The sequence below is a fragment of the Chionomys nivalis genome, chromosome 23 (genome assembly GCF_950005125.1).
Source record: "Chionomys nivalis chromosome 23, mChiNiv1.1, whole genome shotgun sequence".
NCBI lineage: Eukaryota > Metazoa > Chordata > Mammalia > Rodentia > Cricetidae > Chionomys > Chionomys nivalis.
Genome location: NC_080108.1, coordinates 37,356,243 through 37,644,600, shown reverse-complemented (window position 1 = coordinate 37,644,600; position 288,358 = coordinate 37,356,243). Strand labels below are relative to the sequence as shown.

The window sequence follows — 288,358 nt, the reverse complement described above, 5'->3', positions numbered from 1 at the left end:
CCAACGATAAGCCTCTATTATTTACTGTTAGGAAATCTTACCTGATCTCATAAGTGTCTGTAGACTTGTGTTCCACTCACTATGTGTAAGAACTCCAGCTGCACCTTCTATCCAGAACTTGGTGTTGTCGATACTTTTACAATTCATTGGACATATTCTGGTATCTCATTGTGTTTCTCTTTAATTTTCAGTTCTTTATAGCATATCAGAAAATTCTTTTCTATGCACACTTGAGCCAAATACATCTTCTTTATAAAAGACATGTTTCATTTAAAATTATTTATATGTGTGGGGGTATGTGCAAATGCCTAATGAGGTAAGAAGTGAACATCAGATCCTCTCCAGTTGGATTACAGGTTATTGTGAGCTGCTGTACATGCATGCTTGGAAATGAACCAAGGCCTCATTTTCAAGAACAATATGCACTTAAATCAGTGAGCCATCTCTCCAACCTGACATCAGAGACTATGGCTTCAATATTCCCAGGGTCATCCTCTAAGCTTTGGCTATTAAAACTCACACAAAATTTCCAAATTTCTACCCTGAGAAACAAGCACCAATCACTTGAAGCATGGGGGAGGAAAGAGTTCAAACAAATTCAAATCAGGTTACTGTCACCACACCCACCAAATTGATGCCCTTGACCATTTCCTATGAGATTAAGTTTCATATTACTAATAAATACCTAAAATGTCTGTAGCATTAAGAACAAAAGTAGAAATCATAGAAAATGATCTGTGAGCATGTATGTTATAAGAGCATAAGTAAAGAACAAATTTCCTGAATGAGAGAGAAGAAGAATGAGTTCCATGTGTGGAATTCTGCATTTCCTCAGGACTGTCTACAGATCCATTTCATATGGATACATCAACAAGCAAAATAAGTTTGTACTCAGAGATACTAATAATAAAGGTAATTAGATCGTGGGATTAGGATGTGGTAAATCTGGACAATTGAATTCAGACTCTGTTCAATTGTGTATGTTTTTATATAATTTAAAGGAAAGCTATACAGATGGATATACTGTATGTGTAACTTCATTGTGGCCACAAGGTATTGAGTGTCATAATAATACACTTATTCTTTAATCACAAAATTTCAGAAGACAACTGAAAATGCTTGATGTTGCTTCTTACGATGGGAATTCACCATCAAAAAAAAAATCAGATACTTAGAGATATGTAACAAATATTAATGGAAGAGGTTGATGTGTGAGTGCAACAGAGCAAACAGCAATAAACATTTTAATGAGGACCGGGATTTATTTTTTATTATTATTTTTTTATTCTACTTGTTAATTTTTTTCATTTCATTTATTTATTTATTAAAGATTTCTGCCTCCTCCCCGCCATCGCCTCCCATTTCCCTCCCCCTCCCCCAATCAAGTCCCCCTCCCTCTTCAGCCTGAAGAGCAATCAGGGTTTCTTGCCCTGTGGGAAGTCCAAGGACCACCCACCTCCATCCAGGTCTAGTAAGGTGAGCATCCAAACTGCCTAGGCTCCCACAAAGCCAGTATGTGCAGTAGGATCAAAAACCCATTGCCATTGTTCTTGAGTTCTCAGTAGTCCTCATTGTCCGTTACGTTCAGCGAGTCCGGTTTTATCCCATGCTTTTTCAGACCCATGCCAGCTGGTCTTGGTGAGTTCCCAATAGAACATCCCCATTGTCTCAGTGTGTGGGACCCCTCGCAGTCCTGAGTTCTTTGCTCATGCTCTCTCTCCTTCTGCTCCTGATTTAGACCTTGAGATTTCTGGAGGACCGTGATTTAAAACTTTCTGACCTGTCATTTAGTCCAGCACATGTATAAGAACTCACGTGTCATATCAGAGTTTTTACAAGCATCATTTGGAAAGTTTCTATGGTTACACTTGGTCACAAACACTTCTTAAAAGACCACCCCCCCCAAACTCCCTCCAAGCTGTCATAATGAGAGAACAATTGCCCACCACTGGCTGGGCAGGGCACAGCTAAGCCACTTCCAAAGCACAGCATTCTTCCCATGGCCTCCAAAGGACATATATCTCATGTATTCTAAGTGAATTGGCATTTTTAAAAATCTGAATCGGAACCTATGGTGCCTGTGATTTGAAGAATATAAAGGTGAATCATTGAAGAAAGGTCTTAGACTCTGAGCATTTACAAAGTAATGGTCAATGAATTTTATGTAGTGCTGTAAACATGTACAAATGCTAAACTCTGCAAATTATGAGATGGATGGGCCAACACACTTTATCACATTGACAATGTAAAACAAAAATAACATTTCTATTTGGAGATGTTAGTCATGAGAACTTAGACACCTGTGGAGCATTCAAGGGAACTGTAAGCTTGACTGTCATTTGGAAGAAAAAACACACTTAGTACAGCACTGCTGGGGAAGAGACAGTATCAATAGTGGCACCACCTTCATCATGCAGAGCCCTTTAGACTGCATGGTGTGTTTGTCCTTCAGTAACACAGTAACACACCCTATGCTGACACTACTCAATGACTGTGTGATGGGGATTGTTCATTAGTGGAGAGAAGAATGTTTACTTACACGAAGATGGATCTTTTAGAAAGGAATGGTGGAGGCTTATATGTGAGGCACAATATGCTTATGATTCAGTTATACAGTAACACACCTCAAGCTTATACTGTTCACTGGTGCTATGATGGGGATTAGTTCTTAATGGAAAGAACAGCAATTACTCATAGGGAGTTGGACCTGTTAGGATGCAAAGGGAGAGGCTGATATGTGAGACATGATCTGCTTATACTTCAGTTACACAGTCATACACTGCAAGCTGACACTGCTTAATGTTGCTACCTATGATGGGAGTTGGTCCTTGAAGGAGGAAAGAGCAATTATTTGGAGAGTGGTAGACCTAAAAGTGGGAGAGGCTGATATGAGTGTAATTGGGGCAGATGCCAAAAAACATCTTAGTGGACATCTGCACTTGAAGATACCTGGTATGCAATTTGCTACCCGTATACATACTGGAAGTCATAAGGTCTGCTCAATGTTTTTATGAGCCTCTTCTGGGTCAGAAGCATCTACTCAGTTCCTGAAGACAAATCCCAACTCCAGAATGTTGTTTCCAATGAGCATAGGCTAGAGTGTGAGAGTTGACTTCTCAAATACAGAAAGGTAGAAGAATATCTTGCCAAGAAAGTTGTTGTCTGCAGATTGGCAGCTTCACCATGTCACACCCACGAGCTGCATCATTGTTGGTCCTCAGAGCCACAGGAGCAGAAGCATATTGCAGTGAAGGACTCTCAGTCACATCTTATTGACATTTGCCTATAGGTCAGTGTCTTTTCATACTGGTCTTAGCAAGATTTGCCATTTCCTTCATTACTCTCTTTCATAATTTCCATATTTTCCCATTTGACTGCCTCTCCTTGCCAGGAATGAGAGCAGCTGATGGTCGTGCTTCTGGGTTCCAAGTTCCTGTACCAGGGAAGGACCAGTTTTAGGACAGAAAGATGTAGTGGGAGCTGTGGGCTGTGTTCCTGCCGCCCCAGCTCATGGTCGCCTGGCTAGCTTATGCCCCAAAATAACAACACACAAACTATATTCTTTTAAACACTGCTTGGCCCATTTCTATTCATGTGTGTAGCACCCCAAGGTGCGCTTACCGGAAAGATTCTAGCCTATGTCCATCCTGGGTTAGAGCTTCATCGCATCTACTCTGGGGAGGAGAGCATGGTGTCTGCTCCAGAGAGCAGAGTTGTCGAGTCTGAGCTCACTTCCTCTTCCTCCCAGCATTCTGTTCTGTTTACTCCACCCACCTATGTTTTAACCTATGAGGGCCAAGCAGTTTCTTTATTACTTAACCAATGAAATCAACAGATTGATATATGACACTCACACATCACTTCCCCTTTTTCTGTTTAAACAAAAAAAGGAAGGCTTTAACTTTAACATAGCAAAATTACATATAACAAAACAGTTATCAAGTAAGAATTACAGTTACAATATTTACATCTATTTTATCTTTTATAACAAAGGAAAACTATAACTAACTATTCTTCAACTCCATCAAAGACTCCAGAAAGATACAATATTACCTAAGCAAACAAGAAATAAGCAACTTACAAAACTCTAGAAATCACAGAGATATCTCGCTGCCTGGACAGTCACCCAAAGTTCCTCTGTACCGTTGGGGCATCCATCTTCGACCTAAAGGTCCATAGTATCCAGAGACATTTCCATGAAGCAGGAAATTTCAAAGGCAGTTCAGTCACTATCTGCTGTGTCCTGCAGAATGTCTAGCAGACTCTTTCATGAATCAGGAACCCCGAAAGATCATCTCACCTTTAGGCAAATTCAGTAGTTCTCTCCCTGCGGGTTCTCTGTGTCCAGTTTATGCAATAGTCCAGGCAAGAGCAGTTTCTTGCCCAAATGGCTATCAAACTCCATAAGGTGCCTCTTCGATGCCCATCTTCTGCTTGAAGTAGATTGGTGCTGCCAGGAGTAGAGTGTCTCATTGTCATGAAAAACCCTAAGTTATTAAAACATTTTAAATGCCATATTATATAATCTTTGAAAGATATGAAGAATGCCTATCTAAAATATATCTATGTACGTCTAGAAAATCTAACATGACTACAAGATTGACTATTATTGATAATTATCTATTAACAACCTATATACATTACATTTTTAAGTGAACTACCTTAATCAATATCAGAAATACATATACATATAATAAAATTGACCTTAAATTAATATCAGTAAACCAAGATTCATATCAATGCAAATTATTCACATCTATATCATCTCCCCCTTTAAATGTAAAAGAACATTTATAAACAATATTTGGGAATATGGACGTAGTTATTTCTCTCCAAACTGCTTCCTGCTGAATGGGGGCGCTGTTATTCAGGTCTTTTATGGGATAACCTGTCTGCTAGGTTCATCTCAGTCGGCAGTTGAGCAAAGTAATTTTCTAAAGGTGTTCACAGCAACCTTTCAGGAGGGCGTGGTCTATCATACCATATTGAAATAGAAGAAATCCACAGGGTCTCATCCTCTTTGAAAACAAAAGAAGAAACTCTTTTCCAAAGTATCATATCCTTAGATCCAAATTCTGAAGTCAAGGTATTTTGAAAATATCTATCTTGGATTAGTTCAGCAGCATTTATAAACAAATATCTTTTAGCATCTGTTGCTCCTTCCTCAGCATTCAAACAATTCAAAGAGAGCATAATAGCATACAGTATCAAGATTCTCATTGTATTTTCCATCTTTGTGCAGCTTTATTCTAACTCTATTTTGTTTATTTTTACTTTTGTTTTATATTCTCTGTATATATTTGTCCTGGAATAACTCTGTAGGCCAGACTGTCCTTGAACTCTCAGAGATCCTTCTGTCTCTGCCTTCCAGGCATTGGTATTAAAGGCGTGTGCTACCACACCTTGAAGTCACAGAGGTCAATCTCCCTCTGTCTCCTAAGTGTTGGGATTAAAGGTGTGTACTACCACACCCAACTACTTTCTTCCTTTCTGTCTTTTAGCCTGCATATATTTTTTACACACTGTAAATCATATAGAAATTTTCTTTCGGTTTGTTTTTGAGTCTCTCTTTACTGCATATCTCTCTTTGTTTATCTGACCACATGAGCCTTCAAATTACTGAGCACTATGGGTAGGATTAAAGCCGTGGCTTTGCCGGCTAAATCCAGCCCATTCCTTAGCTTTACAGCCTCGTGGCAGAGGTACCAGCTGTAGCCATGTTTATCACCACAACTCTGTGGTGTTTCAAGGTCTTTGCCAACAAGCAAACTGCAGCATCAAGTCCACAGACAACAATCAAGTCCTCTCTCTGTAGTCGGCCCTCCTGCCTCAAACAGTCAGAGTTTGCCCTGGCAGGACGGCCCAGAAAGCCAGCATTTTAAATAAAACAGCACAACTTTTTTCCTGCTACAGCTGAAAACCGAAAAGCATGTGTTCAGCTTTTCATCAACACCGTTTAAGTGTTTCGTAGCAGGACCTCTTAAAAGAGCAGCAAGGTTTGCAGCTAAAGCTGAGTCAGGAAGCCTCTCTTAGATGAGAGTGCTTGCTTGCCTCTAGCAAGCAGAGTAGAACAGAGAAATTGCTGCTACCAAGAAAACATGCTTTATTCTATTATTTCCCAAGCTTTCTCAGGCTTTCTGTGGATATAGTCGTCCACACGTTGGGGGCCATTCTGTAGTGGGAGCTGTGGGCTGTGTTCCTGCCGCCCCAGCTCATGGTCGCCTGGCTAGCTTATGCCCCAAAATAATGACACACAAACTGTATTCTTTTAAACACTGCTTGGCCCATTTCTATTCATGTGTGTAGCACCCCAAGGTGCGCTTACCGGGAAGATTCTAGCCTATGTCCATCCTGGGTCAGAGCTTCATCGCATCTACTCTGGAGAGGAGAGCATGGCGTCTGAGCTCACTTCCTCTTCCTCCCAGCATTCTGTTCTGTTTACTCCACCCACCTATGTTTTAACCTATGAGGGCCAAGCAGTTTCTTTATTACTTAACCAATGAAATCAACAGATTGATATATGACATTCACACATCAGAAAGATATTTGGGTTCACGGTTGTGTTTCTTTCTCACATGTTACGAGACACTGAGTGTTTTTATAGTACCACTGACTACTCTTATATCAGCACAGGGCACGGGTTATAGATAGCCCCAAAAATGAAAACCGGATTTAAATTAAGGCTTTAAAAATATTGGATTTGATAAATTAATTAGTCTCTACAATCCTATTTCTACTCCTCATGAATCAACTCATTCATTACCACAGAGTAATATAGTCCTGGGGTATCAGAGAGTACACAGCATGTGCTCATGTTTTTTTAAAATTTTTGTTCCAGGAGCACTACTGGGGATTTCCTAAGCAAGGATTCCAACATCTCAACCAGAGAGACTACCATCACAGCACCAAATGGAAGCATCTACACTGATTCTTCATATTGTGAAATCATGCTCCAAGCCACAATGTATCTTTCCCTCTTTGTCTTGGTTGGAATTGCAGGATATGCCATAGTGTTGTGGCTTCTGGGCTTGCACATGCACAGAAATGCCTTCTCTGTCTACATCCTCAACCTGGCTGTGGCTGAATTTCTCTTCTTAAGCTTTCTTTCAGTTTGTCTATTTCCTTCACCTTTTCCTTTACATGTTCTACTCCATTTTCAATATTTGCTTATCTTTTTGGCCTCAGCATTCTCACTGCCATTAGTGTTGAGCACTGCCTGTCTGTTTTGTGACCCATCTGTTATCACTGCCAATGCCCCAAGGCTCATATCAGCTGCCACATGTGCCTTGCTTTGAGCTATGTCACCGCTCTTGAGTCTCCTGCATGAGGAGGCATATGACTTTCTGTTTAATAATTTTGACTCTTTTCAGTGTCAGACATTAAATTACATCACGGCTTCCTTGTAAATTGTTTTATTTGTTGTTCTCTGTGCATTGAGCCTCACCCTGCTGGTGCAGATCTTTTGTGGCTCACAGTGGATCCCCGTGACCAGGCTGTGTGTGATCATTGTACTCACAGTGCTGCTCTTCCTGATCTTTGATCTCCAATTTGGGATCATATTTTTCCTCTACCAATGGTTTGGGTGAAGCCGCAAAAACAATTTCTCACCAGTTAAGAATTATGAATAATAAGAGGGGTTATTTATTTAAGGGGAAAAACTTACAGATCACTATCCCAAACAATAGTCCTCTTGTTGCAAACAGGAAACAGAGTGTAGTCAACCAGAATGGGAGCCAAAAGCGAGGAGAGTGCCCAGTTCCCACTGCTTTTTAAAAGTATAAGAGACCATGCCCCAGTGGGCTGGTATCTTAAAGGCTATTGGCTGAAGGAGTGGAAGGAGCTCCTGCAGCACCTCCCCCTTTTGTTTAAATAAGAGAGTTCCAAACCCGATACAAAACAATATACACTAGGAACAGATATCAAGTATAAGATTAGAATTACAACCAGCATAAACAATATTAAGTAAGGAACATATGCTAAATGTTTTAATAAATATTCTATCCCACGGAGTCTAAGTCTTGTATAGGAAACGGCTTGGCTAGATCATAAGAGGACAGTAACTATGACTATCTAATCTTCAACTTCATTGAAGGCCTGAGAAGGGAGATAATATTACTTGTGCAGGCAGAAAGTACAATCAAGTAGCTTCCAAATTGAGCAATATATGATGAAGACAATCAGCTACCTGAGCAATCATCCAAAGTCTCATTTTGTAACATTGAGGCAACCAACTTTGGCTAAGTCCTAGTGTAACTGACAGAACATTTTCAGAGGCAGGAAATTTTTCAAAACCCTTTTAGCCTGTCTTGGCAAGATTTGACAGTCCTGCTTATCCATTTCCAGATACTATTTAACTTGCCAGTTGTTGAGGCATTGTCAGTTCCTTGCCCAAAGGCCAGTTTTGCCAAGAAGAAAACAAGCTCCAAGTGGAGTAAATTTGGTGCTCAACATTCTCTCAGGAATAGATTGATGCTATCAGAAGCAATCATGTCTCATGTCAAGAGAAACCTAAATTATTTAAATGCCATGTTCCACAGATCCTTGAAGTTGTTGAAGAATACCTATCTAGACAGACTACAGTCTCTATGTATCTAAAGAACTAATTGATCTAACTGTATATACAACAAACATGAACAACTATTGACCTATAATAATATGAAAATATACTCTAAAGTGGTGGAGGAGGTCCTTCTTTCTATGCATTGCTTTTATTGGTTGAATAAAGAGACTGCCTTGGCCTTTTGATAGGCCAGCCCTTAGGTGGGCAGAGTAGACAGAACTGAATGCTGGGAGAAAGAAGGCAGAGTCACGGAGAGCCACCGTGGAGCTGCCAAAGTCAGACATGCTGAACCTTTCCTGGTAAGCCACAACCTCGTGGTTCTATACAGATTATTAGAAATGGGTTGAATCAAGATGTAAGAATTATCCAAGAAGAGGCCAGATATACTGGGCCAGGCAGTAATCTAATTAATGTAATTTCCATGTGGTTATTTTGGGCATAAGCTAGCTGGGTGGCCAGGAGCAGGGCGGGATGAAACAAGATGCCACGTTCCTACTACAGAGTGGCGCTCCAACATGATGAACTAAATCCACTCAAAAACCTGAGAGAGCTTAAAAAGGAGAGAGAGTTTAACACAGCTTTTTGATGTTTGTTGGCAGCATGCCACAGAGAGAATTTCCTGACTCAGCAGCCATAACATTTAAAAAAAACTGTGCCATTTTAAAACACTACTTTGTGAGCCCTGCCGCCAGTGCAATCTATGGCTATGAAGCATTTTTGGGCCCAGATGTTTGTGTGCCCACTCAGGGTCAAGAACAAAGTAGCTGAGACCATGCCAATGGCTCAGCTTTTCCTGCCTGAGTAGGCAGTGGGATCAGGTCTACTAGAAAGTGGCGGTTTTGAAATACCAGTTTCTGGGCTGTGCCACCAGCGTGACCTCTGGCTCCTGCAGGAGACAGAGTATTTGAATGGGGTTTTGTGAGTAAAATGCTATGACTTGCTTGATGGCAATGTGGACTCATTGTGTGCCTGGAATTGCTTGCGACTCTGGGGCACCAAATGGCTCTGAGGCAGGAGCAGCTCCCCCATGCTGAACTGTGCTGACCTCAGGCAGTAACTATCATAATGGCTCTGAGGCAGGAGCGGTTCCCCCATGCTGTACTGTGCTGACCTCAGGCAGTAACTATCATAATTATCATAATAACAGTGCAATTAAGATTTAGACCAGGCCGTAAACAGGCAGTACCATATTACCCCTACATGGCACAACTTAAGTTTTTAAGAAGTGCTTAGCATTTTAAGAAATGCTCCTGGATAATAAAAATTACAGACTCACTGCATGGCAGATTTGGCTGTAACTTGGATGAAAAGAGTTTTTGTGCTGCACGCTCAGTCTCAGAGTTAAACTGCTGAGTGAAGCTCCTACCTGGCAGCCCCAGAGATAGGAGAAATGGTACATCCACCAGTTTGAAATTGGTGAAAGGTGGAGCCAACATCCAGAGCAGCCCGCCGCTCCATGGCTCAAGGGCACAACTGATTCAGAGGCACAAGTGGCTCTGCCATGGTGGACTGTGATTGTTGCAGCATCTTAGATTCTCAAGAGCTTAGCATTTTAAAAGCTCTTCAAGACAGTAGAGAATTAAAGACAACGCAATAGGACAGATTCAGAAATAAAAGACCTCTAAATGGGTCTTAGTGTTATATAGACATATGTAGGCTTGGAAAAGAAAAAAAAGAGTATTAAAAAGTCATAAAGTAAAGTTAATGCCTTAAAAATGGTAAAGTCTTTAAAGAGACAGAGTAGAGATAGTTATAGATTAAAAGAAATAAAGAAAAATAAGCCATGTAAAACTGGAAAATTCACAGAGAGCCTGGATTCTGTATAGTGTTGTGTTTTCTTTAAATTTTTTGACTGTGAAGGAGCTAAATACAGAGAGATATTTCATTGTGTGGTCTGATAAACTAAACCAGCATATATATTCTAAAGGTATCATGACTTCAGAATTTGGGTCTAAGGATGGGATGTTTTGGAAAAGAGGTTCTTCTTTTGTTTTCACAGAAGATGAGACCCTGTGGATTGCTTCTAGACCAATATGGTATGATAGACCACACCCTCCTGAAAGGTTGCTGTGAACACCCTCAAAAATTTACTTTGCTCAACTGCTGACTGAGAGGAACCTAGCATACAGGATACACCATGAAAGACCTGAATAACAGCACCCCCATACAGCAAAAAGCAGTTTGCTGAATTTGCCTAAATGTGAGATGATCCTTCAGGGTTCCTGAGTTGTGAAAGAGTCTGCAAGACATTCTGCAGGATACAGAAAAAAGGTGACTGAACTGTCTTTAAAATTTCCTGCTTCATGCAAATGTCTGCTGGATACTATGGGCCTGTAGTCTGAAGATGGATGCCCCAATGGTACAAAAGAACTTTGGGTGACTGTCCAGGCAGTGAGATGTCTCTGTCATTTCTAGAGTTTTGGAAGTTGCTTACAATACACTTCCTGTTTATTTAGGTAATATTATATCCTTCTGGGGTCTTTGATGGAGTTGAAGAATAGATAGATAGTTATAATTTTCCTTAGTTTTGATAAAAGATAAAGTGGATATAAATATTGTAACTGTAATTCTTGCTTGATAACTGTTCTGTTATATGTAATTTTACTATGTTAAAGTGAAAGCCTTCCTTTTTTGTTTAAACAAAAGAAGGGGAAATGGCGTAGGAGGTCCTTCTTCCTATGCATTGCTTTCATTGGTTGAATAAAGAGACTGCCTTGGCCTTTTGATAGGGCAGCCCTTAGTTGGGCAGGGTAAACAGAACTGAATGCTGGGAGAAGGCAGAGTCAGGGAGAGCTACCATGGAGTCGTCAGGGTCAGACATGCTGAATCTTTGCCGGTAAGCCAAACCTTGTGGTTCTACATATTATTAGAAATGGGTTGAATCAAGATGTAAGAATTATCCAAGAAGAGGCTAGATGTAATGGGCCAGGCAGTAATCTAATTAATGCAATTTCGTGTGGTTATTTTGGGTATAAGCTAGCCGGGTAGCTGGGAACCGGGTGGGATGAAACAAGGTGCCGCACTCCTACTATACTAAAAGTTGTATCAATATACAAAATGTCCTAAACCAAGGTAGAAACATGCATATATATAATCTGACAAAATAACTTTGTATATATGTACAAATAATGTAAACAAATCTAACAAATATAATTTGAACTTGTATCAATATACAAAAACTATACCAATGTAAATTATCCATAAATAATAGCTCACAAGTATTCACTCTATTAACCACTATTACTACCCCCCATTTTTGTACAAACATAGTTTTCACCCCAACCCTCTATTTAGTACAAGTAATAATCAACAACCCCTAAACAATGTTCTCAACCCTATAGACAAACTTTTTGGGACAGGGGTTGTCGTCTTCTAGAATAGCTTCTAGCTGTCATAGGGGTGATGTTCTCTTAATGTGGATCCTGCAAAAATTAAGTGCTGGTTAAGTTCCAAAATTACTGTCTAATATAGTTGCAAACAATTTCTGATCAGTCAACAGGTTTTTTTTTCAAAGTTCTTATTTGGAGTTCTGACCAGAATATGAGAAGGTGTACCATTTCAGCAGCTGGTACCCAAAATGGTCTTATAGTAGTGCTGTCTACATCATGATGTCATCTCATCTAGGTAGAGGGGTTGCTGTGGGGCCCCATCTTCTTTGTGGAAACTTCAAAGATTACTGAAGGAAAAGGATCTGTAGGTAAATCTAATATTCATTATGAAAAACTTAAACATCATTCACGCAATGAAGAATATGATATAGACAAAATATGCATGACAAAAGCAAATTTTTTCCTAAAGTCTTCCTTTTGTCCCATACCAGATGGTTCCCAATATGAGGCAGAAACGCTGAATGTTCCTTTTAACAACAAGCTTGGATTTTGAAAAGTACAAAGCCATTGTCCAACTCCAAAACCAGCTAAATATATTAATATACATAGATAGACAGACAGTAGATGTGTGTGCATCTGTGTCTGTATAAATGTAAGTGTAACCAGTACCTTTATACATAATCCATATTTTGTTTTCCAGATAATCCTTAGTGGATAGCTATTTTTCATTCTATCAGCATCCAAACATCCAGGGTCTCTTGAATTTTTTATGACATCTAATTTTCTGACGTGTAATTTTCTTGAAAAGATAAGAGCAGAACCTTGCCCCCACCCTATATGGCTGTCCTTACCACCTGTGTGGTTGTTACCATTGTAGATAAGCTGTCATTTCTCTGTTTCAATAGGTTTCTCCTAAATGAATCTTTATTAATTTTGATGGTATCCATAATTTTTCTTCTGTGGAAACAAGAGAAAAACCCCTCTCCCCAACATAGCACATCTCCTGGTTTCCTTTGTAAGGTCATCACATCCTTGAAATGAACTGGTTGATTTAATTCAGAAGACTTTTCTGTTATCCAATGTCTCTCCGCTGCTGTGGTCCCTTTCTCATTAGCGTAAAAAAATTGAAGGTTAATAAAGCATTATGCAATCTATTTCTAGGGGTATTTTCCATCCCTTTCTGTTTTTTCAGCATATCCTTTATAGTATGATTTGATCTTTTTATAGCTGCCTGACCTGTAGGATTATTTGGTATACCTGTAATGTACTTTATATTATAATAAGCAAAAAACCACTTCATTTTCTTATATATGCTGGACCATTGTCTGTCTTTATTTGTGCAGGAATGCCCATGATGGCCATAAGTTATAATAAATGTGTGATTACTGAATCAGCCCTTTCTGAGCTCTAGAAAGTTTCCCATTGAAAACCTGAATATGTGTCTGTGGTATGGTGTACATATTTTAATTTACCAAATTCTGTAAAGTGGAACACATCTATCTGCCAGATTTCATTCGAGTACCCTTAGGGCTACTCCCAGCAGGCAACGGTGTTTGATTATAGAAAGAGCAAGTAGGACACCTCTTTATAATCTCCTTAGCTTGTTGCCATGTAATAGAAAACTCTTTCTTTTAACCTTTGCTATTGACATGATTTTTTAAATGTAATTCAGAGGCCTGGAACACACTTCCAATCAATAATTGATCAGTTTCTGCATTACCTTGTGCTAGATGACCTGGCAGACCCGTATGTGTGTTATGTGGACAAAGCTTATTCCTGATTATGTCTTGCACCTGGATGAATAATGAAGTCAATTTCATATCATCTGGTATAAATACAGCAGTTTCAATATGTAAGACAACTCTTTCTGCATATTGTGAATCAGTAACTATATTGAGAAGTTCTTTAAAATCCTGTAGTACAACAAGAATAGCGTATAATTCTGCCTTCTGGAAAGAATTATAAGGGCATTGTTCCACCTTACTTAATTCTTCTGATTTGTAACCAGCCTTCCCTGTTTTATTCACATCAGTATAAAATATACAGGCTTCTGTTATTGGTGTATCACATACAATTCAGGGAAGAATCCAAGAAGTTCTCTTTATAAGACTAAGTCTATCACTTTTGAGATAGTTGATATTAATTGCTCCCAAAAATTAGCACAAGCTCTTTTTCAGGGTTCATTGTCTTCCCATTATTTTTTTTCATCAGTAGTAAAAGACTATAATCTCTGCTGGGTGTATACCTGCTAATTGATAAAGTCTCAATTTACCTTTTATAATCAATTCAGAGACTTTTTCCACATAAGTTTTTTTAATTTTTTACTTGATTTATGTTGTAAAAAGATCCATTCTAAGATATTATTGTCCCTCTGCATTAAAATTCCTGTAGAAGAAATTCTGGAAGGCAATAGGACTAGAATACAATTAAGATTTGGTTTCACCCTATCCACATGTGTCTCCTGCAATTTCTCTTCAACAATTGCCAATTCCTTTTCCACTTCAGCAGTTGATTCTCTGGGACTATTCAAGTCTTTATCACCATCTAAAGTTTTGCTTAAATGAATTATAAGATCAGGTGTTATCCGAACAGCCAGTCATAGACTGGAATGTCTCCCAATAATCTTTGAAAGTCATTAAGAGTCTGCAACCAGTCTCTCCAAATTTGTGCCTTTTGTGTTCTAATTTTACAAATGGAGTTTCAATCAATTTTTATTGAGTTTTTATGTACTATGATAAGGAAAAATTCATTCTCCTGGTAATTTATATCCAATTTGTCTTCCACTGCTTGTTGAAAAGTCTGTCTTTCCTGTGTATGTTCTTGGTAATATTTTCAAATATCAGGTGTTCATACTGTGTAAATTCTGGTTCTGTATTCTGTTACAGTGTCTATGTCTTTGTTCTTATGGCAGTACTGTGTTGTTACATTTACTATAGCTTTTGCTATGCATACATTTGTACAAAATTACATACATACATATATACACACACATATATACACACACACACACACACAAATATATGTATGTGTCCGAAACTTTTATTTTCACAAATTTTAAAACATTATGTGAGTTCTAGGGTGCAAAATTGAAGGATTCACCATAAACATGTCAGATAAACCCATCTCTTCATTCCCTGGTACTGACACCCTCAACCTTAATTACCAGGTCCTAAAGAATTTTTTTTTATTCCTAAACTTAACCTTGTCCTTTTCCCTGCCCAAACCTCACCAGGTCCAAGAGACACCAGACAGTTCCACACCAAACATCCTAGACAGGAGTAAGCAACCAGCTACCCTAGGATGTGGCCAGCACACCAGCTTTCTCAAGTTCCCCAAGACTTTGATGCTCACAAATCAGCAGATAGCAGTCTCAAGAACTGGGTGCCTTCATCCTTTTAACCTGCCATGCCTAACTTTTTGCCTTTATTATAAGAAAAGGATGGAAATATTAAAATTACAATTATCATGGCCTGGCCTGTCACTTGGGTACCCTGTGCCTTTAAGAGACATGCTCTCGACACTCCCAATTTTCCCCTTCCTGCAGAGGCAAGCTGGTCTCCATTCTCTTGTCTATTCTCTCTCTCTGCCCACTCTTTTTTTTATTTTTGGTTTTTCGAGACAGGGTTTCTCTGTGGCTTTGGTTCCTGTCCTGGAACTAGCTCTGTAGACCAGGCTGGCCTCGAACTCAAAGAGATCCGCCTGCTTCTGCCTCCCAAGTACTGGGATTAAGGCGTGCGCCACCACTGCCCGGCTTGCCCACTCTTCTTATGAAGAGGTGCCAGCCCTCTACCTCCCATCTCCCCCAGTACTCCTTCTCTCTTCCTCCATACCCACTATGCTTAAACCCTCCCAATACCCAGTAAATAAACTCTCCATACCCATGCTCTCTCTGCATGGCTTATGTATCTGTCACTTACCCATCATGTGGTCCCCCACACTAGCAGGAGGAACAGCCAGGGTCCCCCATGCCATAAATCTCATCAGTGAGTTTTTTCATCGTGATCTTGACCTCCTTTGCTCATATAATACCTCCTCCCTTTCTTTGACTAGACTCCTAGTGCTTGACTATGGATCTCTGTATCTACTTCCATCAGGTACTGGAGGAAGGCTCTATGATAAAAATTAGGGTAGTCACCAATCTTATTACAGGTGTAGGCCGGTTCTTGTTAATTTATTAAAAGTAAAGTGTTAAGATCCCGAGATCACCTCACAAAGACCACCAATCATATAAGCAATCAGCAAGAGAGTTTATTTCCAGCATACTGAAGTCAGTCACAAAAGAAAATGGTGGTGACCCCCAGAGAAGCTAGCAGGCTTCTTTTATATACAGCTAGGGGAATTACAGGGAAAATTAGGTCACCCCCAACAAGCCTGATTGACTGAGCAAATACATTTCTGATTTTCTGACTCTAATACATTTCTGACTGTCTGGGCATATCTGGGCAAGTCCAGACAGACCTCAAAGTGAGAGGGGAGTTACAGAGTTTGCATTGTATGAGATGAATCAGCCTGGTACTTGCTATCTCCATGGTCCCCTTGCTGTCCTGGGGCATGATTGGTTTGTTGCCCATGGTTGATTGGGGGCAGGAGAAGCCTACCATGTGGGTACCATGGCTTCTCACCTGTACCCATTAAAGATGGATTATGAGAGCATTTGTGGTGCAGATACATGAAAATGCCAAGATCAGACCCATGGCTTTTGTATTCTAATGACTACAACAAGTGTAATGGACCAATATCATCGCTGCTTCTGTTTCTTTCTTTTAGATTAACTTTTTTCTTTAATTATTTGTGTGTTAAATATGTTAACACTTGCCCATGAGTGCAATGTCTGTGGTCAGAACAGGACACTGGATTCTCAGAACATGAACTTAGAGGTAGTTGAGTGTCTCTTGATGTGGGTGCTGGGATATGAACTCAGGTCTTGTGCAAGAGTCAGGCCTGCTCTTAGCCACTGAATCACCTCTAGTCTGCCTCTTTGTTTCTTATTAATAAATAATCAATTAGATAATGGTTTGCTGTTTGAATATCTCAAACTTGGATTATTTAGTGTCTTATGAGTCTGAGAGAAGAATGTATTTCATTGCTGATGAAAACACTCTGTTTCCACAGGAACTCTTTATGCATTTATTCTTATCTCCAGCAAAATCTCAAAGCCAGTATGCTGTTAGATAATAACTCCAGTTCCATCAGCTCTTCCCACATGTTCAACAATTCTTTCTTTACCCATCTCCCTTTTGAATACAGCCAGTCTGTAAGTTCACTTTTTCTTAAGTCAACACCACTCCACAGTTCCTCAATAGCCGGGCTCTCAATGATTTAGTTAGAATTGCAGAATGGATAAAATGAGAAGCTCTATATTAATGCATTCTGAGGAATGTATGCTCTAAAGTGTTGGTTTGATTCAGTATGAGATGCTTTTGGAGATTCAAGGTCCATGATGGTCAGTGGTTTATTCCAAATGCCAAAGTTTGCCTAAGATTACTTACAACAACAACAAAAGAAAATAAAAATAAAATCCTAAAGCTTCTTTGTTGGAACAAAAAGGAAACATTGTCTTTGTGTTTCTACCTTGTAGTAGTTAATGACTGGTGCATTGAGACAAGAGTGCCCACATTATGCACTGGTACAAGGAACATTGGGACCAGATTGCAGTAGGGGGAATTAAATTTGCATAGTTTTTGAAGCATGTGAAACTGACACACTGAGTCCATTGTATCAGGAACACATCAAAGTGCTGGATATTTACTATGCATGGTAGAGAACTGGGTAGCACCCAGGAGGGACAATGATTTGAAAAGTGACACAAGGCAAACAATACCTTTCTGGCTATGGGCATGATGTTTGTTTTTAAATAACAAGAGAGGGCAAAGATGGAGAGGTTTCGTGACTTAGAACCAGGGAGTAGGTATCATAACCTGCCAGCTCTAGTAGGGCTGAAAGTTGTGGCAAGATCAGGCTTAATTTTCCCAGGGAAAGGGTAAGGGAAGGGATAAGTACACACATTTTAGGACCATCAAAAGGACAAAATGTAAGTACTCCAAGGAATACTAAGATGCTGAAGAAAATCAATGGGCAGATGATGTAGAGAGATTGAACACCACAAAAAAAAAGTGTGATAAATGTTATGCATACAGATTATGTAAGTCAGGCAATGTGGTCATTATATATCATATTCCAAATTATTCTGAGACAGAATGAGGGAGATGAGTACAATCCCAGTCCTACTCATTACAGCTCAGTAGCACAGAGATATCAGCTGATAACTGGCAGAAAGAAAGAAGTGGGAACTTTTTTACTGCCAAGATTTCACAGAATGAAAGCACTGAAACAGATAGGAAAAAGCCTTTTGATTGATAAAAATAGTATAAACTTATTCTTGAAGGAAAAACAGAAGGTAACATTTCAAATATAAAAAAAATGATAAGACGTAAGCCAAATAGTCTTCCATTAAGAAATTCAAGGAAGTTTTCCAGTAAAATGGAGCTATGAGGCCTATGAAAACATTTGCTATAAATTTATTTATTTGACAATAAAGAATGGGCATAAGCATCATTCCACCATCAGCAGAGATGCTTCCCCCTGCAGCAGATGGGAACAAATACCGAGAACATTATGCAGTCAAAGAGAAGACTTGAAACACACAAATCTAAATGGGATATGTTCACCAGTCCCTACCTTCAGAACTCAGGGAACCCTTAAGAATAGAAGGTAGAAGGAGTTTAAGAGCCAGAGGGTATGGAGGATACCAGGAAAACAAAGCCACCTAAATCAACTGAACATAGCTCTTATGAACATATAGCGATGGAAAAGGCAAGCATAGGACCTGCTCTGGCTATACCAGATCCTCCCCAAACATATTCTAACTTTCAGATTACTATTTTTATGGAATTTCTGAGTTTGTGAACAGATGTGTTTCTGGTTCCCATAGGTTCCTTTACTTCTGTTAGTTTTCCTTTTCTAACTTCAATGTGATGGGTTTTGTTTTGTTTTCTTTTTATATTTTATTATTTTTATTTATATGTAGGAAGCCTGTTTTTTCTAGTGAGGGACAGAAAAGAGCTGGTTCAGGAGGGAACAGAAATTCAAGGGATGTGGAGATGTAGAGCGAGGGGAAACTGCAATTAGGATACATTAGATGAGAGAAGAGTCTATTACTAAAATATGAAAAATATAAAAGTAAAACTTAAATACAAGAAAATGAGGTGGATTATAAAAAACTTTGGAGGATGTGCCTCATTGGTGTGAGATTTACCTCACATATAGAATCTCTTTGAGTGATTCTCAGGATTTCAAAAACGACCAAAGAGTTTATATAGTTTTTTCTCTTTAGATAAATTAATTCTAATTTGGTTCTTATCAGAATATGCTGTCCAAAAATCTCTTTTGAAGAGTAAATCATATTTCCATCAATCACAAATGTCTATTTTCCCAAATGTTAACTTGGGTAACAAAATAATTTATTGGCCAATTTGTGTATAGGTGAGTTCTCCAGATTTCAGCCTGCAGTCATAGATATGACAGCAAAAGAAACTTCCTTGGCAGAACAGACAATGACAGCACAGATAGTTTCTGTTGGCAGCAGGGACCAAGGGCACCCACATGACCTCCAGATACAGCACAGACCATGAAGGTCTTTCGAGAAACCCTCCTCCATCTCCATCAGTGTGAACTTCAGCGGCTCTAGTTTCCCTTCTCTCTGGTCCTTGCATAGAGCTCCCCTCCGACATTTATTTTTCAGTTTAATGAGAGCACCTTTAAAAGGTGTCTTCCCATTAGACTTGCTTTTTTAGTTATTTCTGAGGTTTTGTGAACTCTGTAGACACATCCTCTGCTACCTCATCTCCTCTATGAGCCCCCATAGCTCTCTCAAGCTCCTTGGAGCTGCTGTGTGTTTCTGAGGATGCCAGCAGTCACTGTTATCTTGAATCAATCTCCTTTATAAATCAGTTTTGTTGAAGAAATTTAATCCCATCTTTTCAATTAATATTGTTTTTAAGTGTATCACTCTGTAAAGCAGATCATGACAACTACGTCAGCTACTAAATTGCAGGATTAAAAGCCTGTATCTCCATGGACATAGTCGGCATTAACATTGATTATTGGAGAAGCAAAGGATCTGGTTGTATATAGTAGTGAGGCTGCTTGTGTGTTTCCAGCTGCCCAGACTCCAGAAATAACTACTCTGAAACTGTATTAATTAAATCACTGGTTTGCCCGTTAGCTCCAGCTTCTTATTGGCTAAGACTGACCCATTTCCATTAATCTGTGAACACCACGTGGCTGTGGCTTATGGGGTAATTAATCCATCTCCATTTAATCTGTGTATCATCACGTGGCTGTGTCTTACTGGGTAAAGTTCTGGCTTCTGTCTTTGGCAGGGCTACATGGATTCTCCTTGACCCTGCCTTCTTTCTCCCAGAATGTAGTTTAGTTTTCCCCACCTGTCATTGGCTCAAGCAGTTTCTTTATTAACCAATGACATTCAAAATATAGAGAGGGGAATCCCACATCATTGTAGGTGGAGACCACTTGTTTATTCACCAAATGTTCAGACCCAAATAGAAACTATAAATACATATATATGATTTGTCCAATGATTCAGGCATATTTCTACCTACTTTTACATATTGAATTGAATCAACACATTCTATTAATCTAGGTATCAGCATGGGGTTGTGGCTTACTGGTAAGGATCGGGAATCTGTCTCCTTCAGCAGCTACATGGCTTCTCCTTGACTCTGCCTACTCTATATCTCTTGTAGCCTGGCTATATTCTGCTGTGTCATAGGCCAAACCATACGCTTTATCAACCAATTGTACTAAAACACAACATCTGCTTTCCTATTTGTATATCTGGTTAAAGGTGATTGTTTGAAACCCCATCTACCATACCAATAGATCTGTCAGAGCTATATAGGACATATCCCTGCTAGAGCTTGCCAAAGAGCTAAGTCTTATTGCAGTTGAAAACTTAAGTTATTTGCATGCAATCATATCTAGCAAAATTAAAAGTCTGGTGCCTTTTTCTATGTTTAAATGAGTGAAACTCACTATTTTTTATCCCTACTGATCCATGTCTCACATTTACTTAACAATTAGCAGTGGGGTCACAGAAAATAGTTCAATACTGTGAGCAGTTTGTCTTTAGAGTGCGTTGCACTTCAGCTCTCAAACACCCTAATCTCTAGAAAAATATTAGAGACTGGCATGTGCAAGACTGTGGTCCATATAGGATTATTTCCATCTGTTGCTTCTCAGTCTTAATTCCTGAAATTCTCAAAAAGCAGGAACTGAGTTTTTCTTACTGATTATCACTCAAATACTCTTGAAACCTTGAGCATCATAGGTACTACTTAAATACTGAGGGAATCCCATCACAAATCCTTTAGTTCCTAGGTGGGATTGCATTGTGTGAGGCATGAGTAGGTCTTCCTCCAATTTGAGGTGTTCCTTAATTGGCTTGTGATATCAGGAGATACCTATGTGTTGACTGTCAAGCTTATGATTATACACAACTATCTGAAGTGTGCACATTAATTCATAGGTATGTAAAGTCTTCCAGTGCTATTCTCAATAAATAACCTGTTTGTAAGATCTACCCCTTAAGTTCAATGATACCCAAGAGCTCCTTCACTTTTTTGTTGTTGTTGATTATTTTTTGAGACAAGGTTTTGTTTTGTTTTGTTTTTATGTAGCTTTGGAACCTGTCCTGAAACTTGTTCTGCAGACAAGACTGGACTAAAACTCACAAAGATCTACCTACTCTTGCCTCATGACTTCTGGGATTAAATGTGTGTACCAACACCAACCAGCAACATTATTTTAAATGGGCACGGGCATGCCTACTCCTGACTCTATCACATTACTACAATAATAAGGGGATCCTGTTCTGTGATTGTTTAATAAATTTATTGAGCTGAATCACCACAGGAGATGTTTCATTTGCTCTAATTTCTCTAGGGAGAGGTTCCCCTCCCCACAAACACTGTGTGTTCTAGACTGCTACAAAGAAAGGATGTCATAATAGCAATGGATGGAGTTTGATGCTCCCCATCTTTTCCTGTTTTAAAACAGAACTATCTGCAGACATGGTAAAGTAAGTCTCCCTCCCCAAGAGCGGTTCCAAATCTTAATCTCTCTTTGGACTGAATATTGACATCCCTAATAAAGTTCCCTGGAAACCTTATACTAAACTGAAGACCTGCCTTGTAAAAATGGCCACAGACATCCAGAAACAAGGCCTCGCGGAAGAAACATCTGTGATATATCACAAATATTGAATGAGAGAATCTGCAGTTTCAATTTCCTTGTCTGTGACTGACCCCTCAATCATGCTGTCCTCTTCCTCGTGCTTCTCACCCATGCTGACCTTTTGGAACTTGACAGATATCTTTTCATCAGATGTCTGACAACTCACATGCAAGCTTTTCCTTGCTATTCAAAGACATGAGGACCAAATTTGTGTTATCACCAATAAGGGATTTCATGAGTAGTTCCTGAACTTCATCATAAATGGCCCAGCTTTTACACAAAAGAGTTTGCCTGTAACCAGGACGTATCTGCATGTGTAAGTGTGCTGACTGCTCTAGCTCCACTCAGGCATCCAACCTCAGGCCTATTGCTGTGTGTGGCAGAGCCCAGACACCTCTTCTCTTCAGCCTGTACCACATTTATTGGAATAGGAAATAGGTTCGCCTTTCCTGTAGCTAAACTATCACCAGAGGACTGCGAACAAACTTGGCTCTAATTCCTCTAATAAGAGGTTTCTAACAGGGGGAGGGGGTTCCAGAATGCTAGAATGACAGAATGGTTGGATGACAAGATGGCAGGAGATGAGACTTGATATTCCCCATTTTCTCTTTTCTGTCTCAGAGCAGGAGTACCATCAGCAGACCTGACGACGTAACTTTCCCACCACAAGAGAGGTTCCAAATTTTAAGTTCTTTAAGGGCTAAATATTGAGATCAGTGAAAAACTGTCCCTGCTCCCCTTTGTCAAACTGAAGAAGGACATCCTTCAAATGGCAGAGGACTACGAGAAACAGGGCATCATACAAGAAGCATTTATAACACATCATAAATTTTTAACGTGAGAACCTGCAGTTTTCATCTCCTTTTCTGTGACTAATCCCTCAATCCCCCTGTCCACCTTTTCATGCTTCTCAACCTTGCTGGCCTTATGGAATTTGACAAAGACATAATTTATTCAGATGTCTGGCAGCTCACACACATGCTTTTCATTGTTATTCAAAGACCTGAGGACCAAAGGTGCTGGTATCAATAACAGAAGTGAGAAGTAGTTCTTGAGCTTGTCCCTACATGGCACCCATTTCAGACAAATAGTTGACAGGTAAACAGGACATTTCTGCATTGCTGAGTCTGTTGATTTCTCTCTCTTGATCCAGGCTTCCAGTCACAGGATTATTGCTGTGTTTAGCAGAGCCCAGATTTCTCTTCTCATCATTCTGTAGTCTATTGATTGCTATAAGGAAGAGGTTAGCCTATCCTGTAGCTTCAGCATCACTAGAGGGAGGTGGACTACCTAGGTCAATGTGGCACGGCACAGTCAATAGGCTGTTCATCATAATTTGGTAGGAAGAATAAATACATGACTACAGAACTGTCACCAGGGAATGGTTCCTATATTCTCCATGACAAAATCTTTCTGTGTTTGAGGCAGGGAATGATGGTGAATGTCTCACCAGTCATATCTAGCCCTGAGTTTGGTGAAACAGAACCAAAACAGATATATTCATGTGACTCTAAGGATTTCAGGCACTGTGGAGGAGCTCTCTGATCTTCAGAAGACTGCATGTGCTGAGTAGGCACATCACCTTCCTGGTCCACAGAAGAAGATTCAGCACAGGTTTAGGAGTGAGCTCAGTTACCACAGTTTGCAATCTCAGGTTGTGACACTCTTAAAATGGTTCTTTTTACTTTCCATTCTTGGTATTTCTCAAAGTGAAGATGGTTTTTTGAGGTAATACTTGATGTGGCCATCCACTTATAACAGGACTGACCCTCACAGGGACAGTTGATTTTTTTCCAGGTGCCAGTTTATTAAGACCACTGCTCCATATTATCTCAATATCCTATGTTGATTTATGTCTGTGTTCAGTCAGACCCTCAGAAAGTACATCCAATTTCATAGCCAGTCAGGGTCATACTGGACCACAAGAAGGAATTGTTTTTGCTATTTCAGTCAAACAGACCCCTAGAAGAGCAAACAAACCTCTGACATTGCATCCACAGTTGCTGTCCAGATGTCATGAGCCAATCACAAATTGATTTCTGTACCAAGAAGGACCTATTCCAAATATTTTAAAATACACTTAAGCACAGCTGGAATTCCCCTAACTGTGCTTCAAAAAAGTTTGCAAGCTTCTCTTGGGGTCACTATTTGGCAACTCAGTCAAATGGTTTGATATCTGCATGCTGAAATTTTTGTCTCAGAGAATTAAATGGTATTGTGGATTGTTTATGTATCTGGTGGTCTTTTATGGAACTTCTTGCAGCAGAAGATTGAGGCAGGAGACACATACCTTGACTAATTCTAAAAGGAACGAGACAATTTTGTAGCTTGGTCTGAGTACTTACTGTCTGGTAAGCCTTGGAATATAAATTAAACACCTTAAGACCACTGAGCAGACCAACTGTCTTTTGTAATAATACCCTAGACCCAGGATGTGCTAAGAGGGACATACATTTAAGGTTCATCTCATCACCTGTGCTTTTCAACAGTATCCAAACAGTACCTCTCTGAAGTAAGAGAGGAGGCTGAGAGTCATTCACTGGTTTGGGGGCTTCACTTTCTTGTTTTATGAGAGAATGGGATTGAAAATTCCAGGGAATTGCACCAAGTTGTTTTCTCTTGGCAGATAGTAAATGAACAATATATTATAGCACACATACTAATTTCCTTGCAGAACAGAGGACCAGGCTGATGCTATGCTCAGAATGAGAAAGAACTCTTATTCTTACAAGAAGAACTGGGCCTTCTAACATTAGGTTGGATTCATGTAAGAATATTGACCTCCGTATTTCCAGGCTCCTCTTCTAAGTGCATTGCCTACATCTTTCTCTGCACAGAGTCAATCCATTCCAGATAATCCAGCTCTGAGCACATGCAGTCACTAGTGTGCCAGGGTTGAGTCAAAGGACATTTCTTGGTATATTTCCATCTTTTCTAATTCTTTCTCTTACTCAAAGAAATTCTTCAAAGTTTCAATTCCTGGTGAGTGGATGGAGAATGGTAGCTTCCCTAGGATGTATGAGAACATGGTATAGAGACCATATACCTAAAACTTGTATGAATGAAAGTATTTTAACTAAGTCAAGTCAAGAGAATTCTTTCTAATGATAGAATTTTGTCTTTATGAAGAAGCCCTTTCTTTGGGAACACCCAAAGCGCTCCTTCACGCAGGGTTTTCAAGTGCTTGAACATGATGTGCAGAATTGTTGTGATATTCACATAAACACATCTCTTTCACTAGAGAGTGCTTCTGAATGAGTCTCTTATTTTTGAGTCCTCAAACTCACAAAACAATCAGCTTTTCTTAGAATGGGACAGTTGTAAGCCACACTCAGATGATCATTTCTAGGTCTTGAGAGATCACACGTACTTTTATACTCCTAGCTTGGGAAATACTGATGCTTGAGGCAGTCTCCCGTGTCTTCAAGCTTCAGTTGCATAAATTCTTACTCCCTTGACTAACAATAAGATAACATGGCATTTGGAAATATGAGCCTTTGTGCAAGGACATAAATGGAGATCATACCAAAAAGGAGCACCAACTCCAGTGGGGCAGAGTGCAATCTCCTCTATTCTTCAGTGGTAAAAACAGATACTGTGTGGTTCAGAGGAAGAGGGGTCCCACTTGAGGACATATGACGACTTATAAAGAGGAGCAAAAAGAGAGTACCATAAGGGAGGAATCCTGCATTAGTGAGCAGTCCTTTTGGCTGGACTTCTGGTTGGTACCAGAAAAGGATAGCCGATTTGTGTTTACATGACCCTTTCAGGGCCATGCTCTCAATTATTGGGTGTGGGAAAGAAGAACGGTGCTGCATCTGGCTAAAGAAAGAGCTCTTTGGGTTATTTTCGACAGAACAATGCTATAACCAAAGTCAGACTCCAGAAGGTACAATGAAGAAGTTGCAAGGCTGATTGAGGTTGGGAAGTCAGTTAATGTTTGAGAACTGTTAACTCCCAAAGATGATGAGAGGGTGAAGGCAAGGCCCTGTGTTCAGGAATGTGTGATTTCAGAGATCCAGGAGCTGAGAAAGAGAGGGTGTTTATTCTGCAACAGGGAAATCCTAGATTTGGGCTCAGGGAGATGCCAGGGATCCTTTCATAAGCATGAGTACGGCACCTAAAAGAAGACTGACTTCACAAGTGGAGTTCAGTCCTACCTTGTGGAATTTAAGGAACTTTTCAGATATCACAGCAATTGTGAGATTCAGGGGAGCAAGTTAAAGACAGGAGAGGGACTTGGGATGATTCTTCCTGGAACTGGCACAGAAAACCTGGTGATTTGTCAGTGCTCAATGCAAGAGAAGTGATTCATGAGAACTGAGGAGGAGATCTGATGAGGACAGCGGGAACACATGGGGGATGACAGAGACACAAGGCTGCCTGCAAACTGGTTATGGGTTTCACAGAAGCCACTCACTAGGAACAGTGGGAGAATGGGTTTAGCATGTGACCTAGCGACAGGTAGGAAGAGGATTCCAATCTCATGCTGGAATTGCAGTTCACTTAGGATCTAAGCTAATGTGTTTTAGGCCATGGTGGCCAGAGACTGCAAGGTTTAATAGAAAGCTGAGTTCACTGTCCCAGTCCTGGAATCCTAACGTTCGGGAGGGTGGAGCTGCTGGATGGTAACTTTGGCACTAGCCTGTGCTACACAAGAAGGCTATGGCTTGAGAACAAATAATCATCTAATGAATTTATGGCTATTGTGGAGTCTCTTGGGACTGCCATATTGAGGCTTATATCTAGGCCCTAAATCCTAGGTGAAAGAAGGGTAATGAGCCCACTCTTTGAAGATCTGTGTTAACAGAATCCTGAGAAGTACTGGAACTGGGAAATGGTTTGATCATGGTTTTGTCTAGTTGATTTTTCTTTTTATTCTTGCTTCTACTCTTTTTCTTTGACTCCCTTTAGTTTTACAAATGCTTGATATTTCAAAATATCTTACTTGTAAATGTACACTCACGGACAATGTGGTTTAGTGACTCACTGAAGAAACATCTATGTGCATACACTACTTAGAGAAGAAAACAGGAACTTTCCAGAAGCCTGGTCCAGCTTACAGCTTCCTTCCTTTGAGACTGATCCACTCTTGCTATATCCATCTTTCCCTTGATTCCTCTAGAGTTATCCTCTAAGTGTGCCCCCTTCTACGCTATCAATACTCAGCACTGCTTGTGTCTTGAAATGCTATTGTTAGACATTGACTTTTACATCTAGCTTATGTGCCTTAACATCTGCAATGTTCATGCCCACTCTGGCACGCAGTTGTCTGAGGTGTGTTCATGTCTGGTGAGCCCGTTTTGCAGGCACGGGACAGAAGGAACGAGGGGTAAGAAAATGTGACAGCAGTACATACAGAATCATATCAGAAAGGCAGAGGGGAGTCCTCTTCACATAGCGAGAAATCACACAGGTCCAGAAGCAGGATTGAAGGTAGGATTGAACCCAGAGAGACTGTAGAACTGATGTTTGAAGCAGTCCTGGAAACTCTTGGTGAAAGTGGAATCAGAGTATACTGTTGGCAGGAGGAAAGCAGAGATAGGTTAGAAGCTGAAAGACAAAACTTGGGATGTTTACTACTTAGACATCAGGTATAACTAGACATGGATAAATAAAGGATCTTGTCCTGGGTGAGGTACCAGCTAAGAGGTACTTGAGAGAAACTGAGATAATTTGGTCTTTATGAATCAAGAGGACAAAAACAATCATCCCCTCCCTCTTCCCTGTCCACCTAGTAGACCAGGATTTTCCAGGCATGATTTCAGGAATTACAGTACAGGGCACTTGGTGAAGCTTCTTGGGACTGCCTTCCTTGGGGCATGTCTTCTTGACTATGAGTCTCATTTTTCTCATTTCAGAATTGGAATGTTCATACCGACAACTATTAGATTAAAGGAAATATCATTCTTCCCCTGAATATAGTTGCATTCCCATAAATAGGACTTATCTCTGCTTTGTGTATGTATCTATGGTCAAGAAATCTAGGCCATATTCCCAGTGAGAACAAAGAGCTAATAACCTTCTGACCCTCATGCAAACTCAGCTTCATCACTCACCTTCTTGGAAATCCATAATAACCATGTATCTAGGAAGCAGTGGGCAGCACAAATTAAGTTTCTCATATTTGCAACATGATCATTTATTATTTTTGAGGATGCTGATCATCCTGTCCCTTTTTACCTGATATCTAAGGATACAAATACTATGGACTTTGCAGACTGTTGAAAGGATAAAGAAAAAAAGAACTGGGGCAAATTCATGTGTATAGTATGTCCTCAGTATACTGGATGCCCTGAATTCCATCCCCAATAATATTGGGGAAAGAAGTAACCAACAAAGAATGGAATCCATTAGCTTATTTCAAGGCTTATTCCATGTTAATTTGTTCTTCATCATTGTCACTAAGTTTCGCTTGGTGATCTGAATGCCAAAGAAAAATTTAGGCAGAGGTTTTCATCCTGGCAGTTTGCTCCCAAATAACCACACAGAGACTTACTATTAATTTTAATTATTTGGCCAATAGCTTAGGCTTGTTACTCACTTGCTCTTTCAATTTAAATTAACCCATAATTTTTATATATGCTCTACCCCATGATGGTACCTTTTTCCACATGGCATATTCATTTGCTGAATCCTAGGCTTCTGGCTGTCTACTCTGTGTGACTCCATGTTTCTTCTTCCCAACATCCTCTCAGTCTGATTCTCCTTCACACCCTCTTCCAGCCTAGCTATTGGCCAGTCAGCCCCTTAATAACAATGAGAGAAACACATATTCAGAGTGTACAAAGGAATTATTACTCAACAGAGAAAGTCATGCAAGATAGGAAAATTAAGTGTATTTCATTCTGGGGTTTTACCTAGAGAGTAGGGTTCTCACCTACCAAGGGGAGTGGTGGCTTTTACAAGGTTGTGTCCAAGAAAACATGCTGGTGGCCACATCAAAGGAGCAGCAGAAGGCAATTGACATCAGGATGTCTGCCAACCAGGAGGAGAATTCCTGATAGGTGAATCTCAGATAGGCAAGTTCCAAGAACACAGACTCCAGCATGTCATTTTCTTCTGCTGTGTAGTGTGTTTATCTCATGAAAACATCCCATTCTTCCAGGAAAATTTACCTGTGGATTATTACGAAAGGAATTTCTTCTTAGACTGTACTATCATATTGATAATAACAATATTAGTTTAAATAGAGTTTTGATGGTTAAAATACACAAGCAATTGTCACATAGCTAGGACATTTGATTCGACATAGTTTTCACTTCAATTTAATGACTAAGGAAAACAATTGAGTCCCTAGGAGTAAGGTTTGCTCAAATTATTTTGATCTTCATGTTAAAAAATGCATTCACAGATTCTGTGTGCGTCATAGCTGAAACAAAGCCTTAAAATTAAACTTCAGGTTAGATTAGATGTGTTGATAACAGTGTTCATATGAAAAACCCTAGAACACAATCTAAAGTCCACAAGGAAACATGGATGAGCTACAGCTGCTCGGTTGTTTCCCTCATTGTCACCACCTGGGGGAGCTGTCGAGCACTTTCTCCACTAGCTCTAACAATGCTGCAGGAAATAAGGCCCAGGGCCAGTTCTGCTCTTACGCCCTCAGGTCCAGCTCACTGGCATTCAAATGAACAGTGAGAGCTCTACTGTTTTGCCCAAGCAAGGTACAGGGCTCACTCTACCAATTGCTGATTGCTCAGTTGGTGAGAGTCAGGGCAATCTTTACTGTTCTTCTGTACCCATGGCCTGCTCTACTACTTGCCAAAGGTGCCAAGGGATGTAAGGAGAGGCATATATAATTAAAGTTCATTTGGCATCAAAATAAAACATTAAACCATAAATGCAGTCTGTCCATAGTGAGACAGGAATCTTCTCTGATCCTTTTTATAGTACACTATTGCAGAATATTGCAGTTTCTTTATGAATCAGTTTATCGAAATAGCTAAACTGAGCAAAGACAAATAGGCTGGACACCTGTCCTTAAGTCAGTCACTGTTAACTAGGCAAACCTTAGACATTTGTAAATATTTATTAAGTATATATGTCCTTATTTAAATTTAGATGCCAGGTGTTGAACATAGTAGTTAGACGTCAGTTTTTGTTCACCTAAGTATATCCTTAGGAATTTATGATCATACAAATAAAAATCTATCCTAATTCAAATATTTTAGAGACTTGCTGTTGTTTCTTTGCCAGGTGGTCATCATATTATGGTGTTGGAATCACATGACAGGTACCCTTCAACCTTAGTAAAGATAGCCACCAACCATGTAATTGCTATTTAGCATATCTAGCTTTCAGTGCGTGTATTTTAAACAAGAGTTGAATCCTAGTTAAATAAACAGTGTACTTTTAAACAAGAGTTTATATCTTATAACAACTTAAGATTGCCTATGTATAGATTTTAACCATAGATTTTATTTATTTATTTATTTACTTATTTATTTATTTTGGTTTTTCGAGACAGGGTTTCTCTGTGGTTTTGGAGCCTGTCCTGGAACTAGCTCTTGTAGACCAGGCTGGTCTCGAACTCACAGAGATCCGCCTGCCTCTGCCTCCCGAGTGCTGGGATTAAAGGCGTGTGCCACCATCGCCCGGCTTAACTATAGATTTTATTTACAGTTTTTCAATATTTATTTTTCTCAGCAGGTTAGTTTTATTACTTTATAAATAATACCAATCAAAATTTCCACTTTTTCCCCTCCTCCCACTTCCCTCTCACTCCCCCCCACAACCTCCTCCCCACCCCCCTCCAGTCCTAAGAGAGGGCAGGGTACCCTGCCCTGTGGGAAGTTCAAGGCCCCTCCCTCCATCCAGGCTTAGAAGGTGTGCATCCAAATAGAATAGGGTCCCAAAAAGTCAGTACATGCGGTAGAGACAAATCCCAGTGCCATTATCATTGTTCCCTCAGTCTGCCCCAATTGTCAGACACACTGAAAGGGTCCAGTTTGATCCCATGCTCATTCAGTCCCAGTCCAGCTGGAGTTGGTGAGCTCTCATTAGCTCAGGCACACTGTCTCAGTGGGTGGACTAACCCCTTGCTTTCCTGACTTCCTTGCTCATATTCTCCCTCCTTCTGCTCTTCAACTGGATCTTGAGAGCTCAGTCTAGTGCTCTCATGTGGGTCTCTTTCTCTGTCTCCATCCATCGTCAGGGGAAGGTTCTATGGTGATATTCAAGATAGTTATCAGTCATCAGTCTGACTATGGGACAAGGCCAGTTCAGGCATCTTTTCCTCCACCACCCAGGGTCCTAGCTGGGGTCATCCCCATGGGCTCCTGGGAACCCCTCCAGAGCCAAGCCTTTTGCTAACCAAAAAAATGGCTCCCTCAATAAAGATATCTCCTTCCCTGCTCCCAAATCCATCATTCCTCCATCTCAAACATCCCACTCCCCCAAGCTCTCCCCAACCCTCCCCTTCTCCCTTCTCTCTCCACCTCTCCCCTTCCCCTGACCCATCCCCACACCCATGCTCCCAACTTTTGCCTGGCAATCTTGTCTGCTTCCAATTTCCAGGAGGATCTATATATGTTTTTCTTTGGGTTCACCTTTTACTTAGCTTCTCTAGGATCATGAACTATAGGCTCAATGTCCTTTGTTTATGGCAAGAGTCCATTAATGAGTGAGAATATACCATATTCATCTTTTTGGGTCTGTGTTATCTCACTCAGGATAGTGTTTTCTACTTCCATCCATTTGCATGCAAAATTCAAGATGTCATTGTTTTTTACCACTCTATGTGTAGTACTCTAATGTGTAGATGTGCCACACTTTCTTTATCCATTCTTCCACTGAGGGGCATCTAGGTTGTTTCCAGGTTCTGGCTATTACCAATAATGCTGATAATTAAAAAATCGGGTACTGAACTGAACAGAGAATTCTCAACAGAAGAAGTTCAAATGCCCATGATGTAGGTGTGTCTTCTATCTATCTGTTGCTTTCATTGGTTAATTAATAAAGAAAACTGCTTAGCCTGATAGATCAGAACATAGGTAGGCAGGGAAGACAGAACAGAATGCTGAGAGGAAGAATGCAGTGATGCAGACACGATGAAGCTCCCCAAGATGGACGTAGGCTAGAATCTTCCCGGTAAGTCACCACCTTGTGGTGCTACACACATTAAGAGAAATGGGTTAACCAAGATGTGAGAATTAGCCAGTAAAAGGCTAGAGCTAATGGGCCAGGCAGTGTTTAAATGAATACAATTTGTGTGTTGTTATTTCGGGTGTTAAGCTAGCCGTTCCGGAGCAGGGCAGGACAAAAAGCAGGCCTGCTCACTACATCACTACATGCCCAAAAGATATTTAAGGACATGTTTAACTTCCTTAGGTATCAGGGAAATACAAATCAAAACAACTTTGAGATACCATCTTACACCTGTCAGAATGGCTAAAATCAAAAACACCAATGATATCCAATGCTGGAGAGGATGTGGGAATACTCGTCCATTGATGGTGGAAATGCAAACTTGTGCGACCACATTGGAGATCAGTGTGGCAGTTTCTCATAAAATTGGGAGTCAACCTAGCTCAGGATCCAGCAATGCCACTCTTGGGAATATACCCAAGAAATGCCCAATCATACTACAAAAGCATTTGTTTAACTATATATTTTTAACCTATGTTCTGTTTTAACCTAAATTTCATTACAAATTTCTTAACCAAATCCACTGAACCAAATCCAAGACAGAGTTTATGGTGCAGTCTTAAGGGATATTCTGGTACAAGAGCAATTACAGAGATAAAAGATTTTTTTTTTTACTTATTTATTTTTATTCTTTTTTAATTAAAATTTCCACCTGCTCCCCATTTCCCATTTCCCTCCCCTCCTCCCAAATATTGCCCTCCCCCCACTTCCCTCCCCCTATCCCCACTCCTCTTCTCCTCCCCCCACTCCATTCCCCCTCCCTCTCGATACTGAAGAGCAGTCCAAATTCCCTGCCCTGCGGGAAGACCAAGGTCCTTCTATCTACGTCCGAAAAGATTTTTAAGAGTGAGAAGTAGAGAAACCTTACAGATAAGAGGATTTGGAAGTGTAGAGAAGATCAAATTTAGATATAGGAGATTTAGGCATCATTTGTTTGTGCAGTGGCCTAAGTTGTTGCCACTGAGAGTATTTGAAAGATTGATCAAACTGATTTTTCGCCATGGATCTGTATTAATTCCAAGCTGTTCATCCAACCCAAACTTCACTCACCTTTCAAAGTAGCTTTCTTCCTTGCTGTCTCTTCAAGTATTAGTTCTTCCTTCTCTTGATAAATTTGCAAGGTCAACCAGTGAATGTGATTTTCTTCCCTAAAACATTGAAGAGGGCATAGATGTCAGGGACGACCTAAAGCATCCTTATGAAGCCCACTTCATAGTTGTGTATAAAAATATGTCTTTCAATTCTGTAAGAAGAACATTGACTAATGATTGGTGGACATATTCAAAGCCCATGTGGTGAGTATCAGAACCCATGATACATCAGAATTCTGTGGGGCTGAGCTCTGCTCACTACATTTCCCTAGTCACTGGCGTGAGATGCTCACCATAGACAAGCTGCTCACCACAGCAGGTACGTGAATGCTCTGTCTTTAGTGGGCAAGGGAGAATGATCACAGAGGCCTAATAAGTTATGGCAGATGTTTTATGACCAGTTGCCTCCTAGGTTCAAATTAACAAAACACAGCATCTCTATACATCATGGAAATACAAACCTTCGCTTGTATTCTTCCTTGATTTGATGTACATTATGTGCATAATAAGGAATTTGAATCACTACAGTTCAGAAATAACAAATCTCTCCTATAAGTCTTTGCATTCAAATTGTCAATAATTATATTGTAGTGCATGAGATAAGGTGTTTTGTGTTAAGTAGTATCTGTGTCTTATTTTCTGAAGACCATGCTAAGCAGTAAATACCACCACAAACTTCACTGAAGGAACTGTTGCAAAGGTTGGAATTCTCCTCTAAGGATCTGAGGTAGTGATGTACAAATGTATCTTGGTAAAACTCTAATGAAATTCTGCATATAAATATTTCATTATACTCTATATAAAGATTGCCTCCATATACCCCAATTAATATTCACGTGTCTTGTGTGAGTAGAATATAAATGATCTTCTAGAACTAATGTTAGAACTTGAAATCTAGGACCAAGATACATGGAAAAAGAAAGATTAAAAGCTATAACTTAAAGAAAAGTTTAAACCACTTGGAGAATAAGACAAAATTAATATTGCCAATTTTTTGGTAAGAGTGGGTTTTAAATCTCTCAATCATCCATTGAATCTCAGCTGTATAACTCTCTGTATATGTATCACACAAAAATATCCATTCCAATTTTATATATCTTATAGATAAGAACATAACTTTAAAAAATTTTTGTTTTACCAGGGAAACTACAACAATGTTTAGTAAAAGCAATTTCCTTTACAGTGTTATTCTCTCTATTTCTTTCAATGATAATAAATACATATTTCTGATAATGAAACTGTTAACTTTTGATTCATTTTGATTTAGAAGAGTTTCTCTTTCTTTTCAATCTGAAAAAGTGCTTACATACTCACATTATATACACAGCTGATTACCACCTAATAATGAGTACTACCTAGAAAGTTAAATGTGCGGTGATTCTTATGGAAGCATTATAGATAACATCTATATACTCTTGTATGATACAATATGCCCAACAGCAAATACATATTTATATGACATATGTATTCAGGCACAAATTACTTCTAGAGATACAGTAAATGAAATATTATGAAACTAAACCAGATACAAATGAAAATTTCAATCTAAAGACAGGATCAGCATAAGATCCACAAGGCTGGTGCTCCTATGACCCTCCTATGACCCACATGACTATTATAGTAAATGTTGGAACTGAAGAATGACCATAAGTTAATAATGTAATATATCATACAAGACCACATGAGTAGAAAATTGTAGATGTATAAGGTCCTTTTGTTTACAGATAAGCACTAGGAACCCAAGGAATGGTGAATTCACAGAGATGCCTCCTCAGTAGAGAGATATATACCTGTTTTCTATGCAGAAACCTGGGAGTGCATGTTGTTAACAGCCTGGTAATCTGTTTTGCTATCTGAATGGTCAGGCCACACCCAAATCCCCCAGACTTACGTTTATCCAAGACTCTTCCTCCCTAGACCTTTAGCCTTATCTGTTTCTCAATCAGTAGGGCACATCCTTAGGGAAAAAGTCACATGCACTTTGTAGCTTGAAGACCTAAACAAGAACAAGACTACATAAGATCATCCCTAGGCCCTTAGCTATTAAACACATTCTTATGGAAGAAGTCGCATGTACTTTTCAAAGAGTTTGGATGTTGTCATTTCATAAGCATTATAGTGCACATCAGATTGAGATACTTGTTACCAGGAAACATTTCTTCCAAAGTTGTATCATACTTAAATGCCAAAATTTAAACTGCCCAAGGTCAGACTCTAGAATTCTATGCTAATGCCAGCTCCTGAGATGTGTTGAATAGGATTTCCTTCTTGCCTCATATGGATCATTACCATAAAGGCACTGGTGTTTTGCAGTCACTAAAGAAAGTAACATTGTTGCTTCTTGTTATTGCCAAGCACTGTGTATTATACTTAACCATGAGTTATAATATTTGAACCACAGCAGATTTGCACACATACCAAACACAACCACAACCTTAAGCAGTAATTCTTCTTCATCAGTACCACAAAGACATCAGTCAAATGTTTTCAGTTCCATTATCCTCTAATGGGACTACCATGATATATGCTGTGGTTGGCTGAAATCCCTGCTCTCTCTACTTTCCTCTATCTTTTCCCCTTTCCTTTCCTCTCCTATTATGTCTCTATACTTCAAACATATAAAATTAATATGAGTCACAGTGTTTTGATAGCTAATACAATTGAGTGAATGGAAACATTTAGACATATGATTACAGGAGTATGGTAATGTTGGAGGTGGGATGCTGCCGTGAACATCTGTGAGACCCACCTATACTCTTGTAGATGATTGCACTGAGTAGCATGAAGTTGGACTTTTGTTCTGTGCCAGTTTTACCTCACTGATGGTCACTCAGGGTGGCTGTTTAGATTGCTGTCTCTTCTGTTGCTCCATTTCCATATCCCAGGTATGACTTGTATTCATATTTTGTGCATCTTGAGAGTCTCAGAATTATAAGTGCCAAGCTTACTGTAAATTGCCTCTGTATTTAATTTTAACATTTTTTTTTCAAATATTTCTTTTCATGGAGGCGTATTTCCTATTCACTAGACGAGTATTTCCTGGTTACTATTTTGTGAATGACTGAGGTCTCAGTAAGCCTGCAGATACCTATTTATGGGAAACTGGCACCTCAGAAGGAGTGGGAATTGAGTCTACAGGATCACAGTGTCTGAGCAATGCTTTTATTTTAAAATACACCATTTGGATTCATTGTAATTTCACAAACACATGATAGGCTAAAATACAAAATGGAAATGGGCCTTTAACAGTACCAATGAGCCAACACACAGAACCTAAGGAGTCTATAATGAAGCTTACACTGTCCCACATCATTTTCCTTCAAGAGTACCTCCATTTTCTTCTCTGTGCTTTGAGACAGTCTTATTGTATAGTATAAGCTGGTGTCCTACTCATGACAATTCTATTGCTTCAGCTTGTCACACGGTTGCATTGTAGGCATAAAACTCTGTGACCATCTAACAGTCCACATATTTAATATGGATCTTAACAGGAAATGTTCATAAAAACAGTAGGAGACATGGTGGCAAATTAATTTTCTTGCTGTTGAAAAGTGCTGATTTCACCCACAGACACCAACTACAGGCAGAATACCACAAGCTGGGATTTATTCCGTGAAATATTTTATAATACAGTTCCTATTCCTATGAGTATCCAATGATGAATTCTTTTAATTTTAGCAGCAATGTGGAGTAGATGTTCTTATTTTAAACAGCATCACTCTCAATATGTTGCTATTTTTGGAAGGCTGGGTCCATACTGTTTCTTAATGACGAGTGTCACGTCTGGTTCCAGAAATCACAGTCATTGCATGTACCATCTCAACTACAGGGTCATAGCCTGGGGAGGGCACAGTTCAATAATTCCCTCTTTTCTGCTTTCCTACCCCTCCGCTATCACCTACACAGCTTTTATTAGTCCACAGTGTTTCCGACGGTGGGCAGATGTTAGACCGTCAATCGGTATCTTTTCAGAAGTCCCTCATGAAGAGCCAGTAATCAGTCATTTACAAGAAGCCACACCCTGCCTGTTGTTTTTAAACATGGCAAGCAAATAGAAAATGTTGTTCTATTGCTTCTTTTTCTTTGATTCTCTCACAATTTCTCTGGCTCTCTCCTCTCATCTCTATGAAAAATATTTTATAGTATGTTCTTTAAGGAATAGGTTGTAAAATGCACATCTCACTGAGAGACTAATAGTTTCCTGGCATGCTTACAGAGCACAGATTTCAGTTCAGCTATAGGTGTTCAATATTTCCTACACAGAGTCATTTGCTCCAATTAATACAAATTTGCATTTAAACTATTGACACGGTTCAATGCTGGAAAAGCACCAAATAGCACAACTTTGTATAAGTTGAGTGATAATCACATTTAATTTAAACAATATTTTTTTGGGTTTTGAAACACTGCTCTTTCGGGGTGCTGTAAAGGAAAGGTGTAGCTGTGGGCTGAGTAGGACTCCAAGAATCCTGCAGAGGGCTCATCTTCTTCACTTTGCAAAACTAATAAACTGAGTTTGCAGTTTGAATTCTGAAGTCATCCTGATGTGAAATTATATCAGCTATGCTTTTTCCTAGCTGTGTGCATGCTCTTGAACAGGAAACCTCAGCATTTTTAGCTTCACTCATTTTCATGATGAAAACTGGGACAGCAGAACACATGGAATTGGGGGATTGTTGAAAAGTGCAGGCACAAATGTAAAGAACTTGTCTCTTTCTATACTCAGTGTTACTGAAACAGTGTACATACGTGAATGAAACAGCCTTGCTTGTTTACTTGTTTGTTTGTTTATTTGGTTGTTCAAGACAGTCCTTCTCTGTGTAACAGCCCTAACTATCCTAGAACTAGCTCTGTAGATCAAGCTGGCCTCAAGATAACAGAGTGCTGGGGTTAAAGGTGTGCACCACCACTACCTGGAGCAACTGCCTTTTTAGATAAGAAACACCAGAAGCCTGAGACCTGGTGAATCCCCTTCTGCAGTGAAGCAAATGTGCTATCAGATTCAGAAGAGACTGATGGATGGGGAACCAGATCAGTTGTTAGGGATTGCACTTGATATGGAGAAAGGAAATAGATGCATTTTATCATTAGCCAACAAAGAATAATGAGGGATAGAGAAAGATGAGGGGGGAGCAAAGAGAGAGGAAAAGAGAGAGAGAGAAGAGAGGAGGAAGGCAGAGAGATTTTTTTCTTTCATGAACACACAGTTTTACTAACAGAAGCTTTTTTCTAGTCAGCACACAATGTGTTTGGATTGAAAGAATCCCATCAACAACTATTATTATTGCACATTTTCCCTAACACAAAATAAACTTTTATCTCCTGAAGATTTGATAAATTTTCATGTTAAGACAAAGTATGAGATTAAACAATGACATTCATGTTTCAAGAAAGTGACATTTTATGATGAAGAAATGTTCATTTAAAGTACATATAATTCCTTTTGTGTGAGCTAAATCTTCAATCTAAGCCAGTTTCAAGCTAGTTTTTTCTTCAGTCTTTAATCAGTGATGAACAGTATTCATATATACAAATATATATATATATATATATATATATATATATATATATATATATATATATATATTACAGTTTGTGTTAGCCTAGCAGGTACTGTTCATTAGCCAGAAACAGTAGATGTAAAAGTGAAGGAATAAAGACAAATAAAACAAAAACAAAAATGATCATGTGTGAGTTACAAGTGTCTTCATCACAAAGTTGCAGGCTCGTGATTCAATCATCTGTGTGATGGACCAGTTTTACAATCAATAACAGCATCTGCTTATAAGGGCTTCCTTTGTTCCTAATCAAGCAAATGTGCTGTTTAATATATTTTCATGAAAATCGCCAGGCAGAGAGAGGGAGAGAGAGAGAGAGAGAGAGAGAGAGAGAGAGAGAGAGCAAAGGGAGAGGGAGAGGGAGACAGGAACAGAAAGACAGAGAGAGGGAGACAGGCTGACTGACTATATTGACTGGGATGAGTAAAGAAAAGATGAGCATGGTCAGTAAGCTATGGTATAATCCTTTCCAGCCTTGCTCAGGTCCTCTAGTTTGAGGTTTGTTTTGTGTCTCACTGAGAAGAGTGATTGTCTAACATTCTTTAGTCCAAAGACCCTAGTCAACTAGGAGTGGAAAGTAAGTTTAGAAATGACTTGTTCAGGGACATGTGCTGAAGATACTGTATTGGAGGAGAAAAACTTAACAGAATCAAATGAGTTTACAGAAAGAGAAAAGGGGGTTCAGTCAGTGAATTCAGTAGGCAGCTTCACTACAGAGGCGATGCTCACATTGGAAGGATATGTCTAAAGAGAGGGCAAAATGGAATGATAGAAAGTAGCAAGAGGGAGGAAATGTCTTCATGTGGGTTCTATGTTTGTTTACCATATACTTTCTTCTGCAATTGAAGTTTGGGACATTTTGGAGCCTGAAATCTAGTGTTCACCACATTCTTGCTTCATTTTTATGGAAACATGGACTCATGTATCCCAGGACAGTCTCTAGTTATGCATCTGACAATGACTTTCAACACCTGATCTTCCATCTTCCACTGCCTGAATTCAGCTATTATAGGCATGTGGTACACTAGGGTTATGTGGCATAGGTGATGGAACCTGGGGATTCTACATGCTAGGTAAGTATTCACATGACTTAGCTATAGCCTCTACCTCAAACATGGGCCTTTGGAAAGTACAAGAAGTATTTTAATATAGTTCACTGCCCAGGCTCTTACCCTGTGTAATTATGTACTTAGACATAGCTTCTGTCTCCATGTCTCTTAAAAGACTCAAACTAATGGCGTCTCTGTTTTTCTAACCTGTTGCCAGCACTTTGTGTGATTCCTTGACGTCCATGACTATGTGAGCTGTTTCCTACACAGAATGATTTCTTTTATAGCCTCCTCCACATACTCATTGTTGTGCTTCTCTGTATAACTCCAACAAATACATCATACAAGTATCGTATTGGCATTTTTTCTGATTTTTCTTAGCTTTATGACTGCCAAACATGTACTGGGACTGCGATTAGAATTGGTATAATATGATTGAGCAAACAGGTGTTAATAATTACTAAAGTTCTCAGAAACAAATAAACATACAAAAGGTGTTGCTCAATGGTAGATTGTTTTCTACAATGTGTAGAGCTATACATATAACACACAATACTGAAAAATAAAATAAACAGTATTATTGATATCCAAAGCTCATACCAGTATTGTACAATATGTCCCAGTGCCTGAAGGCAGAAATTATCTATGAGTCAAAGATTATGTATGAATACTCAGAAACATTACCATCTGGACACAATAGTAATTGTGAGCAAATACACAAGTTTCATACAAGCTCAAGCAATACCAAACAGGTTGACATGAAGTCACATGCCTAGCTGAGTATTGTCAATAGACAGCTACTGGAGGAAAGATGATGTTCCTTAAGATTGTTGTCCTTGGTACGTTGACTATACTTCAGAGGAAGCCTGCACAATGAGACATATCTGCTCCTGGCAACACCAATCTACTTCAAGAGGAAGATGGACAATGAAAAGGTTCATCGTAGAACTGGCTAGCCATTTGGGCAAGAAACTGATCGTGCCTGGACTGTTTGATGCTATGCTGTGTGAACTGGACATGCAGGAGCCACAGAGAAATGACTGCTGAACTTTCCTAAAGATGAGAAGGTCCTTCAGTGTTCCTGCTTCATTAAAGAGTCTGACAGACATTCTGCAGGATACAGAAGAAAGTGACTGACAAACTATCAATATAGGTGGAGCTGTCTTTAAATTTCTTGCTTCATAGAAAGTCTGCTGGATGGACTTGATGAGAAAAAGGAAAAGTAGTTGCAATTTGGGAGAGCTATGTGGGATTTCCCTCTGTATGTTGTACCATTGGTTAATAAAGAAACTGGCTTGGACTGATAGTGTAGAGTAGAGCTAGGCAGGGAAAACTAAAGTGAATGCTGGGAGAAAGAATGGCAGAGTCAAGAGAAGTCATGTAGCCCCACTGGAGACAGTTGCCTGAACTTTCCCCGATAAGTCACAGCCTCATGGCAATATACAGATTAATGGAAATGGGTTAGTTTAGGATATAAGAGTTAGCCAGAAATACACCTAAACTGTTGGCCAAACAGTATTGCAAATAATATAGTTTCTATGTGATTATTTTGGAATTCTGTGTGGCTGGGAAAAAAACAAACAGCCTTCTACAACAAATTTTGGGGCTGAGCAACCAGGAACAAACAAATGGCCTTCTTCTACAAACTGGCACTCCAACATGTGCTAGCTAAATCCACATCAAACCTGAGAGGGCTTGGAAATAAATTCTAGACACTAAAAAAAATGTTTAGCCACATTTCTTTCTCAGATGGGCTTTGCTTACTGGCAGCATGCTGAGGCTCCTGTAAGGGAGGTCTTCCTAATCCAGCAGTAGAAAACACACACACACACACACACACACACACTTTCAAAACTACGGAATCCTGGTTCACCAGCACCAATGACTCTGACTCTTTTGGGAGGTTCAGCTATGGAGCTCTTGAATAGGATTTGTATGCCTCCTTGGGGTTAGGAGAAAAGTGGTTGAGACCTTTCCTGTGGTTCAGCACCCCCAGCCTGGGCAGGTGGCAAGATCAGGTTTCCTAGGAGTGCACAGGCAGGAGAGCCTGGCAGATTCCTGCTGCCATACACAGAGATATTTCCAGGCAACACAGTGCACTGCAGGCAGATCTAACTATTACTCAGATAAAAGGGGTTTATGAGCTACATGCTCCTTTTAAAGTTAAAGTGGTGAATGTGCCTCCTACCTAGCAGTCCCAGAGCTGGAGAGAATGGTATGTCAGCCATTTTGAAAAGTGGAGAGAAGTGTAGCCAATATCCAGGGCCACTGTGACCAAGTTGCTTACCATTTTAAAAGTTCTCTAGGACAGAAAAGGATGATAAATAAACAATAGGACAGATTCAGACAAAAAGACCCCTAAATGAGGCACAGTGTGTTTAAAAAAATATACATAGGTTTGAGAGAGAGAAGAAAAAAAGTATAGAGATTTATAAAAGGAAGTAAATGGTTTATAAAAAATAAAATATAGTCTTAAAAGAGACAGAGTACAGTCATAGATTAAAGGAGCTAAGATAATAAAACAAATATTAAACTTGTAGAAAAATTAATAGAGTAAGAAAAATCAGCCATGTAAAGATGGAAAATACACAGAGACTCTGGATTATGTATATTATTGTGTTTTCTTGGAATTTTTTGACTGTGATGGAGCTACGTAGAGAGAGACATTTCATTGTATGGGCTGCTAAGATAAACCAACACAAAGGTATCTTGACCTCCAAATTTGGGTCTAAGGATTTGTTGCTTTCAAAAAGAGGTTCTGCTTTGTTTCCACTGAAGATGAGAACCTGTGGATTAATTTCAAACTAATGTGGTTTGATGGACCAAGACCACTCAAAGGGTCTCCATGAACACCCCAAAAATACTTTGCTCAACAAAAAAAAAATAGGAAACATTTTGGAGAGAACTATGCTCAAATTCCATAAATGAATGTTTATAAATGTCTGTTTACATTTAAAGGGGGATAAGCTATAGAGATTTGCATTAGTATGGATCTTGGTTTATTGATATAAATTTAAGATCAATTTTGTTATACTATGTATATGTATTTCTGGTGTTGATGAAGATATTGTGTTTGTCCAGCTCATTAAAAAATGTAATGTATAATTAAGATATATAGATTAATGAATAATCATCGATAATAGTCAAGCTTATAGTCATGTTAGTTACATTTTCTAGATATACAGAGATGTATTTCAGATGGATAGGCATTCTTCAAACCTTTCAAAGACTACAGAATATAGCATTTAAATGTTTAAGAACTCAGGACTATTCATGACAATGAGACATATCTGCTCCTGGCAGCACCAATCTACTTCAAGAGGAAGATGGGCATCGAAAAGGTTCGTTGTAGAATTGGCTAGCCATTTGGGCAAGAAACTGATCTTGCCTGGACTGTTTGATGCTATGCTGTGTGAACTGGACATGCATGAGCCACAGAGAAATGACTGCTGAACTTTCCTAAAGATGAGAAGGTCCTTCAGTGTTCCTGCTTCATTAAAGAGTCTGACAGACATTCTGCAGGATACAGAAGAAAGCGACTGACAAACTGTCAATATAGGTGGAGCTGTCTTTAAATTTCCTGCTTCATAGAAAACTCTGCTCGATGCTATGGGCCTGTAGGCTGAAGATGGATGCCCCAATGGTACCGAAGAACTTTGGTGACTGTCCAAACAGTGAGATATCTCTGTTAATTCTAGAGTTTTGGAAGTTGCTTACAATGCACTTCCTGTTTACTTAGGAATATTATATTCTTCTGAAGTATTTCATGAAATTGAAGAATAGTTATAGTTTTCCTTAGTTATGATGAAAGATAAAGTAGATATAAATATTGTTAACTGTAATTCTTGGTTGATAACTGTTTTGTTATATGTAATTTTACTATATTAAAGTTAAAACATTCCTTTTTATTTAAACAGAAAAGGGGAGGTGATGTGGGATTCTCCTCTGTATGCTGTGAATACCATTGGTTAAAAAAAAAAAAACTTGGCCTGATAGGATAGAGGAGAACTAGGTGGGGAAAACCAAAGTGAATGCTGGGAGAAAGAAGGGCAGAGTCAAGGGAAGCCATGTAGCCCCGCTGGAAACAGATATCAGAATTTTACCCAGTAAGCTACAGCTTCATGGCAATACTCAGATCAATGGAGATGGGTTAATTTAGGATATAAGAGTTAGCCAGAAATATGCTTAAGCTATTGACCAAACATTATTGTAAATAATATATTTTCTATCTCATTATTTTGGGATTCTGGGTGGCTAGGAAACAAAGAAGTGGCCTCTTACAAGAAAGAGCAGTGAATGGCAGGTGGCTCTGGAAGAATTTTGGGGAGGGCTAAATGTAATCAAAAGGTATTGAACAAAATTCTCAAAGAATTTAAAAGAAAAATCTTAACAATAAAACTGCCTAGGAGTAAGTACATGAGAGAGAATACATTTGAGTGCTATATTTGCCCTCTTGTTAAAAAAAAAAAACACAGAAAATATCCCTGGAACTTAGCAATAACTGTATTAACTACTAGAAATCATTTTGTGAGACAAAACTTATAAACATTTATTTTTAAGTATGTTTATTAGCTGTTCATGCCAGGTATTAATTCCTTAGGATACATCCATGATTAGAGAATGGTGGGGAAGGAATTGCCCATCACATGGAAAAGAGATGATTTTTATAATTTTCATAAAATGCCAGTGTTCCCACAAATACACACACACACATGAAGAGAGAGGGGGAGAGAGAGAAAGAGAGAGAGAATGGTGAGGCATTTAAAAAATATAATCTTGTCTTTTTATTTGCCTGTTCTGGGAGGATAACTTTTCTAACAGTCATTATAAGGGAACAGGTGATTTTCCCCCAAAACAAACTAACATTCTTTTCATTCTGAGTTGGAAGCCAGTTATTAAAGCCTCCTGACATCCAGCTGCTCTGAAATCCTTATGGAGTAGAATAGTAACAAGAAAGAGGAAAGAGAATGAACTATAGACCCAGGTATTTCTCCTCAGGAAATGTAGAAATGGTGTAGGACAATGCTATAATCTGTCAATTATGTTTTAAATAAATGCTGATTGGCCATTAGCAAGGCAGGATATATAGGTGGGACAACCAGACAGGGAATAGAGGCAGGGCAAGGAGAATAGGAGAATTCTGGGAAGAAGAAAGCTCCCTCGGCAGTCCTGCCCCCACCACCGAAGAAGGAAGATGTGACCTGCCCTGCAGAAAAAGGTACTTAGCCAAGTGGCTAACATAGATAAGAATGATAGGTTAATAGTTATAAGAGCTAATAAGAACCCTTTGCTAATGGGTCAATCAGTTTATAACTTAATGTAGACTCTCTGTGTGATTTTCTCTGGGACTAAATAGTGTGGGAACTGGGAAGGACAGAAACCCCAACACACAGGCCCTCATGCTACAAAGAAATTTCAAATTTATCCTATGCACACAGAGACCACCTGAGTTAAGTCAGAATATGATGAATAAAACCTAATGCTGAGTATGAACATATCATCTGTGGCTCTCCTTTGATCTAAGGATTAGGATTCGTGTTGAGCCTCTACTGGCGTGTAGACCACTGTATATTAAAGAACGCAGCACACTCTCTGCCTTCAGGACCAATGTCTAACAAGAATGACTGATCAGAAAATTGTGTGCAGAAAATGAATTGACACTGATGATGTACAGAGATGGCAGATCCCAAGAATGATAATCTAAAAGGAGATGAGATATCAGGTTTAACAAAAGAAAATATATAATAACCACTTATACTTGAAAGTTCAGATTAAAAATTTTTGTTTATTACACATTTAGTACCACTGCACGACACACTACATAACTAGAATAGATCTCATTGTTTATTTGAAATGCATATTTCATTTAGTCTCCTGTGTTATGCCTGAAAGGCACAAGATAAAAAAGGATTTTGAGAAATATAACCTCTTGTGTTGTGATCTGGAAACCAGAAATCCCAGAGCATGAGCTACTTTAGACAATGCTGTCTGCAAACACTGACCTTGCTTTGTCACAGTGTAAATTCAAGCCCTGCCTATGGTGGTGTTTTTAGGCACTTTTACCATGATCATATAATAGCTGATCATGTGGCAAAGTATACAAGGGTTAGGTGATAAAAGATATGGTATATCACAGGCCATCTTGAGTACAAAAGTACAATTGATAGCAAGAGCTGATTTTGCTTTCCCTGCTGAATTGTGTAGGTAATCAGAGAAATAAACTGGCAAAAGATTGACAGGAATAAATGCATGCATACAACTTAGATTTAATATCACAAACAGAAGAGGACAATTGGAAAAGAACTGAATGCCCCCCAAATCAAAAGATTTATGATCTTGCATACCATCTTAATATCAGAGCAGGGGAGTTGATGTTGCAGGAGAGAAGACAGAGTATAGATGATGAATGGATTCTCTTCCCTGCACCTTTGACCAGTTCACTTTCCTGTAAGATGAAACTCTGGGGCAAGTTTCTGAGAATTGTACCCTTTCTAGAGGACACGTAATTGGAAATATAAGGGTAGACCAGAGATGATGTCTCTGAGTTTTTCATCTCAGGGCGACTGGCATACTTTAAGTGCCATGCCATATTCCGAACTCTCTTGTAGTCATGGTTCAATATAACATGTTCTGCTTTCTACTAAGCTACTAAAGGAATCTAAATGGTGCTGAGGTCTAATTTCCATAAAGCTAAGACACTGACATCATGACGACACTGGGGACAAGGGACAGGCGACTGCTAAAACTCTTTCTTCTACAGTTTTCCCTTGCTTTGAAAGACAATATATATTATCTTCACAGATTTGGAAGTATTGCATTTATATCACATTAGGATTCTGTGGTGTCTACAGAAGAGAAGCCAGAACTTCACCTCTCCATTTTGACATGAGGACACAAGTAAAACACAAGAAAAAAGCTTTTCACCAAGCCCCTAATCTGCAGCACCTTGCTGGTGGGCATGCAAGCTGGCACAGCCCCTTTGGATGTCTCAGAATATTAGGAAACAACCTTCCTCAAGACCCAGTAATTCCACATTTGGGTACATATCCAAAGAATGCTCAATTGTGGCACAAGCACATGTGCTCAATGATGTTCATTTATTCACCTTGACACAAGATAGAGTCATCTGAAGGAAGTCACCTGAGAAAAGGCCTCAATAGAATACAGCTATAGGGCATTTTCTTCATTAGTGATTGATGGGGAGAGCTCATCCATTGTGGGTGATTCTATCCCTGGGATTGCCAAAGTAGATTGTATAAAACAGGCTGATCAATCCATGATGAGCCAACCATTAAGCAGCACTCTTTTATTTCTTGACATTCCAGGATCCAGACATCCAGAGGGACATTCCTTATCAGACCTAGCAACCTCTGTATCTCTGCTGTGGCTCCATCACAGGCAAGCTGGCATCACAGTAGGCTAGCTGTCTTGGCATGCCCAGCGTGATAATGAACTCCACGTAAAACCCGAGAGGGCTTAAAAAGGAGAAAGAGAGAATTTAAGACAGCTTTTTGCTGTTTGTGGGTTGCGTGCCGCAAAGAAATTGCCCTGACTCAGCAGCAGGAAAAAACTGGCTGTTTTAAAATGCCGGCTTTCTGGGCTGTGCCGCCATCACGATCTCTGTCTGGCTCCTGCGGGAGACAGAGTCTTTGAATGGAGCATTTGGAGTAAAGTGCTACGGCTTGCTTGATGGCAATGTGGACTGTTGTGTGCCTGGAACTGTGTGTGGCTCAGGGGCACCAGATGGCTCTGAGGCAGGAGTGGCTCAGCTCTGCCATGCTGGACTCTGCTGGTCTTGGGCAGGAACTACCGTAATTACCATAATAACAGCGCAGTTAAGGTTTAGACTGGGCAGGACACCGGCAGTACCGTAATACTTCTAAATGGTGCAACTTAGGTTTTTAAGAAGTGCTTAACATTTTAAAAAATGCTCCTGGATAGTAAAAAAATTACAGATTCACAATAGAACAGATTTCAGACATAGAAGATCTATAAATGAGTCACAGTGTTGGATGAGTGTACGTAGGCTTGAGAGAAAAAAAAATAGAGAAAAAATAAAGTTAATGCCCTTAAAAAAGGGGGGATAAAGCCCTTAAAGAGACAGAGTACAGATAGTTATAGATTAAAAGAAATAAAGAAAAATAAGTCACGTAGAAATGGAAAATTCACAGCGAGTCTGGATTCTTTGTATTATTGTGTTTTCTTTAAAATTTTTGGCTGTAAAGGAGCTAAGTACAAAGAGACATTTCATTATATGGGCTGCCAAGCTAAACCAGAATGGATATAAGGGTATTATGATTTCAGAATATGGGTCTAAGGATATGATGCTTTGGAGAGGGTCTTCTTTTGTTTTCACAGAGGATGAGACTCTGTGGATTGCATCTATCCCAATATGGTATGATAGACCACGCCCTCCTGAAAGGTTGCTGTGAACACCCTCAAAAAATTGCTTCACTCAACTGACCACTGAGATGAACCTGGCACACAGGTTATACCGTGAAAGACCTGAATAACAGCGCCCCCATTCAGCAGGAAGCAGTTTGGAGAGAAAAAACTGCGCCCATAATCCCAAATATTGTTTATAAATGTTCTTTTACATTTAAAGGGGGAAATGATATAGGTATGAATAATTTGCATTGGTATGGATTTTAAGGTCAATTTTGTTATGTGTATATGTATTTCTGATCTTGATTAAGGTATTGTGATTGTGTAGTTCATTTAAAAATGTAATGTATAATTAGGAAATATAGGTTGCTAATGAATAATCATCAATAATAGTCAAATTTGTAGTCATGTTAGTTAGATTTTCTAGATATATAGAGATATATTTCAGTTAGATAGGCATTCTTCATATCTTTCAAAGACTGCAGAATATGGCATTTAAATGTTTTAATAACTTAGGACTTTTCATGACAATGAGACACGTCTGCTCCTGGCAGCACCGATCTACTTCAAGAGGAAGATGGGCATCGAAGAGGCTCCTTATGGAGTTGGTTAGCCATTTGGGCATGAAACTGTTTTTGCCTGGACTGATGCATGAACTGGAAACAAAGAACCCGCAGAAAGAGGACTGCTGAACTTGCCTAAAGGTGAGATGATCTTTCGGGGTTCCTGACTCATGAAAGAGTCTGCGAGACATTCTGCAGGACACAGCAGAAAGTGTCTGAACTGTCTTTGGAATTTTCCTGCTTCATGGAAATGTCTGCTGGATTCTATGGGCCTGTAGGCCGAAGATGGATGCCCCAACGGTACAGAGGAACTTTGAGTGACTGTCCAGACAGCGAGATGTCTCTGTCATTTCTAGAGTTTAAAGTTTCTTATTTCTTGTTTACTTAGGTAATATTATATCCTTCTGGAGTCTTTGATGGAGTTGAAGAATGGTTAGTTATAGTTATAGTTTTCCTTAGTTATGATAAGAGATAAAATAGATATAAATATTGTAACTGTAATTCTTGCTTGATAACCATTTTGTTGTATGTAATTTTACTATGTTAAAGTTAAAGCCTTTCTTTTTTGTTTAAACAAAAAAAGGGGAAATGATGGAGGAGTTACTTTCATTTAATAAAGAAACTGCTTTGGCCCATTTATAGGCCAGCCCTTAGGTGGGCAGAGTAGACAGAACAGAATGCTGGGAGAAAGAAGCTGAGTCAGTGAGTCGCCATGATTCTCCCACTCCAGACAGACGCAGGTTAAGATCTTTCCTGGTAAGCCAGCTCATGGTACTACACAGAATATTAGAAATGGGTTAGATCACTATGAAAGAGCTAGCCAATAAGAGTTTATAACTAATGGGCCAGGCAGTGTTTAAAAGAATACAGTTTCCGTGTAATTATTTCGGGGCATAAGCTAGCCATGTGGGTGGCTGGGTGCCGGGGACGCAGCCCCGCCGCTCATATTACAACATGCTGCAGTTTAGATTCCATGGAACTTTGTACTATAGCCAGAAATTTAGTAAAAGGTCCAAGAGGTTCCTATCTAAAATCTCTGAAACTTTCTGTATGCTCAAGAGGGCACAGCCTCCCAAGGCCTTAGAGCATAGAAAAATTTGGTCACATACTGCAGAGGTCCAGTTGTCTGCTCAACAGATGATGCTCCTTCCCCATGTAAATATTCATATTCAGTGGTACAGCTGAGTTTCTATTCCTCTCGGCCTGGAGTCCATATCAATCATAATTATGTGCCTTCCAAGTCAAAAAGCCTGAGGGCTAGTACATTCTCAGCTCAGCTGCTTATAATTGTTTGGCATATTTAAATGGATTCTAATAATTGCATTACATATGGAGACCACATCTTTCATCTTGATAAGCAGCTTGAAACTGCTGGATGGTTGTAAGGTCATATGGATACCATGCTAAAGTCTCTTCTAGGAAGGATTTACAATTGTTGGAAAAGGTGAGGCTTTGGAATTGCCCATTTTGCCAATAATCATGACTTACACAAAATGATAAAAATGTGGTGGAGTCTGAGATTGTCCACTTTCTAGGCTTCACTGTTTAAGCAATGTGTTCAAGGATGGGTATAAAATTGAGATTGAGAGGAGGTCTTTATTCTGATCACACTTTCAGGGCATACTGACTTCCTCCTTCTTGTCAGATGCATCCTTTTTGTGGCACAGCATGAATTTATATCAGTACCAACTTGATTCCCTCCCTGTTATTTTTCATTCTCCCTATCTCTCTCTGCCACTAGGAAAGCTTGTAAAGGCTTAAGTATTTTCTCTCCCCAGGTAGGCACTAAATTATAATCATAATATTAGGACAGAGGGATCCAGGCAAGGAGCATCCAGTCCTGACTCTGTTGCCAGTCTGAGGGGATTATTTTTTGTAACACACATGTTGCAACTCTGAAACAAAATGCTTCCCCAGTGGAAGCATTACAACTTGAGGGGAGAGTTTCCCCCTGTGTAAGTGTTACTGCTCTGAGGGAAAAGGCAGTCTAGCAATCGGAAGCAAAGGAATACCGCAAAATCACACTGCACAACAAATTCACACTGCACAAGAGATTCGGGGGGGGGGGAATAGCAGGAGGGTGGCCGCCTCTGCTCGGGAGAAAAGCAGAAGGAAACTGAGCAGGAGACAGGCTTATACAGAGTTTCTTGGGAGACAAATTTTCCAGGTGGAGATTTCCAGGGTGGGAAATGGTGACATTTCATGTCAAACCTGGGGATTCGTGTGATTTTGAGCTCAGGGATTGATGTGGTTTTGATACTTGCAAATTGTTTTCCTTCCATTTGTATATTAAATTTTCAATTACAATAAATCAATTGGAAAGCTGATATAAAAGAAATATTGTAATAATATTAAACAATTATGGGAGTATTTACATTAGGAAAGAGACAGAGCTTAAGATGCAATAAAAGATTGGAGTGATTACACACCTTGAAATTGCTCTTGGTTTGCTTTCCATTGCTGTGAGAAAACACTGACTAGAACCAACACGGGAAGAACGGGTTGGCTTCATCTAACAGCTGTGGTTCTTCATCATCTAGGGAAGCCAAGCAGAAGTCAATGGAGGAACTTGAAACAGAAACCCAGAAACTACACTGCTTCTTATCTTGCTCGCTGGCTGAAGCCTAGCTACTTTTCTTCACAACCCAGGTTCTCCTGCCTCGGGATGATAGTACCACCTGTCAGCCTGGCCCGCTTAGTCAAGAAAATGTCTCATAGATAGGCCCAGAGGTCAGCCCCCAAAAGGCAATTACTTAATTGGGTGTGAAGTTGACAACCAAGATTAGCCTTCAGAGTAACCTACGGGAAAGGAGCCTACACATACCTGTGGATTGTTTCATCTAAAAGAAAGAATACAGGCATAAACAGCTGCATTTTGAAAATGCTGGTTGTCAGATTAACTGCAAAATCTTAGTGTAAGGCGACATGGGCTGGACACGAATGTCAGGTGGGCCCTAGCGTTTCTAAATCTAGTTTTAAGCAGACGCCAGGGGTGTCTTACTGTTAGAAAATCTGAGCTGCACTTCACTGAAGCCTTTGTGGGTGGACTGTATAGCTTTCCCATGAAGGAAACGCGAATCACCCGCGTCTGTCTCTGAGAAGGGAGGAAGCGGTGGTTTTCTCATCCTACCGGCTCAGCAATACAGCACTGACCCCACTGAGAGGCAGAAGGGCAGCTGACAGCGAACTGAACTGTGGGTTTCAGGGCCAACCGTCTTCCCAACCTCCGCCGCACATGCCTAAGTACGCATGCGCAGAGCTCCGGGTGGTGCGTGCTGAGTTCTGCACAGACCAGGGCACTGAGAAATCAGCCTCGCCACGAAGCCTGAAGCCTCGAGAGCCAAGGGTGGTGAGGGAGTGGGTGAGAGTGGTGAACTTGAGGGACATGAGAGGGAGTTTGGGGGTGGGAGTGGGATGTTTGCATTTGGAGAGACTGGCTGACAGCTCAGTGGATGGGGCACAGCCATAGTTGGATTCCATGTGCTCTATGTACAGCACAGACTGAACTGACAGGGAAGCTAATCCTACTGATAGGCTATTTGGCTTTCTTTTTTTTCTTTAGCTCATAATCTGGATAACATTTTGACAATCATTTTCCTTTTGTCATTTCCAATAAAGGTTAAATCTTACAATGTTTCAGACTATCAGATAGCTGTCTACAAATGCATGCATATACATCTATGGTGGTACCTAGAAATCCTTAGGTATACTTCAGGAAGAACTTGAAATTTCCATTTATTTCTTGAAAATAATGAAAAGAAATAGCAAACAATCACAGAACAGTAAAACCCCAGCATTTCAGGGCCTTTGAAAGGGTTTCACCAGCTGAACCAGTGATGCAAATGAGGTGGGGTTTTCATTTGTGGTTATTGTTGTGCTTTTCTTTCTGTGTTCTGACTGAGGAGTGGACCAGTCTCTAGAGTCATGGAGATCACTGGGAGCAGTTCCCCAAGGCTCAGGGAACTGTCAGTGTTTTGGAATTTAGTTTTTTGTAAGATTTTCAGTGTAAGGAAGAGCACTAATGTAGCAATAATAGTGAAATTGATTCAGATTTCTTCTTCCTTTCATTGCTAGAAGGATCATCAGGGAGGGTGGGTGTTTCAAATAATTATTCTACTCTTTGAATCTTTGAATCAGTCATTTGTTCTGACTATTTACACATAGGGGCTGAAGAGATGGCTCATTGGCTAACAGTGCTGGCTTCTCTTACAGAAGTCCCAACACATCATGACCATCTCTAATTCCAGCTCCAGGGAACCTGACACCTTCTTCCCCTTGAGAGTATGTACTCAGACAATATATTCTCACACTAAAGACTCATGCTCATAAAGAAAATAGTAAATATTTGAAAAGGAAAACATATACATGTAGTACATTCATTAACACATATAGATGTATAAATTTGTGTCCATTCACATACCTATAAATGTGCATAAAGTGTGGTAAATCCAAGCTCTAGAAAGGAAACAAGAGCAGGATAATATTAAGTGGTGAGAAAGGACAGGGTGTTGGCAAAAGGATGTATGTCTCATGAAAATGGAGATGATAGGACTATTTTTTCTAGTTTCAACTGTCGTACCTTTTTATTTGTTTTATGGTGATGGATGTGTGAATTCAACTGTGTAATGAAGTATCAAGAATCATTTTTATATTTCAAAAGACTCCAACAAGTGTCATTCCTTTGAGCCAGTGGCTATATAAGTTGGATATTCCTTTAAATCTCACTGATCCTTAGAGTAGTAGAAATCACACAGACTAGTCAATAAATACATTGTTTATATCAACAAACAAAAAAGTGATATAATTTTTACATATCTATTCTGTGGGAGGACTTTTAAAACATGAATTTTCTTCTTTTTTTCTTTTGTTTAAAATTAAATCAAATGATGATAAAATGCTATTAGAATATTATTTAATATGTAGTATTTCATTGCATAAATTAAACTGTGGGAAAAATAAAAATGTATCTATTAGATATTCATCAAGCACTGGACACCCTTTGTCATGTGAGAAAGGTAAAGATCTTCCAGGTTCCTGTAGGTGCTCCAGAGGGCACAGACTCAGGACTCCTGAGTGTGCCACATGGGTGTGCCACATGGGTGTGCCACATGGCCATCATGGCTTTTTCTGATTCCACATTACCAGTTAATGGTGACTTTAGTTCACTTTTCTAAGACAACATATTGTAGTTATACTGGGCTCCTCTTTTGCACACTTCAGGCCTAGTCTGTGGTTTCTAATAAACACACTGAATGAGTGGCAAGGGTCTGACTCACAGTGTGACTGACTCAGGAAGAATAGAAAAAACTGCTGAAACCCACGCGTCAACTCATTCCTCATGTAAGGATTTCTACAAAATGTACTGATCATATAAACCTGCTTCAAATTTAATTCGCCCAACTAAAACAACAAGATACATCCCTTATGCTAGAAGGGTATAGTCCAGGTCTAAAAACATATAAAATACCACATTGTAGCTGAAGACCCGGTTCATCAGTGAGGAGCCCTGAATGCTCTTCCAGATGACCCTGGCTGAATTCCCAGGACTGTACTCAGTATGCCTCAGTATGCCTGCAATGCATAAATCCCATACATAGAAACTTTAAATATTCAAAAAATAAAACATTTAACCATAAATACATGTAGTAAATTAAATCTCCTAATGCCTCTTGAAAGGGCTTGAAGACCAATGTGGAAAGCATTGAAAACTCTAACATCTATTACCTTGCTAATATTAAAAAGTTATCAATTGTCTCTATCAATATATGCATACATATTATATTTGATTTATTGAATTTTGAATTTATGAAGCTGGTCAGTGGTAATAAAATAATTTAGTTACACAGGTATGTTTTCTCCTCTGGGAAAATGGAATAGTTGGTTACACATTGGTTCCTTATCCTCCACCGACAGTTCGGCAGATGGTCGTGACAGTTAAGGAGGTTATGCCAACTGCACATGCCTTGCATCAAGACTATTTCCTAACTCTATCACAGTTTATTCACTTGTATTGGCTACTCAGGTTACACTTTCACTCATCAGCTTAACCTTTTGTAAAAGACAGGCTTGGAGAGATGCTCGTCAGTTTAGTACACTTGTACTTGAAGAGGACCCAGTTTTGATTCTCAGTACCCTCATGGTGGCTCACAACTGACCATATCTCTAGTCCAGGGGATGTGACTCCCTCTTCTGAGATCTCTCTGCACAAGGCATGCGTATGATACCCTGACATACATGTAATACAATCATACAAACAAAATAATTCGAAACTAAAAATTAAAAAGGACACCTGGCTAATATTGGGAAAGTAATGGGTATTTTTTTGTACCCTGATTGCTAAATTACAAGTGTTTGAACTTGCTTAAGGTGTATTAACAAGATTCAAAGGAAAGAGAAAACATATCACTTAGGCAAATGCTTATGTGCCTGCCTCCTGACCATCAGTGTTAGGGGTGAGGTTGTGAGTGGAGAAAGGGGATCACATGCACCTGAACACATGCACCTGTATTACTCACCAGCCGCTGCTAGATATGAGCAGCCACCTGGTAATGAAAGCTTGGCTTTCAGAGACGTTACTCACTACTTAGAGTTGGAGTCATTGATCCAGAGAAAGAAGGAATAATTTATTCATCAGCTTCACTCCCCCATTACTGAAAAGCTCAGTGCTCACAAGACTAATCCTTTACATCTAATTAATTACACCCAAAAGAATTTCTAGGACAGGATACAAGAAACATAGACATATAAAAAGAGACTGGCTGCTGCCTGTGAACACATGGAGATAAAGCAAGGCACAAGTTTCATATTCTCCCTCTCTTGCTGCTAGTGGTCTCAACTGCCTTAAGCTTGCACTAAAACTCCAAACTCTGATTTTATTTTCCAGAATTTTCAATGCCAATCCCCCAGCATTGGGAAGTTCTTAAGACTGAGAACACCAAGGAAGACCCATGAGCAGGTACAAACTTGCAGAATCCTATATTTATGGGTTTCTATATTTCTTGATTTTTAATGTGTGTGAGTGTTTAGGCTTCATGTAGGTATGTGTATTCCTGATGATAGCCAATGTCCTCAGAGGAAGTTATATCCCCTATAACTACAGCACAGAGTATTGTGAGCCACCATGTGGGTGCTGAGATCCAAACTCTGAACCTCATGATAGAGCTCAGCTATTTTCAACACTGAGCGCTGTATAAACTCTTTAGATGAGTGATACTCTTAGAAGCACTGGAAATCAGAATGCTTTCTTTCCTCCTGGTCTGTTTATCTGGGAGCATGCAAAAGTGAAGACCTGGGGCACTCAGGCCAGTCCTGTAACATTAGACACTGGCCTGCAGCATGTTGGGGGTTCTGGTGAGTAGGGTCTTTGATGTGGGGTATCTGTATCTCCAGGGCCAGCTCTGATGTGGAAAGATATAAACTCTGACTTCACTTAGGCCAGTGTGGCAGGAAGCTAGTCAGAGCACAATAGGGAAGGATAGAAACAGAAAAATTTAAAGAAAGGGTTCCTGGAGCATGGTTGGGATGGAATGGCAGCGTGTACAAAGACGACGCCTACAGATCAACTTCTTGCACTCATCTAGCCAAAGACATCCACAGGGTCAGTGATAAGAAAACCTTGCACTCTAATCATGGATTGGTCATCAGTATGGTTTCCATGTATGATCCAATTGCTGAGTGTTGACTTTTTTAAATGAGTGAGAACTCACTATTCTCAGTCTGAAATGGCTAAGGCAATAACTTGCCACCCATGCCTGCTTTGAGGCGTCCAGAAGAAAACATTCTCTACCTGTTGTGGGAGCTGCGGGCTGTGTTCCTGCCGCCCCAGCTCCTGGTCACCTGGCTAGCTTATGCCCCAAAATAACAACACACAAACTGTATTCATTTAAACACTGCTTGGCCCATTTCTATTTATGTGTGTAGCATCGCTTACCAGGAAAATTCTAGCCTACATCCATCCTGGGTTGGAGCTGCATTGCGTCTGCCCCAGAGAGGAGAGCTATTGAGTCTGAGCTCACTTCCTCTGCTTCCCAGCATTCTGTTCTGTTTACTCCACCCACCTATGTTCTAACCTATGAGGACCAAGCAGTTTCTTTATTTTTTAACCAATGACCTTCCTCCATCATCTACCTGAGGTATTCACTCCTAACATGTTTCACAAGTGTCTAGACTTCATAAAAACCATTCTTTATTGACTAGAGATTCACATACCATCCTACACCTGGTCCTGGAAGTGTCAACAGGCAAATATAGCATAAAGGATGTCTAGGAAACTGAATCATTAAGTTGGATTTAATCTGGGACTCTAAAAAGGCTTCAATGCCCAAGATGAAGATATTAAGTTGTCAGAAGAAAGTAAACAAGAAGACCTAATTGAACATACAGGTGTTCTCAGACTGCTTCCACAAATCATGGGTTGTCACAGAAAAACATGTTCCCAGTGTGAGATATCCCCTATGTATCTTCACTCAGGAGGGCCTGAGACTTCTAAAACAATATAGGCTAGTACTATTTCTCTTGGTTACACACCAGAAGTAGATGGTAAGACCCTACTGCTGAAGGCACCACCTTTGTGTCTTGGCACATAGAGAAATCACCTGAAACTGACAGCCCAACTTCCTTCATGCTGCCTAGCTGTCTTTGTGCAGGGTGGGGCTATGCACAGATCTGGGAGAAAGCAGTTTTCAGGTTTCTGATCAACTGTGGATTCTACATATTTAATGCCCAACTGATGTGGCTGATATGCCCATTAGGTAATCATGGCACTACATTTAAGAGAGTAACTAAGGACATTCTGGTCAGGTTTTTAATTGTAGGGACATAGCCCCACCCATTGGGAGCGTGTTCGCCTCGGGCTAATGTTTACGGATAAATCTGCCGGGCATGAGCCCAGCAGCCCTTTTCATTTGCTCCGCTTTTCCAGTACTCCGCGGGAACCTGTGGTCTTGTAAGTCTATTTCCTTATTAAAGCTGTATATATCTATATAATCTGTCTGCATTCATTTGCTCCGCCACATTTGGCGTCCCAACGTCGGGCTATTTTGCCCCCGACCCGGCACAGGGGGGCGCAAGCTCCACCTTTCCCGGCTAGTTGCCTGAGCTCAGGAAGGCGATTTACAGCATGCTCCCTGCTCGCTTTCCCTTCCCCCACTCCAGGCCACTACAGTCGCAGAGCAGCGACCCCCCACAGAGCAGTTAATAGCTCCCTGCTTCTTCCAAACCCTCACTGCCTGATTTAAGGGAAGCACCTGCGGTTTTGAAGAAAAAGCCGCCAACCCCTTCCCTTAACAGGCAGTACAATAATTTTTGTTTTGAGTTAATTGTTTCATACCGGCTCTGGCTTAGACCACGTGGACTCAGGTGCATTTCTTTAGCCACCACTGGCAGGAAAACTTCATTACAGGTACATAATTTTCTTTTATAAATAAGAAAAATGTCTGAAAACATTACCATTCAAGACTTTAACAGCCTTTTCAGTTGTACCATGTGGGAGATTTTACAAGAAGTGTCTGTCAGCCCACAGATATGGATCTTTCTGGGATTCGTAGTTTTCCTTGGTACTGTATGGTTTGATAATAGAAATATGATAAAGTCTTTACGAGACGAGGTTGAACGCTTAAAAACAATTGAGAATGACAACAATCTTCTCAAAAATCAGTTTGAAGTTCTCCAGGCAGAGAACAGATCTTTGTTTAACACAACTCGACAAACTGAAAAAAATTTAGAAGAGGTACAGGCTGATGTTAAGGTGAAATTCATTACTATGGAAGAGGGAACAGCTGATTTGGATCGTAAGCTTCAGTCCCTTTCTGAAACATTAACGGCTGATATTAAGGAGAAATTCATTACTGTGGAAGAAGGAACAGCTGATTTGGATCGTAAGCTTCAGTCCCTTTCAGTAGGAACAGAAACATTAACTGAGAGAATCAAAACTGCTGAATGTGACAATCGGATTTTGTCTAAAGCTTATGACAGATTGACAGAAAGATTATCTATACAAGAAGGCACGGTATATGCTATAAAAATTATGTCCAAAGATGAGACATTATCTCTAATGGACAAACTTCATACTTTAGAATCCTCAATGAAGGCTTTAGAACATAATTCTGGACAGGAGATTCAGACATTAAAGAAGGCAATGGTGAATAGAATTGAAAAGATTGAGGAATTTCTAAATTCTGAGGAAGAAGAGCAAGAGGTAGAAAGGCATATTTTAACTAAATCTGTGGGTAAATCCCTCCGGGACAATTCCCACAAAGCTCTACCTACAGTTCTACCTGCCTTTCCAGTTGTAACAACTGAGAAAGTAGTTGGTTCCAGAAACCCTAGGGTCATCAAGGAAGATACATGGGAACCTGTCCGTATGAATGATCTCAAAGAAATTAAACAGGCTGTAATGACTTTTGGAATGAATGCCTCTTTTGTTAAAGAGATGCTAAGATCTTGGGCCACGACGAATAAGGTCACGCCCAATGACTGGTTTCAACTGAGCTCTGCTGTCCTTGAGAGTGGAACGCAATTGAAATGGAAATGCTTATTCAGGCAAGAGGCTAGACTTTTAGAACAGCAAGAAAGAGCAAAGGGAATTGAGATTTCCATAGATCAAATTTTGGGAGAGGGGCTATTTTCTGAGCCTCAGGAACAAGCTAATTTGGATGAAAACATACTCTCCGTGTGTACTACAGCAGCCTTAAGGGCTTGGGACAGGGTGCAAGACCCAGGACAGAGGATGGAATCATTTGTCAGAGTTAAACAGGGTCAAAGAGAACCCTTTAGTGACTTTTTACAAATAATAACTAAAGCTGTACAAATAGGGATATCTGACCCAGAAGCAAGACGTATAATGATCGAGACTTTGGCTTATGAAAATGCAAATGTGGAATGCAAAAGGATTTTGGGACCTTTAAAGCTCAGATCAGCGCCATTAGAAGAATGGGTCTTGCATACACTAGATGTTGATACATTTGACTATGGCACTGAAGCATGGGTAGAAGAAGCAATTTCCAATGGTAAAAGGAGACATCAGAATACCAAATGTTTTAATTGTGGCAAAATGGGTCATATGAAAAGGAATTGTAGACAACGGATTTTCAGAAATAATAATAATGCATCTTCTAGAAATAACAGAAATAGGAGGACTCAGCCTTCAGGTTTATGTAGAAGATGTGGAAAGGGCAGACACTGGACGAATGAGTGCAGGTCTACAAGAGATAGACAAGGCAACCTGATACAGACGGGAAACGTGAGAGGGGGGGCCTCACAGGCCCCCATGGCAAACATGGTTCAGTCATTTCCAGCTACTACAGAGAACGTGACTCGTCAGGACAATTAGAAAGCCCCATGCCTACTGTTACAAGCAATAATGATCAGAAAGATGAGTTCCGTGTGTTTTGGCAAACTTCTATAAATGACCAAAGACACTCCACTGGGAGCTTGTCTTCTTGGCAGAACTGGCCTTTGGGTTAAGAAAAGCCCATACCTCAACTTCTGACAAAGATACAGAATATCCCTAAGTGGATGAAACAGGATTGTCTTATCTTGCCAAGACAGGGTAGGATAGTCCTAAGAAAGTTCCTTGCCTTTAATAATGGTATGCCAGTTATGTTAGGCCTTAGCCAAAGTTGGTTGACTCAACATTGCAAACGAGACTTTGGGTGATTGCCCAGGTAGTCAGTTGTCTCTGTCAATTGTTGCACATTTTGGATATCTCTCGATTGTTAAGTAATATTTATTCCCTTCTCAGATCTTTGACGGAGTTGAAGATTATATAATTGTAGTTACTCTCTATGTTATTTAGACTCCTTGAGATAGAATGTTTAGCAAAAGTTTTGTTCTCAATATTGTTTGTTATATTTATTATTTGTTATTATTGTATATAGTTGTATTTGGTTTGGTTTTATCTTATTTAGACAAAAGGGGGAGATGTAGGGACATAGCCCCACCCATTGGGGGCGTGTTCGCCTCGGGCTAATGTTTACGGATAAATCTGCCGGGCGTGAGCCCAGCAGCCCTTTTCATTTGCTCCGCTTTTCCAGTACTCCGCGGGAACCTGTGGTCTTGTAAGTCTATTTCCTTATTAAAGCTGTATATATCTATATAATCTGTCAGCATTCATTTGCTCCGCCACATTTAATCACTTCCCAGGATGCAATTCATGTAGGTGCTAGAATTCTGGTACTAAGCCCACACACTGGGATAAATGCCCATGAGAAAACATGCTACTATCATTTTTCTAAATAGACATGTTGTCAAGCTGCCCTCCAAATATTTATGTATTTTTCCATTGATTAGTGTTGCTTTCCCATTGGTCAGAAAAGCTTCTTTTGGAAAGGATAATGCTTAGAATCACTTACTAGTCACAGGGTTGAGAACATGTGTTGAGTGTTTGATACAAATGAGACATCTATATCACATAGACAAACACACACACGTACACACACGGATGCACTCATACATGCACACACACACACACACACACACACACCTCGCTACTCAGAAGGCATAGTATAAAATGATACTGAAATAATTCAGGAGGTGAAGGCTGAGGAAGAGTACTCTGAACCTCTCTTCTGTAAAGGACAAGACGATTGCACTAAGGAAAGCCCAGCATTTGTGTTTATCTCCACCAAAGCCCATCAGCATTCAGAATGGATGGGATACGGGCTAATGCTGCACCCCTATATGATGAGTTATAGATAGCTTCTTTCAGGGAAGTTGCAGTCATTTTCTCTAGAGATGTAGAGAATGGGAAGATGCCCAAGATCCAACAGAATTCAACAAACATGCATATTAAAAAAGTTGATTAAACTCATTGGATTGTTCAAAATTGAAAATGGAATAGGCAAATTGTCTTCATAAAACAAGGCCCTGGACACCAAGTCTGACAAGTTTAGAATGGAGTTTTAGATGGGGTTAGAGGACTGTGGGAGAGGAAGGTAATGACTAAGTATGATCAAGATTTACTATAGACATACAGGACAATTTCAAATGATAATATTTAAAGTTTACAATCACAGCAATTAAGTCTTTACTTCCAACACTTGGGAAACAGAAGGAGGTGAATTTTGTAAGTTTCAGGTCAGCATGGACATAAAGTGAATTTCAGACAAGACATTCCTTCACACTGAGATCCAGTAACAATAAAATAAAAAACAGAAAAAGGAAAATGAAATAAAGGAGAATAAGCAACTAGCAAAACGAGGCCCACCAGTGCCTAGCTAATTCTATTTGCTGGCAACCACAACTCGCATTTAACTTGATCAGAAGGAAAACCCAAGGGCAAAATTTACACAAAAGTAAACTTTAATCATAGAAATAGCATTTTTTTTAAAAAAAAAAACTACAAGTCTGTTTCAAAATACACTTTAAAATAAAATTTAACCTTTAGTCAAATTTATAGGAAATGAAAATACTTTCTGGATAGATTCTTTGCTCAAGAGGGCTAACATTAACAGAAAATGCGCACCCCACACAGTTCATGGTCTGCTGTCTTTGTCAGTCTGTCACTGATGGATATTTTGTACTGGGGCATCTCTTATGCAGGACACCAATTTTAATAATATAATCATTAGCTTCAGTGTTGAGGTCATCACATCTAGGAAACTTTACAAACTTCAAAGAAATGTTTTTCAGGTAAACCGAGTTCCCTCTCTTTGCCAGTCATAGTTTAGAGATGTGTTGTGTTCTCTTTGGTGGTCAGAGTGGTCAGTCAGGAGGATGCTCATCTGGACAACATGGTAACCAGACTGGACAATCCGGAGGGGCTGTCGAGTATGAGGAGGGGCCGAGGTCTATGTCGTGACGTGGATTAGACAACTCTGACACAGTCTACAGAGCTGCAGTCATCATCTCTTCTTTTCCAGGGCTGGTGAGGTGGTTCACTTTGTTCCAGAAGTCCGTATTCCACATGTGATGCTCTGGACCCTGATTCAGGGGGATGGGCTTGGTCCTGCCTCAATTTGTTATTACAGGCACTCGTGGCTTCCCAGGGGAAGCCTTATACCCTCTCGGGAATGGATGGAGATGGGATAAGGAGAAAGAGAGGCTAGAGAAGGGGTGGGAGGGGGAACTGGCATTGGAATGCAAAATAAAAAATTTTAGTTAAATAAAAATAACAAAAATAAAGTTGCTCAAAGGAAAACACATAACACATATATATACACATATACACACACATGCACACACACATACACATACATATATACACACACACATACATACACACACACATACACATGCATGTTCCCACTGATGTAAATGTGTTGGATTTAGCTCATCGCAAGTCCGTGATGGTCACACTGCTTTTTTGGATGATTACATGACTGCAATCCTGCAATTGGAGAAAAGGAGATGTGGTTAAGGCTTGGAAAACTCCTGTTTTAAAACAATGTATAATTTTATAGTATACCAAAAGAGAGCCTATTGTGACCCAGGCTAGAATGCATAACCAAGGTAACTCAGAAAGGTAGAAATTATCCTTCTGCCACTAGCTCTCCAGTGCTGGATTATAGGCAAACACCACCAAGATATATTTCAGTAGTGCTGGGAAATGAGTCCAGGACCTAGTGCCTGAAACAGGAACACTCCCAGCTAAGACACATCCCCAGCAATGAGTCTGTGATTTAAGAAGCTGACAACCTCTTCTAACCAAACAGGCACTAGACTCACATGTGCAAATCCGTGGAGACACAGAATCAACACCACAGGGTCTATTTTAAAAGTCTACACAACCAAGTTACAGAAACAAACAAAACCAATGAATTACATAATGTTTTACCAAACAGCTGGAATTTCATTACATCTTGTTTTACTCTTAGTATAGGGAGTAAGATGCAAACTAAATATAATTATACATGCGCATTTATTATGATACACATAAAACATACACAAAGTTCTACCTCTTGGAATTAGCACTCGGATCCCAGGATCTCAGCTTGCCTAGAATCTCTGTGGGTACATCCCTGGCTCCTATCTATTTTATATGACAGGGTTCTGGTCCTATCATTATGTTGCCGCATTTCTTCTGAATCAAAGTGAATGGATAACTCCAGGCTAATGTGAAGTAAAGTGACAGAATCTCATTGATGTGAGTCTGATCTGACATCCTAAGGTCTGATCATACATCATATTATCACAGACACAACTTGAAAGAAGAAACCACCTCCCTAGGCATGTGATAACCCTACAAATCTCCAGAAGGGAATATGCTTAATTTACACATCTTACATGGCTTCTCCTTGAGATTCAGATCATCAGCTGAAACAATATCTCACATTTATGAACAAAAATAGAATACGTCTTGTATATGCTAAAGGATTCCATAATTTGTTGGTTATTCCTTTATCCCGTGTTACTGGGGATGGAATCCAGGGCATCAGGCATACTGAGCACACACTCATGCCCCAGAGACCACCTCAGTTCTTCTTCCTTTATCATCTTAACTACGTGCAAAGTACATAGTATTGGTATCCTCAGATATTAGGAAAAGGGGGCAGGACTGTCTGCAACATCAAAGACAGTAAGTGACCAGGTTGCAAATATGAGAAACTTATTTCCACTGCCCACTGCTTCCTAGATACACAGTTACTGTGGATTTCAAGTAAGGTGAGTGATGAGGCTGAATATCCATGAGGCTCAGAAAGGATGATAAACTTTATCAGATCTATGTCCTGACTGGGAACATGGCTGCAATTTCTTCTACGCAGATACGTACACGGAATAGGACTGAGTCATGTCTATGGGAATGGAACCCCCTCCGGGGGCAGAGTGATACTTCTTCCAATCCACAAGGTGTCAGGGTGAAAATTCCAGTTCTGAAATGAAAAAGCAAAATCACAGTCAGACAGATATCTTCCCAAGTCTCCTTCCTTTCTCTTATTTTCGTCTTTCTTCTCCTCTTTTCTCTCTTCTTTCCTCATCTCTCTCCTTTCCTTTCCATGACCTTTCTCCATTCACTTTCACTTCTCAATCCCTTCTTCCATCCTCTGCTCCTTTCTTTTCCCTGCACAACTCCTTGTCCTTTGCAGAGGTTGTGGAACAACTCCTCCTCAACGGCCACTCTCGTTGTTGTTCTGTTAGACTTTGTCTTTTTGTCGTGGTCCTAATTAACCTCCCCTTTCCTATCTTTCTTCTCCTCCTCCTTCCTCTCCCTCTTTCTCCTCTATGTATACCTCCCTCTCTTGATCCCATTCTTGAACATTGCCCTAAGGATACAAAGGGACTCAACAGTAGAAATGGGAAGGAAGAAGAATCATGCTATAAGTTAGTTCTGTTCAGGTCAATTGTTGTGAGGAACAAATGGGGGCTGTGCTCAAACCAGGAAATACTAGTCCCTGTGGTACAACATTTAGGGTACAAAATTATTACAAAAGAATGCAGGATGATGCATTGCTTTCCCAGCACTAGCTCTGCTGAGGAATTCGAACTACCATGTCATTGGGAACAGTAAGAGATGACACTTGTATGCAGTGTCCAATGTGAACTTTCTTCGTCCTCTTCTGTTGGAGTCACTTATTGTGGGGTTGTTTTAGAAATACTTTAGTGGTTGTACAATATCTTTTAAGAGCAGCTGGTGTTAATTAGAATGTGCACCTCAAAGGGAGGCTTTTCTAGCAATCAGTTAAGACACTCTGGGTATGACTTAATTTTTAAAGTGTTCTGAACCATAGAACATTTTGCTCATGTACCTTTCAGACAAGAATCCTACATACTCACTGTTTGTATTTGGGTGAGCACACCACTGCAATTGATTCTGGCAGCATCTGCTGGTAACAAAAGTGTGTGTGTACATCCACACTTGACAAGAAGGCTGGCTGGGTGGGATGAGTCTGAGAAGACAAAAGAAGACAAAAGTTCACAATGAGAACCATCCCTGATCCATTGAGGAAGGCAGCCAAAGGAGCTCCAAAAACTAGCTCTCAACATGATTCCCCAAATCTTGCCAGGGAAATACCCTGTTCTGCCTCCATCTTCACCAAGAGTTCCCAGGACTTCTTTAAGCATTAGTTCAACAGTCTCTCTGAGTTATAAGCTCCCTGCCTTAAATCCTACCTCTGAAAATGGTATGATTTCTTTTTATTTGAAAAGGAGCCCCACCTGATATGGTAGTGTACACACAGTGTTATCTTATCCCACTTCCCTTCCCTTCCCTCCAACCTTCACTGGCTCAGCAGGTGTAAACACATATGTATGCCAGCGTGGGGATGAACCATGCAGATGTTTACCCTAGCAAATTAGATGTAAAAGACACATAACTATTGTCTTTCAAGATAGAAGCAAAGGTGAAGTACTGATAGCATGGAAGCAGGCACACTTCAGGGATGAACGCGAAAGAAATTATGGAAGAAATAGAGCAAGAGTGGATCAATCTCACAGAAAGCAAGTTGGAAAGCTGTACCAGGCGCCCAGTAATTTCCCTTTTCCTTCTCTAAGTGGTGTATGCACATATGTTTTCTCAAGGAGGCATTAAACTAAACTCTTCACATATATACACTTACAACTAAGCTGAACCATGATCAAACCATTTCCAAATTCCCATACAAGCCAGGACTCTAGACTCTGTTAACCCATATGTGCAGAGTGGACTCATCACTCTTTCTTACCCTAATATCTAGAGCCTAGAAATGAGCACCAATATGATGGTCTGGAGTGAATCCACAATTCCAATAAATTCATCACAGGATTTTTTTTTTGACCCATGGTTTTTCATCCAATAGTCTCACCCTCCTGAATTCTTTGATTCCAGGACTGTGCCAGTACACCCAGCTTTTTATGGTTTTTCTAAATCTTGCAGTCTCTGGCCACCATGGCTTAAAACTCATTATCCACCATCTTTAGTGAGCTACAGATCCAGCATAAGATCTGAACCCTCTTCATAATGGAGCCTGTCCCTGGGTCACATGCTGAATTTCTTCTACCACTGTCCCTGCTGTGTGGCTTCTGGGAACCCCATAACCAATTCTCCTGCAAACTTATTGCTCTGTCATCCCCCATGTATTCCTGCTCCCCTCCTTAGATCTTCTCCTCTGCTGTCATGAATTACTTCTCTTACAGGCAGCACTCCCCAGTTACCAGGTTTAATGGGCCAAATCCAGGCAGAAGCTGTCTTCACCTAGCTTCCACGAATCACCTTTCGTCTTCTCTCAATGGTCTCATGGATGGAATATCTCACAAGTACCTTAAATTACACTGGAAGGACTGAACCCCACCTCCAAAGTCAGGCTTTTTCTATATGTCCTACTCATGCTTATGAAGAGATCCCTGCCACCCCTGTGAGCCAACTCTAAGCTTTCCTTCTCACAGACTATACACCATCTATTCGTCAGCTCCTGGATCTCTGAAATTACACATTCCTGAACATATGGCCATCACCCTCTCATCGTCATTGGAAATTAGCATCTCCCAAATATCAATTAACTTTCCCACTATAACCAGTCTTGAAACTCCTTCATTTAGTTAGCTTCTGGAGTCTGACTTTGGTCAAATCTCTCTTCTGCTGAAAATAACCTTTCCCCAAAACATTCTCCCTGCCAACAAAAAGCTGCTATCCTTTTCTGATACCAATGACAAATCCCAGCCAATGAAGCTGCTCTCTGACATGGGAATGCTCCCATATGAAACTGTCATTTGGCCCCTCTTTACTACTCATTGTAAGTCAGCTCATATGAGACTTCTCTTTCTCTGAAACCCACAGTGCTCTGCGTTTACCTCCTGGAGAATAGAGCAGAATGCACTCTGCCCCATGGGAGCTGGTGTTCCTTCTCTGTGTGATTCCCCACTTGTGTCCAGGCACAAAGAGCAGATCTCCATCTGCCATGGTATATTATTGGTAGGCAAAGCAGTAAAGGTTTATGTAACTGAAGCATGAAGACACAGGAATCTGTCTCCCACATCAGAATTTCCCAAGTTGTGAGGAAAACAGTACTTGTGGTCTCTCAAAACCTAGAAATCAACACCTGATCGTGGCTTACACCTGTCCCATTCCAAGAAAAACTACTTGTTTATGTAATTTAGGTTTTGAAAATGAGGGAATCATTTGGAAGAACTCTCTAGGGAAGGAACTGTGTTTCTTAATGATCACCACAAGCCTGTACATCTTTTCCAACTACTTGCAAACCCTGCATAAAGGAGTTCTTTGGGTGTTCACAGACCAAGTGTTTCTTCATAAAATCAACATTCAATCATTAGAAAGAATTTTCTTGACTTAGTTAAAATACTTCCATTCATACGGCTTTAGCTACATGGTCTCTACACCATGTTCTCATACACCCTAGGGAAGCTACCATTTTCCACCTACTCACAAGGAATTGGAACTTTGAAGAATTTCTTTGAGTAAGAGACAGAATTAGAAAAGCTAGAAATGCACCAAGAAATGTGCCTTTGCCTCAACCCTGGAACACTAGTGACTGCATGTGCTCAGAGCTGGATGATCTGGAATGGACTGACTCTGTGCACAGATGTAGGCAGCACAGTGAGAAGAGGGTCTCGCCAACACGGAGGTCAATTTCCTTACATGGATCCAACCTAGCGTTATAAGGCCCAGTTCTTCTTCTAGGAATAAAATTTCTTCTTCGTTCTCAGCTTGGCAATAGTCAGGTCCTCCGTTTTGCATGGGGATAATGATGTGTGAAATGATGTACTTGTCAATCACCTGCAGAAAGGAAACAATTTGTCCCGGCACTGTCAATCCCCCTTTCTCATAATACAAGGAAGTGAAGCCCCCACCCCAGTGAATGACTCTCGGCCTCCTCCCTCACCTCAGGGCCTCATCACCTTGACAGCTCCGGTGCTTTGCTGGGGTACTGTTTAAAAGCACTGGCGATAAGCTGATGCTGAAACGTCTCTCTTAGCACATCCTGGGCCTAGGGTCTTCCCTGAAGCAGCCAGTAGGTCTCCTCAGAAATCTTAAGGTGTTTAATGCATATTCCAAGGCTTACCACACAGTAAGGGCACAGACCAGGCCGCAGAAGGAACTGAGTCTTTCTCCTTGTAGAATTAGTCAATTTGCATGTCTCCATGCTTCATGCCTGCCTTCCTGCCTGCAGCCTGCCTGTTTTTACTTCAGTGCTCACTCTGTATGTGAGCTTGGTTTGAAATTGTTGGAAGCCTCCACCCTCAGTTTGCAAATGACTGGGATTATAGGCATTAACCACCAGTAGAATGGAAATTCCTAACTATACTGTTGAAGCCAATTGTTTAATTCAAGGGGCTCTGAAAAGTAACCAAATACAAAGTCATCAAATTCAAGGTGGCCAGGCCTAGTCACCCAAGGTTTCCTCTGTGGAGTGTTATGTATGGACACAGTTCCTGGATATGTTTTCTGGGGGTCATCAAAATCCTAGGTAGAAAAAAAGAGTCTCATGTCAGGAACGAGTTCTCATATCTTTACCAGTTTGCCGCATAGCACTCCACATGTTTCTCTCTTTCTTTTGGTGTTCTCCCATGCTGAACGGAGGAACTTTTGACACAGGTCCTTGGGAAGGACCACAGGAAGGAGTCCTTTGGTGTTCTGAACTGTAATGCAAAAGAGAGACAAGTCTGAGGTTACAGGGCCTAATGTCCCTGAGCAGAGCTCAGCCCGGCAGCCTGGAGATAAAAAACAATATAATTGGGATTCTCTCCGGGAGCCTCCCTCCCCATGAGTGAGCCATAAAGCAGGCATGGAGTATCTTCTCTAAACACTTCCCACAGCTATATGGGAGCCATATGCATGAACTTCACTGTCTGCTTGAGAGGATGGAACAACATATTTCTGGTGAGTTGATCATGTAGAAATTTTTATGTGGGTTCGCATACTCAGTGGGAAAAGTCCACTCTTAACTCAGGTTTGTAACATGGAGCCATCTGGAAGCTAAAGAGGACAGACAGACAGAAAAGGGGGAAACTTCCATTGTGTCTCTTCTGGAACAGACACACCTTCTTAATTCATGATTCAGACATCCAGTTCTGCTAGCCTCTGTACTCTCAGGTATGAACTGTTGTTTCCCTGTATACTCATGGCTCTTGAGCATGAGTCTCCCTAAAGTTGCTTCCATGGTCTGTGCCAGATATAGACTGAGCCAAACTTCTAGTATTCAGAACTTCCACCTTGAAGAATTCCTGTTGTGGGCATGCTCAGTCATGTAGACCATTTTACCAAGAACTGTGAGGCCATGAATAACCCCATCAAATTTTAAGTGGATACACAGAGACTTTCTCAAGGTCATATGACCATAGACAGTCACAATAAGGAATGTAGGGATGGGAGAGACCCTTGAGACCCTAGACCTACAGGGCCATCCCTATGCACATAAAACCTAGAAAAGCCGCAGCCCCAGACTGAGTGAAGATGGTTCACTGGCACCAGTAAAGGTCCAGGGATAGGTTGTCGACTTAGCTGGGACCAGTCAATCCTTTCCTGATTGTTTCTCCCAGTCCAATAGGAACTGAAGAGCCTTCTCCTGCTCCTTCCATATACTGTGTAGATGTGTAGATTGCCGCGTGCACAGGCTCAAGGCTGGCCAAGCCTGACTCTCTTACCTGCATCTGGAAATGTGTACTCTTGACTGTGTAGGCTCACAGCTGGGGAAAACTGACTCTCTCGCCAGTGTCTAATTGAGAGACACTTCAGAAAAGCCAGCCCTGGTGATATAAACTTGAAATTTCAGCATTTGCTTGCTGAAGAATCAAAACCTCACATCAGGACTATTCAGGTTTTAAAGCCAGATGATATAAATGACCAAAAAAAATGAAATAAAATAAAATGAACTGAAATATTTGATAACTTTTTCTCTTCAGTATGTGTGGATTTCCCTTTTTGAAATCCTTTATGAACTGCGTGTGTCTGTGATCTGTGTGTGTTTTACAGAGTGTGCTCATTCATGTGTGAGCCAGAATGCACAAAAGCGTCAGCACATCTACAGATGTGTGTATACTGTCTGAAGTGCTGGCTTTCCCTGGCCATTTTTAGTCTAATAGAATCTTTTCTGTGTCTCTGTGTCTCACAGATAACTCCCCAACCAATCTCACCTGAAAAGACGAATATAGAGGTGGCCAACTGTACCCTGTTTTCACATGCTTTCTGGAGATTCTGGCTCAGGTTCTAATACTGCCATTCTAGCCATAGCAATAGAGTCATGGTCTCCCTGGGCCTACTTGAGATTTTCCTATGAGTGTCTGCCAAATGCTAAAAACAGTCTCATGCGACTGAAATTCCTTTACCTTCACATCTCTACATTACGCCATTAGAATATCTGAGAACCTGACTTCCAAAGAGTGACAGTGCTAGCACATTCCTCATCACGGGAGATGGTATAGTATTTTCTTTATTGAGCTGTTCATTCTTCTCTGCTCCCCCTTTAATCCCCATCCCCTTCTAACCTCTCCCATGACCCCCACATTCCCAGTTTACTCAGGAGACCTTGTAATTGTCTCCTTCCGGTATAGATCCATGTATATTCTTTGCTGTGTAGGTTATCTGGGGTTTAGGACTGTAGATTTTTTTTATTTGATTTATATAGAGAAGCCATTTATGAATTAGTACACACTGTATTTGTCTTTCTGAGTTGGGGTTACATCGCTCATTATGTTTTTTTTTTCTCGATCCATACATTTGCCTGCAAATGTCAAGATGTCATTATTTTTTAATGCCATGTAGTACTCCACTGTGTAAATGTACCACATTTTCTTTATCCATTCTGTAGTTGAGTGGCATCTAGGTTGTTTCCAGGTTCTGGCTATTACAAATAGTGCTGCTATGAACATAGTTGAGTACATGTCCTTGTGGTATGTTTAGCATCCTTTGAGTATATACCCAACAGCGGTATTGTTGAGTTTTGAGGAAGGTTGTTTCCTAATTTTCTGAGAAATCACCATACTGATTTAAGAAGTGGCTATACAAGTTTGAACTTCCACCAGCAATAAAAGAGTGTTTCAGTTAAATCAGATCCTCTCCAACATATGCTGTCATCAGCGTTTTGGATCTTCACCATTCTTACACGTGCAAGACTGAACCTCAGAGTGTTTTGATTTGCAGTTTTCTGATAGCTAAGGATGTTGAACATCTTTTAAATGTCTTTCAGCCATTTGAGATTCATCTGTATCCCATTTATAATTGAATTTAAAGGAGAAAAGAAAACATAGTCAACAAATGGTGCTGAAATAACTTGATAACAACATCTAGGAAAATGTAAATAGATCCATTTGTAGACTGGGAAAAGATCTTCATCAACCCCACACGGGACAGAGGATTGATCTCCCAAAATATACAAAGAACTCAAGAAACTTGATTCAGTATTTTCTTAAAGTGCTTCTTCAAATCTCTACAGAGCTCTGAAAAGATGAGCATCTTAATTCCAACAAGTTCTGAGGAAACTAATCTGGCTTAAAATAAGTTAAAGCCTATTTTTCTAAGACAGCCGGGGTATCAGGAAGGAAAGAGACAACACTCATCATGCAAGGTTCTGTTACCACAGCAAAGTGGATCCATGGACACCAAAGGAGGAGGAAATGGAAAAGGGTTGAAGCACTCTCAAATTTGTGTGGCTGATACAAATGTAATGGCTTACACACAAGGCTTTGTCAAGTCGTGAGCCTGTGGTGACTTACTGGGGCTTTTCTCTTCCTTAGTCTCTGCACAAGGAGGTCCAGACTTTGATGTGGTGCAGACAGTCTCTGTAAAAGCTCCCTGTGAGTCACACACCACTGCTGTCTGAAGAGAACTCTGATTGGTTAATTCTGAGGAGTGTTTAATGATACTTCTGATATCCTCCAAGAAGGCCTTGTTCTTTTCCACTTCTTGTCTTTTTTTCTATAGAAAGAGAAACAGGTTTAGGCTAATACTTCAAATCTCAGAAGAAAAAGCCTTGTCAACAAAGAGATGAAAAAGTATATTTATATTCAGTCTGATGTCTCAACATAGGGTACATGTGATGCTTTATGAATCTGGTACTAATGAAAAAAAAAACACCACCGCTTTACCCAGTTGCTGTATAGTTGTCTTAAGTAACAACTAAATCTCAGTACTCTCAGTACCCTACTGTACTTTGCACGTGTGTATGTGTGTGTGTGCATATATGTTGGCTTTGGTCCTAGTCATTGGACCACAGACTCCACTGAAAGAACACAACACAATCCCATGACACAGGCTGACTTGGTGACCCAAAAACCACCTGTCTTCATGCTCACACACTGACCTTATCTGCCAGGTACTCTTCATATTCCCTGCCATAACGTTCTAGTATTTTGATCTTCAGGGTATCTGCTTTTTCAAATACTTTATTTATACACTGCAATAAAAAAAACCATAATGGTGAATTAAAACAGTTCTACTGTCAGAAAAGAGGGAAAGGAAACAAGTGGGGAGAGGCAGCAGTGTCTCATGCAGGACTTGATCCCCATCTCATGCCATCCCTCTCCCCTGTACTGCTATGCTGAGGCAGTATCAGCTCTAAAACAGTACTTACTGCTCTGGAGATTTTAGGTCAGCCATATAGACAATGAAGACCTACCTTTTTGATTTTTGATTTTTGTCTTTGTGAAAGGATGTTGTTATATTCTGGGCCTTTTCTTAGTTTCTCCACAAATAGTCTAAAAGAATAAAGCACAGTAACTAAGATGTACAGAAGAATTCTAGAAGTGAGCAAGAAGGGGCACACCCAGAAGTCCCACATCCCTTTCCCTCCCAGGGCCCTGAGAGAGAAAGGTCCCCACTGTTCTGTCGACAGTGATGTACCGCAAACATAAGTTATCAAGAAGTATAGCTAAGCTGACATGGTGTGTGCTCGTTATCCCAGCACTCAGAAGGCAGCAGATAGAGTTAGTGGACTCACAGAACCTTGAGAAAACAGGCCATTCTCCAGAAGTTCAAAACAGAAAACAGTTGTCATTTTTTCTACTCTCAATGGCAACATGGATCTTTGCTCATATGACACCTTAGTGCATTGTTTCCTTCAGGACATACCTCATCTCAGAGAGCATTAGGTAATGACAAGAGACAATGGTGCTCAGAGCTAGGGTGAGCTGTGCTGTGGAACCCGGTGTGGTTCTCCACCCAGTGTTGAAGTAAGTTAGCTAACCTGCTTCAACACTCAGGTCAGTTCAAAACCAGGAAAGATTCTTGAGTGGAGGGTGTGATCGAATACTGAGTGTGATAAACTGATATTTGAGAGAACACATGATTGCCTTGACAAGAGTTATTTTTTTGCAGAAATAAGAGGATATGAGAATGATATTTACTGTGATCTCAAGGGATTGCCTTCAACTTGCAGAACACCAACAATGGAAACCAAAATGAACCCTTGTTCTAGAAGTGGCACAACCTGAGAATTGCAAACTGTGGTACCTGAGCTCAACTCTAACCCTGAGCTTTCTCTTCCTCTGTGGACCAGGAAGGTGATGTGCCTACTCAGCACACAGAGCTTTCTGGACATCAATGAAGTCATGTCCAGGGAGCTCCTCTCTGGTGCCTGAGCTCCTTAGGGTCGCATGCCTTTATTTCCTTTGGTTCTGTTTCACAAAACTCAGACTAGACATGACTGTCTTTTCCTTCCTCATACACAGAAAGATTTTGTCATTGAGGATATAGGAGCTATTACCTGGTGACAGTTCTGTAATCTTGTGGTTATTCTGCCTACTAAATTATGATGAATGGCATAAGGACTGTGTTGAGCCACAATGACCCCAGGTAGTTCACAGTCCTCTGGTGATAGTTTAGCTACAGAATAGGCTAACCTCTTCCTATACCAATCAATAGGCTACAGGATGATGAAGAGAAATCTGGGCTCTGCTAAACACAGCAATAAGCCTGTGAATGGATGCCTGGATCAAGACAAAGCAATCAACAGACCCAGCAATGCAGACATGTCCTGTTTACCTGCCATCGCTTTTGTCTAAAATATGCACCATGTGGGAACAAGCTCAAGAACTATTCATGCAGTCCCTTCTTGGTGATACCAACACCTTTGGTCCTCACATTTTTGAATAACAAGGAAAAACACATATGTGAGCTGCCAAAATTCTGAATAAATTATGTCTTTGTCAAATTCCATATGGTCAGCAAGCTTGAGAAGCATGAAAAGGAGAACAGGGGGATTGAGGGATCAGCCACAGAAAAGGAGATAAAAGCTGCAGGTTCTCACGTTAAGAATTTGTGATACGTTATAAACGCTTCCTGTATAAGGCCCTGTTTTTCATAATTCTCTGCCATCTGTATGATGTCCTTTTTCAGGTGGACATAGGAGAGCAGGGGCAGTTTTTTATTGACCTCAATGTTTTGCCCCAGAAAACTTAAAATCTGGAATCTCTCTTGAGGTGGAAGAGTTACATCGTCAGGTCTGCCGATGGTACTCCTGCTCTGAGACAGAAAAAGAGAAAATGGGGAACATCAAATCTCATCTCCTGCCATCTTGTCATCCAGCCAGCCATTCTGTCATCCAAGCAGTCTGAAACACGCACACACACACGCACGTGCATGCGCGGACACACACAAACACACACATACACACACACACACTTTGTATGTGTTAGAAACCTCTCACTAGAGAAATTAGAGCAAATAAAACACCATATGTGGTGACTCAATTCAAAAACTTTAGCGAACAAATCGAGACTAGGATCCCCTTGCCATGGTAGTCATGTGATAGAGTAGGTACTACGGATACCTCTGCCTCCTGATCCAATGTGAAGGAGAACTTACATAGCATTTAACTTAAGGGACAGAACCTACAAACAGTCTATTGATTGAGATTAGCACTGGAAGACTTCACGTAGCTATGAGTGGTTTTGCACACATCAGAGGCTTGTGCATTAACTTTAACCCATCAGTTACTACATGGGCTTCTTCTGATATCACCGAAACAATTATGGAACACCCCAAGTTGGAGGAAGCCCTACTCATGCCTTCCACCGTGCAAATCCCAGCTAGAAGCAAAAGGATTTGTGATGGGGTTCCCTCAGTAATGTAATTAGTACCCATGGTGCTCAAGTCTTCAGGAGCATTTTAGTGACAGTGAAGCAGGAAACCTCGGTTCCTGGTACTGAGGTTTTCAGGAATATAAGTGAGAAGAAAGAGAAGGAAATAAACCTCTGTGGATAGCACAAGCCTGCTTTGAATGCTTTCCAAGTGTCAGGGTGTTTGAAAGAAGTGCAATGCATTCTAAAAACAAACTGCTCACAGTATTTTCCTGTTTTCTGTGATCCCACTACTAACATATGGAAAACGTGAGACATGAAAACTAGGAAGTAAATAAATGAGAAAATAAATGAGGTTCACCAGTTCAAACACAGAAAAACTCACCAGGCCTTTAAATTCACAATATATTATTGACCCTGCTTTCATTGAGACTTACCTTATTTGGGGCTCTATCAGAGAAAGGTCCTGTAATACCTGGACAACATTGTTGGTCTGTGAGCCAGGGTTTCAAAATATCACCTGTAACCAGATATACAAGTAGTTAGAAAAGCAAAACCTTTCTTTCTCTCATAATCAAGGTTAATTCATGTTAATTAATGTATTGCCAAACTAATGACCACTATGGCCATGGAGATACAGGCTTTTAATCCTGTAATTCAGGTGATGAGTTTGTAGTGATAAGCGGGATTTTGAAAAACTGGGATTGAATCAAAATTTTTTTCTAAGAATTTACAATTGTGATCAATTGAAGATAGCAGTGGCTGTTGACATCCACAGAACCACAGAGCAGCTCCAAGGAGCCTGAGAGACCCATGCAGGCTCAGAGGGGAGAGGAGGCAACAGAGGATGAGCCTGGGAGAACACAGTATCTCAGAATCAACTAAAAGGACAGGTATTATAGGAAGATTACTGTAAAAGTGTTCTCATTAAACTGAAAAAAAAAATGGCTGAGCAGAGCTCCAGGAAGCATCAGAGAGAAGTGAAACCAGAGCTGCCGAAGCTCACACTAATGGAGAAGAGGAAGGGTTCATGTTCTGGATGAGGCCTTTTCAAAAGACCTCCATGGACGGTGCTGAATCTGGAGGTTATGTTGGTGTCCATAGTCCATGCCATCACCAGAAACCATGTGGAAGGCAATGATCTGAACTGTCACTGGCTGCTATGGGCAAGAAAGCTGCCATTGCACTGGTATCTGCAAATGCAGACGCATAATTGAGATGTGAAACATGTCCCAGAAGCCTTTTCTCTCCCCCACCATGAATAAAGGAAACAGTCTAGATAGAAGGCAATAAAGAGAGTCCTTAAACTGTGATAAAGATGCTGAAGCGTAGCTCTTCACACGATGACTGTGGCAGAAGGGGTGGCTGTTGGTCATGGAGGACTCAGTTATCTTTAAAGGACTGGCCAGTGAGACTTTAACCATGCTCCAAGAATTATATGAGCAACACAAATTATACCTGGTACAGTCTTTTATTTTTCTCTTTTGAATGGTCACAAAGATGGACCTAGGAGGATTCGGAAGATAGTACGATTGGGTATTTTGTATAAAATTTCCAAATAATCAATTATGACCACATTGGAAAAAAGTTACAATGAATTTCAACTTGAAGAAATATTCCTTTAAAGCTGGACAGGGTTTCACTTTATAGGACGTACTCTCCAGGAACACATTATGCCACAGATGGTGCTGGACATGAACAAGGGTGACTCAGCTACCTCAGCTCTGAAGTGCTTAGGGACACCTGAACAAGCAGTCCCGACAATGATGCTACCTTTAGAGAGGGTTTGGAGGATCACAGCAGGGAACACAATTGTTCCTGTGCCATAAAAACGAACACAGACTCAGTTCTCTCTCTGGAAGGTCCATCCTAAGTGTAATCCACTGATCCATAAAGGTTGCTCACTGGTCCCTGAGTAAGACACAAATGCCTATCCAGCCAGATGAGCCAAGGTTCTCTGCTCATGCAGGAGTGGCAGATGTGGCCACCGGCTCCACTCACATGCCAACAATGCTGTTCAGCAGCACTAACTTGGAAATTCTGATGTGGAAAATTGAGTGGAGGCTCACTGCTGCACTGAGTCATCTTGATTCTGAGCGTGTCTGTCTGCACACCCAGTTCTTTCTCTACTTCTGTGAAAAAACCCTCAGCGAAACTTCCCTGGTACTTTCTTTATACTGTGCTCATAAGCAATACATCAGTGAGCCTAGAGTCCAGTCTGTCAGTTATTCCACTGTGAAATGTGAAGATCCATTCAGTGACAGAGCAAATTCTCGTCCCTAAATTATAATCCCAGATATGTGATGGCCAAAATTATAGTTAGGTCACCAGTCATAGTTCAGTAATCCAGTAATCTGCCCATGCTTCCACACTGTCTGGACTTCTCAGAATGAAAGGAAGTATTGATTGAAAGTCATATTGAAATTTCTTTCCTTACCAGACATGGTTGGGAGGATGATATAAACACAGTTATAAGAATCAGGAAAAGAGACAGTAACACTGATTGGTTTCAGAAACAAACAACAAAAAGTCACATACATGCCCAGGATCAGAGATACTGGACCTGGAAGAAAATTAAGTTTGTTGCATCATAAGGACCCAAGGCCATTCAGGTACTGATTGGCTTAGAAGTAGAATGATATCATAAAGCTACACTGGTACCCTATCCAAGACTTCCTGAAAAAAAAAATCTGATAAATTAGTGTTTTGTTGGGTTCCTATTTTTTCTTTGTAGCTCTATAGTTCTTTACAGTCTGGGTATGTACAACAAGTCTGTACTGTGTCTAGTGAAGAAAATGACTTGATGGAGCAAGCAGCTTTAGCTTGAAAGCTGATCTGAAGGGACACAGAGTCCACCACGCTTTCTACAACCCATGTGTTCTGTAGATTTCAGAGAAAAGAAGGACCCAGCATTGTCTCTCTGCCCTTTATATTCCAGCAAGTAATGCGTGTGCAGAAAGAATTCCACTTTTTGTTTCAGGGATAATTTTGACTTTGTGGCCTAAGCTGGCTTAATTCACAGCACATCCTAGAATTGCCATGAACCACCTCCAATCCCCCAGATCCAGCCACCTAGGTGCTGAGATTTCACCCATGAGCCCAGACACTCAGAATTGTTACTACACTATATTTATAAAATGCTCATTTTCATAATTGTTAAGGACCACCAGTGTTCAAGGATCGGGAGAGGAAACCAATGGTGTCTTTTCTGATGAGCTGTAACCCTAGTAACACCCTGTCCCAGCCTCAGTGTACTTCCTGGTCTATTAACCTGCGTGTTCAGTAAATCCACCTCTGTTTGCCATGCGCTGTGTATTTTCTACTCGGTGTCACCCTATAATTTAGTTTTCTATAAAGTCTTTTCACTCCCTTCAGCATTCAGTCTCCAGTTTCTGTGTTGCCATGGGTAACACCTCCATGTTCCATGCTCTTCCTTCCTTCCATTCTTCTATTTTCTCCCCCGCTGCTGCACAGTTCTATTTTCTTGACTGTCTGCAAGTCCACATGGCCTGTTCTTTTTTAAACAGCTCACACTAGCTTTTCCAAGACCTTCAGCCTCCTTCCTGCCCTTGGCTCCTGCATCTTCTCTAGTTCTCTTTAATCAGAAGACACTAAACATTGGCGATATTAATTTTTAAAAACCGGTTGGTTTTATTTTATTTATTCAGAAATGGTCTTCTATAACCAGATTATCACATCTCTATGCAGCTAGAGCCTGGCCCGGTTGCCTTGATTCTTCTGCCTCTGGCTCCCAAGGGTTGAGATTACAGGGATATGTCACCATGCTCTGACTATTCATTTTAGGAGTTTGTGTGGAATATGGGCTAGGGTTGTGTGGCTATCTGTAAAATGCACCAAAATTAGCCTATGACCTTCTTTATCAGGAAGGTGCCTGTCATTGTACCAGTGTGCAAGTGTCACAGAAATCACGTCTGCTTCTATACCTTTGAGTGTCGCAAACAGCCCTGCCTATCAGCAAAAGAAAACTTTCCTGTCCTCCAAAAGCTTCAGGGAAGACACTAGTACAACAACAGAGAAGGGACATTTGCCTCGCCAGAAAAGTTCAGCCAGTCTCAGCTTGATTGAACAGTGCAGTTATATTCTTGAGTCCTCTCATATCTGAACACTGCTGTTGAACAGCACCAACTGTGAAGTACTATTGTGGAAAATATGTGGAAGGAAGAATCATGGCCCTTAGTCACATTGTCTACATACCCAGCTCTCTCTCTCTCTCTCTCTCTCTCTCTCTCTCTCTCTCTCTCTCTCTGCTGAATCAGTCCCAGGACTCTCTGATTTCCTTCTCTACCTGTGTTCCTAAAGACTCAATCCCTCAGAGAGCCCTGAACCCTGTCAGCCTGTTCTCTCAACAAGGAAAGTGAAGACACATGTAGTGAGAGGGTGGGGAATGCTCTGTCCAAATTCACAGTCCTAGGAGATGTCAGAACCAAGACCATACATAGGGCACCAGCTTGGTACTCAGCGCTTTCCCCTTTATCTCACATGATTTCAATGCTTTACAATTTAGGGAGCTTTCCAATTAAACAAGCATTAAAGTTTCTTTTCCTACCTGACATCTTCAAGTCAGGAACAAAAAAAAAGAAAAAAGAAAGAAAGAAAGAAAGAAAGAAAGAAAGAGGGAGGGAGGGAGGGAGGGAGGGAGGGAGAGAGAGAGAGAGAGAGGAAGGAAGGAAGGAAAGAAGGAAGGAAGGAAGGAAGAAAAGAAAAGAAAAACAGAAACAAAAACAAAAACAAAAGCAAAAAAAGTAGTAGGATCTGGATAAAAGGATGAGAAAACGGGTGGATGGTTTCACAGCAAAAAGTCACGTGTGTGCACGATCAAAGATGCTCAGCACTGAGGCAAGTTTGGTCAGTAGGCTCCATGGTAACCTCAAAACTCTATCTGCTTCTCATTGGCTAAGAGGGCCAATGATGTCATAAAGCAGGTGAAAGCCAATATGAATCTCAGAAGCCATGTGTAAAAGTGGCAGAGTGGACACCTGCAGGAAGACGAGAGCAGCCCTACATGGCTGCAATCTGTGCATCTGAAAGCACACAGCCTAGAACTGACAGTTTCTGTTTCCAAGACCCTTAGTTCAGGAATCGTGAACTAACTTCACTTGTAATAGTTTCTAACAAGTGGTCATTAATATGGTTTAATTAATAAAATCATTCCACGTGATTTTCACATTTCACTAGATAGCATTAATGTATTTCTATGCACAATGATGTCCTTAGTGAGCATCTTAGTTACTGTTTTAGTGCTGGGAAGAGCCACAATAATCAAGGCAAGTATTCTGACAGGAAAGATTTAATTAGGGGCATGTTTACAGTTAGAGTCAGTTATGATCATCATATCAGAAAGCAAACATCCTGTCATGGCTCTGCAGTATAGCTGAGAGCTTTTTATCCTGATCCACATGAGACCTGCTAAGTGAATGAGCAAGGTGTGTGTGTGTGTGTGTGTGTGTGTGTGTGTGAGAGAGAGAGAGAGAGAGAGAGAGAGAGAGAGAATTGGATGGGCATCATAAACCTCAAAATCACCCCCTTTGAAATACTTTCTCCAAAAGGCACTCTACCCCTTTCCAAACAGCCCGTCACTGGGGAGGAAGCATTCAAATATAAAAGCCCTGAGGGGTGGACATTCTCATTCAAACCATCAGGAAGTGAAAGAGGAGGGAAGGAGACCTAGAGGCTGAATGAAGACAGTCATCCTGAATGTTTGTTCCTCAATCTAATTGGCAAAGTGATAGTGGCTTTCAAGGATCAAAGGCCATGACTGAAAAACTTCTTTGGCCAAAAAATGGTACATTTACACAATGGAGTATTACTCAGCTGTTAAAAATAACTCCATGGTATTTGGATGCAAATGGTTGGAAACAGAAAAAAAATCATTGTAGGTGAAGGGATTCAGACCCAGAAAGATAAATAGGGAATGGATTCATTATATGTGCATATTAGCCATTGAAGAAATGAAAACCAACTTATAATCCATATACCCAGGGAGGTTAGGAATAGAAGACTGAATTGGATGTGGGAAACACAAGCATCTCCTCTGGCAGGGGAAAATAAATTAGATTTTAGAGGTGGACTGGGGTCCTGCATGGAATGGAATGGGTGGATCAGGTTGGGAGGGGGAGGGAAGATGTAATGGGGTCCTCAAGTGTCCCAATCTTAAAAATCCCTCTCAGGGTTCAATCAAAGACAACACAATAAATGAAAGGAACTAAAATCTGAGGGTTAAGAAATCTATTCACATCATCTTCTTCCTATCCATGTTTCTTTATTCTTCTTCTCTTCTATCTTACGGATTATCAGTAATATATACCCTCATAACCAGCAATTGCTCAGCCATAGCACGTTCCAGGGCTAGAGTTTCTTTTGCTCCATAAAAATCAGCTGAGAGTATTCACACACACACACACACACACACACACACACACACACACACAGAGAGAGAGAGAGAGAGAGAGAGAGAGAGAGAGAGAGAGAGAGAAATTTGTGGCTGTCAGCTTGAACGTGGAAGTGACTAGTGCATGTCCCGTGAAATTAGGAAATTTTAGAGGGGAAGACTAAAGTGCTATTCTACACTTTTAGTGTTTAGTTAAAGAGCTAAAAGTGTAAAATTATAAATAGAGCATGGATTGTTTTTAAATCTGTGCATGACGTTTTTCTCTTAGCATGCATAGAGGATATCCAGTAACCAGGCAACCTACAGAAACTGGTGAAAGTTAATGGCTCCTGATATGATTGGCACATTCACCAGATACTGCAGTTTCTATGGGCCTAGGTCTGGAGTTTATGCTTATTGCTCTAGGTGGCAGAAACAAAGAAGAGACCTAGGGCCTCTAAATTGTCAGTTCTGGGGTATGCTGCTATCGGGTGTTCTGATTGTGGGGATTGTGGGTCTGTGGAGCCAGTAGGATGTAACTCTTTCTCTTGGGTTGCAGTTATCTCTTCTGGTGTCCTAGAGAGTAAAGCACAAGTAGTAAATTTCCTGAACTAAAACCATCAGTAAGCTGAGGTGACGGTGGAAAAGAAACTCTTTTCATTATACATACCAATTCAAGTACCCCCTTCTTCCCTTCCTCCCATTCCCTCCATATCCTCCCACCCCACCCATATCCACACTTTAGAGAGGGTAAGGCACATTGCTTGGGAATGTTTAAGGCCCTTCATACTGTATCTAGGCTAAGCAAGGTGTTGATCCAAAGAGAATAGGCTCCTTAAAAGCCAGTACAAGCAGTAAGGATAAATTCTGGTGCCACTGCCAGTGGCCCCACAGTCTACCCCAGCCATACAACTGTCAGCCACATTCAGAGAGACTAGTTTGGACCTATTTTGGCTGTTTATTTACCTGTCAGGCTAGAGTTGGTGAGCTCCCATTAGCTCAGGTGGACTGTTTCAGTGGGTGAACCCATCATGGTCTTGACCTCTTTGCTCATATTCTCATTCCTCCTACTCTTCAGCTGGACTATGGGAGCTCAGTCTAGTGCTCCAATGTGGTTCTCTGCCTCTGTTTCCATCAGTTCCTGGGTGAAGGCTCTCTAGTGATATTCAAGATATTCATCAATCTGACTACAGGGCAAGGCAAGTTCAGGCACCCTCTCCTCTATTTCTTAGGTTCTTAGCTGGAATCATCCTTGTGGATTCCTGGGAATTTCTCTAGAGCCAGGCTTTTTGCTAACCCCATAGTGGATCCCTCAATCAAGGTATCTCTTCATGTTCTCATTCCCATTATTCCTCTCTTTCAACTATGCTGTTCCCTTAAGATCTCCTTGTCCCTCCACTTCTTCCCTCCTCTTCCCCTTCTACCCTTCCTCTTCCCCACCCTTATATTCCCAATCATGGCAGGAATCTTTTAAGGGAGGCAAAACCAGAGCTTGCTTATTCTTCTACCTATCTGAGCAGTTATGAGTCAGCAGCTTTGGGCAAGTAATAATTTTATGTTCTTGGATATCTGACAATATCATAAATGGATGCTATTGCATGAACCATAACCACTGACAAAATGCCTGCTGATGAAGATACTTTCAGGAAGGCAGATCTCTACTTTTAATCAGGAAAGGGGAATGAAGGCCTGGCAGCACAAAACTTTTCACACATAGCTAGGGGAATGTGATTGGTGAGGCCCTAAAACATAGCAAACAGTTATGAACTGTGGGAATCAATCCCCCGATATATAAGTGAAGGGAAGTCAGCTACAGTGAAAACATATAGTATAATAACAGCCATTTTATTCACAAACCAATAACACCAAAAAGCTGGGGTAGATGAGACCATGTCTCTGATTTTACAAAATTACTAAAATATTACTCAGTGTTTTCATAGAATAATACGGTGTGGGAAGTCCTTCTGTCTATGTGTTAGTTTTATTGGCTGATGAATAAATCTCTTTCAGCCAGTGGCTTGGCAGATGGAGCTAGGTGGGAAAACCAAACTGAATGATGGGAGAAAGAAGGAGGAGTCAGTGAGAAGCCATGTAGCTCTGCCAAGTTTACCCAGTAAGCCACAGCTACATAGCGATAAATAGATTAATAGAAATGGGTTAATTTAAGATATGAGTAATCCAGAAATACACTTAAGCAATTGGCCAAACCGTATTGTACATAACATAGTTTCTGTGTGATTATTTCATGATCTGGGAAGCCAGAAATGAACAAGCAATCTCCTACTAAAAAATTGTCATGCAAGGTGGTTGACTATATCCATATAAAACCCAAGAGAGCTTAAAAAGGAATTGTAGACAGAAAAGAATAGAATTAAGCAAGACTTTTGGTAGCAGCAATTTCTCGGGTGGGCTCTGTTTGCTACAAACAAGGAGAGGCACAATTCTTTCAAGAGAAGGCTTCCTGACTCGGCTGTAGTAGAAAAACTATGTGGCTCCTTTAAGAAGGCTTCTTACTTCACCAGCATGAATGGTTCTGACTCTTTCAGGAGATCCAGCTATGGAACATTTAAATGGGGTCTGTGAGTAGAGTGCTATAACTTGCTTAATGGCAACATATACACACTGTGTGCCTATCAATGGTGTTATGTACATGGCTCCAGAGACAGAAAACATGCTTCTGCCATGTTGGACTGGGCGGAGCAAGCAGGCAGGGCTTTGTCAGTCATAGTCATGCCCACTTAGCATTTTTTTTTAAAAAAGGCTTTTTTGGTCAGAAAATAATTATAGATATACAATAAAGAGGAACTCAAAAAAAATCAAAAGACCTCTAAATGGGTCACAGTGTTGGATAAATGTATGTAGGCTTGAGAGAGAGAAGAAAAAAAAATACAATTATAAAAAGAAGTAAATGGTTAAAAAAAATAAAACAAAGTCTTTTAAAAGAAAGAATACAGACAGTTATAGATTAAAAGAGTAAAGAAATATAAGCCATGTAAAGATGGAAAATAATCAGAGAGTCTAGATTATATATATTATTGTATTTTACTTGAATTTTTGATTGTAAAGGAGTTAAGTACAAAGAGACATTTCATTGTATGGCCTGCTAAGATAAACCAACATATATATCTTAAAGTATCTTGAATTCAACATATGGGTCTAAGGATATGTTTCTACGGAAAAGAGGTTCTTGTTTCCACAGAAGATAAGAACCTGTGTATTTCTTTCATACTAATGTAGTTTGATGGACCAAGACACCCCCAATGAGTTGCTGTGAACACCCCCAAAAATTGCTTCACCAAAGAACAAGCAGGAAGCAGTTTGGAGAGCAGTATGCCCAAATTCCAAAATACTGTTTGCAAATGTTTTTTGATTTTGGGTTTTTTTTTACATTTAAGGGGGGATATAATGAAAGGATTGCACTGGTATGAATCTTGGATTATTGATACAAATTTAAGGTCAATTTTGTTATATGTATATTTCTGCCCTTAATTAAGGTATTGTGTTTGTGCAGTTCATTTAAAAATTTAATGTATAGTTATGATTCAGGTTAATATAGAGTCATCTATAATAGTGAAGCTTGTAGTCATGTTAGGTTTTATAGATGTACAGAGATATTTTTCAGATGGATATTCTTCAGCTCTTTCAAAGACCATAAAATAAGGCTTTTAAAACTGTTTTAAGAACTTAGGACTTTTCTTGACAGTGAGACACATCTGCTCCTGGCAGCACCAATCCACTTCAATAGAAGATGGGCATTGAAGAGGTTCCTCATGGAGTTTGTTAACCATTTGGACAAGAAACTGCTCTTGGGGCTGGAGAGATGGCTCAGAGGTAAGAGCATTGCCTGCTCTTCCAAAGGTCCTGAGTTCAATTCCCAGCAACCACATGGTGGCTCACAACCATCTGTAATGGAGTCTGGTGCCCTCTTCTGGCTTGCAGGCGTACACACAGACAGAATATTGTATACATAATAAATAAATAAATATTTTAAAAAAAAAGAACTATGGGGTGGAGATCAAAATCTCTATCAAATATTTTTCAGGATGAGATGCAATATAACTCTAAATCTTATCACCCTACTATGAGTATGATTATTAGTAAAGTCTGTAATGGAAGCTTTATGCAATAATAAACATCCATGATGAAAGGAGGACTCCTTCACCAATGACAGGTTACTAAGATTAATAAAACAAAGAGCCTCCATTAATGGAAAGGCAGCTATAATGTTTCCCTGTTCCAGATCAACTCAGGCCGAAGCTGTCCCCACTGTTATGTTAATAGCAAAAAAATGAGGGAAAGAGGGGGCTATTTTTACTAACTGGCATTAAAAGTGGAGGGTTTCTCACCAGACTCCCCATCACCGGTGATTCTGTTGTTATTACCAGAGTCATCACCTGAAGCAGAAGGAGCATCATGGTATTCATCCTAGGTCACCAACTGTAAGCACCACTCTGGCACCCAAATTGGTTTGTCAACTCCTAAAGGAAAAACACATACAGCTCCCCTCACCTTTGCCAACAAGGGGGTTGGTTCCTTGTTCCTGTTTGCAGATCTTTCCAATGAACCCACCCTAGGCTCTGAGCCCTAACTTGTGTATGGCGCTCCGTAGGTGAGTACCCTTCAACATCCACGGTCAAAAAATGTAAAATAAAGAGAATGGTGGATAATTGAGTTGCTGGAGAGAATATGAACTCCCCCTTTTTATTTTTTGAAAATATTGCTTGAGGGTCTGATTGGCTCTTTTCACAATTGCTTGACCCATTGTGTTATACAGGATGCCTGTTTTATGGGAAATTTCATAGAATGAACAAAAGGACAAAAAAATTGCTGATATATGCTGGGACATTATCTGTCTTAATAACCTCAGGTTTGCCCATATAGGCAAAAGCAGATAAACAGTGTGCAATGGCATTTTTGCTCGTTTTTCCGAATGCAAGAATGGGAAAATTATTTCTGAAAAAGTGTCTACTGATACATGGACAAACTTGAGTTTCCCTGTGGTGGGCAGGTGTGTAACATCCATCTGCCATAACTGATTTCGTCATAACCCTCATGGGTTAACTCCTAAATTAGGGCTGCTTAGGAAAGGAGCACACTGAAGACAAGAAGATGTAATGGCTTGTACTTCTTGTGTTCATTGAGTATGATGCCGAAGAGAGTGCACATTAAGGTGAAATTTATATACAAATTTACAGGTTCCTCAGGGAAGAGCTGGAGTGCAAAGAGGCAGGCTGTTACCTCTGCATCTTGGGCTGATACATCCCCCATACTTTTCCTCCAGAAATCATTACTACATTATCTTTAGGGAAGGCATCTGTAAATACAGCATGCACTGAGGGTGTGGGAGATCTTCTAATCACTTGGGAGAATATAACAGGATGATTTTTGAATAGGACCACTAATGGATGCTGAGGATAATGAGAATCAAACCTTCTAGAAAAGGAGGGAGAAAAAGGGTCCACTCATCATGGAGTCGTTGTAAACGTGCTAGCTGGTCTTTAGTATAATGTATTGTAATCTTGTCAGAGTACTCCCCAAATGTCTGGGCGGCAGCCTTCTTAGCTTTCCAAAGCAATTGTAATATAGCTTCATAATATGGGGTGACTACCCTTGCTGGAGAGGCAGGCATGTGTATTGATAAAATAGGTCCATCCTGCAAAAAGACTCCCATAGGGGCAAAATTGGAAGCAAGAACTACAAAATTTAATGATTTATCATAATTAATCTTCTGGAGATGGACCTTTTCAATATTATCCAGAAGAAGCCTTAAGACTTGTCTGGCCACAGGTGTCAATCAGTATTTGGGGGGAGGTTGGGTCAGGATCTCCGAAGAGCATATCATAAAATGGTCTTAAGTCACCTGTTTTGATTGCTAGGGAGGGGCGTATCCACTGTATGTCTCCCAGTAACTGCTGCCAATCATGTAAGATTTTAAGATGAAAGGTGTCAATAGTTATTTTTTTTTTGTTTAATTCCATCCATGGCCTATTGGTACCCAAGGTAGGAATATGGGATTTGCATTTGGATCTTCTCAGGAGCTATGATCAGCCCCGCTTTCTCTAAATCCTGTTGCATTTGAGTATGAGCAGTTAATCTTGATCAGGCCCTGCTATTAATAAATCATCCATATAATGAACAACATCTAATCCAATGGAATCACAAAGCTGGTTTCTTAAAATTAACTGAAGAAAGGCTAAAAGCAAAATGAGGGCAATCCTGTTTGCCTCCAAGGGGAAGTGGAATTATATGCCAGCTATGGGGTATGACTGAAGGGAAGGGTAATCCCTGCTGAAGAGGACCCATAGGCTGCATCAACTCATTGACAGCCTGGAGGTCCTGTAATAGTCTTCATTTCCCAGATTTCTTTCTTATGACAAAGATGGGTGTATTCCAAGGGGAAGTGGAAGGGACAATGTGCCCAGCCTGCAACTGATCTTGGACAAAGGCATGAACAGCCTGCAATTTCTCTTGAGTCCACCCAAACTGGATCATCAGATTTCCAAATTATAGGAATTGGGGCAGGCTTGGGAACAGTGGTCCTAACTAAAATGGTCTAGACAGCTTCAGTCTTCCAGCAGTCTGGTAATTTGTTTATCTGGTGTCACTGGCTGCAACTGACCCTGCAGATTTTTTCCCAGCCCCTGCCCTGGTCTCCATCCCACTTGCTGCATCATTTGGGCCACTGGTGGTGGTGGTGTGGGCTGAGTGGTCAAGACAGCTCCCAAATCACTCAGGACATCTCTTCCCCAGAAATTAACAGGGAGTCCTGGGAGGGCATATGGCTAAAAGTAACCCTCATGGCTTTCATTATCCTGCCATTTTAATATTTTTGCACTCTTCTTGTGACTTGCTTGACCTATTCCTTGTAGGGTGGCAGTACTATTTTCTAATGGCCACTTCTTAGGCCAGGATTGTAAGGACAGGACGGAGACATCAGCTCCAGAATCTAAAATCCCATTAAATGACTTCCCATCAATAATCAATTCTATTAGTGTCCTTTTTTTCATATGAGCTACCCAAAAGGCTGCAGGGCCGGATGACCCAAAACCTTTAGCAACCCAACTGAACCTGGCTGCGGGGTTGGAGGTGTTAACTAGGGGTACCACGACCAATTGGGCAATATGATCCCCCTGAGGAACTACTGTAACTGATTGAGTAACCGATGTCATAATTTTTATTTCTCCTTGATAATCTGCATTAACAACCCTAGGATGAATTTGAATTCCCCTCAAGATGGTACTGCTTCTTCCCAAGATAAGCCCCAAGGTCCCTCTAGGGAAGGGGCCCCAAAACGTTAGTGGGTAAAGCTTGAACCCCCATTTGGGCTGTTAAGACTGCTCCGGCGGAGGTACTAAGGTCCAGTCCTGCACTTTCTGGGGTGGCGCGGGCAAGGTCTGCAATGCAAAAGGATTGTTCTGTGGAACAAACTGAATATGGCCACTGCTGGGGTGGGACCCCCTGACTCCTGATGTCATTGCTCCATACAGTGACGTTCTGGGGCCCTGCAAACAGGCCCTCTGCCACTTTCCCTGCTGTCAGCCTTCGACAGACAGAGGCCTTCCGTCTATACCTGTCTTAGATGTGCAATTGTTTGCCCAATGGGCCCCCCCTTTTACATCATGGGCACTTTCCTGGTCTGGCGGTAGCTCCCTGAGGGAGCTGTGGACATTCCTTTTTAAAATGTCCAGGGGCACCACAGTTAAAGCAGGTTTTATCCCCAGTTGTCTGGGGTCCTCGCCAAGGCCTGATGACAGTGACAATCACCTGGCCCTGAATGAAGTGCCAATTAATATCCCTGCAGATCCGGATGTATTCATTTAAGCATTTTGCCTTATGTGGCCGCAAGTCTTCCTTGCAGTATTTATTTGCATTCCCAAATGCCAGCTGCTTAACTATGGGCATAGTTGTGGTCACATCACCAAACAATTTTCCTGCCAATTGTAGCAACCTATCCATGTAATCCTGGAAAAGCTCTGAGGGCCCTTGTAATACCTTGGACACATGATCCCCTGTGGCCTTGTTTGGCAGGGCTTTCCAAGCTTTGGTAGCCCCAGCGGCCATTTGGAGATATATGGCAGGATCGAGCATAATTTGATTGGCCAGGTCAGCATAAGCTCCAGCTCCAGTTACCATGTCTAGGTTGTGCTGTGCCTGTCCCGCTTGAGCATTTAACCTAGCCATTTGTAAACAATTTTCTTAATAGTCTCCACTCCACAATAAGTAATCTCTTCCCAATGGTACCGCATGGCATAGCTGCTACCAATCACTAGGTGTAAGATTCAATGCTGCAAAAGATTCTACCATGGCAAGAGTAAAGGGGGCCTGAGAGCCATATGCCACCACAACCTCTTTCAATTGCTTCATCTCCTTAAAGCTCAAGGCCACATGTTTTCTCAGCATCTGTCCTGGATTATTTGGATCAGGTACCTCTATGACCAAAGCAACTGTGTGCCGGGGATGAAAACAGACACTTCCTCTTCTTCCTGAGCCCTCTTTGGTCTCTCATTCATCTCTCAGTTCCCAATGAGCCTCCCTCCTTCCTCAATCCTGATTATAAGCAGGTAGGGCTAACAGCACACATAAGGAATTCTTCGCCTTACAGAGCTTCAGCTTTTTCTGAAGTATCTTAATTTACTGTGTTAGCTGTTCTTCCTCATTAGATAAACTGTCCTCTGTACTAGAGCTGAGGCTGTCTTTCCCATTTTCTGACTCAGAGGTTGTTGTTACATGGTTTTGCACCCCAAAGCGTGCAGACTTTGATGCTAGCCTTGGTCCTGCGCCAGATTCCAAAGTTTCCCCTGGTACCCCTGACTCTACCTTTTGGTCCCTATGTGACTCCTCTATGGATCCTATGGGCTGGCGAGTCTCCTGCTCTTGTATTTCTTTAAGTTTTTCTTTAGCCCTGGTGACCTCCTGTCTTACTTTGACTTTATCAGTAAGTAGGGCGTCCCCGACCAGGCACTATAGCAAAAAGATAGATATAGAGAAGTTATTGGCACCCTCCTTTTGCAGTCATTTCTGCAAGTCTCTTTTTACCTGTTCCCAGTCGGGGTTGTTCAAACCTCCACCTGTCAAAAACCATGGGCTTGCTGCAGCTATATTCTTAAGAAAATCCTCTATAGCTCTCTGTTTGACTGCAATTCCTTGTTGCTCTAACAATTTAGATATCTGATATATCAGGTCTCTTTTACTGCTTGTGGATCCCATTTTACCCCAATCCATCCTTATCAGCCTAGGATGACCCTGTCTATTACCCCTTCTTTCTCAGATCTCGGTGGGACCTCCACTTGCTGTGCCAGCACAGCAACTGTAGTTCTTTGAGCGAGTGACATCAGGATTAACACACAGCACAACTTCAGGTTCTGTAGGCAAGCCTTTATTCCACTTTCTCACACAGTATATATAGCCCTCAGCAGGGGAGACTGAGCCAACAAAAGCAGGAAGCTCATCTCTGTAACTCACATGGCTTAGGAGTAAACATCCTTCAAAACATTGCTGAAAACAACAGGTTGTTCCTGTTTTTGTTCCAGTTTTTAGAACAACCAACCACAAGAGTACAAAACAGATTAAGTGGGGATACAAAGACCTGTCCTCAAGGGACCCAACATTTTCCAATCAAAAGGACCAAAGAAACAAGCAGTTGTAGCTATCCTAATACCTGACAAAAATAAACTTCAAACTAAAATCAATCAGAAGACATGGAGAAGGACACTTTATATTCATCACAGGAAAAATTCATCAAGATGAAGTCTAAATACTGAACTGCAGTACCAGTGCAGCCTGGATGCCAAGTCTGAGCGGAGGACGTCAGGATTGACGAAACATGTACTCTGGATGTTGCAGAATCAGAAGCCCTTTATTGTACATCACCAAGGAGGTTTTATACCTAACCCAGACAGGTAGGTCAACAGGATGGAGACCTCATTTCCATATCCTTGGGTTAGGGCTAAGGCATTGTGTACTCAGGAAGCAGGGTTGGTAAACAACTCTGAGAGTACAGAACTTGTAAGTTTCTCAGAAACCCAGAACAATAATGGCAAGAAAAGTTACCAACAGGGGAGGTGAGTAGGAAGGCTAGGACTCCATTAGGTCCCAACACTGAACATCTATGTCTCAAATACAAGAGCACCCACATTTGTAAAAGAAACATTACTAGTCAGGTAGTGGTTGTGTATGCCTTTAATCCCATCACGGGTAGAGAGGGAATGAGGGGTGGTACCTCCCATGTAGATTAACTCTATGTAAGTCTCTCTTAGTGTTCATAGGTCAAAGACCTGCTTACTTTGGTTTTTTTTTCTCTTATGAAAAAGAACTCAGGAGGCAGAGACAGGCAGATCTCTGTGAGTTTAAGGCCAGCCTGGTCTACAAGAGGTATCAAGGTGAAAATTCTAGTTCTGAAATGAGAAAAAGAAAAACAAATCACAGTCAAAAAGATATCTTTCCAAATCTCTTTCCTCTCTCTTCTCTTCATCTTTCTTCTCCTCTTTTCTCCCTTCTTTCACTTTATTTTCTTACTCTCTCTCCTCTCCTTTCCATGGCCTCTCTCCTCTCTTTCACTTCTAAATCCCCTCTTCTATCCTCTTCTCCTTTCTTTCCTCTTCCCTGCACAACTCCTTGTCCTTCACAGACATTGTGGAACAACTCCTCCTCAACAATTACTCTCATTGTTGTTCTGTTAGAACTTGTCTTCTTTGTCATAGTCCTAATCACTCTCCTTCCTTCCACCTTTCTTCTCCTCCTCCTTCCTCTTCTTCTTACCCTGGTATGTGTACTTCCCTCCCTGATTTTCTCTGGATCCCTTTCTTGAACATTGCCCTAATGATACAAAGAAATTCAACAATAGAAGAAAAGGGGGAAGAATCAAGCAAAATGTTAGGTCTGTTCAGGTCAATCATTTTGAGGAACACGTGGGTGGGTGGGTGTATAAAACCAGGGACCTCTAGCACCTCTGAGACAATATCCAGGGTTAAAAGTTATTACAAAAGAATTCAGTATAATTCATTGCTTTCCAAACACTAGCTCTGCTGAGGAATTCAAAATAATATGACATTGGGGACATTAAGAGATGACAATCATATGCAGTGTCCGATATGGAAATTCTTCAACCTCTGATACTTGAGGTCATTTATTGAGGGTTTGCCTTAGAAACCCAGCAGTAGTGACACAATGTCTTTTAGGAGTATCTGGTGTTAATTAGAATGTACAACTTAAAGTGAGTCTTTTTACAGCAATCAGTTAAGATACTCTGGGTATGACTTAATTTTTAAAATATTCTGTGCCATAGAACATTTTGCTCTTGTACCATTCATACCTGAATCCTTCATACTCACTGTTTGTATTTTGGTGAGCACACAACTGCAATTAACTCTGACAGCATTTATTGGTAGCAAAAATGTGTGTGTGAATCCACACTAGACACGAAGGCTGGTTGGGTTGGATGAGCCTGAGAAGACAAAAGAAGTCAAGACTTCCCAATTAGCACTATCACTCATCCACCAAGAAAGCTTCAAAAACTGGCTCCCACTATGATTCCCCAAATCATGCCAGGAAAACAATCTGGTCTGCTAGGTGGAGAAGGAAGTGGGAATGATCTCCTTTGTCCTCCTGATACATAAAAGTTTAAAGGAGCTGAGCTTCTTTCAATTACTTCATAGCTGGTTCCTCACTGAGGACAAGGTTTCTTTATTCTTCCATACATATTGATACCGGATGTCTAAATATTAACAATTCCATGCTTTATCTATCATCTTGTAGCGGGCCTTTGTTTTTCCTTCCTGACAACAGGAAACTTTGATTCCATCTTCACCAAGAGTTTCCAGGACTTTTTAAAGCATCAGTTCAACAGTCTCTTTGGGTCATAAGCCCCCCCTGCCTTCAATCTAGCTTCTGAGAGCTGCGTGATTTTTCCCTATTTGAAGAGGAGACTAATCTGATGTTGCACTGTACATACTACTGTGGCATTATCTTACCCCTCTTCCCTTCACTTATCTCGCCTCCTTCACTGGATCACCAGGTGTAAAGACCCATCAGAAAACTGCATGCCAGGGTGTGAGTGAACTTTGCAGATCTTAAGCCAAGCAAGTCAGATATAAAAGTCACATATCTTATCATTGTATTTCAAGACACAAGCAGAACTGTAATACTGAAACCATGGAAAGAGGCACACTTAAGATTAACTCTTAAGAAATCGTAGAAGAGATGGTTAGTGCAAGAATGAAAAATCTCAGAGGAAGAAATTTTGAAAGCTGTCCCAGGCACCCAACAAGTTCCTGATTCCTTCTCTAAGAGGTGTATACACATATATGTTTCCTCAAGGAGGCATTAAACTACACTCTTTATGTATGTAGACATACAAATAAGCTATATTTTAAGGTATCAAGCTTTGTTAAACTAAAGAAATTGAAAGAAAATGTAAAATAAAAAATCAACAAAAAACAACTAGACAAAATCATGATCAAACTATTTCCCAGTTTCCATACAAGTCAAGGCTCTATACTCTGTTAACCCAGATCTGCAAAGAATGGTCTCATGACTCTTTCTTACCCTACTATCTAGGGCCTGGACATGAGCATCAATATGATGGTCCATAGAGACTGCACAATAGCCATAAATTAATCGCATGATTTTTTGAGCCATGATTGTCCTATGTACCACAGGCTGGTACCAAAGGCACCATCCAGAAGTCTCACCCTTCTGAGTGCTAGGATTCCAGGACTGTGCCAGTACACCCAGATTTCTATTGCTTCTTTAAATCTTACAGTCGCTGACCACCATGACCTAAAACTCATTAGCTAACACCCTCAATGAGAGCACAAAACCTGAATCCTCTTCCTTGATGGAGGCTGTTTCTGGGTCACATCATGAATAATTTCTCTCACTGTCTCTGTGTGAATTCTGTGAAGCCCATAACCAGTTCTCCTGCAACCTTGTCTCTCTGTCATCCCCCTGTGTTCCTACTCTCTTCATTAGATCTCCTCCTCCACTGTCATGAATCTTCTCTTGCAGACACCACTACCCAAATATCATGTTTTCTGGCCCAGCTTCTTGCAGAAGCATCCCAAGTCCCTCTCCTGCCTTCACCTGGCTTCCAAGAACCTCCTTGTGACCTGCCAGCGATGATCTCACAGATGAGATATCTCACCAGTGCCTTAAATTTCATATAGAATAACTGAACCCCACTTCCAAATCAGTCATTCTCTAAATGCTCATGAAATGATCCCTGCCATCTCTGTGAGCCAAACTCTAAGCTTTCATTCTCATAGACTAGACACCCTTTATTCCTCACCTCCTGGATCTCTGAAATCACACATTCCAGAATACATGGCCATCACCGTCTCATTATCATTGGAAGTTAACAGCTCCCAAACATCAATTGACTTTCCTACTCTAACCAGTCTTAAAATACATTCATTTAGGTTCTGGACTCTGGCTTTAGTCACATTATTGTTCTGCTGGAAATAACCCTTTCCTCCAAAGGACCATTGTTCTTCTTATGCACATGTGACATTTGAGAGCATGCCCCTGAAGGGGCATGTCAAGAAGAATTTGCTACCCCTTTCCAATAGCAACCAGAAATTCCAGCCAATTGGAATGCTCTCCCATGAAGCTCTCTTTTGGTCCTTCTTTACTAGTCATTACAAGTCAGCTCATGTGAGACTCTACTTCCTCTGAAACCCACAATGCTCTGGGTTTACCTCCTGGAGAATAGAGCAGAATGCGCTCTGCCCCATGGGAGCTGGTGCTCCTTCTCTGTGTGATCCCCACTTGTGCCCAGGCACAAAGGGCAGATATCCACCTGCCATGGCATATTATTATTAGGCAAAGCAGTAAATATTTATGTAACTGAAGCATGAAGACACAGGAATTTGTCTCCCACATCAGAATTTCCCAAGTTATGAGGAAAACAGTACTTGTGGTCTCTCAAAACCTAGAAATAAACACCTGATCATGGCTTACACCAGTCTCGTTTCAACTTCTGTGTGTTTTAGGTTTTGAAAATGAGGCAATCATTTGGAAGCACTCTCTAGGGAAGGAACTGTGTTTCTTGAAGATCACCACAAGCCTGCACATCATGTCTAACCACTTGAAAACCTTACATGAAGGAACATTTGGGTATTCACAGACCAAGTGTTTCTTCATAAAGACAAAATTCAATCATCAGAAAGAATTTTCTTGACTTACTTAAAATACTTCCATTCATACGGCTTTAGCTACATGGTCTCTACACCATGTTCTCATACACCCTAGGGAAGCTACCATTCTCCACTCACTCACAAGGAATTGGAACTTTGAAGAATTTCTTTGAGTAAGAGATAGAATTAGAAAAGCTAGAAATGCACCAAGAAATGTGCCTTTGCCTCAACCCTGGAACACTAGTGACTGCATGTGCTCAGAGCTGGATGATCTGGAATGGATTGACTTTGTGCACAGAAGGATGTAGGCAGCACAGTGAGAAGAGGGTCCTGCCAACATGGAGGTCAATTTGCTTACATGGATCCAACCTAGCGTTATAAGGCCCAGTTCTTCTTGAAGGAACAAAATTTCTTCCTTGTTTTTGGTTTGGCAATAGTCAGGTCCTCTGTTCTCCATGGAAACTACTGTGTGTAATATGCTATATGGTTCATTTACCTGTCAAAAGAAATAAACTGGTTACAATTACCTAGCACTGTCAATCCCCCTTTTTCATAATACAAAGAAGTGAAGCCCCCACCCCAGTGAATGACTCTCGGCCTTCTCTGTCACCTCAGGGCCTCATCACCTTGACTGCTCCAGTGCTTTGCTGGGGTATTGTCTAAAAGCACAGGCGATTATTTGAACCTGGAACATCCCTCTTAGCACATCCCAGGCCTAGGGTCTTCCTGAAGCATCCAGTAGGTCTCCTCAGAAATCTTAAGGTGTTTAATGTATATTCCAAGGCTTACCACACAGTAAGGGTGCAGACCAGGCCACAAAAGCAATTGAGTCTTTCTCCTTGAAGAACTAGTCAATTTGCATGTCTTCATGCTTCATGTCTGCTTTCCTGCCTGCAGCCTGCCTGCTTTTACATCAATGTCTTACTCTGTATATGAGCTTGGTTTGAAATTGTAGGAAGCCTCCACCCCCAGTTTGCAAATGACTGAGGTTACAGGCATTAATCACCACTAGAATAGAAATTCCTAACTACACTGTTGAAGCCAATTGTTTAATTCAAGGGACTCTGAAAAGTAACCAAATACAAAATTATCAAATTCAAGGTGATTAGGCCTTGTCACCCACGGTTCCTTCTATAGAGGGATATGTGTGGACACAGCCTGGATATGTTTTCTGGGAGCCATTGTGAACCAAGGGAGAAAAAAACAGTCTCATGTCAGGAATGAGTTTTCATATCATTACCAGTTTGCTGCATAGTACACCACATGCTTTTTTCTTCCTTTTCCTTTCTTTCTTTGGTGTTCTTCCATGAGAAAGGAGGAACTGCTGATACAGATCCTTTGGAAGGACCACATGAAGGCAGCCTTTGTAGTACTGAACTGCAATGGAAAAAAATAGAAAAGTCTGAGGTTACAGGGCTTGGTGTCCCTGAGCAGAGCTCAGCCTGGTGGCCTGGAAGGAAAACACAAAATATTTGGGATTCATTCAACATGTCTTCTCCCCATGGGTGAACAACAAAGCACGGATGAGTGTCTTCTCCAGGGTCTTCCTACAGCTGAGTGGAAGCTGTATGCATGGACTTCACTGTCTGCACAATTGGAGGGAACAACCTATTTCTGGGTGTGATCATGAGTTGATTATATCGAAATTTTTATGTGGGTTCTATGACTCATTGGGAAGAATCCACTCTTAACTCAGGATTACAACATGAAGCCATCTGGGACCTAAACAGGACACACACATAGAGAAAAGGTAAAGTTCCACTGTGTCCCTTATGAGACAGACATGTCTTCTTAATTCGTGGTTCAGATATCCAGTTCTGCTAGACTCTGTACTCTCAGGTATGGATGGCTGTTTCTTGCATAATCATGGATCTTTAGATTGAGTCTCACAAAAGTGGCTTCCATGGTCTATGCCTTCCCGACATTGACTGAGCCAAACTACTAGTATCCAGAACTTTCACCTTGAAGAACGTCTGCTGTTGACATGCTTGGTTATGTAGACCATTTTCCCCAAGAGCTGTGTGGCCACAAAATAGCCCATCAAGCTTGAAGAGGTTGAGTTTCATGGAAACATACACAGAGACTTTCTCTGTGTCATACCATCATAGATAGCCACAACAGAGCATGTTGTAGGGATGGGGGAGATGCCTGACACCCTAGACCTATAAGGTAAGCCATGTGCACATACAACCTAAAAAACCTGCAGCCCAAGTTTTGAAGTGTGAGTGAAGATGATTTGTTAATCCCAGCAAAGTCACCAGGACAGGTTATTCAACTTAGCTGGAAGCAGTCATCTCTCTCCTGATTATTTCACCCAGTTCAATAGGATCTAAACAGCTTACTTCTGATCCCTTATTATATTGATGTGGGTGGGTCTTTTGTCTATGTGTTACTTTCATTGGTTTAATAAAGAAGCTGCCTTGACCTTTTGATAGGCCAGCCCTTAGGTGGGTGGAGTACACAGAACAGAATTCTGAGAGGAAGAAAGCAGAGTCAGGCAGACACTATGATGCTCCTGCCCAAGATGGACGTAGGTTAGGATCTTCCCAGTAAGCCACGACCCTGTGGTAATACACAGATTACTAGATATGGGTTAATCAGGATGTGAGAATTGCCAATAAGAGGCTAGAACTAATGAGTCAGGCAGTGTTTAAATGAATACAGTTTCTGTGTAATTATTTCAGGTAAACTAGCCGGTCAGGAGCTGGGAGGTAGGAAAGTGGCCCGCCGCTCCTTTAACATTATATTATGCAGATGTGTAGATTGTTGTGTGCATGGGCTCAAGGCAGACAAAGTCTGACTCTAATTGAGACAGAGCATTGCAATTTGGCTTCCCACTCCTCCTTATTCAAGAAGAGAATTTGACTCATGCCAGACAACACAAGAACCAACCAATACTTTAGAAACTTCTGAAAAGTCAACTCTAGTGATACAGACTTGTAATTCTGGCATTTATGTGTTGAGGAAGCAAGATGTCAAGTCAGGACTATTCAGGCTGTAAACCAGAAGTTACAAATGAAAAACAAAACAAAAAATAAAAAATACATAAAACAAACAAGGTAAGATATTTGAGAACTGTACATACTGCCTTAACAAATTTGAAGAAGAGCAGCCCCCAGAGACATGAGCACCACCTGTACCAACTGGAAGAAGAGACAGGTAGAGGGCAGTGTAATAATACATTCAATAATATCAAGAGCAATACAGCAACACCAGAACTAGTGTTTCTACAACAGCAAAACCTCAACAACCCAACGTAGATGGAGAAGAAAATGACCTTAAAAATAGCTTTTTGAAGATGATAAAGACCCTTGAGAAAATGAGAACTTCCCTTTAAAAAAATGAGGACATGACAAACAAAAACTGGAAGAAATCAATAAATTCCTTAAAGAAAGCCAAGAAAAAAGCAATCAAACAGTTGAAATCAGGGCAAGATTTGAAAATTGAAACAGAGACAATAAGGAAAACACAAACAGAGGGAATTCTAGAAATGGAAAATTGGGTAAACAATCAGAAAGTACAGAGGCAAGCATAATCAAGAGAACACAAGAGATGGAAGAGAAAATCTCAGGTGTTGAAGACATGATATAGGAAATAGATTCCTCGGTCAAAGAAAATGTTAAGTCTAACATATCCTTAACATAAAACATCCAGGAAATCTTGCACACCATGAAAAGACTGAACCTAAGAATAATTGAAAGAGAAAGAGGAAGAATTTCAGCTCAAATGCTCAGAAATATATTCAACAAAATCATAGAAGTAAACTTTCCCAACCTAAAGAAGGATATGCCTTTGAAGATACAAAAAGCTTACAGAACACCAAATAGACTAGACCAAAAAAGTCTCATTGCCACACAATAATCAAAACACCAAACATACAGAATAAGAAAGAATACTTGGTGTGGGAACTCTTTCAGCCAACAATCTTTAAGATAGCTGTCACTTTGGGCATGGTCTCATGTACTATAAGTGCAGACAAAAAGTGTGAGCGGCCCCTTCTTAATCTGAAAAGATCACTTCTTTTACTGAATATAAACATGTATCTCTGCTCTCTACTTCTCCTCTTATATTTGCTTCTTATCGGGGTTAGTTTACACTTAGCTTCATATTTACATGCTTTTTCATTTCCTTTTATTGAAAATGGATTTTTCACACAATATATTCTGATTATTATTTCCCCTCCCTCTACTCTCTCAGTTCCGCCCCACATCCCTTCCCACCAAGATTCACTCCCTTTCTGTCTCTCATTAAAACACTAGCAAGTTTATAAGGGCTAAAAAATGTAATAAAGCAAAACAAAATCTAAGATATCTGAATTGGATAAAACAAAGAGGAGAAGAACCGAAAAGAATGCACAAGAATCAGAGATCCACTAGTCTAAACATTCAGGAAACCCATAAAAACACTCAACTGGAAGCCATAATCAATACACAGAGGACCTGGTACAGAGTCCTGAAGAACCCTATGTATGTCGCTACAGTCTCTGTTAGTACATATTGCTTTGGGGTTTGTTCTCTTGGTGTCCTCCATCTCCTCTGGCTCTTACACTCTTTCTGTCTTCTCTTCCACGGGGTTCTCTGAGGAGAAGGTTTTGATGGAGGCATCAAGTTTAGAGCAAAGTATTCCAAAGTCTCTCACTCTCTGCATAATACCTGTCTCTCTGTATTTGTTCCCATGAGCTGCAGGAAGAATTTCTCTAATGATACCTAATAATGCCCAAGGAAAGCAATGATCTATGAGTATATCAGAATGCCATTGGGAGTTATTTTATTGCTGTTTTCTGTTTTGTTTTGTTTTTTAGAACAGCAATACTTTGGTTTAGTCTAAGTCTCTTGGCTTTCTCATCTCAGATTTTTGATTACCCAGACAATGTCAGGTGTGGGTTCCATCTCAAGGAGTGTGTCTTAGGCCAAGTTAGATATTTATTAGTTGGTTATTCCCACAAACTTTATGTCATCTTTGCCTTAGCACAGCCTGAGTTCTCAGCCTGAGACTCTTGACCCTTTTGGTCGGTCACATATCAGATAGCTTCATATTAGGTATTTACATTAAGATTCATAACAATAATCAAATTACAATTATGAAGTAGCAATGGAATGATTTTGTGGTTGGAATCACCATAACATGAGGAACTATATTAAAGCATCACAAAATAGGAAGGTTGTGACTACCTTAGTATGTCTTGCAGGCAGGACACCATCGTAGAAAAGAGGGTTATGGTTGTCTTGGTGATTATGTTTCCCTTTTAGTGGTCTGCAGAGCATCTTTCTGTACCAAAGATGCTAGAATATTGGGCGAGGCTCTATGTGGACACCAGCTCAAACTCTCCATGTTCAGTGAGTTGTATGTGTATTGTCTTCAGCAATGGGTTTTGCTATCAGTTTGTGGAGAGCAACCAATTGTTTTGGCAACAGTCTGGGTTGTTTGGGAGCGCCTACGCGAGCACTTTGGTGAACAACCCAGTTTGATGTAACCAAATCCCAATACTAGAAACTTCATTTGGTTACAGGACATGGGCAGTTGTGACTCTGTTGTTCTCCTTATTTGACAATACAGTTAGATTGTCTTCATCTATGTATATATTTTAGAACCTTCTACTGTATTATGTTTGCATTGTTGGAAATGCACCAGTTTCTGGCTATTATGAATAGAGCAGCAGTGTACATGGTTGTGCAAGTGTCTCTGTGGTAGGTTTAATTGTCCTTTGGATATATGTCTGAGAGTGATATAAATGGATCTTGAGGTAGATAGATTCCCGTCTTCCTCAGGAACCTCCACACTAATTTCGACAACTTAAAAAGCTTGAAGCTTGGGGTGAGTGAAATGTTTGTATTTGGGAATTCTGGGTTTGTTTTCCAGGTTAGGAACTGGACAAGACTTTATAAAATCCTTGACTTTCATCACATAGTAAACTGACAATGAACCCATGAAACAGAAGGCTCACTGGTACTTTACATTTATGGATAAAGCTGAACATTTTAATATATTTGAAATATATATATTATATTCTTTCAAACATTTTCCAACTGCAGTTTCCCCTCCCTCCACTCCTACTTTTCCTCACACACCCAAGATCCACTCCTCCTCTGAGCTATGTCCTCTTCACGTGTTATGGTTGTGTAGCTTGGTGGTTTTGTAGGACTCTTAACAGTGGGTGTCCCTGACTCTTTTACCTGTGCTTGGGACCCTTTTATCCTACTGGGCTGCCTTTTCCAGCCTGGATATGAGGATTTGTAACTAGTCTTATAGTAACATGTTATACCATGTTTTCATGTTTTGTTGATATCCCTGGGAAGCCTGCTTTTTTTTTTTTCTGTGAAAAGGCAGCTGAAAAAACAAACAAAAAAAAACACCCCAAACCAAACAAACACACACACACCAAAACAAACAAACAAACAAAAACGTCTTCTAGTGCCACCTTCTGGATAAAAAATAATTTTATTCCTTCCAGGCCAACAAAATTTTACTTCAGTAATTTTTGTGGCTTTGGTGCCACCTGCTGGAAGCACTAAGAAGATACAGTAATCAAGCTAAGTACTTGGATGTCTCCAGAGAAGACGTTTGCCACCTGTTTAAGGAAGTAATTGGTATCTTCAACGCAGGTAGATTCTGACTTCTAAAGAGTTTTGAAAAATATTCAAATATTCTCAGGAATTATTACAAAGAGCCTTTGTGTTTGGGTGACATGTTCCTGTCTTTATGTAAACCTGAACTTCAGGAAAAAATCACCCTCACAAAATTTAACAGAAAAACCAACATTTGTACATGCTTGACTAGATCATTACTGAGTCCTGAAATTCTACACAGCAGTATAAGCCCCAAATTACCATCTAAAGATGGAGATGCAGTGTATCTATCTAAAGCAGAACACAAGAATATACTTAAAGGAGCTTGGGAGATGGTTCAGCAGTTAACAGTACTTACTGCTCTTGCAGGGGATCTGAGTTCTGCTCCCAGCACCCACACAGTGGTACACAACTATGGATAACTCAGGTTCCAAAGGCCTGGACACTCTGTTCCAGCCTCTGCAGGCTGCTGCTTGCATTAGGATTACATAACTTATAAACAGATACAAATATGTAAATTAAGTTGACTTTTTAGACTTTGAGCTAAGAAAACTGTTCCATACTGCAAGTCTGGCTTCTCCACTTTATCTGTTTTCACTGCTGCTTAATCATGGATGGCATATAAACACAGTGCTGTGTAGCATATGTAGATTCTGCATATTTTTTCTTGTTGTCAAAATTAAAACTTAGTGTAGAAAACAATATGGCAATCAAAATTAAAGAGTATTTGAATTTTTAAGAGCACAGTCTCTACACGTGCTAAGTGGGACAGTCTGTGACACATGAGTTTCAGTATACCATGCTAGTTCTCACCTCATCTTCTTCACAATTTGAGATTCTAAGAATGACGAGAATTGTAGAAAGGAGCTCTTTTCATCACTAAAACTTAGTTAAAAGTTGTCTTTTTCTCAAATAAACTCGACTAAAGTGAGCAGGATCTGGGAGGAGTTAGAGGAAGGAAAAAATATAATCAGAAGGATTTCAAGGGGAATAAAATTAGAAAGGAAGAAGTCAAACTTTTGTTATTTGAAGTTGATTTGATAGTTTATATAAGTGTCCAAAAAAAAAAAAACTCTACCAGAGAACTCCTACAGCTGATAAATACCTTCATTGATATGGCAGGATACAAGATCAACTCAAAAAAATCAGAAGCCGGGGGGAGGGGGAGGGAAATTGGAGGCGGGAAGGAGGCAGAAATTTTTTCAACAATAATAATAAAAAAAATCAGAAGCCCTCCTATATACAAATGATAAAGAAGCTGAGAGGAAATCAGAGAAACATCACCTTTCACAAAAGTAACAAATAACATAATATCTATTCAGGTAACTCTAACCAAAGAAGTAAAAGACCTATTTGACAAGAACTTTAAGTCTCTGAAGAAAAAAATTGAAGAGGATACCAGAAAATGAAAAGATCTCCCATGCTCTTAGAGATGTAGGATAAACATAGTAAAAATGGCAATCTGACCAAAAGCAATTTATAGAGTCAATGCAATCCCCATCAAAATCCCAACACAATTCTTCACATAACTTGAAAAACAATATTCAACTTGATATGGAAAAACAAAAAACCCTGGATGCCCAAGACAATCCTGGACAATAAAGGAACTTCCAGAGGCATCACCATCCCTGACATCCTATTACAGAGCTACAGTAATGAAAACAGCTTGGTACTGGCATAAAAACATTCACCAATGGAATCAAATAGAAGACCTGGTATTAATCCACACACCTATGAACACCTGATTTTTGACAAAGAAGCCGAAATTATACAGTGGAAAAAAGAAAGCGTCTTTAACAAATAGTGCTGGTACAAATGGATGTCAACATGTAGAAGAATGAAAATAGATTCAAAGAGGAGAAGAACCCAGAAGAATGCACATGAAACTACTTCCTAAATATAACCCCAGTAGCACAGACACTGAGAGCAATGATAAATAAATGGAACCTCCTGAAACTGAGAAGCTTCTGTAAAGCAAAGGACACTGTCATTAAGACAAAAAGGCAACCTACTGAATGGGAGAAGATCTTCACCAACCCCACATCAGACAAAGGTCTGATCTCCAAAATATATAAAGAACTCAAGAAACTAGACATTAAAATTCTAAATAAACCAACTAAAAATGGGGTACAGAACTAGACAGGGAATTCTTGACAAAAGAATCTCAAATGGCCAAAAGATACGTAAGGAAATGTTCAACATCCTTAGCCATCAGAGAAATGCAAGTCAAAACAGCTCTGAGATACCATCTTATACCTGTCAGAATGGATAAGATAAAAAACAAAACCATCAATGATAGCTTTTGCTGGAAAAAATGTGGAGTAAGGGGAACACTCACCCATTGCTGGTAGGAATGCAAATTGTACAATCACTTTGGAAATCAGTATGATGGCTTCTCAGAAAATTGGGAATCAATCTATCTCACGATCCAGCAATACCACTACGGGAATATACCCAAAAGATGCTCAATCATACTACAAAGGCATTTGTTCAACTATATTCATAGCAGCATTATTTGTAATAGTCAGAACCTGGAAACAACTAGATGTTCCTCAACTGAAGAACAGATAAAGAAAATGTGGCAAATTTACACATTAGAGTACTACTAGCAGTAAAAACAATGACATCTTGAATTTTGCATGCAAGTTGATAGAATTAGAAAACACTATCTGGAGTGAGGTAACCCAGAACCAAAAAGATGAATATGGCATGTACTCACTCATAAGTGGATACTAGCTATAAACAAAGGATATGGAGCCTATAGTTCATGATCCTAGAGAAGCTAAGTAATAAGGTGGACCCTAAGAAAAACATATATAGATCCACCTGGAAAGTGGAAACAGATAAGATCACTTGACAAAATTGGGAACATGGGGGTTGTGGGGAGAAGAAAAGGGTTGAGGTGAACTTGAGGGAATGGGATAGTCGAGATGGAGGAAGGACAGAGATGAGAGCTCCCTCCTTGATTGAGGGAGCTATTATTGGGTTAGCAAGAAACCTGGCTCTAGAGAAATTGCCAAGAATTCACAAGAATGACCTCAGCTAAGACCCTAAACAATAGAGGAGTGGGGCCCGAACTTGACTTGCCCTGTAGTCAGACTGATGAATATCTTAAATATCACCATAAAATCTTCATCCAGCAACTGATGGAAACAGAGGCAGAGACCTTCACTGGATCACTGTACTGAGCTCCCAAAGTCCAGTTGAAAAGTGGGAGGAATGAGAATATGAGCAAAGAGGTCAAGACCATGATGTGTCAACCTACTAAACAGTCTATGTGAGCTAATGGAAGCTCACTAACTCCAGACAGACTGAGGGAACAAGGATAGGACCCAACTAGTGCCTCTGATTGTGGTTGACAGTTGCATGGCTGGGGAAGACTGGGGAGCCACTGGCAGTGAGATCAGGATTTATTCATACTGCATGTACTATCTTTTGGGGAACCTATTCTCTTTAGATGGATACCTTGCTCAGCCTAGATATAGTGGGGAGGGCCTTGGACATCCCACAAAGCAATTTGCCTCACCCTCTCTGAGGATTGGATAGGGATGGGTGGGAGGGTATGTGGAGGGAAATGGGAGGAGGGGTGGGAGTGGAAACTTGGATTGCTATGTATGATGAAAAAAGATAGTTTGCTTTCTTTTAAAAAATTAATTAGTTAATTAAAAAAGAATATCAAAGAGAAGAAATTGCTCTGACATGGTGGTTCATAGACTGTAACAGAGAAAAGACAATGTGCTGATTCAGGTTCTATTGCCAACTTGACACAGTCTGGAGGAACCTGGAGTGGGGAACGTCAATTGAAAAATTACCTTGATAGGACTGCTCTGTGGTGTGTAGTTGGCTTTTGTTCTGTTTAATTTTGTTCTTTCACCCTTTGGGAGCTCACCACACAGCTCCCAAATAAATACACGGAGATTAATTCTTACTTTGGTATTTCTGGCCTTAGCATGGCTAGTTTCTACCCAGTTTTTCTAACTTAACTGTCCCACTTCTCTTTTTCTACATTTTTCCTCTGGGCTTTTTACCTTTCTTTATTCTATACATCTTTCTTTCCTTATTACTCTATGTGTGACTGTGTGGCTGGGCATCTTGTCCTTGGAGTCCTAGCCTCCTTTTCTCGCCCCTCCTCTCTTCTTCTTCTTTTTTTATTCTATCTATCAGTTTTATCTGTCCTTTCTCCTGCCTAGCTTTTGGTCATTCCACTCTTTATTAGACCAATCAGGTGTTTTAGGCAGGCAAAGTAACACAGCTTTACAGAGTTAAACAAATACAGCATAAAATAATGCAACACATCTTTGCATCATTAAAACAAGGATTGCACAGTATAAGTAAATGCAGCACATCTTAAACATGACACTGTAGAAATATATATATTTCTATAACCATATATATATATGATGAATTATTTTGTAGAATATTGTGGAAATATCAATGAGGAATTATCTTGCTGTTGCATGCTTGGAAAATTGCCCTGGAAGAAAGTAGACTGAGCATGAGACAGGGAACAAGCTAGTAAGCGGCATTCCCCCATGCTTTGGTTCCTGTCTCTAGGTTTCTGCCATGAGTTCCATTCCTGATTTTCCTCAGCTGATGGCCTGTGATGTGGGTGTGTAAGCAAAAAAGACTTTTTTTTCCCGAGTTGCTTTTGGTCATGGTGGGTTTTCATTAGTGTTCTATTGCTGTGCATACACCATGACCAAGGAAACCCGTTTAAAAGAAAGCATTTAATTTGGGGATTGCTTACAGTTTCAGAGAGTTTCAGTCCATTATCATCATGGCAAGGGACATGGGAGCAGACAAGCAAAAATGATGCTGGAGAAGTAGCTGAGTGCTTTACATCCTGACCCTTAGGAGTTACGCAGAGAAAGAGAGACAGTGAACCTGGTGTGGGCTCTTGAGACCTCAAAGTTCACCTCCAGTGTTCTAACTAGTTTGACGTCAACTTGACGCAAGCTAGAATCATCTGAAAGGACTCAATTGAGAAAAGGCCTTCATAATTCAGCTGTAGGGCATTTTCTTATTTAGTGATTGATTTGGGAGACCCCCGCCCATTGTGGTTGATTATCTATATCTATATCTATATCTATATCTATATCTATATCTATATCTATATAGACTGGCAATCCTAGGTTCCATAACAAAACAGGCTGATGAGAAAAACAATAAGCAACACCCCTCCCTGGCATCTGCATCAACTCCTGCCTCCAGGTTCCTGCTCTGCTCAAGTTCCTGCCTTAGCTTCCTTCAGTGATGAGCTACAATGTAGAAGTGTAAGTCAAATAAACCTTTCCTTGACAGCTTGCTTTTTGGTCATGGTGTTTTCATCACAGCAATAGAAACCCTAAGACACCCATTAACACACCTCCTCCAACAAGGACATACCTACTCAAGGACACACCCCCTAAACATCCCTAAAGAGTTCATCAGTTGGGAACTAAGCATGCAGATATATCTGCCTATGAGGGCCTGTTTCATTTAATCCACGAGTTGGTGTTTATCACAGCAACAACAACAAAAAAAACTGGAATGAGAAGTTTGGGGAGAATTCTGCGTAGCACAAATAGAAAATTGTTGGGATCTATGTGGCTTAGTTTGGGGTCGGCAGATGAATGCTTGTCCAATGAGTTTCCATGAAACAAATTCCACTGAAGACGGTCTTCCTCCTGGCAAGAACCAGTGGGCCTTAGTATTTTTGAGTACACAGAGTATTTCTGGGACTACAAAGACTGCACACTCTTTTCTCTCTCATAATGTTGATGATTCTCTTTGTGGATTTAGTCTCACTTTGTCAGTCATGCATGAGACAGATGTAATCATGCTCAGAAACTTCAGTTTTTTTCTCAAATATTTTCTCCTAAAATTCTTTAGGAACTGATGCTTCTCAGGTTTCTTATCTAGAAATAACAACTATTACTCCAGACCCTCGGAACTTTTCTGATTCAGCGCTAAAAGAATCAGAGGCAATAAAAGTTAATAGGCACATCAATTATGACTCCCAACTCTGGGAAAAGGCAGACATTAGTAATGGTGTGGCATGATGGAAAAAGAGTACCCAATCAAATTCACCCTTTGAAGGGAGGCTTAGCATTGCAGGGCCCTTTTACAGGAACAGTTAGGGATATACAAGCTAACTCTATGCAAGCAGCTTATGGCAAATCACCCCTATTTCTGTAAATATGCTTTGTTCTGTGTCTAGTGATATTGTTGTTCTTGGGAATGTGTGTCTATGTCTATCACTGTTTAGCTTTTGTAAGGACAGAATGTGCCTGGTTCTATATTTAGCCAGACTAGCAAAACACTGAGCACTGTTTTGGGTTTAAAAGTTGTTTTGAATTAAAAGTTTGGAAACACACGTTTGTTTTTGAAGTATAAATGAAGACAGGTCAATCTCTTCAGAACTTCCACTTGTGTGAAACTCATCTGGTGGTAAGACGTTTCTTTGTGCCCATGCTCTCAGCCCTGTCTCAGGATCTGAGCCCAGCTGCAGCAGGACAGCAGAAAATGCCTAGCAACACCAACATGAAGTGGAGAGCTGTGCTGAGGATTCACCTTGGCAGAAAGCCTGAGCGCAAGGCAGCCATATTCACCACACACCCAATCCTGGACCACTTTCTACTGAAAGTCACAGGGGGTCAGAGGTAGGGAGCAGGACTGGTCCAGTTGGAAATCGTGATGGGAAAGAGTAGATAGAATTTAGAATCAGAACAGAGAGAGGCTAATGAGACAGACACGGATTCTGAGTTAGATGCTTGCCTAGAAAACAAGCAGGTGATTTCTGTGACTTTGGAGCATGTAGAATAGTTTACAGGGAAGTATAGCAGCCTGAGGTTTTGTAGACAGCCAGAAGCTGTGTCTCAAGCCTCCTGGGCACTGGATTTAGGTAAAGGGTGGGTCCCAAGATGAGAAAATAAAGAGAATTGTGATGGCAGGGTGGGACAGGGCTGCAGGTACATGAGTGGCCCCATCTTTAGGTAATAGGTGCCTAGGCACCCTACGGCTCTGCATGTGTCTGCCGCGTGTTCGAGATGAGGAGCCCGCCCAAGTCTACCCAGTGAGTCCTATGAGGTCTTAACTCTGTTCTAGCCAAATTTGCCCTAGCCCTACACCCCAATTAGTCAGCTACAGCCATCCAAGGATCCAACTTGAAGACAGTTTGGGATTTAGAAATCTTGAGCGAAAGAGACTAGATTCTAGGATCCTAGGAAGACCCCTGAGGAGGAAAATGCGCCACAGTGCTTGCTTGAGTTGGGCCTGATCTATCAGTTGTGTTGACTGACACACTGACCCACAGTGGAGGATGAGGGGTGGGTGAGGGGTTAGAGAAAAGAGGAGCGTGGGACACATGCAAGTTCTCAATACTGAGAAATGGAGTGGACATTTACCTTCAAGGTTTAAGGTTATAGTTGGATTAAAGTTGGGAAGAGAAGTATTGAAAAGACACTTTATGGGTGGGGGAGGTGGAGGACTCCTGAAGAACACCCACTGCTCCCTGTGCCCCATGACTTCAATTGCTGCAGTTTTCTGGGCTTGGGAGCCAGATTAGAAAGTAGATCCACTCTTCTATGCACTCAGGGTGGCTGCTCAGAATTCACATGCTGATGCAATTGTGACACTTTTTGGGTTTCACACATCTTCTCCTTCCTGGAATGAAGCCAGCACTCAGCGTGCCCCCTGTAATGTGACTCACAGTTGGCTCTCCATCCTCTTTCAATTATGCTCGGTTGCTCTTTCTCTTGTCCTGCCTCTTGCCTGCAGTGATACCTAGAACACAAATTTTAAAGAGGTCGGTCTCTTCTCTGCTGTATTTTGACGTAGTGTGCATTTTTACAAATTGCATAGGAAGAAACACGAAGGCACCACCCATCAGATGTTTCTGCCAGGCAGGTAAATTTTGTTTGAAATGTTTTTAATTTATGCCTGCATGTATGTTTGTCAATAATCAGACACATCGTCAATGCATCCCTCAGACAGAGTCCTGGGACTACTATAATAGGTCTTGATTAGGTTGTGTGTGTGTATATGTATACCATATATAAATTGTAAAATAGAGTAATAAAACAGATATTACTCTTATGGAATTGAAACATTGTGAGTGTCCCCAAATCCACCCAGAGGCAACCTCCATTTTAGCTCCCTGTGTCTCTCCCGACATAAACATGATTTCAAATATTTTTCAGCCACTTGCTTTTAATATATTGCCACGTACGTGCCTCTTTAAGTGCACTGGTGACATTTTCTTAGCTTTGAATTTTATAAATATGAGTCAGAAAACTCAACACTGATTCCTTTAGTAAATGCTGTGCATAATTGCGGTCCCCTCATTCCCATTGCTGCTTAATGTTCTGTTGTGGAACAAACCACAGCTCATTATGCCCCTTCTTGTTTGTCACATTGGGTTGTCTCAACATCCTTCTACAGTGGACAGGGCTACTGTGAGCATTTGAGTACATGTGTCCTCCCCACGCACAGAGGATCTTCTCATTACTTACACAGGAGTGTAATGTTTGGATCATGGGGAAACAAACTTTTCATTGATTTGGGTGCCTGTCACTGTGTGCAGAGCATCACACTGACTCTTCCATCAGCAGTTGTCCCTACACTGCACACCATCTCTTCAAAGCATTCAGTTTTCATTCTTTGGGCTTATGGTACTCGCAGATGCCACACAATGGTGACATAAAAGGTTGGATTTTGGAGCCAGATTAAAAAGTAGGCTCACTCTTTCATGGACACGGGGTGTGTGAAACGAAGCATGTAATAAGACTATCCATTTGAACATTTGGAATGAAATTACATTTAAAATAAAATTGAAATACATGATCATGAATCTGGGTTTAGAGAAACTGACATAGTTTAATTAATGGGAATCGAGTGAACAAGGCCCTCTGGCAGTCCTCCTGATTCTACAGAGGGTGTCAATTTGAAAAGAAATAGCTTGGGGTTTTGTTTTGTGATTCTTCCCTGCCTCTATCAGCTAAGTAGACTATGTGTTGCTCTGATCACGTCATTGACACAAACCAAAAATGAAGCACATGTTAGCTTCATATGATCTGAAAGGTTCTTTTTGGTTTTTTTGTTTTGTTTCTCAATGTTCCTTAAGTCTATGGATAAACGTATCCACTACATGCAAAACCTAAGGAAGGAGAAGAGGAAATTGGGAAAAAGGTTTGCAAGGCCTGCCCCTGTTCCAGATCCAGGAATTATAGTAAGTGTCGAGCACTCCCAGAAATGGACAGTCCTCATGTGCTACCAGCGTCCTGCTTTTTAGTGCACCTGATCACTCTTTAATTTTTCTCTGCAACAATTTGTAATGCCACTCCAGGGAGACCCTTCATATTCCTTTTACCAAATTATCATGGTTTAAGTCTACTCAGCAACTGTCTCCTGCTGAGAACATGGAGTTTGAGCTCTGAAGACATATTGTCTGTTTATTGTGTGGTCTGAGCTTATTTGTTTAAACCTTAAAAATAAATTACGAAATTTTCTAAACAAGAATTTATTTAGCCTATAATTAACACTTGAAATTTTAGAAAATTCTCTACACTAATTGCAACGTTTTAAAGTTTAAAGTATGTATTTATATGCATATAAACTTTTATGTGAGTGTGTCTGTGTGAGTAGATGCTATCTGTGTCCAGGTCCCCATAGAGGCCAGGAGAAGCTGTCATGTCCCCTGGCATGACAGGTGGTTGTGAGCCACCTAGTGCTGGTACTGGGAATCTAAGAGCTAGAGCTATAAATGCTGAGCTAGCTTCATGCCTTGATATAAGTTTATTAGGAATAATTGCTTTCAGAATGAGGGCTATCTAAAAGTCACTTATAATGGCATTAAACTGCTCATTCTGTGGCTCACCAGAAGTCTGACGGCTTTCCCACTTGACAGTCCCTTGGGTACCTGATGATAGCTGTCACTTTCCTACAATGTCAGAATTACCCTTTGTCAGATTGAAAATCCAGCTTTCTAAAATCTAATTTGCTTTCTGTTGACTGGTGAGCCCTGGCTATCGTCAAACAATGGGTATGTTCCATACATAAATTTTTAGCTATTTTATCAGTTCCATGCACTTCATATACAATATAGTATTCTTTGCACTCCATCTGACTGGTCCATTCTTCCCTCAAATCTCAGGCAATCACTATCTTTTGCCGTTTCTCCACATAGCCCTTAGCAGATTGTCATGTGGTAGAAATCACCCAGCATGTAGCTTTTAAGAGTGGCTCTTTTCACTTAGTAATATACATTCAAGGTTCCACCACATGTTTTAATGTCTTGATAATCCAGTTTTAAATGTAAAAATTATTTCTTTATTGTGGAGTATACATATTTGGATGAACATGTATTGCCAAGGGATATATGTGGAAGACAGAAGACATGACTGTACAGAAGTTGATCCTCTCCTTCCCTCCTGTGTGTTAGAGGGATCAAACTCAAAAGTCAGGCTTAACAGAAAGTGCCTTTATCTGCTGAGACATCTCATCGGCCCAAACCATTTTTTTTCAATCAGTGAACACTATGTAATTTTCTAGAGGTCGTGTAGTGACTGATTAAAACACTGAAGGATGCTTGTTGTAATTAAGAACTGTTGTATGCAAAACTGCTTGAATAAAAAGACCTCAATCTTAAGAGTGAGATAATTGGTAGTTTATATAAATTTTCCTTACATAAATTTTAATTGCCTTTTTATCTGTGTGTTCTACTCCTGCTTAGTGGTCATCCGAATAATCCTGGAGTCTTCAGACGAACCTATTCTCTGATGAAAATATGTGGAATTCTGACATTGAACAACAGGTCATGTCTTGGCTCCATCTAAAGAATAAAGGAATGTTCCATCATTCTGCAAAATAAACACATAACTTGCACTCAACAACTAGGCTGTGGGCTTCTAAATTTTATTAAGTTTACAGCTCCTCACTGTAGATTTTTTTGTGGTAAACTGGTATCTCAATATGTAAAGATTTTGAAAATATATTTGTGTTTCAATTGTTGCAATTAGGTATATAGCTTACTTAGATATTGGGAGCGATCCTTCAATGTTAGGAGAATAACAGTATAATATCCCTTCTAGATTTACAATGATTTGGGTTGGTACTTCAAATAAAGTGTAATATAAACAAAATTGTCACTTAAATCAAAATCCACAGAGCATTTTCTATGCAGAACTGAAAGGAAGTTCTATGTTGATATGAAAAATAAATAGTAACTGCATCCGGTGTAGGAAAACGATGCTTTTTGCCAAGTAATGTCTGACTTGAAAATGGAACAGTGACTGTTGTCTAAACTATTCACAGCTGTTCAAAGTCAGCAACGGAACTGGCCAAGTTTCTGCAGTTTCAAAAGTGGTAAGTGGGACACAAGGAATTTCATTTTTAAAAATATAGACAAAAATGAGAAACTATGATAAACCGCCAGAAGATAGAATGGAATATTTAAAAGTTAATTTCCAGAAATTGAACAATGGTAGCAAACATGACAAGTTTTTCAAGAATATAAGAAATAAACTTGATCAGGCTGCCTAGAAGAAGGTTCCATACTGTGCTTCAAGCCAGGAAGGGGAGCCTGGGCAGAGCTGTAGGAACTCCTTCAGCCAGTAGCCTTTAAGTTACCAGCCCACTTGGGCGTGGCCTCTTATAATATAAATGCTGATGTAAAGAACGTGTCTGTGCTCAGTCTCTCTTCTGGCTGCTGGATTCCATTCCTGTTTCCCCATCAGAGGACTGTGATCTGTGAGTCCACCCCTAAATAAATAACCCTTTTTTATACTCACTTCTGAGCTAGTGTGGGCTTTCTTTTTAGGGTCCCTCTTCAGAGCAGAGGTCATAAATTTCCTGAGTTGAGGAAGCACTGAGGCGAACAAGAAATCAAGACACCTAGTTTAGCTGCTGTTGACGGGACAAGCTACAAAGTGCAACGAGCAGGCAGATAACTCACACTGACTGCTGGGGACTGTGTAGTTGCATGTGTGAGGCCAGTCAATAGAGGTCAGACTAGTAAGCTCCACAATCTACCACATTCACCTACCAGCAGCATGCACAGCCCTTGTTCATCACACGCAGCATTTAGCTGACAACGAGGAATCAACTGATAGCAGTAAGCTACTCCCAACTCTTCAAAATAAGTAACTCTCCAAGACTAGGGTATGGAAACTTTACAAGACGTTTGGACCTCACCAGCTCCCCTTACCACTGAAGAGGCAATGCAAGACCCTCAAAGGACATCTGGATGTGCGCTTAGTACCAAGGAATGCAAAGTCTATTCTTTTCTGCATGTGTACACATATATGATAAGTTTAACTTACAAATTAGAGAAAGATTAACAACCACAACTAATAACATAGAACACAACAAAATTTTGTAATAAGAAATGCTATGGTTGAGATCACTCAGACTTGAGAGAGTTAGGGTGAATACAAGTCTGTTGCAGACCAAAGGGACCCAAAAGGCACAGGAGGAAGTCTTTAGGAAGTTGAGAGTGTAAGAGTGGAAATCACATAGGTAAAGAGATGAAAAGGATTATGAAAGCAAAAAGGGTATCTGGGAATGGGAATAGTGTCCTCCTGAATTTTAGAATCTTCTCTTATAGAACACATATCAGGGAATTGGCTGGGGTCATTAGCCAACAGCTGAGAACAAAATCCTTTGACCATAATCCTTGATAACAAGGGAGGGTTGGGCACCAATATCTGATGACTTTCAGCTTGGCACTACTTAGAGTCATTGTAGTAAGCAAAAACAAACAGGATCGGTGCTTGCTGCCATCTCTTGTGCCTGCTCATTTTTCTCTGCTTCATTGTTGACATCAATTGCCCAAGGTCTGGTGAGATGGGTGGGGATTGAGTGTAAACTGCAGTACATTTCCTGGAAAGACACAAGCAAAGTCTCCCCATGATAAGTAATGGGCTGGTGATTGCCATTTAATCTGTTATCCCATTTTTCCAGAGCATCAGAGGTTACCTCACAGACGCTGACAAAGTGTCCAATATTTATGAGCTGCAGTATTTCCCTTGTTAACTGTTTTCAAAACATTCAAAGTCAATAATGCCATATTGGTACGATGTTGAGGGGGAGGAGCCTTATTCAGACACATGTTCCCCACTCTGCGTTTATCAATTTGTTCTTTGAGTTATTTGTGTGCTCTCTGCACTACAGCTTGACCTTGGGGATTTTAAGGGATCCCAGTAACATGTTGATTTTTCCACTGGAGACAAAATTGTTTAAAGGCAGGGAAGGATACACATGATACACAAATGCCTTTTAGTCTGGATTCAAATATCTGTAGTTCTTCTGTCTCTTGGGAGACGATGAGAGGAGTGTGCAATGCCACCTTTCCTTCACTAACATTGGGTATTTAACTTTAGGGCTGCTGCAAGAGCCTCTGCAGACATTGCCAGCATATATCTAAGTCCCTATTTCTTGACATACCAGGATCCAGTCATCCAGGGGGACATTCCTTATCAAACCTAGCAGCCTCTGTATCTCTGCTGTGGCTCCATCACAAGCAAGCTGGCATCACAGTAGGCTCCTGTCTCAGCATGCTGCGGTTTCCACTCCATGGAACTTTATACTCTAGCTAGAAATTTAATAAAAGGCTCAGTAGGTTCCTGTCTTAAATCTCTGAAACTTTCTGTGTCATGAAGAGGGCACAGCCTCCCAAGCCCTTAGAGCACAGAGATAAACATGGTCAAAATACTGAGAAGGTTCAAGCTCTTGTTCAGCAGGTGATACTCTTTCCTGAGTAATGTATCCATATTTAATGGGATACCTGAGTTTCTTTTTCTCTCAGCCAGAAGTTCATAGTGATCATAATTATATGCATTCTAATTCAAAAAGCCCAAGGGCTAGTACATGCTCAGCTCAGCTGTTTATAATCACCTGACATGTTTCAATTCATGCCCATCAATTTTAATAATTGCATTACATATGGAGAATAATGTCTGTCATCTTGACAAGCAGTCTGAAGGTGCTGGATGGTTGTAAGGTCATGTGGATTCTACGTTAAACTCTCTTCTGGGTAGGATTCATAATTGGTGGAAAGGTTAAGACTTTGGGTTGCTGATTCTGCCAGCAATCATCACGCCTTGCCCAAAGCTGTGAGAAAGGAGAAGAATGTGGAGGCGCCTGAGATTCTTCACTTTCTAAGCTTCACTGTTCAAGCAATGCATTCAAGGATGGGTATAAAGTTGGCCTCGAGAGGAAGTCTTCCATCCCATCATACTTTTGGTGCCTTACTGACTTCCTCCTTCTTGTCAAATGCACTCTCTTTGGCACAGCAAGAATTTGTATCAGTGTCATCTTGATTCCCTCGCTCCTCTTCTTTTTCATTCTCCCCATCTCTCTCTGCCACTAGGAAAGCTTGTAATGGCTTAAGTGTTTTCTCCCCCTCACGTAGGTGCCCAATTATCGCTGTAATAATAGGATTGAAAGAGTCAGACAAGGAGTGTCCAGTCCTAACTGTGATACAGCTCTGAGGAGAAAGGCCTCCCCAGTACGCAGCTCTGAAGGGAAATGCTTCTCCAGTGGAAGTGTTATAACTCCAAGGGGAGAGGTTTCCCCTATGTAAGTGTTACAGCTCTGAGGGAAAGGGATCCTGGCAGCCTGCAGCCAAGAAATACCCCAAAGCTACACTGCACAAGAAATCCCATGCAAGATACTTAGTAGGAGGGAAAATCCCAGGATGGTGGTTGCCTCTGCTCAGGAGAGAAGCAGCAGGGACCTGAGCAGGAGCAGGTTTATACAGAGTTTTGGGGGGAGTTTTCCAGGATGGAGATTTCCAGGGTGGGAATTGGTGAGGTATCAAGTCAAGCCTGAGGATTTGCAGTATTTAGGACTTAGGAATTGATGGGCGTTTGTGACTAGGAAGGTGTGTTTGGGGGCTCAGGGGTTGGTGAGTTTTGGTAGGTTTTCAAACCCAGAGATGGGTTCTGACATTTGACCCTACACTAACATCCTATCTCCATTATACAAAGCTCTCTGCCACAGCTCTAGATCAAAAGGGCCCTCTATAGAAAACCAAGGATTTATTTGTAGGAACTTGGATCAACTGTTTCTAACTCAAGCTTTTGTACTTTAATTCCTCTCTTTCCCTGGCAGGCACTTCAGCCCCTGTGTCTGAGTCACTCTCTGACAGGAGGCAAATTTCTGATTCTGCCCTGGTTTCTTTGACTAGGAGGTCCCAGGAGAAACATCTAAAAGGAGATCAGGAGAGTGCAGACTCTTTAGCAGGCCGGTTTTGCACTACTCACACCACTTCAGATTTCAGTGTTCTGACTTTTGGGCATCCTCGGGAGCATGGTGTGTCAAGCTTCTTATTTAGAAGCACAGTATGCCAGGTAGGCTGCCTACCAGGTCATACCTGTCTTTTCTGCTATATATATAAAAAAAATAATACATACTTCTATAGCACGCTTTCTTAAGCCCAGGACAGCAGAAAACATCAAATGAATGTTTACAGGGTTTATCTACTCTCAAAGTTGGGAGTGTCTTAGTCTGTTTTGTATTGCTATAATAAATACATGACTCAAAGCAACTTGGGAAGGAAAGGGTTCTATTTCAGCTCACAGCCTCTGGCTATTCTCTGTGACTGAGGGAGTCAGAGCAGGAACACAAGACACCAGCCTGGAGGCAGGAACTGAAACAGAGGCTGTGGAGGAGTGCTACTTACTGGCTCGCTCACTCCTCTTTTCTCTCTTTGTTCCACCTGCTTTTGTAATCACCCTAGGATCATGGGTCTAGGGGTGTCACTACCCACAGTGGCTATGCCCTCTCCCATCAATCAGTACTCAATATAATGCCCGTTAGATTTGTCTAAGGACAATCTGATAGAAATATTTTTTTCAATTGCAGTTCCCTTTTCCCAGATGCTTCTAGTTTGTGTCAAGTTGACAGAACTCTAACCAGCACAGAGAAGGAAGCAATTGTGCCGACAATGACACTGGGCACACATGGGCTTGTGTCAGAGCTCTACAAAGCCTCCTGTTACCTAACGGACTACTGGCTGACCGTCCCAGCCTTCACCCTGCTGTACCATGATTTTCCTAGATAATAGCATATCCACCTTACAGAAAGCTTCTCCAAGTTTTCTCCCATAAAACTATCATATAACACTTCTGTGGACTCCATCTCAAGTAATGAAAAGGTTGGAAATAGAATTACTTTGCATTGCAAATAGTTTCCCTCCATTTATTAAATAAATCTTTCAATATATCAATTGAAAAACTGATATTAATGAAGAATTTTAATAGAATTGAACAATCAAGAAGATGTTTACATTAGGAAGAAGACAGAACTTAAGTGCACTGCAATAATCACAGATTGGAGTGATATGCACACCTTGAAATTGCTCTTGGTTTGCTTTCCATTGCTGTGAGAAAACACTGACTAGAACCAACATGGGAAGAACGGGTTGACTTCATCTAACAGCTGTGGTTCTTCATCATCTAGGGAAGCCAAGCAGAAGTCAATGGAGGAACTTGAAACATAAACCCGGGAACTACACTGCTTATTACTGCTTGCCCCCTGGTTGAAGCCTGGCTACTTTTCTTGCACAAGACAAGCCCTCCTGGCTAGGGAGTGATAATCCCACCCACAGTAGGAGAGGCTCTCCTATATCCATTGTCAATCAAGAAAATGTTCCCCAGATATGCCCACTGGCTAAAAAGAAAAAGGCTTAATCGGGTGTGAAGTTGGCAACCAAGATTAGCCGGCACAGGAACCAAAGGGAAAGAAGCTGAAAGGCATCAGGATACAGGATCCCATGCCCTTGGACCACCTGCCTCTGCTGACTGGCACTTAGAGAGTCAGACACTCGGGGGTTCTGCAGAGATGGGGAACAAGAGGTGCTCACCATTTCTGAGTGTTGTCTTTCAGAAGTGACACTCTGGTCCTTGTTAAAGGTCTGGGCTACAGAGCTGCTAAAAGGCTAGGAAGAGAACACCTTAAAGAGGCAGAGAAATAATTTAACATGGAAAGATTTCTAATGTAAACTCTAAGAATAGGGAGGTCAGAGATGAATGATTAGGAAAAAATAGGGATTTGGTTAAGCTGAAGGAAACTTAAGAGCCATGGTCATCAGTAACTTTACACTTGGGATGAATTTGTGTTAATTGTATTTTGTAGTTCCATGAATTTATCAAAACCTGAAACTATCAAAGTGTAAAAATTCTTGAAAATGGAAAAACTGAAAGTTCCAAGTTAATAATGTGGAAGCAAATTCTCACATGTCTGTAAGAAATAAAAATTGAAATATATTTGTACTATTTTGAAGCCCAGCAACTTCAAATAATAGTTTCTGTGTGTTTACCCAAGTAATTGGAAGCATTTGTCCCCTTAAACATAATGTGTAATCCATGATGAAAGCAGAGAAATAGAACCAGACAGAAAGAGAAGGCTGGGAGAAGGAGAAAGAAAGGAGAGAATAAAAACGAGAAACGGAAATGGCACTCATTTACACAGTCCAGCAGACAGAACGTATACAAACATAACTGTCAACTGTCTCATCTAAAAGAAAGAATACACGCGCCGTGTTTGAGTGCAAGCAGCTGCATTTTGGAAATGCTGGCTGTCAGATTAATTGCAAAGCCTTGGTGTGAGGAGACATAGGCTGGACATGAATGTCAGGTGGGCCCTAGCGTTTCTAAATCTAGTTTTAAGCAGTCGCCAGGGGAATCTTACTGTTTGGAAATCTGGGCCGCGTTTCATCGAAGTCTTTCTGGTTGGACTGTATTGCTTTCCCAAGAGGGAAAGTCGCCCGCGTCTGCCTCTGAGACGGGAAGAGGAGGCGGTTTTCTCATCCTGCCGACTCCACGATACAGCACTGACCCCACTGAGGCAGACAGGGCAGCTGACAGCAAACTGAACTGCGGGTTTTAGGGATCAGAGGCCACAGTTCCTGCTCTCCCAACTGTCTTCTCAACAGGTGCCAGCACGAACCTAAGTCCGCATGCGCGGAGCTCCTGGGGCGGGTGGGCTGTGCACAGACCTGGGCACTGCACAGCCTTAGAGCCTGAGAAATCAGCCTGGAAGGGTGGGACCTCGAGAACCAAGGGTGGGGCGGGGTGAGGGTGGGGAGGGAGGGAGTGAGGGCGGTGATGGAGGGGGTGTAAGGGGACGGGTGAGAGTGAGGCATTCTCATTTGGAGGGGCTGACAGCTAAGTGGGTGGGGAGGAGCCGTGGGTCAGGCGGAGCTCGACTGGAAGGGGCGGAGCCTAACGATGGAGACCCCAGCAGGGGCGGAGCTTGTCGCAGATGGGTGGGGCTTTGCCATAATGGGGATTTAGGACCCAGAGTGAAGACCCTGGGTTGGGCTGTTGTTAAGTCCTATTGGGTGGGGTTTGCGACAGAGGCGGGGCTTGATACTGGACCGGATGAATGGAGATTGCCGCCGGGTCAGGTGGAGCTGGTACGCACTGGAGGCGGGGCTTGCGGTAAGCCTGGAGGGGCGGGGCTTGTTGCTATGTCGAGTAGGATAGGGTTTTGCCATAGGCCGGACAGGGATGGGGCTAGCATTTGGGAGGAGCTTTGGGGGCGCTGGCCTGGGGCGTGGCTTGCCCGTCAGGTGGGGGCAGGTCTCGCCGCAGGGCGGGACTTTGCCGCGGGTCAGGTGGGGGCGGGGCTTGTCGTTGGGCGGGACCAGCCACAGCCCCCCTGCGAAGATCCCCAGCCGGGCCAGAGGTGCCAGCGTCCCCATGGGGCTGTGCTTCCCGTGCCCCGCGGAGTCCGCACCGCCATCCCCGAGCCCGGTGAGTAGCATGTCGTCTCGCCCTGCTCCAGCTCGCGGGGGCCGTTGTCATGCAGCCGGGCTGAAGGTGAACCTGCCGAGCTGCTGGACGCTCTCCGCGGCTGTCCTGCGGACCCGTCTAGGATAGGACAGGTGGGGGCTGGCCTGTCCCCAGGGGCTGCTCTCGACAAGTGCCTCTTCTCATGTCTTTACCAGCTGTACAGAGAAGGTCCTGGACGCGCCGCTGCCTGTGCCATTTAGTGGATATTTTATTAACCGGCGGCTTGCTTTTACTCAGTTTGTAACAGCTGGGGGCCAGCCCAGCTTTGAATCACACATAAACAAGCAGTACGTTTTAGGTGTAGAGGCTTCCAGTACTGCTGTATTTGGGATATATTTGTGTGGAAGCAGTCATTATTTTTTTTTGAAATTAGAATATAAACAAGCCTTATGCTCTAAGTGTACGCTTGTGTTAATATTTTTGCCTATATTTGATCACATAACATAATTTTTTTTCTCCCTACATCGGTTCTTGATGTGGTTAAAAATTAGTTGAAGCAATGAGGAATTTAGGGAAGTGTATTAGTCCGTTAGCCACTAGGCTATAGATACTACCGTGACTGCTTAGTCGATGTGGGAAAGTTCAGCTTTCCTTTGTGGCTGTTGTTGATTTTAAATGTTAATTTTGTTTAGCTCAGAGAAAAGTATCTTTCTGCCAGTGTTTGTTAAGCCGTCTGTCCCCAACGCCATCCTCTTCCCTTAACCGCTGGGCCCACTGGTGTATTTTACTTAACACCTAAGATTTCCCTGCCCTGGCTGTGGGTCCAGCAACCCCCTGCCACTTCCTTACCCACCATGATCATTACATCTCCCCCCGAGTACTTACTTTCTTCAGACATACACGTGTGTATTTGCTTACCGAACTCAAACTTTATGTGCATGAATGTCTGTATTTCACGTCTGAGTTCCTAGTGCCTAGAAAAGTTGGTGACATCATTGGAATGGATGGATATGTGTACTTGGTGTGGAGAAGGAATGGTTAAAATCACACCCAAGAGAAGTCCCAAGAGAAGTAAAGGGCAGAGAAAAATACCACATGGTGCCTATATAGGTGGGACAAGTGCCCCCTGAGTTTCTTTTCTTGTCTTCCCCACTCTACAGAGCAACATCAGCCCATTGGTTCTAAATGTTTCCCCCCAAACTTCAGCCTGCTTCATTGTCCTTTTGAACTAACTTCCAAATTATCCTCATAGTTTAAACACCATTTAAAAAATTTTGTCTCCACTGTAAGTCCATTTTTATAAGAAGTAAATATTCTGTAGGCCAACGTGTATTGATTTCCATGTGTGTTAATTTGGTATATTGGTCCAGAGAGAGAAATTCAGAAAGTCAGATATTTAATAATTTGTAGAACTCGGGATTATTCTGTTTAATTTTGTTCGGATGAAGGTGTATTCTTGCCATGTTGCTCCGGCTAGTCCTGAGCTGGGCTCCAGTAATCTTACTTATAATCCCTCACATTAGCATCTGGGACTACAGTTCCAGCACACCTTAGTGGGCTCTTACAGTGACTTTCTTTGTGAGGTTTTTGCACCCATACTAAGTTTTTACAAACTGTTTCAATTTACACATTATTATTTATTTTTGTTGCCTCTAAAGTGAAGGTGTGTGGGGGTCTGTGATGTTTGATTTTTCTCTTGAATTTTCTTAGGAAGAGAAAAGAGCAAAGCTGGCAGAGGCAGCAGAAAGAAGACAGAAAGAGGTAAGAACATGATAGTTTGCCTGTTTGACAAGCGGTTGATTTCTCTTTCTACAGTCTGCCCTGCTCCCTTGCTGGAAAGTGCTTGATGGCATTCACAGCTTTATACTCAGGGATAACCACTCTCAAAATGATGTCCAAGTATCCAGAAACTGCATGTACTGCATGCATTTACATTGCTTACTGCGAAAATAGCCCCAGATGGCTTTTGCACTTGAGACTGTCCTATGATAGCATCTTCCCTCAGGATAAACCCACCATACTGATCAGTGTGAATGATCTAGGTTAAAGGAGGAATTCTGTGTAGTTGAAAAATAGCTGTGTTTTATGCAAGGCCATTGTAGCATGCTGCCCTGTTACCCAAACCAAACCAACTTCCCACCCCTAAAGGAAAAGCTAAAAAGCAAAACTAGCGCCTTCAGACACCAGATACTTTTGTTTTCCCTTGTAATCTCCCTTGGTTGAATTTCTTAAAGGCCGCATCTCGGGGGATTTTGGATATCCAATCAGTGGAGGCAAAGAGGAAGAAGAAAGAACAGTTAGAAAAGCAGATGGAAACATCGGGGCCACCAGCAGGTGGACTCAGGGTGAGTGTCACCTGGAGGTTTATAGTGTCATCTGGTGATCCATAGTGTCACCTGACAGTCCCTAGTGTCACCTGGTGATCCATAGTGTCACCTGGTGATCCGTAGTGTCACCTGGTGATCCGTAGTTTCACCTGGCAGTTTATAGTGTCACCTAGTGATCCATAGTGTCACCTGGCATTTTATTCACTAAGTCCCTGGAACTGTCTTTGAGAAAGACTCCAGATAACTTGAAAACACAGGGGGCAGAGATTAGAGGACATGTCAATTTATTTTTTATATTGGGATAGGTTTGCTTTCTTTTCTCCCAAAATAATAAATTTCCCTTCTAAGCACATTATTTTATGTTTTATATGTAATGCTAATCATCAATGTGTCAGAAAAGCAAGCAGTATAAAAGACTATCGAAAGGGCCAAGCTCCACCCAATTCTGCCATTTTGACAAATGTTTCAAATATCTATCTATTTGTACGTAAATCATGAAGTTGAGTTTTTCTGAAACTTCTGATGTGTAGTTTAATGTCCTCACTCCAGAGTTTGAGATCTTTGGTTTCATGCTTATTTGTTTTTTTGAGACATGGTCTCCTGCAGCCCATGTTAGCTTTGAACTCACTACATAGCCAGGGATGGCCTTCAACACTTGATCTCCCGCCTGCACCTTCCATTGAGCTCATCCAGGCTTTAGGAACTTTTGGTCCTTCTGTTGATGCTAATTACCTTAGTTATACATATGTGAGTTTAGACTGTGGTGTGTGCAGCAGTGAAGTGGTACATATTTCTCCCAATAGCTATGCTTCTGAATTGAGCCTGGTTGTATCCTTAGTGTACCTGCTAAGTGACGGAGGTCCTTCATCTGCAGGCTGTAGTCTAATGGGAGTTATCATCGATGTTGCTGCCCAGAAAAACAACAGTTCAGATACTGTGACTTCACAGGAACTCAGCTTTCAGCCTCAAGATAATTGGGAAAAGCATAGTGCCCTTAATTGCTTTCAGCTTTTTAGGTAATTACTCCTTGAAATTTCATTTGGGTTGGTCTCAGAACCACACACACACATAATCTCAGGCATTTATGTCTGTATGGCTAGATCTGGTGGGCAAGAAACGAGGACCACCCTAAGCGGAGTCGATTCAGGCCCAGGAGAGCCTGTCAGACACAGCACTTATCTCTGCTATTTGTCACAATGAATTACCTCGTCCAGTTTCAAGTAACGAATTAAATGAAAAGAAAGATGCTTTGCTTTATGGTGGACTTTAATAATTAAGAAAATAATTGGGTTTAGTGTTCAGCTATGTCATGTCACCATTTTTATGAATGTCATTTCCTAGACTTGAAAAGAGGACAGAGTATATCTAGTATAATTTTGATAGATAATGAGATCAAATCATTATGAAAACCATGTTTTTCTTTTTCCTACTAAGTTAAAAAGCTGACACTAAGCTCAATTACAATTGTGTTCTCAAAAACAAGAAAGATAAAGAGTAAATCATAGCACTAGAAAGAATGCTGAGATCCACGGATTCCTAGCAGGAACAGAGGTACAAAGTTCCCAGAGAGTGGTAGGCACTAAGTTTAGTTGAGCCAGCCATCCTACCTGTAGTCAGAATTAAGAAAGCATTTCTTTCACATGTTATAGCCTAGTAAGCCCACTCTTCAAGCCTAGGAATCAGGCTTTCTTCATTAAATCTGCAGCTCCCTCATTCTGAGGCCTGTAGATTGAAAAGATACTAGGCCTCGTGTTACTTCTGGGCGTCATGTTACTTCTCTACGGAGCTCAGAAAAGAAGCATTTCCATGGTTATCCTTCCTCATTTTGTGCTGTTTCTTTTACAAAATCTGATTTCTTTGTCATGAGCATCAAACTGCAAAGCTGCTGCGGAGTTCTCTTAAAGGAAAAATCACGCCCACACCCTACTGCTGCTACCCACTGTGTGGTCGTCCTGGCCACTCTTCATTGGCAGCCTCTGGAGTGTGTCTTTGTCTCTGTAACCAGCTGGCCAGTGCTCAAAGCAAGGCATTCAAAAGGAATGCATTGTGGCCCCAGGAATAACAGAAGGAGCAGCACAACACAGACAGTGGCTCAGGTCTCGGGCTGGGTCCTCCAGTGTCTTGTTCTGTGCACAGCTTGGAGGATCCTTCAGACCAGGAAGATTCTTGTCATGAAGAAAATGTTTCCTCCACATCATCATATATCTGACATCTGCCTGTCTCCTGGGGTAGCACAGATAATGTTCAAGGTTTTACAGAAAGGGGCTTACCTAACCAAGGCTGTGACACCCACTCCGGGGTCACTGCCCACATTAAGGACCGTGACCCCACCATATCTATAGCAGACATTGATGCAGGAGCAATGGCCAAGGGGCAGTCTTGAGATCTCAGTGAGGGCTGCGCCTGTTAATTTGAAGTGTCCCCAAGGGTGGAATAGTCCACAGAGATATTTAGTTTCCCATTGTAGTTTCCTTTTAAAGCCTGATTGAGATTTCCCAATGTTAAATTAACACTAATCTTAAAAAAACTGTTTAAAAATCTTTGATAGTACGTAATATACCCCAAACGCACTGCAGACTGTTCGACATCATTTTTTAAAAGTTTATTTTTATAATTTTAACTACATATATGGGTGAGTGCAGGTGCCTTCACTGGCCAAAGGCGTTGGATCCCCAGACTTGGAGTGACCACCCAGAGTGGGTGCTGGGACTGAACTCATGTCCTCTAGAAGAGTGGTGTATGCTCTATATATTGGGCTCTCACTCCAGCCTGTACTTTTCTTTTGCAAACTACGAGACACATGATATTTAAGGCTCAAAGAAGTCGTGTAATAAAGAAAAGTGTGTTATTTCCTATCAACCCTTAATTTTCAAATGTATTGAAATAGTGGTAAAAACATCTTTAGCACTAAATATTTCTTGGATACAGTTTGAAATAATACCTAGATGACCATGAATACTTATCGTCCTTACTTGAAGGATTTTCTAGAACTTACTCTCAAAGATTTCACAGACTTTGCTAAACAAACTGACACACAGTGTATTTTCTCACTCAAGAAAGGGAAAGATCTTAACACAAAATTATTTAATAACTACTCTTTTTGGGGTCCTGGCTCAAGAAGAAAAGTATTCTTTTTGTTGTTGTTCTGTTTTCATTTCCTGGCCTCTCTGATGCTGTTTTTTCCTTACTGTGTTGTGTGTCTGGGATGTAAGCTAATGAAGCTGACTCAGTGTCTGCCAGCTTCTGAGTCTGGTGAAGAGCCACTCATGTATATGGCCAGGTCCATGGCATGGGGTTATTGCTCATGGACAAGCTTCACAGGACAACAGAAGCCTGGGGATGACTTCTAAGTCAGGGTAGCTTCTCAGGTCAATGGAGTCTGCCAGGAAGGGCACTGGAAAGCAGCTCACTCTGGGCCCCATTTCTTGGGGACAGCATAACGCATGTAGTAGTATACCATTGAAGGAGATCCAGGGTACCAACTCTTCTGTCCAGTCCTCACCCCCACTCCAGGATATTACCATTCCTAACTCTGACAGATTCTGACTGCTCATGAGGGAGCCTTGGGCAGTCCAAGAGACTGGGCATATTTAAGGTCACCCTTTTATCTCCTCCAGAACATTGTCTTTCCTTTATTTTTAGGCAGCTCTCTTATTTCATATTTTTGTGTGTAATATAAAATTGTATTATTCATGGATATTTGCAAAGAAAATTATTTTGACCCATAATTTTCTTTCTTTTTGTCTGTTAGACTATCATTACATAATCTAAGTCAAAATGTACTGACTGATGCCTGTCTATTTTACTTTTTCTAGTGGACGGTGTCATGAAGCATCACATACTACAGGAGTGCTATGCCACTAACTCCAGCATCAGCAGTCGGATGGATTTCAGCTGAGTGTCTCTTCTTGGGACTGATGAAGAGTCAGACTCTGTATCGATAGTGCCCTTGAGAGCAGTGTGAAAACTATACTAAAACTATTGGTAAAATTTTTGATTTTCAAGCTTAGCAAATGACCCATCTTTTCATTCAATTCCACTTTCCCTATATTTATTTTCTCTTCTGCAAGAAGTAACTTTCAATTTTTTGTAGCTAATATATATATATATATATATATATATATATATATATATATATATATAATATATATATGCCCATGCTGTGCTCTTGTCCCACACATATCTTCAATGTTGAACTTGCCATTATATCTCTGCTTTCTAAGTAACCTTGCTACTTAGGGCCATGTGGCACAGCCTTCTGTCTGTTTGTTTCACTGTATAGGAAGACTTCTGCTTCAACTCCAGACTTAGTGCCTTTAAGCTGATCATCAGGGAAAATCCTAAAGATGTATTTGAAGGACTTTAGGTGAAGGAATTCTTTATTTTTATAGCCCACTGAGAAATTAATATTTGTAGGCAAATGTTGACTTTCTGCTCATTTATCTTCTGTAGTTATGGCATATCATACTAACTTGAGTTACGTGTCAGGCGTCCATCAGAGTACAGTGGGCTTCTGATGTGCCCTACCAGAAACATGAGTGTGTGTGCAGTGACTGGATGAGAGCAACTGAGAAGCAGGTTGGTGACAACTAGTGACAATAGATTTGTTCAACTTTTATGAGCATCTTTATTCCCCTGCAGTGTGGAAGGGTAGTTGTTAGATGTACACAGGCAGGGCATTGCCAGTGGAAGCATGACAGAGAAACACATAAGTTCTGTGCTTGCAAAGATCGCCTTCATGTGTACAAGGATCAGGAGACACCTTGGTGTGATAGTCAGACAAGAGGTCTACAGACCTCCGCTCATTAGACTTGTAGCTTGTCTTCTTACTGCACAGTAAGCAGAGATGCAAAGATGCTGCTGCTATGGGCTGCAATGCCAACACCTGATTCCTTCCCGTAAAATGTAGATTCAGGAATCTCAGTGAATTAGGCCAGGTCAAGGCACAAAAGGAAACTGAGCCACCAGTTCACCTGTCCTTCCCACAAAGTATTTGACAGTGTGTAGAACATGTTCTTTTTAAAGAGTTGACCCTATAATATAGGTCTCATCATGGCTGAAGAATTACTTTTCTATTGTTCAAAAATATTTCATATCTAGGTAAGACATATAATTGTATCAGTACACTTTTCTTCATTTGTAGATTAGTGATATTTTCCTTCATCAAGGAGAGTGAAACAATAAATCAAATTTTAGAAATATTTTAGTGTATTTTGGTAATTAATATCTCTAACATAGGAAGGCTCACTGGATGGGGAGAGAAGCAGCGCACGCCATCCTTCATTATTGTAAGCTTTCCTTTCGTTAGCACAGATACCCCATTCTCTTCACTTCATCTTCGAGAATGGAACTTGAGTTGTGCATAGGGAAGGCTTGCTTTCTAGAGGTATGCTGCATTTATAGTCAACTGACGATCTGACCTACTCCTGAGGCACACGCGATGTACAGGTATAGTGCTTGCTTGGGATAAGTGGGATACACTGCTTTTGCCAACTGTGAGCTGCCTTTGCCTTTCCAAGGCCATGTGCATGGCTACGGCCTGTCCCATAGACATGATGTGCTCCGGCTTCCCGAAGGCTATTTATGACATAGGTACTAAATGGTGATTTGAGTCTCACGAATGTGATTAAAACGATGAAACAGGATGCTTGATAAGAAACTAGGAAATGGTTATTAAAAATCATACAAACATGTAAACATTTTGCTTAGATTATGGATAGTCATATAGAGCCGTGATTCTTATAATTTACAGCTTAAATAACAAAAATTGTAACATTGAATAACATCTTCCAAATGTTATGACCAAACTAGTAAAGCATAAGAGAAAGCATCAGATGCAGAAAGATAACCAATGTATGCAAACTTCAGTATTAATTAGAAAAGGTCTAATTCTGAAACTGATGCAGCTGTTGATAAAGGAGTTGCATATATCATTCCAGAACGCCTCTGTGACACATGGCATGTTTTGGGAACATCCAATGGTGGCTCTTTTATCCAGTTGGTGTTATGATTATATCTGGAATGTGATTTATTAGTTTTCTAATTATCATGAGCTCACATGTTATGTATTCTGCATTATCTTTGGGGATATGAATATACATCTTTCTATATAAAAGTTCCCTCTGGCCATTTTAAAGTGTCTCTACTCCATCTTAAACAAACTAGGAATGTCTTTGCAGTTAGGGTCACTTCCATGTCTCTGGGATTAATAATGGAAAGAGAAGAAACAGCTCTCTGGAGGAGGGATGTCTCTTGTTTCATCTGTGAAGAAGAAATGTTATTATTATGTTGTTATTACTCCTGCCTTTTTTAGATAAAAGCATTGCAAAAAGGCTCTGCAGCACCCCAGAACCCTGGAAATTTACATGAAATTTGAATTTATTCTCTATCTAAAAGTTTGACTTATTTTCACTGATAAGAATTATACTATATCCTTGGAAGATGAAAGTATATCTTGTCGGGTTTGAATAAAGTGTAATTTAACAGATTGGCAAGAGTTAGGTGGATGTGCCTGCCTCCTGTTTTGAGTGAAAAGGGACATTTCTTTTTTAAAATAATATTTTTATTAATTCCTTGAGATTCACACAATGTACTTTTATGTATTCACCCGTGTCCTCCCAGATCCACTCCAGCTCCTATCCACCAGCTTCATTTCCTCTTTCATTTCTTCCCTTTTCTAACCGCGGAGTCTAGTTTGTGCTGGTCCATTATTCTTGGTTGTGGGGCAGGACATGGTTGTCACACTCTTAAAACTGAGTCTTCTCTCCCGGCATCTATCAGATGCCATTAGCAAGGGCTGGGACCGTGTGCTCACCTCCCACTGTGCTGGGATTTTTTTGTTTAGCTTGAGATTGCACAGGTTTTTCTCAGTGTCACTGCTGCTGGAAGCTCGTACGTGCCACTGTTCTCTGTCCAGAAACGTTTCCTTGTCCTCAAAACCACCTCTGGCTCTCACACTTGTTCTCTCCCTCTTTTATGGTGATCCATGAGCCACAGGGGGCAGGCTAAAACAGACATATTTACAGCTGAGCATTCCGTGGTCTGTCATTTTCAGAATGTCAACCAGTTACCAGTTGCAAGACCATCTATTTCCTTAACTTCTTTTCTAAGTAAAGATCTCATATTCCATCTTACACACACACACACACACACACACACACACACACACACACACACACACACACACACACACACATAACCTGATTTAGATATGGTTATGAACCCAATGCATTGATTTTCTAAAACCAGCCAATCAAACATAAAAGAAAAAAAAAACAGCATCACCAAAAAACAAACAAACAAAAAACTTACCTAGAAAAGTGTGTGTACCAGGCTGTGGAAGTAGTTTTTTTTTTTTTTTTTTTTTCCCCTGCAGAAGATTGTGTCACCAGCCTGAATCTTCAGTTCTCCTTCAATATGGCATTTTACTACACTGTTCTGTCTTTTGTGTTTTTTTGCAAATATTACATCAAGTCTGACTACTACAGTTTAAGAACTAAATATACATAAACTCCTTGGCCTGAATGTGACTCTTACTAGTGGTACAGCCTTTGACTTGTACATGAATTTTAAGGGAAATACGAGAAATTTTCTTCTTAGTGACACGTTGTCCAGCAATTTATGAAGTGAGCATTACAACTTGGGAAATTTTTCAAATTTTCCTTTGAGTTACATTGATGGGTAGAAATTTCTACTCATTTACCCTGCATCCATTCTTTTGGCTAACCACAAAGCAATAGCTAACCAAGACAACAAAGAATTCCACAGCACATTTATTGATGGTAAGGATGCACACCTGGAATCATTACTGCTTCGTCGTCAGTTACTCGGGTGCCTTTGCCACACATGACCCGCAGGGGCTATCCAGGTCTGCTAACGTTCCGTACTTCTGAGGGTCTCTTGAAAGCTGCATTGCCACCTGGCTAGGACCTTGTCTCTGCTTGCTTACTTGGATGCTGCTCCCTATAGTATTATAGGAATACTTGGATTTTTAATCCTTTATGTCTTTCCTCTCATCTTTTTCTGGATGTTACCCTAGCTGAGAAACTGATACCAGACCTCTTGAGTCTTCACATTCTCAGGAAGAGCCATCTGTATTTGGTCATGTCCTTCTGGGTGTAATCCTATTTTTCCATATTAGCCAGCAGCTAGTCGATGTCAGCTTTGAACACATTCTTAGGTACACTTGGAAGCCCACAGTGGATATTCTATAAATCTAATAATCCTCCAGGTCCCCCAAGTATGGCCATGCCCTAACCTTAGCACTCAGAGTTGTTTTGCCTTACTAAGGTATTTTGAAAGGTTAACCGAGGTAAAGCTGATTTCATCACAGTATTAGGAACTGAGGACTTTTCCAACTGCTGAGCAAAAGAAGAAATGCAAAGAAAAGAGAGGGGTCTGAGTGATGTCATGCCATGTTTCTGGCCTTGAGCCCAGGATTGCAGGTTGCCTCTGGATGGTAGAAAAGGCAAGAAATGGGTCCTCTTCCTGAGGTCTGCAGAAAGAATCACTACTGTGAGGACACTGTTGCTATTGCTCACAAGATCATGTTGAACTTCTGACAACAGAATTGCCAAATGATAACTCACGTTAGAATGGGATCCGTATTATTTTCGTTATACTGATTTCTAAGTCAGTTTTTATTATTGAAAGAAAAATTTGGATGTAGGAGACAGTTTTGAGGGAAGGGTTGTCAATAACAATGAAGATCTTTCATTAATACTGATTTTAATTGATGAAGTAAAGATTAAGTTACTAAGTGTCATAAGTTTGAAAAGACACTAGAGATATTCATTATATCAAGATCATTTTACCTGGCACAAAAACTGTAGGTTTTATCTATTTTTAGTTTTGCACTAACATGCTTTTCTAGACCCATGGCTGACACATTCTCAGTACCACTAACCTACCACACCATGCCTGCTAAGAATTTCCCCATAAACAGGCGGGATATTTGACTGAATTGATCACGTGACATACAGATGCGTCCTCTGTGAGATTTTGGAGCAAGAAAGATAAATTTTTCTTATGGGAAAATAGTGAAATGATGAGTTAACTCCAACATTTAAAAAAAAAAAAACTCAGCCAGGAGTGGTGGCACACACCTTTAATACCATCACTCAGGAGGCAGAAGAAGCAGATCTCTGAGTTCGAGGCCAGCCTAGCTTACAAAGTGAGTTCTAGGTCAGCCAGAGCTATTACATATTCAATTCTCCCCCCAAAGTAAATAATAAATAAAACTTTTCATGGTAACAATGTCTCAGGGTTTCTATTGCTGGGAAGAGACACCATGACCATGGTAACTCTTTTATTTTAACTTCTTCTTTACTATTCTCTGTGTCTTTCATATCATGTATCTTGATTCCCCCCATCCCTTGGTATGCTGTCTTCTGCCTCTGCAACCCCTCTCCAAAAATAAAACATAAAAGAAAAAATATTTTAAAAATCTCATCAAGAAGTTGCAGTGTGACACAGTGAGTCATGCAGTAAACACCTTTGTCCACACATCTTTATTAGCAAGTGTTCATTGGCGGTCTGGTTCAAGGCCTCTGGTTGCTACACTATTAATGCTGGGCCCTCACTAGGACTCTTCTTGGATGTCCTGTTATTGCCCTGTGTTGTGGAGATCCTGCTGCTTAGGGTCTGTGGGTCAGGTCCCTTTACGTGCTCCAGCAGATCATAGATGGGGTGGATGTTGGGATGAGCCAAGGCATAACCCTGATTCTGGGTCTGGACAACTGTGGAGTTGGTCTGCCAGTCAGTTCTCCGGTCTTCACCACCAGGGTGCGCTCTCCAGCAATGTTCCAGCTAATTCACCCTGGCAGCAATGAGCAAGGGGTGGGGCCAGTTCTCCTGCTTCCAGGCCCTCAGGGTCTGCTCTCCCACATCTACACCAATAGAAACAGCTCTGCTGTGCTGCGTAGGTGACAGGCAGGGCCCATTTCCTGAGTGCTGCAGCTGGTAAGGGGGGAGGGGCACTGGGTAAGGGAAACATCTCTCACCATCCCACACCACCATGACAGATGAGTAGTGAAACTGTTCTCCCACACTTACAGCTTTGGGGTTGGCTCACCCACACGTCCAACAACAAGGCTGGCTTTGTTGTGTTACCCAGGTGAGGTGCAGGGTCTGCTCTCCCAAGTGTTGCAGCTCATGGAGTTTAGGGACCGTGCTCCCACTCTTGTGACCTCGGGTCAGTTCTCATCCCTCCTTAGGCATGATGGGGGGCAACTCCCTGCATCCATGCTACCACAGGACAGATGGGTGATTGTGACATCTCTCCTTGCTCAACCTCAGGGCTGGCTCTATTGTGCTACCCTGGCAAGGTACAGGGGCTGCTTTCCCATCTGCCCGAGCACTGATAATGGTGGGGACAACACTCCCCACCCACGCACAGCAACTCTTATAAAGGAGAACATTTAATAAGAGATGGCTTGGCTACAGTTAAGGGGTTCAGTTCATTATCATCATTGTAGAACATCGCAGCATGCAGGTAGAGATGGTGCTGGAGAGGTAGCTGAGAGTACTATATCTTGCAGGCAACAGGAAGTGATCCGAGACAGCAGAGCCCGCCTCCACAGTGACACACCTCCTCCAACAAGACCACACTACTTCAACAAGGCCACACCACCTAATAGTGCCACTCCCTTTGGGTTTATGGGGGCATTACATTCAAACTACCACACTTAAGGTCCTGCTACTGAAAACCAACACTCCCTCCATTAGCCTTCCCCAGGGGAAGACATTCTACACAACCATGACTTGATATTCCTCATATTTGCTAGGAAATTAGTAGTTTGAAGATTAACTTTTATTTTAGGTTGAAGCACTGATACAGAAACAGATAATGTGTGAGTTTTTTTTTTAATTTTTTGTTTTTAATTCTTAAATCAGTGTGGACAATATCTTGCTGTTCATTGGTACAAAACAGCCCTGTCCTGGGTATACAAGTCTGTAACATCATTCACTATAGTGAATTTACTTCATGAGACAGCATAGAAGAATAGGACTAGCTAAGACATATTTTAATAAGAAAATGCTGGAGATAAACAAAATCACAAAGTTGATAAACCTTTGACTGTGCCATCTGCACATCCAAACATGAACGTATGCCATGTACATGTAGCTCATGCATGTGAATTTCACTAAGTGATCATCCTAAACATAGCTACTGTGTGTGTGCATGTGCATGCACATGTGTAAGGTGTGTGAAAGGTACCTGCTATTCTTAAAGGGCTGCTCAGGCAACATCCGAAAGTACCCCAGAGGTTGGTTTGGTCAGGGATCAGAGATGAACTTTAAGGCAATCTTCTAAGTGAATGTAAACATCTCTGAAGCGGCCTTTCCAGTTACGTATGGCTGTGAAGACTCTGTACTGTAGAGTGCTGTCAGACAATTTTAGCAGCACATTATCACATTGTCATTGTAAAAAATAGCTATAAAACTCCGCCATTATAAAAGTGTCTGGGGTGCTTTAGCTCATAGACATAGAGCAGGAACTTCCTGTTGACCTATTCATACATGCTAAATACAGTCTCCTGGGCATGTTCTCCTCCAATGGCTGTACCTAGAACTGAGTTCCTAATAAGGTTTGTTCTAAATACCATCTTCACATATTGAGAAATAATGATTTGCTTACAAGTTGTCTGATTTTGTTCTGAGTTTAGATTTTTTCCCCTTAGGTGAAGTTCTACAGATGCATTAAAAATAAATAGTGCTACCTTTAGAGCCTTTTCCTGCCTGCTGACGCGTGGTTCTCAGAGCATGTGAACTACACTGGCTACACTATAGAACAGACACAGGCCATCACATGAGTCCCCTTTCAGAGACCAGCTTCATTTAATCTCCTTCTTAGCCTTGTAGCTGGCAGAGACCACCAGGTAGTTATCTGGATTCATGTCCTTGAGGGTTGGGGATTTGCTCTGGACAGGGGATGTCTTGCCATCCACACGAGAGATCTGCAGCATGCGGCAGGGGTCATGCTTGAGCAGATAGCCTGCGAAGGTCTCCCAGCCTCCTCCCACACGGACCATCACGTGCTTGTTATGCAGCATCTGGAAGGAAAGACCAGGAAAGCAGGTCAGGTTTTGAGAGTTTGCACCAGACCTCACAGCAAGTTCAGGTCTAGTAGAAATAGCATGGCTTGCCTGACTCCCCTGACCCTTGTTTATCCAAGTGGCACACAGTGGCTGCTTGGGACAAGGCTTGTGAAGGAAACCTTGTGTGCAGATGAATCTTGGGAAAACATCTAACTTTGGTGTGTCACAGAGCATCTATGTATACTTCTCTGATGGATGCATGTGAGAGATTCCCTGAGATGCACAGTAGACCACTAACACGCCTCACTGCCTCTGCTCACATCAGTGGTCCATCCTGCCCACTGGCTCATTTTCCTCTTAGCCAGAGCTGAAGAAAGAGACCATGGAAGTCTCTGGTATTGAGTCAATGTTAATAAATGATGTTAAAAGCCAAACATAATTGCTGCAAAATACAAATAAAAAGCACTCAGAAAAAATGAGATGTGTTTACATCACTGAGACTTCCAGGGAGTGATATGTTCATTTTTCTGTGACACCAGTCTTGTCAGAATACACCTATTAAAACAAAAATAAGTACACACACACACACACACACACACAAACCCACCCCCTCAAAAAATAACAAAAACAAAATAGTAAAGACAGCAGCAGAAACTTACCTCCAGGCCGGGGAGCCATCCAGAGCTCCAACCTCTACCTCACCAGTGCTACACTCAGGGGATGCCGCCACCACAACTGGGGACACGGTACTGGGAACTGAACCCAGGGCACTTTGCATGCTAGGCAACTCAAACTGCATCCCCAGACCAAGTGAACTTTTAGCTCTTGGAGAAAATGAGAAGCCCCTTTCAGCCTGGAGTGTTCTCATCACGAAAACACTCTGGAGGTCTTACAAGCCATCCGCAGAAGCTTGCAAACTAGAAGTATGGGATACAGTCCACTGAGTGTGAAGACCATATTGCACAGGAATAGCTGTCCTCTTCTGCAGCCTCTGAGTGGTGAGCTGAGCACAGTTTTGTTGCCACAGCCAACCGCTGAGGATTGCCAGGAAATACTCTTGCAGTTCCTCTAGGTTCACCCTTCTGACTTGGCCAATGAAGACTATCAGAGCTAACTACTTCCGTGAGGAACCCAGGGTCCCAAGCCTGCCTTCAGCAGAGGAAACTGGTTAATGACAGCATAGCTGAAGCAGTCAATCAGGTTCGTCCTGGTTCTAAAAGTATTGATTGATGACTGAGAGGATTTGGGGGGTGGGCATGTATATGTTTCCTCAGTATGAAATCTGACCCTGCATTCCTGTTTATCTTGATCTTTGTTTTTTATTGCATTCTGAAGGCAGTTGCAGGAGAGGTGATTCCACAGACTGACTGGCCAGCCTCTTGCTCCTGAGCCACGAAAGGAAACAGTGAGCAGATGCTGCCGTGCATGCCTCCATTTTAACTAGCTTACCACAAAATTATAAAAAAGATTCTTCCCTTTTAGAAACAGATAAGACTAACTGCCCTTTAAATATTTTTATGGATCTATGTCAGAAACGTGACACTGTGAGAATTAGAGCATTGCTAACCCAGGGGTCAGTAGCGTGATTTTCTTTCTTAAAAAGTATTACAGTTGCTTTTATATTTTTTCTTTTAATTTCTCAGAACTGTGAATGCTTCTTTTTTGATCGGAAACTGTGTGTGTGTGTGTGTGTGCACATGGGCATGTTTCTCTTCTGCCCAACCTAAGCTCTATCACAAGTAACAACAAAAGGAGTGCACGAGCAAAAAGCAGCAGCGCTGCCAGCTTCCTTGCAGACGTTCTTATCAGAGCTCTAAGCACGGCTGAGCCCTGACACACATTTAATCCAGAATACTTCATACTTCAGAGAATACTGATTCCACACTGGGGACGGGGGGCGGGGGGAGTGAGTGCATTATCTCTCTCACGCCTCCCTTTCACCACACCTGGGAGTTAGAGGGTTTGCTCACACTAAGAGGATTCCATGGAAATCTCCACCATCACATACTGAGATAAAAGGCTCAGGACTGTCTTAAGGGAGGCATTCTTACATTTAGACCTTACAGTCACGTGCTAAGAAGTCTGTGGTCAATCCTGGAGTTTCAGAAATGGATTAAGGTATTAAGTTCACAGTGTCAGATAGCAGGTTACAGAGATTTAAATCCCATGTCCCTTTTAAGTATATGATTCAAGAGTCTTGTGCCACCACCTCTCCGTGAACAAAACCCCTATGATTCAAATTAAGAGCAAATTAATCTGCTATGAGCCCAATTACTCGGAACTTGTTCCTCCTGGGAACTCTGGCCTACTCCTTCGATGGATTCATCATATAGTGACATTGCTGGGAGGTGATAAAATACAGGAGATGGGCCTTTTAGAAGAGCTGGGCCATAAGGGGCCCCTTCCATATTCCCTCTCTGCTTTCTGTCCACCATGAAGTGAGCAGTCCACTTACTCCTCCTTCCATCGTGCTCTGCCTGACTGGGGCCCAGTTCCACAGACGCAAGGCTACTAACCGGAAGATCGCAGGCTCTGAGCTAGAAGAAGCTCCTTCTATGGTGCTTCTCTCTACTGTTGGCTTGTGTGACAGAGGGCAGCTGACATGCATGTTCCCGTCACCTGATTTACATAGTCTTACAGCACCGCCAATAGCACACTCTCGCAGGCATTACCCACTTTGTTTAGATATTGATGCTGTTAGCAGAATGCCTTCCACTTTATAAATAGGAAAGCTGAGGCTGTTAGAAGGCAGGCGACTAGTGTAAGGTCATCGAAGGGGGAGCAGCAGCAGAAGCAGGGGCCCTTTATCAACACATTCACTGGTCCTGCGGTCATGCTGTCTAGTCACTGGTCACTGGGAGGTAGTAAGCCATCACCAGCATCATCGATCTCAGCATAGCCATAAACAGTTTGAGCAGATTAGCTGAGCCCCCTTAAAATAATCTAGAGAGACACCCAATAAAGCAAGTTTAATTACAGAAGACTGTGTGGCTATGGTTCTAATTTATTATTAATAACTTTATTCTGAAAAAAATGTCTCAAGTGTAGTGACAGGATGAAACACATTCACAGCCCCATGTGCACACGCCTGTGCCCTTCCAAGGGGCTCAGTGGAGAAAGCAGGCCTCTCCCTCTCACTGCCCAGCCTGGAGAGGCAGGCCAGCAACAATCGCATTATGTGTAGGTACCAAGAGCTTCAACAACCAGAAAGGCTCTTCTCCCTCTTCTCAGAGACACTAATTAGTACTTAGAAATAGAAACAAAGCAATTCACTTGTCATTTAAAAGGGAAAGTCTATATTTATGTAGATCACAGATAATGACATGTTTTACTAAGCGACAAAACCAATCACATAAAACATCTAGAAAAGTATGGGGGTTAACTAGTAACACACTTGTGCTTCAAGGTCACCAGGCTGTGTGCAGCTATGCCGCATTTCATAACAAACAAAATCGCCTCAGAAAAAATGAACAATACCAAGTGGGAAACACTTTTCCATGAGCAAAATTTAACACTAAGGGCTTCATGCCCTTATTTGATAGATTTGTTTAGTGACATCTCTGGCATAGGTCTGCATGAGTGACCATGTCTGCCCCAGTCCCAAATCCCTATGCAATGCTTCAGGTGCCTTCTCCTCTTGGGGTTAACTGCCAAACTGGCGCCTACCAACATCACAAGCAGAGAGAGGACAGGTCAAGTGCTCAGCTCCTTTTCCCGCGTGCTTTCTCTCAGCTTTGCTCTCACTAGTCCACACGCTGCCCCAGAGGCATGGGGAACTTCCTAGCAGGAGCATGTCCGCCTTACTCCTGCTCCCGAACCTCTGAGAGTGGCTCTTCATTGTCTGCTGTGCTGCCTCCTGAGGCCACCCCTCCTCATCCTCAGAGCAGCAGGCTTGCAGCAAGGCAGGGATGGAGTGGCAGCAGTGAGCCAGGCAGATTTGGCATCCACGGGGTGGCAGAGCCTTGCAGATCTTTACTAATCTACCCATTCTGATGCCTTCTGTACCTGGCACGGGAGTCACCGAAGGGGCCAGCTGCCAGTTCTCTCATCCTTTCTCACTGTGTCAGATTACCACGAGCACAGCAAGTCAGTGATCTTACTTGTCTTTGCTAGAGTTTAAACTCCAAATTTCCTATATTATTTTGAGATATTCAAAATCTCACACACCTTTCTACATATACATAAGTGCTCCACATTTTCAATGTGGAAATAAATGAGAAATAAAGTCCATTCTTTCCGTAGACCATTGTCTGAGTACTCAGCAGAGTCCTTGGGACCCTTCACAGTGTTAGGCACACAATGCTTATCAAATGCATTTTAAATGCATATTGAGTGAACAATGAATTAAACAATTATGAATTACCTAATAATGAATTAACAAGTTAATGCTTCATACTGCTCCATCCAAGTATCACTCTGTGAAATATACCTGTATTAGTCATGGAATAATGGGGAGGGAAAATGAAATGATTGGTGTCCTTTTAGGAAGTCTCCACCGAGAGCTTCGCTGAGAGAAAGACAAGGCAGACAGGGTGAGAAGGAAGCCTCTTGATTGGGTGCAGAGAGAAGAAAGTTGCTGTTCTTTGGGATGGTTCTTCATGAATCCTCCTTACCTCTGACACACTTTTTAAATGACAAAAAGTAGCAATAACTTGTTCATCAAGGTTTCCCTACTCATGCCCTCTATGATACTTAGGGGAGCAAGTGCCTTTTAGCCTGGGTCACCAGCCCCTCTGTGGCTCCCATTAAGCCTTTCTCCTCTTAATGGATCCAGAGGCTCAGTTTCAACACTGTCTGTTACCTGCTCTCCACTGCGGTGGGAGGCAACTGCCCGATGGGACTGCCTACATTTAGACCCTGATATGTCAAGTGCTTCCGGACACCTAGTCAGCCCCGATCTCCATGTGTTTTTACAAGGCATCATAACGTGAACACAAATATTGTTTTTAGAAAGCAGTCATCTGTCTCCAGAGAAGAACATTCCAGTAATTTATGGGCCTGCAGGCTTGATCATAGTTTCCTATCACGCTAAAATGGCATGTTACAGTAGGACAACTGGGAACTCAGCTGTCTGCCTCAGTCCCCTGACACATTTAGGGACAAGACAGCAGATGTTCAGCAGATGGTTTGACACCAGCATTTTCAAAATAAGTGGTAAGATTCTAAGTCTGCCAGGCAAACCGAGGCACCAGTGAGGACACATGGTGTTGGACACCGTCCTTGCCAGAGTCGAGGACTTCAACTTACGGTTTCGGAAAACAGCTCATCATGGATAAACAGTCAGCCCTCCATGTTTATTACCTCATTAACTCCCCAGTGTGCCTCTGGTGCACCCCACCCTTTCTGTCATAAACCCCGTGAGCAACAGGGATGAGAGAGGAAGCTATCATTTGCTCAGTCTCTATCAAGAGTACCAAGCTGTAACTACCACTAACTCTGTGTGATCTTGACAACTGCACACGTTCACCCTGGGCCTGAATTTTCCTTCTGAGCAATGGATATTTCCTCCTAGATTCATTGAGACAGAAATACTGATGTGTAAATATGAAGACACCATGCCTGGAACACAGAAGACACTTAACAACTGTAGCAAGCTGACTGCTTTGTTCTGGCAACTACAGAAACCCACCCTATCAAGATACCAACCTGCTTCATTCTGTTATCACAAGGCCTCCACCTTGGCAGGCTGGTATTACTTACCTCTATCTGGAGAGAACTGGAGCCTCAGGCATGACTTAGGACTCACAGCACACTTGGCGTCTGTTGACCAGTGGTGTGGCCCAGCCTCTTATGTAGAAGTATATATTGGGGTAATGTAGCCCATTTGAAAGCTGAATTATTGTAGTGCCCCAAATGGTGAGAGCCTGTCTCCCAACAGGAATAGGGCCTCATGTCACAGAGATTCTACTGAGACTTGAAAGAAAATATTTCTGGCCTGTTATTTCCTTCTGAGAAGAAATGTTAATTTCTGAGGCTCATTAAGAGACACATGGCTCCAGAAACTTCTTTCTGACAGCAAGTATGAGACAAGCAACTCACAGAAGCATACAAGTGATGGATGGGAGAGTGCTCTGGCTGCATCTGCCGGAGACAGCGTGGGAGCACTTAGCACCAGCTCCTGTCATTTCCCCTTGCCTCCCTATGTAAGCTATCCCTTATCCCAGCTGTGTCCCAGATGCAATTACGAGGGCTTAGCTGCGATCTAATTACCCGCGGCAGAGAAGACAATGTCATAACACATATTTGATAGGAGAGTCAGCACAGTGAAAGCAATGAGGTGGAGACATCACTGGAGGGCAAAGGGAAGGGTTACCTAGAGGAAGGATTTGGAGTCAGTTTATTCCAGAGTAGAACAGGAATCCAACTGCTGCAATGGCAGAAATCTATTCACGGAATGGAGCCAGGCTCCAGCAGCAACACGCGTGCGCGTGCACACACACACAAACACACACATATACACATCCATGTACACACATACACACACATACACACAAATCCATGTACACACATACACATGAACACACACAAATCCATGTACACACATACACATATATACATACACCATGCACGCACACACAAATCCATGTACACACATACACAAATCCATGCACACACATACACTTGCACACACACACACACAAATCCATGCACACACATACACTTGCACACACACACAAATCCATGTACACACACACACAAATCCATGCACACACACAAATCCATGTACACACATACACACACAAATCCATGTACACACATACACACACAAATCCATGTACACACATACACACAAATCCATGCGCACACACAAAAATCCATGTACACACATACACACAAATCCATGTAAACACATACATATACATACACACATACACAAATTCCCTGGATAACACTAGGTTTTGCTGATACCAACCCAACTCCATAATCTCTTCTAAAGCCAGCATAAGACAGAGAAGAGCCAAAGTCCCCCAGTGCTGTACAATGTTGCTGCACAAGGAGGGTGCCCAGCTGGCATCCCGCTGGTTCTTGAATGGTAACAGCAGACTCTGTAGACCAGATACTCTGAAAGAACTATGGACTGCTCAGTGATTTAGTCACTAGAATGGACATTTGGGTACTTCTGAAAGCATCAACTCCTTGCTTTGACAAAATGTTTAAAAGTGCCCTTCCCTCAATGACCCATGCAAATGAAAGGCAATGAATAAAATGCTATAAAGTCAGAGGGGAGAGGAGAAAGAGATAAAGGAAGAGGAAGAGAGAGAGAGAGAGAGAGAGAGAGAGAGAGAGAGAGAGAGAGAATGAATGCAGGAACCAGAGGGAAAGCGTCAGGTGTAGGCAGTGGCAGAGCGCTTGTCCAGAGTGCACAGGTCCTGGGTTCCATCCTTAGAACTGCAAAAAGAATTTCATTTAAAAGGGATGAGACAGGTGGTGCTACAAGTTCACAGGGGTGACTTTCCAAAAGAAGCTAGACAAATAACTCCTGGAAACTACAGAAAACTTATATTTCAGAGTGGCCTGTCACCTCCATCAGATGAGCACGGAAGGGTGGCTAAAATGATGATGGCATGACACCTGTCTAAGGGCTGTTAGTTCCCACAGACTGGATGTGCTCCACCACAGCAGGAGAGAAAGGGCAGCATCTGCACAAACTGAACCAGAATTACTCCAAAGTGGGATCGGGTAGGTGGGTGGGGGGACACGGGATGGAAGATGGACTGGGAATACGGAGACAGATGCAGTCAGATGCTCACTGCCTATGCAGAAAGTGGTGATGTGGGTCTTCACTGCTTCGCATGTTAGAAAGTTTTCCACAGAAAGTGTTGGACGGAAGACTCCAGCTCCACAGCTGCGGCCGTCTCAGGCCAAGTTCCTCTAACCTTACCTGGGTTGTCACAGCCACCTCCGTGTCCCTCAGTATACTCTCAGCTTGGCAGTTACAAAAAAGATGCAACCTCCTGATGATACTGGATTCTCCTTTAACAAACTTGAAGAGTTTTGGATAATGGAGCAATCTAATCACCTAATCACAATTCTGTTTAGCAACAGGTTATTGGGATTTGTGTTTATAAAATCCTTTCTTTTTTTTTTTTTTTTTTTTTTGAGACAGGGTTTCTCTGTAGCTTTGGTGCCTGTCCCGGAACTAGCTCTTGTAGACCAGGCTGGTCTCGAACTCCCAGAGATTCGCCTGCCTCTGCCTCCTGAGTGCTGGGATTAAAGGCGTGCGCCACCACCGCCCGGCTATAAAATCCTTTCTGATACTGCTTAAGATTATTTTTAATATTCTTCATCATTTGAATTTTCCCATCAGCGCAGAGACGACCTCAGCACCCTCAGACAAGTCCTTGGCATGATTTGATGCTTGTATACCCTCCTGTTTTCTGGAAGATGCATCTTACTTTATATGCCCAGATCTCTTTCCAGCCACCTTCACTCCAAGACCAGGATTCCTAGTTCTCCCTACTCTGTCACTGTTTCCTTTAACGCTACTGGGCACCAAGGAGCTTTCTCAGAGTCAACATTTTCTTTTCTGTTTAATTCCATCTCTAAATCATTTTCGGTCTATAATCTATTCTTGGCGAATTCTTACAAAGTCTTAATGACTAGATAGCCCCTGAGATTAGATGAAATTTATGAACCATTCTCATTAAGTGATGCGTAGGTAAACAATTCCTTTGTATATATGACATTTCAAAAGCACTTTTAATTTTTATATTTCCTACCCAGCTGTAAGGCTTATGGGCCATAACAATGGCCAGAAAAGCAAGCTGTACCAAAGGACAGTGCTCATTTCTTAGGGTAACCAACAGCTGTCTACCTGTACTGCGGGCCTGCTTGGTAGGAGGGAAACCATGCATGGCGCCATAAACTTGACCAACTACCTGGCTGGTGAGAAGACCCCACTCCTGCCGCTCTGCCACTTCCCTAAACCAGTACAGTTCCAAACTGCATTCTAAATACTTGTCTCTACACCCACACAGAAGTGTCTCTCAACCCCTCACCAAAGAAACATTTTCTTTTTGGAGTAGTTGGAGACTGCCACAGAGATCCACTTCTGGGTGACTGATCAAAATGCCTAAAATGACTGACCACAGGGTGGCCAACCCTAGATGATAAATGTTCAATAAAAGTCCTTTGTCTTCTTCTTCACAGCCAAGGTCATTGTCCCATCTGCAGATTTTATCTGCTCTGAATCAAAAGTCTACTGAATATTCTTATCTTGCCATTCATTCTCCACAGGAGCACATAGAGACTGGAGGGCTGTCACATTGTTCGGTCTTCTTGCATCTGAAGCACAGAGAGGTGAGAATTCACCCCTGTCTGCTCTTGCAAGGTTGGTCACATGTTAGCATGTAATGAGACTTCTGTTCCACAGGGCCCCTCAGTCCCCCGTGGGGAGGAGGCACAGCCTTGTTTATAATGCTGCAGATTAACTAAGGCCCTGGGAGCATCCCCAGAAACCCAGTGTTCGCTTTTCACACACAGACTCTCAGCACCACCACACTGACTTTTCCTCTGGAATTTATTTCCACCTTTAGAAATTCTAGTCATTATTTTTATCTAGATGTGTACATTTTTCATCAGGTCTTCTATTTTGTAATAACACAAATTTTCTTTTCTGTATTCTCCCATCTACACTTGTGCCCATTAACTCAAATCTTTCACGTGGGCACATGTAGTCATGTGACACACATGTGTGAACTTATGGAAAGGCTCCACATACGTTCCACTTCTCTACAGTGAACAGACACCTGTCCCCCTCCTCTGCCCTTTCACTTTATCAATTATTAAAGGGAACATTTTGTATGTGTTCAATTCTGTGGGCCAGCACGTTACAACTACCTTCTGTTTTTCATTCCACGGCTCCCACAGGATATGTATTTCATGATAAACTTCATGTTATGGCGGGCTGGAGCACTGGCTACTCTCACAGAAGACAAGGGTTCGATTTCCAGCATCAACATAACAGCTCCCAGCTGCCTCTAACTCCAGTCCCATGTGATCTGATGCCTCTGCAGGCACTATATATATGTGATACATAGACACAGATGCAGACAGAATATCCACATACACAAAATAATTAAAAAATACATTTCCACTTTTAGAAGTTAAATCTTTAGAAAATATATATTTTACATTTAGTCATGTGCATATATGTGTGCATGAATACGTGAGTACAGATGCCCTTGGGTACCAGAGAAAGGGTGTTAGATCCCTTGGAACTAGAATTAGAAGCAACTGTTATCTGCCAGATGTTGGTGCTGGAAACCAAACATGGGTCCTCTGCAGGAACAGTACTAGGTTTTAATGGCAGACCCAGTTACAAATCTTAAGGCATGGTTTCCTCACCCATTTCCTTTTTCTCCCCCAACAACCCGCTCCATGCCACAAAAAATAGGTTCCTGTTTGCAAAACCTCAGTAACTGCCCTGCGCAGGGCTCCATCCCGCTCTGTCAGTGGGAACAGCTCTGCAGGGCTCTGCCTTCCGCTGTCAGTGGGAATGGCCCTGCAGGACTCTGCCCTTCTGTCAGTGAGTGTATGAACTTTCCTGTGTCCTGTTCACTGTGCTGATAAGAAGGCACACTCATGCTTTCACATGACTGATCATGTTCGCCTGTTATGCTCCGCTTCCAATTCAGCTTGCCTTCGGCAATGTGTCTGTTCACTTAACAGCCTCTTACAGAGATGCATCTCTAGCTTGTTAACAAGTGAAAACACACCCTTATCTGCAGCAGAAGCCTTGGGTGAGGATGGCAATGGGACCAACTCACTCTGATCTGTCCTCCTATTGTCTCTTTAAATTTATTATTTTTAATTATGTCTATATGTGGGTACATGCATATAAGCACAGGTGCCTGCAGAGGCCAGATTAATTCGCCTGACTTCTGGAGCCAGAGTAGCAGGTAGTTGTGAGCTGCCCAACACAGGTGCTGCGACCTGAACCCAGATCCTCTGCAAGAGCAGTAAGTGCTCTTGGTCACTGAGCCATCCCTCCTATCTCCCCTTACTGTCTCAAGCACATGCTTCTCATTATTTTGGTGCCTTTAAGTTTATTTATGTAACATTATGACTCATAATGTATAAGCATTTAGCCAGCTCATAGAACAAAATAAAAAAAAATGTTTTATATTTCTGTTAAAGTCACTTTGATGGTTTCCATGCCTAAGGTCTCCTCCTTTCTTCTTTTGGACATACCACTATTAATACATACTTCTGTAATGGGCACGGCTGTTACATTCTTGGGCCACTGGTTCTGTTATGATTAACATTATAGCCCTTGGTCCACAAGACCTCAGCCATGAGATCTGGTGGCTGAGATGCGCCTTCAAAGGAGACCTACAGAAGGGGCCTTTATCGTGTGGCACCAGTAGCTACCATGCTTCTTCCACTTTCCTGGTGTCAATGTAGAGGATGCTGCCTTTCTCCATCTCTCCCCAGCTCAAGCAGTTCCACAGAAATCCCCCTTGTGGTCAGGCAGTGGTGGTGCACGTCTTTAATCCCAGCACTCACGAGGCAGACACACATGAATTTCTGTGAGTTCAAGGCCAACCTGGTCTATAGAGAGACTTCCAGGATGGACCCAGACTCCAAAAGCTACACAGAGAAGCCCTGTCTTGAAAAACCAAACCAAACAAACAAATGAAACACAACAAAACAAAATAACATTGTGTAGTCTCTCAGTATCTCTTCATCTACTCATTCTCAAATGTCAACCTTGCCACCCTTTCTTCCACATCTGTCCCATGCCCCATGAGGCCTGTGGCAAGGAAGTCAATTTTACCTGGCCCACCTTTCTTCCCCTTTCATCGGGAATCTATCTGATCTTTGGCAGTTGTTATTTCTGCCTGAGTTTTTCTAGCATTACAGTTTTGTTATTACCTCTGCTCCTGATGCTATTTTTATTTCCCCTCTGAAGTTCATTTGTATGGATATTTTATTTCCAATTTTCTTTGATACTATATAGCAAAAGTAGGTCTTCTCTGTGTGGATCATATTTTATATTTCTTTTGATTGTAACATAATTTTAATCATCTGCATACACATGTCAAAGTTGCTCTGATAAACCTTTGCACAGAAAGGCACTGGGAATATGTTCACATTAGTCTGTGAGGGTAAAAGGTTTTGTGTGCAGAAGCTCCAAAACAGAAGGCAGAATAGTCGAAAAGGAGACACCAAGGATTCAACTGAGTTATGTCAGCAAAAATATAGAACCTATGGCAGAGGATTGAAGTCCACAGGGCTTGAGGTGGCTTTTTGAGCTCTCTGTCTTCTTTCCAACCTGTGCAAGAACCTTGTTCAGATACATGAATTGAGACATTCCACAAAATCCCTCCATTCTTGACTCAGATTTCTAATAATACATCTCAAAGAACAAGCTCTTCCAAATCCTAGGATTCCATAGACCAGGAATGGGTTGTATTTCGATGTCAGAATTTATAGCCAAATACTCCTAATCTTATGTTGTGCATGACAGCCAAACAAGGATCAGAGGTGAATAGGTGGCTAACGTAGTTCCTGGGAGATGACAGCACAGCAGGAAGGTCACTGAGAGGCATTGCTATCTTTCATCCCAAACTTCAGTCAGCCATTTCCTCCTCTGCTGTACCATTTCCTCCTCCTCTGTCAGCCATTTCCTCCTCCTCAGTCAGCCATTTCCTCCTCCTTCATCAGCCATTTTCTCCTCCTCCTGTCAGCCATTTTCTCCTCTGTCAGCCATTTTCTCCTCCTCCGTCAGCCACTTCCTCCTCCGTCAGCCATTTCCTCCTCCTCTGTCAGCCACTTCCTCCTCCTCTGCTGCACCATGAGGTAGAACTGCCCTCTACCAGAAACCTTCCACACACTTTCTCTACCTTAGGAAAGAATGTTCTTCCTGTGTGACAGTCTCACCTAGCATCCTGATCACTCTCATTCCCATTCCCCGCCTGAACAGAATACAATACTTCCAAGGACATAGAGAATGATTTGAAATCGATTTATGGCATGTTTATTTATTCTATCTCCTAAGGGAAAATGGAGACCACAAAGAAGTGATTATTTATACGGACCACATAGGCCTATCTATCTAATGTCCAACATTAGGTGCCTCGATCTTTACTTACCCTTCAAACACTACTTTCTAAGTCATTGCTCATCAAATAGTATGGTAACCCCTAGCTTACCACAGAGAAGCTAGTAAATACATCTTCATTTTTATAGATGCTAACAGTCCATTACATAACAGACTCTCAGCAAGTGGTTGTGGGTGGCTATGAGATGAGACTCAAGCCTTAAATGCAACTGAGGGTCACAGTTCACACCCCATATTAATGTCCTCTCATCTGGTTTCTATTCTAAAGGAGAGGATGTGAAAAGACTCAGTTTCTCAGATTTCATTGTAGCTCGGTAACTATGTGGCTCTCATCACCCACAAGCCACATGGAGATGACTAGAAAGGAAGTCCTGGACATCTCTATTCCTTTTTTCCATTCTGAAACTCAGATGTGGTGACTTCAGCTCCAGCCTGTACAGCCACATAGTGGGCATAAAGAAAGGAATATGAAGAAGCAAATATTGAAGGAGAGCAGGACAGTACACAGATAGGTCCTTTGTCTCTGATAGGACCTTACATCAAGGAACCTTGGCAACCATTACTGATCTCTGAACATTACAGTGTTATGACATTTAATCCACAAGAACAACAACAAAAAAATTTGCTACATGCACTTATATGAACTGTGTTCAATGGAAACTAAAAAAATGCAGTGACCACCAAGCAGCTGTGTACAAGAGGAATATTTTTTTTAACCAGGCTTTATGGAAGTGTGTGTGAGACAACCAGGCACTGGGAAGTAACCAGAGGCATGTAACATAACTTTGACAGGATGTGTTGGGCTTGCTGAGGATGATACAGCGGTATGCATGGTGATTGTAACCAGGAGCATGAAGAGACCTTATCATCAGAGGAGTCCATGAATGGGTGGAACCCTGCAAGCCTAAATTCACCACGTGGTAGCATTTGATTCTGACTCTGTCAATGGATCATGCAAGATGTGTCCCCAATTATTGCAAATACTAAACTAATTAAAATATAAAAATTACTCTTTATATATACTTATCACAAAGAGATTGTGTATTCTGCTTCTCAGCCCAGGGACAGTTAAAAACTAATCAATTAATCTCTCTCTCTCTCTCTCTCTCTCTCTCTCTCTCTCTCTCTCTCCTCTCTCTGCCCAGTTTGTCTTCATGTTTGCTATGTAGTCAAAGATAACTTCAACTCCTGATCTTCTTGCCTCTACCACCCAATTTCCTGACTGCAGGTGTGTACCACCATTCGCAGTTACACAGTATTATGGAAGGAACCAAGCCTTGGTGAGTGCTAAGCAAACACTCCGACTGATCCATATCCCCAGACTGGCGTTTAGCAATATCTGGAACTATTTCTTGCTCTTCCAGTGTGGGTGGAGCAAGAGATGCAATGGTCTAACAAGGAAACATCTGTATGTCAACAGTTTCAACTCCCACTTTGGCTGCTAATGAGTGCTTCATACGGAGGATTAAACTTCTGTGAACACCTTTTCTGAAAGCACACACAATCTACACCTTAATCATTCCCCAACCTCAACCATAATTTTGTTTCTCCTGCTTCCTAGTTCCCCTTTGAGGGTCAGTTGTATTCTTTAAGAGGAGAGGTGATGGCATGACCCTTTCTGAAGTAGAGCAGGCAGGCCTTGCCAGAAGGAGCCTTCTAGTTGTAAGGAGATGCGTGCTGTTTCAGAGTCACTCGGACTCTGAATGAGTCTCATAAGCAGCAAGAAGCCAATAAATCCTCCCATTGAACCGGCTGCAGATTCATTACTGCATATTTTAAAAGGAAAAGGGAATCAATACACTTCAGCAGATCCATCCAGCCAATGTGATAACTGTTTCAAAAAATAGCAAGGTAAAATGTCACGTGGTAAGCCATAGTGCAGTCAGGATTCAAAGAAACTGACCTAGTGTGATGAGTGTATACTAATAACTGGTCTACTGGCTTCAGTTTTGCTGAGTTGGGTGGTGCTTCGTGGTTTGCATTTGTAGTAAAATCCAGGGCCTCAAACTTGCTAGGCAAAAGCTCTACCAATGAGCCACACCCCCAGGCCAAATAAGAGACATGCTGTATTATAGAAGTAAGGGTGGTGGCACTGCTGGAGTTGACGGCAGAGAGGAAAGGCTGTGTACGACCAAAATGCATTGTGCTCATGTTGGAGATTCTCAGTGATAAAATAAAATTATAGGAAAGATGGGACGGAGAGAAAGGAGGAAGAAGGGAGGGGAGGAGGGGAGTGAGAAGGAGGAAGACAAACAAGGTATCCAGAGGCTTTCTGACTGAGTGATCACAGCAGAACTGTATTTACTGAGTCTGAGCAGTAGGGGGCAGCAGCACATAAGTATGTGGGTTTGTTCATGCACATAAAGAAATTAGTGCTGCTTTGTTAAAATATTATCAGTGCAAAAGAAGCCAACAAGAATCACTCAACACCTCTCACCAGCGTATCACCTCTTGTATTTACTGAGCTCAGAATTCTTAAACGGCTGTGCTTTCAGAGTCCCGAATATTTGTGGGAAAGCAAATTATAAATAAATACAAATGATGTGGTTATAACTGTATATATGCACATGTATGTAAATTGTACACATAACACATCGCTGTGTGATTACATAATTTTATAGTGAACGCAGTATGGTAACTGCAGTATGGGTTGCTTTGTACAGAGCACTGCATCTTACCCATGGCTTCTGTCACTATAAGGGAAGGTAGTTGCTGTTTCGTTGGTGGTGTAGTAGCTAAGGGTCAGAGTTATGGAGTAAATTGATCAAGGTCACATGCGATGATTAGCTACAGCACTGGGGATTCAAGACTATACACAGTTCAGTGTTCCGAGCAGCTGGGGATGTGGCTCAGTCCTACAGAACTTGCCCATCATGCATGAAGCCCTGGGGTCCACTCTCAGCCAAGGGATACAATGCCCTAGATACACATGTAAGTTATTAGTTAATACAGGTAATTAACTTTACCTATATTACTCTTCCCAAATGCTAACCCTTCTGCATAACAGACACATGATCGCTTCTTGCATCATGAGTAAGTGGATGTCTGCCTATAAGACAGCAGACAAGAGGGCTTAGAGTAACTTAGTAAGCAATGAAACACAGGACTAATCTGATTGGTTTATCATGAAAACCCACCTCAAGGAATTCTTAGAATGTCCACTGGTGTTTTGAAGGCTCTTGCTTTAAAATAACCTTTATAGTGTTAGCTTGAAGTTCCTTTGTATAATTTTGAACTAAGCCAGTAGGAATACAGATCTGCTTTCAGAAACACAAGGCAGCAAGCATGATGATTGTTGTAAAGGAACAAAGATGAATGAATAATATTTTAAGGTGCTGGGGGTAGAGCTCTCACTAGCAGGATTTATCTTGGGAAAGAAAGACAGACCATAAGTTTGTGGGGGTGTGGTTTGGTTTGCTTTAATTAAATCTCTCCATGGAAAATTACCTCCTGAACGTCTCAGGGCAGTCTTTTTATGACTGTAATCCTCTTTATTTAGACTCAATTACAGGTCAGCACATATAACATTCTCAGTATTACCATACAAGCAGTTCCCATTGTGTGATATCTCCCCTACAACACTAAATCAACCCTTCACAAGTTCTTGGCTGTCTGCCTTCCTACAGATTCTTATCCCTGAAGAGGGGAACTGGGCAGCTTTCTAAATATCCTTCAGGTAGAAGATGGCCCTTTGTTCAGTACTTAGGTAGCAGAAGTCTGAGCCAAACACCTAAGCTCTGCAGAAGTGATCACAAAGCCAAGATGGAGGACTCTGTCGTAAAGAACCTTGGCATTCACACAATCTGCCAAGGCATAGCTGTGGAGGTGCCTAGGCATCCCTGATCACCAACAGACAACAATGTCCTAAAATCAACAAGTCCACTGCTGTATGCTGGCCTATCTCATTCCTGAAGGTTAAACCTCTGGGGCCAGTGCCCTCTGACACTCTGTGATTAGCTCTGCTCTGGTAGAGCAAGCTGTATCAGCAGAGAGAGAAAGCAGTTTCCAATGGGGTCATGCGTCAGAGTGAGTCAGAGCACAGACTCTCCCTCCCCCGAGATGAGTAAATGAGGAGATGCCGGAGCACCAGGCTGTGTATACTCAACCTTCATAAGCTATGCAGACTAGAGGATGCACTTTGAGTGCAGTGGACGTTTTGTTAGTTGTTTTTCTGACCGATGTTTCCCCTGGTAATGATGTAACCATCCACAATGGCTGTACTGGGATGAGGAGACATTCCCAGCTCACGTCAACAAGGTGGTCTGAGTGTTCTTTCAATAGAGACATAGCATTTAGAGCAGTGGGTCTCACCCTTCCTACTGCGGTGACTGTATAACATAGTTCCTCATGTTATGGTGACCTCCAAATACAAAATTATTTTCATTGTTACCTCATAACTGTAATTTTGCTAGTTATGAATTGTAAGTTACTGATATGCAGATGGTCTTAGGTGATCCCTATGGAAGGATCATTTGGCACCCCCGTCCAATGTGGAGTCACAACCCAAAGGTTGAGAACCACTGCTCTATTTTCCTCTATCCAGGTGGGTTTTCTCATAAGGTGGCAAGGAATTTGTTGTGTCAGGCTTACTGCAACCTCTAGAAGATGGAGTAGTCGGAAGATACATCTAAACTATGACCCTAGTCCTAGCAGTCAGAGGCAAGAGCAGGTATGGGAAATCAGGGAGAGCAGATGTAATAGTTAAGGGCTTTACATGGGAGGAGAGGACACCCGGAAGAACATTTTAGGTGGAATGTTATTCTGAGGTTTGGGCTGAAGGAAAGATCCAGAAAGTTGAGTATACACAATTGGGGTTACTAGCATGGTGAGTAACCTAGCAAGCATTGACTGTGAAGAAGGACCAAATGAATCTAAAGTTCAGATGATGCCGCATGAGCAATTCCCATAACACGCCTGGTTCTTTATGCCAAATAATCTGGAAGGATGCCATTTACATATCTCTTTTATAAATAAGAAAACCAGGTTCCAGAAGATCCATAGTCTGCCACACACCACTGTGTAGGCTGAGCTGCAGAGACTGATGGGAGACAAAAAACGTAAACTTTCTGAGCTTGAAAGTACTTTAGATACCATCCAGTCAAAGTTTCCCGCTGACAGGGACAGTAGGAGTCCTTATCCTTACAGGGTAGTATTCCCGAGCTGACTTTTCAATAGAGATCATAACCCCAGACCAGCTGGGTCTAAACTTTATTGAGCAACAACAACAGTTATTGATTGACTAGGAGCTAAGGGATCTTTCTACTCTTTCAACACTGGGTTTTGAAGGAATAAGAAGCTAGTGATTATGTAATGATTATTATGGTGGGGATGATGATGATGAAATGAAGACAGTGATGGTAATGATAATGATGATGAGGGTGACAGAAGTTATGATGGTGATAATGATGGTGATGATGATGAAGGGATGATGGTGGTTGCAATGGCGATGGTGATGATATGCTAACTGTCCTTCATTAGAGTCTTCTGAGTAAAGCTACAGGCTAGTATCTCCTCTAATTTTCACAACAGTATGTCCTAGATACAATGAATCCTTCTCACAGAAGATTTATATCTTAGGTTGCCAGATCCACATTATATTGTAGTAAAAAATTTGTGTTAGTCTATATCATAATGCTGAAAGAATTTCTCAGCAAAATTTACTGCTTAAGAAATAACATAGTCCCTTAAATCAATCAAAAATATGCATAATGTAACGCTATGCAGAATATCATCTGACTTGCATTAAGAATCAACTGTTGTTATAATCTGACCTTATTTTCTCTTTCACCCAAGCATCCTTGTCATTGCAAAATACAAATGACTGTAATTTCTAACCTAGGGTCCCTACTTCTTCAAGCTCAAGACCAAGACTTATGGAAGACCATTATAAAAATGATTCCTGCTGATATTATGTTTTTTACTTGATAATGCTTTACAGTGAGTTAAAAAAAAAAAAAACCCTTGATGCTTATCAGTTCCTTATCTTCAGCCCTGAATCCAGATCACCAATTATGGTTTTCTTCTTACTGACATTCCCAGTACAAACCTACAAGTTTTTGAAGGGATTATCTGAGCCCTCCTACAGAAACAAAGGTATCACAGACACACGAAAAGGGCTGAGCACCAAGCTTTTTTTCTCTGACAGAGAAAAATTACAAAATAGAAATGATAAACAGCTCTTGCTAGAGATTTTAATTAAAGCTTGAATAAGAAATTCTAGATCAGGCCAAGTGGCAGCTGCAGCAATTTGACCTGCTGCAATAGCCCCACAAGGACCTGTGCCAGGAGATATTCTGTGAAAGGGGCCATCGTGCCCTTGCATGCAATTTAATCTAGCTCTCTACATGGGCTAGTTCTGAAGAGCCTTCAGGGAGACCTTCTGCCTCTGTGAATAGCTCAGAATTCAAAGCAAGCTGCACTTGGTTGCTTAGTGACACCCCACTGTAGACCACAGGATGTTTTAGTGCCAAGGTCCCTTATTGATCAAAGAACAACATGCTCTGCTACTCTGTCTTACGGTTTTTACTGCAGTTATTAAGCAAGATTCTCTTCACAGCCCGCCTAAGAACTAGCTACCCATGTAAATACCATAGACTCGTTCCCTCCTAAACTGCTTGTTTCCTAAGAAGGCTACAGAACATGTGTCACCCTTTCCCTCTATCCCCCCACACTTCCCCTCAGGCTCGTCAAAAGGAAGAACAGGGCGTTAATTCCTCATGAACATGGTTCAGTCTTGACCCTGCCACTTACTGCTCACCTGTCTCTAGACAGATTGCTCATATCTCAGGCTCTCATATGTAAATCTATCTAGTCTGAAGGAGACACTGCAAAATAAATGCTCTAATCTGTAATGCTTTAAAAGCATTAGACATTATATAACCATATATTTTCATTAAAATTCTTTTATTATTTCTTAATCATATTATTTCATTAATATTCTCTTTAAAAATTATAGACACAGATGGCTGACTGAATTTAGCTTTGAGTCCAAGTTACAATTAAGTTGCTTATAAGAGAATACATTTTACAATAAATACATATTAATCCTCATTAAAACCATCCTTGACTGGTATCTGTTCTACCTGTAAGCCCCAAAATAGTAAAACAAGACAAAAATAAAGAAATAAATAGCACTCAGGGGATTGAGAGATGGTTCATGGGGTAAGAACATGTACTCCTCTTCTATAGGACCCACGTTTGGTTCCCATTACCCATGTTCAGTGGCTCACAACTGCCTGTAACTCCAACTCCAGGGTTAGCTGACGCCCTTCCAGCTTCTGAGGGCACTGCACTCACACGCACAAACATATCCCCACATATGTACACAAAACTAAAAATAAACATCTACAAATAACACTCAAAAAATTAAGTATTAGTAACTCTCACCCTTTTAATTTCTATCACCAATCTCCAGGGCTCAGATAATGTTTGGTGAGCAGGTACCTACTCACTGTGGTGTGCTTCATAGACTTCTGGTAAGAACCAGTCAGCTTCTGCCATCATTTCTCTTCCCCCAGTGCAGAACAAAACCTACCTTTTACTTTTAAAGTTTTCCTATGAAGTCAGCTAGATATGGTCACGGGCTTTGGTCACAGTGAATTAGATGTAATCAGAAAAGTGAAGTGACATTTTCACAACTGTTTTCTGAGGCCCAGATGTGCTCTCATTCTTCATCTTTCCCCCTAGACACTGCCACTTTGGGACATATGTGTCTCTTAAGACCCACCACCTCTGCAGAGTATTGAGAGGGAGAAACTAAGTTCCTGGATCCCCTGGGGAACAGTATTACAGAGATGCCATGATGAAAAAGTACATTTCATCTTCCGAGTCACCAGTACTTTACTTATATATATCTGCCAATCCTGACCGTAGTCACTGACATGACTTTGCCACATCTTTATCTTCAGAGCTTCAGAACTGTCAAAAATTCTACACTGCGTCAAGTACATATTGGTTTATTTTAGCACAACTAATTTATGATTAGAAATTGGTGTGGTGCATATCCAGGGGATGCAGTGAGCAGACTCTGCAGTAGAACAGAGTATTTATCACGTGCAATGAAAACTGAGCCTTAAGGTCTTGCAATACTGAAGAACAAGACCACAGCAAAGATGAACCGCAGCATCGTGAGTGCCCCCATGTGAAGGGTGCGGGGTCTACTATGAGTAATTCTGGAGCAAAGACTACTCGGACAAAGCCCCACCCTGAGGAACCGGGGTATGTAGAGGACTGACAGGTTGAAATAACAGTAAGAGCAGTACAAGTAATGCTGGTCACACTGGAGTACCAGGACATGGGCAGACAAAGGGGACCCTGGCAGGAAGACCTCCCCAAGGCCCTTCACCTGGAAACAGCATGGTGACATCGATGGAGCCACCAGCCACCCGCTAGCACTACCACAGAGCCAGGGTCGGGAGGGTTAATCTTTTCTTCTCTGCCTCCACCAACGCCTGCCTTCTCCACCAGAGGGATGGGAACAAACGCGAATGTGAACCAGGGTGTGGGACAGAAAGCATCCCAGACTCATTCTTCACAATCTTTCTGTGGGTGCAGAGAAAGAATTTATACCCACACCACAGAATAAAATTATTCTCTGAATCTAGGGTGGTTTCTTTCTTTCTTTTTTTATACTGCCAAAGGAACAAAACTAAAATGAAAAACAGAAGATAAGCCTTAATGGGACCATTGTCTCCTCTAGTTTATATAATGATCACACCGGACTGAAACATGCAAGTCATCTTGCCCAACAGGGCAAGCTCTGTTCCTGCTTCCAATCCCACTCGGCTACGAAAATAAATGTATTTTTCCTCTTCAGCAGTAGCCATCCCAGAATTGCTTCCCATTCTTTCTCCTACAGTACGGAATATGAATGAATTTAATAGAACAAGCAAGCGGCAACACTTCACTGTGCTCCTCGGTACAGGAAAAGGAGCAGAGACCAGTCCGCGAATGTGTGTAAGTGAGCACAGGAGGCCACTAGAGGGCAGTGTCGCTCCTAAAGCCGCAATTTCTAATCTCAAACCCAAAGTGGGTTTGCATGCCTCCATTGATGGCAGGGCCCAGAAATGCTCAAATACAAATTGCAGTCTTCAGATAAACCAATCAACCTGAATCTTCATTTTTATTGTTATATCCGAGATGATTTTTTTTTCTCCTCAAGCCCCTCCTCAGCACACTGGTACCCGGCAGACTACACTTACTGGGTCACTCTAGAGTCCATTTCTCCTTGAACAAATACTCCCTTTGACCTTATCAGAACTGCAGTACCTTCTGCGTTTGCTCCCTCATCTGCATCCTGCTAGAAGAGTATCTCTTAACTAGAGCCCTGTCTTATCACAGCTCAATTCTTAGGAACCAAAAGATGAATTTGTAGATTGTTGCTGGATGAGTGGATGACCAGGCCTCAGCAAAAGGGCGCAGCAGTTCGCACCAGAGAAGAGCCGCAGACAGACTGAAGAGCAATCGGGGTCGTGCAGCAAACAAACAGCAGCACGGGACCCCAGACACCCAGCTTCACAAAACGTGCATGTATTTATTTGTGCACGGTGGTATGAAGATACACACGCCAGGGCACAACTTGGGAGTTAGAGAAGAACATTTAGGAGATGGTTCCCTCCTCTACCATGTAAGTGCTGGGGACTGAACACAGGACATCAGTCTTGGGGACAAGCATCTTTACCTGCTGAGCCATCTTGTCAGCCCCCGAACTATAATTTATACACACTCCTGTCTGGTTATTTTCTTGAAACTTCTCTCTAATTGTAATGCAAAATCCACAATTCAGAATGTCATTTCTTTGCTTTATGTCTAAAAGCCACTTATGATTAAAGCAAAGAAAAACCAGGCTACAGTCCACAACCCCAGAGAACCTAGACAACAAAGAGGACCCTAAGAGAGACATGCATGGATCTCCATAGGAAGAAGAAAAGGACAAGATCTCCTGAGTAAATTGGGAGTGTGAGGGTCATGAGACAAGGTAGAAGGGGAGAGGGTAGCGGAGAAAAATGTATAGCTCAATAAAAACGTTTTTTAAAAGAAGCCATAGATTTGAGAAGGAGAAAGGGGTACATTTGAGGTGTTGCAGGGAGAAAAGTGGAGAGGGGAACAATATAATTGCATTATAATTTAAAAATAAAATAATTATCCGTAAAAGAATGTCATTTCTTCGGCTTTACATCAAGGTCCTCTACAATTATCTCTAATCTATCGTTTTCCTTGCTATGGTGTGTTCTGTCCCTACTGTACGTTATAAATATGGTGGGGAACTAACGTGGTGGTGGTGTTCAGAGGACAGTCTTTTCCAGGATAGTCAGGTTAAGGTCTGGCGACCTGGGAACCAACACTCGTGACTTTCTAAGGGGAAGAAAGAGGATGGCACACATATGAACTTCCTGATTCCACATGACACTGTTTTACCAGAGGTGACCCCTCCACCTTGGGTCTCCTGAATTACGAGTGAAAGGAAGAGGCTGTTTTCATTATAACTCACCTTCACTGTGACACTGCCACCAGCAAAAATGACCAAGACACAGCAGCCTTCTCTGCATTCCCTCCTGAGTTTCACCACACTGGCCACCACTATCCAAACATCTGCTGCACTCTGCAGCTTCGTTGTTGAGTTCGCCCTCTCTTAGGACACACACACACACACACACACACACACACACACACACACACATTTCACGTCTCTGCACTCTGCAGCTTCTGTCCCTGAGTTCACCCTCTTTTAGGACACACACACTTCACCACCCTCTAAAAGTACTCTCCTGCATCAAATCCCAAGACACTGATGGATTGGGAAACCTTTTTTGGAAGGGTTTCCAGATGAATCTTCTATACTTTGGTCTCACATGTCTAAGTCCATTAATATCTAACATGCGCCAAGTCTATTATAAATACTCAGCAAATTTTGTCAAGAGAATTAATGAATCTAGCTCAAATCAGCCAGGCACCTTTGCTCTCTGTTTTATTTCTTCTATGTCTACCTTGAGTCTCTTCCAGATGGATCTGAGTATTCTGACATTGAGGAAGTTACTTAGCTCTTTACCCTCAGGAGGTATCTACTGCCCGCATATGCAAACCGCCTGACACAAATACTGCACATTGTTGCTAGATGGGAACCCTTAGCTTTGTTCACTGATCAGTGGTTGACAACTGCACCCCCACTAGAACTCACCCCTCAAGTCTCATCAGAGGGACGTGTGAGTTGCAGGAGCATGTCCTTCCTTTTTATCAGTTCATGTGTCATACATGCCCAAGCTAGCCTGGACTGATGCACTGTAAAGGCAGCCACCACTCTGAGCTCTTCTTAGAATCCTAGCAGTGCGTCCTTTGAACTTTATGATTCTCATGAATGGATGATACAATGATCAAATATGTCAACTACAGGAGAGCAACAAATGAGGCCACCAGGATGGAAACCATACCAAAGCCTGCCACATGCCTCAGGTCCACCATGATATCAGAGGAGAAAGAGAGACATTGTGGTACAGGTTGTGTGGTCTTGGTGATTGTGAGAACCCCTCATTCTGAATGCAGAGGTAAGCATGGTTAGTGATGACTGAGGCTGCATAGAGTCCTATTTCATGACTTTCTCTGCAGCTACAGAATAATACTCATTACATCTCTGACTTTTCCACATTTCATGGCTCCGGCCTTCTCCAATTTTTCTCTAGTGTCTAACTTTCATAACTATACCTATATTTTGAGGGAAAAATAAATGAGCAATGTTGACAAAAGTTCTTTCTTCATGCAGTCACACTGCAGACCTCCAACCACCAAATCTGTGACTTTATATCCAAACCACCCCAAAGACCTCCAAACCATCCAATCAGAGCACTCACAGGCCTTTCTAAACCACCCAATAAGAGCACCCACAGACTTCTAAACCACCCAATAAGAGCACCCACAGACTTCTAAACCACCCAATAAGAACACATACACACCTCCAAACCACCCAATCAGAGTGACTCACAGACTCCAAACGACCCAATCAGACTGGCTGTGGTTGGTTCTTCTGTTCCTGTGTCCTCTTTCTTACTGGCATTTACGATGGCATTGGTCAGTGATCAGTCAGGACATACAAAGACTATGGTCAGAGAACCACACTGGACCATCATGCTGTTTATAAAGTGCTATTAGAACACGGCCATGCTAACTGATGACATACTATAGTTAAAAACAAAAGAATGGAGTAGTGGTGCCAGAAACCACGAGCTTTCAGATGGAAATTGTTATATCTGGACTTTTACTCACTGCATCCATCTGAGTGTTTTTGTCTTGCCTTTCTCCCACTCCCTGGAGATGGACAGGCCTTGCTCACTACCCTGCCTGTATCACCCAACCAGGCACATGGGAGGTGCAGAATGTCTGCAGGTTATGAACAATTTGCAGACTTCCTAAGAGAAAAATGCATTAGCTTCTATGTGAAGCTCTCAACTCAGCCACACATCTGGAATCACTGCTTCTGGGTATGTGTGTAATGAACTCTTGTTGAGAAATTTGTAAATGGCTGGAGAATACACCAGAGAGGATTTTTGGCACAAGGTGAAGTTTTAATATAAATGCCACAGGCTCACTGCGGGGCTTAGAGGGGCAGAGAAGCACATTTTTATAGCTGTGTTATGCTGAGTGAAACACATGCTGAATCACCAGGCAAATCAGAGCTGCAGGATCTGGGCAACATCTGGAGAAAAAGAACTCAGAGTAAGAAATGTCTGAAAAGTTGTTGATAGGAATATCACTTCATGATTTTTGTCAATTTATTTGACTCTTGTCAACTGATATTACCCAGAAATTTTTTAAAACACCCTATTGCTATAAAGAATAAAAATGCCATTTTCTGTCCTTTTTTTAGTTTCTGTGAAGAGTCAGCAACTCTACTTTGTGAAAAATTTCACCAAAGCAACTCCTTATTAACAAGAAGAAATAACAACCTACTGGAAATCACACGATGCCAAGCAGATGAATGAAGAAGCAACCATTGCCAGAATGTCATGTTTAGCTACTGCTGAGGAGCAAAGATGGCCTTAGTGCTGCCACTTTAAATAACCTCCCTGGCCGCAGTGATTCCACACTAAAAAATGCCAATATTTAGGGGAAAGCTGAACCTAAGTGATTGTTCAATAAAACCAACGTGTGGGTGTCCAGGCATGTGGAGGTCAGAGGACAAGTTGGTTCCCTCTTTCTACCCATGGGTCCAGGAGATCAAACTCAGGTTGTCAGTTGAAACTCAGGTCATTAGTCTTGGCAGCAAGCACCTTCCCCTGCTCAGCCATCTTGCTGACCCTATATATTGAACTTTTATCAGCAGAAGATCCTGGGCACATAGTCATAGACCTGATACACACATTACCCAGAAGATCCTGGGCACATGGTCACAGACCTGACACACACATTACCCAGAAGATCCTGGGCACATGGTCACAGACCTGACACACACATTACCCAGAAGATCCTGGGTACATGGTCACAGACCTGACACACACATTACCCAGAAGATCCTAGGCACATGGTCACAGACCTGATACACACATTACCCAGAAGATCCTGGGCACATGGTCACAGACCTGATACACTCATTACCCAGAAGATCCTGGGCACATGGTCACAGACCTGACACACACATTACCCAGAAGATCCTGGGCACATGGTCACAGACCTGACACACACATTACCCAGAAGATCCTGGGCACATGGTCACAGACCTGACACACACATTACCCAGAAGATCCTAGGCACATGGTCACAGACCTGATACACACATTACCCAGAAAATCCTGGGCACATGGTCACAGACCTGATACACTCATTACCCAGAAGATCCTGGGCACATGGTCACAGACCTGACACACACATTACCCAGAAGATCCTGGGCACATGGTCACAGTCCTGATACACACATTACCCAGAAGATCCTGGGCACATGGTCACAGACCTGATACACATATTACCCAGCCCAATACGGTTGGCTAGCATTTCTCCAGTCCCCACACTTCTGGAGCATTTTCTATAATGCAACCAGACTTATGGACACTGTCACGTGTTCTCATTTTTCTGATTCTACAAAGTTCTCTAAAAATCTCCATATGCTTCAAGAGAAAGTCAATGTTCCTGTGGCAAAGGAAGCTGTTTGTGAGCCTCCATGTGTGCCTGCCTGGCTCTTATCTCCTTTCCAAACTAGCCTCTCATCAGCCCTCCTCCTCTGTGCTCTGGGCTCAAGGCTGCTCTTCAACAGACTTGATAAGGTCTGATTATATTTTTGTTCCTTCTTCCATCCTCTCAGGTCCTGACGGGTCTTTATACATGACATTTCCAACCCTGATGGGAACTGACTCTTCTATGATTTGACTGCCATCTGCTTTTTCCTTGAGCATATTTCTAGGCTTCATTTTTTTCCTAGTGGCCTTTCTTGATTCTTGATAAAAACTCTTCTGGGACACCCACCAGAAATCTAACCTCAAGAAATGCATCACATTAAAGACCAATGAAGACACATCTTAAGTTTAACTGTGGGATGTTATGCTGATGTCTCACCCAAGACAACAATGATTCCTGAAGTCAGTGTGCAAATATCATTGTACACACTCTCCCAAGAACTTTTGTGGGCCTCTTGGATAAATATTAAATGTTCTGTTATCCAATCATTTGATCAAAGTACTTCTTAATTTGTATTAAAACATATCTTGTAATGAAATCAAAATATATCTTTTTATGAACAGTATTCATATAAACAAAGTCAGAACACCGTCAAGATAAGCCACATGGCATGGTTCTGTGTAGTAGGGCAAACAGCACAAGAGATTCTGAAGAACCACATGAAGCACAAAAACAGACCATTAATGTGCTTAACTGAGAATGTCTGGGCAGCAAGAATTCAGAGACAGGGCCATTTCCTACTATATCAGCTCAAAGGAGCGTTGCTCCCCCAGCCATATACAGATGCGGCAAATTCACAGTGGCCCAAACAAGAGGAACGGATGCTGAGGGGTACAGGACATAAGCAGTAAAGGAGTGAAGTGGATTCAGTCTGTGGAAAGTGCTTTAACACGAAGCACAGAAAAGAAGCAAATAGGCAGAAAAACGTATGGACACATAGAAATGAAGAGAGCCTAATAAGGCGTCCACAGAAGCTAGAGAAGTCCAGTGGTCAAGCCAACTCCAGGACACAGTGCAGGTGTCCATGAAGAACAAGCTGCACTCTGAAGCTTCCAGGAGGAGGAAGAGTCAGGTGACTGACTCTGTGCAGACTTCTGCACAATTAATTTCATCCCTGGACTATTAGGTGTGGCAGACCTTCATAGCCATGTCTGTGGCCCACTGTGTAGGAAGCTCATGACATTCCAGAGACAGAGCTGACCCAGGAAGAACCGCATTCACTGAAGACTTCAGAGTGTTGCAGGCCTAAAGGAGGGCCAGCTCCTGAGTCTCACTCACATACACCTTAAGTGAGCATCGCAAGGTCTCTGGTGAGGAACGGGAAACAGCCTTGCTTCTGATTGTAGTAACGTCCACAAACACACCACTGGGATCATCATTCTGTGTTGTGTTTAGACAGAACAATACACAGGCACCCAGATGGGAAGGCATCCCAGAAACTTGTCAGGGTGTACCCCTTCTACCATCTTCTCTGGAGGAATTGGTGGCAGAGAAGCAAGAGCGCAAGAACAAAGCAGATTCTGTACACTGCTTAACGCTCCTGAAAGGAGCCAACATGCCACCTCCATTACGAACGTCCCATGCACAATCCTGCTGCCTAAGAATTAATTCATCTCTAAAATGGAAAAAGTCCTACTATTTTCATATTATATTCTATCTCTCTAGTTCAGTACACACGCTGTCTAAAAAGACAAAAACTCATCTACATACATGCATATACATACATACTCATACATGAAGACACACAAACATATACATGTGCAATGGATATGGACAGCCAGAGACACACACATGAATATGCACACACATGAACACATGTGTGACACACAATCACACACACAAAAGCATACATGCATATGTACACGCCCATGTGCACATATACACATGGTCAGGCAAGCATACAACCATGCATATGCAACACATGTACACATGAATATATACACATGTACACATATGCATATGTGCGCCCACATCCATTAACACACATGCATGCACACACACACACACACACACACACACACACACACACACACACATATATATATACATAGGCATGTGCACATAGAAACACACATATGGTAAGCCAACAGGAATATGTGATATATGAAAGATGCATTTAACTGTTCTCTATAGAAATTAGTTTTCTCACAAATTAGTTCTGAGATACACCAACCATCTCATGAAAAGAGAAATTACAAAAGAGTTTCTTTTAAATGTATTATGTATTTCTGTGAATGAGACAAAGCTCGTTGAAGTTTAAATTTTTTTTTTAGGTCATATTCTTGTCTAGAAGAATAATGCAGAAAATGAGTCAGGCCTTCCTTCCATGTGCGCTGGCAAACTCAGGACCTAAACTAGAAGCTGTCTCTACCGTGTAAGCGACATTATAGTCAGACCATGGTGTGTGCTAACTGGGAAAGAATGATGGGGAGCATGAGAGCAGCAAGAGAACTAGGGCTGGTGCTGCACAGAAACGAGGCCGAGCCACATGTGTGCTACACTGCAGAAGTCAATTTGTATACAAGAGTAGAGCAGAAACATCCCCAAATTAAAAGGCGTGTAATTCCTATCACAAGAATCTCTTACTTAAATGTAAGAAAAAACTAAAACAACACAGTATACAGAAGGGAGCCCCAGGCTTCTGCTTTCAAATGACTTCAGCAATAAAGTCTATAACCGAAAGCATAAGTGTGGAAGTCTTACCAAATGTGGCCTCTATTGCCTTCTACCTACCTACCTACCGTAAATTTTCGAAATTTCTACAAATACAGAAAATCAGGGAGAAATAATATTTTATATTTTACTAAAAAACTATGTGACCATCAACCCTGATGCCCAACTGCCCTTGTGTGATTGGAGGTCAAGGCTCTACAGTGCAGGCGAAGGGGAGAGGTGCAGTCTAAGCATCTAGGAAATTACCTTCAGTGTCTGCTTTGCTTTGGCTGTGGAGACATAGGCACAACCATGAAGACCCTACTGAAACAAGAAGATACAGGTTCATAAAGCTCTCTCCATCTCCACTGCAGATAGTGAACCGGCAGCACCTAAAAATGCAAACTGATCCTTTGTAACAAGATTAAAGGAAGCTTTTTGTTAGTTACGATAAGTATGACTATTTATCTCTTTAAATCCTGTAGTGGGGGATGGTTTTATAACACTGGGGTGCACAATGTTTGAGACGAGAGAGGCACACATCCTCTGGGAATTACACACTATGTCGGGTCTTGGTGTTTCAAAATGCAAATGTCAGGATGGTCCCTTTTCTGGAGTCCTGTGGTCTCCTGTTCCAAAACAAAGGAAGCAAGTGAGGGAAGAATTTCCCGGGGGGATAGACACCAGGTGCAGCTCTCAGTTTGCACAGAATGCCACAGCCCAGAGGATGCCTAAGAAAGTCTAAGAAAGATGTTAAACAAAGGATCCTGCTCTCATGGCCTGGGTTTCCTGTCCCACCATGTCGGACTCTTGCTCGTTGACAAGACCCCACACCACAAAGCTGTGTGCCATGCAGTGTTTTCTCACTTTCATGCCCTTCCGTTGTAACCAAATAAGTATTGTGGGACAGTCCAAGGTCATGGGGCTACAAGGAGTCATCTGTTCTATCTGACGGGCAATTCAGTAAAGAGTTCAGAGGGAGTAGGAGTTGCAGTTTGCAGCCCAGGCTTTCTGTACAGACGCAGTGTAGGAGGCAAGCTGAGTCATGTCTGGGAAGTAAGAGTTTCCTTTACTATGACTGGACATCAACGTGGCTGCAGTTCTCTTGGTTGGCTATCTGCCCAGGTCATCTTCCATTTTATTCTTAGAGTATTTCATCTCTAGTCTTCCTTCAGTGGAAATAGGCACCTATATTACAAAGCAGATCCACTAGAGTTGGGTACCAGGCTCTAAAGAGCCTATTCATAGCTTCCATGCCAAGATAACCTTGAAATTCCAATTCCTCTGGAATGCTAATTCTATTGTTGTTACAAGACGTTGAGGAAATATATACATGACGAATGTGATCCCTGCGTGTGAAAGGGGGTCCTCCTTGCTGAAGACCCCACGTTACTTCTCATTGCTAGCTGTGAGCTTGAACAGACGTTCCTTAACATCTGTCAGTGGACTTTATAGCATGTGTGCACGGCTGTCTGCAGGACTTCCTTCTGTAAGCTACAGTCTGGCTTACACTGAGTCCCCTAGGAACACAGGCAGTGCTGCTTATCCTTAGGAACACGGGCAGTGAGGCAATGTGTCGCCAACAAAGTCATATGCCCAAAGAGAGTCTACATTTCCCACAATAATCCAGAATTTCAAAGCACCCTGAGTAAGTAGCAAAAACAACTCCCAGGCTGGGTAACAGCCACGACTGGCCCATGTATAGATGGAGATAAGTTAGCATTGTGTTGTGTATGATATTACTGCTGTGGTCTGGAACTCTGGAGACTTTCTGCCCTCCGCAAAGGTTTAAAGACAAACATGAAACCTAATCTGCACTTTATGTGCTTTTCAGTGAAGCCTGAGAAAGACTCCATTGTCTCTGCTCTCCATGGTCTGTGAGGCTGGATTGCAGGGAAAATGTGGTAAGCACAAAATGAAGGATAGAAAATGCTACCCAAGAGGACTGCTGGAAAAGAGACAGAAACATCAGATAGGTTGTCTTCAAAAATAATCTAAAGAACCCTTTACCTGGCTGCATCTCAAGTAGTTATACACTGGCCTCGTGGTTCACTAACCGTTGTTAATATCACAAACTATCACAAAGGAACTCTGGGCTAGAATAAGGCATTTCCGTGGCGTTGACAGGGCTGAGCCGGTGTGCAGCTGCAGGACCACAGGCCTTTGGGAGAGGCTAACTGACAGCAGCTGGCGCCACCAAGAGGGCTGCATTCAGGAGAGGATTCTTTCATGCAGTGCTCACCCTTTTATGCTTGCTGAGGGGAAATGGGCACATCTTACTTGAAAATTTTTTGTTTGCTTTTGTAATTTCAGCAATTTTAAGAAGCTTGATTTATCATAAGGACACCTGACAGTAACTGCAACTGTCAACAACGTGATTGGCTTTAGAATCACGCAGGAGACACAACTCTAGGCACACCTGTGAGGGCACACTCTGCGTGTGTGCCGCACTGTCCCACTGCCTGCGAAAGCAGACTGCAGGACTGAATTCAGCGGAGACAGGTGATGCAGAGCCGACCTCCGAGTCTTTGTGCACCCTGCTGCTGCAGTCAACACCCTGCCTTTTCCCCATGGCGGACTGCACCTCCGTATCAGATATTTACATTATGATTCATAACAGTGGCAAAATTACAGTTATGAAGTAGCAACAAAAATAACTTTATGGTTGTGGGTCACTACAGCATGAGAAACTGCATTAAAGGTCACAGCTCACAGCTTTAGGAAGGTTAAGAACCACTGAGGAGTTCTTCAAATTCTTGCTTCTAACACTGTGGGAAGAGACTATTTTACAAAAAGCGATGTGCTACCAAATTTTAAATGATTACTCCCATGTATTAGTTACTGGCAAAGTCAAAAGTATCAATTAGTATGATTAATGCTATGGATGTTGGAACGTGCCACTCCAGTGAGCTGGGCTGCAAGGCTTTGTGATTAAGGGGACGGCACCAACTGCATTTAGCACAGATAATACAGTCTTACCAAGAAGTGGAAATGAATAAAATCTTTCAGGAATTAGAGGGAAATGTCAGACAAAGACAGACATGACCAGGCCATACAGGAATTTGACTTTTCTATCTGCATAGGAGACAGCATTAAATGAACACACTGTTCCTTCTTACTGGAGATACTTGCACTGCCTAGCCTGTCCGTGCATACTCACTACGAACTCCACGGTGGCCCAGTGTGGATGTATTTCCTCATGGTCTGCTGTGTTCCCTTTATGCAGCCTGAGCCCACGAGAGGACTATGCAGGACTTATAAAGACAAATAATTCAGTTTCTCCACCTCAGGCTAAGCAGGTCTCATCAATAATTCAAGAGCGCAGAATGTCGTATGTAATTGCTCCATTCCCTTCATTCCTCTCCCCTCTACACAGCTCCCATTTGGACTAGCATAGTCCAAAACTATTCATGTTGGGAAGACTACAAAAGGAAGAAAAAACATCAACTTACAATTTCACATTACTGTGGAATGTTCATTTTGTTCTTTTTAAGGCAAATGTCTGACAAATTTTAGTTTTATTGTTTTGTTATGTTTTGTTTTTTTGAGACAGAGTTTCTCTGTGTAACAGCTCTGGCTCTTCTGGAACTCTTTTGTAGACCAGATGGGCCCCAAACTAACAGAGCTCTGCCTGCATCTGCCTCCAGGGATTAAAGGTTTGTGCCACCAAACACAGCTAAGTATTATCATCTTAAAGAAAATGTAAATGAGAAAATTTATTACGTAGATTTAAAACTTATGAAATTCAGATACCATAATTTTGTAATACGATTTAAACTGGGTTTACTGCTTACTGTCTGGATGCCCTCTGCAAGGTCACCAAACCCCTGCTAGCTAACAGTGGGATGCATAAATTAAGGATCACATTGGCTTTCTTTGAAGAGTAGCAACAGTACTAAAATGAGATCATGTATAAGCCAATGTCTTTGATAAGTCCTATCAACATAAGAATTATCTGAAACTACTGGTGGAGGGATGTTGGAACTCCCGAAGGAAGATGTGAAAGTCCCATCACAGTGAGCAGACCATTGCCACTGTGCAGGGACGCCACACTGCAGAGGGACGCCACACTGTGGAAGGACGCCACACCTCGGAGGGATGCCACACCGCGGAGGATACTATGACTACTACAGGGAGATTCGTCACAGTTTCTTGGTTCCCCTTTCAGTTGTATGCTTCGGAAGCATAAGCTGTTGTGCTGAAGGCCGAGTTGTGCTCAGTAATAAGTTCACACCAACCCACAATGCCAGCACCATCTGAGTTCTTTCAGTTGGGGGTAACTCCTTAACTAATTATTTTTGCATTTTTCTACCACACATCACTTCCTCAGAAAGAAAGGGCTAAGAGGGTTTATTATCGCTTGTTAAGTGCCAAAGAGACATTCCTGCCAGAGTGTCATCTACACCCTGTTGTTAGCACCAGTGAACATGGGTTAATACCAAGTTAAAATTCTTTAAAGGAGCAAACGCATTCTCTAAAAGAAGGTGATTTAAATGCAGAATTTACTTCATTCAGTTAAGTATTTTGGGCTCCTTTGCCTAAACTGATGCCGTGCTGGGACAAATGGACCAGAACGGGGGTTGTTCAAAAATGCACCTTTTCGTTCCCACCGATCTGAGCACAGTAGCCATGTTCTGGAATTTTATGTACTTAGATGGAAACAAGGCCTAAAAACAAGCATAACCCGTTAATCTGGTTTTGAAGATAAAATGGCCACTGTCATAACTTTCCAGGGTGGATGGATGGGTACAAGCATGGGTTTCCAGGTGCTGGGTAATGGCTGCTCCTGCAGTGCCTGCAACGAGACAAGCGGAGGCTTTACTCTGGCTCCCTACTTATTCACAACTCTGCGTTTTTGCACAACAGCCCATTTTTCATCACCAGGAGAAGTCTGCAATTTGACTCTGGCTATTTGTTACTCCCAGTAAATCAATATGTGTCAAAACAGCAGCAGGTAATAGGACTCTCTCATCGGACCTCCCCTCAGAGTCCCAGAAGACAGTGCCAGGGTCGGTTACTATGGCAACAGATCTAGGTACCTCTCCGGCTTATCCAGCCATAGTGAGTTGATTTTCACCACACAGACTTAATATTCTGAAGAAATTTTAGGGCAAAGAAAAAAATCTCACGAAGTCAGTAACAATGTGTGTGACCTTTCCGTTGATCCAAGATGAGTTAATTCAAAGACAGTTTGCAGAAGGTGTCTCTGCAAATCCTTCTCCTGACTGCCAGCTAAATTATTTATTGTCTTTTACTTAGGGCTCCTGGACATTCACATTTCTTAAGATGGGAGAGAAAAGGCCTGGAACTATGAGATTTTTAAGATGGAAGAGCATTAAGTTGAACAAAATGCAGAGAGGTAGGCTATGAAAATGTCTCAAAAGAAAATTGGCCGGGCGGTGGTGGCGCACGCCTTTAATCCCAGCACTTGGGAGGCAGAGGCAGGCGGATCTCTGTGAGTTCGAGACCAGCCTGGTCTACAAGAGCTAGTGCCAGGACAGGCTCCAAAACCACAGAGAAACCCTGTCTCGAAAAACCAAAAAAAAAAAAAAGAAAATTGATGGACTTCAGAGTTTTCAGCAGTTACCAATGGAAGACTCAACAAGATGATCCAGGCAATCAGAGAATTGTCTGAGTTTTATTACGAGATTCAAGCAGATAATGGCGTACCTTAAGTTGCACAGAGCTCTGACTCATTTTGACGCTGAAAGAAGACAACGCGTTTTGAGCCACGCCATTTGGTTAGCATATGTAGTGTGCAGTGGTCGTACTAACTGTGACTGATGCAGGCAGGGGACAAGCTGCATAGACAGAATGAGCCCTGTTGTCCACGTAGGGGAAATGCATTCTGTATTCTGAGAAATTTAAGGGAAAATGGCAGAGAGTGATTTATTATAATCGACTGTAAATGTGCCATAAAACTGAACAGATCATTTTTAAAAGGCTAATCTAGTTGGAAACAGAGTCTCACATTTCCTCGGCTAAACAGCAAGTTTGAGGATGACCCCCAGTTTCTGACCCTTCTGCCTCCACCTCCCTCCCAGGAATGGACCACCTTCCCCACTCTATAAATGAGTAGCATTTGACAGCCAGCACTACAGGAGGCCTGAAGTGGAGTGTGCTCTTCCAGGAGTCTGGACTTGAACTTTATGTACCTAACACTTACTTGAAATAGTAAACACTCTTTTAGCTATAGAAAAGATTAAAAACAATTTCCTAGCTATCTATATGAAAGAGTTGAATCTCTTAGACAAAGTACGCAAAGTACTTTGGGAAATTCCGAGCACAAACGGCACCGATTAAATTTCCGTTGTCTTTCCTCCAAAGTCTCTCTGCCTATTTCCTTGGGAATCATTTCCAGATAAAACTGAGCACAGACCCAGGATTTACTCTTCATTAGCAAGGGCCTTGAGATACTTTTTTTTCAACGGCGGTAAGCAAGTTCCAGAAAACTTGTATTTCAATACAATTCTGAGTTTTAAATAATTTAAAGTTTTGTTTCAACCCATAGTGTCTTTTCTAAAATGTGTTCTCCCTAACTTAAGATGATACTCTAAGAAAAACAAGGGACGGGGACCAATTCTAAGGTTGAATATGCTTGGGAAATACTCCTCAGGACTTTCTCTCTAAAAGATTAGAGAATGAATATTGAATGCTCCAAGGGCTGCAGGTAAAGAAATCAGCATCACTTACTGGTAAAGGGTTAATGTAAAAGTTGAGGGTTTGGACCCAAGTTTTACCACTCATTAGATATTTTAAAGGATTTGAAAAGATTAGACACTTTCATTTTGTGACCGTGTACTTTAGTTTCAATATGTATCTCAGGTTAGCCCTTTTTCCCACAGTCCTCCTGGCCAGTCTCCCAACACTGGGACTGCAGGCATGTGCCACCCTCATCAGATTGTGTAACTTCAGAAGTCACTCGAGTCCTGTGTCTTAGCAGCAAGTTCTCTACCACTGTGGTGAGGAACTGCAGCAAGACATCCAAGTGTTCAGAAAAGACTACTAAAGTCAACTATTGTCAGGGAACTTTTGTTTATGCGCATTTGTTTAACTCTGTGAAGCTATGCCTGTCTAAAGCACCTGATGTCTAATAAAAAGCTGAATTGTCAATGGCAAGGCAGACGCAAGGACAGGCAGGGCTGGCAGGCAGAAAGTACAAACAGAAGGAGAAAGAGGAATAGAGGAACAAGAGAGAACAAAGAGGGTAGGATGGTCAAGGGTCAGCCACTGAGTCACCCAGCCAGCCACAGAGTAAGAATGAAAGTAAGATACACAGAAGTAAGAAAAAGAAAAAAAGCCCAGAGACAAATGGTAGATGGGATGATTTACGTTAAAGAAAGCTGGCTAGAAAGAAGCCAAGCTAAGGCCAGGCACTTATAAGTAATAATAAGCCTCTGTGTGTGATTTATTTGGCAGCTGGGTGGTAGATCCCCCCACAAAAGCCAAAAGAGTAAATAAAGCATCATACCACAAACTATCATGATTTAGAGTCATTTAAGAAGCTGGGAAACTCTTTACTGTCAATCTCTACAGATGTCTTCACCAGTTTTCAGAATGCTTGCTGTTTAGAATATACTTTGAACAGCCCAAATTAGTATTATTATTAATTCCCATTATTATGGGAATACATTCTGGTTAATTTAGAAAACTCTCATGTTCATACGTATGTTATCTCAAAGCATATGATGCCCTGCTCACAACACTAGAGGAATGTTGCTAAGTGTGGAGATTTTGCCTCATGGGAAATCTACTGGCTCAGCAGGGTAGTTTGTGAGTATTTCATACACAAGTACAGATTTTTCATACTGGTCTATTATTCTGGTGTATTTCCACATTTCTAAGTTTTACAGGGATGAGACATCAAGTAACTAAAGCATTGATGATCAAAGAGATTGCAGCTCCAGTCACTAGTGAGGTCTGCAGAGACAAAATACAGTACTCAGAGAGGGAATTAATATTTGAGAGTTTCCTACAGATAATCATCAATGAAGTAAGATTTCAAAATAGAAAGAATTGTAAACAAAATCAGAGAAGCGCTTTATCCAGGTGCGAGCTCTGTCAGCAGAACTAGATTTGGGATCACTTAGGAGACACACACCTGGACACGTCTGTGAGGGTGTTCCCAGAGGTAGGTCCAGCCTGAAGTGAGCAATGCCATCTTCTCAGTCAACGGTCACATCCCATGTCACCCATGCCACAACAGGCCTCATAGTCTTAAACCCTGAACTATAATTACCCCTTCCAATAAGCTGTCTTTTGCCAGGCATCAGTACTGAAAATATGTAAAAAGTTTGAGTAGGATAATTGTCTGTATTCTGTCAATCATGTTGTAAGTAAATGCTGATTGGCCAGGCAGGAAGTATAGGCAGGTCAACCAGACAGGAAGTAGAGGCAGGGCAAGGAGATAGGGGAATTCTAGGAAGGAGGAAGCCCACCCAGTCCTGCTAGACCACCAAAGAAGCAGGATGTGACCTGCCCCGCTGAAAAAGGTACCTAGCCATATGGCTAACATAGATAAGAATAATGGGTTAATATATGTTATAAGAGCTAATAAGAAGCCTGAGCTAATGGACCAATCAGTTTATAATCTTATGGAGACCTCTGTGATTTTTTTCTGGGACTAAAGGGCTGGGGGACCGGGAGGGACAGAAAACCCAACAAGCCAGCCCTCATGCTACAGAAGTTTAAACAAACTACATCATCCATCCTGGCCCAAATAACAGCAACAGAACTGCAATGCAGCCCCTTGCCCTCCTCCAGAAGAGGTAAACTCAAAGAAGATCCATTAAAATGAACAGTCAGCTAAGTAAACAACAGTTTTCAAAGGACTTTTAATTATTTTAAATTTATAATTGTCCCAGTTTGCTGACTTCTCTTGGGTCCTATTTTAATAGTCTTCATCGGTAAAAATAAAGAAGAAAACATTTTCATGTTCATAACTCTATGCTCTCAGCATATAAAAATGGTCTTCAGTTCTCACCATTTTATTCATTTTATCTATATAGTTATTTCCATATAAACCACTTCACATGACTGACATGCTTACTCTTTATGATGTATATTAGCCACTTCCACGCAATACACAAATGTCTTCAAAATATTCATTTTCTGGAAGCTGGAGAGATGGTTGCTCTTCCAGGTCCAATTCCCAGTACCTATAGTGTGTCTTACAACCATAGTAACTTTAATTTCAGGGAATCTGATTCCGTTCTGGTCTCCATGGCTACTGTATACACATGGAGCACAGACATACATGCAGGCAAAAACACCCATACACAGAGAAAGAAAACAGATGTTCAAATGGAATGAAAATTTTCTGTACCTTAAAGTTAATGTTCTTTTGTAATGAGATGCGTGTGTATTTCTGATTGTGTGACCCCCGCAGGGACTCTCCTCCTATATGGAGTTCTTTCTCTCTAAAGATACGTGATTTTCAAGCTCCAGGACACATACACATGCTGACTACTCACAGACTTGTGAAAACACAAGTTGTTTGACCCGAACCTTAGAGTTTCTGCTTCGCTCTGGGAAGGTGCAAGAATCTGCATTGTATAGGGTTCCCAGATGTTGATGTGGCTCACCTGGGGACACTTTGCAAGTCACAGTAAGACTGCACAATAGCTATCCCACTGGGGATTCTGAAATCCCCCCCCAAGGTTACACACAGTGCTGCAGATGAGTTTTCAATACAGGAGGCCCTATTAGAATGCAGGAGATGGGGGGAGAAAGGGCATGCAGGAATCCAGATAGCAGCCAGGAGCCTTGTTTGGCGGACTGGAAATATTAATACCTCTGTTACTGCAAAATTGTTAAAGAGATTTTTGGCATGGCCATCTAAATCCTGAAATAAATGAGAGATTTACCATGAATGATAGATAGGTTCTACCTTCAGAAAAGATGCCAACTGCTTTTAAAGAAAAAATAAAACAAAACACTAAAAACTCTATTGCAGACTTCTGGCAGGGGTGTGGGTGGGAAAGACTCAGTTTTCTTTAAGGAGCTGGCTACTAGGATTTTGACCATCTCCAGTGAGTATATGGGCAATACAAGTTGGACTTGTGGCTTTTTCTTCTTCTTCTTCGTTTTTCAGGGGTGGGGAGTCACAAGGCAGAAGGCAGACCTGGGAGGAATGGGAAGTGAATGTGGTCTGGGTACATGATGTGAAACACCTAAATAATCAATAAAAATATTATGATGGAAAAAATACATTGTGTGTATATGTTTATGTGCACGAGCACATAGGTTCTACTGTGCGACCACATGTGCATACATGACATAGTGCACATACAGAAGTCAGGGAACAACTCTAGAGATTTGTCCTTGTCGTCCCCCTTCTTAAACACAGACTTTCTTTTGCATGTTACTGCTGCTAAGCAGGCTACGTAGCCTGCAAGTTTCTGGGGATTCTCCTGTCTCTACCTGCTGCCAAGGTTACAAGTGCAGTTTTCCCTGGATTCTGAGGAACCCGGTCCCCATGCTTGTGTGGCGCATGCTTTACATGGGGAACCAACTCCCCGGTCTAGCTCCCCAAAACAACCCCACAGTTTTGTTCATGAGAAATATAGGGAAAAATCTGGCATTGGGAAATTGTTGTTCATCAGGTAGAGACAATTATTATAATTTTTCATTTGTGAGACGATTACTAAGATGTAGTAATTAAAACCAGAACTAAAAAACTACAGAGGTTTGTTCTCTGTACTAAGGGCTTCATTATATTTGGGTAGAGATTAATTCCAAGGTTCTCAGCCTATGGGTTGCAACCCCTTTGGCAATCCTCTATCTCAAAATATTTACATCACAATTCGAAATGGTGGCAAAATTAATTTCACAGTGGGTCTGTAGATCACAACTCCTGATCCTCAGACTCAGGAAGTATCATGGAAGGGGGATAGAGATGGAAAGATGGAGAGGAAGGCTGTAGAATGGTGTCTGTTGGGTGCTCCATGGCCACTGGGCTTATGAACTCACAACAGCTCTGACCGCACGCACACAGTCAGTCCAGTCAACAGCTCAGCATGGATGAGGGGAGGGAGCTGAGGAGCTAATGGAAGCTATGGATACTCGGGGAAGGAGTCAGGTATTTCCAGGTAAGTGCACCTGGAGGGTTGACCGTGTTCCACTCGATGGCCCCACACTCACGTATATACAAACAACACACATCTGACTCAATGGGTTGTTAAAGTGCAAAGCACATGAAATTGGAAGGAGAGATGTAGGGAGGAGTTAAAAGGAGAGTAGGGTAGATATGATGAAAATATGTATACATGAAATTCTTAAGAATAAAAATATTTAAAATATCTGTGAAAATGTGTTCATGGCATTTAACTTTGTAAACATAGATTTAGTTTCCAGTTTAACTAGTGATTCAAAAGCTCCTTAAAACTATACTTTTTGAAAAAAAAAACAATTTTCACATGAAAATTGCTTTAAAAGAAAAGAGTAAAACTATGTGACAGTTCAAGGTTTATGTTTAAATGTCACTGAAAACTGCTGCAACCACGTCCTGCTAGCCTGATGCTGCACTTCGCTCCCAGTCGTGAGCCAACCCACTGCGCGGCATGATTTTACAGGCTTGCCTGCCTGTGCCACACTAAGTGAAAACACCACCACTCGGGAACTTGATGACTTCACTCACAATAAAAGCCTGAATTCTTCTATAAATGACAGAATAAAATTAGCAGAAAAGAAGCATTTCCTGAAAAAGAAAAATGACCGTCAATAACTAGCTCACCTGGTAACTGTTATAAAATCTTATGCTGTCTATAAACACGAATATCAGATTCTCTGGCAATTGAACAGATACGAAGAGCAGACAGACACAATTAAGTATGCATATGGATTCTTTTGCCTGGAGATCCTAGGTGACAGTGGAGGAAACAGTGTCCAAGTTATTAACATTTCTATCACAAAAAGAAAGGCTGTTTAATAAGGCCCTGTTTTGACTGTAGGCTCTGGGGTCTCATTCTAGGGGAGGCTAATTCTCAACTGAGCCATCAGCCTGGTAAAATGTTAATGCATCCATAGAGACTCTGAAGCATCGTTATTTAATGTGATGATGTGCAGGCACCTTATCCTTGCAAGGAAAAGCAAGGCAACAGCAGCGATCTGGGCGCCTGCCTCCCCAGCTAGGCCCTAAATCCAGGGTGATTCACGGACCTCTAAATGGTCTATTTATATCACAATCAGAAAAGCTATTATTACCTGGATTTGTTTATATTGAGTCAACATTAATCTGAAACTAGGTAAAAATATAAAATGATCGAAAAAGTTTAAGATAAAAATTTCTTTATACATGTTGCAGATTCTTAAAGAGGCCTTCTGTACTACTACAGTGCAGCTGCAAGTTGAAATGAATAAAATCTCACACTGAGAGTTTCCTGTAGGTCATCTCAGACAAGTGTTTGGTGTTCCTCCATCTTACCTGATGCAAACGTTAAGATGCTTCAGTTCTACAAGGTGATCAACATGACGCTTTTAACAGGCTCAAAGGAGAAAAGCGTGCTTTCTTTAGGAAGGGCCCAAAGGACACAGAAGAAAAAAAAACCTTTTCTGAACCAAAGCTTTCAAGGGGTATATATGAAGTTACATTTTCATTAGCTTTAAAGAAGTTTTGGCCTTCACAAGTATCACAAACTTGTTTTGAGACACCAAACTCTCTTAACTGTTAGTAAAGCAGATTCGGAGTAAAAAGCTTTAAACTCAGCCTTACAGAGCCAGTGTCAGCCCCCAAGAACACCGATGATTTAAGCTGGAGCCAGTCTCTCTTCTCACCCAGATGGGAAGTGTTAGTCACTATTAAGCCAGGATACTGTACTGAGGGGGTTTTGTGGGGTTCTGTGGATCAAACCCAGGACCCCAGGGTGCAAGGCAAGCCTCCTCCCCACTGTACTCTGTCCCCAGTTTCTGAGATAGAGCTTTTCATCTCATCACATGGGTCTCCAATCCAGACTTGTGGAAAACCCGTGCTGAACTAATCTGAAAAGCTGCCCAGAACCAAAAGGGTGATGATTTCGTTCCACACTATGATATATGCAAGGTCCTGCAAGGGCACATTTTCATTCCAGTCCAGGAAACATAAATGGCTACCTTGTTCCACGGGAGCCGATACCTCTGTATGCATAAAGACATGCTGTGTTCACCCAGCCTTCCACAGCATATTATCATGTCCACTCCCTGCAGCCTCAATGACACCAGAAGGTGTTTCTGGCCAGTCACATGCCATGGTTCCCTTGACATTTTCTCTGACTACTCGGATTTGGAAAACATTCCCGTAGGACAAGATGAGAAGGAGAAAGAGGACTTTACCCTGATGAAGAGGATCTTCTCTCCCACTCGGTATCGACCTTGAGAGAGTCGCTCCACACAGAACTTAGTTGGGCACTTGCAGGGAGGATCTTCAGAGATTCTTTTTACCTGAAATAGAGTAGAGCATTCATTTCACCAATAAAATCATATGTGATTATTCTCCAAGTGTTCAAACATGGCCAAATTTAATCATTTAGACTTGTTCTATATCAGAAACGATGTGGGCACAGGGACTGTGGTGGTGTGAACATGAGTGCATAGGGTATGGCATAATCAGAAGATGTAGTCTTGTGGGAGGACGGGTGTCACTGTGGGAGTGGGCTTTGTGGTCTCATACACTGAAGCTAGGCCTAGTGTGACAGTCCCTCTGCTGCCTGAGGATCAAGACGTAGAACTCTCAGTTCCTTCTCCAACACAATGTCTGCCTGTATACCACCACATCCTGCCATGACGATAATAGACTGAGCCTCTCAAACTGTAAGCTAGGCCCAGCTAAACGTTTTCCTTTATAAGAATTGATGTGGTCATGGTGTCTCCTCACAGCAATAAAACCCTAACTAAGACAGGGACCCTGACTGAAGTGTGAATACCAGGGTCTGGGAGCATCTTCTGAGGTTCGGAACATACGGCTGATGATGACACTGGTGGGGAGGGAGGAGAGCAGATGAGATCAACTGTCATGACAGCAGCCATGAGCTGGACAGCAAGAAAGACCATGTGTGAGGCCCACACAACAAAGGCAATGAGTGGTAAAATAAAGCATGCATAAGCTAACCATACTAAAAGCTAGGGCAAATGCACGAGGCATGGAATGTTTCTTTAATACAATTCCACTATAACTTATTTAAGTTCGAAATAAATGATGACAAAATTATTTGTTTTTGGAAACTCTTGTTTTGCTTGAAACACTAAGATTTCCCCCTGAAATTTCACCGACAGATCACTCATGTTCATCTGTGTTCCATCCCATCTTAGCTACCAAATCCTGTATTAGCTGGCATTTAAAATGAGAAAATAAAACATGACTTTGATTAATATTCTTTTGGAGAGCTCATAAACAGGCATGAACACTGCAAATCTTAAGAATATCTCTAGAAAATTCATTGGTTTTCATAATCCATGAAACGTTTGGTATGTTTTTTTAATGAGGAAGCTTTTTCAGACAATCCAGAGTAACCCAAATATCTCATATGTTCCATGTCAAATACTTCATCCATAATTTCCTTGAACTATAATCAGCTGTTAGAAGCTACCATGTTGTAAAGTTAAGATTAATTCAACAGATAGGAAAGTTAGGATACTTATGGCTGGCCATCAAGAAATCCAGCCATTGTTTATTTATTGACTTATTCATTTACTCTGTGTTTATATGTATGTCAGTATATGGTATATACTCACAAGTTTGTGAGGTGTGTGTGTGTGTGTGAGTGTGTAGGAGGAGGAGGACACTAGGTGATCTCAACCATAACCCATATTATCCTCTTGTCCCCATCCCCACAGCACTGCGGTTACAGGACAGGTGGGACCACGTTTTGTTTATATGAGAGTCTTTATGCTTGAACAGTGAGTACTCTCTACCCTGAGCTATCTATCACTCAGGACTTCAAACATTATTTTTAGATATAATGACTCAATCACTCTTTTACCATGCAAAATCCATAAGGAAAGTAATTTATGAACTCCCTTAACTTTTATTATAAAAGAATTATATAATGGTTTTGGTAGAGTATGGAAGGTTCCCTACAACAGAGTGAAAACCAGGAATGGAGGAGGAATGCAAGAAAAAAAAAAACCTTCCTAAGAACAACCAAACTGTGGCTCAGTGACACAAACAAAATAGCACTATTTTGAAAGTGAGAGAACTAACTCAGGACACACAGATCCATTCGTCTCTTCTCCCATCCTATATTTTTCTAACAACACAAGCCTAAGATTCTGAGTCATCACTGTGACGGGAGCCTAGTGAGGATCATCTTAAACCCTAGACATAAAGCATAACACCCTAATGAAACAGAAAGGAGCTCCACAGATGGACACTGGACACATACTTAATCACACTAACAATGGAAGAGGTCTTCATAGGACACACGGGACCTAGGATCACTGGAACAAAAGAGGCCTGGATCCAGAAAGAAATCACCAGAGCAGAGTGAGCCTGATCCACACAGCCTTAAAGATGACTTCCACTGAAGAATGAGGAAACATGTGCTGTTCACTTAGGAATCAGGCCATGGATTTAGTGGTATAAATGATGGGAAATGGTGAAGCAATCCCTTACAAGACAGACTCACATTCTGAACCAGCCATGAAGTCAAGTGCACCTATGCATTATTTTTCAGTGTTCTTCTGATCTCTTCTGATCTCTTCCTACAGATGTTTGTAAAAATATATATAAAATCACCCTTACCACTACCATAAGGGCTTTGAAGAAAAGAGTAAGCATGGCATAAAGGAGCTAGGAGGCTAGGAAACAGGGATGAGATCTTTGTCATCTAGATTAGAGAGCAACAAAACTCAAGGACCAAGGCATTGCAACTTACTGAGCAAATTCTCTATCAACGAAAAACAATCCTAAGTCTGTGTGGGCAACATCTCCATCTTGCAAGTTCCTCAGAAAAAAGTACAGATCCTATTAATGGCAAATTAGCATGAGAAACATTTTCCCAAGCGGCCTGTCCTTTGTTCATGCTTTCCTCACTACAAAGATAGACTTATTTATTTATTTATTTATTTGTAAATCAAGGGCTTTTTTTTTTTCTCATTTGTGTCAGGGGCAGAGGCAGACCAGGGGCAGTGGAAACGGACTGTTAAGTTAACGGTGAATGATCAGAGTCCTGCTTCTGACGTTACCAAGAGGTAACTCTGTCTGCCAGGTGCTCTGTTCTTGGCTCAAAACCCAGCCAGTTTGCAGCTGAAATGAGATTTCAAGAGGGGCCTGGTTACTCAGAATTACAATATCTTTCATCCCCAGACTGAGGAAGTTGATGAAGAGAAGGGAGACAGTAAGTTATTTCTTAGAACTGCATTCAGCTCCCTGTGAGAGCAAGCTCAGCACAAGGGACGGCACAGAGGAGCACTCAGGCAGACCTCCTGCCTATCACGGCTGGATCGCAGCCTCAGGACATAGGGAATAAAGCTTTGGAAAGGACACCACTGTGTTTCCTCTGTGAGATCTTGATTAAGGAAGGGGCTGTATTGTCTACATAAAAGGTCGCCTATTTCCCTGCAGTTTCCCTAAGAATCAGACAAGAAAATGCGAGCAAATAAAGGTGGCTCCAGTCCTGGCTCTTCCTGAAGTCCTACTCTAGAAGACGATCATCTTTCTTTCTCAGTCTTCTGCTTCTGTCTCCTTTGCTTCCTTCCTTTACTCTTCCATACCTCATCTTTCTTTCCTTTGGGGGAGGCATACAATAACTCTGTACAAAACAATCCACTGCTAATTAAACACACGGACTTAGAGAATCATCTTTTTTCAACTCCTTCTCTCCATATATTTACTGAGTTACATCAAGTTCAGTTCCAAACAGCTACATGTTCCTGGTTCATGGTAAAGCAGGTGTAATGCTAGCTATTTCCTTTTTACCTTAGATCAAAAGGGTCTGATTTTAACCGTTAATGAGATTCAAATTAGGTTCCCTTCTGTCCCACTGTCTTGGGGATAAAATATTTCAGGAAAAGAGTGTCGCTTAAACACAATGCAAAAAATTCAATGTAGTCTACAAGACTGAAGAATGGAAGAAACTGTAAAGAAGGTTTATGTTCTAGTATATTTGAAAAATGCTAGGTCAACTAGATCTTTTAAGAGAGCTCAGCAGTTGTGTGATGCTGGCAAGCTCTCCGAATGCCGGGCTGAGACAGCAATACTTCACATCTCCTATGTTAACCAAATCTTTCCCCACAGGAAAGATTGTAGTGATAGTTTTTCTGTAAGCATTCCTTGAGGTTTATGGGACACAAGAATTTTCTCTGGTAAGAGGCGGATGTGTCCACTTAGCACATTAAATGTGTCCACTACCACACACTCCTCCATCACACCAATAGTTATATGCTCGAGGTTCCTCTCAAGGGTCCACACGGCTTTGGGCTGGAAGAACAGAATGTACAGCCACAGCTTGAGGGCCCTGCCTTCTCAGGTCTCTACACCACTAGTCCTTTATTCTGAGTTAGACTAATGATGAAACAGCCTCAGATCCCTCTAGAGTTATTCTTCACCTTGGGTCTTCTCTTCATATGTCTCTCCTTCTCAAAAATGAGGAATGGCTAGCCAAGAGACAAAGTGGTGAAGAAACCGGAGCCTTCTTGCTCCTTCCCCTTGTTTCGATACATGATCTCAAACGGCAGCACCTATTCTAACAGACAGAAAAGCACAAGCTGCACATGTTTCAGAAGAGATAACCAAATACGGAGGATAGAGAGGAGGCATCGCACTGAGCATCTATATCAGGAAGCTGGTTAGATGTAGACCAATAAAGCACCATACTTGATAGTGAAAATTAGACTGTCCCTTGAGAGGAATGGACATTTAAGCCTCACTGAAAACTGTTTCACTGCATACTTACAAATACCTTAGAGAACAATAAGCAAGCTGTAACATTGTTGAAAAATGCCAAGAAAAATCTTCATGTGTGGGCTGAGGAAATGGCTCTGTGGGTAAAACGCTTGCCATACAAATACGAAAACGTGAATTTGGATCCTCAACAGTCATGTCAAAAAAAAAAAAAAAAAAAAAGGCTGCACATGTCTGTAACTGGGGGAATGAACACAGGAAGATCCCTGTAGCTCTCTGGCCAGCTAGTTGGCCTGAAATAGTGAGCTCCAGGTTTAGTGAGAGGCCCTGTATAATATTTTTAAAAAAAAATAAAATTAAATTAAAAGGTAACGAGCTAAAAATAAGAATTCCAAGATAGGCCTCTAGGCTCTGCATGCATGAACATGCATGTGTACATTAACAGCACTCCCACAGGTACACATGCACACATGTGTGTGGAGGTAACACAAGATAAATATTAAAATACATTAAAATATGTATTTAGAAAAAAATCAAGAAATATGTTTTAAAAAAAGCTAACAGCTGCTACCCCGACATGAAAGAGGCAGTTCAAAGAAAAAAGGGATGGAAAGCACACTGGGCCATAACAAGGAGGCCTAGGAGGCGTCAGCTGGGCAGGGCTTGGGGGTCCTAGTGGGTCCTACAATAATTCTAACCGTCTGACTGGCATTCTGTCACGTGTGCTGGCTGCAGGGACACTGGCAGAGAAGAACTGCAGGAATCTAGTGCTGAAACAAAGCTACAGTAAGAACAGGCATGAGCCTCATAAAGGACAGCTGAGAGTTCCCCGCGCTGAGCCAAGGAAGTAACGGTAACATCAGCCAGACGGTCTTCAGGCCTGGCACCATGGTTATAGGGAGGAGAGAAGGTAAGTAGGTGTCACAGCTGAGATGGGAAGGAGCAAGAATGTGTATGGTGGCCCAGAGACACATTTGTAGGAAGACTGAACTCATGCTGAATCTAAAGAAATAGCATAATACACGGTGAGAAAATACTCTCAACATGTGAGCAGCATCCTTTTATCATTATACAACATTATCCGACTACTGTTCAATGTTTGAAAATGGAGCTTTATGAGACGCAAGTCATGTGACTCATCCTAAAAGCATTCCCGAAACACCTGCTGTGGGATGAGAGCTCCCTGGCTATTTGTACATTCTGAATGGAGTGAGTGGCTATCAAAAACCTCAGATTAAGATGCACTGTATAAGATACCTTGGTGAGACAGACTTAAATTTGCTGCCTTTGTGGGGACCCACAGCTGCTTAGTCAGTTAGTTAAGTTTCTGCTTTTTTTAATTTATCATGTGGAGAAAAGCAAAAGAAAGGTGCATGTCTTTTCTTGAATCTCCCTCTTTCTCACTCAGATGCTAGGGAAGGAGGCCTGCAGTCCTGGCGGCCTGCATCCTATCAACAACCAGCATCAAGATTGCTGCAGGTTTCCAAGGACTTTGCTTGCTCTGCCAAGACATACTTCAGTCTTATGCTCTTCCACTCTCATGTCCTCTATGTTTGCGGGCAATTATAACCCCTAAATGCAAACTTTGCACAGGCTACATCAAGAAAACTCCTGGCTTCTCTCGTTTATTAATGTCTTCATACGTATAAGACACAAGCACACAGTACATGGGAATATTTGTCCAGCACACCACTGCCATGAGAAAGGACTGCTTACTATACCTAGAAACTGCTTATCCTGAAAACGAGGATGTCACTGAAGTATGACCTAATCACCAGAACCCTGTGCCTAGAGGGTTGCAGAGTGGATAAAACCCAGAGTTAGACAAACACCCGAGGGAACCTAAGCTCCTCTCCTCTCGGCATCACACAGCTTCCAATCTCCCCCTCTGCAAGCAACCTTCCTTTCAGATGTAAGAGCTCTTAAGAAAAAAATGGTCAGCTCTAGCCCAATACCCGGCAATCAATAAGTACAGTCATCTTCCTGTCAGACGCTGTGTCCCCTTCTCAACAATCCTCAAGATTCTGTGCCTCCAGTTTATATCTATGAGAGGAGGAATCGGGAGCGAAGAACAAGGTTGAAGTGCTTTCAGAAACCACTTTCAAGGGGCTGACTCATTTCCTAGGGTTTAAGACACTGTGCAATGGAATTAAGTGGCACTTTATTTTAAATCACTGTTTTGGCTGTGAGCTTCACGATGAGCTGAAGGAGCACAGATTTTTCTCGTTGGAGTTAAAATGAATTCAAAGGAGCTGAAATGCATTAAGGCCAACCTGATCCAAGAAGGCAGGGGAGGTTTAGTAGTAAACTCCACACTCACTGCATCATCCAGCAGGTTCCCAGTGCTCTTCTTTCCTGAAGATTTGGATGAAGGAGAAGGTGAAGGAGATGGGGCAGAAAGGGTCTCTTCTTGTTCAATTTCTTTTTCCAGCTTTATCAGACCAGGAGGTTCCACACCATACCTTTCAAAAACATGACACTGTTATCACAGACACATTACAACAATGTAATAACCATATGACATTCTGGACTGTGAGTATCACAAACTACTGCCCTTTTACAAGGGAATGGACTCTCTAACACTGAAATGGAACTAGTATTCGTGAATTAGCATCTTTGGAGCAGGAAAAAAGCACATGTAACTACTGTATAGAAGTGTACATGAGGAGCATACTATACTCAGTTTCGCATATTACTGTCCCAGCAACATGAACATCCACAGGGAATTTATCTTGAACATTTTCTTTAACAGAGTTGACAATATTAGTGCTATAACTAAAGTCTTGTTTAAAATATAAGATTGTTAATAAAAGAGATTAAAACAGAGAGTTGAGATCAAAATTAAAACAGCAGAATCTTAATTAGGAAAAGAAGTAACTGGCTCTACAGAGCAGAGATTCATTTCTTACACACAAGAGCAATGCATGTGGCTGCACAACATTACAAGCTAAGCCCTAAGGAATAGCACAACGAAATCACAAGCACTATTACAGGGACAGGAAACAAGAATGATCCAGCACACGTTCAGGAGACTTGGAGGAAGAAGAGGGATGGGCATGAGAGAAGGCAACAGTGTATATCATCGCTGCATCTCCCACAATCTGGTTTCCCTTAATTAAAACTTAAAGATGTACGGAGTTTTATAGGTCCATATCAACTGTGCTTAGTACGGGACACCAAAGATGATTGTAGAACTTGACAACTATGAAGCATTTAGAAAATAATCTAGGCATATACTTTTATTAACAGAAAGATAAATGTCTGCAGAAGACTGGGACAGGACAGAATCTCAAATACGGGCCACTGTTGTCAGTTTGTCTACATTTTGTGATCAGACGATTATTTACTATAAAGGAGAGAAAACACATGTGCTTGTAAGGTTGTTGTGAACCAAGTGTGGCAGCGCACACCTCTGATCCCAGCACTTGCAAGACAGAGCATGAAGATGTTAAGACTGTGACCAGTCTAGGCTAGTTCAGGGACCCTGTCTCCAGACAAAACAGGAGAAACAAAATTGTGGGTCACAGATAAGATGCAATACAAATAGTCTATGAGCAGAGAACGAATACTACGCTGCTCACTACTTTGTGTTGAACACTGTGCCAGTTCAGCAGCCAATGTAAAACTCGGCGTGCGTCCTCCTGCTGGGATTTGCTGCTTAACAGACATCACTGCACACAAGCGCAGTGCAACTTTCTAGGGAGGTAGTTTTCCTCCTGGTGATGTTTTGTTCTGACAGAGGGATCCAGTTGGTTCAGTTCCTGGCCTCTTAGTTCATTGCCCCCTCTTCCCTCTGAGATGAAAGGACATGGTTATGTTGAACAGGCTTGATTTGGTTTACACCTCTAGGAAGAAGGACCCAGTCATCAAAGAAACACTTGATGTTTCATCTACCCGTCTTCTTTTATTTTCTTTTTTTCCCTCTCAGGATTGGGAGAGTGAGAAGCAATCTGTGTATCAGATGCCCTTTATAAGAGAGCTGCAAAGCTTAAGTAAGAATTCAGTACAGGCAGCTTACAATGTCACAACAGCCTCTAATCTATTAAGTCATTTTTGTTCCCTAATGAGAAAACACTTGCTATAGAGATCTAGTCACCACATTTCATATTTATAACTTTTTGCATTAGAAACCAAGCAATGCATTGTTACAAGACATTTGGTGCACTACAGACCCTATTAGGGTAGAGAATGTGACGGCTGATTCACAGCAACCTTACTTTTGCTACTAACAGGCCAGGGACTTTGGAAGGCCACACTGCACATCAGTGGATTCTTAGCTCCGTTAAGGTGTAAAACATGCCTGTGTTGAATGGTCTCAAAATAATAATATAAACCTGGTTGTATGTTGGAGGAATCTAAAACACTGTGATCACAGCCAATTCTATGTAATTTTAACTGGAAATACCATATTTGAAAATATAAATTAAATAGATTGGAAAATATTTTATTTTTTACTGCAGGTAGATGAAGGCTGTCTCCCAAAAGTAAGATGCATATACTTTATCTTAAAAATAAAAAATAGCGGTAACAAATATGCTATTAGAGTAGCAAGAGGGTCAACTCATGTCCAACACAAAACAAACAGGCCAGCTTTGAATAAAACTGGTAACAGACACACACATGAAAGATGTTTCCTTGGAGTTACTTCTTTACCTGGGAAAACTGAAAACTAGCTGTGCCACTGACACAGAAAGTCAGTACTGAGCCTTGAATCTCTGCTTATTTTGGCTTTTGAGTTCTTCAGGCTGCTCGGGGTAGAGTCGGCCAGTACTGGAATGCACACTTGAATATGACTCATTGGCTTCCTGTGGGCCTGGAGGTGTCAGCAGGCTATAAATCATGACCCACCTCCAAGAATGGAGACTTGCACCTGCAGGCCAACTTAGTCATCAGATGCATTTTTCTGTTCTTCAAGTGGCTACCCTGGCTTAGCATCGGTGATAACTTCCATACCTCTGCACAGGTCCATTCTTTCTATAAGGTTTCCACAAATTAATGCTTCTCCTTCTTTTCAAGAACAAAGTTAGAACTTTGGGAGCAGGGGGCTTTCCTTTTCCCAACCCCAATATGGGTTCAACTGCAGTCATCAAGATAGCTGAGTTCACTAAAGCTAAGTTCTGATTACTGCAGAATCCAGAAATATAGACATAGTATTTATATCTCAGAGGCTGGACACCTACTTTCATCTCATTAAAAAGTAACAAGCTAGGGAGTCTCGGGATTGACAACTGTATGGGGAGAATACAGTAATGGGCCTTTCATTTTGCTGGCACAGGATGTGGTGTATGGGATTACGCTAACTGAAATTAATGTACCACCAAACTCCTTCCTGACGGAGACAATATATTCCAACTATTTAGTAGACGGTACTTTCCAAGAAAAGACATCTGTGCTTCATTGCAGTAGGGTTGGGGGACAAAGTTTATAGACTAATGAAACTCCCTCTTTCTAAGGCATGTAACAGATGGTTTATAGATTCTTGCCAGGTAATTTTGTCCCATTTTCCCTATTTTAAGGAATGTAAACTTAGATTTATATGTGGAAAATGCCCCAGCCATGGGAAAGGACACATGAACTCCCAGAAGTCCTTGCAGGTCTCCAAGTGAATCAATTAGTGATCTTAACACACGATCACTTTTCTTTTAAGTAACATTTCATTACACTAAGACTGAACTAGATGATGGATCACAGAGCACCAGAACCCAAAGGCACGAGACGATGTGGCGTGCTGCATCCTTGCCACCAAGCTTCCACCTCAGAAGCTGTCACTTTTATCATGAAGATAACCTTCATCCTGCAGTCTGAAAGGATGTTGAAATCACTCATTTATTTCTTCATTTTGTGGAAATTAATACTAAAACATTAGTCAAAAGAATCTTTTGATTTTGTTGAGTTGCTTTGGCCAATGTCATAACTTTTACATTCAGAAATATGTTTTTCTGAAATACTAGCAGAGAAATTTAACCTTCCAACAATGATAGCTTTCTTTAGCTAAAAACCAAATTTTGCCATGAGAACAAAAGTACGGTCAGCACCACAGAGGCCACACTGACTCTGGTTCTTGAGGGAGTTCTTCTGAGTGTCTCCAGGAAGAACAGATAGAGCAGAGGCTCTGAAGCACTCGGAGAATCACTTATCAAGTGATATTGGTGCTTTTAGGAGTGTACATGTGGAGTCTGGGGGCACCATTTAGAGTGGGATATAAGAAGGCATCCCCTCTCAATGCAAAAAAACACAAAACTCAGGAGACTTCAGGACATTTGGTAAAAACCAAACACATCTTTATGGGAGAAGACGAATGTGGTTCCTGAATGTGCTCTAAAAACCACACTCCGAGTTTGGGTTGAAACTGCTCAGATGTGTTAATCTGTTCTCCAGGAGTGAACATAGGGGAGGAGAGAGTGACCTCAAGCATCTAAATCTAAATCTGAGGCAGAGTTTATATGTGGAACGAGACTAAAGGAGGGATAGACACGCTATTCTGCTTTAGGAGCTTCCAGCAAAACCAAACAAATAGTTCAGATGTGTTCAGAAAGAAACAAACAGGAATTTTTACCTGAATAACAGTTTGTCTGACTGGCATCCATTCAACTGTCTAACTAAAGCAACAGCAAGAGGCATGCACTACCCCCTTTCCTTCTGTACAAAGTATACAGTGCTTCAAGACCCACTCAGCTGACAGAGGCAGAAATACAACCTACAAGGCTGCAATGCTGAGGTGACTGGAATGTCAACTCTGCCATGAGATACTGACTTCCAAGGTACAGGTTCTGGAATAAATTCAGCCTTTATCTTACCTCACATGGTCATAAAATGTGGGTGTGTACAGAGCAATACAGAATAACCACTGCCTGAAATATCTGTGCTGAGTTTTAGAGGTTGCTCAGTCCATACTGTCTGCTCAACATGCCAAAGCCCTGGGATTGGTCTCCAGCACCCTGTGCTCCTCCTGGGAAACTGGAAGTGGGACACAAGGGTCATTCTCTACTATAAAAAGAATGTGTGGTCTACAGGGGATCTGGTTTTAAATAAACTAATTGATTGACAAAGTAATCAATTATTTGTAGTGAGGGAGAAACTCTTCATATGACATTTTCCATCGGAATTGAGAGGAATTACTCTCTTCTTTAACAAGACGTGCATTCGTTTTACTTGCCTACATTATGGGTAACTGATGCCAGATCTAAAGCTTGGAACCAAGCTTCACCTATGGTGTGATAGCCATGGCTAGAAATGTTCTGTCTGAATTAAAGTAGTTATGTAATGACAAACAGCTATGAAATAAACATTTAAGAGCAGGAAAATGACTACCCTAGATGGGGGATGCAACAGCCCCCACTACTGTGTGGAGGCAGGCAGTCTTCCTGCGGTCACTTTCCCTTCTCAAAGCCTGGCCAACTGATGAATGCATTTGTACTGTTTAAGCACAGAGTGGAGTAGGGCACGGTCCTCATATTTTATCCATATAATTATATCACACAGTATTTCCTTTACAGATCTTCTAGAGTCTCTAAGTTCCTTCTAGTTGAGTATCTCCGAGGTAGTTGTGGGTTGATTGTGTTTTTCCTTAGTGTCTGCTTCTTTCAGGAGTGAATGTTGTCTCTACCCCAGTCCACCAGCACAGACAGAACGTCCAAAGCTAGTGGAGGAGGCTTGTCTCTGGAAGCCGCAGTACCTTTGTCCCACTGCCTCTTCCACCCAATTCAAAGATGTGGTGGAACTGAAGAGGCTGACCAACAGATGCAAGCTTGGATTGTGCCTGGAAGGTGGGTCCGTGAGTATCACCCAAAGCCTTTAAACAGTTATCGGGAAGTGGTGTGGGGCTAGGGAAATCTTCAAATATCTCATCTTTTAATTCCTTGTTGGGTAATACACAGTAATATTAATTTTAATTAAAAATATTGAAGCAATCTTTTTCACTGTAATTATTGAGATAAAATAAAAAATCTTATATATTACTTAACTCACTAAAAATTTATGGGCTATGGTGATTTAAAGACCTCAGGATTACTTCTGACTATTAAAGAAGAGACATTTACTGGCAGTGTTTGTTACTGGGCTAGAGTTTTACAATGTAAAAAATTGGTGATTTCTTTCTCCTAATTTTGTACATAAATTCTCCATCTAACCTCACGCATTATTATCTCTCACTGCATTTTACTGGCTCATGTGATCTCAACACCTACATGCACATGGTGCACATACAGACAAGCAGGCACACAATACAAGCATAAGTAAACACATGAACTTTAAAGGCACAGAAATTTTCACTCCATGACCATCAAGATAAGAAAGGAAATGCATTTGATTAAATAGTATCAATGATGGCTTAAGCAAAGATCACATGACTTCAGTGTTAGGAGTGCTAGAGGCATACCTTTAATTTTAACCCAGATCTGCATCAGAAAAATGACTAATTAATTGAACATTTATTTGCCTCGAGATCTCTTCAAATCTTTTCATCTTGATCTCTCCTTCTCTAGATTTCATACAACTGTCTCATGGCCTTGTCCAGTGGTTGGCAAGGTTGTAAACAGGGAAGCATGAAACCAGAGCAAGCTGGTTTGGCTAACAGGATTCTTTCCTCAACTTACCTTGCTGTGATTGCTAAAAAATTACCTGTTTTTGTCCTTTAGGACATGAAAACTTTTCAGAACACCTCTTTCCGTAATCATAAAGGGGCTAGAGAAATGGCCCAGTGGTTAAGAGCATGTACTGCTTTTACAGAGGACCCATGTTTGGTTCTCAGCACCCACATAGGGTAGCACACAGATGCCTATACCTTCAACTCCAGGGAATCTGACACCTTATTCTGGTCTCTGCAGGCACCTGCACGAACAGTCACAGACTTCCACACAGAAGTACATGCACACACTTACTGTAAAAATAAAAAAGTAAACCTTATAAAAATAAGCTTGTATCTTTATTTGTTAACAACATAAAATGATATAAAAATTAGCCCCATTCAATTCAAAAGTAAAAGTTCTGAGGGATAAAAATTGATAAGAGACTCAAGAAAAGATGCAAATGGGAGACTAAAATTATTAAACAGAAAAGAAGGGATGAATGGGGAGGAAAGGAGAGAGAACAGATTTCCCTTTGAATAAACGGTCCCGTCCCATACAGTGTCAAGTAGGAACCTGCAGAGATAGCTACTTCCTACTTTTGCAGAGGGCCCGCCCACGCTAGGCAGATCACAACTGTCTGTAACTCCAGTTCCAGGGAGCCCAATACCCTCTTTGGGAGTCTGCAGCAGCTACATGCACATGGTATACATACAGACAAGCAAGCACATGATACAAGCATAAGTAAAAATAGATACATAAACATTAAAGGCAGAGATCATTCTACTCCATGCTCCATCAAGATCGGGAAGGAAATGGATTAAATTGTATCAATGACAGCTTAGGTAAGCCTGTCCTTGCCTCATGCCTGCAGTGTTGAGCATACTGGAGATGTACTTTTAATTTTAACTATGGCTCTCAAGATGATCCAAGCAATTACATTTGCTAAATGGTTTCTTCACATCCAGTTTGAATTTCAATGATGATAAGCCAGCATGTTTTTGTTGCATGCGGCTGAGATATGTCTCCTCCTTGACATGATCGAGGAGGTCTTACCTACCTGGCTGCAATCCGGCCAAGCTCTAGTAAACAGAGACACACTTCTCGGGGCTGCTTGTGCAGAACTGGAAGACAAGACAGACGTACATGCCTTTACAACAGAAAAGACTGTAAAGTGTCTATGGGTGACGAGCTTGCCCATGATTCCCCTTTAACCCTCACAGTCAGCGATGAGTGGCTTCTCATTCTGGCATTCATAAGACTTATCCCAAACCCTCAACTGAAGATGCACAGTACTTTCTGAAACTACATCTGTGTCCCAATCCCCACTGATCCAACGAACTCGCTATAAAAACATTGTCTTCAATTAGTTAATATTAGTAGGTCCATATTGAATACGTATGTAGCAGTAACTATAAGTGAGAAACTTAAACATACCACACACAAAACTAGGCAGTAAGCATTAACTTTTTGAATATACTAGGTACACACCTGGTTCTTATATCAAATTGAATTAATAAGTATAAAAATTTATAAACAAGCTTCTTTGTTCACCTCCAAATAAAGGCAGATGTCAAACGGAACCTCCAACTTGATGTTCTCTCCTAATCAGTAATTGTTACTTTAGAAAGAGACACACTCCACTGACCAGATTCTTAAGACATGGGAGTATAACAGGGTCCTATCAGTCATCATTGCCCATGAAATGTGCCGGTGACAAGCCTTTATGAGGTGCTATTTCTGTACTATATGGCAGTATTACATAGTATTAAATTCATATTCTGTGATTAGGCTTGGGTAGCTTAGCACGGCAGACAATACATACTTGTATTTCTGAGCCCACAAGAAGAGTGCCTGTTGCTTGTTCTATTCTCCTAACCAAAAGTGAGGCATTGGAAAAATGTAATATTCAACATTAAATAAAATAAATAATGTAACAAAACTGTGCATGGAGGAAAGTGTTCAAAAAGTTATTATTCTAATAAAACTATATATGTATAATAAAAATAATCTTGCTCTAATTCATAAGGCTAGAATTTTATAACAATTCAAGCCCCACTATTTATTTACTTAATCTAAATATTCTAATGTCTCCACTCATAATGTATCAGTGATATTAAGGCCAAAGATAACAACAGGATTTGTTTGGAGTAGATATGAATATTAAACATATATTTATTTGGAATATTAAAATTTGTGACTTCATTTGGCTTAAAGGGACATTCAAACTAAGTATTATTATTTGGTTATAAAATGCCACTTTTAGACTTTAAAAAAAACTCATTAAAAATGCTTACTAAAAATATAATTGATCATGGAAAACCTGAAACAAAAAATATTCCCATTCCCAATAAGCAAAGTTTTAGGTGACCAGTGGAGAACTGTCACAAAGCCTAGTTTCTAATTAGGTAAGAGTCTTTAAATGAGTGAGAACATCACAACTTCCAGCTGCCTGGGCTAGAAGGACAGCCATCTCATGAGGCCTAATGTGTTAAATCAACTTCAGTGCAATGATCTGGGGAATGTGACGTTACACCGTAGCGAACACCACAGAAACAGGAGCAAAACGCCAAAATCAATCTAGGTCATCCATTTTCTAAGACTCTAACTTTTTAAAATACGGTACTAAGATAACAAAATGAGTGGGAGGAAGAACAAAGGGAGTGAGGAAGGAAGTGTGGAGAAGAAACTTCTGGAGTCTTCTGTGAAAGCTGTGTGAAATAGGTGGCCAAAGCTCCAGGAGCTTTAGCTATGACGTCATGCATTTCTCAATGAAAACAACACAAAACCCCTGGTGGCCAGAGGAAGTGGGTCCATTCACAGGCAGTGACTAACTCTAGAAAGCATCAGCTGACACAAATGGCATGATTCTTTAGTGACTTGGTGTATACTGGTGTGCAAAGAGGAACATTACACAGAAAATGAAATTTGTTGGGGATAATATGAGGAGTGTGACATGAAGGGTACATCTCCATTACGCATCTCCTGACTTCCTTGTTGTCAAAATAAAACATTTTGCATGCCAAACTCAAATGTAGACTCCACATAGACATGCGAGAAGATCAGTTTGAGAAACTGGAGTAAGTTCAGGGCTCCCATTATCATCTTTACAGAACTGGCCCAGAGACAAGCGAAAACAGAACTCAGACGGGGGAGGAAGATGGGAGAAGCGGACGAATGAAAACACAAAAGGATTGTTACATACATGTGTGTGAATGTATAATAAAACCTGTAACTTTGCATGCAAAATTAAAAATTAATGTAAAACAGAGTGGCATTTCACAGAAAAAGGAATCTCACAGAAAGACTGAGTTTTAATCTCAAGTTTCAAGGGAATTAGCATCCTTTTTATAGCAATAGTAAAATTCCTTCAATTTTCATAGCTATGAATTACTGTCTTCTACCATAATGGCCTTGCAAATATTGATTAGACTCTGCTTAAAATGGTCCAAAACAAAACAAACCAACAAATACAAGCAGACAAAGAAAACACAGTGAACTGTGACTTGCAGGCCTGGCTAATATATCGAGGTGCACAATGCAGCAGTCTTCGCCACATCTGATTCCTCGACACATTATGTGTTAGAACAGTCTTGTGGTAAGAGTTGAGAGAAAGTCAAAAGCTAGAAAGATGATATTGCCTAGCATTTCTAGAAATGACAAGAATTTAGCTTTGAGGTTAAATGCTTATTTAATAAGCAAAAAACCACTTTCAGCACATCACTGGAAAACTGGATTTAGAACCGTTCAGTAGCATAAGTGTATGTATTAGACCCAGGAATCAACCTTGATGTTTATGCCACAACGAGCTCTACTCCAAAGGCAGTAGGCGGAAAGAGGACTGTGGGTGGGAGTGTGAGGCCTCGTGGGTATTATGTGTTATATGGAGAAGAATTCTGTAAGCTCTCACCTTCCTAAGGAAAATCAACACTTCCCCTATCTCATAACTCTCTGTGGTGATTAAATAAAATACAGTGCTGAGCATAGCACTCGGAAAACAGCAAACACTGGCCTGAGGGCAGCTCTCCTCTTCATTATTACACGCTTGTTGTTATTAATGATTTGCCTAGGAAGATCATTTGTTTGAGTCAATTAACATTAATGCACTTTTGTTTGTTCCTATGACCATTTTATTGTGCCCTGTAGTGAGCCAGTTATTACATTCAGTGTTAAAAGAAATATTCTAGAATGAAAAAAAGAACCTTATGGTGGGGGGGATGCTCATTCAGAGCATCTTATGACAATGAGTATTTTTAATTTTATGAGCTGATATAAATTTATAAACTTTTGCTATTACAAGGTTGTACCAGTTACAAATCTGAGTAATAATTACATTTATAGAAGTCGTGTTTAAGACTAAACACCTCGACACTGATTTTCTTAAGAATAAAACAGCTCTTAGTTTGATGTTGATTATTATATGACAGGCTGCACCATCAGGTTGATACTGCTTCCCTAGGAAAAGGAGCCCGGACAGCAACTCAGGATACATTGAAGCAGGAATGGTGGTGCACACCTTTATCCAAGTACTCGGGAGGCAGAAGCAGGCATCTCTGTAAGCTGGAGGCTAGCCTAGTCATCTACAGGCCAGCCATGACTAGGTAATAGTAAGACCCACCCCCCAAAAATAGTTTATAACCTAGATGGAAGGCTACTCACCCAGGAATAGAACCTGATTTTAAATGTCACAGAATCTTCAAGAACAAAGTACATGAGACTGTGTATGTGTAATTAACCTTTAACAAATGAACAAACAAAGAAATGTACAGAAAGTTTGATGTTCACTTGGTTTCTATACAAATAAAGGCTATAGTATTTAGCCTTGGAGAGCAACGTTTAGTATAATTTAGTAAAAGAAAATGGACCACAATAGTATTGGGATATTGTTTTAAAATTAGGAATATATTATAAATTCATGGCCAAATATCATCTCACAGGAGATAATAAGTTCTAAATAAACCAAAGGGGGAGATAGGGAAATAGACTGAAGGGCAGAAAGGCAGGGTCTCTACACAAGGCTGCTGATGTGTCTTCTACTTCTCTTCTTCTAAAAGAATCTCATGGCTCTGAATCAACGCTACCGTCAGTTCCTTGATAGTGAGATGGGGTCCATCCAGAGGTCAGCAGTACAGTTATAACATGGGAGGCTTTAGGAACATCCTACCCTTACTGATCAATATCTATTCTTCCTCACACTTTACAGGTGATGATTGGCATGTCTGAAAGCCAGTGTATTAGTCAACACTATAATATCTTTCATAACTTCTTTCTTTACTAAAAATGTATAAGTGTGTGGTGGTTTTATGAAGCATGCTCTACTTATGTGAAATACAGGTCAGGGTGAGTATGATGACTTGGTGGATTCGGTAGATATTTCTCTCTTGGTGTAGTCTATATAATCAAAGACTGAGGGCCAGGAAAGTGGAGGGTCAGCTACCAATTGTTCCTTGTGTGTCATTATTCTGGGTGGTACCCACAGAGAAATCTAATTTAAATACAAGAGCTATCAAGGGCAGCCATGTTTGAGGTACAGAACAAATCAAAGGGTTTAGTGCCTAGAACTATGAACTATCAAACATTGGTCTGCAGCTGAGAAGGGCTCTCACAGCACCGTGAGATGGCTGCCACTAATTGTTAACCCAATGCCTAGGAGACAGGCCTACTGGCTCACTGGGGACACAGTAAGGTTAGCCTCTGAGAAGGTCTGTGAGAGACCGTCTTAACTGAGCTGATTGACAGGAGGACTTAACGATGGAAAGGACCATTCTCTGAGCAGGAATTCAATAAGGACGGCAGGCTGAGCATAGGTAAGTGTGCATTAGTTCACAGCTCTCTAATCTTGACTGGATGTAAAGGAACCACTTCTCTCATGTTCCTGCCTCTGTGACTTTTCTGCCATGTAACCTAAAATTCTGAGCCATCTCCCTTAGTTTGCTTTGGTAAAGGTGTTTTAGTACCACAACAGAATATTAAGACATAACAAGGCTGAAGATTTCTATCATCAGTGGTTTTTAAAACAGAGCGAGGCATGCACACCAATAACACAAAGAGTGCTCACACATGTTCTCATCCTTGGGCGAAGCACGGTAGGAGAGAACAAATGGAGTGAATTTGGACGAAGAAAGGTGCCTGAGCACAGGTTTGCTTTCTCCAGCACGAAGAATGCTGATCAGGGAAGGGTATCTAAGTTGGTTTTATTTACATTGAGTTATTTTCCTTTTACTTAGAATAATCCCATACAACTTGAGAAGCTTGTTCAAATTATTCATTTCCATAAGGGGTATAGTGTTTGGAGGTGAAGAAAGCAGCATTTGAATCTTGGACCAGCCACTTAGCAGCTGTAACTTGGGATAACAAAAGATTTGATTCTCCCGGTCACAGGCTTTTGTTTGTGCAGTGACATCGGCTGGCAAAGTACAGAGAGTAACACCCGTGCTGTGCTTAGCTGCCCTTGATGAGCACAGAGATATAACCATGAAACCTGGGGCAGTGCAGATCCCACCCTGCAAGAGTTGAAGCTGCCCACTGTCCTTTCAGTCAACTTCGATTCTCTAAAGCCCCTGAAAGCTGCTACCCACGAAGCAACTCAACAGTTTCCATCAACTCAATATTATTGTCCTGGACATTTTTCTGGGCACTGTGCAGTCAGCTAGTTCTGAAAAGGGATGCCTGGGTTTAAATAAAAGCTAATTTGGGGATGGTGGTATATGTCTGTAGTCCTAGCACCTAGAAGTGGAGGCAGGAGGGTTAGAAATTCTAATCATCCTCACTACATAATAAGTTCCTCCAGGTTGACTTGGACTACTTGAGACTATTCTCAAGAAAGAGAGACAAAGGAAAAAACAAACAAACATAATGAAATAAAGACATGGTTAAAATTTTAAAATGATATTTTTAAATACAGAAATTTTTGAAAGAAATCTAAAGGAAAAATGAACCTGGAGAAAAAGAAAAATTAATGTAAACAACCTGGAGCTAAATCAGTACCATGGACTTGCTATCCTGCACTAATACTAATAACTAGCAAATAAGAAAATTGGTTTGATTTAACCCATAGTTTAACATATTCTTAAAGTTTTCAATACAGACAAAACAAGAACAAGGACTGGGGGTGGGATGGGGGGAGGGGATATCACACAAGGGATGCAGGCATCAAGTATTTTTCTGATGCAACCAGTGACCAGGCAGTGGAAGGTGGGGAGGTCTGTTTCACTTTAGTGAGACCATAGGCTTGCTATGGAAACAATCTGGAACCACAGAACCCTGCTAGTCACAGTGGTGCATGGAAAGAATAGGAACCACACAAGCACAGACACAGGGAGCCAGAATAAGAGTGACAGTCACACAAGCCACACAGTGCATGCTACACAGCAGACAGCAAACCCGTCTCTCGGTGGGCAGATTCTTTCTCTGAGAAACAGATGAGCAGTCACTGCGCTCCAGGTCCTACAATCAGCCAACAACATGTTGATATTGATATAAGTATGTCAAGCAAAATGTGTGCTTTTAGAATTCCCTGACCCTCCCTCCATTGCCCAGATAACAAAAATGTGTATAAACAGAGCAAATCAAACATGTCTACAGAAATAAAATTAATAACTTAATATATCCTACACCAGTTTGCTACTGTGGGCTGCAGATGCTCCTTAAAAATAAAAGCATCACTAGTAAAGAAAATGGACTGTACTTTAAAACCTGAGAAAAGCATGTAAGAGCACCAATCTTAAGACAAAATTTAAAACATTTTAAACTTGGAATAAATCATATATTTCTGACATTAATTTAAATGACAAAATAAGACCCATAAAAATAACCAGTGTCATTTTAAAGGTGGTTAAAATCCTAAATTAACATTCGAAAATTCATTGATTACTGATGGAAGGATTACTGACAAATACAGTGTAATAATCTTTATATATCTCTGAAATTAAACAAAAATACTTTCACCCCTTTTGTGTTCTAAATTGTGTAACTGTGTTACTCCGTTATTAAACACACACTAAAAGGAGAAACGAGGAATTATTCTGATACTGAGCTGATGAACAACAAACTTTTAAATTCAAGAAAATCTCCATGGCCATCTTTTTCCATGAAAAGAGGACGTGCCACAGAGGAGTATTGGCCTCAGTGAGGTATCACATGGAGACAACCAGAGCTAGAGCTCTACAGAGTATGCAGAGCCATGGCTTCTGCACCATGGCTCCACACAGTTCTGTCACCTGCTCCACACAGCCTGAGTGGAAAGGCTTTAACAGAGCGAGACTGTATGAAAGGTCATGAATGATCCCAACTTCTTCTTAAGATACACTAAGCAAGTCCTCACTGTCTCCAAGCACAAGCGGAGACTTGTCAGTTAGGAGGCCTGGTGTGTTAGTAAGTGAAGACCAAACCACTTCCAACCCAGTAACTCTCCATTCTCCTTCCACAATATGAACGTGACCTTCTTTTTTCTACACAGATATAAGCATGTCTAATGTTCACTGTGGGGGCCTTATGTCCCCACTCCTTACATGGTCTCATGAAAATGATTTTGATTTTGATATCTATGGATCATGGTAGTTTGTTCAAAATAACATCAAATGCCAGGAATTCTTATTTTTATTTTTTAAAATGCCTCAACGGACACTAGGGTTTCGCTCTAATTTCCTTCAGAGAAGTCAGTAGAAATTTAAAAACTTGTTAAAACTGTGTTACTATATCTAAGGACAAGCTACCATTCTAACTTTCTTCAGAAATTTATTCTCAAAAATCTTATATGCAGGTGTTTCTTAACTTTCATTTACCAATATCATTTCAGATAACATTCATTTATTACCACCAGTGAAGCATTGGCAGCATTGTACCAGCATGCCCAGTGATTTTATCTCAGTTAACTAGTCAACTTAGTCTTTTTTCAGGAGGTTCTTCATCACCTTTCTCCCTGTTTCTCTTTGCTCATTTCTGAAGCAATATTTGAGTATGGGTTATCTTATTATCTAAAACTGACATTTATAGAAGAAAATTATCACTCCAAGTCAGTATTTGGCCAGCTGAGAAGGGACCAAGAGTTCAGGGTCAGCAGGGTGGAAGTGGAGCACATCTTTGATCCCAGCACTGGGGAGGCAGAGGCAGGCAATTGAATCTCTGTGAGTTCGAGGCTGGCCTGGTCAACAGTGCAAATTCCAGAGCAGACTGAAAGCTACACAGAGAAACCCTGTTTCAAAAAGCAAAACAAAAACAAACAAACAAAAGGTCAAGGTCATCCTCAGCTACAAAGGAAATTCAAAGCCAGTTTGAGTTACAAAAGTTGGTGTTTCAAAAAAGAAAAAAGAAAAAAAAACCCACAAGAGGATGACCTACAGGTCACACCCTGCCTGTGCTGTGTGCTGCATACAAAGTTGTTTTCCCAGAATGAGAAAGGCAACCTGATCGACACCTGGCATTGGCAGCTGCCACCCTCCCAGTTCTCCCTAGAAGTCCCCACCACACCGCCATGAAGATTTCCTGACATTTTTGCTGTGGAAAGACAGCAGATCGAGTCAGCTGAGAAATAACTGCAGGCAACACTGCTGCAGCACAGAGCAAGCAACTACTGGCTGCTGCCAAGATAAGGAGGCTTTCTCTATGCAGGCTCAGCCCTCAGAGCAGCGTGAACAGAAGCCTCTTCACACAGGCAGCACTGTGATCTAGTTTATCAGTCACTCACACACATTCTGCCCTTCATCAGGGCATCTTTTCATTTTGCTTTCTGTTCAAAACACTGGGGCACAAAGGATGTTCTTCATCACACACCACTGAAACGAAATCTTGAGGTAGGGCAAAAAAAGGAAAAAGAAAAACCTTGCCCTAAATTCCCTTTCAAAAGTGAAGCGTGAAAGACCTCAAGCAGAGCACACAGCACCATTGTTGTGGAAAAGGCCAAGGCCAAGGCCTGCAGCAGGGCTCTGTCGCATCCTCAACAGCGAAAAATAATAAAAACACCCAGGCAGAAAGGCTCCTCTGGGAAATGAGATTTTTCTTTGTCCTTCCTCTTTATTGTCATTAATATCCATGGGCCCAGCTGTTTCCTTTCTCCAACTAATCCTAAATCAATGCTATAATCTTGACCCTCTTCACTGGGTCCCTGGGCCTATAATACACCTCCATATACCCACTCTCACCCCCTGAAATTTCAAATGTATTTTTAATTGAGCAGCAAACAGAGAGCCTGATTATCTGGTTTAGTTTGGTACTGATCTTAAAAATAATTTTTAAATTTTAGAAGACCTGAAATCTTGGGCTTATCGAATCTACTTGAACATTTAAATACCTTTTAATTTAAAGTTAAAAGCTAAGATATATCAAAATTATAACAAACTTTCTTTTCATAATGCCACTTTGTTTTGTAACAGGAAGATGCAGGCTGTCTAATTTTTCTTTACTTAACTATACTGTTACACACCAAGATCATGAAATAAATTTCTTTAGTGTCTACAGTTTCCAGACAAAATATATTATTTATGAGTTAAATTGAGTTGGGTTTTCCAGAGCATAAAGGTACACCACAAATGTGAATTGCAGAAGTATTTCCAAGGAGGAATCTGGTACCACATTGACTCCTGCTGGATTCTACGGAAAGTCCTATTAGTCCAGACAACAAAAGGACTCAGAATGAAGACCACAGCAATATGCAGAGCTATTTATAACCCACTTGTACTAAATTTTACCAGTAAGTTAAAAATGCATCTTTAATGAAACCCTGCACAATAATCAAATTCATAAATTAGTGCAGATCTAAAGCAGTTCTCCTGTGTGGCCATTCTTTAAATTTATTTTAAAATGTGATGATAACTCTCCCCTTCCCCGGGTGAGACACAGGATGTCCTCATGACTGACATTTGACTGACTGTAGCTACACGACAGACATTGCTAGACATTAGGTTTGCTTCCAAGTCACTCCTCTTCATTTCCTTCCTATAATTCTTCACTATTAACCTGACACCCCTAAAAGTTAGAATCTATCTGTCACATGGCTACTGGGCTGAAGGGGAGCCATCTCCAACAGAAGCTCATATCTGTCACCAACAAAAGTCAAAGCCTGCTCGTTCAATGAGCCTTCAGGGAGGCACTGCTGTGTGTGCCACACAACTGTGTAACTACCCAGCTTCATGCTCTTTCTTTCTACTTTAGAATACCCTCCTACACTGAACCGATATTAGTCTCTTCTCCGCTGAGGAAACGCCCAGACTGTGAACGGCCATCTTTCTCTCATCTTATCCCCTCCTCTTGGAACAGACACAAATGGTCTCAGCATATGAAATGCCAAGTTCCCATTGTTGAGTTTTCTGGGTTTAGCAGAGAAATATTATTATCCAAGGCTCAGGGACAAAGGCTCTTTCAATTGTTTGGAAGGTTGTTTATGGACTTATTCTCTAACGGATGCTTGGCTTACTTGAATGGTAATATTTGGTATTATGTGATTTTGTAAATTGATTTTTAAAGCCCTAGACAAACAGAGCCAAAACTTTCCTTTTTCCATTAGAAGTCTCCATTCTTGACTTTGCTCCATTTCCGTAAGGGTAACTTAGTTCCAATATTCTTCAAGTTAGAATTCCATTGTAGGGGACTTCTGCAGTAAGCTTGGACATTGAATCCCAGTGTGTCAGGCACTGTGGAAACACTCACTAGTTAAACATATCGTATGTCTCCTTCCAAGAAATTAAAAATCTCATTGTGTGGTCTGGAAATGGATTGCCAAAATTCAATCAGAAGAAAAAACACCAGGAAACAGCAATCAGGGAAGGTATTTTCACTGAGATGTCTGTCTTCTGAAGTTACTTTAATACCCCCAGACACATCTGACTTTTAACCCTAAAAACAGTTAAATACATAAACGAGTAAACTTCAGTCTCAACAAAGAAAGAACTGAAGTTTTCCCCCTTCACGGAAGTTCTCCCTTGATGGAGCACAAACACTTCGCTTGTGTGGATAGTGCTCAGCTCTGGCTGGGAAAAGCCTGGCCCCTTCTGCTCCTGTATTATTTTATCAACTAGGTGGCCAGCAGTAAGATGGTAGATGCATTTTTCTACCACGACTTGTTACAACTAACTCCCACTTGTTTAAAATAATCTAAAAAGCAGCAGCACACAAAACCTGTAGATGCATACGAAAGGAGAAAAGGCAGTAATCATACCCCCTCCACTGAAGTCGTGACAGAAATACATACCCAGGCCTTCAGATTCAAAAAGACAGGTTTCGTCCACCCCCAAGTCTCGGCACCAGGATAAGAAATTGGCTGTGTTGTCTCGGGCAAAAAAGGAGCCTGAGGGTGCGCTGGCTTTGCACGGAATCTTCTTCAGGGGCAGAGTCTAGAAGATAAAGAAATCACAGTCTGGTGGGGCGCGAGGCAAAGTCATCTCAGAGACACGTTAAAAATGCACTTGTGCTTTTAACCAAACGCTTTGCAATTTATCCTGTGCTGACAAATATGTTTGTGAAAAACACAGGAAAAGAACGTGAGGATATGAAAACTCAGGAGAGGGAAGTCTATACAGGTGGCACACACCCTCCTCTCAGGAACACTCACTGCGAATGCACAGAAGCCCTTTCCCTAACACGGACGGATTTTTCTTTTCCTTGGGTGACTATTTTGGTTTTTGTTTCATCTAAATAATTTATCAGTTTTCTCACAAAGTGTACAAAATGTATTTTACATATCAATATACAAATGAGATGAATGTATCCTATGATGCATGCAGAAATAGCATCCTGTTCACAAAACACAGAAACTGTACAAGAACTAAACCCAAAAGGCAGCAGAAGAGATCTCTACCTCACACCTATTCACGTTGGTACCAAGAAGATATACTTGAAGTCTTTAGAGATAACAAGCTGTAGAAATCCTTCTAGCTTCTTTCTTTAGACAAATACTATAGCTTGACCATATGGAAATAATTCACGTCTGAGCTCAAAGGGACTATCTACATTCCATGTTGTGTCACTTTTGACATAAAAGGATTTGCTTAGGATATGAGTACTTGTGAACTGAGGAGACAATCCTGCTAACATTTTCCCAGAAATCTTAGCCAGAACTTCCTGCGTGGCACTTTGGCAAGTATAACAGGCTCTTCCTTTTACAGAGCAGAACCCGTTTCCAAACACTACACAAAGCCAAGGAGTTTGTGTGATGTCAAAGCCCAAAGCTACTTGTGACCTTGCTGAAAGAGCAAAAAGATTCAAGGAGAATATTTTGTCATTTAGACTCCAACACAGGCGTGGCCTCTACTCTCAGAATAAGCAATGTGCATGAATTGCTTAGTTCATTTTCAGGACAGTGTAACAACATGAAACAGTGGCCTGACCGAGTTAGTGAAGTCCACACAGTTCTTCACATCAAAAGGCTCCATGGCTATGTAATAAAAATGTCTGCGCACGACTTTAATCCCAGCACTCGGGAGGCAGAGGCAGGAGGATCTCTGTGAGTTCGAGGCCAGACTAGTCTACTAGAGCTAGTTCCAAGATAGGCTCCAAAGCTATAGAGAAACCCTGTCTTGAAAAAACAAAAACAAAAACAAACAAAAAAAAAGTGTCTGTTGCTGTAGCCTGGCAGGGCCTGCTACCCGAAGTGAGAGGCACATCTTTCCAATGCAGATTAAAGCTGACGCAGAATCACAGCACTGGCAGTTTTACATGAACATACAAGCATGCCTATGTCTTAGGCACCACTGTCATACTAAGCTATATGTACATATAATAATATGTATTATATTTGAGGCTGCCTACATGGCAATAACTTTTTGTTTTTCATTACTGTGTGTTGATTATACAAAATATTGAGTTTTGCTGTGACATCTTCATACATGTGCACAACACACTTGACCATATTCCCATCAGGCATCACCATATCCCCTTCCCCGCGTTTGCTTTCTCATCCTTAACACCTTTTCTACTTTCACATCTTCTTTAGAATCTGGACACCACACATGCAATATGTATCTTTCTGAGTCTGGCTTATTTTGCTTAATCTTCAATTCCACCCACTTCCCTGCAAATGATATAATCCACTCTTCTCTACGCCTAATTCTTCATTGTGCAGTGTACACCACATTTTCTTTAATCACTCCTTCATGCCTTTGGTGGACACCTATGCGGAATCCCTGGCTTGGCTGCTACGAATGTAGCAGTATGCATGGCCACCTGTGTGCTATGCTGACTGACTCCTTCCAGCACATACCCAGGACGATTCTAGTTTTATTTTTATAAAAAACTTCCTTACTGATCTCCATAGTAATTGGACTAACTTACATTTAGCACCAACACAGTATACTGTTCTTTCTCCCTATCCAACAACCTTAAAACCATTTGTTGCTTTTTACTACATAACAAGTAATATCTCGTTAACTGATCTAGTTCAGGTATCAGCAAGGGTTTTGAAAGAAATGCCTCCACATGAGTCTGAAAACTAATCATATATATCACCGTATAATGTTTCCTTTATAAACTATTCATGAACATCTATTAGTATTTTAAGCATAAAATCAAAATACGCGTCTTTAAATCCAGCAATTTCATTCTAAGAATATATACTATTCAACATTGACTAAGTAGGAAAATTAGAAATAAGAATATATCAGGAGAGAGCTAGTGGGGTAACAGAGTACACAAATGCAATGGAGTTCATATGATCATTTCAAAGGAATAAAACATACATCTACTGAGGCATAAATGTGATCAGAACATATTCTTAGACAGAAAGTAATTTACATGTATGTACTATGACTTGTGTAGGTTTGCACAGATGACCTAGGCATAGTTTAAATTTCATATAAAAACATTATGAGTTGTATATTTATGAAATAAAAATTATAAATATGTTAAGAAAATATACATCAAATTGAAGAGTAATTATCTTTGAAGAAGAGGTTTGGTGATTAAATAGGATTTTGAGTGTTGTGAGTGTGGCAAGGAAATCAATTAATTTTTAAATTTTGATAAGCTAATTCTAATAGGCACATGAGGATAATGGTCATTATATTGAATATCAGATTAGATGAAAAAGCAAAGCCTTTATCTAATGTTTCATAAAACATATTCGATACTTGTCTACTTTCCTTCAAAAGAAAAATAATATCTCCATGCGTTCTAACCCTTCTCAAACAGAGTGTTTCCCATGTATAATAAAGATATTCAGTGGTACAGGTCAAGGATTTTACTTGAAGTATGAACACACAACATAAAAACGGAATTGTTCCAGTGTCAGTGTGCTTAAGCTTCAAAGGGAAGACTGATGCTACTCTACGGCATAGCATGTATAGCCTATACATGGGGCGGGCAGGATCTCTGATGTTTCTCTGATGCCCACAGTGGTCATGCACAGGAGGGACTGGCTTCACTACTGACACAGGGTGGCGTTAAGAAGGAGTAACCCAGAGTCTACAGTGCCTATCACAGTGGAGGCACACAATCTATGTTTACATATGCTCTCTCTACTAAAGTGTCAATGCACAGCACCTTGCATTGAGTGACTGACTAATACACAGCCTCTCCATCTTCGGGATGAAGAAGCTGAGCTTGTCGACAGTTCAAACTACATCACCCAAGCCGGGCGGTGGTGGCCCACGCCTTTAATCCCAGCACTTGGGAGGCAGAGACAGGCGGATCTCTGTGAGTTCGAGACCAGCCTGGTCTATGAGAGCTAGTTTCAGGACAGGCTCCAAAACCACAGAGAAACCCTGTCTCGAAAAAACAAAACAAAACAAAACAAAAAAAAAAACAAACAAACTACATCACCCAGTTTCACATCCGCAAGCTTCAACTATTCCATGATAGATCAAATTTGACTTGAGTCCAGTGGTATTTCCCAAGTTGGGGCCAAGAAAGGTTAAAGAATTATGTGCCATCTGTCACCTGTTCCACATATTAAAGGGAATAGTCAATCAAAAGAACTAAGAAAATGCTGTCTTCAATTTCCTTTACATTGTTAACTGAAATTTTAATTCGGGCAGTTTAAGTAAGTCTTTTGTTCACAAAAGCTCAAGGCAGACTCCTATTCTTAATTACATCAAGTAGACATTTCAGATATAAAGCAGAAGATGATGTGGTACTGGCCAAGAAGTAATATTGTTTCTTTTCCAAAAGGTATGTGGAGTGTGCTGTTCAAATATATAGGCAATGAAGTCACTTTTTCCACAGTGGAAATAACGTTTCCATTTGAATCCCTGTTGCTCTCTGATTCCCTGTATACTTTATTGAAAAGAAATCTCTCTCAGCAAAAAAAATTTTGCTTACATTTAGAGTATCAAAGTGTGTAAACTCAAACACCATGTCACTTTAGAAAGGATGAAAATGAGGGCTGGCAAGACGGTTCGGGTGGTAAAGACACTGGCCACCAGCTGTGATGATGCCTAAGTTGCGCATGACCAGCTGATGGGAGAAGGTTGTTCTCTGACCTTCTCACATGTATAGTAGCATATGCACACCCAGGCTTATATCCACACAATAAACAAATAAATGTAACACTCAGAGATCAGGAGCATTTATTGCTCTTGGAGAGGACCTAGGTTGGTTCAAAGCACCCATATCAGACAGCTCCTAGCCACCTAGAACTCCAGTTCCAGAGACTCCAATGTCTTCTTATGGCCTTCCTGAGCACTGCATGTATTTGGTGCACATAAACTTACACAAGCACACACATATAAATAATAAATAAACCTAAAAAAACCCCACCATTTTAAAGGGGTGAAATATATTAAGATAAAAATTAAATTAAAATTAAAGAGAAAACTTAATTATTTTGCCATTACATCTTTCCTAAAACTCAGTAATAGGACCTTGCACTTCAACATCAATTTCATACAGAAGCAACTGAAAGCTTCAAGCTGGAATTCTAAATGGAACCTTCACTTCCTCTCCTAGACAAATTTCACATGATAGAGATCTGGCTGTTGATGCTAATTCTGTTATGGCCATCAGGTTTTGATATCACAAAAATACTCAATGAAAAAAAATATGGAGCTTTCTGACAGCATTGGCTTGCCATAACTTTCATCCTATGAAATCCTGAGGATAATTGCTTAGAAGGCCCACCACACTCCAGTGTAAGGTCCCCCAGCAAGAAGTATATGGACTAAAAAAACTGGAATCCAAGAGTTATGAATTTAAAAAATAAAAATTACAAAGTTGGAGGATAGGGAGGTGGATCTGTGGGGAGCAAAAGGGAGGGGTTGGGTAAATATGATCAAAACACATTATAAGAAAATTGCTAAAGAACTAACAAAGTATTAAAAATTAGAGTTAAATATATACTGATCCCTTTTAGTTACTTGGAACAAATTTCCATTATTATATAAAGTGATAGAAATTAAGATTAAATCTAGAGTCAAACTCCACACTTAAAAGAGAGATATGCAATGGGTACTAAAAGAGTATTGGTGAGTTAGTAACCTCTGTCTACTGAAGCCCTGCCCTGGACCTACAGAAGATCATTCATAATTAGTAACAAGGAAGCAACCAAATGGCTTCAGGAGCTGAGGTAGGAAATGAAGTGGTCATATGGCAGGACAACAAAATACTAACCAGTGATTAGCAGAGATAAGCCGTGGAGAAGCACATGCTAACTTACTCAGCTACGTCACAATCTGTAACAGGCAAAGCTAGGAAGACAAGAAAATATATCTGGGAGGCTGGACAGGGTACCTGCTGATGAATCATGAGGACATCTGAAAGCTTCCAATCATCTCTAACTCCAGTTCCAGGGGATCTGATGACCTCTTCTGCCCTTGAGTACCCAAACATACATATGTGCACACATTCATACAGACACGTGTGTATACACTTACACTGATACATACATGTGGACCAATGAAATTTATTTTTTAAAAAAAAATCTGGAACAGTGAGCATGGGGAGAATCTTAGAACTCTAAGGTCAGTGAGACTCTTCTGTAGGGTGCCGTGTTGATGGACACCCGTCGTTATATGCTGTCAGAATTCATATGTTGAATGTGCAACCAGAAGAGTGGACTCTAGTGATCTTGTGTGCCAGTGAAAATGTGTCAATGAAGAATCACAGTGGAAACAGAGGCACCACCCTGATGATCTTAACACAGAATATTAATTTTCACCAAAAACATCTGTAACGTTTATAATCTGTAGCAGCCAAACTCTTCAAGCAGAAAGTAGAAAACAGGGCCCTAGTGGCTTCAGGGGAGGGAGAGTGAGAATGGGACACAAGGCTTAAAGAACAGAAAGTACAAGAAATAGAACTGATAAGCCGACATGCTCACTAATGGGCTATGCATTTGAAAGCCATCAAGAGAAAAGATCTGCCATGTTCTTGCTGACAAAAAGGATTATGATGGTTATGTTCATCATATTGATTTTAAAATTCAGTGTGTACACACATCCATGCTGTATAAGTCACAAATATGTGCATTTTTTGCCAATGATACCTCAGTAAAGCTGAAAATAATTATTTCTATAATATGTTTTATGTTATTAAGTTGTTAAGAAGCAAAAGATACTTTTCAAAGGAGAAAAACAGTTGTTTTTTGTTTTGTTTTGATTTGTTGGTTTGGATGCAGCAGGAGATATATAAATATAAATGTAGATAGATAGATAGATAGATAGATAGATAGATAGACAGACAGATCTGACAATAATAATCAAAGAAAACAATTTTATATACTTTGGCAAGAATACATTCTTTCAATTTGATTTTTTGAAGTAGGGTATTTCTGTTCTGTAGACCTGGCTATCCTGGAATATACTATGTAGACCAGGTTAGCCTTGAACTCACAGACACCTGCCTGCCTCTGTCTCCCAGGTGTTGGAACTAAAGGCATGCACCACCATGTCCTGCTCTTTCAATGTGTTTACACCATGCCCTCACGTGGGACTCCTTATCCAAGAGCTGTCTGTAAAAATCCTTCTGTTCTTCCCACTGCTTATATATGAATCAAGAGATCAGCTTAAAAGCTCTGGAAGTTTAACTCTTGAACTTAAAATCCAGTTCATTGAGGAAGCTACTTTAAAAAAACTCAGTAGAGATTTAACCTAATTCAGCTCAACTTATCTTTACCAAACCCCAGCTCTGTGATAGCTGTCACTGTCCCTGGTGAGGAATGAAGGACAAACAGATATGACCAACGTTCTTTCTACTTGTCACTCTTGCTGAGGAGTCAAGACTCAGATGGCACTGGAAGAATTAAAACAGATATGCAAGCCATGGCTTAAACTCAGCTCTCCGGGTCCTTATCGTTCTGCGCCTAGCTTTGAGCAGAGGCTGTCGGAGCATCAGTAGAGGACCATCTTCCTGATGATCAGCCACATACAGAGGTCAATGACCTCAAGAGCACCAGAGGTTAGTGTATTCCAGAGAAACACCGGACAAACTTGGGCAGTCTGGGCATTGGGAAATGAGGACACGACATGATGGAACTAGAAACGCTGACCAGGAAGAAAACAAAAGGTCTTCATGCCAATTTATAAAAATTGGATGCCCAGTCAAGGTCACAAGCTCCTGATGGGCTTGCAGAGGCTGAGGTGAATACATAAAGAAAAAGATAGGAATGGCTGGCTCTGAGGTGCTATGAGGAGGGGGTGACCCTGGAAAGTGGAGGCTCACCCAATATCCAGGAGGGTAGCCCTTTTCATTCCTGTAACTCACTGTACCCACAGGGAACTATGGCTCCAGTAAGGTTCTAAGTTTAGAGGGACATCAGAAAATGCAGGGCATTTTAATGTAAAAATCCCCTGAACAATTGAATATGTGAACAGGAGCATAAGGCTGCAAGTTGACAATCTCTGTCCATAATGCAGAAGGGGTTTATGATTTGAAACTCAGAAGCATCCCAAATATAAGTAAGTTTTAGAAGATAAGGTACTATTTTTCTCAAGAACAGGTTGAAAGATAAAAGTATTTTTAAAATAACTTATAAAAACCAGACATTTCTTTCTTTCACTACCTTTGGAAAACTTGCACATCATGTGGAGATCATTGAGACTGCATGTGTGAGATACACGTGGAGCATGACAGTTACTCAGAGAAGGACAGTTTGGATACCTGAGTGGCAGGTCCCTGGGCTCTCAACAGAACAAATAATCATTAATTATGAGGAACAAGGCAAATAATTGGCAGTTTTTAAACGTTTTCATGAATAATATACATCTATTTTCTGTCATTCTTCCAAATACAGAATTAAAGACATAGGCTATAAAATTCCCTTAAAAAGATATTAAATTTCTCATTTCCCACTGTGCATGCTCCTAGATGCAATCATTTATAAATATGGGTAACAAATTCTCAGTTAATAGTCAGTAATCCTATTGCTTTTGTAAAAGTCTCTACTCAGCACCAATGTCAAAGCACTCAAAACAGAATTCCATCCTCAGCAGTTCACAGCTCTTCTGAGGCTGTGCTCTGCAGCCAATGCATATTAGTGAGGTTAGTAAATTCTCAAACACGCTCAACACAGGCTGTGTTGTCCCCTGTGTATTCCTTAATTTTCTAATTTCAATGCATTGCAGAATATTTTGGAGGCATACCACATGGGCCCATCAATCAACTACATGGAATCAAGAACAGATATTTAATCTATTTAACCTTTTTAAAACTAGGGTCCAACATTTGTATTGAGGATTAAATGACAGCATGAAGGGTACTATTGTAATTCCCATATTAAAACTTATTTTAATAATGATATTTTTTCCATGTATATGTCTACACTCAGGGCCATTTACAAAATACATAATAAGGATTAAGTATTATTAATACTATCAAGTCTGTAATCACCATAGTAAGCTAACATATAGAGAAGAAAAAATGAACTTTAAAACAAATGTTTTCTGTTTATAATAATTCACTTCTTTCTTCTGACTTCTTCTGTTATGTTGTATATTAATCCCTTATTTCTACTCTAATCAGAGGGAGGTTTTCAAAGGGCAAATCAGATTGTTTCTCATGCTTAAAATCTTCAGCGACTCCCTAGTGCACATGGTACAAAAGCAAACCTTTCCAGAGAAAGGTTTCCACAGCTTGCCTGGCCCCTCCCACTAGGAGAAGGTTTTCTCTACTACCCTGCCTCCCATCTCTCTCACAGTCACACTGGGTCTGTTCCCAGGCCTTCATTCTCTGCTTGCTGCCCCTCACTACAGGCTGCTCTGATGGTCCCTCTCTCAGCGCCCCCACACACACACCTATTGTTCACCTAAATGTTGGTCTCAGGTCAAGTGTCATGCAAAATGTAGCCCTTTCACGTTTATTTTCAGATGAGGAAAAAAAATCCACATGACACCTGCGAGCTTTCTGCAGTCCACTGACTTTCCCTCCAGACCATAAGATTTGAGAGGAATGGGATACATGCAGAATGGTTCTGAACTTTATCCCAGCACCTGGTATAAAACCTGCCAAACAGAACATACAAGATACTGACACATAAACAGGATGTGCCTGAAGCTAAATAGCTAAAATGCACACACACACATACAGAGAGACAGAGAGAAAGAGAAACACGTACATACCCTGCATGCACAAGCACACACACAGAGAGAGAGAGAGAGAGAGAGAGAGAGAGAGAGAGAGAGAGAGAGAGAGAGAGAGAGAGAGAGGAGGGAGGGAGGGAGGGAGGGAGGGAGGGAGGGAGGGAGGGAGGGAGGGAGGGAGAGAAGTACACACCCTGCACACACACACACACACACACACAGAGACCCTGCACACACAGAGATAAAAATCAGCTCTAGCAGTTCTGATTACTCCTTTATGCTTTCTGTTTGTCCCTACCAAGTCATCACTCCAGCTCACAGTACTGACACTCTTTAATGTTTCAGGCATTAGAAAAATTTACAGATTACAAAATGTCCCTCCATTTCCGGGTTAGGTGGGTTGGGTTTCTGCACACAGCCATAAGATTAGCCTTCTGAAGTGCAAAAGCTTGCCAGCTATGCCAGGTCATGGGCAAAAAGCTGCCTCATGCACTCTCCACAACAACACTAAATAGCAGAAAAAACCCTTTACTCATTTGCTTGTATATTTCTTCCATCAGTAAGCAAGTTTGCGATATGAGAGGAAGCCACAGGTCATATCCCTGGGGCACCCAGGAGCACTTTGCATGGGCATGCTAATCTATGATCTCTCCCCAGTCTTGTACGTCACCCGCCTTCCCAATTGCAAACCAAGACATCTTTATTCATTTGTTTCCCCAAGGCCCAAACACTGGACTAATCTCTGATTTTCACACTATACAATTCAATTCCAGATTGCTGTAGGCCCACCTGGTCTCAGGGACATGCAGAAGCCACCTACCTTCTAGTTCTGCTGTCAAAACCTAACATTGTGTGGCTGTTATTTCTTACCTTGCCTGAACAATTCATTCCAGTCCATCCTCCATACAGTCAGTGTCATTTCTAACAAGATTGTATCACACTTATCAATATTTTGATAATAGTTCACTTATCAATTTTTGTACATAATTAACACTTAAATGCTTATCAGCTGCAAAGCATCTTTGAAAGGTAGTATAGGACAGGTTCCCCATTCAGGAAGACCTAGTCCAAGGGGCAGTGTCTGTAGAGTGAGAAGGAAGTCTCATTTCCCTGAGGGGTGAAACCTTAGGAAGACAGAAGATCCATTGAAAAAATGTTCTGATGAATTTACTAAAGGGGAAGGCCACCTTGGAGTAGTGAGGGGAGTAGAGGAGGTCACGGGAATATGATCCAGTGGGCAGGTGGGGATCAGGGATGAAGGGCTCCAGTGTTAGTAAAGACTTTGGCTTGTCTCTAAGCAAGGAGGACTCTGCTGGAGAATTTTCATCAATGAAGTGATGAGGGCTGACTTCAGTGTTAAATAGTCTGATGGTCAGATCAGCATCTGACGGAATAGCCAGTTGAGAAATATTTGTTTATTGTATCAGAGCACAAGGTACCGAGTGTGAGGAGAGTAAACTTAGACTTCCCTTCAAAGTGGAAACCATGAGAATATAGAACAACACCCAATTTAATTCCCAGTCATAATTTACCATTAATCAATCTAGACACACATTCACACATGCATACATACTCACACATGCACACACACATGCATGAATGCTCATACACAAGCACACTTATGTTCATATGTGCACAACCCATACATGCACACTTTGCACACATATATGCATACATATACACAGGCACACATGTGCTTACACACACACACATACACATATCGGATGCAAATTTACACACACACATGCATACACAAACATAAAGATATTACTGCCCAGAAAGCTTAGGGCTGTTGTGTTTCGGATTTTCTTAGATTTCAGGATATATTCACAGATATGAGAGGTTTTTATATACTGAGAGGAACTGAGTATAATGGGTTGTGCATCCATGCTTCATACACACCTCATACATAGTCTTTGTTGTTGTGGAATATTAGTTTAAGATGTGTTACATTTGTTTATGCTGTGGCGCATTTGTTTAATGATGCAAAGATATGTTGTATTTTTTTATGTTGCATTTGTTTAACTCTGTAAAGCTGTTAAACTGTAATTTGTTAAACCCTGTAAAACTTTGCCTGTCTAAAGCCCCTGATTGTCTAATAAAGAGCTGAAAGGCCAATGACCAGGCAGAAGAAGAGTAGATGCAGCTGCCAGACGGAGAGAATAAATAGGAAGAGAAATCTAGACTCGAAAGAAAAGGAGGAGAGGACTCCAGGGTCCAGCAATCTAGCCACATAGCCAGCCACAGAGTAAGAAGGGGGAAAAAAGATACACAAAAAAAGAAAGGCAAAAAATCCAGAGGTAAAACAAACAAGAGGAACAGGTTGATTTAAGTTAGAAAAGCTGGCTAAAAATAAGCAAGCTAATGTCGGGCATTCATAAGTAAAATAAGTCTCCGTGTATTCTTTTGAGAGCTCAGTGGCAGGTCCCCAAAGAGTAAAAAGAAACCCAACTACACTTTGTAGTTGCAATTTTACTCTTTATCTTCAGGGCTCCTGCTGACTGATTATGACCTGTGGATATATGTGAGGTCTTTTTCCCCTATGACATCGTATCAGTGTGGAATGTTCCATTTCATATTGGAGAAGCACAGTCTCTGTTGACACATACATACGTATACACTTATATACATACATATATGTAAATATATTTATACACACATATATACTCACAAGCACACAGATGTACACATACACATATACACATATATATGTGCATTAAATATATAAACACACGCATACATATACATACAAGTATATTTACATACATATTCACATACATGTGCATATACATATAAATATGCATAAATATGAATGCACGATACGCGTATATGTTCGCACATTCATATATATTTGCATACTTATGATATAGTTAAAATTTCTAAATTTGTATTTCATCCTATAAATCTCTAACTATTCTCATTTATTCTGTAAACTCTGTCTGACATAATATTCTAGCAGCAGTCCACATCAGATGGAATCATGGGCATACTCCCAGTGTGCACCAGGACGACCCTCAATTGGGGATGAGCAAAACTGCCTTTATTTTACTAAGCTCTAGTGAAAGTTTACTCACCAGTGTAAAAAGGAAAAACGTGCCTTCTCGTCAAGTGAAAGTGTGGGGTTTGTTTGCAAAGGAGCAGACATTTGAACATATGACATACTGCTCAACTTTAAAACTGTAGATTAAGGCTTTAAAAGGCAAGCTTGTTGCTTCTGCTGTGTTTCATGTTTATTTTTATTGTCATGAAGATGGTTTCCACTCTTAGGATCTATTTCAATAAATTGGTTTGGCTTGTGCTGTTTGTGCTGGTTTCATTTCATGAATTTAAAAACAACATCCCAAGAGAATTTGGACTCCAGCCACAGTCAGAAGCACGATACAGGAAGGATCTGAAGGAAGACTTGGGCATCCCTCACTCGATGGGACACAGAGTACACACTTCCTGCAGTCATCCCCAGCATAAAGTTCTTTTCTCCCTCTACACCTGGAGGATTTCATTCTTTATTAGAAGTCACGATTGAGCCAGTTTTCTTGAAGTCACCCACTGGCTTCAATGTATCACTCTATTATTTAGTTTTAATGTGGGGCAATGATTTCAATATATCCAGCAGACAGGCAGGCTGTGCTAGTGTGAAATTAGACATGACCAATGAAATAATGCCAGCACAAAACACATCCCAGACAGCTTCATGCATGATATAGAATGCACATCCAAACTGCGGACTGAAACAAAGGAAGCATTCACACGACAGCCCCAGAGAACCCAGGAAAGCGCTGGAAGCTCTGCACTGTAAATTACCTCATCTGAAAATACCGTGCCGGCTCTGTGATGCAGCAGAGGACTTTCCTGGGCCACACACACAGAAATAGCATGAGCACTCACATTTTAAATTACGCAGAAATCCCCAGACACTTGTAAATGAAGAAATACCTCTTTTCCTTAATTGTCAGCTCCTTGCAAAAGGCTGTCATTTTAAAAACCCGACTGTTCCTCTTTATACAAAATAACTTGCAAACTCATTTGTTCAAACACCTTGAATATCTCCAAAGCATTTAGAAACAGCTCATTTTCAAACAATTAATTTCTCATTTTCCATATGGGGAGAGTTATTTTTCTTGACACCGTATTCTACATTCTCCTGCCTTGAAAGCAATGACTAAAATTAGTGCTATCGGATATCATGGAAATACTCGATTCTCTTGCCAAGGGGCCTGAATGTGGTTAAGGCAGGAAGTTGGTCCGAGGCTGAAGAGATGATGTCATTGTGGAAAAATTTGGTTGATTTATTTCCTGCTAAGGAGCAAACTCTACTAATGCTGAGAGGTTACACAGAAGAAGTGTGTGCATGTATGTGCTCACGTGCCTGCTTATGTGTTTGTGTGTGTGTATATGTTTTTCTGGGGGGGGGCAGTGCATGTGCTTGTATTGGCCAGTGTGTCTGTCTGCATGCACTTTTTTACACACACGTGCATATGTATGTTTTTGTGTAAGTCTGTTGTACATGCATTTGGGAGCTTCTAATATTTAACAGTCTTCCAACTTATAATGGATTTGAATTTTTAAGTTTTCAGAAGTGTTAATTTGCTTCATTTTCTATTCCACATGTTTTTACTGGAAGTTATTTACACTATCAAACAACAAACACCATCTGTGATAAGACTGGTATCACCTCCTGAGAGGCTGTCCTTTCCCAGTAGATTCACGTAAATATGCATCCATCGGCAGCTTTCTAGGGCAGGTGTTGTAGTTGCCAGCCCATATAAGTTCTTTTTGTCCCTTTTTTTTTCTGGGAGAGGATCGCAGCTACTGAATATTGACAGCTAATAGCATTCTGAATTGCTAATGGTTGATAAAATGGGGGCCTGGCTAGGCTACATTACCCAATAAGATCACATTCTCAGATTGCTTATAGACCGGAAGCCGGGACCTTAGTTCTCTTTCCCATCTTGCAAGATGGCGGGTGAAAAAGCCGAGAAACCTGATACAAAAGAGAAGAAACCTGCAGCCAAGAAGGCTGGCGGTGATGCCCCTGCCGCTGGTTCAGCCAAAAAGGGTAACCCTAAGGCTAAAAAGCTCAAGAAGGGGAAGCCCCATTGCAGCCGAAATCCAGTCCTTGTTAGAGGGATTGGCAGGTACTCCCAATCTGCTATGTATTCCAGAAAGGCCATGTACAAAAGGAAATACACAGCTGCAAAAACCAAGGTTGAAAAGAAGAAGAAAAAGGAAAAGGTCCTTGCCACTGTCACAAAACCAGTTGGTGGTGACAAGAATGGTCGTACCCGGGTGGTTAAGCTTCGAAAAATGCCCAGGTATTATCCTACCGAAGATGTGCCTCGGAAGCTGCTGAGCCATGGCAAAAAGCCCTTCAGTCAGCACGTGAGACGCCTGCGTGCCAGCATCACTCCTGGGACTGTCCTCAGCATCCTTACTGGGCGCCACAGGGGCAAGAGCGTGGTTTTCCTGAAGCAGCTGGGCAGTGGTTTACTGCTGTGACAGGACCTCTTGCCCTCAACAGATTCCTCTGAGAAGAACACATCAGAGGTTTGTCATCGCCACCTCTACAAAAGTTGATATCAGCACAGTTAAAATCCCCAAACACCTGACTGATGCTTACTTCAAGAAAAAGCAGCTGCGTAAGCCCAGGCATCAGGAGGGCGAGATCTTTGACACAGAGAAGGAGAAATACGAGATTACAGAGCAGCGCAAGGCTGATCAGAAAGCGGTGGACTCGCAGATTCTGCCAAAGATCAAAGCTGTTCCTCAGCTGCAAGGCTACCTGCGTTCTCAGTTCTCTCTGATGAACGGGACGTATCCTCACAAACTGGTTTTCTAAATTGCTGACGACCTAATTAAACAGCTTTATGTGTTAAAAAAAAAAAAAAAAAAGATCACATTCTCAGAGAGTAGACAACAGTGTCACACGCTGACCTGAGCAGAGGATTTCTCAGCCTCTCGCCTGTGTTCTCACACTCCTCTTACCTTGATTGTTAAATGGCGATTGGGTAGATGGCTAATTGGGGACCCGAAAAAGAAACAGTCTTCTCACATTCCCATCTCACTCACTATTTATAGGGTGATCAGGATCAATTATGGAAAAGGTAAAAGAAAAGAATATGATTTTGTATTAAGTCATATTCACAGCTATTCTGGCTGCGGGCTGAACATGCCTGGAACCGGGACTAACATTGTCCTAACATTTCTGCTGGAGAGAAGGACACAGACAGGAAGACATGGAACTCAGTTTCTGGGAGCAGGAAGGTACTAGGAGGCATGCTCACTACTGCCACTCTCCTGACTCAGATAAGAAGAGGGCATTCATTATATCGCCGTTTCCTGTCCTTAAATGTCTTAGTTAGACCCAGATTTAAGAACCTACATTTTAGGCCAGAGATGACAAGCTCACAGGTGTCAAAACACTGCAATGTGGCGAGGAATGGATTATATTTCATCTCACAGCAAGACTCAAGAATTCCTGGCAAGTGAGTAACACACCCTCAATGTACGATTAGACCCTCAAGCACCACCAAGTGTCTTTCTGTACCTACGCATGAGATCCGAGACTGGGAGTCTGGAAACAAAAGCAGTGGTTGTACAATCAGAAGAGCAGTGAACTATGACTGAGCCATGGGCTGCCCTGAGAGCACTGCCCTTCCAAGTGTAGCCAGTGATGGCCCACAGGCCCTCCCTAGACTAGCTAACAGCCATGCAGCATGGGAGCTGGCACAGGCTCAGTGACATTAGTTGGTGTTATAGTGGAGAAAGATGCCCAAATCTGGAAAATGTGATGTGACAGAGTACACTACACGTGTCACCTGGGCGTGGGTTCGAGGTCACTCGGTGGGAACCGGCAAGATCTGCTTTACGGTAAAATTTCACACCAGCTGCTTTTCTAGTGCTGTACGCAGATGACTGACAAGGAACACTCTAGGGGGAGGGTTGGCTCTGGCTCAAGGTTTATGCAGAGATAAAGTCCCTCGTGGTTGGGAAAGCATGGCAGTCTGCCCTGTGTGTGAGTGGGGCAGCTGATGACATGTCTCCACAGGGAGGAGAAAGAGAGGGAATAGGAAGTGAGTCCAAGCTATGAGCATCAAGGCCTGCGCTCAGTGATGCCCTTCCTCCAGTGAGCCTCCACATCCTGGGATTCCATAGCCTCTTGAAGAAGGACTACCTGCTGAGGATAAGAACTCAAGCAGGGGATCCAGTAGGGAACACCACATTAAACCACTGCAGATACGAAGAACAGAATCGTATGGATGGGACAGAGCTTTGACTAAGATAAGTTCCTTAAATTTTAATACAATTGGAGAATCTCAGAGGAGGAGAATTCATGGGAGTGCATGACTCTCTGGATAGGGCTGTCAGCACAGAATTAGGCCAATCGACGGACTAAAATGTCTGGACCACTGGAAACCTAAATGTGCTTTAGAAGCAAAGGCCTTTAGGTGTAAATTAAAAGCCAGTGCCCTAAGTTGCTCCATACCACACCACAACAAAGGGAAGATCTGATCTCCCAGCTGAGCCCCCAGGCTAGAGCCCATCTGAGGAGCCTGCATTCAACAGTGAACAGGCGCCATCACCACTTCCAGTCTCTATCCCAAAGCTTCTTTCCAGCTCTCATCTAACGGCCCAGACTGTTCCCTGTCCTCTAGGGACAGAAAGGTACTTTGTGAGGACCAGGAGAGACAGCTCTTCCCCTAAGCATTCAGCGTGAGTAGAATACTTTCCAGTGCAACGGGTTGTTTTGCTAGATTTTTCTGAATGCGAGAAGCAATAGATATTCCCATTAGCTGTCAAAATTCTTAAGGTCCTGACACCTTAATAACTTCTTGTTTTTTTGTTTTGTTTTGGTTTGGGTTTTTTTGGTTTTTCAAGACAGGGTTTCTCTGTGGCTTTGGAGCCTGTCCTGGAACTAGCTCTTGTAGACCAGGCTGGTCTCGAACTCACAGAGATCCGCCTGTCTCTGCCTCCCGAGTGCTGGGATTAAAGGCGTGCTCCACCACCGCCCGGCAACTTCTTGTTTTTTATATTATTTTCTGTGTATGAATGTTGGTCTATATGTATGAATATGTGCCACATGTTTGGGTAGTGCCTGCAAAACCAGAACAGGGCACTAGACCCCCAGAAATGGAGTTAGAGGCAGTTGTGTGTCATCACATGGGTGCTAGGACAGAGTCGTCTGGAAGAGCAGCCAGTGCTCTTACCCGCGGGGCCCCTTCTCTGATCCTTGAAATAGTTCTTACGTGGTACGCGGACCAAATAACATTGCACACCCGTGGAAATAACAAATTCAAACTACTACCCATCATGTGAGCTGGGAAGAAACCTGTATCTATCACATCACCACGCATTCAGAGTCAGCATAAAAGATAAATGGAATTAAATCACAGAAAAGGATATATAGCAAAATGAGATTTTTTTTTCCTCACAAATCAACCAATGCTCTGTTTGTTACTTGGCTTCCATCTATTAGAATGTAAAATTTACATTTCTTAAGTTTTGTAAATGGAAAGCCCAGAATCCCATTTGCTTATGCTTAACAGAGCTCATGTTATCCTGCACACTTCCTCCAGGTAGGTAACACATAAGACCACAGGCATTTCAGCATCCCAATGTCATAAAACTTCTGCTCCACATCTCAATGTTTGTTACAGAAGCATAAGAACAAGATGGTTCCACAAAACACATGCATTCCAGGGCATCGTAGTTGAGCCAGTGGGAACCCTAGGAGGGGCGTGAATACAGGCAGGAGAAGAGTTGCATGGGAATTCAAATACAGCATGCAAACACTCACGTTCCAGCTGTTCCCTGATGGATGCTGAGTTTCTGCCATGGAATACTGCAACCTTGAACCCCTGAAAAGCCCTCTTTCTATATGACACATTTGGACATTTTTTTTGGAATTATTTATTATTTATCTTATGCATATGGGTATTTTGCCTGCATGAATATCTGTGCCCTCAGAGGTCAGAAGAGGTATCAGATCCCCCAGAACTGGAGTTACAGGCAGTTAGTTGTGAGGCACTATGTGAGTGCTAGGAACTAAACGCAGGTCCTCTGGAAGAGCAACCAGTGCTCTTAACCACTGAGTCGTCTCTCCAGGCCCTGTCATCATGATATTTTATGTGTCCTTACGTACTTTTCTAATCTGCCCTTATTCCCCCTATTAAGGAGACTTATTATAATACTACATAGCTTAAGTAGGTAAATATGTACTTAATATCAAATGTAAACATTAAGGGCATATATATTGAAATATTCATATAATTATTTCACAACTCCATATGTATACAAGGATTTTTATACTGGAATTGTCAGTCCTTATTGACCCTGTCCCGTGCCAAGCAGCCCCATCTTCTGCTTTCATGTCACACGTTCTGTTTCCTTCCCTTTCCCCCTCCATTACAATTCATACTTCTGTCTCCTGACCCCCCTTTAGAGCTTCATGACATGTAAACACACATACACACACACACACAATCTAGGCCATGCCACTTTCCTTTAGCTGCTATTTCTTCAGCTCAATCTGCACACGTGTAGCTCTTTTATAATCAGCTGGGAGTTAAACACGCCACACTCCTTTGCACACTATTCTTATCCCTCTCTGCAGCACAGAACCATGGACTCCTTGGCTCTGAGTTCCACCTTGGCATCTCTCTGTAAGACAGTTGGGATGGAAATACTCCTGGTAAGAAAAGCATCAACCCAACCAGCAGCTGCCTGGTTGAGCCATGGTCAAAAATTAAGAAATTAAGAAATCAGAAAGAGAGAATTTTAATTTATTGGAAATTATTTACTTCAGTGTACTTATGATACTTTTACTTAGAGAATCTTGAGGAATTAGAGTTTATCACTAACTTTTCTACTCTATTATTTTCTCTTTGCCTTACCCCCACATAATTGTTTTACACATATTTTTACTCATATTCCTTCCAGATCATCATGGTTCATTTTCGATCTGTTTAGTCCTAGTATATCTTACTTTGGAAAACATTTTTTTTTAAGTTTAAAGTTGTTTCATCTACTTGGGGGGTTAGTTTTATTTGTGTGCATGTGTGTGTGTGTGTATGTATGTGTGTGTTTTGCTGGGGCAGTCAAATATAAGGGTTCATACATAGTAGTCAAGTTCTCTTCAACCTAGCTACACTAGCAACTAAGATTATATATATTTTCTTGTCAGACTTATTAAAACAAGACTCTAGATTTTGATTTTATCAGAGTTTAAGACCTCACAGGAGTGAGCTGAAGCATGGTACCAACAAAAAGATGTTCTCTAAACAAAAAGAACAGGTGGCTTTTTTTTTTAATCTTTCAGAATATTTTTATTGACAGTTACTGGAGAAGTATAAGGCATGTTCACAGGCTCTGAAGTGACGCAGAGTTCATTCTCTCAGCAGCGACTACAGTCTGTTCCGGATACTACAGTCTGGCCCTGTGCACTTGAATGTGTTAGAGCATGCAGACCATGCTCAGGGACCAAGAAAGAAAGTGTTCACATTTACTGCTTACTTAGCTGTGGGTGCAGAGAATCCTATGGTAGTGGTATCCTGCAGCTTAGGAGTCCAGGTTCTCTGTGTAGGCAGGGTGTGACAAAAGTCTTATCTGACCAGGATGTTCTTTCCCCTGAGCAGGGATTAAATGTGCATGCGATGCTCATTTCCTTCTTTGGATTTACTGCAGTCTTCTACTAGGTAAAAGAACTTCACCCCTCCCCCTTAACACACACTTCAAATTGATCTAACCACCTGGGAGCCTCTGAAGTCAGAAAAACACTGATGCCTGAGGCAACAACTCTCAAACAAATGAGATAAGTGGGAAAAATGTTGGGAGCAAAGGGGACTGAACCCTTTGAATACCTTGCTCCATAACGACACTCCATAATCAGTCTTATGCACAAATAAGTAGAGTTGTGGCTGGTGGGAAGGAGCTCAGTAAACACACAAGGAAAGACTGTCTGGACCAGGATGTACAAGGATCATCTTCTTTACTGGCTACGACCTGAAGTCAGAAAGCATACAATCCAATCAACAAGGATCATCCTCTCTACTGGCTATGACCTGAAGTCAGAAAGCATACAATTCCATCAACAAAACATGGGCTTGTCATTCTACTAGTTTCATCCTAGCAGAACATTAGAGAAACTGAAAAATGGCTCAGTGTGCAAAACTCAGAACTAGCATGAGGATCTGACTTTGAGAGGCGGCATCAATGTAAATCGAGGTAGGCACTATAGTACACCTGTAATCCCAGATCCTGGAAATTTTATGTCCCGGGTCAAGCTGGCTAGCTACACTAGCTAAATTGAGGTAAGCTCTGAAATCAAGTGAGAAACACAACTTTGTCAATACACAAGGTAGAAAACCATCGAAGAAGACAGGCATGAATGTCCACACATGTGACCATGCTAATACACACTATTGACATTGCACACATATACACAAACAAAACCAAGATCTGAAATATGGGATAGTAGAAAGATTAGGTTTAGATTCTTTTCATCATTCAAGAACCTCAAATCCTATAATGTTCAGGCTGATATTAGTAGTGAATTTTGTCATGTTTTGATACACATACTAATTAAATCAAAGTTTTCATTAAACTGTCATAGACTTGGCTCAGATGTTTTATACATTTACCATATGATTCTGTTATCTCTGTTGCAACGACACTATGTAAGGAAGTCACCCATAAAGCAAAGGCAAAACTTTTAACACCCTAGAGAAGCTGGTTCTAAACTGAACATATTGAATTACAGAATCCAATTCTTCATAAGTGGAGTGTCTCACCAAATGAAAGCAGCCATGAAAAATTCTCAGTATACAGCTGAAAGATGTTCTATAAATGGCCTAGCATAATCCAAACTTGATTTCAGCATTGAGAGCATTAAATAATTCTTAATACAGAAAACCATGAATGTAGCAAATTTCACACACTTGCTAAAATATGTTTGCCCAGCTATAAAACTCCAAATGAACCATCAATAAAGAAAAGTAAAAGTAATGCTTGGAAAATGAGAAGATAAAATTAAAACTACTAGAAGAAATCATTAAGGCCTTCATGGATATGATGACTTTAACTAATTCAGAGGAAAAGCTGACAAGCTTGTCTGTTGTTATTGTCATTGTTCCTAAATTCAGTATGAAATATGGCATAGTCATCACACACACATATACACAATGCACAGACACACAAATACACAGATACATACATGCACACATTGACATATACATTATGCATACACATACACACATACATATTAACATTTACATTATACATACATGCACCAATATACATATACTCACACATGCATGCATATAAAACATAAAATATACACAGGCATAAAATACAGACAGCACATACAAACACACACTAACATACACAAACAGACATATGTACAGCATACATAGGCACACATAACATGCAAATATACACCGACTGATAAAAATACACACACACACAAACATACCTACATACAGACATGCAAGACAGAAGCCCACAGACATACACAAACACTGACACACACGTAGATGCACATACTCTCATACACAGACACATAACTACAAACACATATGCACACAAATACATGCCTGTGTGCAGAGTACATATACACACGTACACACCCAGACTCACACATATACAGAGACTCATACATGCACATATATACAACACATGCATGCACACAGGACATACACAGAGACAAACAGAACAGACACAATGCTGCAGTAAATTGTTAGATATGCACAACTGAAAGGGTCTTTTTCCCTCTGGGAAATATATAATGTAGTCCTAACTCACAGGCTTTAGTAAATTCATTTTCATTTAATACAGGCCTAGATGGAATAGCAACAAAATGTTATACAATCTTAAGCAATCAAGCTCTACCTCTCTCTTCTCTCCCCTTTTCTCTCTGTCCACCTCTCCCCATCTCTAAGAAACAGTCTCACGTAGCCCAGGCTGGCCTTGAACTCGATATACAGTAAGGATGAATGTGACCTGCTCACCCTACTGCTTGCACTTTCAAGTGGGGATGGTAAGATGTGCACTAGCATGCCCCAGCTCTCCAGGTATCCATCTTCACTATGGAGAAAAGCCTGATTAAAGAAAGTTTGACAAAAACATACCTATGAATAATAATGACCACTGTCATAGTAACCATTTTGATTTTCATCTTTTGAAAATGTTGCATTGTTCATAGGCAGGGTGCATGCTATGGTGACTTAAGAAATCATTATAAAATACATATATTCTTCCAAAGACACAAAAGAAAATTCAGCCAAGAGCTATTACGCCAAATGAACTCAAATGAGCTTGGGTGCTCAAGCAGCAGAAGTGAAGCGGCACCACATCCTAATCTTTGCTTCAAAAACCAAAGCTAGGTTTGTGTACTAAAGCAAGCTTAGCACAGCCACAGTCAAATTTTTGCACTATATTTAACTAAAAAGACTGGGGTTAAGAAAATCCAAATTTTATAAAATCTGACTTCAGTTCTTGTAAATTTGCAAGAAAATTTTTATTTTGTTACCTTTTGCTTAATAGTTTTACTATAGAAATCGAGATTTTCAAAGAAAGAGCTGTAAAACTCGACCTTCACACGTCCCACATTGTCTGTGCATTACCATGAAGACTGAGGCGATAGTCTATAGATGTGTTCACAGTGGCTGTGATGCTAACTATGGATATTTACAAAGCACTATTTTTCTTCTATTAATCTAAAATATTCACTAAGGGTCTAATAACTCTCCTTCATGTATGGAAGGGATGTTGCTGGACTGAAAAACAGTTGTTAAATAAAAACATACTCATGAATAATAATGGCCACTATGATAGCAACCATTTTGATTTTCATCTTTCGAAAACGCTGCATTGTTCACAAGGTATATGCTATTTATGCAAAGCCGTTAATTACTACATTATAAGCAATTACTACTAATTCCATATTACAGATAAGAACTAAGATTTAGACACAGCCAGTTAACAGATAGTACAAGCTTTCTCAAGCTAACCCGGCACACAGGCAAGGTCTCTAAACTCTGGGCCCATGCTCTGAGCCTGTTGCATACCTCACTGTCCCATAAATACAGCTCTGTTGATCTTTCCTTCTAGTTTAAAAAGTCATCTTCCAAAACAAATAAAAACAAAGAACTCTACAGTATTCTTAATAGGGTTTTCCTCTGTGTGATGCTGACCTTGGGCTCTGGTCTTTCTGAACGGCCAAGGAAGCCTAGTGGCTATGCCATTTCCCCCTTCGCTGATTGCTTTAAAGTAAAATTTCTGTACAAACTGGCCTGTGTTTAGCATATGCTTTCTCACTGCTAAAGTAAACGAGGTGAATTCCATTACAGCAGAGATCCAGCATAAGGACACCTGTCTAATATGAAGCTTTACATGAAGCACTTTCCATGCAAAGCAAGGTCATCAGGAACTAGACTTGGAGTGTGTCTGTTATGTTCTTGCTCATAGGCATCCTAGCCAGGGGAGCTGTATAAATCCCTTAGAATCTGCAACCTTCCAACTGAGAGAGAAATGGGAAAAGAAAATGCACCAGTCACCATGCAGCCCAGAGCCAGGGTCTCCTGGATGGCCTTTGAGGAATGTGTCCAGGAAGATCTTGTAGGGAAGCAGACAGCACATTCAGGCAGGGTACAATCTAATGGCAGTCAGGTGGTACTCATAGTAAGAGAATCTGGAAGGCACTGGATTAACTGACAGCATCACAGAGCTGTAACTAAAAAAAAAGAGCTGGAGCTCGGGTTGGTTTCGTACACAGTAGTTTAAAGAGTGATATAAAATAAGAAAATGTCATAGTGAAACCAGTAGGGTGCATAATCAACATCTGTTAATAAAAACTTGAAAAGGAAACCCTAAACAATAGAACTATATTTACATAGGAATCAAAATAAAATACATCACACTACTTGTCTGACGACAGACACGCACACTCACTGCGCCGCTGGTGCCCCACAGAGGCAGGAACCGTTTATAAACTGTGTTGCATCCCCCTTGAAATTGTCTCCAACATTGTTTTAATTTTTTCTTCTTTTCCTTACACATTAGAAAAGTATTATCTTGTTTACTCAAAATTAACAAATATGATATTTTCTCAGTGTACTTGTAACAGCTAAGCAGAATAGAACTAAGACACAAAAAGAAACTGAAATATTAAGAAAATAAGGTAATTTGCCTAAAGTTACTTTGTTCAATGATACTACTCATTAAAACACAAAAATTGCATTCCAGATAGCTCACAGCAGTATTCTGACACACTGCTTTTGGAAACAAGACCTCTTCAGTAAACCTTTCTGCTCATTTTTTTTACCACTGCCTGATGACACAATTATCTGTTTACTAATTTTTGACAGCATCTCAGATGAAGTTGTTTGTACACAACACTCTCTTGGAACAGCATCCCTTTTCCATAAGCTTTCATTTAATTACTTACTGAAAGGATTATGCATATTATATAATTAAAAGAGAGGACACATGTCCAGTGATTATAAATTTGCTTCTGTGCTTTGTTGTTACTGCAGACCTTGATGCATTCATTCACACCCAATTCTCACACTGAACCATATTCATAAGTCACTGCAGAAATAAATGCCTGCTCTCAGCAATGCGTTCTGCACAGAGACCCAAGATGCAGGGACCCGTCTCTCGGCAGTGCCTACTGCACGGTGATCCTCCACACAGGAGCACCCATCTCTCAGCAGTACATTCTGCAGGGGACCCTCCACACAGGAGCACCCATCTCTCGGCAGTGCATTCTGCATGGGGACCATCCACACAGGAGCACCCATCTCTCGGCAGTGCATTCTGCATGGGGACCCTTCACACAGGAGCACCCATCTCCCACCAGTGCCTACTGCACGGGGACCCTTCACACAAGAGCACCCATCTCTCACCAGTTCCTACTGCACGGGGACCCTCCACACAGGAGCACCCATCTCTCGGCAGTGCATTCTGCACGGGGACTTCTGTGTGGAGATCTCAGTGCTTTCTGCCTGGGGACTTTACCTTGGCAGGCATGTTGGCATCCATGCTTTCTTTGAATTTCTCCTGCACAGTTGCTGCAAGCTGACAGAGCAAGGCACCATTATCCAACTTCTCCATGAAGGTTTCTGCTGTTATCTCTTTCCCTGAAATACCACAAAAGAGCATTATAAAAACATTCTTTCCCTAGTCTGGGCATTGCACTCACACTAACGGGCATTATTTCATTAGGAGCTCCCTCTATTCATTTCTAGAGAAATCCCTGAAAGGGGCACTGACCATAAGAATTTAGCATTTTATGTTTTCATTTAATCTCAATATTTTATATTCATTCTAACTGTAAAAAAGTTGTATTTCACACTAACTAGACAAAACTCACACCATTTAGCAACCAGATAAAATGAAAATGAGTCATTGAAACAAAGAACCAGCCTTCTGAGGAATTCTATATTTACAGAGAACAAAACAATGTATTAGAACTAAATGCATGTTGCCTCTCAGCATCTGGATCTCTCTGATTATTTCCATTATCATCCTTGGTAGTCCATTCACTTGCTTTAGACTGCAAAGCAGAACTGGTATTCCATATCTGTAATATATTTATTTATAAAGACAACCGTTCAGTTGTAAGAATACCTGTTCAGCACTCATTAAAGCAGAAGTTTACTACCCAGCAACAGATAAGAAAATCAACGTGTGGTGACAACCAACCTTAATCAAAGCACTCAGGAGGTAGAGGCGGGAGGATCAGAAGCTCAAGATCATCCTTGGATACATTTGAAGTTTAAGATCAGCCTGGGATACATGAGACCCTCTCTTAAAAATAAAAATAAACAAAAGTAGCTGAGGAGATGGCTCAAATGTAAAATTCTTGACATGCGAGCATGAGAACCTGTCAGAGCCCTAGCACACATGGAAAGAAAGAAGGAAGGAAGGCAGGGAGGGAGGGAGGGGGGAGGGAGGGAGGGAGGGAGGGAGGGGGGAGGGAGGGAGGGAGGGGGGAGGGAGGGAAGGACAGAGGAAGGGAAAAAATCCTAAGGTACAGGCTTTTTAACCCTGGCATTGAGGAGGCAGAGACAAAAGGTTCTCTGGGGTTTGCTAGCACTAATTTAGCTGAATCCATAAACTCCAAGTACAGTGAGAAACCCTGTCTAAAAATAATTTGAATTAAGTTGGAGGACCAAAGAGGAAGATATCGAATGTGCATCTCTGACCCCTCCTTAAGCTTAGGCAAACACAGCCATGTGAAGCAACCAGCATACAGGTATGAGTGTGAACACACACACACACCCGAGAAAGAAAAAAAAAAAAACAAAAAACAACAAAAAAAAAAAAGCTCTTTCGTTCTTTTTAAATAGAACAATGGTACATAAACAAACCATCACTGGAAACTCCACTAAATCTCATCAAACTATACTAAACCTCATTTCTAAGCTGCAATAATGCACCATTCTTGATTAAGAGCAGGTAATATTGTTGGGAAAGATAAACTTTAAGCGAAAAAAATAAAACCCACTGAGCATTCCCCTCTGAACACAGCCAGGAAAAGGCAATTCCAGGGCTCAGCTTTGCTCCTCCCTCCCCACACTGACCCTCACAGGGCCACCACCACTCTTAGAAGCTTCTGGTCCTCATCCCATCATCTCCACACTCGATTGGATCCCAGTTAGTCATTGCCTTTTCTTCCTCCCTTTTCCCTATTCCGTATCTTTTATCATTTGCCCCTCTAAGTATATAATTCAAATACTGTGCATACATTCAGAATTATACTGTCAGCAGCATAATTTCAGAACATTTTATCATATACCAAGGAATCCAAAACCCTTGAGCTCCATGATCCCCCAACTCATGTAAATAGAACCACTTGTGTCTTTCCATACTATCACAACTCAATTTCCCCACACCCTCCCCTTCGCTTGGGTCTTCATTTTCAGTGGGTTTTGCTGCCTTGATTTCACATGACATGAAGGTTATAAATCCTGTTGTTTCAAACTGTCTCTTTTGGCCATGCCATCATGGTCTGATGACTAACACGATGGCCATGAGAATGGGGCTGTTTCCTAGGTTTGTAGTCACTTTTTAATGCTGTACACCATCTTTCCTGATTCAGTCTTCACTCAGATACATTTACTAATGTTCTTGATACCACCTCTACCTTGCAAAAAATATCTATGCAATTTGTCCCAACCCACTGACCTCCACTGATGCCTCCAATTGCTTTTGTAATCAAATGCTTCTAGCTGCCTTTGGTCCTATTGATCATACCCCTCACAGACATTCTACTCTTCTGGCATGGACCTCCTTCTGTGTCTTGCTCTTTCCCTTGTTGAATTCCATCTTCCCTTACTCTGTTTCCTGGAAGTGATTTCCCAGGGCTCACTACTCTCTTCTATATAGTCATTCTCACAAATAGCTTTCATTCTGAGTGTATACCAAATATTTTCTCCTTTTGCAAATAAAATGTTTTGTATAAAGTCTACTTCCCTCAATATGCTATAAACCACTTGAAATGTGTCTTTTGAAAGTTTCTACAGAACTGGAATGTAGCTTGGTTGGTACAGTGCTTGCCTGGCATATACAAAGTCCTGGGTCCTACTCTGAGCACTACAAACAAGAGTTCTGATGCTGCACAGCTATAATCCCAGCACTCAGAAGGCATGGGAAGCAGGGTTAGCTCAAGGTCAACATCTTGTCTACAAATACATACATTTTAAAAATGAAGCCTCCTACAGAGGTAAGCATTGTGTGTTAATGTGATGGGCACTGGGTAAACACAATCAGTAAGCATGCAAATTAACAAATAAAACTTCTAGAAAAACCTTGACCAAACATTGGGGTACATCCAGACCTATTTTCCTATCTTAAGAGAAGGGCAGGTGATGCAATTCCATAGACACTTAAAGACAGCCCCACTGAGTCATATATAAACTACTGATTCAGACTGACGGTATCCACTGTTTGAATTTTCAGAAACATCTGTTTAAAATGACTTTCATGCAATGTGGATGGTGGGTTATAAGAGGGACGGGGAGTTAGTGCTTACATTCCCTTTCTCCCTGCTGGATAGCTCACTTTTTAGCCTCTGGTCAAGATAATGACTTCTGCAGATGGCAAAGCAGCAATCTAAGTGTGGACCACAGAGGTTTGCTTGCTCGGGCTGCTTTCATTTCAGAACTACATGGAGTTCAGTCAACTCAGACACGAACATATGAGTCTTGAAACACATAATGTAAGCAGGGCAGATTATATGCTATGCTCCCAATATTATTCTAATGAGCAGAAAGTTATCTTGCAAACAGGCATGATGCATAAGTACCAGAAACAATTTGTCTAAAATTTTCAGTTTATTGAGATGTGTTTAAATATCAAAATGAACAAGTTTTACAAGTTCTTCAATGATTTTGTTGAATGACCGTTATAAATTGCTTAGACGATATCCTACCTCTGGGAGGGAACTTGATGTGTTCTCATTTAGTTACACTCCACATCAGATACAGCCTCATATTTTCAAGTGACTTAGATGATTATAATAAACTGAAAAGAATTTTTAATAATGCAAAGAAAAATAGTTTTCATTAAAGAGCCATCAGAAATTTGCCCAGAGTCACACTTTTCACTTGATTTGCTTTGGAACTCACAAATGTCTTTTGTCCTGCTCTCTATGAACACTTGACAAAAACTTTACACTGAACATCTGTATCCAATGAAGAATATATTAGGTGTCAGCTTTCAATTCTGTGTATTTTATAACTTAGAAAGGTGGGTTTTCTGGCTAAAACAGAGATTGTTATATACTTTATAGTTGAAATGGACTGCCCCAAACGAAGGGAAAATGCAAGACTGAAAAGTTCTACTTTTAAAAATCCTTTACATGTAATATATTTTTCCATCCAACTATTAAGAGTCATTAAATATATATTTTCAGTGTGCTGTATAATTGTGAGAAGTCAGTTATACCGTTTTTATGGAACGGTGCACTACATCATTTCCATTCCACACATACCACTAGCAGTGATTAAGGAAAAGGCTGAATACCATGCCAGTTGTGTCTACCCATGACAAACCCAGAAGAACAGGCTGTGATGAACAAATTACAATTCCTTAAGTAAAGTTAGCGACAGTTAATGAGCTCCGCTTCACAAGTCAGGCCTTCTTCATCTTGCTGCGTCAAGGGACTCACATCTCATATTATAAACACTATGCAAGGTGTCTCTGCAGACAGAGCATTGCCACAGACTCAGGCCTGCCTTTCCCATGTGAAAGCAAGTCTAGAGAATCAAGAGTAATAGATGGCATAGCTGAAGTATCTAATAGACTAAATGAATGACATTAGCATCAACCTCAGTACTAATAGGAGAGGGCTGGGTAACTAAACCTAGCAGGAGTGCTCATATGCATCAATGTACAGTATCTCCCAGAAAAACTTTGACATAATTTCCATAAAGATTGGCTATCAGTCTATAAAATGCTTTAGACTGGCACTACCAGAGGGGGCAAGGATCTCTTTATCTTCTATTGGAATAGTCAGAGATGAGTTTTTCTCCTCCCCTCAAAATTTAGCAATACTAGATTCCCAAAGAAGAGACTGCATCTAATATTCACATTTGACATTTGGACACAATGTGGCAGGCAGGCATGGTCACAGTACTATAGAGTACATGTTACTCTCTCTCCCCCTTCCCCCTTTCTTAAAACAAATCCACACAGTTAGCACATAGAGGAATTCAGCCTTCGACCCAGGCCTTCTAGGTTCAAAGTCTATGCTCTCAGCCTTTTGACTTGATAACTTCAATATTTACTGAACACACTGTGACTATTTCCTAAATCAGATAATTCTCCCAAATGAAATTTTATCTGTTTCTTTCCTTACATAGAAACACCACAGAAGACTTTTTAGGAAAAAATGATCTTGGACTTCGTCTGCGAAACGAACAAGGAGCCTGGAATATGACTGAGAAGACCACTCAGCCTTGTTCTAACGACTGTTTTGAAACACAGCAGAAGAAAGTTGCTATAGTTTCAATGTCTAAAGATAATCTCAACGCTACAGTACCAAACTCCATTCGAGCCCCACTGCACCTCCAACCTCAATGTAATTTAACAGTAGAGAAACCAAACATGACTCACTCTCTTGCCAAATACAAATTATTAAGCCTTACTCATTTTGATAATGAGTACCTTATCTCAAATTACTGGGTATCTTCAAGACAGGATTTTGAAGAGTGTGAGACAGGCTTGTATTGACTTACACCAAGAACATGAGGATCTCAGAACCCAATAAAGGAAGAATCTCCTGTCCCAAGCCTACTGGATAGCAGCTGTGTTTAATAGCATTACCTTCAACAGATAGATGTTTACTTTTTAATAGATAAAAATGAAGTAGATTTTTAGAAATAACTGAAAAAGTGAAACACATATCACTCATGTTAAACTGGAAACCACTAAATTTTCTTTTCCCTGCATGTATATAAGTCAGAAAAGCAAATTTGTTACAGTATCAACTATCAATACATTTTCTAAATATCAGTAAAATCGTTTCAGCATAACATCCTTTGGGGCAATTTAGAAACTATTCAAAATCCCTAGGTAGGTATAAACACATAAGTCTTCATCCTAAAGACATACAACCATTAATAAAAATGTCAACTCTTCTTGATGCAAATACATCTTGATACAATTCTTCTTTAACACAAAAGTCTTTCTTTAAAATACAGTACCAGGAGCTTCATTTATTATCATTGAACAAAACTAATATAAGACAAAGAGAGATTATCATTTTTAAAATATAGAAAAGCTCCAGTGAGATGAGCAATTTGTTAATACGTTGGTCTCAAAGTAAGACCAAAACAATTCTCAGAAGTCCTGCTATCAATCATAGCGTCAGATGCACTTAATTCTACATCATGGATTACTGTTATCGCCTGGGGCTCTTCATTTACTAACTTTCCATGCTCAAAGCAATACTAAGGTTTTTCTCAAGATTTGCTGGCATTAGCTTTTGGATTTATGGTATATTGTACAGACATAAATAATGGGTGAGTAATACTCGGCTCATGAGTAAAAGGAACAGAGTTGTAGCCTACAGTACAGACAGAACCTGTGTGGTTAATGTAGACCAAACCTGTCAGCAAGTGGTAACAGCAGCCACCATGCAAGGGGCAGCCCAAGACACCTGCTTACTGAAGATGGTGGGATCTTCAGGCCCCAGCTCTGTCTTTTCTAAATGTTTATCATAAAACTAGTCTACTAACAGGAAATGCAGCATAGCTCCAGACAGCATTTCCTGGAAGACACCCAACATGTGAGTGGGTGAAGATAACACACAGTGACCTTCTCATCAGTCATGTTGGTCACTTCAACAAGCACACTTCCCACAGGAAAGCCAGGATTAATACATAAACTGAGGTTGGCTAGCTGTTTATTATTATATCTTTTTCTCTATGCCTAGCATTCTACAATGGTATTTATTTTTGCCACTGATGAAGCAAGAGTACAGTATCTGAAAATTACAATATCACATGTCACAATTGGAGACATGAAAGTGAGTTTTGTTCTATCATCAAAACAAGCATTATCTTATCCATCAAACTATTTTTGGTCTTCAAATAATCTTCAATTGTCCTTTTAAAAAATTCACTTTCAATTGACAGTTTATGTGTAGGATCAGAAACATCCAAGTATAATCACTGACTCACTCTCCTTTACAAAGCATTTAAAAAGTTTTAAAAGTTACATTTTAAATAAGTATCCTAAAAGTTTTCTGCAAGTATGACCCATGAGACCAAACATCTAAAAGCTTGACATTTCTGTCTCACTAAAGAATTTGCTGCTTTATATGGAAACAGAAGCAACATGGAGACTGTCACCAAGACAGCTCTAGATTCCAAGTACATAAAAGTTAGGACGAGAGACAGAGATAGAGACAGAGAGAACACGCTATAAAGTAAGTGAGTATTTCTCAGTTGGCCAAAAGATAATAATTTTTAAAGATTTATTTATCATTTTATCTATGCATATGTGTGTGCTTGTTTGAATGTATGTGTAGCATGTGTATGCAGTGCCCACAGAAGCAAAAGGAGGACAATCTACCTCTGGAACTGGAGTTGCAGATGGTGTGTACTGCGAATGACGCCCACGTCCTTTGCAAGAGGAGTACACGAGCTAACTCTCCAGGCATTCCAGTTGTGATAATAAATAATTTGACATTCATATTTCCAATGCAAGTGCATACTAAGAGTTGCTACTACGCGTGAGAAAGCTATCTTCCAACAAAGCCGTTCATCTGTTATTCTCTCATTATTATACAAAACATTTATTTTCCTATCTCCAGATGTTTTACCATTTTAAACAGTCTCAAGTGTTTAGACTCCCTTCCAAATTATCATGAAGGTACTGACTTGAGGTCTAGTCTCTGTTTACCTCAAGTGAATTCCATCCACTCAAAGGTAGTATTCAATAACTACAGTTTTTTTATACCTTTAGTATCCCTTGGTTGGAAAATTTCTTAACCCATCAATTTCATTTGCTACAACTATTAATAAATATTTAACAAGATAAACTTAATTCTTTAAAATTTCATTCATTTATAATTCTTTGGCTTATTTATGCTTATTGTTGGCCTAAACTGACCCAAACCAAATCTCCAGACTCAGATTTCTTGGAAACTTAGATTTGGGGAGCTGGAAAGGATATTAAAGACCATCCCCTCCAAGTCCTTCATTTATGGCTGAGGACAGCAAGCCCAGAACAGATAGCTGAGTGACTTTGGGCATGTTTCCTACCAGTGGAACAGCCAGAAGCTGAAGCCAGGTCTCCTGATGCCCAGAGAGGAGCCAGGTTTCCTGATTTCTAATCCAAAGATCTTTCCATTACACACACTGACTCTGTTCTTTGAGGCTGCACTGGGCTGCTCACACTGATCAAACCACTTTGAGAATGATCACATCGGCTAAACAGAACACCTTGATGACCTAGTCACCCAACACTGGGTCATGCCTGTGTAACCAGGCTATGCTGTACTCACTCACCCTTTCCTCCTGGCCTAACATCTCCACAGCCCCTTATTCATCACACTATCAATTATGACTCACTAATAACCTTCTTCAGAGTTGTGTATGACTCAGCCCCTTACAAGTCCCATAAAAAAAGCTAACAATTCACTGAACTTAATAAATGGAACAATAACTTATATCATATTAACTATAACCCAGGAACCATGCTAAATACTATATATATTTTAAATATTTTCCCCTCAGCAACCTGTAAACAGACACAGTGGCTATCTCTCAAAACAATGCACAAAGAGTTCAGGGCCAGGAGCAGCAGCTGGAGTTCAAGCATCAAGATTCTCTAGAGCTGTGCTTTGAATTTCTGCATCACAATTCCATTGACAACTCATATCTGCAGCAGATGGCTGAAAGTTAATAGATGACTAACTTCGTAGTCACTAGTGTGCCCTGGAAAGACAGACGCAAGGGAAGCAACAACTGCCTCTGTCCGATGAAGTTCAAAGTTCCTTCTTGGCATGAATGAATTACTACCAAGTGAAAGTCTCTTTCCTTGTGTTAGAGATAGCCCCGCGGTAGGGTGAAGGACCCTGATGAGGGGAGGGAGTTGTTAAAATCTTTTATAAAGGGTAGATTGTCTATACTCACATTTGTAGTTCTGGCTAAACTATAAATTTGGTCAAAATGTGGTACTCATGACAAAGAAAAAAGTAAGTACCTCCCATAGAAAAAGACTTTTTAAGAAAAGCAAATAGGTATATAAGCTAGGATGACCAAGAAAATGATGCAAAAGGATAATGTGTTCCCAATCTTTGCTAGAAATTCATCCGGACAGGTGATGTATGTATTGCTTCAGTGATAAACAGAGTGGGTGGCTCCACTCTGCCAAGCACACAGCACTACACAAGCTCTGCTTATCCAACAGTCAAATCTTATATCCTAAGAGCTCGGCCAGGGCCGAAAGTTCTGACTCACTCTTCTCTGGGAGATCTGTTACTGATGATGCTGTGGTTAAATATGACAAATCTGTGCCCTTTGTGGTTGCACTTTCACGCTCAGAACTCACCACACAAAGGCGGCATCTTTAGCAGGCGGTATCACTTTCCTCACCAACAATGCTTTCTCAAAAAGGCACAGTAAAATGAAAACAGAATTTAGTTCAAAGCTAAATTACTCCAGTCAGCCCATTTGGACAAAGTGTTGGCGTTCTCCCCGAGTTCAGGCACTCAGCAATTTGGGAAGGTGCGCTGTAAAAGTAGGGCAACGGAGACAAGTTCAGAGGCAGATCTCACAGAGCCTGCGGTCTGAACCAAAGCACGGGTCAAAGCGGTCAGCTGCAAACTGACGAGTCAAAAATAAATCAGAGCAGAACAGAAACAGTATAAGCAACCTGACCACAGATTTCCACATTCCAGTGCAGGACGTTGGAATATGAAACACAGCTAATGTGAGAGGCGCTGGGAAATTCATTTAAAGTTCCACAGGCTTCAGGTTTCCCAGATGAAAATTCCCAATAAAGAAGGCCTTTCTTTCCCAGGGGTTGTCACATGCTGGGGAGAAGGACACTATGAGAGGAGGTAAAACACACAAGACTCTGTTATCTTTGCTCACCAAGTGATATCTTATAACCTTACCTAATAGATTGGTCAACCACAAGGCCAAGTCTTCTTTCATCGGCAGCAAATTAGCTTCATGTCTGCTGGCCAGCCACTGGCTGTACTGATGCATATCAGACAGGCCAGGTCCGCTGCGAACCTTAGGGCTCAGGGCAGTGCACATCGTTTATCCACTCCTGACACCTGCTGTGGAGACAAAAGCGCAAGCGCTTTTCATAGAGGTAAAATTTCTAAAACTCCACCACTATGACAAGGCCCATCCATAAGATTCCATGAGGTTAGATCAGGTTATTAATTATTAAACCCAGAGACATTATGTGTTTTATTTGTCTGACTCACTTTTACCCAGCCACTTAGTGACAGCAACAACCAAAGGTCAAGGAGAAAGTCAAACAATAAATGCTTAGCTCATGAAAAACAATGTATTTGGAAGGGGCCAGCTTCAGGAACAAGAAATCCCATTTATGCAAACACAGTAAGATGTGGTTACATTGGGGTTTTAGTGTCCGATATTTTTTTTAAGCAAAGATTTCTACAGAATTTGAGTGCTGAACATGAGCACTCACTTTATTCACGCAATCCATAGAATACACTTGGGAACTGTTGGCAAGAGGGATGCCTAAAAATTAAGCAAGCATGATGCAGTTTGTGGGTGGCGGCAAACTCACCCAGGGACTCGTGATTTAGAGAACTAAGTATTGGGTAGGAGACGTAGGGTCTTAAAAGACTCTCCACTATAATTCTGAAAGACCAAAATCAGAGGGGATCCATAGCACAGGCAATCTAACTCCATGGCATCACAGTAGAGTTGGGCTAAAATCTTGATCTTCAAACCCCAAGAACTCTTTCCATGAAGACAGTCGGACAGCACACACTAGCTGAAGACAGTGTCTACTAACAACTGCCTCTGGTGGCCTTTCCATGAAGACGGGTGGACAGCACACACTAGCTGAAGACAGTGTCTACTAACAACTGCCTCTGGTGGCCTTTCCATGAAGACGGGTGGACAGCACACACTAGCTAAAGACAGTGTCTACTAACAACTGCCTCTGGTTGCCTTTGCCCTCTAGCATGATTTTCTCCTGGCTCTGAATCTTCCTGAGTTTTGTTCTGCAAATTGAGTTTTGTTTGTGATCATTTTAGAGTAGAAATACTCCAATGTTTTACATCTAAAGTAAAAATGGCAGAGAATTTGCTTAGCATGTTAGAAATCCTGTGATAATGCACAGTGCAATAAAAACAAATAACTAAAGTGAGATTATTTCATAACCCGATCACTTCACTGTATGCATAGTATAAAACCTTTATTTGAATCACAGAAAAGGGATTTAAATAAATAAATACTTTAAACTATGCAAATATATTTAAGTGTTTAAATATTTAAGTTGGCATTAAGTATATCATCTTTGTATGATATACTATTTTGGGGGTAATATGATCACAAATAACTCAAGGTGGCCTCAAAATGCTATCTATATAACTGAGGAGATCTTCTGATTCTCCTGTCCCTCTTCCTGAGTTCTGGGATTAAAGCTCTGCCCACCATACTTGTATATGGAATACTGGGAAACAATCTCAGAGCCTCTTACATGGTAGGCAAGCAGTCTCTTAGTGAGCTACAAATCTGTCCTATATGAACTATTTGTAAGACCTGGTTCTACTTAAGTAAAATAAATAAATTGAGGCTATCTTTTATCTGAAATATAATTATTCCACTTTTTGTTTACAATAGCTCAATCATTTCACTTAGAGTCTTCTTTACCTTGACCAGCTCTAGCTACAAATCAGTATAATCACAAAATAAGCAAAAGAAGTATAATCAAATGACAATAAACACAAGAGTATTTGCAACAGGCAAGCTGCTAGATGCACATGACATCCTAGATATTTCTTCTGAGTGACCAAGTTACATGCTACCTTTGTGGTTTTACTCTTTCAAACTTTGCACAATGGTCCTTTGTAGTTATTCCCAAACTCTAATTTATTTAAATTCATTTCTTTTAAAAGTTTACATTTGAATAAATAATCTAGTTATATTTATTTAATTCAAAATGTGGTTATCTCCAAAATCGTAGAAAACACAATTTTGTTGGGAGAGGTATTAAATACATAAAATATATAATTCATACACAACTGAAAGATACAGTTGCACTTACTCTTTTGCCATTCTGAAATGAAGCATTAGGAAGATGATCTGTGTTTACTACACCTTGTCATAGGCTCCAAGTTTGTTAAAGTAAGAGTTGGAATTTTGCTGTTGATTACTCTCTCCCTGTTAATACCACCATCAGAGTTTCTCTAAACTTCTGTGATTTAACATCAAAAACACCTGAAATATTTTCAATCCCAATTCTTTTAAAACTATGCTCATTATCAGCAAAACAATACCTCTGTCTGAAGCTAATCATGATCTTACAGGATGGCTAGCCTGTCAACATGCATGTAATCAATCATATATCTAAGCAAAAGAGTCATACTCTTAAATAACTAATTGAAACCTTAAAAGGGTTACCTCCAAAATGCCTCCTTCTCAAGACACAATCTCTCCCACCACTTCCCTGAAAGTGAGATACAGTCTCTCAGTAACTCTACCTCCACCCTATTGTGTGCCCTGTGACTCCCACTGAAGCTTCAGAGCCCTGTGTCACTCTACAAAGGTAAGAAGACGCCTCAGGTTCTGAAGCTCATTGTCCAGAGCAGAATCCACCAGGGGATCGCTTACAGTGAGCCTAATAGCATGTCACAGTTCCAGTGAGTCAGAGGGACACAATCCTTCCCCTCAGCAGTTCCCAACAGTGAAGTTGTTATTTTCCTTGACAGTTGCACCTTTATTTCCCATGCAATCGCTCTTGCGTTTCACCAGAAATGTAATCTGAACTATCTCCTAATATGAATTGATGAATCACTAAAAAGAGTAAAGATAACTAAGCTAGTTTTATCTTGATATTTTGTACATAACCACAATTTTAGTAGAGACGATCAGTTAAAATGAGGTCAGATTTTTTCCAGAGGCCAATGTGAGAGAAAGAAGGCTTAAGGGTAATTCAAATACTATAAAGGTTAAAGGACTTAAACTATGATAAACACAGAGAGACACAAAGATATTTTAACAGCCAAGACTTGTCTGAGTCCTCTCTAAAAATAAAAAAAAAAAGAAAGATGGGCAACCTAATTTCTCTTGTTCCATTATTCATATTTAAAACCATCACTATATTGAGCACAACTCAGTGGGTTTCCTTCAAGTCTCTATATTCAGGCCTTAGAATTAGCTGAAATTGAGCCAGGAGATGATGGCACACACCGTTAACTCCAGCACTCGGGAGGCAAGGCAGATGGATCTCTGTGAGTTTGAGGCCAGCCTGGTCTAAAGAGTGAGTTCCAGGACAGTCAGAGAGCTACACAGAGAGACTCTGTCTTGGGGGGGGGGGGGGCGGGGGGACAGCACAGAACAAAGAACAATTTGCTGGAATCAGATAGGAAGAAGAAATGGATCCAGCTAGAAGAAAATATAGAATCTGAGGAATTCACTGCATGGTGAAGTAGACTCTCGCAAGAAAGCAAGGAAACAAGCAAGAAAGCACATGGGGGAGGGGAGGGAAGGAAGAAAAGAAGGAGGGAAGGAAAAGGAAAGACTAGAGTTAATGACAGTAGAAGGGGGACTTGGAGGTAGAAGAGGACAAATGGAAAGGAGATAAAGGAGATGATAATAGGAAGATTGAGATGATCAAAGTATATTAAACAAAGTAGCTATATAATTAATAGATGATAAAAATTAAAAAATAAAAATATGAATCACTTAGTAAATCTAATTTAGTTCAACTTTTAAAAATTTAAAAGTTCATAACAGTTAAATAAAAAGATAACTTAGGAATTTGATCCTTTTATAATTTATAATAAATATTGAGTGTACCTAGATGAACTGCATTATATCCTAAAGAAAAGCTAGGGAAAAGAGCATTCCAGTTCTTTGGAATGCATTTAAAGTTTCGCAGACTACTTAACAGAAAAGTCAGGATGAGGAGAAAAAGTTTTCACAGCTTAACATCGAAAGATATTCTCAACAAAATTTATGTAATCCAAATAGTGTAAATGGTCAAACAAGTACTCTGTTAAGTATTAAACACAATCAACTGGAAAGACTGAGACCTCAAATATGTGATACACGTGAACAAATTCACTAAACTGGAACTTCTACAAGCTTTCTATGAGTAGCTGAACTGTAAAGACCTGGGATGCATAAAAATAAATCTTAAAGGGCAAAACATATGCAAAATCCTTCAAAGGTTGTGTATTTTCCCTTTCTTTCCGTAGTAAAGGTGACTCTGGCATAGCAATTGTGGATGTGATAAGGCTTGGACAACCCAAGGGAAGAAGAAGAAGCTCATGAGCCTGAAAGGAAAGCACCACTTCTAAAGACTGTCTGGCCCATTGCTCAGAACGCAGCTGTCCATGCCACCGAGGGGCTTGCTTTGATTGTGGCCTAAATGCTTTCTACCATCTCTAGAAGGCTGGCATGACAGAAAAAACATATTTCAGTATTATATGGAATATAAATTATAAAGAAAGAAAAAACAAAAGGAAAAAAAAAGATTTTACTATTCTTGTCTTCTGTGAAATTTCACAATAGGAAGACTAATGAATGGATAGAATGAAAAAGATGAAATCCAATATTCTAAGTTGAAATAATGGTTCCATAGCCTAACCATTTAGAAACTGTACATACCATAGAAGTTTTCTCTTTTTATCTGAGTTGTTCACTGTGTACTGTGGACAAGACCATTTCAAAGATAACTGGGAAGATTCAACATTTATGACATTACTTGGCAAATATTTTAAGTTCAATGCATTTTATATGCAATCTAAATCATCACCATCACATACAGAAATAAAACATCCAATGACGCCGGGCGGTGGTGGCGCACGCCTTTAATCCCAGCACTTGGGAGGCAGAGGCAGGCAGATCTCTGTGAGTTCGAGACCAGCCTGGTCTACAAGAGCTAGTTCCAGGACAGGCTCCAAAACCACAGAGAAACCCTGTCTCGAAAAACCAAAAAAAAAAAAAAAAAAAAAAAATCCAATGACTTATTTTGGAAAGATCTTCTGTAACAAAATATGATTTTTCCATATAACTCTCAATCATTATTATGAAAAGATAGAAGAGTTGGAAATGTCAACTTGTCATTAAAGATCCTCATGTTGAGGAAGTTGTACCCAAGCTTATATGCCAAATATTAAGCAGTAAAGTAAGTATATAGGGTTAAAAATGATAACAAAGAATACTACATTTTTATATAGTTAAGGATCATAAGTTATCAATATGACAATATTCAGTGCTCATTGAAACAAATAGATGGTTCCAGATATTACCCAAATCTCCTTTCTGTCTCTCTCTCCCTCCACCCCTCTCATCTCCTTTACAAAAGGCCACTAAAAGTAGTGAGGCCCAATGAATGTGCAATCAAGAGTCCTGCCTTTAAAAGCAAACTTGACTCACTTCTACAATGTTGACCTCACTTTTAACCATTAAATTTTATATGTTAAAGGCAGAAACAAAGATTATAGGTCATTAAGACTGTCTTTTAAAATGAAAAACAAAATGAATGCATCAATCCAAAAACTCTTCCAAAATCTAGCAGGACAAAATGTCATTTTTGAAATGGACTCAAAGAATGAAAGTCCAAAGATGATTTGTACCATTTCCTGAAAACTTTATTGTCATGTGACTTATTTTGACCAACCAGTAATATCTCTGCAAAATGTAGATCCTCAACCAATGTTCAGAATGCAAAATGTTTGCTGTTCTATTAAAAACAGAATTTTTTCCTCATGTAATAAAATCTGATTATGAATTCCCTTCCTTCTACTCCTCCCAGTTCCTCCCCTCCTCCCCTCTGGTTCAGATCCACTCCTTTTCTGTCTCTCATTAGAATACTAGTGCTATGCAATTGGTTGGTGGTTTAATTTGGTTTGACTATATAGTCCAGTCTACACCAACTAATTATGTAGTCCACCAGCTTGGCCTAAAATTTCAGTACTCCTGCATCAACCTCCCAAGTGCTGGGATCACATGTCTGTACTCCTATTCCAAGTTATGAATGTGAAACCTCATTAAAAGTGCTAATCAGAAAATAAAGTCCACAATTTAATCATAAATGCAGTTTCAGATCTTATAATGACACTATAACCTCTGTCAAGTGACTAAATCTAATATAAATTCAGCAAATATTAAGCAAAGTAACAATTTTAATTAAGTAACTGGAGACTAGACTCAAAAGGCCCTTGAAAAATCTGCACAGGAGAATTCTCATATATTCCTAAGGGACTGGGAGCCTAGGAAGATATTTTGCCTAAAGTAATGGGATATTCACACAGTCATTAAATCTCTGTACCTCTTTGTACATAGACTATGTTTTTAACTCTTTGGGCATCTCTTTCTTATTGACAGCCCCATGGTGACTTATCTTGGATGAAATGATTAAACACACACACACACACACACACACACCTCTTTCTCAAGACAAACTATTTCTGCCACTTGAGATTTTTTTGTTAAGCCACTGTTCTCAAAACCCTACTAAACCATTCTCTCAAACAGTGAACCGCAGACATTTAGAATTTTGCCAGATTAAATTGAGACACGATTTGAGTGGAAAACCATCTAAAGTCTAACTGGAATTGTAATGGCTCATATCAAACGTCTATGTAAATTGTTTTGGTAAGCCTTAATTCATAAGAAGATTTATGTTTTGTTCATAACACAAAAATTATATTTTAACTCAAATACAGGAATGAAATATCAGAATTCAGCATTCTATTCAGATATATATATATATATACAATATATGTGCAATATATGTTATATATGTGCAAAATAGATAGAATATAGCTAGATAGATTCTTAATGTAAAGAGAACACAATAAAAAATCTCAGTTGAATGGCCCCTGAAAACTTTGATATACGGAGTTTCCAAGTACCTTCACCCACCTTTATAAGAGCTATTTCTACTTCCTCGCTTGTTCTTTCCTCTAGTCTAACAACAATGAGAGGAAAACTTCAGTAGCAATTCAAGAAAGTGGAAGAAGCCACAAAAGTAATGCTATAATTTCTGCAGAAATTTAAAAAAAATCCTGGAAATATGTTGTTAGAAACACACCAGTTGTTTTAACCAGCTTAGGTCTTCAGAGCTCCCCCGACCTGCACAGCTGACTTCCAGTCTCGAAGTTCTAAACGGCATGTGGCTGCAGGTTAAATGAAGTCCTGAGGTTTTACCACACCTTCAAGCTCTAAGTTTAACTAAGGCTTGGCACCAGGATGCTAGAAAACTCGATAGGCATCACAAGTCCTTCGGCTCTCGTGAATTCTGCCGTATGAATTTCTGTCCCAGCAAACCACAATCCACAGCACAGAGCTGGATACTTATCGATAAAATAAATGAAGAGATACACCTACAGCTCAGTTGCACAGGGTCAAAACCCAAACTACTTTTACTGGTCAGAAACTTCTCAGACAGCTCTCAGCACAGGCTCTGCTGGGCATGGTCAAGGCACAGCACCCCAGTCTTAGTTCCTCTGGCTCTTACCTTCTCTTAAGCAGTCAGAACCTGAACACCCATATTGGAAAGGACCACCACCACACTCTCCACAGCTAGAGCAGGGCATTCCTTGAAGAAGGGCTCATTGATCTATGCCAAAGACAAGCCAGGCAAATCAGATGTGAGCTGTAGTTATGAGCAAAGACTAAGAGGTAGGGGGAAGCAGCAATGAGCACAGGGTTTGTTCTCAGCCCTGCCTCTCAGAGTCTCTTGGGACAGGTGGAAAGGGAAGGAGGACTTCCTGTGCCTGGCGGATACTCCCAACTTGTCCGAGCCTTTATTTAACACCGAAAGGCCAGATGGGTGTCCCTCTGACCACATAGGTCCTATTTCCTATTCATAAAATCTCGTGTGCACAACTCATCAAGCTTTGTTGGAGAGGTTTGGGATAGTAGGTGGAAAGTTAATTTTAAAAAAAAGTTGAAGATAAAGAAGATAAAAAAAACAAAGACTATGATTAAAAAATAGTAAACTGGAAGAAAAGTCAACCCCACCTTCATGTGTATTAGCATACAGAAAACAGAATGCTAGGAACTGAGCTTGCTCCCACGTTAGAAACGTGAAATGTCTGTGCCAATCAATCAGTTACAGAGTTGATAAAACTTAATTTTGCCAGGGCTAATTAACACCTCCAAAGAGACCTTGGTTGGCTTTTTTGCTCCCTACATAGGTTCAGATTTCAGTCATCTCGGGCTGGGCTAAAATGAAATATCACATCGAAATACAAATGTATGGATAAATTAGCATTTGTTCACACTTGTAAAAAGGTTCAATTCTACCCAACTCGTTCACAAAGTCACCCCAAATTACATCACAACCTCTTCTTCTTCGCTCCCATTAAATCAAACCTCAAACCCTCAGCAAGTGTGACTAAGACAGACAAGCAACCCAAGACCCTTTGCCCCCTCCCCCCCATAACCACAGAGCAGGGCATTACAGGCTTGCTTGAGCATCACGCATGTGTACATTTATGTCCTTGCGCTGAGACTTTTTCACTTCCGCCCCTGGTTGGCTGCGCTGTCCCAGAGGGCTTCTGGCGCTGCTCAACAATAGCGATAGTGGGATGGAAGCTGTTTCCAGGGCATCAGGCGATCCCCCCCCCCCCCCCCCCACACACACACACACTGCAATGAGCGGCAATGAGCAGCACTCACCCTCGGGCTGCTTCCAGGCCCCTCCCCCCCCGCGCCCTCCTGCAGTAGCTCAGCTGGGGCCCCTCCTGGTCGCCCCCCCACACCCCTGCGTGCTCACCAAGCCCGAGCCCACTGCTCCCTGCAGCTAAGCAGCAGCAGCTCAGCAGCGCAGGCGCTCCCGGCTGCGCCCCTGTGACTTCTCCAGACACAGGTCCTGTGGCCTCGGCTCCCTGCAGCACAGCAGCACCTTGGCGGCAGCTGTGTCCGCGCCGCCCCTCTTCATACTTCTGTGATGGCTCCTCTTGGTGCTGTTTGGGAAAATGATTTTAATCCCACTCGCCAGAAACAGATTTCCTACATTTCATCAGTCCACACGGACCGAGCGGAAGTAAAATGCTTACTTTTTTTCTGCTGGACAGCAAACGCAGTTGACACTGATTTACCCTTCAAATGGGAGAGATTGTATTACGAGCCCTTGGCAGCAATTCCAAGTTGGGGCCAATCCCCAGCCCCTTGCCTGTCCCCCAAACACTAACCTAAGAGAGAAGGGGTGGGGAGAGGGGAAGGGATCATATTTAACTTCAGGGTTTTAACAGTAAATGACTTTAGCACAATGTTAAAATTGGATGTTGGAAAGTTTTTCTTTTCTAGCCTGTGAGTGTGCAACTCAGTAGTATGAGCTTTCTAGTAACTCGGGCCAGTGTTCGTTCCAAATAAAAGAATTTGATGTCTTACAATTCTGTTTAAATATCAGATTTTAGAATGGTCTGCACCCAGGGCTGTTTCCACTTTAGAAAGGAAATGTGAGTCTGCCCTTCCTTCTCTCAGGCATACACAGTTTAGTGTTGTGTTGAATATCACAGACAATTTAACTCAACTGTCGTGTATTAGGACATGAACTTTCAGATGAAAAGCTTTGTATGAAATAGACAGATGTTGGGCTGTCCCAACCACCTCTGAAGGGCAGTGGCCTCTAGCTCAGCGTCCGGTTTCCACTTCCCACAGTGTCTGCTGCAAGGAATCACCTTGTGTTCTCCATCAATTCGGTCATGTACTTCTCCATCCAGAGTACATGGCTGCAGCTCACAAGTTCTCCGATCCCCAGGTACCAGGTTAAAATCGAGTGAGGCACGCTCACATGCCTTCCCAGAAAACAACACAACCAACTACCCGTCAATGTACAACAGCAAAATAACGCAGACAACTCTGGCCGGCACCTCCTATTGCTTCCATCTGGAAAGGTGACTTGTTCTAACAGTTCTAATAGCTGAAAATGGCACCAGCTATTGGCTTGCAGTGGCAACACAAACAGGAAAAAGAGAAAAGACAGAGACAGAAAGGCTTAGGATAGTGGAGGTTTTCATTTCAGTTAGATTTGCTACTACAACTGTTGGCTGCACAGCCCTCCCTAGCACCCCAGAAGAACACAGGATGGTTCCTCGCGCTGAGAACAGACAGCATCTAAAAGTGACATACATAAAAAACAAAACAAAAACCGAGCAGACGAAACTTGGTCAACCGGAGTGCACAGACATGAGTGATACCATTTCTTGGTTTGACCTGGTTGGAGTTTTCATAAAACCCCCACAAGGCATTTCAAATTTCTGATCCTTTACATAAAAAGTTTATATCCTTGATGATAATTTTTATGACCAAAACATCATCATTCAATAAATGTTAATGTATGTGTTTTCAACAGTTAACACAAGAGTTCAAAAGTTTTCCACCCTGGACATTCAAATGCTTTTACTTTAGATAAAACAATCTTGTCTCATTATTCATTACTTCAGTTAAGAAAAAATAGCAAGTTCTGAGATATTTTTGCTGATCCAGGGATAATTCTAAACGTGTATGAGAAAATAAGACCTTCAAGGGCACTGAATTAATTTAATCACACATACTGTATGCCTCCCAGATCCCATCCCTCCCAGATATTTTAAGTTTTAAGTCAGGAATCATGCCAGTCTCTGCCCTTCAGTGCAGAACCAGGGGGAAACGTCAGAAGGACCAAGGAACTTGCATTTGCTTCCTCAAAGCCTCGTAGCTGTGGTAAATACTCTTGGTGATGAGAGCAATACAGCACGGGGTTTCTGAAGAGCACTGTGGTGGTTAGTTGCTGGTGTTGTTTTCCTTTTATTGAAAACAGATTGTTTCTTCTCACGTATCTTCATTACAGGTTTCCTTGTGTCTACTCCTCCCAGTTCCTCCCCATTTCCCCTCCAATCCAGATCCACCCTCTTTCTGTCTCTCATTACAAAACAAATAGACTTCTAGGGGATAATAATAAAATAAAATAAAAACTAACACATCATAATAAGGAAAAAAGAAACAAACAGAAGAGCCCAAGAAGGTGGTACAGGAATTAGGAACCCACTCATTTGCACTCAGGAATCCCACAAAATTCTAACCTGAAAGTCATAATACAGATGCAATGGTAAGAAGAGAAGCATGTTAAAATAAATGTGGTGGGGGGAAGCCGACATGACACCAGTTCAACTTCTCCATGTTCAAGGAGTAGGCATGTCCTAAGCAACAGAGCCTTGCCATCGATTTGTGGAGAACAACCTATAGTCTTGGCAATACACCCCTCTGACCAACAGCTCAATTAGATGTAACCAATTCCAGTACTGGAATCTTCATCTGGTGAAAAGTGATGACGAGTTGGGGCTGTTTCTCCCATTATTTGGGGATTTCATTTAGATAATCCTTGTATACTTTAGGAAGCACTACTGCATTAGGTTTCCACATTATCCCCACCCATGGTCCTTAATTCTAGCTGTCTCTTCCCATATTCCCTCCACCTTTCCATCCCAGTCTCCCAGCTCCATCCATCGATAACTACTTTATTTCCCTTTCCTTTTTTTTTTTAAAGATTTATTTATTATGTATACAACATTCCTTCCATGTATGCTTGCATACCAGAAGAGGGCAGTAGATCTCATTATAGATGGCTGTGAGCCACCATGTGGTTGCTGGGAATTGAACTCAGGACCTCTGGAAGAGTAGTCGTCAGTGCTCTTATCCTCTGAGCCATCTCTCCAGCCCTTTATTTCTCTTTCCTAATGAGATCTATCAGCCCTTGCCCAAGTCCCTTACTGTATACCTAACCTCTGTGGTTCCACAGAATTGGTTAGATAGTTTGGCTATCATATCCTTAACAGTTAATATCCACATATAAGTGAATATATACTATATTTGTCTTTCTTGCTCTGGATCACCTTCCTCAGAATGACTTTTTCTAGTTCCATCCATTTTCATGTCAATTTCAGGATCTCATTTTTTAATGGCTGAGTAATATTTCATTTTGTAAGTATATCACATTTTCTTTATCCATTCTTCTGTTGACAGAAATCTAGATTGCTTCCAATTTCTGGTTATCATGAATAGAGCAACAATGCACATGGTTGAGCAAGTGTCTCTGCTGTAGGACAAAGCGTCCTTTGGGTATATATGCCCAAGAGTGGTAGCTGGGTCTTGAGGTAGATTGATTCCTTCCTACAGAACTGCCACGCTGATTTCCATAGTGGCTGCAGAAGCTGGCACTCCCATCAGCAATGAATGAGTGCTCCACATCCTCGCCAGCATGATCTGTCATTTCTTTTATGGATCTTAGCCATTCTGATGGGTGTAAGATGAAATCTCAAAAGTCTTGATTTGCAGCCGGGCGGTGGTGGCGCACGCCTTTAATCCCAGCACTCGGGAGGCAGAGGCAGGCGGATCTCTGTGAGTTCGAGGCCAGCCTGGTCTACAAAGGGAGTTCCAGGACAGGCTCCAAAGCTACAGAGAAACCCTGTCTCGAAAAAAAAAAAAAAAAGTCTTGATTTGCATTTCCCTGATGAATAAGGATATTGAATATTTCTTTACTTTTTTCTCTTTTGAAAATTCTCTATTTACATCTGTGGGCTATTTTAATTGGTTATTTGTCATCTTGAAATCTAGTTTTTGAATTTATATTTTTGATATTTTGAGTTTATATATCTTGGATATATATTTTGATATAATAGCCCTCTATTAAATATGTTGTTGGTAAAAAAAATCTTTTCCTATTCTATAGGCTGCTGCTTTGTTTAAATGACAGTGTCCTTTGCCTTATAGAAGCTTTTCAGTTTCATGAGGTCCCATTTATTAATTGTTGATCTTAGTGGCTATGCTAACAGTGTTCTGTTCAGAGTCTTTTCCTGAGCCAATGAGTTCAAAGTTATTCTCCATTTTCTCTTCTATCATATTCAGTGAATCTGGATTTATGTTGAGGTCTTTGGTCCATTTAGGGTTGAATTCTTAGGGTGATAAGTATAGATCTGTTTAGATTCTTCTACTGACGATACTCAGTTTGGTAGCACCATTTGTTGAAGATGTTATCCTTTCTTCCTATGATTATTGCTGGCTTCTTCATAAAAAAAAAAATCAGGTGTCCATAGGTGTATGGATTTATGTTTGGATCTTCAATACAATTCCAGTGATCAACGTGTCTGTTTTTATGTTAATGCCATGCTGAGTTTACTACAGCTATGTACTACAGCTTATGGATGGTGATACCTAACGTAGTTCTTTTATTATTCTAGATTGTTTAGCTATCCTGGGTGTTTTGTGTTTCCATATGACGCTGAAAATTGTCCTTTCAAGATCTGTGAAGAGTGTATTAGGATTTTGATGGATTTCACTGACTTTGTAGACTGCCTTGGTAGGATAGCCATTTTTTACTATGATAATCCTACCAATCCATGAGCATGGGAGATCTTTCTATCTTCTGATATCCTCGTCGATTTCTTTATTCAATGTCTTAAAAGTTTTTATCATACAAGTCTTTTTTACTTGCTTTGTTAACGTTACCCTAGATAATTGAAACTATTTGTGCCTATTGTGAAGGGTGTTGTATCCCTGATTTCTTTCTCAGTCCACTTGTCATTTGCATATGGAAGGGCCACTGTTTTTTGTGAGCTAACTTCATACACAGCTACTTCGCTGAAAGTGTTTTTCAGCTGCAGGAGTTTCCTGGTGGAATTTTTAGGGTCACTTGAGTATACTATCATGTCATTTACAACTAAAGATTCTCTGACATCTTTCTTTCCATTTGTCTCCACTTGATACACTTCAGTTGTCTTAGCTGCTCTAGCTAAGACTCCAAGTACTATACTGAATAAGTATGGAAAGAGTGGACAACATTGTCATCCTGTTTCTGCTTTTAATGAAATTGCTTTGAGTTTCTCTCTATTTAAGTTATGTTAGTTATGGGCTTGCTGTAAATTGTTTTTTTTTTTTTTTTTTGAAATGATAAGGTATGTCCCTTGTATCACTAATCGCTCCAGGGCTTTTATATCAAGCAGTGTTAGATTTTGTCAAAGGCCTTTTCTGCATTTAATGAGATGATCATGTGGTTTCTGTCTTTCAGTTTGCTTATATGGTGGATTACATGGTGACTTATGTGTAGTGAACCATCCCTACCTACATCTCGGGGATGAAGCCTATTTGATCATGGTGGATAATCTTTTTGATGTGTTCTTGGGTTTGGTTTGCATGTATTTTATTATTTTTACATCTATGTTCATAAGGAAAATTGTTCTGTAATTCTCTTTGTTGGACCTTTATGTGTTTTGGGTATTAGGGTAACTGTGGCCTCATAAAATTAACTGGGCAATGTTTCTTTTTGTAGAATAATTTGAGAAGTATTATCATTAATTCTTTAAAAGTCTGGTAGAATTCTGGACTAAAACCATCTGGTCCTGGGCTTGCTTTTTGTTGTATTTGCTGTTATAAGACTTCTAATTGCTGCTTCCATTTCACTAGGTATTACAGGTCTATTTAAATTGCTTCTATTTAAATTGCTTAACTAATGTTGATTTACCTTTGATAAATGGTAATTATCATTGAGAAAATTGTCCATTTCTTTTAGATGTTCTAATTTGATGGAGTACAGCTTTTTAATATGACCTATGACTCTTGATTTCCTCAGTGACTGTTATTATGCACCCTCCCCCATTTTCATTCTGATTTTGTTAATTTGGATATTCTCTCTCTACCTTTTAGTTGATTTGGATAAGGGTTTTCAATCTTTTTGGTTTTCTCAAAGAAATAACATATTTATTTATTTATTTATTTATTTATTTATTTATTTTACAGCCCAGCTACAGTTTCCCCTCCCTCCTCTCTTCACATTCCCTTTCTGCCCCTCCTCTTCCACTCAATCCACTCCTCCTCTGTTTCTGTTCAGAAAGGGCAGGGCTCCCATGAGTATCAACAAAGCATGGCATATCAAGATGCAGTAAAACAAAAAGTCCTTCTCCTTATATTCAGGCTGAGCAAGGCAATCTGGTACGCGGAATAGGTTCCCCAAACCCAGCCAAAGCATTAAGGGCAGCCCCTGCTGCCACTGTTAGGAGTTCCACAAACAGGGCAACCTACACATCTGTCACATAAGTAGAGGGTTCTGGTCGGTCCCGTGCAGGCTCCCTGGTTGTCAAGAACTAACACTTTTATCAGCTTGCAACAACCAAGGACCACATGAGAAGAGAGCATCAGTTGAGGAACTGTCTAGACCAGGCTGACCTGTGGGATGTCTGTGGGTTAGTGTACTGATTGTTAATATTGGGAGACTTGGCCCATGTGGGCATCACCATTCCCTAAGCAGGTAGTGCGGGCAGTGTAAAAGTCAGAAATTCAGCTGAGTACAAGAAGCAAGAACCTATACATTTATTTGTTTCTTCTGTTCTTGTCTGTAGATGCCATGGGGACAGTTACTAGAATTACTGGCCTTGGTGACCCCTCAAAAATGGAATGTAACCTGGGATTGTAAGCCAGATAAATCCTTTTCTTCCCCTAAGCTGCTTTTGGTCATGTTTTTATCACAGCAATAGAATGACACTAGAAAAAAATGCTACACTATTTATATAAGAATTTCCATTGGATTTTTGTGTTTCTCAAAATCAGTATTTTTCTGTATGTATTTGAATCTTGCTCTAGGAAATTTTCTACAGTACTTTCGTTACTTTATGAAATCAGAGTCCAATGATGGCACCTTAACCTACCTGACAGGAAGGGGAAGGAAGCAAGTGTCTCACTTAGGGAGATTAAAAATATGTAATTATGACCTTGAGATTTTATCCCATTGAGAACAGCTAAGCAAGGTCTGAAGAATTCACAGCTTCAGTTTTTGTCTTTATTCATCACAGTTAACGTCTTGCCTGAGGAAAGAGTCCTGGTTTTCCGAACTTTTACCATCATCCCTAACATGAACAACTCATTTCTTAAAAGAAGGAGGGAGAGGGCTTTCAAATAATCAATAAAGTACCTTGTTTTCCCCCTTACTTGTATGCTATCTTCCTCTTTTCTCTCCGACTCTCGCTAATGAAAATAATACTTATGGAGCTATTCTGGGGTGGAGATGGAGGAGATCAGAAGAAATGCAGTAAACCTAACGATAGAAGTGGCCCCTGAGTTAAAGCAAGTGAAAAATATTCCAAAAGGTCATCAAGAAACCTTCATAGTCCTTGAGGGGTGGAGGGATGGCTCAGTGGTTAAGAAGGCTGGCTGACATTACAGAGGACCAGAGTTTGGTTCCTGGTACCCACACTGAGCCATTCATTATTGCCTGTAACTCTAGCTCCTGGGTATCTGGCCTGCGCTGGTACCTGTATCCAGGTGTGCAGGAAAATGCCACACACACACATACACACACATACAAATACACAGGTCGGGGAAGGAATCAAACTAAAAAAAAGAAAAAGAAATATGCATGTGTCTAAACAACTCTGATGCAACAGTTAAATGGCTGGCATGGGAGCAGGTGGGCCGAAGAGTCACGTATGAAATCATGTGGTGGCTACCAAGGGCCATGACGCCATGAGATAAGAGGAGACACTTCTGAAGTAAGCCACCTAATGGCGTTGCAGTAAAGCACGTCGGAAAGATGAAATATGCTTATCTCCCTGCCTGGCAGCCCTTGCTCGTCTCTCAACTACATTTCTCATGCAGATATGTGTGTTTTTTATATTGTGAGACAAAGGAACTGGATTTTACAAACAATAACTACAAATCATGTCAGGAATAGGAGGAGCTGGCTTCTGAAAACCCAAACAATAACTCCTGCTACATTTCACCACATTCAAAAAAAAAAAAAAAGAAAAGAAAAAGAAACTAGAAAGAATGAATAAATAAGAGAAATTCCATGTGAAAACTCAAAGCCTGCTCTGTTTAAAATGCATCTGATTCACATTCTGGACAACATGAGACTCTGACATGTACAGGCAGTGTAAACACATTTTTCTTACTGTACAATTCTACTAAACATCTGAAACCTGTGGGAAGAGACTAAAATCTCCTTCAGAACCAGCTGCTCGTCCTGAGTACCCGAGTAGTTCACGTATTCTGTGCCCTGTGGCCTGAGGTGTGGCTTTCCTACTTAAGCTGGATTTAAGTAAGTAAACATTTTCCTTTGCTATACATTTTTATAATTTGTTTGTAAATCTATTTTGAAAAAAAAACTGTAATCCTAATTCTGAGCATCTCAACTTTAAAAAATCTTATACTAAATATTTTATGGCCATGCTGCGCCTCTTTTGTGCCACTGATCCCAGCACAGTGACCACCATGAGGCACGCAGCTGACACAGCATGGACAATCACTGGGTAAATGAACGTCAGACAGCAATAACGTAGGAATCGTAAAATTCTTTGCTTATATTTTATGGATTTTCTCTAATTTTGTAAGTTGAAACTCAGAGTAGAAAGCTCATTTTAAAATAACGTTACACATGATGGTTTTGCTCCATGACGAAAACCATTTCATCTGGTAAAATACAAACAGCATTCACTAAAACAGATGCTGGCTGGTGTGCCAGACTTATAAATGAGGTCAGCCTGTGTCACCTGTCACTTCATCTAAAGACAAAGTTGATTTGCACCAAAGGTTTAATCATAACTCATGCAATATGACTTCAGTGAACAGCGTAGAAATATTTCCGCCACAATAGCTTTCAATATTTCCAAATATGTCTCAAAATTAGAAGAAATGCTTTATGGAACAGAGTGAAAAGCACACACCTAGACACACAAAGCCACTGGGAGTCACCTTTAAGTTATTGCACTCTGGTATTTTTCTCCTTTGAGTCATCCCACTGAAAAGCAATGCTCTTGTTGAATGGTTAAATTTATTTCAAAAGTCACAGTTCAAGATTATATACACACACACACACACACACAAACACTTGACTGTAAGGAAATTGAACTTAACTGAGGAAACGTATCAATGAACAGATAACTGGATTATAAAATTTAAAGCATATTATGTCCATGTTAATCATAGTACACTAGACATGATACTGTCACAAAATCCTAAACACCCCACCCCTTCACAGCTCCTGGTCGTCACTGATGCTAGCTAGCAAGAAAAATATTTCCCACTTTGCTTTCCTGTTCAAGATGTTTGTTCATCTAGAAGCATCTAGATCCCGACCTGTTGGATTTCTTTACCTCTGGAGCAGAGGTTGCTCCGCATGTCTTCTGAGAACTTAAAGATTTTCTTTTCCAAACAGCATCACAGTTTACTTCTCCATCTATGTCACCTACTAAATTGTAAGTTTGAGAAAGCAGGGATGAGGAATCCAGAGACAGCTCACCCATTAAAGGCCAAAGCTCACAACCAAAACTACAAGATAAAGTAGGTATAAATGTGCGTGCTTTCATGTATCTTTATCACGGTATCAGATATGAGCTTGCTGAACTGTTGGGTGGATGAGTAAGTAAACCACAGAACCTCTGGGTTTCTGAATCAAGATGGGTGTTGTTACACAGTAGAAGAGGCATGATTTGAGGTTTCTGAATCAAGGTGGGTACTCTGGCACAGGGCAAGAGACATGGGCAGGCATCTAAGTCTCTTAGTGGAAGACAGCATCAGTTATTAACTTTGCATCTTTATTGATAAAAGAAATAATAGTACACATGACATTTTCTCTCTCATGTTTCCTGAAACTCTCACTCGTGAAGACATTGAACCAGTTCCCTTTAGGGTAACGGGCCTTATAAATGACAAAAAGGATGAGTTTATCAAATCATAATAAAACTTCTTGACATTTCCATTATCAGAAATGTGGAGCCCTTCCGCACTGCTGGTTAACACAACACATCTGGAATAAAGATTTTAAAAATGAATTCATTTGGTACTTGCTGTACCAAATAGTAGACTAAGGCAGAATACTGCAAAGAGCAACACTCTGAACTGAAAATAAGAACACTATACAGGAAAGGGGGGAGGGTCAGTGGACTTTTGAAGAAACCGCAGTGATCACTGGCCAGAAATCTTGCCGGCCACAATCACTGCCAAGGCCACCAAGAAGTAGAGGCCATACTTTGCAATGGTCATAATGGCCATGGCCCTTGACATCATGAAGAGAAGGCCAGATTTGGAAAGACACAAATTGAGGTATGACCTCTAGCTTCTTTGCTAAAATTATCTACAAAACACTTTGTTGAGGTCTACAGAGCTTAAGAAATATACCACTTTGATAGACATGTCTCAAGGGTCACATAAAATAAGACATAAAATATTTAGTGTTCTGTTTGAAGTCTGACACTCTATTTTTGTATTAAATATCATCACAGCAAAACCTGCAGCAAAGATACTGCCATCCTTTAAAGCAAAGGCCAAAACCAGTAGCCTTCTTTCTCTGGCTCCCTCCTGCTGTACTTGCTCTTGGACATGGTTTGTTCCTTTCCTCGTTCTCCCAGCTCCATTGGACCATGTTGGACATATAAGGGCACAGCTGAGATTCCTGCCAACCAGGACTCACAGTGTCACGGGGAAAAATGACTTCAAAGAGTTTACGTGGTATCACACATTGACTAAGCAAGTTAAGCTGGGCATAGCGTGCGGCATATATCTAGCTCTAATATTGGGAAGTAGAAGCATGAGAATTAGCAGCGTGAGACCAGCCTGGGTTGATCTTGCCTTTAAACAAATGCATAGAAGGATTCAACTCATGGCTAGATATAATTGATTAAGACATGTTTGCTTGCTTGTTTTCACACAACACAAATATGAAGTGGTTAGAAGTGAATGGTCTTTATTTATTTATTTGTTTCTTTCTTTCTTCTAATAAAGAAGAAACAGTGCCTGTCTACTTCGCTCCCTTTTCTCTCCTTCCTTCCTCCCTCCCTTTCCTTTTCTCTCTTCCTTCATTCCAGCTTGGCTCTCTTTTTTACTTTGTTTTTAAGAGGCAAGGAGGACAAGAACTCCTTTATTGTCTGAGATAATACTACAATAAATTTATATCCACACATTTAACTCGGAAAATAAAATTCTCTAAGGGAAAGAGTAAACGCATTTGAGAAAAAGTCAGTTTCTTGTGAGTCAGTCTGAACTGCACCTGTGGTGAGTGCTCAGGGTCCCACAGAAGTCAGTCCAGTACTCATGACACCACAGACACAATGGTAGTGCACCTGCCTAAATACAATCAAGAAGTATCAGGGATAGTAACGAAAAGCACACAGCAAAAGACATTCAGAGAAAACTTCCAAATAGGAAATATTAGAGGAAGGGCCAAACTGTCCAAAGGAACATCTTTCCTTTGGCTTTGCTCGTGGAAGAGAGATATGGGGGTCTGAGGAGCACCTTTTAATCACCTCCAAACCTGAAGAGGCTGAAATGCCACAATACTAAGTGATAACCCTGAGGAAGGTTTTTTCACTTTATCTGTTTGTGTTTTAATAATAAGATAACCACAAATTAAATGATTAATTCTCAAAAAAGTTTAATTTGAAAACATACCTTACATTAAGAACATCCTGAACCTAGAAAAGAACAGAGATGGATTAGATTTTCAGAGCTAATCCCAAAGAATAGTAAAAAGAGAACTCGTTTTTGTCTGTTCGAGTTTTCAAAGTGTTTACCCCTTGATAATTAAAGAATGTCGTAACCTCAGTTAAACTTCGACTGCATCTCAACATAAAGCTTCGGGGAATGTTATGGCCATCCATGTGGACTTCACACGCGACAGGTACAAGGATGGTGACTTGCTTCCTCTGAACGAGGTGTCTGGATTTCTGGAAGGGAATCCCTGTGTCTGATCTGGAAGTGGAGAAAATAGATTGTTGGGTAACATTGTTTGCTAGGAGTACAGCAGAAGTGCACTGTAAATGTGCTAGAATGCTGTCGAAAAATCTATCTATAAACTGGGCTGTATGGAGCAGGTACTCATGGCTTGTATTTGTTCAGAAATGGACGTGACTGGTGGAGATAAATATTTCTACCCGAGGTTACAAAACATAAATAACACTAATTTGCAACATGATTCATCTGTGTTGGGGTGGGACCGCCGTGACTGAAGGTCATTATGCCGGCCACTGCCTCCTGCCTCTCTAAAGCCACCTTCCAAGAGATACAATCTCTTCATGACCTGAACTTCCATAACTCATCAAATAGGCCATATCTCCACAATGACAGAAAATATGCTTATCACAGTTGTCCAGGAAAACAGAACTAGTAATGTGTGTGCGCATCTCTGTGTATCTGTGTACATGTGTATGTCCTTGCATGTCAGTGTATGTGTTTCTGCGCATGTACATATATCCGAGTCATTACAAAGGTCTGTTTGTAGTGGTTGTGTCTGTGTATGTGCTTGTGTTTCAGTGAGTATGAATACACATGATTTATTATTTGGAATCAATACATGCAATTATAAAAAACTGGCAAGTTACATGCATTTTAAGACCTGCAGGGCCTGCTACTGAGCTAGACAGCTCAGTGCCTGAGCTGAAAGTCAGGCAGACGCTGATGTTGTCATTCAAAGGCCATTATGTCCAGGACATTCTCTCTTACTTGGGGACAATATTTTTTTTCTTAGGACCTTGAAGTAGTAGAATAAAGCACCCTAGATCAAAGATGGCAATATTCTCTACCAGTACATCCACTTTAATTATCATATGAAAACATCCTCATTGAGACAACAGAGTGATGTCTAACCACCAATCTGGACACACCACATAGCCCAGAAACTAGAACTACAAACAAACCATCACAGGAACAGGTTAAAGGCAGCACTAATATTGGTCTAAACACCTCTAATCCCCATGTCTCTAGGCAATCTACATTTCATGTTTTGAAAACAAGATGACAAAAAGGTGATAAACAAGCACAAGCCAAAACAAGAAGAAAACCCAAGAGCAGGAAAGGATAGCAATGTCTATTAACTGTTATATAAAGTGTGGAGGTCATCAGACTTGTAGCATCAGAGCAGTGCTTCAATCCAAACAGCGTGTGAATACATGACACGCTTAAATTGTCAAAGTATCTTTTTATGTGCTTGTGTGTGTTCCTGCTTGTCTGTATGTGCATCACCTGGGTACCTAAGGTACCTAAGGAGGCCAAAAAGACCATCCCGTCCCCACGAAAACTACAGTTACATGTGGCTGTGAGCCAACTGATGTGAGTGCTGGAAATCAAACCAAGGTCCTCTTCAAGAGCAGCAAGGGCTCTTAAACTCTAAGCCATCTCTCCACTCCTTCTACTAATCTCACATTGAACACAGCCACTAACTTCCAGCTCTGGCTACCTGCTACGACGCTTCTCTGACACGATGGACTCTCCCTCGCAATCATAAGCCAAATAAACTCTGCTCCAAAAGTCGCTTTTGGTCAGGGTATTTCATCTCAGCAACAGAATAGAAACAAACACAATTATATAAAATATTGTGATCATAATTCCAGCATTTTGTAGTTATCACAAAATATTCATAAGAAAAGATTAACATAAAATAGGAAAACCTGTATTGTGCCAATAACACATAAAGGAATGAAAATAAAGCAGTCTCCTCTTGGAGTAGCTTGACAAAGAGTGAGCACAAATTTAAACTCTCTACTTCTTTCCCTGCAACCTCCATCATTCTGCAGTCTCTAGTTACCAGCCTGTCTCAAATCCGCCTGTTATATGTGTCTGATCTGTTCCTGTTGCCTGATAGTTGTACCTGAGAAGATGCCTGCCCCTAACAACAGGCTTTGTTCTGTATTTACTGAACAGCACAGAAAACATGGTGTAAGAAAGAAATGAAGGATTCTTTGCAGAGATCTTTAGCAGAGTCTTAAAGGGGAAGAAGCTACTTTGAGGACACCAGCTGACCCAGAAGAGCAGGCAAAACCACACAGATGTTATCAATGTATAGCACACATGTTCCCTCCAACAATTACGGGACATTTGTTTTGCTCAGGGTTGCCTTTCATCTTTTGGCTGTTTTAAGGAAATGATTGCCACAGCACACACACACACACACACACACACACACACACGCATGCATGCGCGTGCACGCACACAGACAGACACACACACTCACACACCATTTGGGGTCAGGAGAATGGAAGAGCTTAAAATTAAAGCTATGCTCTCTGCCTGCTGTTCTGAAGAGGCATCTTTCTGTTTCTCTCCCCCTTTCCTTCTTCTCTCTCCTCTTGCCTCTCTCTCTCTCTCTCTCTCTCTCTCTCTCTCTCTCTCTCTCTCTCTCTCTCTCTTTCTCTCTCTCTCTCTCGTTCCTCAATTTCTCTCTCTCTTTTGTCCCATATCCCCATACCCTTATACCCTCCCTCCCAATACCCACTAAATAAACTCTCCATACTCCCCTCAAAAAAAAAAGATTAAAGTTATGCATTTGTCTTAGGATGTAATTGCTGATTGCATGGGAAATCCAATGCATAGTAAGATTGGTTACATTGCTCTCTGAATGGCAATAAACTGAGGCAGGCTGAGCACACAGTAGGAGAACAGGTTGAGTACACAGTAGATGATCTCAAGGCATATTATCAACTAGGCTTCCAGGTCCATCAAACGTCAATCTCTTGGGAATCAAGAGACAGTTTCAGGAAAATGTGTCTCCACACAGGATAGCAAGTATGCCCCCACCTATGACAGACCCTGCTAAGGAAGAGTTCAGGCAGGAGGTCCCTGGAACACAATGAGACACAAGCCACCTGCCATCACCCCAGCAACAGCAGTCCCTAGTTATACACACCACAGCTTAAAACAGAGCACAGCATGGTAGCGGTTTAGGGCTGTGTAGCTGTGATGTGTGAAAACTCTTGCCATTTCCTATTTTCAATACTGTGCTACTCTTTATGTTCCTTATGTGAGCATTCTTCTCCATTCCTTCAGCTTCTTCCCACAGCTCTGACAGTTTTGTCTTTTCTAACAAGTTTCTTCAATTCAACAAATACCTTTCTCAAGATTTTAGGCCTTGAGGAGAACTTGTAGCATGATGCTGGTGTCTGGTGTAGCTGAACCATGTGAGGAAGGCTATTAGGGTCTACTCAGAAATGATTTCAGTGGTCACAGCATAGGGAGACAATGAAAAGACCAAGGGCTTCCAAGCCAGTAAACAGAAGACATGTCAGCATCTTTACACTTCGGTTTGCTCACTAATGGAATATTCATCCATCCTTTTATGGACAGCAATACCACCTAGGAGGATATTTTCACTTCCTAACAAATAAGAATATTCCAATGAGATAACAGGAAAGAAACATAACCTAAGCGAGGCCCAAGTCCAGAAGCATGCTGGGGACAAAAACCTTCTCTTGTCCTCTTCCTTACAGTTACAGGCACTGACTAGTCCCACACTCTGCCCTATACAATGTGATGATTTGTGGGCCCTTCTAGATGCACAAGAACACGATTTGAATCCTATGGTTTTATTTAATCGCTTTGATGTGGGGACAGACAGGACATTTAGGAGCCGTGTTAAAATCAACATTCACATAGATCTATAGAAGTGTTTCTATATTACAAGCTCATCATTTCTTGTCCTGACTGTATGTAGATGCTAACATATGTGTATGTATGAGGGAAAGGCAGAAATGGCAAGGGCGGGGGTTAGGAGTAAAGGAAGAAGAGAGGGAGGAAGGGAAAGAAAAGAGAGATTGGGAATGAGAAAGCAAATCAGCAATGTGCTCATACTCCCCGTAGATGAAACATGCCACAGTCCACTGCCTTTTATGTCTTCCCACTTCCCAAATGCCCTGCTTTACTAAACTGATTTTCTTCTGGGAGTTTCTATTGTATTATCTTTTACCCTTTAGTTTTCTATTACCTTAGTGTAAGATTAATATTTACTATTGATGTTCCTTGCCCAAGGATATGGTGAGATTACAAAATTCAAGAAAATACATGCAAAGTTGAAAATATTTGGACTACTGCAATGGCAGAGCTAGACAGTGCGCCCAGGGTTGCAGCATACAGCACAAGAAACAGCACTTGGCACAAGCATATTCAATGAATAAGGAGAGCTGATTCAAAACTCACTATAGAGACATTAAGCTATTCTATTAAAATTAAACTGGTTTTCTTTCTTACTAAACATGCAAACAAAATCAGCATGCTAGAGAATGACCAAACTTAAGAGTTCATTTTAATGATGTCTCTATGCAAAATTACAGATACTGTCTGAGACGAACTAAGCAGAAGTCAGGAACACTACTAAATGAATAAATAATTTTTATCATTAAGTGCATAAAATAAAATGAATGATGCCTTCTGATTTGAGGAAATTAAGTTTTTCTTTTAAATTATCATTTTGCTAATCATTTCATCACAAAATGTGACTTTGGCTTACAATTATATCGATTGTAGTCTTCACTATTACTAAAATTAAAAATCTCTGCTGTTTCAGTACTGAGGAGTTCCATCTAGACGGAACCTTCATCTGGCGATGGTTGGAGATAGAGACAGAGACCTACATTGGAGCACCGGACTGAGCTCCCAAGGTCCAAATGAGGAGCGGAAGGAGGTAGAACATGAGCAAGGAAGGCAGGACCGCGAGGGGTGCGACCACCCACTGAGACAGTGGGGCTGATCTATTGGGAGCTCACCAAGGCCAGCTGGACTGGGACTGAAACAGCACGGGATAAAACCGGACTCTCTGAACATGACGGACAAAGAGGGCTGATGAGAAGCCAAGGACAATGGCACTGGGTTTCGATCCTACCGCATGAACTGGCTTTGTGGGAGCCTAGCCTGTTTAGATGTTCACCTTCCTAGACCTGGATGGAGTGGGGAGGACCTTGGACTTCCCACAGGGCAGGGAACCATGACTGCTCTTTGGACTGGAGAGGGAGTGGGAAAGGAGTGGGGGGAGGGGGAGAACAGTGAGGGAGGGGGAGGGAAATGGGAGGCGGGGAGGAGGGGACATTTTTTCAACAATAAAATAAAATAAAGAAAAAAAGAAAAAATTGACATCCCCCAAAAAATAACCCATTGCATGGAAGGGAATACTGTGTTCATTTATATGACAGCAACAGAATCTACAAAACTTAAACAGAAATCAAGAATAAAAAAAAAATAAAAATCTCTGATAGTTCTAATTATCTGCTATTATAGTAAAATTACCTTTAGTAGCATTATTATTCCTGCTGTCTGCCCTGCACTTTCCTCAGTAGTGTGTCTTGTTCTGTTAGTCAGAACTAAGCACGGAGGAGGAAAGCCCTGCGGATGGATGGCGGTACAGTCAGCATCCTGACATGCACGCTGCTCACGCATAAGGGCCTTCTCTTTTCAGGACAGCAACATTAAAGCATGAACACTAGGACTGGAGAGACGTCTCAGCAGTTGAAGAGCACTGGCCGCTCTTGCAGAGGACCCAGGTTCAATACCCAGCACCCACATGGCAGCTCACAGCTCTCTGCAATTCTAGTTCTAGGGGATTAAGCACCCTCTTCTGGCCTCTGTGTGTACAAGGTATGAACATGGTGAACAGACATACATGCAGGCAAAATGTCCACACACATACAATTAGAAAAATTTATTTTAAAAAACGTAAATACCAAAATTATACCAACTAAGCAGGAGATGAAGATGCCCCATATTCTGCAATAAAAAGGAGCAGGAACACATGCAGACCTCTTAAATAATGACATAGGGACTTACAAAATGGCCACATTCATTATGCTCTTCAAAAGAATAAAATGAAAGAAAAAAAGCTGTAAAGTCATTATGCCTCTAACACTTTTCTCTCCTCTCACATCTTTCACATGGACCATCTCCTTGAAATGTGACAGGCAGGACCCTTAGGCTTGCCCTGTTTGTTTGTTTGCTTGCTTGTTTATTGAGACAGGGCTTTCTCTACTTAGCCCTGGCTGTTCTGGAACTTGCTCTGTAGACCAGGCTGGCCTTGAACTTACAGAGATCTGCCTTTCTCTGCCTCCCAAGTGCTGAGATTAAAGGCGTGTGTTGCCACTGCCTGGCTTGCTTTCCCTTTTTATAATAAAACATTTATTTTAATTTTTTGGGAGCATCTCTTAGGCTTAAATATTGACAATTAACTAAGAAGCAATGCTATAAAAATGTTGCCCTCCAATAAAATGCATCTGTAATATTGTAAAACTTATTTTAATCACTAGTTGGCTAGTTTCAGGCAGCTTATTTTGAAATACCAGGAATCTCTGGTGAGAACATTCTTTGACATTAATGATATTAGCAGACCAGGCCAATCTCAGAACCCAGATTAGGTCTGGAAGCAATTAAACACAGCAGCTTTCTTGACAATTTCTCAGTATATTTGCTATTTTGTGAGAGACTAATTAGGAAAATTAGACTCATCTATCATTGTGGAAATTAAAAGTGCCCATGTATGCAGCACTTTTTAGTTTCCATTTGCTTAGTTTTATATATATAAAACTATACACACACACACACACACACACACACACACATATAATGTTAAATCTCTTAGGACGTTTTAGGCTATATGTCTGGAAATTTCAGCCATCCAGAAAAAAGAAGGCTGAGAAATAATGAAAAAAATGTGCTTAAAGAATCCATATAAAAGTTTTGGAGACTTGAAAATGAGAACAACAGACATTTAAAAGCTATTGAACCAGAAACAAAGACTCCTTCCTGGCAGGTGCTCACACAGCAATAAGCCGTAACCATTGGGCAAAACGAAGGCATGCAGACAGTATCACAGATCTATATCAAATCCAACTTCTAATTCAAAATAAAAACAACTCCTCCGATTGTTTCTTTTTCTTTCTTATTTGATCACTGGGGGGAAAGTCATTAATGATAAAAGAAAAACTAAATATTAAAATATTAAAAACATAAAATTAGTTTAGTGGCTTAACTCATACACTCTAAGGAGGCTCAGTGCATCAACCTCCACACAAAATACATACAATATACACAGAGGATGGGTGCGTACAATGTATATTGATAATCACTTTTGAGGTAATTTATGTCAATAAGAAAAATGTGAATTTCATTGTTGTCACTCTTAATGGGATTGTTTTTAATGAGAAGTTATCTAAGCAGTAGGAAATAAATAAAAATGATAAAACTCAAGAAGCACTTCTTTCAGTGGGATTATCTCAAGTATTTAGTTTTTTAATATTACCAAAACAAGAAGTATCAAGTACAATGCTTAGGTATGAGCTGCAGTTACTTAACGAGAGGAAGAAAGTGCTATTTAAGTTGTCCTTTCCGATATAATTTAATGAATGTTTTCAGAAAATTATCTCATTCCTTCAAAATGTAGTTTGGTTGAATTTGAATTATTTTTTGGCTTTTGATGCTCAAAAATTCATATATCTTAACACTGAACCTTTATGATTTGTTATTCTTTTTTTAAATTTTATTATGCTAAGTTATTTAGGAAAAAAGTGCTGGGAAATAAAAACGAAGATAACACAAAGTCAATGGAAAGCCCACAGCGACCTTGCACTGCACTGAGCAGTGGGACCCTTAAAGCCTCCTAGAGGGAGGAGAAACGAAGCATTTGCATAGAAGCTATCTTCAGCATCTCACTGTCATTGTCCTTCCCATTTGAACACAACTCCAGAGCATGCCTTGGGTATAGAGAAGTTTCTATGCTAACAAATGCCTGCAGAATGCATTGGCAAGTTGGTGTCAAATGATAAAATCATTTTTAAGCAGAATTACTTGTGTCCTACTTAGATTCACAAATTCCCATAATTCTCTTTGCCTCTCAACTTCACATACATCTCAAACAACCTGAGAAGAGGTGAACCTAACTGAAGACCCACCCAAATTGCTCTAGCCTGTGGTGTGTCTGCGCAACATTTTCTTGCTTGCTAACTGATGCAGGGGGGCCCAGCCCACTGAGGCCACCCTGGGCAGGCGGTCCTGTGCTGTTTAGAAAAGTTAGGTAAGTAGTCATGGCGAACAGTCCAGTAAGCCATGTTCTTCTAAGGTTCTCCCTCAGTCCCTGCCTCCAGCTTCCTGTCCTGAGCCTCCTGCCTGCATCCCTTGGTGATGGACTAAACTCTTTCCTCTTCAAGTTACCTTAGTAAGCAACAGGTTATATCACAGTAAGAGAAACCAAAGCAGGACTCAGATGAACCATTAGCACTACAGTCCTGAGGTACTGACAAGACAGATACACAGAGCTGACACTGACTGCTAGGCTAAACTGTCTTCTGGACTTCTAATAAATGACCACTCACCAGTTTGCCATGCTTTCATCTAATATGTCAATCCCAGAGCTCCAAACAGTCTGAGGAATGCCTCAGACTGGGTGGGAACAGAAGACAAGTTTGGCGGGGGGCTCAGTGCGCCAATGTTCCATTGTGAGCCTTTTTTTTTGCTCAGTCTTTAGCATCATCCAAGTCAAGACTATATGTATTTTAAAGACCTCAGTCATTTCAATGAAAGAGCATAGCATACGTTTCTACAGTTACCTACTAATTCAGCATTCTTCAGGAGCTAGAGAGATGATCAGTGGTTCAAGACCAGAATTCAGATCTGAGCAACCATATAAGCTGAGGCCTCTCTTCTGGACTTCTCCCACACAGAGTCATGCATGCACACACACACAATAATCTTAAAGAAAAATATTTTTGAAATTTGAGCCTCTCAAGACCTCTCCAAGTTTCTTATCTCACTTTTCCAAGGAGATCTCAATGTTTTTGTCCCACCAAATGACAACCAATTCTCTACATTGTTTTATTCCACAAATGATGTATATTCTAGTGCTGTGTTCCAAAATTAATAATAAGATCTAAAAGGCAACTGAATATTAAAAACAAAACAAATAAATAAAAAACCCTGGGTCTATGTTCCAATGATTCCACCATGCCCACACTACTATGGAATGCTTCTTTCACATCTAGTTAATGACATCACAGAATGACTTCACATTGCCTGTCATATAGTCTCTGTAATGATGATTTTTACCACAGACTGGCAGTACATATGTCAATGGCACGTATTTGAATATACATTCACTAAAGGTAGTTATCACTACCTACGCAAGTGCTGATAGAAAATGGTGTCTCACATGACTTAATGGCTGAGTATTTGGACAACTGTATCTGTTGAGGTCCTGTCAGGAAATAAGGGCAGATTCATGAGCGATTTTGATGATAAATAAATAGAGGAATATTTACAAGATCTGAGCGAGGTAAAACAGTCAACAAGGTATGTCACCATATGCAGGAAGTCCAGAGGACTGCAAGAAAGAACACGCTGCAGAAAATCTGCAGGGACAAGATGGAGCCTAGCAGACAGAGCCCACCATTGGTCCTCCTGCTTGTTTCTAAGGCCTCTTACTGGTTAGCTCAGTAGAAAGTCAGAGGAAGGGACTGACAGTGTCCATGATGGTGGTCTATCTATCCTCTGCTCAGAACAGAAGGGGAAAGAAGAAAATGAGTGAGCGAAAAGGAAAAAAGTGGACAGTTTTTCTCCCTATTTACAAAACTCTAAGGCAGATCATTTAAAACACAATGCATTTGAAACACAAAGTGCATTACAATGTAGTGTGGCTTTTGAGTTCTGTTAGAGTAATGCTTCTTTGGAATATAATAGTTTAAATAAAAATTATTTGAATTGGTTACAAAACAATAGGCTCATGAAGACATTATCATGTGTCTATCAGTTTTACCTTCGCTTCCTTTGCTTCACCACCCACACCTATCACATCCCCTCCCGCTTGTCTCCTTACTATTTGTAGTACTTGTACTTTGCAGTTGCTGTAATAAGATACTATGACAATGCAACTTCAGGAAAAAAGAGTTTATCCTGGCTTATGGTTTCAGAGGGATAGAGTCCATCACAGCAGGGAAGGCATGGCAGATCAGCAGCAGGTCCAGGAAGCTGGCTGACCACATTTCCAACAGCACACAGAAAGCAACAAGGCAGAACAGGAAGGTTACAAACCTTCAAAGCTCTCCCAACTCTAATGTAATTCTGATTCCAGCAAGGATCCGCCTCCTAAGGGTTCTATAACCTCTCCAAAGAGCACCACCTACTGGGACCAAGTGTTCTGAGAAATGAGACAATGGAAGACAATTCTCACCAAACCATAACATCGCTCTCCTAAAAGACTGCCCTTCCACCTTCATGTTATATATAATATATATTTATGTATTCCTTTCATCTAGATTCTGCAGAGTAGAGAAAACAGGCAACATATACATCTTTCTGAGCATGGCTTATTTAGCTTAACATGATGGTCTCTAGTTCCATCCACTAGCCACCAAATGACATATGTACAGGAAAGACACCTTGCCTGATTCCACATCAAACACAGATAAGAAAGTAGAATAAAGGTTTTATATATTAATTTTATGTAAAAAGTCCCAATGCTTAAAATTGTGTTTTAAGAGAAAAGTAAGCTTGTTTCATATATGCATATTATTTGTGTCTGCACACCCGTGTGTACACATGTGGAGGTCAGTGGAAGTAGTTAGATGGCTTCCTCAAACTACTTGTTACTGCCTTCAGAGGGGATTTGTTACAGAATTCAAAGATCACAGTGTTTGCTAGGCTGGTTGGTCAATAAGCTCCTGACGTCAGCTGTTCCTTCTACCCTGATGTTTGCTTTAGAGAAGGTATGCTTAGCCATGCCCGGTTTTTTATACAGGTGTTATCAAACTCATGCCCTCCTGCTGACACGAGAGTGTTCTTATTCACTAGGGCTAAGTCCCTATAAGTGCAATTTTTAATAATATTGATTTTATGTTTGAGAGGATCAGTCACATTTCTGGAAGATGACTTTTAAAAGGGGTTCACAGAGGTGGGCAAGGAATAGCTGTTCCAGGGGGCTAGATCTAGACCAATGTAAAGTAGTTGGCCTCTGGACTAACCTACAGCATTCTGATCTCTCCACAGTGCTGACATTGTTGATCTCCATAAACACAGCTTCTTTTCAGGAGATTTTGTTCACAGTTCTACTACAGTTTTATGCATGCCTAGAGGATGCATAAAACTTAGGATGCATAAATCTTAGGCCTACAGGAAAGTTTCCCTTCTTACTGTATCACCTCTATGAGGTACTGACCAGCATATTTTAAACTTGCCTTTATTTATGATTTTTTTTCACTTTGAACGTCAAAAAAAAAAAAAAAACAAAAGTCACCATTAGCCAGAATGATAGCACTAGCAGCATGGCTCTCTACTGACGTTCAGAATTTGTACTCATGTACTGATGGACAAATAGGAACACATCACAACTTACATCACAGTTCTTCTTGGTCTCTTTAAAGAACTGGGAACTTAATTGTTACTGTCACACGTCAATCTAAGCAAATGTTTCTTAGCATGTATTTCAGTGTTGGTGGCTTTCTAATTGCCAGGATGGGGAAGGCGTGGCAGCAGAAGCCTTAGGTAACTGCTTACACTGTCAAAGTCAGGAACTACAGAGCAGGCTATAAAACCTCAAGGCCCACCCAGTGACTTCCTCCAGTAAGGCTGGGCCAGGTAAAGGTCACCTAACCTGGCAAACACCCTCTGCCGGTGACAAAGCATTCAAACACACAAGCATGTGGGGGACATTTCACATTGCAACCAAGGCAGCACTCAAGAGACTGACCGTGATGGCGGGTAAGCCCAATGGTCAGGAGGAGGGTTTCTGTCCTGAGCAGGACAAAGCTGGATGGTGTGAGGACTTTATCACACTCTTAAAAATGGCTCTAATTGAAAATAAACTACCTACTTGTAGAATTTTCCACGTAATATCCTCAGTCTGCAGTTGACTTTGGGTAGCCAGAAACTGTGCAAAACAAAGCTGTGGATAAGGCAGGATGGGTGGGCAGCATGAGGTAGAGTGGACACCAGACAGATAAGGCAGGATGGGTGAGCAGCATGAGGTAGAGTGGACACCAGACAGATAAGGCAGGATGAGTGGGCAGCATGAGGTAGAGTGGACACCAGACAGATTGCTTTTCTTGTTTTCTCGGCTGTGTTGTTTGTTGATTTCTTGCTTACTGCATATCTTAAAACACCCCTCCAAAATTATACTGAATAAAGAATAATATCAACTCACATTTTCAAATGAAAAGATTCAGTTGAACAGTATTGTCTAAGCAACCTCCTAGGACCAAGAGCAAACAGTACAGGAGTCAGCTACATCTTTCTTTGACGAAATCTCCTCTTTTACTGCTCATGGCAATGCAGATGGTTACTGTTCTGTATATGGGAAGCAGACCATGCCAAGGCCTGCACACTACAGAAGTACATACTAACAAAACCCAAACCAGCTAAAGTTTATGGAAGGTCTCGTTAAGCCTAAGTATGAACCACACACTGTAAGACAGGGCTTCTATTAGCTAAGTACATTTAAATAAACTAAACTCGAAATTGTCAAATACAATTGGAAATATACAAAACCCCCACACTTGTAAACAGATTAAGATTAAGGACTGTGTTCCTTCGATTTTTCTTCATGAGAAAGAAACTGTCTCACAGCATGCCTGGTGTTCAGCTTGGACACATTGCTGACTATAGAATAAGAATATTTTTCTGAATCATGTAAACCTAATGACTAGTTATTTCCTCTGGCCACTTCTGAACTTATTTTAGTAGAGAATGTTATAGAGAGAGAGGCTTAAAGGATAGACTCCTAGACTAATCAGTAAATTAAGACGGGATTAATGTCATTAATTAAGATTTTTTTGGTCTTGCCTGTGGAGCTGAGCTAGCATCTCTATCCTAAAGCAGAGCAGCGGTAATGGAAAATGAGCGATAGTGACTATCTGCTGCTGTGATAAGACCTCACAAGCAAGGCGACTTATAGAAGGGTTCATTTAAGCTTACGGTTCCAGGGTTCCAGAGTCGGGCAAGAGTTCATCGTGGCATGGAGGCAAGTATGGCAGCAGAAACAGGAAGCTGAGAGCTGGCATGCTCCCCTGCAAACAGGAAACAGAAAAAGATGAAACAGGAAGTAGGTGAGACTTTATGCTCTCGAAACCCACCCTAATTACATACTCGCTCCAGCAAGGCCTTACCTCTTACACCTTCTCAGTGCTACCAACTAGGGACCAAGTGTTCAAATACCAGAGCCATGAGGGCCACCTCTTATTGAAAACACCACAGAATACATACTGAAAGTAAGGAGCAAAATTCCACACCAGAATGTTACAGATATGACTTCGGTTCTCTCCAGAGCCCTCTGACGTACGTTCTTTGTGGAAATCTCTTTTTCTTGGTTGTTTATGTTGCTCAACTCTTGTGGTTTGAATGAAATACTATTTTAATTAAAAAAATTCCTAGAACTGGACTTCCATGTTCTGTTCTAACTTACTACATATTGGGAATTGGCAGACCGTGGCCAGCAGGTAAAAGATTGTTCCTGGCATTTCCAGCACACAATATACAAATCTTATATTCACATTTTAACTTCTGTTATATCTCTACTTGATTTTGCATTATCTCCTAATAGTGCAAATCTTTTTGTGGGATAAAACAAATCTCAGTCTAAAAACCTTCCAGAACTCTATCCATTTCCAACAGGTCTTGAAAAACACCACACTTGTAGATTTAAAAATACACAAAATTTGATTTGCATTATACTTTACTATGTTTGGGGCCCTCCTAATTTCGCCTCTATTGTACAGGTTTCTTGAAAGATGAATTTATCATCTTTCAATCTCTAGTTGAACTTTTCTGAATTAAATGGAAAACTGGTTCCAAACCCAAATGGTGCTTTCTCCGGATGGGAAATTGTCATAGGCATGCATATCTATCAATAAAATGGCTTCTATGAAATAGATACTCACTGTGATGCCAAGATGTAAGACAGAATCGGGTCTGAGAAGGTGAGCTGGAGCTGGTGAGGTTTCTCTGCATTGTCCCAACCATGGAATCGATGCTGTTTGGACTTCTTTCTCACCCCGAATTAGATCTAGATTTCATTCTAGTAGTTTGGGGCACATTAACGGTTCCCATGGCCTTGGGGCTCTTACAGAGTATCCTTTGGGCCTTCAGTTGAAAGAGGAATTATTGAGACTTCCCCTAACACCCAAGGTCTAGTGACTCTTATTTTTGCCTACCACATATGAGGTTATTAGTGAATTATCTCTCTTAAATGGAACATTAGCGTATCCTGTGGGGCATTTAACTAGACTTAATTTATTCTAGTCCTGTACTCCACACACTATCACACCACGTGACGTAAGTATTCGATAAGTGAATGAACCAGTAACCTCTGCACACCTGCTAAAAGGTAGGCTGATCCATTGGTTGTAATTTCTACCTGTCAAACCAGGATTTTAAGACCTATCAGTCAGATTAAAATAAAATCTTAAGGCCAAACAATATAGTCTGGGCTAATGGATAAACAAAACTAGCTTAAATATATGACTTGATATTAAAGGCCAGAATTTAGCAGACTCTGGCATAAATAAGCGCTTAATTCGAGCATAAATATTAGATCACGTGCTTGGCTAGGAGCCTCGGGGCAGTAATGTCATTTACAAGAGTAGTTGAGGCAAATGTATTGCAAGTTGAAAGGATGCCTGATCAATTTAGTGGGAGGCTTATTCGGGGTTGGGGGAAGAATAAAAGAAAGCCCGGGGATGCAGCTCTGTGGTAGCATGCTTGCCCAGCCTTGAGGGTCCTGGTTCCACAAGTACCTGGCAAACGGGCTGTTTGAGAGCTTTGGGCTCACACGCAGAACCCATCCGCGATGAACGTCAGCCCCCTTTCGGGAAACTGCTCAAAATGTCCACCACAAACGCCCACAAACGGGCTCTCTCCCAGTACCACAGTGGAAGCTCGCCATAGGCAGTTTGTTTCCAGCGCCAAGGGACCCGGAAACCCTGAAGCGAGATTGACACGAGCCTCGCCCAATGGCAGAGCACACAAAGGCGGGCCTTCGCGTGCACGTCCAATCGGTTAGCTCCCTGGAAGGCCAAGGCGGAAGCGGCCGCCATGGAGGCGCTCGTGCATCATGTGGAGCGCTTCTCCGAGGTCCTGGCCGTGTCGTGTGGGCCGCTGGTGCGCTCCTGGGATGCAACGACCGTGCGTAGGGCGCTGCAGTGGGCGCGCTATCTGCTCCACGTGTACCGACGCTTCGCGGGCCGCGGCCGCGCGCGGGAGGCGCTAGAGAGGCGGATCCAGTCGCTGGGCGGGCCGCCCGGGCTGCGCAGCTTCGCGGCGCTGGAGTTCGGGGACGCGCGCCTCGCCCTGCGCCTGCTGCGGAACCGCGCGCTCGCGCCCGCCGCCGCCCACGCGCTGCCGAGCCTGCTCTTCCCCGGGCCCGGCGCGGACAGCGAGGACGACGCGCCGCAGTCGCGCCTGGCGCTCGTGGCGCGCCGCGGGAGCGCGCTGCACCTGCTGCTCCGCCTCGGCGGGGACGCGCCCCGGCGCGCGCTACTGCGCACGCACGCGGAGCTCCTGTGCGCGCGCCTGCACGAACTGGGCGGCGCTGCCCCGGCGGCCGGGCGCGAGCTCCTCGAGACGTTGTGGGCCCGGGGGCCTCGGGAGCACGTGCTGAACGTGGCGGGCGAGGCGCTGCTGCGCGATGTAGACCCGCAGCCCGCTCACGCCGCAGACTCTGCGGGTGCAAAAGAGACACAGGAACTGCTGCGGTGGCTTCTGGACAGCCCCGAGGTCTTGACCGCCTTCTGCCGCCAGCTGCCCGCTGTGCGCCTGGCCTCCTTGGCCGGCCGCCACCCCACGCTGTGTCGCGCCTACCTGGGCTTGCTCACAGTCTGGGCCACGCAGCTGCGCTATGACCTGCAGAAGGGCTTCTGGGTCCCCACGCAGCCTGAGGACATGCCCTGGGAGGAGTTGTGCCTCCGGCTGCAGAGCCTGTGCCAGGCCCCACCACCCCTGCAGGAAGAGGTACTGGAGACTGTGCGCACCAACAAGGCGCTGGATGGAGACTTCGAGGTTCCCGGGATGAGCATCTGGACGGACCTACTGCTGACCCTGCCTGGTGGTGCTTAACTGAGTATGGGAACATGTGAGGTTCTTAAGTCCCAGGCCGAGCATCTGGACAGACCCACCTCACAGGGAGGGATAGAGGAAACAGCAGACATCTCAGCCAAGCCTCCACACTCTGGTGTCCTGTTACTACCTGACTATATATACAGTTTACAAAGTGTCAGCGTTTTCACCAATGCCCTGTGCTACATGGTCCCCAAACCTAATTATTTAGGTGCCAAGTTTAAGTGGTTCGTAACACAAGCACAAATATTCTTTGAGTTTTCTAGATTCCGGAAATAGTGTTATTTCCCTTACGATGGTGGGTCCAAGATCTTGGCCATGTTGGGCAAGTGCTTCACCACTGAGCTACATACCTTCCCTTGGAAGAATTCTTAAAGCCATGGAATTTTCAGCTTGTTTTGTATAAAGCTAACTTGTAAGAATACTAAAAATAGATACACCTTTTAAAGGAAAAACGATTGACTTTTCTTGTTTACTGACTCTTTACTGGTGAAAAGCTTTGTTTAACCAGAAACACGAGGTAGAATCAAAATGTTAGTTTCAAAGCTGCCTAGCTATAGTCAAAGTCTAGATGTGCCTTCCTTAACCTGTTCGCCAGCCTTAATGTGCATCAAAGCTGTGTGTTCAGAAAGTTCTGTCCCTCGTTTGTAAAAGTCACTACTCTCAGAAGTCAACATAACAGCGAATTATAGCATTTCTTGACTGCACACATAGTGTTTAGAGCTAGTAAGTATCCTTTTGGGGATTTCGATTGGATGGTAAAGAGATCAAACTAGTAAGTTAATGGCACTTGTGCCATTAATCAGGTTGAGTTGGCTCTTTTTCCTCATAGTTGCTGGATGGAGACTATTTGGAGTGTTTGTGACTAAGAACCCAACTTACATCTTCTAGATTCTGACAGGATTCCTTTGTGTATTTACACAGGAGTGACAACTCAGCCACATTCGTTATATTTTCAGCACTTTGGGACATTTTCCTACTCATTTTTTTTTTCTGGTCACTCTCAGCAAGGTATACACGTTCCTTTTTCTCCTGGACCCTTGGCAGCATTTATTATTATTATTATTATTTTTTTTTTTGTTTTTCGAGACAGGGTTTCTCGCATTTATTATTTTTTATGAAGCTAGTCAGTTTCCGAGTTCTGTTTTGATGTTTTGGGGTCTCTGTTGCTGAAGTTAGCCTAGAACTCACTGTCTGCCCATGCTAGCCTCAGAGTCCTGCAGTATTCTCCTGCCTCAGCCTCCTCAATGCTGAGTGTGAACCAATACATATACCTGAATTCTGTGTTTCCATGGTTTTGATATTTTAATATTGTTGCATCTCACTCATAACTTATTTTCTGTTTTATTTTTGTTTGTTACAGGAGGAAACTAAGTTTCATATAGTAAAGGACATCTTGATTCTCTCACAGTTTTATCACTTCCGTTTCAGATGATTTTGTGGGTTCCAAGATTGTGTTTCCATTTACTTATTGGCTTTTGTTTATTTATTTTGATTTTAGGATTGTTTTGGGAAACACCTCATGGTGTTAAACATTTTAATGTGTATTTACAAATGCATGCCTGACACTAGGTTTCGATCCTAATACATGAACTAGCTTTGTGGGAGCTTAGCCTGTTTGGATGCTCACCTTCCTGGGCCTGGATGGAAGTGGGAGGACCTTGGTCTTCCTGTAGGGCAGGGAATTTGGACTGCTCTTCAGTATCGAGAGGGAGGGGGAATGGACTGGGGGGAGGAGAAGAGGAGTGGGGATGGGGGAGGGGAGTGGGGGGAGGGGGCAATGTGTGGGAGGAGGGGGAGGGAAATGGGAAACGGGGAGCAGTTGGAAATTTTAATTAAAAAAGAATAAAAAAAAAATAAACAAATGCATGCCTGACTCCTGTTGAAAGGTGGTTTTGCTGTCCACATGATTTTCAGTTAACGTCCAGTGTGTTATTCATCTCTCCTGTTGGTAAAGAAGGGAAGCAATCCTCAGGCCGCAGCTCCTTTGTAAGTGGACTTCTTTTTATTTTAAAGTGATCCTTGGTTCAACATCCACGTCCCCAACACTTCCTCCATGTTCCTATTGTTTCTAATCTGTCCTCTGACTGGTTGGGCCTATACTAGGTTTAAGCTACCCATATCCTAAAGCTGTCCCCTGGCTGTCTCCTTGTCATTTTGCTGCTGTGGAAACTGCTGGTCTCATGTGACCCATTTGCTGGTACTGGATATTCTGCCCCAGATTTTAACCTGCAAATGACTACCCAGCCTTGGGGAAATTTTTTCCAAATTCCACTGCAGTTACACTGGCTTGGGGCACCTTGTGAATAAGTAGAAGTAGGCTCTACATCATATTTTCCCTCTTCGTGGGCTGACGTCAGTGTGCTTTAGTGAATTACCTGGGACCAGGACTGGAGGGGTCACCTGCCTAGCCACTAAATATGCCTCCCTTTATTCAAATGATTGTTTAAGGCTGTGACTATCTATTTATGTTATAACAATGCCAGTGCTTCTAAGTAGTATTGGCAAGGCCTTGGTAATTCAAGGCCTGCCTGGCATGTAACATATCTCACGTGTTTTTTTGTTTTGTTTTGTTCTGTTTTTTTGTTTTGTTTTTTTTAATTCCAGGATTAGTTTCTAGCATTGTTTTTTTTTTTTTTATTTCAGATCTACCTTATTTTTAAACAAATGTGTATGTGTGTCTGTATGTGGATGTTTGCATGTGAGTACAGATGCCCTTAGAGGTCGGAATGGAGAGTCCTGTCACCTGGAGCTGGAATTGCAGGAGTTGGGAACTGTCCAGTGTGGGTCCTCTGCAAGAGCAGCAAATGCTCTTAAGCACTGAGCCATCAGCCACTCGTTTTTTATGGTCTGCATTTCACCTCAGAGTCTGAAGTTTCTTCAGATGAGATCAACCCGCTGCATTGATGGGACTCCTTGTTTCTTTGTGTGCTTTTTTTAACTTTGTTGTTGTTGTTTGTTTTTTGAATTGAATTTCTTGGGGTGTACATCTTGGTTGTCTACTTGATTGGATCTGTAATCAACTAAGAGACAGGCTTCTAGAGACGTCTGAAAGGTATCCCCTGGGAAGATTAACTGGAGGAGAAGACCCACACATACACCCAGTATCCTTCCAACCACCCAGGTATTTGGAGATCAGAAGAAAAAGCAACTGCTTTGGGCTGCCTGGCTTGACCCTTGCTCGTGCGTGTATATACTCTCCACGTGTCTCACCAGACGACATGCTCAGTGGGAACAAGCCCACTCTGACTTGTTTCTCCTGGAGCAGCCTGAATTTCTGGGCTGCAACTGACACTCATGTAACTGATGGCTATGCTTGCGCAAATGGAAATAGAGCAAAAAATTGTGACAGTATCATCACCAGAGTCATCTATCTAAAAGCTATAACCCATTGTAGAAGTGATTTAAGGAGAATAAATCTGAATAACCAAGTCCCAATACATTGTGACTTTCTCAGATTTCAACCCAGCAGCCTTAAACACTTCCCAGAGTTACTTTACTGCTTCAGAGTTCAATCTGTGTTCATCCATGCCCTGACTATTTCTGAGGGTAGCCTGGGCTACATAGTATATTCAGACCAGTCAGAGATGAGTCCCAGGCCAGTCGGAGCTACTTATGAAATCCAGGCTAGCCTGGGCCATAGTATAAGATCCATGACCTCCCCTCAAAAAGGATTTTGTTACTGTGGATGAATTTTCAAGTTTACTCTTCCCCTCTGTCATATTTTGACTCTGATGTTGTATGCCAAAGTTCAAAAGTAGGACAGGTTATAAACAGAATGACCCCTCTCCTAAATATTTAGCATTTATAAGATATTCATTATTGATACAAGTTAATTGATGTAAACAGTCTAAGAAGCAACCATTGATTTTTCTCAAGATTTAATTGGAAATGATCAATTACTCTATCAGAAGCATGGCAGCACCTCATTTATCAGATGCTTATTGCCCTAGTGGGCTATGAGTGCCCTTTGACTTAGTAATGTTGTGGCCCTAAGGGAAGGAGCTTAAATCATTACAGTGATGGCTGGCTCCATCTGTCTCTGAGAGCTTCTTTGCTCTTCATACTGCAGTTAGGTTTTGAATTAAAAGGAGCTTGCCATATGTAAATTCCCATTGTGGTCGGGACACTGTCTTTTCACAGTGAGCATTCTGGATTACACCCTGCAACAAGTTCCACAGGCAGTCACTGTCAGGTCCAAAGGAAACTCCAATTCCCCAAACTCCCAAACGCAGTCCAAATATCCAGAAATGACTTCTTTTCAAAGATGGGAACTGGTTTTGTGCATCCCTAAGGATGCTGGCTTTACTCTACCCACTGAAAATGTTCCTGTGGTACAGGTTGGGCTCATTTCTGGAGTGATAGAATTTTGGCATTTAGGGAGTTGGGGTTTCCTTTGGATCTAGCATGAAAACTGAGTTTACATTTTATGTTTACGTATGCTACAAAGGTGCTCTCAAGCTCTGAAGGCCATCTGTGGTAACCTCTAGATCCTAGGTTTAATTTGAAATTGGCTTCTACAGTTTAAAAAGGCAGCTTGTTCCAAAGGCAAATTCTTGTCTGTGTTTATCACAATATTTTTTATGACCCTTTACTTCTACATTCAAGTGGCAATTTTTTACTCATCTGGTAAGCTCTCTGTCACTCTGTTGTTGATATTTAATTGCTAAAATTTACTAAAATCTAATTTCAATAATAAACTATTTTTGTGTTTTAACGTGATCTTGCTGAGTTGCCCAGACTGACCTTGATCTCAGGGTTTCTTGACTCTGTCTCCATAGCAGTGGAGATGTGTGGTATGCTGTCATGCCTTGCTTATGATTTATATATATTTATATTATGAGCCAAAGTCTCATATTTTTAAAGACTATTGAGAAAGTAGAATGTAAAGAACATGTTTGTTTTAGGTAAATACTGAGTCTGTTCATTCGTGCGTCAGCTCAAAGCTCTTAGACAGTTGCTGAAATGTTCATTACTGTGCTGAGCTTTTGACTTGATATCAATAACTTCAGTACGATATTCTGTGTGAGACTGTGCATGTACTTAGAATATTGACACAGTGCCCTCAGGGATATAAGCGTGTGTGCTGTTAGCTCTCAGTGAATGTAGACGTAACCATGGGAGCACGTGGCCAGATTGCTTTGCAAGTTCCAGACACGTTCAGTACCATAAAAACAGCTGATGTCAGCTTTGAAATTGACCTCACCAGTGTCCTCAGTCAGATTCTGAGGGACACTGAGCAAAAACCAAGACAAGTAGAGGAAAGAAGTTTATTTATAGGGAGAAGGTGGGCTGATAGGGATGGAAGAGAAGTCGGGGGGGGGGGTATAGAATCCACAGTGCACATGTATGAAATTGTAAAAGAACACAATCTACCCGAAGTGATAACTGAATTTGTATCTACAACTAAACTTTAAACAGCCTTCAATGTCATAGCAATTAAACATTTTAAAAGTAAACCCGTGAAGTTTATTAGTTGTTTTATCTTCTCTTCTAAATGTAAAGAGATCTCATAATTTGGAATATTTTTGGTAGGAGAAAGTTCTCCATTTTCTGTTGTAAAAAAAAAAAACAGAAAATGCAAAATAATGTTAGCAGTATTTTAGATAAATACTCGGTATTTTGCCTGAGCAGAAGCAACAGTGAGTGGGAGAAGGGCTCAGGAAAATATGTGTTTATTTCCTTCTGGTCTGTTTCCCAATAAATTCAAAAGCATGGGTTTCTGACAGGGCCAGTTTGGGGTTGCTGTTGAAGCAGGAAATAAATGGAGAGTGACTAATAAGCAATTTACAGCAGAAACATGGCATAGTCCCTGGTCAGCAGAGGAAGGCTGCATATGGGGTAGCTATAGTAACCAAACCCATCGAGCCCTGCCACCATGTTCTAATTATAGCCAGGAAGCCCTGAAACCTGTGCGGCGCAAATTGGCCCCTGTAGATTCCAAATGACTTCATTGTTGTCACAGACATTAGCTAAGGAAGAGTATTTGAAGAATTTATATTATAGCTGGATTCTTCAAATGGAATATTACCATGGCTGTCACAGCATTAGAATTCATTGACATTTTTTTTCAAGAATCTATTTTTATGTTACAGGAACTGAAGGGCAGGAAGGAAGCAGAGCGGGGAGTAGTTTTAAAACTTATTAAATGGCTTTAACACCAGTTTTTACCTATGACAGAGCAAGGAAACGTGGCTATTGAATGCCTCCTCTTAACGATTTCTAGAATGTGGCCTTTAGTGGCACATTACATTAGTGCTGCTCCATCTGACAGTGCATTGCTACTGAGCCAGAGACAGGACTTGAGACATAGCCTGTTTTCTTGCCTTTAAAAACTCCGTGATATTTTCTTCTTTTCCTGGTTTCTCTTGAAAACTCTGTCATTTGCACTGGTTTCTCTCCACGTAAAATGCCAGTTCCTGCTGCTCCACTTTTTTCTTTGACTATCTTTTGTGGAATGTCGATGCTATGTCTTTTGGGATGTATAGTTCTATAAAATTTTGTCCTGTTTAGTTACACTTCATATTTTAAATCTCTGGGGGGGGGGTATCTTTTGCCAAATGTCACCATTATGTTTTCGAATTTTTTTTAACCTCACCTCATTTTAACCTCATTAGAGTCCTTCCTGTACATCTAATACATACAATAATTACTTTTTTTTCTTTCTGCATTTGTACTTTTCCCCCCTTGTTTCATTCCTTGGATGGTTTTTGGAGTTCTAGCTCTAAAGTATCTGTTGGGTAATTGCAGCATGTCTTTTGTCTCTGAGCTAATCTCTCTGGGCTGTCTTTCATCATTTGTTTCCATAGGACACATTTATTTATTGTTCCATCCAAAGTAAGGAAAACACCCATCTAAGCCCTCAAAGGTTGCTTAGTAGAAGGTGTTTGAGACTTTAAGAAGATGAGAGTGTTTCAGCAACGGGTATTGACCCCTGTCTCCAAGCCTGGGCCCGAGCCTGCTCAGAAGTCAGATTCCGTGATGAGTAAATGTATGAGAACATGTGGAGCAGCCTGCTGTTTGGTACTTGAGTGTAGACCTTGCTGTACTGAAATCAGTCCTCACCTGGTAACTTCGGAATGCAGGAAGTTGAGGTGGAGGATTGTCATAAACTGGAAGTCAGGCTGAAGTACATACATGGTGAGTTCTAGGCCAGCCTGGGCTACAGAGTGAAGCCATAGTGAAATAGTGTGCTTACAAAGAATTTTGCTCTAGAATTCAGACCTTAATGTATAAATAAATACTCCTATTACTATTGGTAGCTTTGGGTTGAAAAGAACAGTAAAATATCTAAAAGAAACATTTAAATATATTTAATACAACAGACCATGGTGACTTTGTGTGCAAATCTATAGCTATAATTAATAAAACTCAGGTTCTTGTGTGCATATTTCACTTTGATTCATTTCTAGTCTTTATGTCTGATTCTAGGGAAAAATTATGTAGGACATTTCCACCAAGTATAGGTAGCTAACACCAAGTGTAGAATTTGAGAGAGCTTTGTTGGTCCCAGATTTCCAGAAATGTATGCCACCAGCCAAGTCCTTTGCATTTCTCTTCAGCTACAGCTTTTGTGGTGATGCCATGTAGACCGTCCATCGGTATGATTGACTCGTCTATGTGTGCTCCCCACAGTGCTGAGTGTGAATGTTGTCTACATAGAGTTCTGACTCAGTTCTCTTGCTCCACAAATCAAAGCAAGTATGAACCACACAAACATGCAAAGTATTGATGCAGACCTTTTACAGGTCCGAACGTGTCATGCCCACTTATCCTCCAAGCTCAGTGGCGTGAGATGTCTACATCGAGACAAACCTATTTATCAAAAAGAGCTTAGTTTTCTTCAGCCTTTCCTGACTTTAGTTCCATTTCAGCCAATTTATAGCTTCTGTGGTATAAGACTCAGAGCATGGTAAGGAATTAACAAGACCTAAGACATATTTATCACATAAAGGTTTATTCCTTCATAAAAGCCATGTTAACTTTTGGATTATTCTAACAATGTAGTGTTGCGGGAGGTCCTTCCGCTCCTCCAGCCAATAGCCGCTGAGATACCAGCCCATTGGGGCGCGGTCTCTTTCCCTTTAAAAAAGCGGCTACTTCCCTCCTCGCTCTCTTTACTTCCTGCTCCGGTTCCTGTGATTTGGTTATATTAGTTCCACCTTTTATATAAAATGCATTGTATATATTCTGCCAAAGTTATCACATTTATCATTTAAAATTGCAAAGATTATGAGCATGCTTTCTCCCTTTTTATTTTTAGTCTAAAATAAACATGAAGAAGCATTTTTATAATGGGAATTCCATATGTACAAGCAAAGATGGTTTCTATTCCTGTTAGCCCTGGTCTCGCAGACTTGAAATACCTTCCTAGCCTTGCTGCAGCCTGCAGAGCTCTCAGCATCTGTCTCGTGGTGGAACCAGGCAGGGACCTGTAGTAAGAGGCAGCTTGTTTGTTCCTGCCTGCTCAGCCCCAAAATAATGACACAGAAACCATATTATTTGCAATACTGTTTGGCCAATAGCTTAAGTGTATTTCTGGCTAACTCATACATCTTAATTTAACCCATTTCTAGTCATCTGTGTATTGCCACTTGGCTGTGGTTTACCTGGTAAAGTTCCATCCGACTCCAGCAGGGCTACATGGCTTCTCCTAACTCTGCCTTCTTTCTCCTAGAATTCAGTTTAGGTTTTTCCACCCAGCTCTGTTCTGCTCTGCTATAGGCTCAAAGCAGTTTCTTTATTCATTAACCAATAAAAGCAACACATAGAGAGAAGGACCTCCCACACCAAGGACCCTCAGACACTACTGTCTTTCTGAAGACTTCAGGGATATCTATCTCTCTTTTGCAACTCATAATAATCTCAGGATTTTCAGAGTTCAAAATTAACTTAAATCCATAAAAAGAGCCAAAATACTGAACTTGGTCTCACACTGCCAAGTCACCTGTCTGTGGCCACTCTTCATTACCCAGAAGTACTCAGTTCTAGCAACCTGATAGCAATAGTTTCAAGTAGAAGAGAAAATTTCAATTATGGATCCTAGCATCCTTCTTTTTTTTTTACCTTGTACTTTTAAATTGTAAATAAACTATCAACTCTGTTTGTCACCACCACCTAATGTGTTACTTCTAATCCTTGTATAATATTCTATAATATGATACATAATTATATATTATGATTCAGAGTAAGGTGTATAAATACACATAACCTATATGATCTTCATGTACATATCCTGTATCATCTCTATGACTTTGAACATACAAGATTTCCATGTTATTGCTATAAAGTGATATAGAGTTCTTTTCAAACTTTTTAAAAATCTGTTTATTCTTGGATTGTCAATCAAAATGGTATAGATTTATGACTGGATGCATTGTGAAAGGCAAAATCAAGTGGCGGAGCACACGCACCACTTCACATTCTGATTCTGGTAATAAAAATGCGAAACGTTGCTGAGTAGTGGTCAAGGCCATAGTGAGTTCTGCTAGCTATGGTCAGCATGGAGGGTTTGAGCTCTGTTATCTCTCTCTGGGATGTTGTGCCCTTTGATATCATCTCCAGTCTCCAAAAATTCAGTATCTGTTAATCAGCACTCTACTGTTTCAGGAAATCAATCTTTCATACTCCACATAAAACGAGGTCATTAGTTCATTTAACACCATCTGGCACCATGTTGATCTCTCAGGAAAACTTTTCAGTCTTTTTAAGGGCCAATTAATAATTAGATAGGCACATAAGAACTTATTTTCCTTTCCATTTTTAGTCTATTTATATGTATATGTGAGCTTTGTGTTTAAGTAATTTAAGTTTTTTTTTTAATTTAATTTAATCTTTTGTGTTTAGAGGGACAAAGGAGATTCAGTTTTATCAACATCACTTGTAAAATACTGACGCCTTACCCCACTGATTTGTGTTTTGACTTTGAGGCAGGGTCTTACCTTGCACAGGCTGGCCTCGAACTCACTGGTCTTCCTGTTCCTAGGATTACAGATCAGATATGCTTTACCACACCTGCCTGTGTTTCATCCTAGCGTATGGAAAAGATGAGTAGACTTTTTATTCAGTTTAATCTGTTGGTTTTTTTAACTTTCTATGTCTTTTTGATGCTCTCTGGCAAGAAAAGATGTGTTGTATAATATTTTTGCCAGATGCTTTAAAGTGGTCTTCCATGGTTTATGACATAAGTCTTACTCATTTGGTTTTGGGGATTTAGATCTTGGTGATTTATAACGTTTCTTATCTGAGAAAACTGTTTCTATGTTTACTTCAAAGTCTTTTCAATAATTTCCTGTTATATTATTTTATTTATTCTTTATCATAAATAACTAGGTCTTTATCATTTCTTGATAAATTGTTCTTAAGCATTTTGAGTTTTGGCATGTTTGTGATCCTTGATTCTAGACTGTATTAAGTAAACCTAAATGAAAGGCAGCCGTTTCTGTCAATCATTTTTTTTCATTAATTTATTTAATTATTAAAGATTTCTGCCTCTTCCCCGCCACCACCTCCTATTCCCCCCCTCCCCCAATCAAGTCTTCCTCCCTCCTCAGCCCAAAGAGCAAGCAGGTTTCCCTGCCCTGTGGGAGGTCCAAGGACCACCCACCTCCATCCAGGTCTATTAAGGTGAGCATCCAAACTACCTGGGCTCCCACAAAGCCATTACGTGCAATAGGATCAAGAACCCATTGCCATTGTTCTTCAGTTCTCAGTAGTCCTCATTGTCCGTTATGTTCAGCAAGACCGGTTTTGTCCCATGCTTTTTCAGACCCCAGCCAGCTGGCCTTGGTGAGTTCCCAATAGAACATCCCCATTGCCTCAGTGTGTGGGTGCACCCCTCGCGGTCCTGAGTTCCTTGCTCGTGCTCTCTCTCTTTCTGCTCCTCCTTTGGATCGTGAGACTTCAGTCCAATTTTTATAATAAATTTTTGTCTTGCTGTATGTAAACTCTACATGAGTATTCACACACATACATTTGTTGGTTTCCCAGGCTTCTGCTGTTTGGACATTCATATCAAACCTGCCTTGTATAAATTAATGTTCTAAATGTAAGGGGAGCTGATAAATATCTTTGGCCTGGGAAAAGCTAACACATCCTTTTCATTAAATGTCAGTATTTCAGTAACAAATATTGAAAATAGAATCTGGGTATTTTTAGGGTTTTACTTCATATTCAGTTGTGGATGATACTGAACTATATTCAAGTGCTTGACATAAGGGGATACTTTATTTTTACCCCAAGCGATTCTGTGTTTAGCCTTTACCTTTTTTGCAGTCAGGCTATGAAATACAAATTTGCATAACTGCTTTGGACACAACTCATCATTTCATTGACTCAGTTCTGCACTATTTGCAGTCATTTATCCATTTCATAAAGTGAGAATTCATTGAAAAGGGTGAATAATTATATTATAAATACTTTTCATGGTGAGGTATAGAAGGAACGGTGGGCTGCATTCCTGCCGCCCGGCTCCTGGTCGCCTGGCTAGCTTATGCCCCAAAATAACAACACACAAATTGTATTATTTTAAACACTGCCTGGCCCGTTAGTTCTAGCCTCTTCTTGGCTAACTCTCATATCTTGATTAACTCATTTCTATTAATGTGTGTAGCACCACGAGGTGGTGGCTTACTGGAAAAGATTCAGCATGTCTCACCTGGCGACTGGCTCCATAGTGTCTCTCTGACTCTGCTTTCTTCCTCCCAGAATTCTGTTCTGTCTACTCCACCTACCTAAATCCTGCCCTATCAAAAAGCCAAGGCAGTTTCTTTATTAACCAATGAAATCAACACAAAACAGAAGACCCTCCCACATCACTGAGGTACGGTTTTTGTTTCTCTTTCCTTTCCATGTTACTAGATTTTTACCTAATTTGGTTATAGACAGTCTTTATTTCAATATTGAAACTATCCTGTGTTGCTAACACCTCTGCCTGCTTAATTTACTGGTTCTGCAGATGAAATTTGATAAAAACCAAGGGGCTTACTTAGAAAAGTACCTGTGATTCACAGGAAACTCTGGGTCTGTCCATTGTCTTAGACTGAGGAGTTGTAAATCCTGATCTGGACGTGACAAGCTCCTTTGGCTGTTAATAGAAACTGGACATAAACAGTGAACTCCTACTCGTAGTTTGATGTTTAGTAATCCAGTCTCTCTCTCTCTCTCTCTGTCTCTCTCTGTCTCTCTCTGTCTCTCT

At 41.1% G+C, this 288,358-nt stretch overlaps 6 protein-coding genes and 1 pseudogene across 7 annotated transcripts; 5 read left to right on the top strand and 2 right to left on the bottom strand.

Annotated features, from left to right (window-relative positions):
* The first annotated feature begins 6,962 nt into the window (after nt 1-6,962).
* LOC130865582 (mas-related G-protein coupled receptor member X2-like) lies at nt 6,963-7,586 on the top strand. The gene is made up of 3 exons (XM_057756676.1): nt 6,963-7,109; nt 7,371-7,402; nt 7,439-7,586. The coding sequence occupies exons 1-3, from the start codon at nt 6,963-6,965 to the stop codon at nt 7,584-7,586; spliced, it is 327 nt and encodes a 108-aa protein (XP_057612659.1).
* Nucleotides 7,587-63,207: 55,621 nt separating this feature from the next.
* On the bottom strand, nt 63,208-89,684 carry LOC130865581 (STAM-binding protein-like). The gene is made up of 10 exons (XM_057756675.1): nt 89,562-89,684; nt 75,050-75,264; nt 73,421-73,499; nt 73,106-73,198; nt 72,519-72,720; nt 69,322-69,446; nt 68,446-68,583; nt 65,649-65,761; nt 64,648-64,747; nt 63,208-63,264 (listed from the first exon to the last, which is right to left on the bottom strand). Exons 1-10 carry the CDS (start codon nt 89,682-89,684, stop codon nt 63,208-63,210), a joined length of 1,245 nt encoding a protein of 414 aa, XP_057612658.1.
* A 20,229-nt stretch (nt 89,685-109,913) lies between these two features.
* On the top strand, nt 109,914-115,918 carry Ccdc179 (coiled-coil domain containing 179). Its single transcript, XM_057756674.1, has 5 exons — nt 109,914-109,961; nt 110,750-110,794; nt 112,011-112,115; nt 114,200-114,250; nt 115,847-115,918. The coding sequence occupies exons 1-5, from the start codon at nt 109,914-109,916 to the stop codon at nt 115,916-115,918; spliced, it is 321 nt and encodes a 106-aa protein (XP_057612657.1).
* Nucleotides 115,919-121,387: 5,469 nt separating this feature from the next.
* Svip (small VCP interacting protein) lies at nt 121,388-130,437 on the top strand. The gene is made up of 4 exons (XM_057756668.1): nt 121,388-121,644; nt 123,334-123,384; nt 123,858-123,968; nt 127,766-130,437. Exons 1-4 carry the CDS (start codon nt 121,399-121,401, stop codon nt 127,778-127,780), a joined length of 423 nt encoding a protein of 140 aa, XP_057612651.1. The 5' UTR covers nt 121,388-121,398; the 3' UTR covers nt 127,781-130,437.
* Nucleotides 130,438-134,774: 4,337 nt separating this feature from the next.
* Gas2 (growth arrest specific 2) lies at nt 134,775-248,230 on the bottom strand. Of its 2 annotated transcripts, none has more exons than XM_057756219.1 (8): nt 248,132-248,230; nt 239,307-239,474; nt 229,691-229,812; nt 204,427-204,568; nt 193,303-193,366; nt 185,999-186,140; nt 179,172-179,279; nt 134,775-136,003 (listed from the first exon to the last, which is right to left on the bottom strand). In XM_057756219.1, the coding sequence occupies exons 2-8, from the start codon at nt 239,449-239,451 to the stop codon at nt 135,785-135,787; spliced, it is 942 nt and encodes a 313-aa protein (XP_057612202.1). In that variant the 5' UTR covers nt 239,452-239,474; nt 248,132-248,230; the 3' UTR covers nt 134,775-135,784. The 2 variants fall into 2 exon arrangements, with proteins under 2 accessions (XP_057612202.1, XP_057612201.1); XM_057756218.1 differs by lacking the exon at nt 248,132-248,230 and adding an exon at nt 246,869-246,892.
* Nucleotides 218,631-219,515, top strand: LOC130865267 (60S ribosomal protein L6-like; annotated as a pseudogene).
* Nucleotides 248,231-274,560: 26,330 nt separating the features above from the next.
* On the top strand, nt 274,561-277,851 carry Fancf (FA complementation group F). Its single transcript, XM_057756217.1, has one exon. It carries the CDS (start codon nt 275,143-275,145, stop codon nt 276,160-276,162), a length of 1,020 nt encoding a protein of 339 aa, XP_057612200.1. The 5' UTR covers nt 274,561-275,142; the 3' UTR covers nt 276,163-277,851.
* Nucleotides 277,852-288,358: the final 10,507 nt, after the last annotated feature.

Excerpts from the sequence above, each read along its gene's own strand:
- LOC130865582 (XM_057756676.1), top strand. The coding sequence starts at position 6,963 with ATGTATCTTTCCCTCTTTGTCTTGGTTGGAATTGCAGGATATGCCATA. Across the intron at positions 7,110-7,370 it reads TCTTCTTAAGCTTTCTTTCA|TGTCAGACATTAAATTACAT; the intron begins GTTTGTCTATTT and ends GACTCTTTTCAG. Across the intron at positions 7,403-7,438 it reads AATTACATCACGGCTTCCTT|CCTCACCCTGCTGGTGCAGA; the intron begins GTAAATTGTTTT and ends CTGTGCATTGAG.
- Svip (XM_057756668.1), top strand. The coding sequence starts at position 121,399 with ATGGGGCTAGCATTTGGGAGGAGCTTTGGGGGCGCTGGCCTGGGGCGT. Across the intron at positions 121,645-123,333 it reads CACCGCCATCCCCGAGCCCG|GAAGAGAAAAGAGCAAAGCT; the intron begins GTGAGTAGCATG and ends GAATTTTCTTAG. Across the intron at positions 123,385-123,857 it reads CAGAAAGAAGACAGAAAGAG|GCCGCATCTCGGGGGATTTT; the intron begins GTAAGAACATGA and ends AATTTCTTAAAG.
- Fancf (XM_057756217.1), top strand. The coding sequence starts at position 275,143 with ATGGAGGCGCTCGTGCATCATGTGGAGCGCTTCTCCGAGGTCCTGGCC.
- Gas2 (XM_057756219.1), bottom strand. The coding sequence starts at position 239,451 with ATGTGCACTGCCCTGAGCCCTAAGGTTCGCAGCGGACCTGGCCTGTCT. Across the intron at positions 193,367-204,426 it reads TTTTGAATCTGAAGGCCTGG|TTCTGCACAAGCAGCCCCGA; the intron begins GTATGTATTTCT and ends CTTGTCTTCCAG. Across the intron at positions 136,004-179,171 it reads AGAAGATCCTCTTCATCAGG|ATGCTGCATAACAAGCACGT; the intron begins GTAAAGTCCTCT and ends CTTTCCTTCCAG.
- Ccdc179 (XM_057756674.1), top strand. The coding sequence starts at position 109,914 with ATGTGTCTGCCGCGTGTTCGAGATGAGGAGCCCGCCCAAGTCTACCCA. Across the intron at positions 110,795-112,010 it reads CAGATGTTTCTGCCAGGCAG|TCTATGGATAAACGTATCCA; the intron begins GTAAATTTTGTT and ends ATGTTCCTTAAG. Across the intron at positions 112,116-114,199 it reads TTCCAGATCCAGGAATTATA|CTGTTCAAAGTCAGCAACGG; the intron begins GTAAGTGTCGAG and ends AACTATTCACAG.
- LOC130865581 (XM_057756675.1), bottom strand. The coding sequence starts at position 89,684 with ATGACATCAGGAGTCAGGGGGTCCCACCCCAGCAGTGGCCATATTCAG. Across the intron at positions 75,265-89,561 it reads AAGTGCAGGACTGGACCTTA|AGCAGGAGTACCATCGGCAG; the intron begins GTACCTCCGCCG and ends TTTCTGTCTCAG. Across the intron at positions 63,265-64,647 it reads ATGACTCAGTCCTATTCCGT|GATTGCAGTCATGTAATCAT; the intron begins GTACGTATCTGC and ends CTCCAATTGCAG.